Source organism: Neodiprion virginianus, chromosome 2 (assembly GCF_021901495.1).
Source record: "Neodiprion virginianus isolate iyNeoVirg1 chromosome 2, iyNeoVirg1.1, whole genome shotgun sequence".
Taxonomy (NCBI): domain Eukaryota; kingdom Metazoa; phylum Arthropoda; class Insecta; order Hymenoptera; family Diprionidae; genus Neodiprion; species Neodiprion virginianus.
In genome coordinates, this window is record NC_060878.1 from 37615665 (window position 1) to 37843406 (window position 227742).

Here is a 227742-nt window from a genome sequence, read left to right on the forward strand (position 1 = left end):
CACGCGTCCAACGCGCTGCGCACCGAGTAACGAATGCAGGTACCCTTCCAGGAGGAGGACCTTTCCTACGGACCTTTGTCGAGGTCAAAAAGCTCGATCACCGGCCGAAAACGAGCTAAAATCGAGGCGATGTTCCTCGCGAATGACGAGAAGCACCCTCGTTCCCACCGGATAAAATTTCAGCGTCACTTCGTCGAGGCGTGTAAAGACGAGTGTAACGCGGGCGTGAAGGGTAGGAAAGTTCTCCGGTTATCGAGTTACAGTGCGACAGTGTCAACGTCTAACTGGATACATTACACGCCCGTTTGACCGAACCCGAGTCTTCGTTACGTTCGATACTCGCGGGTCCGGGTCCAGGTGCAGACGCTGCGGAGACGTCGTACGAATTCTATTTTAGTTCGACGTCTCTTTTCATCCCGTCGAGACTCGCGACGCTCGCAAGCACCGATGTAGCGCCCGACTCCAGAATGGGGAGTGGTTCATGGATATTCATCAAAATCAACTTGCTTGTTACTCTTAACTTACGCCCTGACGCAAATCCTGATGCTGACGCAACGCTCGCCCGTTCATTGTCAGGAATTATTGCAGCTTATTTAACTTTTGCATGTCCGTTTTATCGTAAGTTTGAAAACAACTGTCTCGTCATTTCTGAAACGGTGGTTGGCGGTGGACAGTTTCAGCAGTTATCTCACGATTCAATGATATTATACGTACCTACTTGAAGATATTGTCGTTAGAAACAGAACAGAATTTCACCTTTCGTTGGTACATTGAAAGGATCCTCGTGATCGGTTGAGTTAAAGAGACATCTTTCTTCGAGTATCAAAAATTGTTACACCATCAATTTTGTTCTAAGGAACATGGACGGAAAAATCCATGATTTATATTCCGGAGGGTTAGACATCCCCTTAGACAATAGTATGGATGATAGCAGACTAGGACGCTGGAGATGGAGGATCAGAACCGCAAGGGTAAAATCGGTCGAGTCACATTTTCGTTACTCTTGAGTCACCCGCCAATTCGTTATCCTGCTCATCAGCGTACGCAAGTGCTTTCGGTAATATTCCGTCAAGTTCACGGTTCATTGTCGTTTTGAGACAAACAAGAAAAGCTTCGAATAAAATTGAGTCACATCTGGTTCAACTTGGCTGAAAAACTTTGCGCAACTGACAACTGAAAGCGAAGCTTTGAAACCGTAATCCCGACAACGCGAACCTGAAATAGACAGAGGTGACGAAAATTCGACAAGATTGACTCGTTGGCGGTTCGAAAAGCTCGTTCATCCGAACGGGCGAAGCGTCTGGAACTTAGTTCGGTCGTGGCTGTAAATGGGCTACTTTGAATGCGGGACTCGCACCCTGCACACCGTGGTTCAATCCGTCGAGTTCTCTCTCCAGAGGTGTCCTGAATATCGACATTCCGTTCATCCCTTGCGACAGAATTTCCCCGTTCCGTGTTCTTCCGTCGGCAGTCTGCATCCCCGAGTTCCCTAATATCGGCAATGCCACGAGTACCCTCTTCTCCATTCCGTCGCTTTGATCTTCGCTCGGCGCATTTACATAAGTTTGCCTTCGCCACGTAGCCAAAAGTTTATCCAAGGTCTTGCGGTCCCGAGAAGAACAGGAACGGAGATCCGTAAGCAAAATTCCTACGTAATCGGGAGGACCGCTTAAAAATCGCAGTTTTTTTCCGAGCTAACAAAACTCCGAATATGCGTCCATTTCGTCTTGAGTCGTACATAATAAACGCGCGCGTAATATTTGTCGCCCGTTTTTCACTGTCGTACAAATTTAACGCTATACTTGTTTGACACAATGCGGTATATACGTGTTCGGGTGCGTCGGAACACCCTGTAAAAAGTCGAGCCATTCAACGCATCCCCGGTAAATGCGTTCGGGGTGCCAAGTTTTCCATTGTTGTACGGTTTGATCTGGCCCTCGGGAATGCTTTCAGCCAATTTCAAGGAAAACTTCTTTTGAGAAGGCCAATAAAACGTGTGATGAATCGATCGCAATTTTTCGAAAATTACCGAGGAAATCTTTTCATCCCGGTACGGGCCGCGGCCCGTGAAGCGGGTTGGTTCTTCGTATTTCGTTACCTGCATGGTGTTTCTGGGCTTTAACGCTCGCGCCGCGTTTCCTACCCCTGCAATGATGCCCGATTTCTCGTGTCACCGAATCGTATGGTTAAAGAGACGAAAACGCCCCAGGGATGAATTCGCAACGCTTCGGATCATTCGGCGCTGCGTATTAATTCGCATCCCCTTTATAGGTGGCTCGCTTCGCTACTTTGTATCTCTGTACTTGGAGAGGAACTGTTAAATCCAAATGCTCCGTTGAACGACTGCGAGGGTAATAAGCTTCCAGCTATTAACGGGACCCTCAAGGAGTGAAAATAAATCAAAATTTCAATCGCGTTTAACCACCCGGTAATTGAACTTCGCCTTCTCTCTTTAAACGACTGCAGACTGTAAGTGGGTATCTATATGGTTCTGGGTGCAGAGGCATGCTTGCTGATTTCGCACCACCGTTCCCTGCAGCCGTTTGACACGCCAGGTTAAAACTGTTCGGGACCTCGTACGAGGGTGGAAAATAAATGAGAAACGAAGGGTTGGAATTCCGCGAACGAGACGTATTTATCACGTGGCAATTAGCCCGATTCGGCGCTGACTTTTCTCGCGAGAATGTTCAAGGACTCCGCGTTCCGTCTTCGTGGTCTTTTTTCTCTCTCGTTTCAATTCGAGAAGACGTAACGTTATATCGGTACAAGGGTATTAAATTATCAGACATTTTGAGTCTTACCACCCCGACGTATATGTGACGACGAAATATCCAACGGATCTACCAGCGCTTAATTAAGAGAGATAGACGTTAATCACAGGAAGCTGAGAAACACGGGTCAAACTCATCCAACCTCGAACCGTCGAGAAGCGAGAGTCTAATGAGTGAGTGTATAAATGCATTTGCGAAGCGAGCCGCAGAAGTGAGAATTTATGGAGAGTGTGAATTTTATTTGTCACATATGTTGGCGGGTTTTGAGTACCGGTTCCTTTATTTTCTTCTCTTTTCGCTTCTTCTATTCCACGCTGTATGGTTGGATAAAAATATATGCCAAGGGGTATTAGTCACGACGAGAGCTGGCGATGCTGCCTCTGAGAAAGGGCGACGAAGAGGAAAGAGTGTTAACTAGATCGCCAGGAAGTTGAGGCGCTAAATCACACCAGCTATACCAGAGGAGAAGGATCCAGCGACGAAACGCCAGAGACGTTTCACGACCCTTCTAACGACGCTGAGCGACTGCAGATGCAGACGTATCAATTAACCACCAGACATCGGGACGATGCGGACTAATTTTCATTCATTCTCCGCATACCCGACCAATGTCCCGTGAAATTATCGAACTGTCCTTAAAAATCCTCACGCTTTTCGGACGAAGAAGACCAAATTTGTCGCCGCAAATCAACCGACCCGAATAATTGGCTCTGTAATTTTGATAGAATTTTATCTTTTAACCCATGTTAGGTTACAGGATCAACCAAACGAGGATGCGATATTATACTTGCCAGATATCCTGTTGCGATAAACAGATCAGGCTATGATCGAATTTATTACTCGGAAGAATCGACAAAGAATAATCAATTTCTTGATGTAAAATGTTGAAATGTCCGTTCTTCAATTGCTGGTGTTTTGATCTTCTGTGACCAAAACTAACGTGCGAAAAACGTTCACGTTTTTTCGATAGAATAATTTCCACCTAAAGATTTACAGATCAAGTTATAACGCGGTTGCAGTAATCGTTCACTTGAAATCCTAAGGTGACAATCGTTTTGCGAATTTCCTCGCGGCTTTACAGATGTTGGAAAATCTTCTACGTCGGAGTTTACGTGCTCCAAAAAATTCTAGTCAGCGAGATTGTTAGCATCACGTTTTCACAGAGTGCTCGACATTAAATTTTATAAATACCATCGTCGACCGAGGAATGTAGATAGTTACGAGTCGAAGGTACAGAACCTATGTACCAGATTTCACGGAACAATTTATAACTTCTAACAGTCAGTCATCGCGTATGTCTTTGTCACGTACCGGAAGTGGTGAGTGTGGTTTCTTTTTGCCTGTATTCATTTATCATAACGCCTCGCGTCTTTTCGACCCGTTCCTACCACTAGATCGAATCATTAAACCGATGCAGGGTTCGAGAATAGAATTGACTTGATCTTCGATTAATTTGTCTTATCGAAATTTGGGATCCGGGAATATCGACGAAGACTTCTCTTAAATCCCTCGATAAACTTTGATGGAAATAAATATCGGTCGAAGTTTGATATCGCAGCACCGCCGTTTGCTTGTACGTCAAACACTTACAACGCGCTGAAATACTTGCGCTTTGATCTTGGCTTAGAACGGTTGGCGGGACACGATTAATCGCTGTCACTTATAACGCGACAGCGGGTTACAGAAATATGATGAACGACGCAAGGGCTGCCGAGAGGAGCGTCTAAACGGTCTAAAATTGAGAAACTACATCCGAACCTCTGTTGCAGAGCGAAACTTCGTTACCGAGAGTGACGTCACTGTTGTTCCTTTTTCACCTCGTGTATTCATTTTTTATTTCACAACACCTCCGATCCTGCCACACGAGTTTAAGCATTCGCACCAAATTTTACGAACTTAAATTATTGCGGGATTTTTATTTTACATATTGAATTGAATTTTATATCCATTCATTCGGACTCGTTGATCGTTATTCCGACTTGCGAAACAACTCGCGTCGAATAAATTATTCCACACAGCAGATCCGTATTACACAGGTTGTACGTGAATTAAATACACGTTGGCTGCTTTGTACAAATGTTTAAACGGATTTGCATATTTATTGTTATTTTATACCAAGTTGTTACTTATATACGCGCAGCGTGCTTATTAAAGGCAATGGCATATATACATGTAGCTTATTATAAATAATTATTACACATATGGAACATTCGAATTTGGATAAGTTAATTATCGAACAACGCAAGTTTATTTCTTCTTTTTTATCTGCTCGTAGTCACGAACTATAAATACGTGCGTAGGCAAATCACGGTGATAAAAATTCAAATTTCGTCTCTCGCAGGCGGCACAAAGTTGTTGGTTTCATGCCAAACTATCGTTCAATTTGAAACAGACCGAGCAATTAACGATCAATGTAAACACTTTCATCGACGGTTATACTAATCTTTGCTGGTTGAATAATGTATATCGATGAAATAAATAATGACCGGCACAGGCACAGGATTGATTGAGGGTAAACGATAAAATTCTAGTTCTCAGTTTTTTGTAAAATATCGCATGTAGGAAGAAAAAGTTAAGGAATTGGGGGAACAAAGTTGCGACAGTTCGTTAAATTCGCCGTGACAAAATGAGTTTTAAAAAATACCAAACTTACCCAATACGTTGTCTCACTCGTGTATAGACCATATCTTCTCCGCCCCTTCTCCGTGATTGAACGCACCATAATATCGGAATAATACAACACACTGACAAAGATCACGATCCAGACCAAAGTCGTCGGTCCTCTAATTCAATTTGAATCTTGCTTCGTGCCCTGTGCTCTCAGCTTCTTGTTTATCCTGCAAATGTAGAGACATCGATCGATATCGGCGCCGGGTTTTGTTGTCATTTCTTCTTCGCTGTTGACCCTCGAACAAGACAGCGGTAAAGCTCGACCAACAACAGTTCGGATTTGCTAATCCAGTCTCGACTCAACTTCGGAACGAATCGCAGTGCGCCGTAAAATTTGTGCATCCCAATGAGGGAGAAAAGGAACGGTTTCCAATTAATTCCGGTGACTATTCGACGCACGAGGTGAGTGGACATCTCATAGATCCTACCAATTAGCATTACGTACAGTATATAAGGTTTCGCGATACCCAACGGAGGAATTATCGTTTCTTTCCGTACAACGAGCGTCGAAAGCGTCGAAAGCGTCGAGCTTGCACGGCAGAATTGACCGACGACGGGCTGCTCGATTGGAGGGATTTTCCCGGGGGTTGGCGCCCCCGGTATCGCGTAGACAAACCGGACACCATGATGACCCTTAATGGCAAATAATTAAGTTCAATCGGCGCTCCACGGGCGTCACATTACCTTCACAAAATTTCACGGATTCGCTGACCACTTTCGTGGTGTCCGCTGTTCGTTAGCCGGTGCCTCTGCGGGTTCGGATTAATTTATATATTATATATATATATTGCATGTAGCCCCGATGACGAGGGAGGAATTGATGGTTTGTAGGTTTCAATGCATATCTTATATAGTACGAATGGGAGATTAAGAGTGCTTTAATTTTATATTTACGAAATTACATACATATCATACAATTTCATTGTTGCAATATTCGTCGCTTAAGGATCTGTTATAAGTGTAATAATAATTCGTGCGGGTTATATTTATAGAGTTACAGAAATATCAATTTTCATTTAATATTTGATTGATATATTTTTACTCTCTGGTATTTTTTTTTTTCTTTTTTTGTTTTTCATTTTGTTTCAACTCGCTTCTAATTACTCTCAAATTCAAAATTTCCTTTCAAAGGAATTGTTTCCATTCGGTCGTACACTACATTTATTTATTTATTTATTTATTTATATTCGTATTTGCATATATTCATTATTCTATAGAGTATATGCAATATTATTATACCTGTGTGCATAGATTGGAATGTTAGACATGTTATTTATTTTCACCACTTTCCGTTTCGTTTTCTCTTTATTTTATATCGCAGCTGAACTTTGGTCGACAAAATTAAAAGTGATATTGTAATTATACATTATAAGCTCTGATTCTTTCGAACCTTTTCGAATAAAATTCTAAGCATTTACATATATATATATATATATTCGAAAAGAATACATATTATACATATTGTGTATGTATCGAACATCGTCTTAGCTGATTCTGCAGACGTATCGCAGTATAGACAACAAAGCTCCTCGCCGAAGAGTCTGTACATGAACATATACATAAATAACAATATCTATATAAATGTGCACCGTACGATGCATAGCCATAAAATTGTTTATCATACATTCGTGCCCATCGGAGTCGGTGCGGCGATGCAGGACTGCTGCACCATCTCAAAAACGACCCTTGGACTCGGTCTCTGGAAACGAAAAACGTCTTGCGTATATTACACACTATACGTATACACGTGTATACGCGTGTCTAATCAGGGGTTATAATTTATGCGTTCCCCGAACGCCGGGTTCCTGAAGCGGTGCTGAGAGAGCGCCAAGCCGAGCCGGCGTTGCAGCTCCGGTCTCCTAATCTCCCGGAGCTCCGAGCATCAACGACACCGCCTGATCCTTGTTTTCTTCGTCCTTCTCGATTGGGGCGGCACTTTGTAACAGGACGCGCGTGCCGCTGGACCCGTGTGAGTTCTGCCTGCCACATGCCTCATCCGCCTTGTTAGCGTCTCTTTTTTACCATCCTCCTCCTCCTCCTCCTGCTCTTCTTCTTCTTCCTTCCTGATAAGCGAAATACCCTATTTTCCTCTTCTCCGGATCGATCATGGGATTGTATTTCTCCAGCCGGTGAACCTTGCGCGCGTGGATGCTCGAATTTTGACTGCGTCCGTCTTCGTATCTCGCTTCTGCGCCCCAATCATTAACTTGTTCATCGATTCCCGGGATGAGCCTTTTTCGTGGACGGATTGGACGCTCGGCGGCCTGACTTTGGTTAACGCGAAGCCGCCAAGTGGCGAAGTGACCTGGAGCTGGAGGGCGAGGGAGGAGGTGAAAGCTCCAGAGTTGGTTTTCTCCATCCCTCCTTCCTTCTTCTTCTTCTTCTTCTTCTTCGTCTTCTTCTCTTCCCGCGTTTTCCTCTCGTCATGCAGCCGTCCTGACACGTGACTCCTGCCGACCGTCGCAGCCGACGCCGAAGCACGAGAAGCGATCATCAGTGATGGTACGCAGTCTCGACGGCCCACCCATGATTCCGCTCGACGGTTGTCAATCCCGGACGTTTTTTAATACCTGGCAAAAAGACAATTGGGTTCTTCGTTAACTAGAGGAGAAAACTTACACGTGACGTTCAATATTTCATGATTTTGTTACGTACGGTGGACTTGACTGATTAATTATCAACTAACAAGAAGAAATATCGCATCTTGTATCCTTTTGAATGGATCCATCCACGAGAGGTGCAGATTTAATGAAGTTCAGATAATGAGATTTCGGGAGCGGACTGATAAACTAATTCGAAAAATCGATAATCATCTAGTTGGACGCAATATTACGTAACGTAAAGTAACCGAATATATCCTCAACCGATTGATGAAAACAAAATATATCACACGATGAAACCTTATGCCAAAGAAAATTCACCTCGATTTTCGGTGTGAAACGCGTGTGCGGCTGCCTCAGAAATTTAGACTGAATTACAAGTGTGTTGGGCTCAAATCGACCCTGGCACATTTCAGCTTTATCAGCAATAAATAATATTACGGTTATTGAACAAATCGTGTTCGATTTAGATACCTATGTTTACGTTTCAACGTTGAATTTTAACGAATCAAATTACCGTAACATAAGTAAATACAAAGAACGGAAATGAGAGATCCGTTCGAGATAATATTTCGATTATTTTTCCTTCTCTTTTTCTCCCTCTTCATTTGACAGTCCGCATAATTCACATAACAGAAAGATTAGAACAAAGCAGGGATAAAAAAAGGCAACTGGAAATAAAAAAAAAGACAAAAAAAAAAACAAAAAAAAAAAAAAAACCAGTAATACAAATTGTTGGATGTGCGACAGCCGAGGTAATTGTCGCAACAATTCTTGGTTATTATATACATCGTACACGAACAACTACTTCTACGCGCGGAATTGTAGGTAATTGCCCCTCAATTGCGGCAGGTATAATTGCATTGTCATAAAATTAACTCTACACTATTTGGTCATTACCGCTAATTGAGTTGTGAGTTTTGCATAAAGTGATATCGCACACACACGCACACACTCCAGATCTCACGTGCTGCTGGATTCTAATGCGTCATCATATCGCAATACAATTTGAATAATAATTATTCATAAAACTGTTCTACCTGTACGAAGAGTACAAAAGATGCCAATAATTTTTTTGTCCGTCTGATTATTTTTTTGCCATACCGATACGTTGGGTACGAAGGATTGATCGATTTGGCAATGAATCGCGATGATAGATAATCGTTAAATTATATCGCCAATGCGATATTATAATCATATACACGAAAGTTCTGATTGAAAATTATTACTATCTCAGTTGCCTGTTACATTTTATATCCGTGCGCGTGAAATCGTTGAGCTGAATAACAAGAAATCGTAAAACAAGTTATTTCTCCGAGCCTAATCCCGACTCTGGCACGACTATTTCGACTGGTTCACGTCCCGAATCCTACAGAATTACGCAAGTCTATCGTGTGCCGATCGGCGATGGTCATAATTCGTTAAATGGCTTGTTTATTCGTGAACGAAAATTGGAATCCTAATGACGGAATCGGCTCGATTATGGTCAGGTTAGAAAAAAGAAATCGCAAAAAGTAATCGATCCACTACGAGTGAAATAAAAAATAATAAAAAAAAAAGTTTAAAAAGCGATCGTATCATTCTCCGCAAGTAGGCCGCAACAGCGTCTCTGAATCGAGTATACATGTATATATCTATGTATACAAGGCACGTTTCGTGGTCCATTATAATAAATTCGAGAGTCGGCATCGCGGAAAATTAATGGACGCAGTTCGAGTGCCGATTGTCCGCTAGCGTCTCTCCGTACGGCTCGCGTTATGCGGCATTACGTGCGCCCGGTCACAGGGCGTCGACTATTGCCCTGACGTAATTACCCTCCCTCGTATATATATATATATATATGTGTGTGTACGCGTGAACACGTGTACGTATATGCGTATCTACAGCAAAGCGTCAAATACATTCGCAGAGGGTGCCGGTCCGGATGACACCGAGATGCGGCCGCTCTCGCCAATCAATTATGCATGTGTGACTGCGATTGTCATCGACACCCCTGCAGCGGTGCGGAATTCGGGAGGGAAAATTTCTCACCCCTTTAAATATTGTTCGTAGAAACAAACTCGTCTCTCTTCAGCCTCTTTTGTTCGTGTCCTCGATTTAAATTCTATAAGACGCACAATGAGTAACTTCTCCCTTCATCCGTTTCTCCGATGGAGAGTTTAAGAATTTGACAAGTTTTCAACCCTTTATATACGGCGAGATCACCCGACAATTATTTTCCGCGTTTTGTAGGGTTAAAATCTAGAATCTTACACATCGCGCTCGTGCGACGTATAAACGCGCGAATTGTATACCAGAGTGGGAGTTCTGGAACGATATTGGAGCTTGCCATGCCGACGACGAGCGCGAGGCAGCAACCCCCTCGCGACCGGTTGCAAATTGAATAACAAACGCGGCATCCCCCGTTGGTTAAATCAGCCAAGCGGCCCCCCGGGCTTTTGCGAATGGCACGACATTAACCGCATCCTCCGTTCGCCACCCCATCGTAATTCCCTACCCTCGGTAGTACCTCGTAACCTCCAACCCACCCCCACGCGCTTCGCGACTTCTGCTTTGCATAACGATCTTATTCCGTAATCTCTGCCATATTGATCCACTTTACGGGGGACGGTTTCACCCCGTTTCGTCTTGATTGGGGGTGAAAAATTTCCGTCGCTGTATACTTCTAATTATCTGAGCGCATTGTAGACGAAGGCTCGTTGCCTGTATTATAATTACCCTAATTACTTCCCGAAAAGTAAACCGAGATCTGAATAAATCTGCTCTCGATTGAATCGTCAAGCCGAATGCTGATCGCGGCCGAAGAGCCAATAAATAAGCCTGCCTAAAATCGTATCGACTTTCTACAGCACAAAAGTTGGGTTCGCCCGGTTCTCCGAGCCGATGGTAAACCTGCAGGGGGACATGCGTCGAGTCATCCCCGCTAATAATGCGGAGCATTTGATTATCTTTTGACCCTGAAAGCTGAAAAGCACCCTGCGCTCCGATGACTCTGCTCAAAGCCTCGAGTGTATAAGCCACGGCTCGTAATTTCATTCCGGTGAATTTTATTTGGTCAGAATGTGTGGCTATTATAAGATAACCATCTCAGAGGGAGAGCCGCCAAATTGATCGGTGAAAATATTCGGGTAACTAAATTTTTAGCTACGTGGAGCAGATTGGTTCCATCGATCTCTGCGTTGCGCGATACTTAATATATGTGACAATATAATCCTCGTTTAGAACTTATTGCAGAACTTTCAGCAGCCGCAGGATTTACTCCGAGGAGAAAGTTAAACGGGACTTTGTGCGACCCACTCCAAGATCCGTATCGATTACCGGTCTTCTGCGGTCTGTTACATCTGAAAACAATTTATCAACAGACGTAGGAGGTTCGCCTCGGTGCTAATCGACGATCTATCAAAATTCAAAGACCGATTGGTTGCATGACAGAATATAGATGCGAGAATGGTAGTTTGAAAAATTTGACACCTCGAACCAAAATCCCACGAGTTCAATTTTGTTGGCCTGAAACAATTCGGAACTAAGAACTTGGATTGAAAAAGTTTGTCCGCTACGAAAGTCAGAAAGATAAAACTACTGTGCGGCTTTTGTCTTCGAAAATGCTAAATGTATATTCCTCGTAAGAATTTTGGATTTGATTCAAAGCTGATTTAGAAAATACAACCTTTAGGTGAAAAAGGTCCTCAACAATATTGTAACATATTTTTTAGATCAAGGCACAAGCATGTTGTTTAAAACACGTATAAAATGGGCTGCGATAAATTCACATGACAACTAGAATGAATCGCGTTTGGGACTCGCGCTTTTGCGAAAAAAAAAAAAAACCGTCAACGTTTATTCACGCATGCTCTCTCTCTTGCACGCACGGTACGAATGTGTCTCAATTAGATCGGTCCGAAGTTGGCTAGATACAGAGACGAAGCCGTTGCTCTCGGAGCGCAGAGAGGGTTTTCAGATGAGCGCAAGCGCGGATTGTCGCAAATAAGAAGAGAAGACGAGGCCGGTGGGCGTACACCGAGGGACGGAAAGCCGATGTTACGACGTGGCGTTTCATGCATCGAAGAGCCGGAGCAAAGAGGTTCTCCGCTGGCTAACGGCGCGTGCAATATTACATGCGCCGAGCCGGCGGCTTTCCGCTTTTATTCCACTTTTATGACCTCGCGAAATTTGTTTAGCGCGCCGCCGGAATCAGTTACGCGATGAACGAGAGGAGATTCAATTTCCCTCGTCAGCGACGTTATACCTCGTTAACGCCGCGCCTACGACTGTATTACTTGCAGCGAATTTTCCCTCGCGTGTTTCTTCCGAGCTTTTTTTGCAGTTTCTCGTACTCGGACGTTCTGTTCGGCGATACCGAACGGAGTGCAAATTTTTCCCGGCTCACAGTCTTACACGATACAAACCTCGGTTGTATATTTTCGCCCGAGTTACGGACGTGACGACGTAATTCGTGCAGCTCACATTGTATAAACCCAACGGTACGAAAATTCAGTAATTACGCTGATTGCTCGCTAATTACTAGGCCGTATAGTCACGCGATGTGTATACTTCAAACCTACCACAGCCTTATTCACTTATCTTACGGAGCGCGGTGGTTCGACTTGGCCGTTTATGCCTTTACGCGAAATCACCGGCAATTCGATAACGACGCGGCCAACCCTCTTACGGTTCTCTCCGAAATCTTTCCGCACCCCTCGCAAACTTGCGCACAGGCTGCAAAAGAGCTCGACAGTTCAATAACGCCGCTGGCTGACCCCCGCGGTGCTGCCGATTGTCCGCGTTAAGCAAATCACCGAGTCTCTGTGTTTGCGTATGTTTTTGCGAGCACTCCATTCTCCAAATCAGTGAACCATCGCGTGTGTTTCGCTGGGTCCCATCACAATAACCGCGGGATCCTTCGGAGGGTTGATTAACGCCGAGCGTACCCCGATCTGAGAGAAATGACGCGTGGAGTACAGCGTGAAAGGAGTGAAGAAAACGATAGTTGGTCGGCCTGAAGCTTTCGGAAGACCGAAGAGTTCGACAATGTGGCTGGTAAATGGTGCAGCTGTTCTCAGGGTGATAAACGGCGAGGAACGCGTGTGCCAGAGTGAGGAGGTCTACTTTCTCAGTTTCTCATATCAGTTTCGACGAAGAGGCTAAAATGTCGTCTTTCCCTTGTTATTATTATTATTATTATCATTACTCTTTCGTTTTTTGTTCACCGCGGGATCGGAAGGTGCTAGGCTGAAATAGGCTAAAGAGACTTACGTATGGATCGCGTAAAACCCTATTACCAAGCCGAACAAGACGTGTCTCGATCGAAGGGCCCCGGTTATATATTTCCCTCGTCTTTAGCTTCACCGATACTTTATCCCCGCGGGCCCTGCGTCGATTTGTTCAAGAGGGTAGCAGGAGGCTGCAGCGGCGATGGCGACGACGACGACGACGACGACGACGAACGGAGACGACATCGACGTTGTTCCTTCCCCCTAACACCTCAGCACCGAAGATCACGAAGCAAGACGCAAATTGCAGATACGCAGCAGCGAGCGGCACGAGCGAGGGGCAGGCAGCGAGGACTCTCGTCTCATACAGCAGGCGTCCTTGACTTTTCTCTCCCCGTTCTTTCTTTCTCTTTTCTTTTCGTTTTTTCTTTTTTTTTTTTCTGGTTTTCTATCGGGATTCAGGTGAGTACGGAAGATGGGGTCGAGTGAGGAAGAGAGTCGGGGTCGTAAGGCGGAGCAGGGCATAGACAGGCGGTGGGCAATGATGTAGTCGAATTGAGTCTAAGTACGCGTTATTCACAAAAGCATCGTTTATTATCCTCTGTATCTTTTTTTTTGTTGTTTGTATTTTTTTTTTTTTTGTAAATGATTTTTCATTAATAATATTTATAATAATATTTTAATAATAATTAATTAATTATAGTACGATACTAGCTTTAGAAGGGAGGAGAGAGAGGGGGGGGCGTGATATGCGGGCCGGTCCGAGGCTATGTTCCAAATGTCATAAATAATGGTATACGTGAAACAGTTGTAATTGCGTCCGAAGTTATCCACCGCAGTGCGTATATTGGATACTTTCGGCTGCGTATAGTCGGAGAAGAAGAAAGGCTAAAGAGCACGAGGTACGGAAAATTGAGATTCGGGCGGAGTCTCGTAATTTTCAACGATCGGAATCGAGATTCTTGAAAGAAGCGCGATATGATATTTGGAACTTAGCCAGGAGTTGAAAAAATTCGGGGCTAGTTTTTGTGTGCGCCGAAGGGGTGTTTGGTGTATGGTACATCCGTGTGTATGTTTTCCTTTCTTTGTCTCTCTCAATTGGGTTGTTTTAGTTTTTTTTTTTTTCTCTTCGTTTCGTTTGTACAATATTATATCGTTTTAAATATAATATCATCTTTCACGCACTATGTATAGTATTTACATGTTTGTATCGGTGTTTCTCATCTAGTTATTTATCTTTGTTTCGTATCATTTTCTTCCAACTTTGTGTCCCATCGTTCGTTTTCTACTAATTTCATATACCGCAGTACGTAACGAAGGGTCGCGGTTCCGGGGGTTGGTCGACGACGAGGTCAGGGGCGGAGGCAGAGGCGGAGGCATTGGAGCCAGACACAATATAAAAAATTACAGCAGCAATATATAATATTTTATACAGAGAACGGATCGTTATCAGGATCTTTCACCCAGAATAGAATTTGGTCAAAATCCGGCAAGGGGGGTTAGAAGAGGGGGCGTCGGGTTAATACTCGTCTCATCTCGTTACACGTACCTAGAGACTATGTACAGGGGCGGGGGAGGAGGGCGAGGGGGTCTGCGCCGTGCCCGGGGTGCCGGGATTTTGCTGCATGGAGTAGGAGTTGTGGTGATGATTGGCGGCGGCCGCGGCTGCCGCGGCTGCGGCGACCGCGGCGGCCTGATGATGGTGATGATGGTGGTGGTGGATCAGGTTGAGGTTCAGGGGGTAAGATAGGGGGGAGCCCAGGGCCGTTGCGTTGTTGGCGCATGCGGCTCCGGGCCCCACCGGGCTCAGTGCATGCTCATCCCCGTGTGATGATGATGATGGTGGTGGGTGGTGGGGACCACGGTGGTTGCGTGATGATGATGGTGGGGGTGGTGGCCCATTAGCGGCGGGAGATGCGGGTGGTGGGGATGATGGGGTGTCAGCGGGGTTGGAGGGGTCATCTGCATTGGGGTCATGGGGGTTGCCGGTTGCTGCTGGGTGCTGTTGGTGCTCGGCTGACCCGCCGTGCTGCTGTCCAGGGCCCCCTGAACCAGGGGCCCCGAAATGGGACTCTGCTGACTCGCGTTGTCCTCGCTGTCGGAGCAGGACTCGGCCGACGAGCTGCCCGCCCCCGCCGCCCCCTTGCCTTTGCTCGCCCCGCTGCTGCCGCTGCTGCTGCTGCTGCTGTGCGTCTTGACGTGCTTCGCGAGGTGGTCGCTGCGCATGAATCGCTTGTTGCAGACCGGGCAGGCGAATCTCTTTTCTCCGGTGTGGGTTCGAAGGTGCCGCTGCAACTCATCCGAACGTGTGAACCGCTTTCCACAGAATAGCCAGTTGCAAACAAACGGTCGCTCACCAGTGTGCCACCGCAAATGGGCCTTCAGATGAGACGTCTTCCCGTAGACCTTCCCGCAGCCGGGGATGTGGCAGCTGTGGATGTTCTTCTTCCTCAGGTGAACACCGGCAGGTCCGAGCCTCTCTGCCTCCTGGCAGTTCGGGCAGTCGCAGGTCGCCCGGCCGGTGTATCTCCTCTGCGACCTCGGCGAGGGTGCCTGGGCGACGCCGGCGCCTCCGGCCCCCTGGGGGCTCCCGGCCCCGCCCCCGCTCGTCGCGTGATGATGCAGCCCGAAGCCGGGCGGCCCGCCGGGCAGCATCGACTTGTAAGTGTCTTGAAGCAGGTTGTGGCCGGCGGTCGTCGAGCCCAGCAAGTGATTCCCGGCGAGGGCGAGGCTCGTCGAGTAATCCGCCGAGTAGTTGGCCATCTGGGCCGCGTGGACGCCGACGCCGACGGTCCCGCTAACGTCCAGCCACCCGCCGGTCGCCGCGCTGTGGACGTCCCACCAGCCCCCGTCCCCGGCCTTGATGCCGCCGTGCGTCGCTCCCGGCATAGCGTTGAACGGCCACGACTCGTAAGGGTGTCTGCCGTAAACGGAGCCCAGGGTCGCACCCTCCACCTTGCCGAGCAGGCTGCTCTGGTGGTGGTGGGGGTCGCTCGCCGGCTGGGCGCTCGCCGTCCCGGGGAAGTAGAGGTCGCTTCCGTACTGGGGGGCGGTCGAGGCGCAGGAGGTTACCGGAGGCCTGGCGTAGCCCCCGGTGCTGCCGGCGCTGCTCGTCGCCGTCGGCCTCTGCGTCACCCCCGTTGTGGTCGTGCAACCGCCGCCGCCACCGCCCCCCGAGTGTTGCGGCGAGCTCCCGCTGCTCTGCGGGCTCTTTTTCCACGGGTGGAACCCCTTGCCGACCGCCGCGTCCGCCAGGGGTGGCGGACTTTTGTTGCTCAGCTTGTTGCACTGCGCCGCCAGCATCGCCAGCGGGGTTCCGCGCAGCCCCGGGTGATCCTGAAACACGAAGAGAGAACGAGGATTAGAGCGAGGCACGGAGCTAAGGAACCGGCGAAAATCGTCGTCGGGCCGTGACTTTTGCGGATCGTTGATCGAATCGATCGTTACGTAGCTCGGTCGCATCCTCGTAGGTTACATAATTTTTTATTAATTTTCAAAAATTTAAATCGGTGAAAATTCACCGATCCCCAAACACCACTGGCAGAAACCAGTGCGCATACACCGACGATTCGGTGACTTATCACCGATATTTCACTGATATCCAGCGTACCTGTATACATGTACACCGATTTTTTCCATCGACGTACTCATAACCGATTCGCATTCAGAGAGAAACAACAAAGCACGCGTAACGTTACGCGGACCTGGGCGGTAAAAAAATGTCTCGAGTTCCGGGTATTCCGGGACGACGCGAAGGATGATTCCCGCGTGCACGACGAAGGTAAAATAAGGCCGGGCGGACCCGGAGGATCGGAAAAACCCTCGGCAGTCCGGACGCGGAGTATCCCTCTCCAGGGACTAACGACGTCATCTCGCGGGGCTGTAATAGCTCGAGATTAGCGTCGACCGCGGAGGAGCGCTAGATGGAGCCGGGCACCGGAGGATAATGAGGCCTCCGGCGCGGCGGCACGGCGGTTCGTAGCTTCGCATCAAGAACACTTTCATGCAAATCGTTCGTCTCCGGGGTCTCAGTTCGCGGAGCCGAGGCCTCGGGGTGACTACCGAAACTTCGGGAGCTCGGGCGTCGAGTCGGCGCACCGCGACGCTCGGGATTCTACGGAAGCGACAGGAAATTAAAGTCTGGCTGCTGCGGCCATTAACAGTCGGCGCCATCCCGGCGACACGCCCCGAAACCAGGTCCGAGGACCTGCCAACTTCGCTGCAGACGCCGACGCGTATCGCCCGACTTTACTCCGATCCGGACTCCTGTCCTCCGGATTAACCGGGACCCCGAACCCAGAGCGCGTTACCGCGAGACTCGGAGGCCACGCCCATGCCACCCTACGCGAGCATCCCCACGACTCAGGACCCCAGGTAGGCGCGAGGGTTGGTTCAAGCGTATTGATCCGCGCCAACAATGCCCCGGATCTTCCGGGGACAACGGCGACTTCCAATCGCGGCAACCCGTCCTGCTTATCCTGGGGGAAAGGATACGTGACTCGAACGGCTGCTCCCACGATAAAAGAGATGCCGGGATCCTAGCCGCGTGAGCGTGACGCGGTTTCGACTTTTTTTTTCACAGATCGCTTCACCGGTTTTCTATCCGCACGATCGCGATACGAGCTCGACGTTTTGACTTTGCAGCAACGCTGAACGGGTCGAGAAGTAGTCTGCAATGACCGTATTCAGGAAGTTTTTTATTTTTTTTTACATTTCTGGCGCCCGAGAATGGAAGTATGAATAAATAATGATGCAATTTTCGAGGTACAAGCAGTTGAGAAGGAGAACGAACGCCGGAGTGGATCACAGCCGTCGTTTATTCGTTTCAGAAATGAATCGTGTCTAGGATTGTAGCATTAAACCCGTGACAGCGAAGATGCAGATGTTTGAATTCGTAAATGGTGTGAGACGTCGGTCTGTGACAACTGTAGACCCGTTTAATTATGTTCTATAGACCGAAAGTTGTCGGGGGGCTGCAGAGAGCATTCGTGTTGAGAAACGACGGGCGGAAAGAATCGTTGACGAAACTTGTTCAGACACCCTTTCTTTCAATGGCTCGACTCTTTCGTGAAACACTTAGCTTCAGCATCATCGGTTCAGTGGTTGATAAAAAAAAAATGTCAATTTAAATTTTGACGCAACGAAACGGTACGTTCGGACAGCTATTGATTGGAAAATTTGAAACTTGATTTTACAGTGTACGAAAATGAGAGCCACGTTGCAGGGAGTGAAAATCCTCCCCAGACGATTCGATATAAAATATTGACCCTTAGACCGTTCTTGTACCTCGTTCGCAATTAGAAAGACAATTTCCATTAGAAATTCATCAACGTTCTGTGCGAGCAACAGGATCGCGTACGAATGAGTAGAAAAGCGGGGTGCGTACGCGGAAAGTAATCGAGCGGCTGAGCCGGGCCGTGGGGGTTGATGGTGGTAATTGGCCACGGATATAAAGGGGGTGGTGAGTATCCGCGAGGCGCCAACGAGACTACGGTATATATCGACGTCTTTTCAATCTTCGCGGGGTAATTACAGGTTGGGGTTTGCGGGGTTTGGCACGGAGGGAATGATAACCTCATTACCGGGTCGACCGGCTGAAAAAGCAGCCGACGTATCAAACCGCGCTGATTACGAGCCGAGAAGAAGTCAGCTCGACGCCTCCGCCGACAGCGGCGTCCTTTGTATCCTTTGTTTTAGGGCCCCGTCTCGGTGACCCAACCGACCCAACGGACCTTGGGCCCGGCTGCTGTGCCCACTGGCTGCCTTAATAACGCCCGGGGCCCGAGCAGCGCGGCGCATAAATTAAAACACGAAGAAGCAAGCCAGCCAGCCATCCGTGGAGCACAGCTCGGTTACAGACGCGGCACCTTCCCGGAATCGCACCGCGATACGCGGATTCCGAAATCTCAAGCCGTGCCCTTCGGCTGACGCCCGGTTTAAGTTGGGGGCGATTAGCGGCGTGAGCGCAGCCATCACTGCGGCCATTAGAAAGAAGTACAACTCGACGTTTCCCGAGTCACCGTACCGGAACTGAAACCACCGCACGCGGTGCGGCTCGTTGGTCAACGGCACGTGACAGCTGGGTGGGTGGGTGTCAGCGCGTGGTCGAAGGGGAAGGACGAACCTCCACCCTTACAGAGCTGCGGAGAGGACCGACAGCCGTCTGACGGAGCGGCGTCGCGACGCCCGGGGTGCGAAGCGGGAAAATCCGCGGCGAACCGCGACTGACGCTACGTTTCGCGATCTGTCGGGTGGATTAATTGCCGCACAGGATCGGCGGGATATCGAAATAATTTGCGTCGAGGGTCGCCCGCGGTTACGGGGTGGAAAGTAATCGCTGTTATCATTTTTCGGGGTATGAATTGTTTGTGAAATAACGTGGAGAGTGTGACGGTCGAATCACTGCGGGTATAAGTTTGCTGCGGATTAGCTGATCACAGCGTCGGAATTATGTACGTGTGGAGGAATTTTTTTTATACCAAGTTTTTTTGGTTCTCTGAACGGGCGGGGGAGAATTTTAATTTATAATCATTCTCGTCGCATGTGGTCAGCTGCGTCGAGTCGGGTTTGGTTTGGTTAACCTCGCGTGATGTGGATTATTGAACACGAGAGCTAACGGCTGCTCGCTTTATTAAATTCAAATCATTCCCGAAGAAGTTTACCTCAGTTAACATTGAGTGAACATGGTCTCGGAGAAACCGTCGTCTCTGATCCACAGCACCTGACTCGATATTAGGTGCGTACCTAAGTCACGAAATTTAATCGTCACCCGCGATCAACGACCGATAATTAATCTTGCGCAAACATGAATCATATTTTTTAATTTAATTTATACACCTTCGTGCCATGCGGGCTGAAAATCATCTACTACTAATTCAAACAACGGAACAGAGAGTGCTGGATTGATTATACGCGCGTTGATTATGGAACTAGAAAAAAAACTTATACAGCGACTTTATACCGAGAAGATAGTCAGATATTAGATCCGAAACGTTGTCATTACATTCGTTAACGGAACATGAAATAAAAACATGAATAAGATTCTACTCGGTGTGAATTACGAAAAACACAACACGTTAATCTAATCGACTTGAAAATTGGGTCAGACATTCACTTGATTCTAAGGATTGTTAGTGCACGTGCGATAGCCGCGGGAAACAAGAATCGCGCCTTGGCCCTTTTATTTAATTTTGAAAACTCACGCGCTGCACGCAGAAAGATCCTTTCGAGTCACGAACAAACCGCAGAGCATTTAATGTACGATTTGACATGCTCGTTAATCGTATAAACAACCGCGGGTAAGCGCGTTAGTTCACAGCAAAGAATTCTCCGTTGTTTTTGGTCCAAATGTTTGTGGGTAGCGGAATAAACTGTGAAATACCTACATATAATGTAACGAACGATAAAAAGGATGTTTACACTCGGACCAGAACATGAAGTCAGCGGATTCCGTAATAAATAACAGTTATTAATCGGGCGTCAGGTACGCGTGGGATAAAAGTAAGAGATTTTTATTATCTCCTCGGCTGTAGAAGCCAGCGATAGCCGGTATTCGTTTGCCCGATGAACGCACTTGGGTACTCTTCAATTGAACGCACAACGTTGTGAACTGGTTATTCGGTGACACATTCGACGATACGGCGACGCTTCCGGCGGCACGCGCCGCCGTTTCTTTTATCTAGCGGTGTCTGAGAAGCCGGCGCCACAGCGGCAATTCGGACAAATGGATTTTTAACACACTTTTATCCTTTCCGACGAAAGCAGCTTCTCACGTAACGTACGTCCACATCTCGCTGACCACGACCCGCAAGGTATATTAGGTATAACGGAGTGTGTACGAGGAAAGCCTCTCGTCCTATTTAGTGACACGGTAATTGAGGGGCTGGCTTTCGAACTAGAACCTAAATCGATTTAGTCCCTTACTTCCGTTACTGTTTCCAGAGCTATTGTTTTAGCCTGACCGAAGGAATCCCGAGGAAAAACGAACGGTGGAATTCCTTCCCGAACCTCGCTAATTGCTTTTTCGTCATCGAACCGTACAACTTGACTCCGAAATAACTCGAATGAATACATTCAATAAAGCCCATCGTACTCAAGGTTTCACCTTCATGCTTTGCGAACTTGTCAGCACTGGAAAGAACGGACCAGTTCCTGAGCCGAACGATTAAAGCCTTTAGCATGTCGAGTTCAGCCATAGTTGCCGAATAATATCCAGAGTCGATTTTCCCATTGGCCAATTCCGGCGATGACAAAATGCGATTGAACGGAGCTATCGCCAAGCTTCGATGGACGTTTGGTGCGCCCCTAACGTTTCGGAGGGCGCAATTAATGGGGTTATTCATGAGTGACCGCAGGCTGGACCAAGACTACCGATCCTGCTCCGCCCTGGCGAGGTCCAGGTCACCCGCGTAGACGATGCTTGCGCCGTGGATATTATGTATAATGCGAGTGGTGTCTGGGTCCTTTGGGTAAGTTCCCACCAGAAGAGAACAGAGCTACCTGTTATATACCTCGGTCTAAATTATGTTTTTAATTAAAAACCACCGTGAGAGCACGCTTCCATATTCTACACGGACCGCCGCTCTCCGGTCTGGCGATGAGCAGCTCGTCCATGCATCCTGCTCGTGTACGAGTAATAAAGGGTTCCCGACGCTAGTTCGTCCCTTCGGGCAAACAAGAAGCTACCTTGATTTATCCGCTCCTACTCCGGCGGACCTTTTCGCCTTACAAGGATTAAATTCAGGACCAGATTTAGGTCATTGACTGAAACAGTTCGCGTCTGGTCGCCACGGGATGATGACGTGGCATCCTTGAAACTTTAATTTCACCCTTCTTATTAAACAATTTGTACGACAGACCGCGTGCGCAGAAACGGATTCTTCGAAGGGTTTAAATCGTTTACGATGCAAAAAAAGAGGACGTATTTCAAGGACGCGAGAACGCTGTCATTATGCCAAATTTCTGAGCTACCTGGAAAAATAATCCTATCCTAAATTCGGCAGGCGATCTATCCGGGATCTATATTCCCCAACACGCGATCCCCCGGAACTGCAAGGCTGGAGTTTAAAAGGATCATATTCTTTGGCAGGATCGCAGGACGACTTGGAAATTGCGTTGGAAAATGAAGTTTTGGAACCTCTCCGAGTCGAACGCGACGCTTACGTGATCGGAGAAGTTATCTCCGACTACGGCAAAGGCGTCGTCGGGAGTGCGAAAAGGTTTTACGAGAAGGATAAAGGAGAAGAACGATCGGATGAGGCGAGGAGGCAGGGCTGCCAATTCATTAGGTCCCGTAAATTGTCGCTCCGGCGGCGCTGAATATTAAACGCGCATTACAGCGCGGCTATAACTCGCGGCCAGTTAACACGACTGAAGCTCTTCTCCCGGTTCCCGCATAAAAAATTTCCTTTATTTTCACCTCGGCCAATTTTTCTTCCCTTTCATTTCCTTATTAATTTATTCAAATTCCCTAGCTCCGTATTAACGCGCGTCGTTAAAAACTGAAGCCAAAACGCTCTGCTGCAGCTGCGAATTTATTACACCTAGTTTCGTGAATTTTAACGCAAATTCATTGTGACGGAAAATTTTTGGCTGATTAAATTTGCGAATGAAGTGCAGGACGCGCGGCTATGTTCGACTGGAAATCTCTCAACATCACGCGCGTTATTCAACACTGAGCGCGTCTTCATTAGGGTAATGAGCCAGCAGTAAATCTTTCGAGGTATGCGCTTCTAGAACTGCAGCTTTGACGGAAGCTTTGCATTTGCATCGAGTAATTTAGTGGCTCGTAAAAATGTGCACCCAATTAGCGAGCCGGTGTCCGAACTGTCGCCAGACCCAAGTTTTATTAACGCGCGATTATTATCGCCAACCGTATTTTTGCCTGTCCGTTTACGCGCGTAAGTTCCCGAAATTTTTACTATCTGCAAGCGAATATTAAATGTTTTCTCCCTCCACTTCTTTATTTTTCTAGTCTTCGGCGCGTCCAGCCTCCTATAATAATACTATCCGTGGAAAAATTTGAACGGACCGTAACTCAAAGTGAAATCGAATGGAAATTTTATAGTGAAAAATTCGAGAAAATTTCCCGGTAGAAATATAGGTGTGGCCCCCAAGTTTCTCGCAGAAGTCAGGTTAAAGGCGTAAAGTTATGCCCACATATCGGAAGCCACGCATTAGCATATAGAGCGAGTCGAGTTGCCTTCTGGCGATCTCTTTTACGTCTTCCGAGGCTGCAGGCTTGAGGTAGCTGTATAATATAGGTAGCGGGAAAAGAGTTTGTAGGTATTTGTTAACGACGTACTTTTTAAAGAATCGTTCTTAGTAGTTCTTAATTAGGCCGCTGTTAGAGCCAATCGATTTTAGAGACTAGTCGCTACCGCGTTGTCGCTCCTAATTTTAACATACGCGCGGCTCGGACGGTGAAAAGTGGAAAATCAAGGTGAAAATAATACTGGCCGGGTTCACGGGATCGGCAAGAATCTTTTCGTCGGGTTCTAACCGCGCCCTGATCTCCGGCGGGGGGAATAGGAAGTCGAGGAGTATAAAATATTCAGATCTAAGCAGGGCTACCGAACACTTACGACCGTATATCCAGATGTTTATTACTATAACGCGGTGGTCTCCAGAACTCGGGTTGCTCCGCGTAGTTATTTAACCGACTTCGGTTCGACCCGCGCGGTCGTCTTTCAATTATGAGAGCCACAAAGAAATTGATATGCAAATCGCACCGCCAAAGGGTCCAGCCGCGTAATTACACGGAAATAAATTAACGAAATGAAGCCATGAGGATGGCCATTTTGAAAATTCGTATTCAAATGAATGTTGGACTAAAAAATTCCATATCCACGTACATTCGGACATGTTGCGGTGACGACACGGCGTTATGTTTACCCTTGCGAGAAGCGCCGATGTCGGCGGTAATGCTTAATTATCACCTGGCGCGATCCGACTATTTGCAAGTTGAAAAAAAAAAAAAAAATGACAACTCCATTCCTGCCAAGGATCCCAGGTTGTCGCAACGCTTGTATACAAGTTCATCGTCGGAAAAAAAAACTCCTGTACCTTACAGATCAAGGAAGCAAGCTATCGACGCGTGCGCCTGTTCTCAACGAGGGAAGATAAGTAGCAACGAAATAAAACGAGTTCGTACGGAGAATCTGGCAAAAAAATGGGGCACGCGATAATGGGATCACGTAGTAGCGAGTCTGACCACAACGACACCTGCGCTTTGCGATGCGACTTTCATTTCTCTGGTTACTTGAGTCTATCATTATACCGTCTTTACGATGATGCAAAAATAAAGAGCGAGATAGGCGAGCTGCAGCTACGCCAACATCCGACCGCAATGAGAGTTTACTTTGAATATCGTCGATCGAAAATTTCCATGCACTTAAGGGCAATCGACGATTACTGCGGAGTCCCAACGTGTCCAGTCAGTCATAATTTGTAAAATTAGTACCGATAAGTTAAGCTAGCGAAACCAATATGGAATTTGTCAGAAGGTGCGTAGGTGACCGAAGTATATACGGTTCTATGTGAGTCAACCGGGTCTTATCGTGGCCGTTTTAAGGTGAAAGATGGATTTTCGTTAGGGTTGATAAGAAGCTCTACCGGACGATAAGAAACATCGCAAGTCCAGTGGTGAGCGGATGTCCTTCCAGTACTCGGAAAGATAAGGAAGCTTGGAGACAACGATTCTCATCGAGTTGATAAATATAACATTCGACGCGGAATTTGAGAATCTGTATAAAAATCGCCTAATAGAAACGTCTGCATACACGAGTAGGTACTGAAGCAAAATTGAATCCTGCGGAGATGAAAGGTCAGTCCGTATTACAATATGGAATGCTCCGAGAGTCTATTTAGAAAACACTGACCCTGTAGAGAATATAAAGAAACGATCCATAAATTCTCGCCGGGGAGAAGAAGCCCCGAGAAGCGGTGGTGTGCAAGCACCTAACTGAATAAGTACCGAGCGTAGGTACGTTGGTTGATACTTTGCCGGGAAACTAGTGCCAGCAAACGAGCGTTCGTTGTGTAAGTGAGCATGGCAGTCCGTAATTGTGGGCGCATTGGCGATGAGATACGCCGACTGGCAGGCAGGCAGGGCTGGTTTGTTGGTATCGTGAAAATTTACATAGATTGCCGTAACAACTCGGTGCCGAGCATGGCACGAGAGAAGAGCGCACGCGTACCTGCCTAGTCGAGTGTTGCAAATAACAGCGGTGCAACAAACCGGCAGTAAATCACGCGGTCATTGTGCCTCGGTTCTTCTGCCCGCAACCGAAACGTCTCCATCGACGAGCGTTTGCTTCTCATTGGGAAGGAGGGGTTCGTGGAGACGGAAAATCACGGGCATATGCTAATACAAATTGACCCGTCTGCGGTAAAACCAACGCGGCCTTCGTACACGTCTCAATGATGAAAGCTCAGCGTGCCGTTTGTCAATGGCCTGAGGTCGGGAGAGTGGGTACAATATAAACACCGTGCACTTCTCGACCGAGAACAAACTAGGACGATACCCAAGTGCACCGAGCTTAACGACCCCCCGAAGCTTTATCGGATCGTCGCTATTGAATCGCTCCATTAGGAGCAAATGCCGCAGCTTCCCCGCACATTCGTACGTCTATCATCGCTTTGTGCACCGACACAGTCCAGCGGTGCGTCGACGGCATCAATGGGGTCCGCATACACAGTGTTCAATTTTATTATCCCCGAGTAAACAGACGGGCCGATGGTTTTACGGATTTTTCGTCAAGTCAGTCGACTCTTGGGATACCTGATAAAGTTTCCCATGCTATTGGTATTCACGCGGGCTGAGGGCGTCCGTCGACGAAGAGATATCCGCTACGAAAAGCAACCAGCAACACCCTGTAGAAGAAGAGACTGTGTCGGTTCGAGATTACTGCAACAGACTGTGACATATTAGGTCACCCCCCGGAGGCATCATCATCATCATCCCCATAAGAACCCTATAAGAACCCCTCCCGCAAGAGGGTCGCCTCGTCAAGGCTCCCGCGCAGATTTATTGTTTCACGTTTTAGCGGTTGACAGAAGCCGTGGGAGTAGCCCTTGCCGTCAAGGGGTCGCGTCCGTTAAGGGCTCGGCAACAAAGGTTCGTAAGTCATCGATGGCCTCTGGTGCCGGCAAATAAGATTGGGAAATACAAAAGTCGATTTGCGAACTTGTTCTACATTCGCTGTTGTAACATTGATGTGATTTCGAAAAAGGTATCGGGCAGTTGTCGAGGAATTTTGCTTTTAAAAAATCCGGCCAAGGATTGACCCGAATTTTAAGCGCCTTCCTGGTTCCAGGGATCAAGTTCACATGGTATACGATCATGGACTCGCTTTCGGAAACGCGGACTCAGTGCCTTCCATAAAAATTCATAACCCTGCATCTTATACATACGCATTTCCGTTTCGGGGAAAAGCAGAAGGAATAAACCCACTGGGAGACACTTTGTCAAGCAGCTAGCGTGCGGTATAATAAACATCCGCGAAGAGGGGGACGGGATGACGCTGTAATAAATTTAGCTGCTTATTTCACGGTGAATTGTTGACTTTGACTCTATAAAAGCCGTCCGTCACGCGTTCAAGTATTATATCGCAGTCAACGTTCACGAGTCCAAGTAGACTGGATTTCGTATGGAAAATACATCACCGCAGAATCGGGTATTTCTTTATTTCAATTCACGGTGTATGAGTAAGCCTGTCGTTTTTTCTCTATCTTTTCACAGCTTTTTTTAAAATTATCTTCTTCTTTTTTTACCTGCAGTCAGTAAATTCCTGCACGTGACGTCTTCATTTTAATTGATCCGCTCTCACGGTCCTCATTCTCGACGAAAGGAACACCAAAAACAGGCATCGATTTCATACGTAACAAAGCCGTGTATCATGCCTCGGGCCGTCACGAGCAGCGGAAGATTTGACGAAACCGTTAAAATTTCGTATTGTTCTACCGGCAAGTTTTGGCCCCGTTTTTTCCCCCGTTCGAATATTCATGCCGAGTACAGGGGAAAAAAAAAGGAACTGGAAGAAGAAAAAGAGATGTGCAAAAGATTTTTTATCGTCTGTCCTCAACACGGTACAGAGAACTGCAATAAAATGCAACTCTCGGAGAAATAACAGCTGGTTATTTGTTATTACCAAATGAATTATCCTGCGCATATACGGTTAATTACCAGCAGCGAGCAATGATCACCCAATTACGAGTGATATTCACCAGGGAGTTTGAACATCGGCATCAGTAATAATAACGGCTAATGATGATAGTTCCCTCGGAGAGTATTCATCGCGTTGTTCATTCCTTCGTTTCTTTCCTGGAGCTTGCAGCAAATGATACTTTTGCTTCGCTCGCTCGTTCGCTGGATTGCTTCGCTTTCTTCACTTCGAGCGTTCGGCATTTTGCATACGATTATCACACAAACACGTGAGAGGCGTTCGATCACGAATACTCCGCTCACCTTATATGTTACAACTTGAAAGACCCTGGCTGCAGTGGAGGGCGAACGAAGGCGAACGAAGGCTGAGCGGTACGAGAATATATATGTATGTACGTAAATTGTTCTTATGGAATATAACGATAAACCGGAGAATAAACGATGTAGAATTGAATTGCCGTATTTCTCACAACGTTGAAAAATAATTTTACTGCCGTTGATTCAGTTGGCCTGACTCCGATGTAATACGACGTTGCGTGATGTTTTTGAATCGTTACCGTTGGGTGTGAGCCGATTTCTTTGCAAAGAGTTTCTGTTTCTTCTCTTTATTTTTTTTTTTTTCTGTCCTTTTTGCAAGTTTGTTTTCCCCCCTTTAATTATCTCCTCCGTCCAACCCTCTTATTTCTGCGCGCAAATTGATACGTCGTAAAGATAAAAGCGGCGGTAATGCACTGCGTATCTGTGAACTACAATGTTACAACATAGTTCTTGTCCGAGACGATAACGATGCAAAAGTGCAACAACAATTACAGTTGATTGCGCGTGCGTCGAAACCAGCCTTATTACCAGTTATCGTTGCTCCATATTCATGAAATGGCATCGCGACCTAGCTTTTATCGCCTGGAATGCAATCTAACGCGCACCTCGAGTATCGCGAGTGTCAACTGAAAAGTACGGCAACCGAACCGCGGCAAAACGGTGTTAAGCGTGTTACGTGTTATACGTGTTATACGCGTTATACGCTACATGCTCGGAAGACCCGGTATATTCTTCTCGCCACGGTCGTCAAACTCAATCGGACACATCGTCGGGTGGACGGATGGATAAATTACCCCGCTACGGGTGCTTGCAAGCACGCTCCCCTCCGGGTTGGTGTCGCGGTTCGCGCCCCGGGGGATCCCCGGTCATCTTACAAGCGCTTCCTTCTCGCCGATAAAAAAATCACGCCGCACAACTAGGTTTATTAATTTCTCCGTGACCCCGGACCTGATGACCGATCAATAAGCGTCCGACCGTTTCAATGACGGGCCAAATTTTTTCATTCCCAATCCTTCCGACTCCGAAAGAGCGAGGGAGAAGAAATTGGACAGCGTGAAGAGAACGGGACAACCTTGTGCACGGTTCGGCAGGGGAATAACAGTTTCTTGGTATACGACTTCCGGTTATTATTTCCGACCGCACAACCGCGAGTGATAGGCTCTACGTCATGCGGAAAAAGTGCGGAGTGCACTCTCTGTAATTATTGGTCTGACGCCCGGTCGACGGACATTCGGAAAAGGTTTTATACGCGGTGGCGCTGCGCACTCGACGACGGAGGATAAAAAATGCATGTGTGAGGCACGGACAAACGAGCGTGCGAGGGATCGATCGATCATATTTTTCAAACTGTTTTGTCGCCCCGTTGTGCGGTCCACATGCATACGTTCTGAGGGTGTGCATGATCCATGTGCCCACTGTGAACGGGGAACGAGGAACGAAGAGCGGCCATGTTGTCACCTCGAACATCTGCCACCCGGTTGCTCGGTTCGCAGGTCGACGTTGCAGTGTAGGACTGGTGTCAATGCGAAACGAGCTGGTTAAACGTGTCAGCTGAGTGTTTGTCCGAGCAGGCCGCCGGCGATAATTCCGGCGAAAATGCGGTGCCGAAATCATCGCGAATCGGGCTCGCGTTTGAATGATATCCTACGTAAATAGATATTCAATTAGCTAAACCACGCCGCGATCATATCGCACGAACGCCGGACGGGGATTTAATTATAACCGTCAGTCAGACTCTCTTGCAACGGTGTTGAAAGATTTCAACGAAAAACCACGATCTGGTCTCGTGGTAATGTTATTCCCAAGGATAGATCATCGGCTTCGTATATTCTACGTGCCAAACACGCATCAAGGACAATTAGTGCGAGGATATCTTTTTCGATGACGCGATCGAACGCGATGAAGAAGTGAACAAAGGAATACCTCGACTGGAGGGCCTGGAGCGAAATTGCGGCTAAGAGAGAAAGAGAGAGAAAGAGAGAGAAAATTTGTCTGTATACGTACACGTCGAAGGGACAAATTGGGACAAGGTTTCCGCGACATCCGGCACTTTGGTTAAAGCCTCTTACAGGACTTTGGGCACGGCATAAAGAGGCCAAAAGGATCCGGGAGCCCGGTTCCAGGGGTGGAGAAACTTTGTGTCGAATGGGACGCGCTCCCTCCGCTAAATGCCGGGCTGCGGCCCATTGTTGCACTCAAAAATGTCAACGGCGTCACGCTTTGAGGACGCTCGACGCTCTGTGCTTCCAAAGATTTCTTTCTATACACGGATTACCATTGCTCCTCGAGTGCTGCGGGGATTCGAGAACCTCGAGTAAAGTGCATTACGGTTCATCCGCGCAGGGATCAAGACGACAGGTAGAAAAATTCGTTGCGTTTATTCGATGAACCGGCCTCTCGTAATCCACGCAACGAGTTGGCCAACATTTTTTCCGTACAGTGCAATGGGAGAAAGGAAATGATCCGGTGCTCGAGGCAAGAAATAATCATTGACCTAAATTTTCACCGAACCCTCGTACAGGTCCGAATCGGACCGATTTCGTTTCCGAGACGAAGCACGCCTTCCCGTTCAGGAGTCAAGTCATTCCAAACGGGACTCCAACGGTATCCGAAGCCTATCTTTTATGCAGAAACCTCTAGCTTCGAGTGTACGCAAAGTTCCGTGCGACGGGACGTTGAGAACTAAAACTCTGTGTGCATTATTCAGGAACTTGCTACTGGCATTTCCTCACCGATGGTACAAATAACGAGCTATCACTATCAAGTTGTCGTCTATCATTGATGCAATCAATAGGCCATGAGATTGAAGACTCGACTAGTCGAGCCTCTGCACTGCTTGAGAACGAATGAATTTTGTATTCCTTGACGTATGAGTTACCTATCCACGCAACGAGCAAAACTTCGTTGATAGTTGGACTGACGGGAATAGAACACCGGGAAATAAATAGACGAACGACGATGACGCGTAATGGCAAATTTCTTTATCTTTTTTTTTTACACTATCTACTTGTCCATGGATCGATACGTTTTTCAACCTCGCAACGCGGAGTTCAGGTGTCGAGAGGAAGGAAGTGGGCAGGCCAAAGTATCTAGTTCTGTCCTGAGCATCCTGTCAAGTGGATCCTCCGCGTACAAAAGGATCAGACCCATAATTGGCTCCTCAAAGCACCTGCGAGCTCGGCTAGACCGTGCTGCAGCAGCATTCTTTGACCCTTGAGAACCTTGCGCAAGGACCTTTGTCTGCCGATATTCGATACGTTCGGGTCGTATGCTGCAGGAAAATTGTCGGAGAGAAAGAAAACTGAGAAGAAGATCAGAGGGACCCCAATTTCCACAATTACGAAAAGGACCCGATGAAATACACTGCGGTACAAGCGCAAGGCTTCGAAACTAGGAGACAAAGTTCTGGGCTCTGTAGAAAACGTGAGTATACAGTTTTGGAAGGGTTGAAAAATCGACAACTGTAATCGGATACACCATTAATAATACATATTTTGCGCGAAGATTAATATCGGCTTTCTACAGAAAGATTTTTCTCAGCACTTAATTAATATTCTTCTGGAGTTGGTTTTCTTTCTCGTTCCTTCCTAGTCCCATATATTTCATTACTTTTTTACCGCACCTACTCGTAAATCATCTTGCGGCATACGATCTTCACACAGCCCGGGTAAGGGTCTTCTCTTTTCTGGCAAGTCGTAAAACGAGAAAACTCTCGTACTAGAGCAGACCAACACGTGTTTGCTGGTAGCATAATAGAGCCGTAGATCGTCGCCCGTACCTCGAAGCTCACCGTCGCACCCGCCGACCGTCTCTTCTGTCAAAACACGAAGGATCATCCGGGATGATCGGTACTTAACGGGATTATCCTCTCCGCAATAGAGCTATAGCTACTAACTCAAGGATCAAATTTGAACTGGATAAGATTACGGTGCCTGTCACATCATCGAAAAGATTAACAGATCCTTTTCCCTTTTTCTTTCTTCGCTACTTTTTACCGTATTGTGCCGCGCGAGATGGGCGCGATGTTGAAGAGTCAAATCGAGGTCCCGAAGGTTCAAGTGCTAATTTACTCAGCTTTTCCTCAAGGCAGAGTTTGCCGATCTTATCATCCCCAGGGTACAGGGTATACACCGTACTGGCTTTTGGCAAACGCGACAAATCCCGGTCTGAGCGGCACTTGATTCGTGAGGTTTTACCAGGGATTTCGAGGATTAAGATCGTCTATCCGCTACGCGAAGGGGAGACAAACGATCTTCCGCGGAAGTGGCTCATTCGGTTCAAAACCGTCTTTTCTCAACCTTGTCTCGGCCCTGAATGATGAAATCGACTTCGTACGCGGTTATTTTTTTTTTTTTTATCTCGACACGCAATCGGGCCACATTGTCCGGACGTCGACAAAGCTCAGCCGACAGAAGAGTCAATTTCTGAACGAAGTAGCGTTCCAACTCACCACGTGACTAGCTGGGGACTTGGCGATGGATTGTAGCTGCGGATAAAGCTGTCCGGCCGCCGCCGGAGTCATGTCGGTCAGCATCTCGAGGACGTTGACGAATCGTTGTTGATTATTTCTTTTTTTTTTTCAAGAAGCACTCGACGAACTTAAGGGTCGTTACTCGAAAGTCCTTGCGGGTATTAACCGAGCTTCGGGCGAGCCCCGTGAGTATAACTCGAGGAAAACGAATCACAGATCGAGAAAGTAATTATTATCCTGCACGTGACACTGGCTGTAAGGTACTTCCAAAAATCGGTCAGTCGTACGGTACGCGGTCACCCTGCGGACGTGACAGCCGACGACAGCGGTGCGAGCCAGGTAGATTTTACTCGCGATAAAAATTCCGGACAACATGGGAACCGGTTGCGCGTGTGGTTCCCGTTCTTAGCCCCGTGACAGACTGGCGACCAGCTCAGGATCGGGTTCGGGCCGCGGCAGAGAAATGGGGGAAATCCCAGGCGCCCCGACTCTGCCCCCGACCTCCGCCCCTCTCTACGTCGACAAGAAAAGAGGCCGTTCCCTCGGGGGCGGGGCACCCGCGGATCGGTTACCGCCTTCTGTCGCCCCTCGCCGCCCCCAGAACGAGCCGCTCTTTAACTTTCCCCCACCGATCGAGGGGCCGCGATGCGCGCGCAGCGCCGCGACTCCTGGAGGGAGACACGCGCGCTCTTCCCCGCGGCGGGTCACGCTTATCGTCACCGGAGCTCGAACGCGCGTCGATGGGTTCGACTCATGCTCCGCGGTTCACCGCCCGGGGAGACGGGCTCTGGATTTGGTCCCCTTTTCGACCCGACCAATGGAGGACAAAATGACGGAGGTCGCGTGGCGAACCGGCGTGACGCGGATTGGACCATTTTCCGTCGCAACGTTGCCGCGGATCCCTTTCTCGAGTTCCTCGCATTTCGCACTCCGAGGATCGCGTGATTCATTGTGAAGTCATCAACGTTCATGTTGGCAGCCAATAAAAGATCACGGGAATCACTTGCCCAGGGTAGTTTCGAGACGTGTTATTTGTTAAGTTATACGAGCGCGCACCGAACGACCCAAAGAACACCGGTGATCGAACTTGCGGTGTTGCAAGAGAAAACCAGCTGCAGGTATAATTGGCACTGCAGCAGTTGCAACCGTTATCCTTAGCTTTTTGCCTTCCGCGCTCATACTTCTGTGTGCCATTCGCTCGGAGCTGCGCCGACCAATTCAGTAGTCGGTCAGAGATTCACGCTTGGAAGTGTACCGTGCGCCAGCTGCTCGCTGCTACTGGGAACGCTCGTACGCAAATGAAAGGAAAAACCTTTCGAAGGCAAAATTTTTTCGATCTCTTTACAGGTTTGTTACACTCGTACGACCTCGAGTCTGTTCTCAATGAAACGTATCCGTGGTTATATGCGATAGAAGTAATTCTTCGTTAAAATCGGCATCTGGTATAGATGAAAGAATCGAAACCGATCGCATAACTCGTCGCACGTGACCAACCACCGGTGTAATTTCGTACGCGTAGGTATTCGTGCGGGGCGTGATATTAATTGTAGAGATTGACACACCGTAATCGATCCGAAGGTGAAAACGTGTTACGACTGTGAGTGATCGACGCGTCGTATCTCTACCTACCACTCATAAGCTCGTATAACGCATCGAGACAGTCTTCGAGGCACACGCCAAGGTATATTCCTCTTGAGGAGCTGTATAATACAGTACAAATTACAATACAACTTGCGGAGTTAATGCTAGCCTACATAGTACGTGTAATATACTTGCATACCTACTGCCTGGCTACCGCAACCACATACCGACTATCCACACCTGTGCGTAAAAAGTTTTACGATAATATCAACACTTTTTATGTGGTACAATTTACAAATTAGCCAAGGATTGACGTGACCGGTACTTAACACCGGACTCAGTCGAGTTACTTCGGTGTTGAACGACGCGTCGAGCATTGCCTTCAACCGTGCCTTCGATCTTCGTACAGCTTTCTCATCATACATTCACTGCAGGTTGACACCACGCTGTTTTCATCCTTCATATACTCACACAGCCATCGAGAGATTGCCAATTGCACTTATGAACCTCTCCAGCGCACTTTGTCGGAAGAAATTCTTACGAGTCAAGCGCTTGCCGTAGCTTATATTCTCGAGGCTTTGTGTAACTTTTACCTACAAAGATTGTTAAAGCGATTGTTAGACCACGAGATTAATCGCACGAAATTCTTCGTCCTCGGGGGTGATATTTTCTTGTGTTAAAATATTGCGAAATTCAGATGACTCTGGTTTTTTACTCAGGTACGTCACTTCTTCCTACTCGAGTCACGAATTCAGAGATTTTGCGTCGAGGTGACTGGGTCGCTGCTCAAACGAAGGGCGTTTAAAAACGGTTACGTATTAATTATGTATGCCCGAATAGATTACAACAATTTCGATAGAACGTTCAGGTATGCGATACCTTTTATGAAAATCTGAACCAGCTATCGTACGAGACCTTACACACGCGTCCAGCCGCTCGTATCATGCATCTACGGCGATGGCTGTGTGTAAGGGTATAATGTCAGCCAAATAGCGGACCGTTCCCACAACGTCCTAGACTTCTAATGTGATTTTAATCGGGGAGTTTGAATTTCAAATCCTGTATCGGCTTGAACGTACCGAACGAAGTATAATACACTCGATGTAGTAGAATAGAGAGGACGTCAATTACCTTTCCTAGGTCAATAGCGTAGTGTTGCAGGTTATACATCTCCGGTATACCGATAACAATTCGTCTAATTTGTCATTTCCTGCTCTCTCTTCTCTTCCTAAAGCTCGGGTTATCTTCTCTTTAATATCAATCGAATCGTGGTCAATTTTTCGCCCACGGCTTAGTTCGTTTCGGGATTACCGATATCGGTGCGATAATTTCACGCCTCGTAATCGCCTTTCTTATCCACTTCATGACGGATGATTACGGTTTTAGATATTTTTTTTCCTTCCTTCCTCATCTCTTTAATTATTTTTTCTTTATACTTTCCGCGATTTTTTCGCACGCATCACTTAACTCTCCGCCGCACTTTCTCACGATTTCGTACAGCCTACGCTGTTGGACGCTCTATGGACTTTACGGTCGGCGCTGCATTAGCTCCTAATTTCCCCATAATGGGAGGACACAGAGGCGCCAACCCGGCCAGACCAGACCGCCACATAATCGCAGATCATTCATGACCGTGTAGCTGCAGCAGCCACGAAACTTCGTCCTGTCTGAGAAGATGAGAGGAGAACGGATCTCCGTGGTTTTCGCATATCCACACAACGCGTACCGTGCATAAATTATTAACCCACCTCGTGACAGCGATTTCGTATTTTCGTCAAGAGGCTGACTGGACAAAAAATATTGCAATCGCATTGAAAAAAGTGGGTCTGCAACTTGTTCCAAACAATTTTTCCCAGTTTCAATAACAATTTCGTTCTGTACTAAAATTCATCTTGCTCCAATTGCTTGTAGTGAAAATTTTCCAGTTATCACATGTAATTAAACACTTTAAGCAAGTTAGGGAAGTACTTTTCCGAGCCCTCAAATTCCTCCCCTTTGATCTGGTGTTTTTCGAGAATGAGCTCGAAGTGCGAAGTGCAAGCCAGCACGAATTGGCCTTGTAACTCGATAGTATTCACTCGCGATACCTCGCCGACGATGATGCGAACATCGCGTGTTGCCCTGGACAAAAGGTCCGTGATACCTACACTCCCCACGGTTAATCGTACAGCTCGGAAGAAGATCATCTATCGCGTTGCCCGTGGAGACACGCTGAAGAAATAAAAAGTTGGAATACAGGAAAGAAGATTTCGATTCAACCCAACTGAAATCGCGAAATGAACGCTGAGAAAATCTTATTGCGCCGTCCGTGTCTGTTGGATTTATGGACAATTTTTGTTTCACTCGAAAAATTCTCCTTCGAACCTTCGAACGGCGATTTTCTCAATACCGTCCTGCGCTCTGTGCGAATTAGTACGAGTAGACGAACACGCGGGGAAGTTTGTCTAAGCCTGGGCGTATCACGCCTCCCCTACGTCACGCGAAGCGCTAACAATATACGGACAAGCTATCGAAAGGCTTTGTGGTGTTTTATGAAAAGGGAAGTGGATCCATCAGGGTCGAACACACACCTCGGACCAGAACCTACCCTTCCTTCCTTCCTTCCTTCCTCCCTTCTCTCCATTTTCCCTTTCTCCCTAGTCTGCCCCAATTGTGAGGGTAAATAAAAATTACTTTGTCTGATTTATTGCGACGTTTTACGTAAACCGGATCGCAGATGCGTTCTCGTTCGGGGTTCTTTGTATTATTCTCCAGTGCTTCTGTTCGCTCAAAAATATTCATGCCAAGGCGGTGGATGTAAGCGCCGCGTCAAAACTGCAGTAACGCATCGTGACTCGCGAGTAAACAGAGGTTTCTTTATTTTCACGCGGGACTACAAGAGAAGTCAGTCAATTAGGAGTAAAAATCTATACTTATCGACTTCCGATCGAATCGACTCTTCCCGATTGATTGGCAGACGCGTGGGCTTCCTCGGGGTTAAAATAGAAATGAAAATGGGTTCGCGGCTACGGAGGCGGGCTTAATAATAACAGGGCGGCCTTGTCCCGGCAAAGTTCAGACTCAAGGATCCATCGCTTGCCTTTTGGCTTTCGCCTTTTGCCATGTGGCCATCGAGCGAAAGATGCTGATGGACTAATAATTACCCGGACCTCGCTACGCTGATGAGCCAAACCGTACACACGTATATGTCTTTCCCTGTATGCAAGCTTTTTCGCCCCGGTGCAAGCTCGTTCAAGCTCGGTTCTCTTCCCCCGAACCAGCAGCCCTTAATACACCCTCAATTCTTTGTCTCGTGACAAGTTGTTTAAATTAATATACAAATATATTGCGCAAGTTGAGATATTCGTCACTTGCCTATAGACGTTTCGAAGAAAACTGTTTTCTGTTCTTCGATTTGAATTGATGCATCTTTTGTTCGCAACAAAGACGATCGAGAGCAGATCGAATAAATTTTCATCACTTTTTCAAACTTTTCTATTTTCGCAATGCTTCCAAATTATTTAGCGAAAGGGGTTGAACATCGTTTTTTACTCGTAATCAGAACCAGCACGAAAAAATTTACACTCCTCCAACTCGTGGCCGCTAAGTGACATATCTAGGTGCGTATTTTCATCCCAGATACGATCCACGGCACTGAAAGTGAAGCTCGTAAATTTTCGCGAAACGAGCAAAATACGTTTCGTATAATAAGGTTGATTTATGCGAGCCGCGTTATTCAAAGGGTTGTATACAATGCTCGCACGGTTTCCCGCAAGTAGGTGTACCGTTCACCATAAGATCTCAGCCTCGCGCAGCTCTGAGACCCGCGACTGCAGCATGCCGTGCACTTTTCCATATACGTGTAACACACCTCGATATATTCCAACGTCGTTATACAGGCTATAGTTGCAGACGCTAGACAAGCGGCGCAGAAAACGGCCGATGTTATGATTGCAGTTCTCGCCTCCATAAATCCATCCAAATCCCGGCACATGCCGACAACGAAGAGTTAGCCTTACACCACAGATCCACCCACCCTTCAACTCCGATGCACACTTACATCTTCGACCTCGAAAAAATCCAAACAGCCTGAGATGATCGAAATTTTTACGGAAATTATCCTGTTTCATATTATAAATATATGTAGATAAGTTTTTACTACTTTGGTACATCACTTTTTGCACCTGATTTTTTACACGAGATTATTCAAAGGGCGTGAGCAGTGCTTAAAAAGAAATATTTCTTATTCTACAGGATGAAACAAATTGAGTAGTTTTCCAATTCTTTGAAGACGGCAATTTAATGCTGCACGGTTCAAAGATCACGAGAAAGATATTTTTCGACTTTGCTAATTGCTGCTTCACGTTTTATTTTATTGTTTTTTATTTTTATTTAAGCTAGACTGCAAAATAATGATCATTTTCTTACAAGTAATTAGTACGAAGATAAAATAAATACAGACATCAATCCAGGCTTACGGTCGTAAGTTTACCGGTTGTCTGCACGAGCTATAAGTATAATTACTGATAATGGTGATAATAACAGCATGCAGGCAGTAAGAGGTTTGTAACGATAATAATTAAACGTACCTATACTAGGTACGTTATATCTTACACGTGTCAGATAATCGGGTATTTGTTGCGCCTCAATCGTTCGAGATCAAAAAGTACAGTGTTCAGAACGTAATGAGCGAAGTTGGTATTTTTTAAAACAATTATCGCATAAAGTTTTACTCACATTCGTTGTTGTCATTCAAGACTGCAGTTATGAACTTGGGCAGTGGTTGAAATCATTGTAACTTCGAGAGTGCGAATATACCGGGTATTCCGTATACATGCGTGCGCGTATAAAGTGACGTGAATCGTGTAATTTATTTATGTAACGTACGGCACTTATATACGCGTCGAACGATTACAAAGATTTACGAGGCCGTGCGACCGTCTCTGAATTAAACAGCTTTATTAAAATATTCCAATGCCGTCGAGGACGTGAACAAATTACGGGAGGATCGCGTTACTCAATGAGTTTAAAAGTCATGTGAATTTATGGTATAAGTATTGCAATCGATTTTTAATTCACGGTGGTACGTGAATACGAAAGACTAAAAAAAAAAAAAAAAGAAAAAAAAAAGAAAACTTTCAAATGAGGTAAATTTTCCGAAACTTTCGCCGGGCCAAAATCTGTCGCAAAGATGTAAAGGTAAAGTGGTGGTGCATTGGTTTGCGTATTTTACACTGTTTTCAAGCCTGCAGGGAATAATAGATTGATTTTTCAAATAATCATTTTTAATGAACCGTAATATAGCGATGCAGATGTTTTCGTGCAAGTTGAGATTGCAAAATGACGTGCAAACTAAGAGACGCCTTTCTCCGCCCCCTGGCAATGCGGTAATCACTATAATTACGTATGGAGCCCTTGTATTAATATCCTCAAGCTATAAACCTATTCCCATATAATATAGTTGTGCGCATGTATTCGCACGAGTTTACACCTTCACATTTACATTATACGTGGAGGTATTCAAAATTTACTCCTTTTCTCTCTTGAAACCACCAACAAGTGACTTAATTCGTTTATTTTTATTTTACCGCAATCATTTTTTGACCGTCGTACAGAATCAAATTTTTTTTTTTTTTGCCTTTAAATACCTTTAGCTACCAAGGATCGCCTCACGGATTTTGCAAAATACGTCTAAACGAGGTTCGCGAGTGTCGAGCGTTGAGAGTCCGTGGAAATTGATCGGTAAGTGCGTTGGGGGAAATTCGATTGGCAGGTCCAATTCGAATATGGGAATAAATTTGATTTCTGCAAGTAAAATTGGCGGTGCGTGCGATGATTTGAACTCGTCGAATATCGCGCGTATATTGAACGGTGACTCTCTAGGTGGTAGGAGATGACCAATTAGCGGGGGTGGAACCGATCCGCCCAGGACGCCGTCGCCCGGGGTCTTATTCTGTCAATCGGTGGATCAGACGCATCGACGGTTGAACGTTTAATTATTTTTCAATCCAACTTCACCCCCGCCTTAACATAATAACCCAAGCTCCGCGACCCTTGATTTGAAAATTCATACCGAATATGCAGCGCGGTCATCGTTAGAAAAAAAAAAATATCTGCATACTTCGAGACGGTTGCTTCCACATTTTCAATGCCCTAATCACTAATGTATTGCAATGGCGATGAAAATACCTCGAGGAATTCCGTGTCAGTTGCTGGATGGTGATTCTGCTGGGGTAGGTTTGGAGTCATTATTACCGCTCCTTGAGGGTGAGCTGGCTGAGGGTATTGGTAGGCGCAGTTCATCGTAAAGTTGCGATGATTATTTTCAGTCGAAAGCCTTCAGCGGAAACTTCTCCTCGTCGCGTACGACAATTCGACGAGAACCGTCGCTAGGGAAACACCCTGCAGCAGTTGTCCACCCCGTATGTAGAGTTTCGCTATTTAATTTCACCCGTCACACGTGCGAGACGTCAATATGTACTTTAAAACGTCGATGGTTAGTATGGACACTTCGGAAAATTACCACATACACGAGTTCGCTGTTTGATTATACGGGAATTTTTTATTGAGTTACATTTTCAAGATTGTCAAATCCCGCGGCTATCGGTCGACTTGTTGAGCAAGAATTCAGATGCAAGAAATTCTCATTCGCGTCATAAATGTAATGCTGGTATTTACCGGATCAGTACTCCCAGCTTGTGTTACCGAACGAGCCGATAAACTCAGTTTGTAATGCGGGAGAAACTGAATTTTGTCTTTTTAACAAACATTTCTTGCCGACCGTTTTCTTCAAGTGACTTGGATGCCCTTTAATTCTTCATTTTCCACCTTCGACATAGGTTTCGACCGTCACAATAGGTATAACGTTCCGAAAGGTCGTTTCACGTATATCGTTCAATAAGAGATAATCACAGTAATTTAAGAGCACCACGAGTAATGGAGGCGGAAGAGGAGGAGAGGAGTAGGACGACGACGAGGAGAAGGAGGAGGTGGAGGAGGAGAAGAAAGGGGGGAGAGCAGCACACCGCGGCGATGAATGACAACGACGAGAAGAACGGTAACAAGAAGAAGAACACCGATAATCGAGCTTGACACGATAGGACACGGGAGGAGGAAGAATCGGGAGCGTGCGTCTCTGGGTCGGCAACAATTATAACTGAGCTTTTTGGTCCCTTGTAAGGGGCACGACTCGCGGGAGGCGGATCTTCCTCTCTCCTCTATCCTTCTCTCTTTCTCCCTCTTCCTTCTTCATCTCTTTCGCCCTTCTCTCTCTCTCTCTCTCTCTCCCTCTCCCTCTCCCTCTCTCTTTCTCCCGACGTGCAACGCACGCGTGTGTCGCACCCGCCTCGTCGTACCTACGCGGTATGCATGTTGCCATCGAAGAAGGTGTTGCTGGTGGGGTTCGCCATCCCGCCCTCGCCCTCGCCTTTACCTTCGCCTTCTTGATATCCCCCTCGCTCGCCTCTCGAGGAAAACCCTTCGCGTTCCCCCCTCGAGCCTCCTCCTCGGTACAACCCCAACCACGACCCGCCGGTGACTCTCGGCTCGACCAATTAAAACCCATGGGGATCACGTGGCACACCCACGGTCATGCGATCTTTTACGTTTTTCCGTACACACATCGTTCCTCGGCCCAGCCCCGGTTATTTCGTTTCTCCTTTTTACTCCTCTCTCTCTCTCTCTTTCTCTCTCTCTCTCTCTCTCTCTCTCTGCGTCTTGGTACAACGGATCGCTTGCGCAAGACGCCCGCCTCTCTTACACGTTAACGGGGTTGCGGGCTTTTCAATCAGCCCCAATGTAGGATTACTTACACACTGGAAACGCTAGACTTTTAGAACCGTAATCAAACCGCGGTGATCAAAAAAGCTCTGGTATTTACGCACTGGGGGGCTGGCGTGTCTTTTCAAAAGTCGAATACTATTTTCAAGCAATTTTCAAATCAGAACTAAGAAGCATAGCGATCGTTTTGCCAATACGTTCGATGCAATATTAAGTCTCATTTCAGGAAACCGCAAATAGTTGATAACAGAACATAATGAACTATCCGAAATTAAATTTTTAATCATCTGCAGGAAGAAGTAAATCACCAATAATATTATAGTTGATAAAATATCAGTAAAAGTAGAACCATACGTTGAGCCTGTATCGCGAAATTCGATCAGCGTGTAGGTACGCGTATGGCGTTAAAAAGCAAAAAGCTCTGATACAATGGAACGAGCAGCAGGTATTGCGAGACATGCAATCTATGGGAGCGTTGGGAACCGTATCGAATAAATTATTCTAATATACGACATTTAGTCGCGCATACCGTAGATACCTATGCGACACTATCGGAATTCCTGGAGGAACGCGAAACTTTCTACATACGCCGACACGATCTTAACATTAAAGATTTCGATAGGTCAACGAATCTTGAGGCTATGCGCATATTCTTCGAACGATCGATAGGACGCCTTAGTGAAATTTTTCATCCCATGTATATCATCGTACCGCGAATTCAGACAGAGATATAATATACAAGCTTCGCGGACCGTACTTGGTGCTTCGATGCCACGTCGTAACCTGTACTTGATGGGATTTGACGTGGGCAGCTATGTAATATGCGACGTCTCGAGTTGAGATTTTCAGGCCTTGAGTTATGCGAGGCATAACCACGCTGGAAAAAAACTCGGTAGACGTTCGTCTCCGACAATCTGACTGAGAAAAAAAAGCAGTGAGATGAAAAAGGAGAAGAAACATGTGCTAGAAAAATACCACAGGGCGTTGGTGAAACAGGTACGCGTGTAATTACACGCGTGAACCCATCGTGTCATACGCGCGGTGCAAATTCAGGGTGACGTGCTTTGCATGATGATACTTGATTGTGAGTGGAACGGTTTTTACATCGCGTAACTGAAGAATATTTTTTGCAGAATCATTAGCCATACGATAAATCAAGTCAGGTGTGACGCTGTGTATCGTGAATAATTCAAATAATTGTATCATAATGCAATGTATTCAATGGATCGACGGTGAGTGGCCGCTTTGTTTTTCGAAAGTCATTGCCGTATTATAAATAATATAACCAAGCGTCGAATTTCAGTGAAACAATACTCGCAAATTTCGCAATAGGTTTCATTCGTTTGTCCGAATGTTTGAATGAGGCTACGATAAACGTTTCCAAATATCTCTAAAAGCCATTGCAAAGGTTTAAAACGAAAGGTAACTAATTCTCTCATTTGGAAATGACAAACGTATGACACGTAAATTTCAACTGCCAGAATATTGAGAGGATCAAAGGTGCTTGATATTCGTCGAAGCACCAAGAACCGAGAACAGAAAGTTAGAAATCACGGCATTTGATCGGCAACGATCACACGAAAACGGCAGTTTATTCAAATCCGGCGATCATGTCATATCATAGATGACGTTTTGAGGGTACAATTTGGTTCAGCGTGCAACAGGTCGTCGAGTCGCGTATATGTGTAAGCATGTGATGATGAATACGTAAAATTCGTGACGATATACTGGCGGAATTGGTACGTCGGTACGAAGCATCGTCGGTGCATGTAATGCGTGTCTATGACGTAGACGGTACATGCACGCATACACGTGACGCATTTGTGCGTTGGTTGAATTGGCTCGACGGGTGAATGGGTGCCCCTCGCATGAATGGAAATTTATTCTCAATATTGTACCCGAGCACCGCGAGTATAGCAGTGTACCTCGTTCTTGGTTTGCTCGGCGTGTAATTCGATACAGTGGGAACCCCGCAGTCTTCATTCATCCCGAGGACCGATATGTGTTGAGGAAGGACCGAAAGGATTGGTCCGCGACGACGCTGGGTGCTCCAAATTCGAAATCGCGTCTCGCCTTTGGGTGGTGAGCGGCTTCTTGTGGAGAAAAAGAGGACGATGGTTTTTAAGGATGGAGTTACGTTGAGTGCGAGCTCAACCGACTTGAGCTAAGCTTAATACAGGTATGTTTTATCCCCGGACGTTTCGACACCGGTTTATTAAACGCAAGCTGTGTAACAGCGACGGGGAAACGGTATTATCTAATTTAAATCGTGATACAGCATCTGGGATGACGAAAGCTTGCAGCAAAAAGAAGTCGCGACGCTGCGTTCTGCCGGAGATTTATAAACTCCACCACGTCACAGTTTCATCAGGGCGGTAAACGCCTCTCGGCAAAAGATCTATGTAATTAGAAGAGCGAAGGCACGCCGAGTTGGAAATCTGATTAAACGCGGCGCTGGATGAAAAATGTGTCGATTGGCCACCACAGCACACCCACGTGCACGAGGAATAAGCGAAGACGCGAGGCGTCCGATGGTCGTTACGTGGTGGCTTCAGCCACGTGGGCATCGACGTTAACGCCGAGGGTTAACGAGGTGCATGTTGTTCTAATCATATTTTAATGGGCTGCCAGGTTGTCTGATAAGCGAATTAACAGGATCGCTAGGATATAAAACTTGTACACGTGTATACGTGTGTATGTATGTATTATAAGGTATAACCTCGGCTTGTAACCGTATCTGCAGGCAATTAGCCACCCAGCTGATACTCTTGTGAATTAGTGAGCTAGTTCACGGTGGTATATGAGGTATAGATTGATGCATCCGGCCAGGTGGAGGTAGAATTTTTCCAGAAATTAACAAAGGTACACATCGCGGTTAGCGGAGATTAATGGAGTGCAGCAAAGCTCAGGCACAACGGACAAAAAACGAGGACACATCGATACCGGAGTGCGGCGTTGTGTAGTTTCAACAGCGAGAGATCGTTTCTAGCGGTGAAAAATCGTGCCGGCTATGAAGAGAAGCGAAAGATGAAGAAGAGGAGTAGCAGAAGAAGAAGAAGAAGAAGAAGAAGAAGAAGAAGAACTGTGCGCCGGTTGAACCTGCCAGAGGATCAGACGAAACGGACGGGCGAAGCTTCCAAGCACAGACAGACGCACTCTGTTATTATATCTCGCTAAGTTTTGAACGCGTTTGAGGATACGTTCTGCGCTCTGTCCGTGAAGAGAAAGAATGATAGCCTCCCCCCACGCAGCCTGCAATTAAAAGAGAAATATTCCCAGGGAGGAAAAAGATCGCCGCGCTCTTCATCTCCGTACGGAGTGTAACGGATCATTTCGCTCTGTATAACCGATCGACGGAGGCTCCTTTGCGACCGAAATGACGAGTCCTCGCAAGTCGTGCGACTCGATCGATGAAGTCGTTTACCGATTCTCGGACGATCGTTCGTCCGCTGCGGAGCAAAGCGGATCCGGTCAAGATCCCTCCGGAGCCAATCGAGGCATGGAAATGATCCGAAATCGAATCTTCCGTGGGATAGGCAGAGTTTAAAGTGCAGGTTAGCGGTGGCAAACCGACAATTAAAGCACGCATCGGGGCAGCCGAGGCCAAGGGATGGCTGCAACGGTGGCAGTGGCTTCGCCTGCATTTACGGGTTACGCGGGCGTTGTAATCACAATGATTCGGACTTGAGGGTGGTCATCATCTCGTCACTACGTCACCCGCGGCCAGGAACACGGACGTTGGTTATTCGCACACACACCATCCGACACACCGGCACGGTCGGAAAGGGAAACGATGCTTTATGGACTTATCAATCATTTGGTAGCCGCACGGTTTCGGGCACCGTTTCACCCCGGCCGGCCGCCACGTGTGCCGCAGTATGTGGGTAATTGTTACAGATGCAGCCTGTTATTAGCAGCGATTAAAACATTCCTGCGGGCGCAGCCGCGCATGTGGTGATAACGATTCCTCCTCTTCTTTCGACCGTTCTCCGCTTTTGTTGTATTATACATCTCCGATCCTCCTTTTGTTTCGACCATTGTCAAGATTTATCGTATCTACGTTCGCGCCTCGCCTCAGGCATTCGAATCACACAGCGATATTTCAGTGTCGGTACAGCGTACGGTACGCACGCTCTTTATTTATACCTACGTACCGGATCTTTGTACCAGATCGTGTGCCACGTGAGTACTTATCCGCCGTTCCTGGTGCCGGAATTTAATCGTCGTCGGATCTTACATTCACTTTACGTGTGGCTTTGAGGAACGGTTCGCGATTGGTAAAAGTATCATCGTGAGTTCGTCAAATTCATGGGACGTATATTTACTCTCATAAACTTCGGTGTCACCAGCTTGCGCAAAACTTTGCGTTCTCGAACCAATATCTGGAAGAATTCCTGCTCCACAATTAACGACTAACGTTTCGGTAGTTTCAACTCTCCTCAACCAAATAATTTCATTCTCAGATTTGCAACGGTAATAGAATCTTCAGATTCTATACTCCGTCATGAATATCATTGCGCCGCAGCTGAAAATGATTCTGACCTCGAGCAAATCTTTCAATCCTGAATTTGGTGCATTTTTTTTCTAGTACGTCGAACAAAATTTTGTCCGTTTGGAGATATCACAGTTTTATTCAGAACTGCCCAGTCCTTTATGTTCGGATAGACTACTTTAGGGTGTCAATGTTTCATTCAACTATTGACTAGATTAAAGTATCGTGAAATTTTTTCCTCCAGCTAAATGCTTCCGCGCAAAACGCATGAGCCAAAGAAGCGGTTAAATTCTGTGATACCGAAGCGCCGGTCGAAACGTAACGCATGAAAAATCCACCGGTCAGTCTGGTACCAATATGGCGTCCCATTCGAGGAGTTTGCCGTGTGTGAAAGTACGTGCGCACGTCTTAACGAAGTGGTATGAGTCAAAGGTGAAATATGCCTGGTTCGTGCAGCTCGATGGTAGGAGTTGGCGATGGAGGGTCAAGAGGATAAGAACCTCAGCGTTAGAGGGGGGAGAAAACACCGTAAAACACAGAGCGTGGGTGTGAAATAAAATGGAGGGCGATCGGGGAGGGCGAAAAGTGGCATTATAACGTCTAAAATAACCGTTTCGCGAGTCATAAATCAGCGTGCTTATGCTCGCGGTGTCCGCGTTTCGCTGACCCTCGGTATCAACGTAACGCTTGCAAGTGTCGCGTACTTCCGGCCGCGTTCTGCGTCAAAGTCCCAAGTCTCGTTATCCTCTCTCGTCCATCTACGGGTGCTTCTCTTTCCCTCGGCACAGACGATATGTGGGCACTGCGTAGCGAGGCCGGCGCCGCGGCGTACAAATGTAGGTACGTAGGTACGTGTAGGTACCAACATTCGGTAAGGGACGTATTTTCTATACGGGAGAACCCGTGGCGGGGCGGAGGGGCTCGAACCCAGTAATTAAATAGCTGAACCCTGCAATTAGGGCCACTAAATCGTGGCGGGCCCCCTGGACCCGGACCGGCGAAGGGCCCGCCAGACACAAAAAACAACGTCAAAGCATTGCTCAACTCAAAACTCGTATGGCGCACAGCGCGCGCGCCTCATACCCTGTCGCGGGGGTGGCTTTCGGATATGTGGGAACCAGCCGTGGACTCTACCCACTCTCTCGCTCTCTCTCACTTTTCAGCTAGAAACCTAATCTCCTCGGACCAGCCCCGGAATAATGGGCAATATCTCAAAATTTCAAAGCTCAAATGACTCCGCGTCAAAATAGTTAACCACTATGCGTTTCCGACGATCAATATAAATGAGTATTTGATTATCTGGCGTTGCATCGCCACGGATTCTCATGGGTTCTCACTACTCGAGAAATGGGCTGTGAAACTCGTGGAGATAATTTCTGAACCACGGATTGTCAGACGATTAATCTAAGCTTCGAATTACCAAAAATTGATTTCGTAATAAAATTACGATCTAAAATGTCAGGGTGCAAGAGTGGTATAAATTGGAAAATTCGATTAATTCAGGACAGAGATACGTGAATTTTGATCGAAGAGCAGATTTGCTACATTGAAAAATCGCGAGTAAATTTTTAGGTAACGATTACCTGCGCCATCGACGTCGGATGCTCCACTTCCTACCGTATTTACAAATTAACACTGCTAGGCTCGAAGCCTCTTCAATTCCAGTGTACCGGAGCAGTTAGGGGAACGGGTAGATGACAGATAGCGGAATGAAGGATGGGCGAAGAAGCGGCTTCGTAAAAGGGGTTGTAGAGATAATGGTAACAAACAGTTTTACTTCCTGAACAGAGCGTGGGGCACGTATAACACAGTTCCTTGTACTCAGCCTCACGCTCGCGATCAGCGTCGGAGCTGCCATGCAATGCATCATGATTTACCTATGCAAAATTGAACGTACGCACGCACAATGGAGTCCGAGAGATGGACGATCGGCCATCACGCTCCCCGGCGTATTAAAATATCAGGCTTGGGGGGGGGGGGGGGGGAATCTCCTTTCTATCGTACATTAAATCATCCTGCACCCACCGCAAGGCCCACGGCTATCTCGCGGGCCTATCGCGGATATATCCTACCGCCGTATATGCACGCTCGCACTCGCAGTCGCGTATCGAGGATACGTATATGCGTGTGTACGATGCCCATGCATATGTATGGTACCTATTGCCTGTGTACCTGACGCGGCCCGGTTTATCGCCAGTTCAACTCGCTCTCTGTGTTCTTGTCTCAGGAATTGCACAGCGAGACACCCGGGATAAGATCGTTTTTTCTGTGTGGTCTTGGAGGAATAAATACCGTGGAGAAGAATGAAGAAATTTTAGTTTAACGGGAAAATCGAACTTGATTGAAGCCAGTAATTACTCTGCGGTACCAGTCGAGGCAGTTGAACTTTGCAAGAGGATACGACGAAGTTGATTCCTTTTAAAAAATTCTTTGGTAGAAGAATATCTGCCGAAATTTCTTACGCTGAAATATGTAACAAGGAAAAAGGAATCGTCGAGCCACAAAATCAAGGCACTGTAAGGGGGGAAATTATAATGACAAACCGAATGGTTTGACTCTTGCCCGAAAGGTTTAAAAAACAATGACAACGACTCGACGCCGCGATGTACGATAATTGAGAAAAATTACCGAACCCTGGGCAATTGCAAACCGAAAACGCCTGTGCTATACACTGAGAAAAATTTCATTTGTCACAGTAACTGGAAAAATTCGATAAAACAGGTATCGTTAAAAAAAACTGTTTCAATATTGTTGGAATTACGAAATACGAGGTACGCTTAACCATTTGCGTTATCGTCGATCCTTTTTTTTTTGTAATTGCAACGCAAAATCAGCTGGTGAGGTTTACTCTACTTTTTTAGTTAAATAAGCCTTCAACATCAATTTATCGTTGCACAAGCATTAAATTTTCGCAAGACGAACGAATTCGGGCAAGGAAAAATGGCTGGAAACTCGGAGTCTTGCATCGTCTGCACTTGTTCTCCACGTGATCCGGGATGTAAGACCGCAACGTATAATGATGCAAACCGCTGTGTCGCTATATGTATAAAATTTTTGAAAATATCGCGTTATAAGCAAGGACCGAAGCCGTATCGAGCGCCGAAGAAAAGGACGGAGTAGACAATTTAATTTTCTAATTATCGCGCATCGCGCCGCGGCCATCGTACATGTATATAGGTAGGTACGCGGCCCGTGACGGCTCCTATCTACGGGTCGCATCTATACGTGGGCATCGACTATAACGTGGGTTATACGAAAGCTAATGGAACATCATCCGCCCTTTGCTTCTCTCCGCATCCCCCCGCCGTCCATCCCTCCCCTCGCCCTTGCGTCCAGTCTTCAATCTCGTAAATATATAACCGCCGGTGCAATACCGGCCGACGTTTTATCGTCGGGTGCAGCAGCTCGGCGCTCGCATGTAGATAAATTAATTGATCACAAGAACGATAACTACGAGAAAGAAAGAAAACAAAGAAATAACCCTCGGAGATCGCGGCAACGAAAAAAGACCGAGCATTTTTCACAATTAAGAAATTTATTAAGCAGTCGGAGAGTGTAATGAAGGGCTTATTACGAATCCGATCACCACTTGAAACGAGGGCAATCTTGAGGGGCAAAGGAGTCGCGGGTCGATCCTGGGCTTTTGTAAGGATCCCAGGAGGGTCTGGTGACCCAAGGATCAAGGAGGGAGGCATGCTGAGAACGCACGCTGAGCGACAACCGCGAACCCTGTCCACCTCTCGGCAAAGGACGACGGGTGGCTAAGCGGTTACAAATAGGATGCTAATGTGTCGACCCCGTTCGCACCTCACCTATACGTAAAGAATCAGAGACTCGTGCCACGATTTTCGTTTTGAGGTGCGAGGGTCAGGGTGTACGTACAGGTATAACGATGTCTTCGGTAGATTTTTGTAATTCGGTTATTTATTATACTGTAACGTTTTAGGACGTTACGAAATAAATATGCGTTCGCGAGCTCATTTGGAGAATCAATCAAAGGCGCAAATAAAATGTTGAGGTAAAGCTTTAATAGCAGAGTACGTGTTTTCGGTTTAAAGTCTGAAACAAGACTGTTTTTACAATAATGTTGGTTGACGCAGCAATCTTATTCTTTTTAAAGACGTAAGAGTTTTATAATCTTCTAATCTTCTTTAATCCCAGATGACTACTAGATCATTAAAAAGCGTTATATATAGCATCTTGAGACCAGGGTTCGAACGTAGTCTCAAAATTATTCAAAGCTTGAACGTTATTATAAAAATTGGTAAAAATTTTATTTTCAAATTTCAATTTGGCAGGGACGATAATTCTGTAGAAGTCTACACTATTTGAGTGTCGATTTCAAGACCTCATTGGTGTCAAGAATCGAACGACTTACACCGATGATGTTTAATTTTACACTAATCGGTGTGGACTTTTGTTAATACCGTGAATGTTCCGACAGCGTAAAATAAGCATCGATGTGTTTGAAAAATATTTTGGACCAATACGCGGTTAGTGGGAAACAACACTACCCAGTCTCCCTTTCAGACTCCTACGACAGGATTAGTGACGAATAAAGTAAACGGCGTTTGTTGTCATTCCTTGTTTTCGTCTCAACGCGATCAGATAGCGACGAGGCTCGATGAGTGGCGCCTTTTGCGCCCTCCTTGTCGGCATGTGACACTGTAACGATTCGTCAGTTCAGTCCTTATTCAGCTGCGAAACGAATTGGTAAGTGAGACTTGATAGCGACTGTACGAGGCATCGATTCGTGTCGTCTGCGGAGTTCGGATCGTGGCTGATACGGTTGAGTGCGTTGAGTGATTCCGTGCATCTCACGTTGTTGTGATTTAGACTGGGGAAGCTAACTGCGTACAATGCACTCGTCTGGAGGTTGAGCATGTTTCCTGAAAAATCGTTGGAATCTGGTACGTCTAAAATTATTTTAATTCTAATTTTAGCCTGATAAACCGTAATTGTTTTCCAAAACCTCGACGTTGATTCGATCGTTACCTACGAATATTATAATCTATTTCGCGACTTGAAAGAGTTTTCGAGTCCCTTTTATCTGTTGATGGAATAATCTTACAACGAACAATACCTGACATATTTTATTTTGCGTTAACGTAAATTTGACAAAAAATCAATCGTCAATACTTAACGGATTTCTGAAAATTCGCTGCTACTATGAGATCACGTCTGCTGAGCAATGTATTGCAATTAAAGGATGGTTTTTTTCTTCTAAAAACGTGAGCACGAAAATTATCAGTCCTACGGCGTTTAGTTAATCAGCAGCTACGTACCGCACAGTACTGAATTCTGCTACTGTTGTTTTGCTACTTTTCGCTGTCATGCCATCGTGTCACCGCAGTGCAAATCGAAATTTTCCGAAACAAAAATGAAGCATATATAAATCTTGATCATAGTAACTAATTACAACTCAATTACGCCATACCTAATTCCCGGTTTTCAGACAATCATTCTACCAGTATTTACAAACGCAAGGCCAAATTTCACGAACCCATCGTTTATTGATGTATCCATTTATTTATTTACCGAAGCAATGCAATTTACGTAACATGTAAACCCCACAAAGATAAACGGTATTACTTGTTCGCAGGACTGGTAAAAAAACTAAAAGAAAAGCACAAAATAAACTCACGTGAAAGAATATAACAAAAAATAGTTTTATTTTCATTGGAAACATGTCGTAAATGCTTTCGCGGTATATGTATATGATGCACCCACGTGGGCGAGGCGGGGGGATAAAAATCGGCGTCCACGTATCGAACGGTAAGATCCACTCACCAATACCCCGTTCTCGAGTTCACGGCGGTGGGCATTACAAGCTCGGATAATGGGGTAGCACCACCGGTGCACGGCAATCTCGGGGCTCTTTGCTTTGAGTGGTTTCACACCTTGCGTTCGCTCGTGTGCTGCTGGCACGGATCGGAGAGTTGGAGGGGTCGGTTGGCCGCAGCCTTTTTCTCATCTTCGCTCGCCGCTACTCGCGCTAGCAAAATATCCAGCGAGATAATTATTAATGCTTGTGGCAGAAGAGAAAGAGATCGGGGAGAGCGCGGCATATATACATGCCGCGAGAGGTCGACTTGATAACCGCGAGGCAACCGCGTTCTCTGCCTTCAAGAGGTGGTCCGACGTCGCTGTGGAGCGGAAGAAATTAAAAAAAAAAAAAACGGAGAAGAATACGGCTTACCAACCACAGCCGCGCGAATTGTCCGCATTGTGGCTGAATATCTCGACAAATTCTTGCAAGCTCGGAATGATTGAGAGGGGCGCAGCTTTTCGTATCTACGTCTGAGATGAACAATTAGGATTCGGAAGGCGGTATGAAAGAGAATAACGTTACAGAAAGCTTGGGATCATATCCTGTGAAAATCGTCCAATTTTCTTACGCAATGTCTTATTACAGAACTTGACTTTTCGCCAGAAAAATTCCGTGCCGAATCGTTAGAAACGTTTTTTTATCGATGATAACGTTTCGAACGGAACGAATTTCGAGCTTTGGGATTCTTTGTTGACGAATAAAATAATATCCTTAATCTTGAATAGTTCACGCTCAGATGGAAATGAAATTGGATTTTTATACCAAAATAATGATAAAAAAAATATTGTCCGTCAATTGATTTTCGTGAAAGAAAGATGCCTGGCTAAAAATGCATCGATCTATGCTCACATCTCCAGTTTTCCAAATCTTTGATTTACTTTACTTTCGCTGCGTGGATTGAAATTTTTCTCGCGTGCTTACACGGGGCAAAATTCTCCGAGGAGGCAAAACGGTGTCCACGTTTCGTCCCGCCGCAAGCTGTCCAATAAATTAGATAAGGCCATATATCTCGAGGTGCTCAAAGCTAGGCTCGAAGACGAAGAAGGACAAGGTTGAAACAGACAACGAAAATACTCGGTCCTCGACGTACGGAGCCGTTCAGCAGTCAGCGGAGTAGAATTACGGCCGCATTCGTCTCCATTACACGGTGAATCATTGAGCCTTCGACCCCGACTTGCGGGTGAACCATCCTCGATATCTGCACCGCGTGCCTTGGATGGGTTGTAAATAGTTGCACACCTGAAGCGTTTCCCGCGTAAATTGCATAACGCCGAGCACGATGGAATTTCTTATCGAGAACGTTTTCTACTTTGATTCATCAATTTTTCCGCGAACTCACGTGAAATTTGACTCGCACGACGGACGAAGTTCAAAGTGAACGAGGCGCGTCCGTTTGGTACGAAAAACCAGACCCATCCCCTTGCATCCGGGTAGATATAGGATATCAAGCCGCTTCGTGTATTCGATGCGATGGTAGAAGGTTTGGGCTTCGGGCTGATTGCCGGCATCATTTTGTATCATTTTCCCGCCACACGCGTACCGCCGATAAATCATTCCTCCTGACGCCGAACTCCAATTGTCCGCGAGTCTGAGAGCCCGTGTTCGTAGCCTCGGTTCGCATTGACGTTTCGCCGACGAACCACCCCGACGGACAACAGATTTCCGAACGATAATTTGAGTATAAATTTCCCTCGTTCACCCGGACGAACTGTTGTTGTTGTTGTTGTCGTTGTTGTTGTTTTTCTTGTTATTATTATTGCCATTATTTCGCGCTGAAAATTTTATACTCAAGTATAATACGCCCGACGCGTAGGTATACCTTTACATACCTGCCCGGATTGGCGTGCGAAATACACCGCGGTATTTCAATGAATTGCTCCGCGCCGCGTGGCTGTCGCGTCAAGTCTGTGAAATAATCGGCAACCTGCAAATGCTCATTTACCTTACCCGTATACACCTCGCCACAGCCTGCGAGGGCAGGTATGTGTGCATAAATTATTCATGCACGCCTCGCTTGACACTCCATGGAATCGGCGATAAATCCAATTACCGGACTGTAAATCGCGTGGGCTGGCACTGACTGTGAAGGGAGAGGATGATGAATATCGACTCTGTATACAACGATTGAGGCTGTTTTGAGACAAAGTAAAAATTCACCCAAGCTCTCGGCGATTATTTTTTATTTATTTATTTTTTTTTTTCCATCAATTCGTAAGTTTTTTCCGCTCTCCTCTTTATTCTGCGTGGCACGAAAGGTGCGAGAAACTTGGCAATGCTTAAACTGAGGTGTACCACCCACATATATACCTACGTATGTATACGTATACCGAAATTCGTATTATCGATAACGTCATACTGCCTATACGTACAGTAATACCAAGGAAAGCTTGAGAATTTATTATCCTTAATTAAGAACCATTAACAAATAATCACAGGGTTTGCCATTGAAAGGAAAATATACCCGCGGCCAGTTCAATTAGACAGAAACACGAAATTTCATGTCGCCTAACAATAGAACGAACCGGTAGACCCCCGACGGTCCGTTCGTATCTGATTAGATTGAAAATGAAATTAGCAAACAAATCCCATAAAACAATTTATCTACAATCTAAACCCCGCAGCGGTATAAATAGCGCAAGCGCGCGTCCTTGAGGAGGTCTCCTGCGGTAATTTTCGTTTCAGAAATTCATTTCTACTTGTTTCTTGTTTTTTCTTCTTCTTCGTCTCTCCCTGTTACGTTTTGCTTAGAACGCTTATTTTTCTTCCCGTTTTCGTTCCAACTTTTAGCCTTAACGCGACTTTTCACCTTCCTCCGTTATCAGATGAAATTAATCTTTTGCCTAAAATGTCTGCTGAGATTTATCGTCGAAAGCGTACAAATTAACTCTTTCGTCAAATCGTTGGCAACGCAACGATTGCTTACCCAAAAGTATGAAATTTGTATTCCGCGTATTTTAAATTACAGTTATCTGGAGCTGTTTCAAACATAGAAAACACTTCTGCGTGATCACAATTCTCAAGTATAACGTGAAACTTTAAAACAAGTATGTAGCTCGGCTAATTTTCCGTGAAAAAAAAATTTCTGACGATATTCTGCGAAAATTTATTTTGGATTACCATTAAGAGTGAACGGTAAATTTTCCGTTCACCTTATTGTCCAAAATATGAATTCGTGCTAATGGAGCGAAAGTAACGCGGGACGTCCGGTGAATTTTTTCTTCCCTAGTTTCGTCGTTTTTCCATTTTTCCAATCCCCATTTCCTCGATCCACCGATCGAGAACCAATCCCGAATGAGTTAGTAGGGTTAGGGCCGAGCCTGTTAATCTCAATAATGCTCGCGAGGACCGGAAGTTGTGAGCCGTAAATCGGGCTTCGCATCCACCCATCCCCCCCCCCTCCCCTCTTCCGCCACCGTCCATTTCCTTCCTCCGAGAAGGGCGAAACTACCCTCAACCATTCCGTTTCGTTCGGATATCTGAGACGCTTTTATTTCACTGGACGAAGAACCCGCACCTTCGTGTTTCTGACACGTCCAAGTCTAGTGTACTCGCATATGTATACAAACGTGCATGTACATAGGTCCTTATGTACGTCGCGGTACATAAGGGAATTGATCATTAATAATTCATACAATTAGCAGACGTGTCGTGCTCTCGGCTTTATGCACGCTGTAGTCGGACGCTGACACTGCAGGAACGGAGGGTGTCGATCCACCCCGAATCCCGATAAAGAATTGCAAGGTATACAGCGTTCGGCTACGGCGAAAAAGAAAGAAAGAAAAAAAAAAAAAAATGATGGCCGTCACGGAACGAAAAATATTACAAGAGTATCTTTTTTTTTGTTGAACGAACAAAAAACGTTCCAGGTATGGATTGCGGAACGAAGGTACGTTTCTATCCACGACGAGTAGCTGATCTTCGTAATTTTATGCATTTTCTATCTGAGGATTATTGAAAAATTCAAGCATCGAGAGTTGAAAAAAACCAACAATTCACTACGTTGAAAAACCTGTCAGTAATAATTGCAGAATTCAGCATCATACGTATACTATCTACCTGCAGTTACCCTGTAATCAAGAATCGCGGAGCGCGTGCAGTAATTATTATATACCATATATTTCTCTGTCATCAGCGGAACGACATTCACGCGGAATTGCGGATAGGTTATATATATATACGCGGTGCAGGGGTGCAAGCCTTCTAGCTTTCGGCCAGTCCGCAAGCGCACAACCATAGATGAGGTAGCACCACACCAACAGCTCTGTGCCAATCACACAACGCTCACGGATCCATGCACGCGGAGTGAAACCGGTAGCGGCACCGCACCTCGTCAGCCGGCATTGTGGCGGATTTATAATTAGCACGAGTCTCGTTACGTTTACATTCAATTGACTCCGCGCCACTTTGGGGTCTTGGCTGCTCGCTGCTCGCTGCAAAGGGTGCCGCTAATCACCGAGGGGTCGTTGGATTTTAAGGCTTACGAGCGCGGCTTACAGACCTCGGGATATTTTACAGGGTCTTGATCAAATCGTCCGAAGTATTGGTATCGCGGTGGAGCAAATTTGAAATTTGTTTACGCGTGGTTAGAAAAAGAAATTGTAGCACTGATTGACGAGATTTGGAGAATGGGACGTTATTGCGACCCGTTTCAACGGAATATCCTTGGAAATATCTCGAGTTTGAATCTCGCGATTCTATCTGTATCGTGGGAGCGTGCGGGGATTCAATGATCTAAACCCTCGGTCAAAGACTGCGCCATCCGCTGATCCGAATGAATAGAAACTCGCACGTGCCGTGTTCGGTACAACACTCTGAAAGGGAAGAGAGATCACAGGGTGCATTCTTAATTCAATATTGAAGAACGTTAACGTCACGTGATGCAGCGAATAAAAGAGTTTTTACTCGCATGAGATGTAAAAAAAATCGGTTTCATACCAATGATGGTTAAAATTTTTATAATTCACACGTTGTATATCCACAAGTTTTTAAATGGTTGCAAAAATCAGCACTTTTCGGTAAAGCAGGCCGCGTATTCACTCGACGAAACGATCCGGTGCTTTCGTGGATGGGATTCGGCGGGGGAGGAGAGACGGAGAGCAACACAAATCTCACCTACGACTGGGGCGAGTTGAGTCTATAATTTTGTAGGACGTTCGGCTGTCAAAAGGATCGTGGAGCTGGACGCGGTTCGAGACCGAGGGTGTACGGAGCTCACCCGAGCGAAATATACGACGCGGCACACCCTCGTCACTTGAAAAATCTTTGCCCCGTTGGCGGGGACTAGAAATAGTAAATCTCGCCGGCGAGTATAAATAGGTATAAGCGATAATGGCCGACTGGTCCCATAAGACATCAAAGCTAGCAGTCGAATATCCCACTTGAGATTGCCCGGGAGAATGTGTTGGATCCCTCGCATCTCGATGCGGTTTATGTTGGCATAAAATTAAAGAGAGCTAATCATTTTTTAAAGGCTGGCGCAAGGTGAGCCGATGTGTAAAAGCCGAGCGCAGGATGCGGATAAACTGCAGCTGAACCGTACTCGACTGTCCATAACAGCTAGCTGCGTGTTGTAACAATAAGGAAAAAAGATTACGGCAGGAATCATGAAAATGAATGGACTGTGTAACGTTGCCAGGGTCGGTAATTATGACTCCTCTAATTACCGACAATTACAGGAGTAACCGGCCCCCGGCTATCCTCGGCGATCCCGGCTGTCCAGACGCGCGAGGAGGATGCGGAGGCTCTGGCAGGATCGAATCAATCACACAGCCCAGAGAAACGGATCAACTCTAGGTATAACAATAATTATCAGTAATTAATAACGATTACTACGTAATGGTAGGCCGAAATCAATCATCGTCCGCATGGCCGCGTGTTTAATAGCCGCGGATATCTGCACTGCGTTTATTCGCATGCGGCCGCGTGGTTCTTGCAACTTTAAAACCAACGTACGTCGCTTGACTCACAATCAGCCGCGTAAAAATTACAATCGTAATCCGTTTTGGTTTCGGATCATCGAGAAGAGACGCGGCCTCCAAACTGCAGCTACAAATGCGTGCAGGGTGCGCATTACGCAACCGCATCAGGAACGGTCTACCGCTGAACCGTCCACCGACGGACATCCCAAACCGGCAATTAACCTCTTGAAGACCAATGTGGTGTACCATTACATTCGTCTCGTGAGTTATTGTTTCAGGTCAAGGGATCGTCCGTACTACGGTCAAGCGATGCCTTCCACCATGGTACCCGAGGTATCTGATTCGCGATAATCCATTTCGCCTCATCTGCTGCAATGCTTACCAGTCAGTGGTGATAATGATGTTGCTACGAGCGGAAGACAGCTGTGCGCTCCTTTCCCGAACGCGTCTTTTGCCGACGAGTTACCGGTGAGTTGCTCTGTTTTCGGTTTCTTTATTCTCAGGTCTCAGGTAACGAGATGCGCCGGAAATTTACCAGCCCACATCGTGCCCACCATTCGAACTCCGAAAGGGACACTGGAATCTTGACCTCGCCAAAGTCCATCGACGAGTTAGAAAGACTTGGCGATAACTCGGCAGATCAGATGTCGGACCATTTGTGAGCTGAGTAAATTACGTTTCTGGTTGGAGTTGGAGTACTTTTGGAAGTGGACATCGCGGATACCGGACTTCATCAGGCGCCTGAAGCAGGGAATATTACGTCGATGGTCGGACAATGAAATGACCGTTTACTGGACGGCGCTATGTGTTTAAAACAACACGCGCACGCTACCCGGGGTGAAAATGGTGAGAAGACAGCTGTTTCGTACGAGAAAAACCTCTTGTCTTGAGATGCTATCGGCACAGCTGTCGTCGTGCGTATAACGTGCGGTACGAGTACGGGATGGATGCGGGATGCCGACCCAGAGGCTCTGTTGTTCGATGGTTCGGAAACTGTCGAGAAGAGAAGAAGCAGGTTGCGGCTTATGCAATCTTTGTTTGGCTTTTCTTTTTTCATTCTCTTTTCGCGCTCGTGACTGATTGCGATACTTGCATGGCTGACATCTCACTTCGAGTTTCAAGGCATAAGTATTGGCCTGTTTATCACCAGGTGGATGGATTCAAAATGCCCGAGGCACTCCTCCTCGCAACCGAGTCGTCCGGCGATCGATTACGATTTCCTGAATGCATATCCGATAATCGTAGCAACCGGTGATGCTCTTCTCTGAGACCAGAAAAAGCTGTCTCGAACCATCGAGAGACAGAGAGAGCCGATATGTGGAAGATACGAAATGCAGGCGAAAGAAGGTCCGGAGAAGATCATCGGGGGGGGGGGGGGGGGGGGAAGAATGGAAAATAAATAAGTAAAATGAAAAAAGCGCAAAGAAAGGAGAGGCACATTATCCTCCCACGCTGGGCTGCGAGCCACGGGACGAGCCTAAAAATTCCGCAGATAAAATCGGCTGGACTTGTTGGAACGCTGCGGCTGGATCCCGAGTGCTGGGCGCAATATATTCATAATGGGTGATCCTTTCTTTTTACACACTTGAATTTTTTTACCCCTCTAGGTACTTTTCATTATTTTTATCACGAGTATATACGATGAACTTCAGAGAAACGTCGCAGGTCATTGATGCTGGAGGGAAGACACACGACGTCGTACCATTGATAAAGAATATCTAATGTAATGGCGGGGTTTTTGAATAATCAACTTATTTTTAAATGAAAAAATTTCACCTTTCTCTCGCTTGAAAATATCGTCGTTTGAATACAAATTCATGTATTTTTCTTTTGGTGAAATTTATGAAATGTTGGACGTGTATTATATACGTGGAGATAGATTCCGTGACCTGAAAATTGAAATTCTTTCATCACTGGTTAAAAGAATGGTGAAGAGTTTGATTAATTTGAAACGTTGAAACGAAAGTTGAAAACGATTTTTTTCCCTTCAGCGGGTGATACGCTAATGTGATAATGATTGGCTGGAAAATAATCATATTCTTTCAATTTTAAGATCTCATCAAATTGTTTGACGGATATTGAAACGACCGATAATAATAATTGCAGCTCGCGGAGCGTATCCCGAAGAGAATCAGCGCTGTGTCAGCTGTACTTAACGCGTTCTGGCTAGCGGATAATAGACGAGGCAAAGACAAAGTAGCTGAGAAACCGGGGGAGCGAAGAAGGGATAAAAAGATGTAGAAAGGAATCTTTCGCGCGTGAATTGTGAAAGCGAAAATAGGATCGTATATACATATAATACACGGCGTCGTCGTTAAGAATGCCGCAATGCATTCGTATCAATTAACCCTTGCGGGTTGGCGCATAATGCATGCACTGCGTATTTCCACAGACACGGTGTGCGTATAGCGTATACGCATTTACATACCAACAAAGTCGTGAAAAAAAAGAAGAGAAATAAAATTAAAAAAAAAAAAAAAAAGAAAAAAGAAACTCGACGTTACCGTGCAATTGCTAATTGCAGTTCTCCGATAAAAGCGTTGGAACGCTTTTCGTTCGATTGCACTCTTCCGCACGTGTGTTGCTGCTGCTGCATGCGTTACGTACCTTCATACGCGTTGCACGGATGAAGTATCTCGCCTTGTTTGTACATGCGTGCATGTATGTAGACAGAGTACGGTCGCTGCGCTATGTGGAATTATTATACATACCACCCTGGCAGGCATATACCTAACCGCGATTATATTCAGGTATCAGATATTATCCGTACGCGTATCTCGCCTCGTTCCATCCGCTTGATATTATACCCACCTCACACCTACTCGTTCTTCGATATTTATTTTTTATTTTTCTCCGCACCATTTACCGCAGCGTACCAGCCTCGGCTCCGCGTATACGGTATATGCCGGTCTGATGTAAACCGGTGGTATATTATTCAGAATATCTGACACGAGTACGACTTCCTGGCTGATCCTTGCGCGGCTACTCACCTCGGGGAAACGGGACGCTTCGGCGTTTCGAGTCCAGCAGGGGTCGAGAACAAGTGAACCTGTTTGGAATTAACGAATTGACCAATTTTTTTATTCACCGTCTCGTACAGAATTCACGGTGCGAACTACTCTTACGATTATTTGAAACAGAGTTTACCCTCCCAACAGAAAACTAGGATAGCTAGGATGGTAATTTGTTCGGGTAACGCGCAGCGAACTCGAGGAATTATACGGTCCAGATTGTGCTCTTTATTAAAAGTTAATCAAACGAAACGAGTTGGAGGCATCGGCCAGGCTGCGTTTAGCATAATCGATGCCAGCGCTTCGAAGGCACCGATTAGATTAAGGTTACGTCGCGGACGCTCAACTCCTCCGGGATCCTTCTTCCTCGCCTCAACGATTAACGATCATCTTAGTCCGATCATTCGGTTCCCCGAGACTTTTTTCTCAGCCAATTATACATGTGGCTTTTGAAAAATTGACCCGGCTGTATGTATAGTTATCACTTACATAGGTAGAAGCGTATACAGAGACTCGATGTACGCAGGCACGTTAATTCTACAACCTGAACAACGGGTATTTATAATTATCACCGGTGCACAAAAATTCCGTCGGCTTTTTCACGTGTCCTGCAAACGTATCCGTATATTACTTATCATCCCTATTTTTATTGGCTGGGTTTTGCGGCTAGTTTCGAATTAGAAAATAAATTGACTTTCAAAAAAATTCATGAACCTAACTTTTTAACAGGGAACTTATGGTTCACGGCTTGGACGAGATATGGACGTATTATTATACCACAGGTGTCTGGAAAGTCGACGATAAAATAGTCGACTTAGTTGCGGTATAACTTCGCGGTAAGAAACCCGGTGCAAGGGAAAAAAATTAATTACAATTTTCTTTACGTACAGAGTGGATACTTATTATTTTGCACCTCGCTTACTTTGCACGGTACATTTAGTCTTCTTACGTAGATTTATCGGTTACGTATTGGATACTGGGGAACCAGTTCCTACCCACTGACTGGCGCCATTTCATTCGTTATTTCCATTTTTTTCGTCTGTTCGCGGCAAAGGATTTGAAAAAAAAAGCTTTTGGCAAATAATATATGTAATATTTTGTGACTGTTTATCAGTTATATAATCCTTAAACGAATGAAAACCTGATAATCGAATTTCGTTACACTCATAGGTAGGTCATCTGTCACGATTTTTCGGTGGAAAAGAACGTTTGGAAATAAGCAGCTAAGCGCAAAAACTATAAACAGCGATTTTTCGTCCGAAACATACAACCGAGCGTAAATAAGCTGGATAAAATAAATTCTGTAAAGCGGGACAATTTTTATTCAAATATACACCTACATCCGAGCCGGAGGGCTTATTTAGCAGACCGTATCGTAATATCACTCGCCGCAATTGAGTGAATATTCATGAGCGCCGCCGCGCCCGAGGTTTCTGCATAGTTGAACAGCCCGTGCTGTCAGTTTCAGCTCTCGACCATATTGCTAGCTGCACCCTGTGCAGCAACGATCCTGTACAATATGTGCAGGTGAGATGTCCAGTCCGTCAATAAACCTCCTTGTTTTCGTTTTAGGGGCTATTTTTTCGCTCATCCTCTAATTAATCGTTTTTCCGGTCGTGGACTTAACCACCTGCAATATCACCGCGCTAAATCCCGTCATTTCGGACTTGAGTACTTACGCACAGTCGTCACCACATCGCCGTTTCGTCGACCACTCGACACGAGCCAATGGAAGTAAAATTTTCAGGTCCCAATACGCCCGTCGACTTACCGGCTGGAAATAGAAATAAGAAATTGAAAAAAGGTTTTGTCTTGTTCTTGTGTGATTTATCGATTAGTTATTGCTCTGCAGTATGCTTCGTTTAAAGAATACGCTTACACGTGTGGTTACATATGTTTATTCATGGGTTTTAAATACAAGATAATTCCTGCGTTTGCCATTTAAAAAATTAGACACTTGGGTCAGGTGGCGCAATAGGTGGAAAAGATGTGATTGTATCCATTTTTTCGTACGTAAGACGGGTATATTTGGAGTCATAATGATCGACGCCCAATTCGCTTCTTTCGGAGGAAGCCCTTGACACAATCACGCAGGCAAACATCCCCAACCGAGAAATTCCGGCGCTCCGAGCTTTAGAGCTTTCGTTTTTCTGTTACCGAGCTTGCGACGCTGAAAATTCAGATCGATGAAAATAAAAATCTACGTACTACGTGTAACGCGGAGATCTGCTGAGGGGTTGAAAAGTTTTTTTCCTGTCGAAGAAATTCGTCGTCTGGCGGCCAAAAATTTTTCGTCGAGAGACAGCGAGAGGCGCGGAAGAGGGAACCGCGACGATTCCAGGCTCCTTCGTGGGAGGAAGACGTGATCGATGCCCGTGGGACGCAGGGCGTTCCTGGTGCGGGAGGCGCTCGAGACAAATGGACGTCGCGCGTCTCTCGACCACGCCTTCAACCCGGCTAGCTGCTCCCCGAGGATGCCAAGTGCGTGTGCTCCGCGCTCTTACTTCGCGGTCCGCGATAACCGCGCCGAGTCAATAGAGCCCCCGGAGATAAGTGCGGTCTTTGCCGTTCGGGCGTCCAGTCGCCATTTCCGGATCTCTCGAGTACCCACTCAATGGAACCCCGGCTGAGATACTGCAGCTTCCCCTTTCACGCTTTCTACACCCTCGAGGTCACGGTCAAGCCGGATTTTCTCTTATATCCATCGGTTTTGCCGATTTTCGCCCGGCATCTCACTGCGATAATTAAATGTTGCGACGATTTTTTACCGTCGTTTGATTTCCGAGATCACAATTCTATGGTTTGATCGAACAGTTTCTTCATTTTCGATTCTCAAATATACCAATTTGACGAGCCTGTAACTTCTCGATCTATTAATTTTATACCATTCCGATTCTAGATCGTTCGATTCGTTAATTTTTTGATTCCTCGATTCGCCGTTTGATCGATTGTTTCTATTCATAAAAGTTCACAATTTTTCAAACTGCCATTCTTCTTGTCTTCGGTTAGATACTCGATTACTGGAAATTTCGGCTTCATGTCTGCGATTCCCCGATTCCTCACTTCTCCAATTTATCGTATCGTTGGTATTCTCGTTTTTCATTCGCGAATTCCTATGATCCAAAAATTTTTACACGCCAATTAATTGTTCCTTAACTTTTCAATGTATCCCCAGATGCTTCAATTCATAACTAATGAATATTTCAATCGTTTAAGCCCTGTATACGAATGTAATTCCAGTTCCTTAATTCTTTAATGCTTAGATTCGACGGTGTCTCAGTTGAAAAGTTCCCTAAACTAAATCATCGAATCGTTTAATCCTGAAAATTGTCAGTAATTAGTCGATTTTCTAATCCTTATACAGTTTTCATTTGATAAAAAATCGTGATAGAGTTACCCTTTCTTCTTATCGTACTGGCTACTCTCACGTGACAAATTCCAGTTTTCATTCACCACGTCGAAGTCCGTTCAACCTACAATCGGGAACCGGGAATCGATTCCTTCGGCACGTAAAGCAGACCGATTACAACCGATGGGCTAAACACACGAGGGGGGAAAAAAAAGAAAAGGAACAAAGAATAAGTAAGTACGAAAAGCCATAAAAACGAAGGTCGACGTCGACAACCATGCACTATTACATCCATTCGTGTGCCTTATCGGCCAACCGGGCTTCAGCAACACGTACACACGTATCGTAACTCTATTCACCGCGAGCCAATATGCCGGAGCTACTCCTGCGGGAAGTTTAAATGGGCAAACACCATTAATTGCTTTGTTTATGTCCCAAAAGCCACACAGGAACTAAAAGCCTCCGTTAAACTAAAACAGGAATCGAACTTTGTAAATAGCCTCCTGGGTGAGCAGATCGCTGTAAGAAGATCCTGCGGTACAACGGCCCAACTTTCGTGCCGAAGAATTGAGTTATATTTAACGTTCCCTTGTCACGAACAAAGAGTCACCCATAAGCTGCAGTGCTGCCTGCATGATCGATCGCTGACACCCGCGAACTACCTTTCAACTTGTCACTTCAATTTCGAACGAAGCGATTCGGTTTATTTTTTCGTGCACCCCTTTACACCAAGTACCACTTTCGGTTATTTTAGTACCGTGGGCACGTGGCCATCGATTGATCCAGAATCGCGGTGACATCAGTCCATCGTCTTTGATCGTTGTAAAATTTGATTTTCAAACAATTCCAGTGCGTTAAAAAGTTCCGATAAACGCTAATCTTGATCAGAATTCGCTTACGAGCAAGCGTCGCGGAACAATTTTCTGAATACTTGTTCTCCGGCATGTCTGAGAACTGGTCTATGGATGAGTGCGAGAAACGAAGCACCGACGAGGCGAAAAAGACGCGTGTTAGAAGAGGGGAGGATGAGTCGCCGCTGGTGTATTATACGTCAAATCACTAGCCGGAGTCGTTAACAATCGCATCTGGCGCTCGGACGTCAGTTAGAAAAGGGAACGGGGCGACGTCCCATAGCGAGACCACCCACCAGGTAGACGCGGCATCACGGCGCCCTGGAGCAGGCATCATCGGGCCCTCGAAACTCGGGCCGGCAGGTATCACCACGGGGCTAACGATACGATAAGGATACGGGCGTACGGGCAAGGTGCAGGTGTTTAGCGCTAGCGCCAGTCATCCTTCTGTCATTACTTTTACCTATCCTTGTAGATCGCGACCGGGCGTCGCGAGGAACGTCACTGAGTCACCTTGGGACTTCGTACACCTCCAGTTTCAACCCCGCCGACCTTCGCCGCGGGGTGCGACACCCTCGAGCTCACCTCGAATCCCGTAACGTCATTCCGATACTCCATTCACCGATATTATTATGCTTTTTCATTCGTCCCAGTGATACTTGTGTACTTTGGTGCACGGTTAAGGGATTTTCTTTTTGTTATTGATCGGGGTGCAGGGTGATGATTGAAATCATACCACTGATGACCTCGCGTGAAAGTGCAGAAGAAAAAGGAAACTGACAATGAGTCGCTAGATCTGTTCATTCCTAAATAACAATCTTCAGTTTCTAGACATCGTTAAGTGATTTCCTTGAGTGTGGTTTCGTTCGGTATATCCTAATTTAATCCTGAAACCTTTCGCACGATTCAATTTCTTTTACGACAATCATTGGAAATGAAACAAATCCTACGATTCGTCCCTTGCGCTTGATGAAACTCCGTTTCAAAGCTTGGTATCGGGGTTCAATTCATGCCCACTTACAGAGTTCGAATCTTCCATCAACCGTATAAATGCCAACCCACGAGTCATCGATCTATCGACTATGACTCGAAAGTTTCCATGATCAGTATAACCGATATGTAGATGGATAAATTAAATATTCATTAATGAGATGCCTCATACCTGTATTCACAATATGGAAAACCGAATGGATTACGAAGGAGCAGGATCGATTAAGAATTTGCCGGATTGCGAACGTCTGCGAGAAAATATCAGGCTCGATATGAACGGACAGGCCCAGTGGATCAAGCGTGTATCGCATAGTACGTATAAACCGCGTGACGCGAGGAGACCTCGAAGAACCCGAAGAGACCCACGACGAACACCACGCCCACGTTCGTAAATTTATACGAGCCACGAGCGGTACACACTTTATAGACGGATGCATCGACGTGTGCGTGCGTACGTGCGATACGTGCAGTATCGGGGGATGTGCTCAAACTAAAACTCAAACCCAGACCGCGGTGCTATCTTGATTTGGAAACGCCTACCCGTATGTACCTACACACACCGTGGCTGTGTTTGCCTGCACACTTGCCTCAACCTGAGTATCGGTATGCACGTGAAGTAAAACATTGGCCGATAGCTCAGACAATAAACGTCTGTACCACGAGTAACTATGAAACGAGAAAAGAAACTTTGATCAAATGGATACGGACAGTGAAAACATCTTCGGTTTGAATGAATGTGCTATTCCGGTTCGGCTTGTAAGAGAAGAGGCAAAGATGAGGGAGTAAAATTTTAAAAGGATCTGCATTGATGGTTAGCTAGTTTCTCGGTTGACCTGGACACGCCTTGTCTCCGAGCATGTCGTATTTTAAATAGCGTGAAGTTCGAGTTGACCATGAATCAATTTCACTAGTTTTAGCAAACTCAGAGTACGCGATCACACGTGACATTAGGTTCGAAATCTGAGAGGTTTAGTGAAGCGTTGCATAATATTACGGTCTTAATAGTCTCATTTGAAGTGTAATTTTGAACGCCCATCTCTCAATCATTCTCAGACTCAAGTTGACATATTGCACTTCGGGGCGACGCCCACGCTGTGAGTTCGTTGACTTTGTTGAAACGGAACACCCTCTACGTAGGTCTTACAGTATAGTGGAGCACGTACACGACAGGTTACGCGGTTTTAGCCTATCTGTATCAGTATGCACAAATTCGTCAATGTGTCAATGTAGAGCAGGTGAGTTCACACACGTAATTCAAGTCCGGAGCGATGTATAGAGTTCTCGAGTATGTGTAGTAAATAATATATATACGAGTGGAGTGCCTGTGGCCACAAGTGTACACGAAACACCAGACGAATGCACATATACACATACACATGTACAGTGCATAGTACAGGTACAGTGTATATGATGTTCAGTGGAGGAAATAAGTGCTTCATTTTCGCGCTTATGCAGCCTACAATTATTTCCCTGGATCAGAGGCTAAAATGATTTACTACTTGTTGGTAAAAAAAAATAAAAATTGCATATACGAAAAGACAACGAATAAACGAAAATCATAACTCACATCAAACGCGTGTTGCGCGATCTGTGAAGACGGTATTGGTGCAACGGTGGCGTTGATCTGGCGGTCATTTGCCATGGATATGATTACCAATGCCTTTGGCGTGATGAATACGGCGATGATCTATATTTCGTATTACGATGTTTCATTCGACAAAGGTATGTGGCATAATTAGGAGGATGATTTCGACGGCGATGACGACGCGACGCGCGACGCGACGATGAAGTTAGGCGTTCGTTCAACTTTGTCGCGGTGTTTGGAACGCGGAACAAAGTTGGCGCTCTAACGAGCTGCGGTCGCTCTGAACTAGACCCGTGTCATAATTATCCCGTGCACGTAATTACAAGGATTTCAATGTAGCCACATCAGGCAAAGGCATGCTCACCTACTCGACTATTCTCGCACGCTGCAACCCCTACTTTCCTGCAGCTACAGTCCACTCGTTTTCATCCTGCAATCATGCAGAATGTGGCAAAACGTAAATTAATCCAAGATATTTTTCTACCCTCGTGGTACCTGACTTGTTTTTCTGCCTTTGATTTCGCTTCCTAATCCGTTTTATGATCCATGCTTTTTCTCTTACTTCTACCGGCACGTCGATACCTGCACACCGATTTCAGTGTGGTAAAATTAAAAAAACCAGTTCTCGCAATGACTATAACTTGAAAAGAAAAAAAAAAAAATAATACTTTAAAAGATACCGTGTACCAATTTTCTGCTTGCATAAGATGTCGAGGAACTTTAACTCTGTCCGCTGATCACCTCCGAAAGACAAAGCTCGCGTTAACGGCAATCAAAAGATGAGTTGAAGGAACCCTACAGCTGCAGTTGCAACCGAGTCACCGCTCACGAATAACGTCGTCAATTTTTCTCCACCTCGTGTTTTTTTTTTTTTTTTTGTTTTCTCATTCACTTTCCCTCTTCGTTCACCCGATTCTTTTTCACCCGCGATCCTCCACCGAGGCATAATGTACGAAACAACTCGACTTCAAATACGCTGAGAATTATTAATCGTGTCGCTTGTCGCCGCCCCAGCATCCGTTTCTATTCCACTCGAGGCGTCGTCGCATCGTCAGAGGCGCACGCGCCGAAACACCCGCGTCTCGATCCGTTGACGGAGTCCTCGTACCCCGGGTATTCGGTCCTCGTCATCTCCGTCACGCCCATCACGGGGCATCTTCGCTCGTCCGTGACAGCAGCGAGACATGTCGGGTGAAAAATTGAAGGAAAAAGAAAAAACGATTCGGACCTGCGTCTATGACTTGCGACCGACTCGCTACATGCAACCAAAAATCGTGATCACTGGATCTCATTTGCGTTCGAAATAATAAAAACTGGTTAAGAATTTTGTAGGTATGTACAGGAGTATCAAATGTGAAGACAAAATGGGATCTCAAATTTCAAGTGCAGACAATTTCTATCACCAATGTATTTACTGTTCATTATTTTCTTATCATCGACCAGATCGGATTCGTTTATTACGGTAGAATATACTAATTTTTTTCGAAAAGGGGGTCAGTTCGGAACTTGAAGTGCTCTTTGCAGAAGGAGGTGAATTCTGGTTTCTTGAAGAAGAGGCCGCGATGACTGCCGGTTCGGTAATTACCGCGGGGCGTTCTGGCCCCTTGGCCCTAATTCCGCCCCCCCCCCCCCCCCCCCCCAGTTTTTTGGTTCCTCCGAATCGGTCGATGCAGGCATTTCGCGCGAGCTTTGATCTTACAACTGTTATTATTCGGTGTACAGTGCGGGCACGAAGACGAGGAGGCATGGCTTAAGATCGAAAGAGTCCGTGGTTCATGGCTCGCCGCACCAGATATAATTCTTCTCGCAGCATCTTTAGCCGCAGCGGCATCTTCGCTCCTCGGCGCAACGGATCAGAAGCCATTCTGACGCGAAGATTACTGGAATTAACGCTGCTGCACTCTCGCCAATCGGCGGGATAAGAACAACCCTCCCGGTCGCCTAAACTCTTCGAGATCATTATATTCGCACTCTGATTACTCTCCACGCGTCTCGAGAAATGCCGTCACGCTTGTCGAGCAGTTTTTCTTTATTTTTTCTACCAACTTGTTTCTATCTCTGTAATGGAATATAACGTGCAGTGAAAAAAATGCTGGTCGATTTGAGCGATGGATTTCATTTGATTAGAAAATTGCAAAAATTTAACGTCTTGAAGGTACCTAATTGATTTTCGAAAATACTAAAACTTCTGCTTTACGTAGGTATTGTATAAATTATTTAAGCTCAAGTTTTTTCATTCTGTTGGACATATTTATGAATGATACAACAATACCGAACGAGAGCTATACTTTGATCTATTTTTATGGGGGTTTTCCAGTCCAGAATACGATTTCCGTTGAAATCATGGATTGTCCGGAGTGTCAGATCAAACTGACAGATCGTTCTAGCCTCGGAACGAGATAATCGCTGCAGCCTCTTGGACGTCAGCCCCGGAGGCTCCGGATGACGCTCGACAATTTAATTGTTTAATTGAGCGGACGATTAGCGAGCTGGAACAGCGTAGCGACTTGGAAAAACTAAGCCTAGCTGGAGCTATCAATGGCAGTTGATCTCCGTAAACACGCTAATCTCTTGTATAAGAAATCCGCGCGATGAATTATTATTAGCAGAAATTGCGAAGCTCAGCTGCGTTTAATCGTCCGGCACAGGCTTGGCGATAGCTGAGCTGAATATCTTTTACGAGTCGGTGATATACATTTCAACGCAAGATGATTCAGCGGATCACGAGCAAATGAGAAGTGCAGGGAGGGAGAGAGAGAGAGAGGGAAAGTGAATTCTTATCCATTTCGTTCGAAGTGCCGTAATTCGGGGCAATTATATCCAAAAAGATACGAATCCGGTTTCGTCGACTCTTTTCCACCGAAGAAACCTGAAACTGCAAATGAAAGCCGTGGATCTCCACCCGCGTCAACTCGGATTATACACGAAGGCCGCAAAGCGGCAATTATCCGAACCGCTCCTCTGACTTTCCAATTTTTAAACTCCGTCCAGCTGCGTTCAATCGTGGCAGTTATACAGAGGCATTATCAATCCTTGTATGAGGGGTTTGCGATTCAGCGTTGAAAATAGAAGGTGAATATATTGAAAGAGCCGGGATTCTTTACCCTCCCCGAACGACGAGCGACTTTGCGAGATATATTAGTTATCTGGATTTACTAATGGCGAATAATTTCGTAATAATAGGAGAGGCGGCGCAGGCTGCTCCTGCGGGTTCCGACACCTTCGACAACTGACTAACTAGGCACTGCTGCTCTATTATAGTCATTATATTGGCCCGTTGTGTTATTTCGCGTACAAAAGATTCCGCTCCTCGTTATATCGGTTCTTGACAGCAAAACTACCCGGCCCGGATAATCCAGAAAGTGTTCAGTCATCTCTGCCTTTACGAGTACCTACTTAACGCAACTGCGAGTCCTCTATATATCGATCTGAGATGATAAAAATAATTTTCGATATTGGTATGAGGTTTGCAAAAATGTTGTTACTTTGGTAGTTGCTCTGCTGGTTTGGTCAGAACTGAAGAATTTTGTTGATCTAATTGACGTTCGCCGTTTCATCGATAATTATTTTCTAATTCCCCTCTTTCTATAAGGTGTTGAAATATTTTCCACAACTGTAGATACGAAGAAAGCGGAAATTTGAAACATTTCGCGACGTTAATTCATCCTATCGGAAGATCCTTGTCATCAAAAATTGTTCAAAAGTTTACCGCGAAGGTCTCACGACGCACAGGAGCCGTATGACAAATACGAAACGTGTAATCATGCAGCGTGCTATCTTTAGTAGCCGATGGACAGGGTGGGATAGCGCCAGTTGCGCACATTCGTGCCACCCCCTGCAAATCATAGGTTTCGTAATATTTGGTTCGGGGGTTATGCCGTAGCCGGACTTGGCAGAGTCAAACTTTTCCACGTGCGAAAATGGGGCAAGAGGAAAAGAAAGAAACGGATAAAGACACGATGAGTCGAACGTTACGCGAGGCGAGAAATCAAACCGGGAAAGATAACTAAACGTTAAACGCGTTCGAATTGCCCCTTGGCGGGGGATGAAAGCGCAACGAGGCGAATTCCCGGGGGACATTACGCAGCCCTTGGAAACGGCGAACAGCCCTCGAACAGCGGTGAAACCGAGCGAGGATCCCGAAGACCCTTAATCACCGCCGGAGTCAATATCGCCCGCCTCGAAGCCTCGGCGCAAATAGCGAGGCCATAAATAACTGGTGCCCACCATCCCGCAGCCAGCCCCACGTGTTTTGATTATATTACCTACTCGAGAGCTTGCGCGCACGGAGATCGCGGTGAGTGCTGTATACGCAAGCACGCACACGCGTGCACACCAGATTAAATCAGTCCCGGTTAACCTTTGATTAAAGTTGGGATTGAGACCGTCCGTTAAGTTCCACTCTGTTCCGAATTGCGTCCCCCGTTTCGCCCCGCATTGACGTTCCGACGTCGGACCAGCCGGCGCCTGATGAGCTTTCGCCGTCAGCCTCCGTTTCTTGTTTCAATTTTTATCTCTCATCTCGCTCTTTTCCTGTTTTATACTCACTCTGTTTTCTACGACACGCTCAACTCGCTTCCTTACTGATCGTCGCCGCTGATGCAACTGTAAAAGTTTACGAGACGGTTGTAAAAATGTGACAATGCCGAGAGGTTCTTTGCCTTTTCTCCATCCTCCAGGAAGAAGGGGGATATAATAACAATAAAAAATGAACACGGAATTGGGAAAAATAAATGAACGAAAGTTACGGTGTGCGAGTTATGGACGGAGTTTTGAGGTAATAAATTGAAGTTTGTCCAAACGATTACGATGATACCACGCGATCCATTTTTCATCCCTAGGCCAGCATGTGTGAATTAATCAATAAGATCTTTCCTCCCTTATCGTCCGTGTCCTTCTTTCTTTGCGTTCACATGTCAAAAGATTGGAAATGTATAAACGTGAGCTGGTCATCAGGTTCCTTGCGACACTGAACTACTTTGATGTTAACTGCGATATTAACTGATGGATTACAGGAATCTGCCAAGAAACCCCCCCTCAGACACCCCACTTATAAAAAATGTTAGTACAGCTCTTTAGGTACTAATCGAGGTTTCGTATCGAAGATTTTAGTGTTTGAATTTTTTTTAAATTCTTCTATGTATATTTCTCTGCTGGCGCAACGTCACAGTAGCAAAGTACGCTTGGAAATCAGTTAGGCGAGGATAATTTGAGAAGTCAGTCAGCGCAGTGATTTGGTGTTTTTTAAGTGCTGATTAAGGTTTGACGTACAGTCCTTTTTATGAATATAATTCTCCGTGCACCAAGTGTTCCTCTCTCAAAATTTTCTGTTAAGAAAGAATTAAGTACCTAAATTTTGAACAGGTTACCTGATTAACGCCTAATTAAACTGCACCTAATTTTGCTGGAATTCGTTGCTGGATTATCCAATATCGCTCTGCCAATAAATTATCTCTGTCCTTTCACTTATCTTCAACCTTTAAAGGCACCGCTTACGAGGGTTGCAAATCAAATCGGTGTTACATCCGTACAACCGTCTTCCGACGAGGCAAAAAACCAGTAGCAACAAATCACGGAAAACGTCAGTTTTCATACATTGCAGGTGGTAATGGTAACAAACGATTATAGAAGATGCTCAAAGTGAAATAGCTTTACGGTGATGCTTTTAATGCCAAAAGGGCGTATATTTCTTTTTTCATTGCCAATCGTTCCGTAGACTGATTTTCAAGCTACCTATTGAAAAAAAAAACTATACGTCCTTTTGGCATTCGCAGCGCGATATAATATGAAAAGTTGCGGATTGATGCGCTTGATTGCAGCGTTTGCGAATAACGCCTTCGAGGCAATCATTATCCTAATTTTCAGAAACATATTTAGATTTTTGCCAGATTTTCCAGACAAAAACTTGCCCGCGTGATTTGCAAACCTTTGACAAACTCGGCGTTCAGCATCAGAATAAAATTCATTTGAAATAAGTGTAAAATCCAAATCCTGGTTGAGCAATATTAAAAAATAATTACATCATTAAAATCTAAATTTCAGATTTGTCCGTTCTGATTTTCCCAGTTTTCATTGCCGCGCGCTGACAATCCGCGTGGTTTCTTGAATGGCTCGGAAGTCTTTTAATTGTTTTCCTGATCCTTAAGGTGTGCTGCGTTTGTCACGGTCGGGAAAACCGACGCCACATATTATATCCATACCTATGTACGTTCCTTTTGTCGGCGCCTACCGCCATTATGATACAATCAGCTCACACTTGCTCCTCCGCTCAATCTCAGGCTCCTCGCAATTACATTTTCTGCCACGCACTCAAACCGAGGAGCTACGATCATTCGCGATAACGCCTACACACGTTCTTATTATTTGTAGGTAATTTATAGCTGTCAAAATGACACTGTTTTAGGTCGTGCGTCTTAATTATTTTACTCTTTCCCTTTTCCTCTCTATTGTTAAAGAGAATTAGTCTTCATTTATAAGGCCCGGGAATTTTATACTCTACTACCGTTCAAGAAGTCGTTTTTTTCTCCGCCTGCTCACATCAACTTCTTTCTGTTGTTTGCGACGTTTTGACCATGAAGGCGGAATAAAATAGAGAGAATTATTTTGTGATATAAATCTTCCTAAAAAATTCTGAATATCGTAATCGTTATACATATCTGCAGGTTTTCAACCGCAATCAAAAGTCTCAGGCGAAAAAATTTCACCGTCACACTTCGGAACTTCCACAACTGGCTGCTGAGAAAAAACCGTAGAATTTTTCAACTTCGCGTAATAGAATACCAATTGACGAATACCAATTTTAGAATCCAAGAATTTTACTATCCGTAACCTTGGGCTCCCCTAAAAGTAATCAAGAAAATATTTAAAGCTTCTCAACAATTTGAAAAAAAACTCGGAATATTTCTCAGGATAACGAATGTGCGACAGCTCGATCTAAACAGAAAAAACCACGAGTAAATAAGGGTGAAAGGCAATATTGTCTGCTCCCTAAAGCGTGGCGCATGCATAGATTTCTCTCGCTGCGGTGCCTGGTGTCTGGTGCCCCGCATAAAACTGTCCCGTACACCGGTTCCCCAGAAGTGATAAATAATTGATTCAGATCCTCAAATTAACGGGAGCCAACGAGAGATCATGTGTATAACCCAAGGACCACCCGTCGATAGATAAATACATATATGGATACTGTACTGCAGCTTTGCGGGAAGGTTCTCCCTTAACGGGGCGACACCGTTCAAGGGATCCAAGGGTGTCCGACTTTCCGCCCTTCACCCCCTCGCCCACCATCCTGTATACGGCCTGTGTGTTTAACGCACGCGTACCCGTGCATCTGTGCGCGTGTGCGTATAAGGTATGTACCCCACTCGACGAAACCCTGCAGGACGCCCTCGACACCCTCATTTCTCTCGACCGCTAATAAATTATTAAAGGCCAGCTCCTGGGTGTGACACCATTGCTCGTGCATGGTTGTGGGAATGACTGTTTTCTTTGAGTAGATCCACCGGTCCCTCATATCTATTCTTTTTCGCTTTACATGTATGGGGTGACGTGCAATGATGCGAAATCAAAGTTTTCGCGAACGGGGTTTAAAATTGTAGGCGAATTGAATTGCTTTTTTATACTAGCCTCCAAACTGGAAAAACGTAACTTTATACGTAGAATTTTGTCTACGATTGGCTGCATTTCTCCTTTTGTTAACAAGTTCCTAATGATCTTGTTCCGTTGACAATTATTGTAGTGAAAACTTGTTTGAAACAATTACAGAATAACAGTGCAGGACAAAGGGGACTCCGTCGTGTCAATGATGTTTATCTAAAAAATTCGCGAGTATACGTATAATTAACTTTATTTAAAATTCTTTGTCACCCGTTATCTCTTCCGTCTGATTCCCTGCGATAAATTCGCGATAGCTGTAATACCTAAGGCCTATTAATCATTTGACACCGCAAGGATGGTGTTTCCATCTTGTAAATTGCGATTTGGAATATAGATACAATGCTGGCGTTGGGATCGAGATGGAATTCCGTACGTGTACGCAGGTGAGCATCGCGATACTTCATCGTCGCAACGGTAAAACGTGCGTGCGATACGCAAATGTGGAGTAATTCTTTTTATCATCACCCGTTCCCTCATAAGCGCCGCGTTTATTTGCAGGTGAGACCGCGGAACACATTCCATTAGCAATATAAGTCCGCAACGGATAATTTAGTAGCATTTAAAGGACGACGGTTAAAAACAACTAAAACCATCGTGAGTTATATGACGTACTTCGCAGGTTCTGAATACGGGCACCCTCTCGGTCTACGAATTACCGTACGAGAATAATTACGCTCAGAAAATTTCCTCATGGTGCGTACTTCGGGGCCGCATCTACTTGCATTTACGGGTATTATACATGTGAGGAAGTTCTGCTAGAATGGCGAGTGTTTTCTAGAAAACGCGTGCATGGCGTGAGAGAAACGAGTCCCGCGTTTACGCGAGCTCAAGCCTTTCGCTCGGATTCCGTGAAAATTCATGAAAGTATTTTTTAAACGACGCGAGTTTTACAATTCCTCTCACTCTGCATTACCGCGGTTATTTTCCATTCTGCGAACAAGATACAATCAATCCCGAATTGTATTTACAGACATATTACAGACAAAATCTCCTTCCGTCTTGACAATGAAGTGAATTTATATGAAATTATTTTTCAATGAAGCTGCTTCCCGAAAACGGATGCAATTTTCCGATTTGCTAAATCTCAGAGATCAGAGATTTAGATAATTAGTTTCGAAGCATCAAAACCTTCGTTTTTGTCGCACAGATTCATTTTAGTTGATTTTAAAAATTCGACTCTTGCATACATAAATTGCAAAAATATGGAGTATTCGCGATTATTTTCCAACGTATTCAACCCTTCGTAGAATTTCTCACCGAGTCAACCGACAAACTTGACCGTTCGTATAAAATCTTAGAGAAGGGTGTCTTTCACGATTTCGAGAATCGACCAACGATCCTTCCCCCCTTTCACCCCAGCCTCGGTCTCATGTAATATTGATGACGTGCCGGGGGTTGAAATGTCCCCTGTGATATACCCTATGATCCGGATGGTGAACTACGGGAAAGCGAGCCGGGGATACGAGCCCTGATTTTCAATGGGTGGAATCCGAATTTAAACTATGATTACCCCATGCGGCAGTCAGCGCGCCTGGTAAGTATGGGGGGCAGCAGCTACCTCGGTGCAACGAGCCTTTGACAAATTAGAGCCTTGAAATTAGCCCTATTTTTCTCTGGCTTGTAACCTGTACTTGACGGCTAATGGAACGATTCGTTTTAGAAGGATACCCGCGCTACCACCAAACTCACTTCGGCCTTAATTACCAACTTGGGTAAAAATAAAAAAAAACAACAAAACGCGAAGAGAACGACTCACGCGCTGCTGATCGTACTACAGCATCCCTAAAATTCCACACCAATAAGCTTTTCTCAAATCCTTATTACGCTCGTGTTCGAATGCTCCTGAAAACACCCAAAAACCAAAAACAACAACTTATCTATAGAAAATTTTCACAGCGCGATTCTCTCGTCTCAAGCTTGCAAGCTCTAACAATCATCTCTCGTAGCTTTGACTCACAATGGATACAGTACGATTCAAGTTCGAGTTTCTCAGTTCTTGACTTTCGTTCTTCTTCAGAGACAGTTACTTGGCTTCGACTGTGGAGAAATACAATTTACGAGCAATGGCACCACCGTTTAAAACTGCAACGCGTCTCTTTCCTCCAAGTAAACCCTGCAGCAGCATGCGCGTGCAGCACCTTGGATTTTAGTTTTGCAAAAGGTTGCGTCATTTTGCCGTGTATAGGTATAGGTACCTACTTTTGGCGTTAAACTCCTCGTGTGAGCGTCGGCGTCTCATAAATATAAAAAATAAATTGAATTATCTTCGGCGGCACGTAATGATAGGTTAGTTCTTCTTCGCGTGGTCCCTTGCCATGCATACATGTGTGTACATTGTATACGCATCCAACCGGTGTCCCGTTTCGATCAACTATAGAGCCACCGTTCCACCTGATCCTGGAATCGAAAAGTTGCCTTTTGCCCAATTTCAATTTTGAATAGGTACAAAGTTTTTTGCAACCTTGTGATATAACGTGAACCTGCGAAGCTAGAAGATGCACAAATTCTGTTCAACACACAAAGAATGATCAAAGGTATTAACCCAAGTTTGAATCCAAGTCTTGAAATTTATAGTCCAATTTATAATGACAAATCAATTTAATTCGCCACTAAAAAATATTAGTTTATTGTTTGAATGATTAGTGTTCCTTGGAATGATTAAAAAATGTAAAGCGAGGTAATTTTCTTTCCATTTATTATTTGCAATAAATTTTTCTTTCTTTACATCGAATACATTTTATACAATTGACAAGAATTAATTACACAATTAACTTACCCTTTTATATACACACTATGTACACATGAATTATATCGCAACATTGTTTTATTTTCGATTCCCAAGCTTTTTCAGCGAGTGCAAAATACCGGAACACCCTCTATAAAGTGTGAACCTGGGCGTGTTTCCCTCAGAGTCGGTGGACACGTGTTTCATGTATAGCATACGATGCAGACGTAGAAGCGGGATAAGAAAAAGTTGTATTAGTTTCGGGTGAATTTTGTTTTCAGGGATTGAGACAGGGCGGTTTATTTAAATCGGTAATCGGCCCCGTACTAATTAACGTAGGGTCAGAGGGTACCGCTTCGAGAAGATCCAGACGTTTAGCTCTGTCCCAGGGCAGAGTGGCCGAGGGCCCATGGCGCCTCAGGGAAATTAACTTTTTCGGGAATAATTTGTTTCTGCTCTCCTTTTCTTTCCTTCACCTTTTTTTTTTCGTTCCTTTTCCTCCTTCTCCCTCGCCCTTCGCAAGGTGCGTCATAAGCCTCCTGTCCCAGCATTATTCGTCCGTACGTATAATACATTATACTGATGTATTCTAATGCATACACCAACCGTTTAGCGACCCTGTTAACTGTGGGAAAGGATGAAGCCGATGTATACTCTCTGAAAATCTCCCTCTCATGAGTTTCGAATTTCAATTACAAAAACACGGAAGAACTATAGAGACTCACTTTCTTTCACGAACGGTCATTAAGACAAATTGTTTCTCCCAACAGGACAACACGTACAACAAAAAAAAAAAAAAAAAATGCAATCCTGACATTGAGAGCTTGAATTATAACCTAGACGCGGGAACTGCAGCATTGGTATTCATGCGTCGATAAATGGTTCATCCCGAGTCTAAACGTATATTCCGAGTTCGAGTGGACTTGTATTTTGCTGCAATTCGCAAACCGTAGGGTCGACTCACCCATGGTGCAGTGGCATGGCGAAAACTCGGAAAAGGGATCTTTATGGAGCTGTTTGCCATCTCCGTTCAAGTGGAGCGAGGTATTTTCACGGGTTTTTCCCTCCCGCTTTTATTATCAAACTTTTCTCTCCAACCACTGCTGTAGTCCGAATCTAAAAACTGGCGATACCTACAGCTCGTTTATGGAAATACGACGCATTCGAATTCACTCGCTCGGTTGTCGATCAATTTCGTCGATTCGACAGAGCCGAGATTCGTTTGAAAATTCATTGCCAGACTGGTTTCATTTTCGTTACACTTATACAGCTCGCATTTCGATCAAGAAGCATCATTCGAAACCAATTCAAACCAAATCAATTATGAGATTCACGTTTTGGCCGATAATTGCCACTTCCAATTAAACCGCACGCACACTTGCGACATGTCTTATCAGATGGGATCGGGACAGCCGGAGGGACCCGATACGGTAAGAGATACCTAATGTTTCGTAAAAGAGGGATTAGAAAAACACCAAGTCAGCACCGTCGCGACTTCTCTCCGACTCGAGCATCGATTCCTCGGCGGTCACGTAGCGCCAACTCTCTCTTTCTCTCTGTTTTTCGGGCATTTTACTCCCTCGGTATCTCCAATACTCCCTTTCTCGCCCTCGCTCTCTCTCTTTCTCTCTTTCTCTCTGTCTCTCTCTCTGTCGTTTCCACCATCTACACCATTATAGTGCTACTTCAGACAAGTATACCGCTGCCTCGAAACGCCGTCTCGAATTGCCACATCGTCAGCATTCTCGACTGCCGACCATGCCATCCAAGAAGAATACGGTCAACTTTTCTTGAAACTATCACATGATTACATTTCTCTGTTAGATACTGCTCAAAATCAGATTGAAGAGCAAAATTTAGCCCAATCAGTTCGTTATAATTCCCTGTTTGACTGGTTCGTATCAAACTGGATTATCATAAAATTGAGCTGGCTATGCAGTGTAGCTTCTTCTTCTAATTCAATTTTGAATCAAACCCTTTATGCATCGATCTAATTGTGACCAGAACAAATCCAGGAGTAGATTTGATCTTTTATATCAGCTTCGAGTCATCTTGGCAAAATCATTACTTAACATCGAGTCTGGTATAAGTTACTATCAATAGATAAATAAAATTTGGTGCTTATTGAATTTACTCGTTGTCAGTCGTGGTAAGATCCCGATTCAATCATCGGTTCTGACTTCGATTAACGAGGTGTCCAGCCTTTCGAGTTTTAAAAGCGTTCACCGTTCAAACGACAGATATGCTCGTAAAGAAAAGAAAGCGACGTGGGTTTCTTCGGTGGCTAGATAACGCAAGTCACATTGCAATATGTCCACGCGTAAGGACGTCCATCCGGAACGCTCGGAAGGCCTTGCGTAGAAAGTTGCATATCCACATGTCGCGGTCAGCTCGGCGGCAGCCGACTTGCTCCATTTTGCACAATCTCCGCGTCTTATTGCGTGCCGCTTCTTATTTGCCGAACGAGTAGGTAAGATCTCTTCTCTCCTCTCTTCTCCTCTCCTTTTCGCGACCTCCGTTCATCGCTCTGCTTGATCGCCGCTTCGCTGCCTCTGCCTCGGGGTTCATCAGCCTTGTCCTCAGGCCGTTTCTTTCCTCTCTCACTCTCACCACTTGCATCTGGTATGCACCATTCTCTCGCCGCACCCTTTTGCCTCCAATCCTTCCACTTTGGTGGTCATCTGCCTGGTACGGGATAGGGAGGAAAAAAGATTGTGCACCACCACGCACGAGTCCAACATTTGCTCTGCAATTTTTATGCAATTAACCCGTCGTAATGAACCCACGGTCTGCATCGACCTCGTGCATCTTTCCGAGAGAGGAAGAGAGACCTTGGAACAAGGACGAGGATGCAGCCACGGATGGACGTCCGTAATGACGATTACTTTCGAAAGTACCAGGCTTATCTTTAGTCCATTTCATAACTCGGTTTGATCTCATCTTGAATAAACATTTTTCTTCTTCATGCTTCTTCCACGTGTCGGCCAGAGACACAGGGGCTGCTTTACAGACATCTGGAACTTCGGTACTAGACTCGAGTTGGACAGCAGTTGAACTACCCTCACAGTAGGTGATTATCCTATCGAAGAAAACGGTACACAAGTTCCCAAGGAAAATATAAAACTAATCCTGACTTTCACCGTAACGGTATGCCTACGTGTTGTGCGAAGACAAGGAATTACGGTATCGCTGAACAAAGTCGGAGGACTGTCAGAGAGTTATCAAGTCAAGTCGCTTCTTTCAACTCTCTGAACTTCATGTTCTCCAAATAACAAAACGAGATATAACCGATAAATGAAAACGAAATCCGCATAACTTTCATCCCGTTGGCAACGAAAGGATTCGTCGTCCTTGTCGAGCGACTGGTTATCGGCCACTCGAGGCCATAGTCCAATGTAGGTGACTTGGACGACGCACAATCAAAGCACGGCAGACACGCAAGTTGATTCGTGTGTGAACCGCGTGTGCGTCAGTCAAATAGCGAGCCAAAAATTTCTCATGCAGGTGCCTAAAGCAGTCCGTCTTTGGTCTCACGGATTGAACGTAGAGCGGGTACTCGGCTTGACAACTTCTTGGCGTTTCCTGAATTATTATTTATGGCGCATGACTTAACGTGGCGTGGATGCACGCAGACATGCGAAGCCGAACATTTTTGGAGTGCGTGTGTAGAGTGGAATTCCGCAGTGTCACCGCGACGACGGAGATATCCGCACTCTGCTCTCACCTACTGCCCCGCTTCGAAATGAACTGGCTGAACTATAACGAGTGGATGTTACGCCAGTCATCGGGGTTACTAAAATTCTATCCCATGAACTCGCTGGACTTACGGAACCAGCTTGGATAAGAACAGAGGAAAATCGTGGATATGCAAAGATTGAGATTCGAGCTGCTACTTGGATAGAGGAAGTGTCACGAAGTCCGTCATCCCTCCCGGGAAGAGGTAGATAATCGCACTACTTTGCAGATTGACGTTCTTCTGCAGTCCAGTTTGTTCTTCGTTGTCAATTTCGTATGCGAGAAGATTATTATACGGGTATGGCTCGCCTTCCGCAACGACTCGCTGACCAATCAACGAACCAATTAGGAGAACCCCGGCAAATTTCCGACCAAGAGAGATTACTTTCCTGTACATTATCCACGGCTCGGATGAGATGAGTATTCTTTGACGACAATCCATCGTTCCATGGACTTCATTCATAGTTTACACCCCTCTGTAGGTATACTTTTCCGTTGTCGCCAGCTAGCCGCCGCAAAACGTCATCCATCGCTCCTCCACTCGCCCCTTCGTTTACGTGAAAGTACATACTATGAGAGCGGGTATGAGAACGGGCAGTCAGGTATCGCCATCGCGTGTGTATCTCTTCGTACCGACACACACGCACATTTTTGCTGGCATATAACGACCGACGACGCGACGGTTCTTGTATTCCTTATAGCTGTATGTTCGTGCGGTGTTTGTTACGTACCTATTTACGTGTGGAAAACAATTCTGCATAACAGTGTACCCTCTTCGGTAACCGAAGTTAAATTGGCCCCGGAAAGTTCTTTTTAATACGTTGAATCCATCATTTTTTTTAACGTATTTATCCGTGCAGATTTTTGACGCTGCGGTGTAAAAGTGTTAAAACCTTATTTTCAAGGAGTTGACAATTAGTGTCGGAATGTGCTTACTCGGATGGAACTGGATCTGACGGTGAACCATTATTCGGCGACATGTCGTACGTGGTTGAACGCTAAAAGAGACTGAACAAGTCCCAGTAAATGAACATTGTAACCTGAGTATCTTTTTGAAACGAGTCTTTATTTCTGGATAGAATTTTCAACCCTTTTTCCACCATGCAGCGTCAATTGTGCACTTAAGCACAAGCGACCCATAGCATCTTACACATATAATGTCTTTGGTTCGTTACCTCTACGAGTCGTTGGCTACTTGGCGAAGATGATGATGATGATGATGATGATGATGGCGATGTTTATTGCGCCGCGAGGTGCGATGCCTCGTTTGGACAACAAGCTGTTAATTAACCCACGGTATGCCACAACCGGAGTTTCAAAATAATTATCTGTCCAGGGCACGATATACATATATAGGTACATAAAGCGCGATTATGGTCGAAATTATACCCAAGCTTCTTATAAAATCTTTTCTTCAGCTCACGCCCTCGCAGAACTTTATATTTTCGCCCGATTCCCAAACAAAGCACGCATATACGATCCTCGCTAAATTTTGGCTATACGTAGGTACGTTATATGTATATCTGCGGCGTTTAGTGGCGAGCATGAGAGTTCTCTGGACCAGTTTGCGGCCGTTGAATCGGTTGAATATGACGTTCGTGTGTATGCCAGCATGCAAAAACCGAACACATGCCTAAACCCTCCGCAAATTGTATCAGGCGATTTCATTTTCTGCATGTACACGATCATACAAAGTTGCCACGGACACGCGACGCGATATTAGCCAACCGGCTGAACGATCTGTTAGACACGCGAATGCCGATTTTTCTCACACAACTTTGTCGGCCGAAGCAAAGCCTCCAGAAATCACTCAACAAAGTGACAATGATTGCTTTGGCTCTAACGTGCGTGCAGCAGGCAATTCAAAGCTCCGGGTCACCCCGCAGTCAACAAAGACAAGCTTGCCAAAAAACACCTTCACGAAGCTGCTTCTGACTTCTCCTTTTTCACTCGGATGTACGACGTCGAAACACCCGTTTCTTGTAATACGCGTACTCACGGCTGACGAGACAATTCTCGCACGAGGTGCGACTCGTTTAAACCTGAAATCGACTCTCACCGGATCTCGAGAAGTGATACGGTTCTTTCCTGAAATATCCCGCAGTTCAAGGGTGTAGGATAAAAAATTTTGGTACAGGGACAAAAAAATTGTCTAGGTGTTCGATATCCGGACTCGCGGCACGGCACCCGGGTAATTCCATCTCGGATACCGCGCACGTTGCATATAGAATCCTGAATACAGACGGGCAGGACTCATCCACACGTAGGCAAGAGCACGTAGATGCATACGCAGGTATGTGTATAAACGGAATGAGATACACTCACGGAATATTAAGTAGTAGCAATTACCGACCTATAATTATCCCCGTTTGGATACTCTTGTGCCTCTACGATTCCTTGGGACGTGGGAACGAGGCGCGACCGCTCGCGAACGGGCCGCGATATACCGACTTGTTCCAGTATATTTACACCGCGCTATTCCGATGGACGTATTATAGGTACGATCACGATGCTGCTCTTGGATGTATCCTCGTCCGAGTGATCGATTTGTCTGCTCGTTCATACTCATGCCCACGTACCTTGAGGGCCAATTAGTTGATGCATTCGTACTTGGAATCCATCCGATCCTTGAACCAGGTGACAAAATCAGATCGTTTACATCGTCAAAATTATGCTATTCGATTCAGCATTGTCCAAATTTTTCGGTGGTCCATTTTCTTCGATGTTGATCGGCATAGATTTTCCAACCGTTCATCGTCTCTTTCGCATGTGTAAAAACACTGCTCTTGGTCTGTCAAGCAAAGGACTTAATTGGCAACATTTAGGCGTATCGGACACTAGACGGTGCAGTGGGCCGCTGGAGCATTACGTAACTCCAGCGTTGTCACGGATCGGTGTCTTTTTTTTTTTCTTCTTGTTTTTATTTGCACTATACGCGTGTCTACGCCATACACGAATACCACGGACCAAGTGATTCCTCAAGATAATGGGTGCTGCGGTAGTTTTCCACGGACACTACAAACACGCGATCGGACATACCGAGGCTAGAGATAATCACTCCGAACAACTACCGCGTTCAAAGATATTCTAATGAACCGATTTGCAGTATGGTTCTTTGTTATCGCGGTACAACTCGCAATTGTTATACAAAACTGTTCCGTGCAGATTTGTTCATTTTTGATGACCTGCAGGTGAGGTAAACGCTTTGCATTTTTTTTTTCCTCTGCTTATAGTTCCGCACGAATGAATGATAAACTGAGGATCTTGAGTCGGATAGGATCCGTGGATCGATGGTTCATGATCTACACATCGAGTCAGAATTCCTAAACGGAAGAATCGCTAGGGATGGTGAAGTAAATCAGACTTTTAGAAATCATTTCCTTCCCCCGTTCTTTGGCACTTCGGTTTTTCGATCCTCGCGGTCAGTGATCCGTTATCTGACCTTCGTGTAATTTTGCATTTCTTGCTGTGCAGTGGGTAATTAAAACGTAGTCAGCGTTATCTTGCAGATGGTCGGACAGTGATTAAAATCCATCCAAGTAATGTGTGTGTAAGTGTACTTCGTCACGCGAAGTACTTGTCAGACAAGCTATGCGCATCTTTTTTTTTTCATCCCTCCTCCTCGCTCGGCATCGGGACAAGATAAATGATACGCGGTTGAAAAGTTTTCCTTATTACTGGAGGACGAATAAACCTGCACCTATATCATGTATACAACGCAGAGTCGTTTTTGCCAAATCCTGTAGTCTCATCAACTATACGCGCGGACCGCCAATCATTTACACACGCCTATTTCGAGCGAGAACGATGAAATGCTCAAGATTCTCTGCACGCTTCGTTTATTACCGATGTTACCAACTTTTACAAGAAATAAAAATTATTTCATTCCGGCCGATCGGTACTCCGTACGTGCCGTACGATTCACGAACAGAATTTCAAGTAGGATGAAAAAATTGAAATAAATCAAGCTATAATTGGGTTTTAACATAAATCGCGCGAGTGTACATATATGTTATATTTTATACATACATATATATGTATATATATGTAAGTACATATATATATATATATATTACTGTTCGGACAATATCACGGAATTATGAGAATCCGAGAATTTCTCGCTGAATATTGATGACAGTTATGATCTTATAATCTTGGTTTATATCTTAAAAAACGTTAATTTCAATATTTTGCAAATAAACGATTTGAAATCGATTCATCCACTCCGCAGGTGGTTAGAAAAAGAACAGTTCTATGTAGTGTTTTCTAATTAACCATTGCGATGCGACTAACAATAAGTCAATCCCGACGTTCAAATCGTTCGATTATTAGGCATTTTATTTTATTTTATTTTATACTTTTTTATCTTATTAGGTGAACTGATCGCAAGGTTTTTTCCGCGATAATCGCAGAGTCGAATCAACGTTCACGGAAGACATGTTAGTACACCGTATTATAATGGGTTGTTTCGAGGTTAACAAGAGCTTGGGTTTGGCAGTGCTGGTGTTGTTGTCGGCGCAGAAGCAGAAGTGACCACTTTGTTAAATGAATTCACAGCATTATCCAATTTGCTCGGAGCGTCAACCTTTGGATTCCAGAAATTCAGTAAACACGGGAAACGCCAAGGAAAGGGAGGCTCCCTTCCCAGAACGCATCGCGTAACAAGACGTCAGGCTAATAATAGGCGCGTTACATGTACCAAGGCGAAAATAAATTGACGGGCATTAATTGTCTCGTGTTTTAACGCCGCGAAGTCAGTCGGCTGCCTCATCCTTGCCTCGAGAGAGGAAAATAATGCACATAACTGTACACCTCCTTCTGCATACCCGTATATTATAAATTATATACACATTTATACGTACATGTGCATACATGTATACATGTGATACAGCGTTGGGGAAAAACACATCAATTTCAACAGTTCACAACTCGCTACAGCAGTTGCAGGGACTTACAAGAGGCAGGGTCGTTGGGCCGCAAGGTGTGGCGGCAGGCAACACCGTCAAATAAAAACTGGTTATCTCTGGCACATTTAGAAAATGGCGGGTCTCACCGGGCCAGACTTGGGCCTCACCGCGTTCGTCCCGGCGTCCACCGATTACCCAGGAATGAGGCGACCCCGGTCTTGTATATGCCCCGTAGCCGCCATCCGTTTCGGTACAGCTGGCCTTATCGTTGGGCCCCGTCTGAGAGGCCCTAAACTCGAGATACCATCGGTCGGGGGGAGAGGCTCGAAGAGAAGTTGATTAGAAAATTTTTACAGAGCTATACACTTGATTTGAAAGAAAATTGATTTTTTTTCCGTTCACTTTTGAGTGCGAGGAGAAACTCTTTTCAAAGAAGTTCGCGAGTTGGAAATAAGTATTTTTTAGTGATTTTCGTTACAAGATAGTCGCGCATCAAGGATTTACATTAAATTAGTGTATCGTTAAGCCAGGATGATTTTCCTGAAAATGCAGAAACAGAGAAGAAAAAATTACAAGATTATCCGTTACTTTTTCCAAGCTTTCGTGCGAAGTGAATGCAGCGATTATCGCCGGTTGTAAGAGCAATGAGCATAACCCATACAGGGAACGACGAGACGCTTGTTAAGAACTGCCCCATTTTGCCTCTCCGATCAGCTCACAATCGGTACATCTTGCGTATATACGTATAAGCCGTGTGCGCGAATAAGTTTACGCGTTATTATGAGGGCCTGTTATGTAATGTGAATTTTATTGCCGTTGATCACCGCGTCATTATAGGCGGAGAGGCACGCCGCTGCGGGCGCTGGCTAAGAAAGCCTGTAACCGCGGTATTATATACGCCGAAGAACTGTTATCCGACCATCTGTCAGCCCGATCATTACCCGCGTGTAAATATATGCATAGGTAATGCCGCTTGTTCCTCTTTTGCGAAGGGGCTTCGCCCGCTTTTCAGTTTTCACTCCCGCGACCGGGATTCAAAAATTGCCGCGCTTTTCTCCCGCCCCGGAGCGCGGGATATTTGAACTCGACGAAGAACTCGGACCCCGTAGGTTCGCCTTTATTCCGTGGTGCGTCGATGTTACGTATTCCCCGATTCTCCAAACGCGGATCTGGGCTACTCGTGGCCGCCTTTATCGTGCGTGCTGCCTTCGGGCTCCGGACGACTTTCCAAACTGCTATCCATTACCACCGGGCCCTCCATTCCGGCGAGTTGTATGCGGATCTCACGGACCGGGCCGCTCTTGTTCCCTTCTGCTTTCAAGATTCGCGTTAAACATTTTCGGGACATTCCTTTTTCTCCCAACGATCCAATTCCGGGCTCCCCGAAGGAGTCGGGCTTCGCTGCGGATGCGATGAAGGGACTCGTTTATTATAATCACGTGTACCGTTGATCAAATTCCCCTTTCTGCGAAGATCGTTTGTTGACCCGACGCTCGCCAGAAGATCGAAAAGAACTCGAGCGGCTTTGGCTCTTTCAAAAATTCCACTTCACTGAATACCACGTATTGTATAGGGTTCGATTCACTGCGAGGTCGAGAAAATCTCAAATCGCACTCTAAGCACTAACAACTTTTATAAGAAAGAATTTCAACCGCCGGAAAGTCCAATGAATAATATCCTGCGATAATTACTCGAGGTTAATTAATTCAGTTCACCGATTACAACGGTCGCGTACATCGAAGCGACTTCAAAAAATGTTGTCTGAGACAATAATCAGCAGAAATTGTTTCAATCACGTTTTCGCAAACTTCTTTCCAACTAGCTTAACCATCCAGCGTGATGCTGTAGGGTGAAATTCGAGCTCCCCTACCTATGAAAATTAGCGTAAAATCAAACAAATCTCGCAGCGATTTTCAGGCTGCTATAAAATATGCCTCCTCCTTTAATTCCGGGTAAGTTATTTAGCGACGTGATCATCGTTCCCCCGATATTGCAAAATGGTTGGCGTTAAGGCGCGCGCGCCTTACTCGGACTTTTTGCACCTGTATAATCTGCACGAGGGTACCGAAGTTGGCGAGCGTCGGCGGTTCTCCAAGGTCATCGGGGTCGAGTGGCCGAGCCCCGTGTAATCCTTTCCGCTGTTGCGGTCGGGCGGGGCTATCGAGCCTCGCACCTAATTACCTTAATTGAAATTTTGATTTCCCCCACATTGTGTGTAATATTTTGTACAAAACGTACGTCGAACGTAAACTTGTCCGTATTATACGCGTGTGGGTCGTAACGTTGGGCGCGAAATTGGCGCCGGGTTCAGAACTGGGGATTAAAAGCTCCCGCAACAATCTGTTGCGCTTTTCTGCCGCGCACTACTGCAGTGAATTAACTCGGTGCAACTGCACGCGGAGGCTGCTGCGGCACACGGTGCAAAACCCGCAAACTCACCTGCCGCCTGCAGATCACCGGCCCACCTACCCACTTGTGGCCGCAGTTTACGATTCATTAACCACCGCATTGAAGCGCTTCGCATTCTGCGGCTGTGTCTCTCTATCTACTCGCTCCTTATTAACCGTTCACCTCATGCGCCTCCTTACGCTTATTCGCGCTCGCTCCTTATTCACGGATATGTAATACACGAGCCTTTACCGGTTACTTGCGCTTTCTTAACGCCACCGGACGCCACGAGTACCTACGCATTACACGTGTGCTGAATGTCGCGGCAAATTATTGCAAATTGATTGGAAAATAGAAACGTTATTTTCTTTCTCGTTTACCCTAATTACGCATACGCATGCGTGGCAGGGCTCTTGCAGAGCCGGCTGTATAATTCCTCGACATACGGGGAGATGTAAAATAATTTAAGACTTCTCTGATTTGCGTATCCTGTTATTATATTCATTCACCGGAGATTTTAATTTATGCCATTTGCTCCTGATACAGCTAAATTTTACTTCGTTTTACAATTCTCTTTAATCAAATGTTAATTCATCATGCTGATGTTCGTGCATAATGGACGTAAGATAATTGGTCCTGGTTCCATTATAACTCTGGTTATTCGTGAGTCCTTGCTAATTACGGCACCTCGCTAGCTGCTTCTCATTTCCTCCCTCCCTCTCTCTCTCTCTCTCTCTCTCTCTCTCTCTCTTTCACCACTCTCGCGCTTATGCATATCGAACGCGAACGCGAATTCTAAAAGGGCGAGGCTACAGACGACGACGGCGAGAAATCGTAATCATTTTAATGCGTCATGGCTAGTGTCGGCTTTACAGAGTACATTTCGTGCTCCGGGACTGTTCCATCGCAATCAGCTGCGACCCGCGTCCTCGTGCCCCGGTTTTTTTCTCTCCCCTTGTACAGCGATCTGATTACGGTGCCGCCACAACTATTGAGTGTTTTTTCCTCCTATACATAAACAGTATTTTTTTTTCAATTATTTCATTTTGTTCCACGTAGATTTCGTAAAAAATGATTCACGCACGGTACTGGATCAGGCCAATTGTTACAGTAGGTACCTAAAAGACTGGACGTCATCGAGAGAGAATTTTCCAGGATAAATCATCGGAGAAACTCGAGAGGCGAACGCGTCTGCGACTAGGACTAGAATCGGTTGGGGGGATGAGAGGGGTGAGAAAAAGTATGGGAGGTGGAGGAGAAGAAAGAGCCGTTCGAACGTTCGTAGGAAGGTTCTTCTTGCCGAGGTGCATCGGGAAAGGAAGTATGGAGAAACTCTGCTGGCCGGCACACACGGAGCAAGCGGAGGCTTCGCAGGTAATTGCCGGACCGACGGGTCGATAATGAGCCCCGGCTTCGGGGAAGCGATTACACCCGGCCCAAGCCCGCAGCCGAGGTTACCCTGGCTCTCTTGCGTCCTCTGCCGCGTCCTCCGAGTCCTTCTCAATCGGCTCTATTTTTTTATACAACACTCCATGGAAGACGGACCGATCAACCTGCCAAAAACGGGGAAAACGCAAAACTCCTGCACACGTATTTTACTCGCGTTAACTGTACTCGAGGCGTGCAAGCAGGCCACAATTATACGTATCGAAATTCACCCCACGTGCCTTATTTTTATTACCTCAAAGTGGATTTCGAACTCCTTTTGTATCGATTCGCAGATGGATTTAACGATCTTTTCCACGTATGGGAAAAACGCCCAGCGGAATTGGCGCGTTGTTTTTTTTTTCTTTCTTTTTCTCTAATGAACTGTTGTGACCCCCGTGCGATGGTTGATCACGTGATTCGGTTGTACAGACCTGAAACGACTATTTCGCAAAAACTTCAAGGGCTTCTACTAACGAGAAACTTATTTTTTGCAACGCTGAATTAGCTGTAAGGCCACGGAATCCAGTTTTACTAAAAGCTCTCATCAGAATAATGTGTTCCAAAGTGGTACGTTCAGTTGGAGCATAATAGCGTTATGTGAAATTTGTAACTCTTACCGAATATCTCGAACTGCAGACAATGAAATACATAGTCTCGCGTTCGAAATGAAGAATAATTTTTGTTGCCACTTTACGCTGTAGAAATGAATTTCGAGCAGATTTGTTGGTGTTTTTTTTTTTTTATTTCGTTTTTAAATGCAGGGTGATTGTTTCCGCTGATTGCATAAAACATTTTATAATTTTTCCATGACCAAAATCCCAATTATTGTACAGCTGCAGTAGTATATCTTTAATGCGAATAGTTCTTCAGTTTTATAAGAGAGCAAGTATTCGATCGCTAAGAGAACCAGAGTTTCACAGTACTTTCCGCTTGTATAGGTAGCTGATTTCCGATTGCACATGACAGATTCCCGCGTAGGATAAAATGACGGGGCAACGGTAAGTCGGAGTACCTAATTGGTCGTGGAGAAAAATGAACGTAATGAAAAACCGGGAAACCCGTATCACTGATGCAAGATGACAGGTGATTTGCGGTACGAAGGACATTATACGCGTTACATCTGATCTCAGAGCATGCGGAGCTAATTATTGAATTCCCGGCGATGAGTCGTCGATGAGTACAAGAAGATGATGACGAGTAGGAAGAAGAAGAAGAAGAAAAAGAGGAAGGAGAAGAGCGAGAGGAAGAAGTTGTTAAAAATAAGCAAAGGGAGAAGAAGGAGTCTTCCTGCATGCGATACGACGTGCCCGAGGCTTGCTACCGGGATAGGATAGGTGATCTAATTTCCCGTGCAGTCGTGCAGAAAATGATCCTGCCGCGATTACGAAACGGCTTCCAGTCTTCGCCGGCACCGAGTATTCGCCTTTTTCTTCGCATATTTCGCATTTTTTTTTATTCCCGGTCTCGGTGCATTTTTCCCCGGTAGTTTTTCGCGCTCGATGGACTTCCTGCAACTTCGGATCTCGCAGCTGCGATTTCCCGTTAATCGAATCCATACCCACGCGTCTCGCAGATGCGTTTCATAGCCCGGCTCGAGTGTCGATGCTTTTCACCCTGCAGCCGAAAATCTAACCCGGTACCAGCGAGCGCACGAATATTGTCCAAGGGTCACCTCGAAGGCAGGATTTCCTCTGCTCGAGAATCCGAGGGAAAAACTGCGACGGAATAAACGAGAACTGTGGACTCTAAGCTGCCTCCTGTCAAGGATCGCGTTTCCCGCGGGCACGGCGTTCTCGCAATTAACATAATGAGGTAGAAAAGGTTGATATTAACGCTAGGCTAGTTAATAGCCGAGGTGCACTTACAGCTTCGAGCTGCCGCGGAATGCAAATACGCTCCGGGTTCCCTCGGCTTTAAGTATCAACACGCAGCCACCGCGTTTCGCCGATGATGCACAGGCGTTTCAGCCCATTATCCGATATTGCATCCTACAGCTGTAGCTTGCAATTAGATGCCTCGAATTCACCGTTACGAGACCCATTGCAATTACTCAATTTTTCAACACCTTTGACCGTATTCTTTACGGGATTCTTTATCATTTATCTGCAATATCTCGTCTCCGGTTTATCTCATCGCTGCGGTCTTCGGAGGTCGTATAGAATTGCTGCACCACTTGACCGCTGAGTACATGTTTTCAACGGTCGAGTCTTCTCCATTCACTCTCACAAGTTTCCAACGCATCCAACGCCTCTAAAGCTTTCCGACGGTTCGGTGCATTGAAGTTTAAACTTTAGAGACCAGTTTGCGCTGTCGTCCGAAGGAATCGAATAAGTTATCCCTGGTTATGGACACTGAGTGCTCTTCAAGGATGAAAGCTTGCTGCATCATATTCATATACGATTGAATAACTTCCGAGGAATATGTGCACAAATTATGCGAAAGAAGTTGTATTTACCAGGCGAGAAACCTGCAGGTTCAATGCCTGCGAATATTCGGTATCAACAGAATCATCGCCGGTTAGAATTCCTTGGGTTTCAATTCCCCTGGATCACAACAGGGTGAATTCCAAATGGTCACGCTCCGTCGGTCAGGCGCGCACCATCGCCCGGGTATAAAACTGAGGTCTTCATCACAACGACGACGTGGCGAGTAATTTTGCAGCAGCTGTACAGTCGGATGGATTGGTGCCTCGGTCTTCGGGCGCCAGGTTGATCCAACCCTCTGTCCAGGTTAAGAATTCACTCAAATCGTTGGATCGTTGGCTCTTGGCAGACGTGATTCGAAACCGACGTTCATTATACACGGTTCGTCGTCGTGTATCTCGAAGGGCGAACGACTTCGGACTGGGGTCAGGCGACACGTTATAGGTATACCTATCAATTTGCAGGTGCAGACTACACCATGGAAACGATGGTCTTTGTATATACAAACGAGGAAACCACTAATGGCACTCATCCCTTAATTTAGCTTCTGCTCGCTACGTACGATTTCCGCCGTTCATCCTGTTCACGCTTCGCGTTCATTTAGTTCGTTCGATTATTCAATTCTCCTTTAACGCGTGCATCGGATCAACGGTGCAAGAAAAACGCAGTTCTTCCCGTATACGATTCGTGCTCGATCCGACGGCAGGCGTCACGGCGGCTCGATCGAGGACGCCAAATATCGCCTGCGCTTCTTATCGTATACCGTCTTTACCATTCCGATACCAATCAGTGGATCAAAGACCGGGAACTGTGTATTTTGGGTAAAAAATTCATGGGCTTGGGTAGAAAATCGTTCAACTGCAATTCGAGGGTGTGGTACGTATGCATGGTGGGGGGTGGGAGTCATAAATAAGCACAGAGCCAAGGCGGAGTCGACACCCGTAGGATTAATTTCGTTCCCCTGTAAACGTCGATAGCGAAACAGAGAGGTCGAGCAGGATGAGCGAAGAGTCGCGGCGGCGGCGTCGGCGTCTCTGGGCGCCGGTCGAAAGGCAATCAGGCAACGAGGACGTCTTTTTGTAGAGGGCCGACAGAGGCAGGCCTACAGGTTTCCCTGGAGGGCAGTGGCGCCTCGCTCGGGTTATAAATTAATTAGATTTGTGCGGGGGTGTGTCGGCGATAACCCGCGCCCCACCCTCACACCGGGTTCAAAAGTTGCTCATCGCCCGGTGATCCTGGTACCTCCGTTCCTCGCAACTTACAGACGACCGGTTGACCCTTCGGACGCACCTCGGCTCTTCCACGGCGTGCTGTATATTAACTCGTCCGCGGTTCGTTCGCCGTAAATTGGCAAGGTTCGAGCCAGGCGGTAAGATACGCCGAATTGGCACCAACGTCTATCTACCTGCGGACGAACCGCAGTCGCTGCATGCCTCGACCGGACGACCCCGCGTATCCTCCACGAAACTACTCTCTGCAGGTATATAGCAGAGGCTCGCCGTTACATGATGAATGGGGGGCGTAAACACCCGCGGTAACATTGTAACGTTTATTATATTGCAGCCCACCCGACAACGGGAGGATCGCGGCGTTTTTTCTTTTTTTTTTTTTTTTTTTTCTCGCGGAGTGCAGGCGATGGTACCTCAACTTCCGAAGCACGGCTCCAATCGTCGTTTAGGCTCTGAACCGGTAACGAGAGAACCGAAGAACTACCCATCGTCACTTTGACGATGTTTTGACACGAGATTCGTCGTCGATCGAAAACGACCTAAGCAACGTGTGACCTTGGAAAATACACCGCCAACTGCCGAGCTCAACTCCCGTCAATAATGGACATCAATGACTTACGTTAATGCTGCCGATGGTGACGGGAGGACTGGACCCTCTGGGGGCGGAACCGCCTCCAGCGCCAACGTTGGCCTCCAGCTCGCCGGTGTCCCTCGGCCGATCTTTTTCACAATACACACAAGAAGATCACAGACACTGACGACGAGATTGACCCGACGGGCGATCGAGGCGAGGTGTAGAAAGTCGACGACGACCGGCGAGCGTCGCTGCTGCAGGGGTGGTGGTGGTGAACGTGGAGATCGAGATCAAGAAACGATCGGGGCATTTCCGGTCGGTTTATCGCTTTCGAATAATCGGGGGTGGGAGATCGGCAACTGCGACAACGGCCCCATACGACAATTCGCAACAATTTTCCGCACCTCCCCGCAGAGCTTTCGCGCTCGTTTATCCTGGACAGGGATCTGATCGGTTCCGCGTTCTCCTCTACGCATGCTCGACTCGTCGGTCCACCTTCAGCCGCGCACTGACCGCTCGTTTCTCTCGGTAAACTCTAAGGCTGCCGCTCTCCGCACTGCTGCACTCTTTCGCATCCGCTACTCGCCTCGCCTCGCCTCGCCTCGCTTCGCCTTGCCTCCTCGCTTCGCCGCGATCGCCACTCGCTGCTGACCGTCAGATTCTGGATCGCGTGTAACGGCTTATACCTTTGCCTTTCGTAACATGACGCGTACCGCGCGGGTACCGAGCAATTGTTGCGTCTCCGCGTGCGTCCTGCGGTCGAGCGCGAGTCCGCAGGTACCTGCCGTCGTGGCGCCACCCCCACCCTCCCCCCTCTCGGCGGCCCCTCCCCCACCCCATGACGGTTCTTCCCCCCCGCCTGTAATTTGCTCGGAGGGTTCGACTTTTCGTTTTATTCGTTCGTTCTCTCTTCGGCTTCCGATTATCTCTCTCCCTTTCTATCCTTCGGTTTGTTGCTTTGTCTTTTTTTTTTTTTTCTCAAAGTGTTTTTTATTTTTATTTTTGTTCATTTTTTTACCGTTTTTTCATTCTCACCCCTCTCCGCGGGTATCGTTGTATATATATATATATATACCTATATACTCGCCAGCCATGAATCTTCCGACCAAACGAACCAAAGGACGCGCGCGGCGCACGCGGTGACCGCCCCTTTAATAGATCACGCTCGTATCTCGCGGCATATACGCGTGTCGCCATCTGTCGGCTCGACCACATTCCGATAACTTCGGACTACAGTTCTCAGCTGGCGCTGCGGTCACTCTCACCTTTGCCCACCTGCCTTAAGGAGGATCCTGATCCTTACTGTCCAAGGAACGTCGTATTCGGTATTGGTAGGCCAATTTTACCGGAGCGGGATGGGGGAGAGGGATTCAGGAACACCCTGTGGTATCCAGTGACAGGAAGAACGAAAACTCGGGTAGTATGTAACGCGTATTTATTAAAGTTGCGAAGGGAGAACCTGATACGTTTATGGGAGAGGAGGAGAAGAACCGGGACGAAACTGAATATCGCCATTGTACTTATTTCTGAGATGCGTCTGCGTTATCCTCTCTCGGATCAAATAAAATTCCGCTCAATTGAATCGGAAATATATATATATAGGTATATATATATTACATGTACATATATACAGATACATGAGTATAATGTAGAGATCCATTCCTCCGGTTTGAAGGTAAATATCGTCAGAATCTTCGTCAGAAAGAGAAACGCAAAATTTCGAAATGAGGAAAAAGAATTTTATTTATTCGAGGTTTGCCGTTTTATGTAAAAAAAAAATATAATATTTAATTTACAGGTACGTTATATTAACTTAGACAGATTAAAAGGATGTATGTATAAAAAATATATATATATATATATATGTAGGCATATAAGTTGTGCCGTGTATTAATATCGCAAATGTATTTTGCTACAGCACGTTTATTTACAAAATTAAAACGAAGTAGGAACTTTCATTCACGCTTTTACGTACAGTGTACAATCGGATCAATCGCAGCGGAGATACATCTACAGGTATATTGTATGCACAGGCATCAGAGAATCGATGCGAACACCCGAGGTGTCGAATTCCGAACTTCCTGAACTGGACAACTTTTGAGAAACACTTTTGTTGAAAAGAAACTGATCAATAATTATCTCTTATCGATTATTTCGAATAGTTTGCATACGATGGGAACAAGCTTAATCGTTTTTAGTCCGATTTTGGATTTTTCGGAGCCTCAGAATCCAAACATCGGATGTTAGCGCGTGTCTTAATTAGCAAGCGCGTGTAATCGAATGACAATATTAATCTTCTTCTCCTTCGTCTTCTTCGCATTTCAGGGCTCGGGATAGCGTCCAGGGATGTGATACTGTCGGGGGGAAAGGGGGTCTGGCAGGAAGGCGGAAACAGCGGTCTCGTTCTCCTTGTTGGCGTCCTTCCTGGAGGATTTTCTCTTCTGATTTTCGTGGGTCTTGACGTGTTTGGTGAGGTGGTCGCTCCGCATGAACTTCTTGTCGCAGGTGGTGCAGGAGAACCTCTTTTCCCCGGTGTGGGTCCTGAGGTGTCGCTGCAGTTCGTCGCTCCTCGTGAACTTTTTCCCACAAAATACCCAGTAGCACACGAAGGGCCGTTCGCCGGTGTGCCACCGGATGTGGGCCTTCAGGTGTGACGTCTTTCCGTAGACCTTGCCGCACCCGAGCACGTGGCAAATGTGCTGACGCTTTCCGTCGGCGTTCAGCGGCGCCACGCCGTCCATCAGGCAGTTCGGGCATTGGCACCTGGTGCACTTCCTCGACGCCGGCTTCGCCTCCTCGTTCCCCATCAGCCGGTGCTCAGCCGGCGGCGTCAAGGGCATCGGGGGCCACTGATAAGGAGTTGCGTGCGTCTGGGGACTCGTTGGAAGGCCGGGGGGTGTCGGAGGCATCGGGTACTGCTGGGGGGGGATCACCGGGGGCATGTGAGCCTGGGTGCTCCAGGAGCTCGGGCTGCACGGCATCGACTGCATCGTGTAGGACGGGGTCAGCGGCTCGGGGATCTGGCTGTGGCTCGATGTCGGGGCCGAGAACCAGTAGGACGACTGGCTCGGGGATTGGAAGTGGTGCGGACCCGGGTTGTAGGAGGGGTAGTGAACTCCGCCACCGTAGTCCATCACGTGGCTTTGATGGTGCATCTGCATCGACAAACTCGACATCGGGGTCATGCCCGCCATTGGTGACATCGACGGCATCCCCGACTGGAAATAAAAAAATGGACGAGACGCTGTTAGACGAATTCTGCAGGTCTTAGCTCGGATGAAAATAATCAATGAATGTTCGACGACGCTTTACCGCGACAATTAACTGAAGTAGAGCGGGGATCGATTCAATGCCTAATTGTAAAAATGTATTTGAGAAAATTCAAAGAATCGTTCAATCTGATTATCTGCGACCAGGATTTTCGTGGATATGTAGTATACCAATTTGATTTTTGCAAAAAATTTTAACGTTAAATCTATGAATTTATTAGAAAGACTTGCCAACATGTGTTCAAATGACTCCACGATATTTGATTATAAATCCAAGTTTTTGTAAACAGGCTTACCTTTATTTAGGGAACATTGTTTTAACGCAAGCGTAAATCTAATATGATACACAAGTTGAGTGAATTATGGAATATACTTCGTAATAAAATTTCGACCTTACTGTAAGTGGATGGAAAAATTTTACACTTGCAACGTTTATCGGTCGTGACGCATAGCATATTTTTATTAAATTTTTGGACAACGATCATTCTATGAAAGCGCGCGCGGATTGGATTTGAAACAATTGCAAACGAAACTACGAAAAAAAATCGCAATTCTTACCAAGCGGCATAATACAGAATTAGATGAAAATTGTTGCAGAAAAGCAATGTTATTTTTTAACATTAATCTCGTTTAGAATTTTCACCAAGAACTTATGAAAATTGTTGATTTTATTTACCACGTATTCTAAATCGAACCACTCGTATGCGCTCATTCACGCATTATAATTCTTGAATTTATTACATCCATGCGTATGAATATCAAAAACTAAAGATAATTAGAATAACTGTAACATATAGTAATACGCATTTATAACGGACCTGTTGATACTGCATCACTTGAGCCATCGCACTTTGCACTGCTCCAAAAACTGGCGTTGGTTTTTCACGCCGTTCCAGCGATTGTGTTTAACGATGTTCAAGAACAGAGAAAAAATATCACCACGGCACTACAAGATTCGTTGAATTGTAAACGCACGCGTGCATATTCCGAATTTTTGAGGTAAAACGTTTCACTGCACAAGCCGCTCAACTCGCAGCGAAAACAAAACTAAATGACGAAAAGAAGCAAAAATATGAATCAGCGTTTTTCATCGCCTTCTTTTTCTCCCGCGTACAAGTTTTTCACCAAGTTAACCGGACTCGCATCGTCGGCCTGTTCGCCTAAGGCCGTTCCTCGTATAATTGCCGGTTCCTGGCGTGTCGCTAGGGTTTTAATAACCTGGTGGACACCGCGAGGAGTAGAGGGAGGCTGCAACGGTGCCCGGAGTTCGGCGGTGGGGGGAGGCGTTGCATCCTCAGCCACCCGAGGGCCATAGGACCTTAGGGTCGGGACGAGGCGCATGCGCACTCCCCACCTCGCCATCGACGTCGACTCCCCCCCCGCCTCCCCCTGAGGTCTTGCAGGGGTCTCGAGGAGGTAGAACGGATTCATAAATCAACCCTAGCTAGGGATCGGGGTGTACTTCGACTTAAGGAGGCCCCGAGGGTTTCTTTGGGACGCTGCAGGAACCGCGGAGATTCTTAGGAAATTTTTTTACCCCCACCACTTCACACCCCGCCAGCGAGATGAAATGATCCCTGCGTTACGGGGTCGTGATTTCTGTGTCGTAAGGAGCCTTGAAGCTTCTTGATTACGGAAATTACTGGTAATACCGTGTCACGGTTACCGAATCATCGGTTTCGATGCAATCGCATTAATAAAATATATCTTCATAATCGATGTTAAATTCTGAATACAACTATTACTGGTTGAAGTTCAGCGGTATCGTATTTGAAACCGTATCAGTACCGTACTGAAACGACAAAGTGACGCAGACCTTATTCATTATTTGCAAACTGTGGAAGTAGCATCTGCTGATCGTCTTATCGTTTCAAATCGAAAGAACACAATCTGAGTATGGATTTCTTCAAAGCTCTTAATTCGATTCTTAATAACAAACTAAAATTTCGACACAACTTGTATTAACAATTCTATTTATCGACCACTAAGTTTCCAATGTGTTTTAAGTATTCATCATCACTTAGTTTTCCGTTACAATCGTGGGATGAAAGGGAAAGCACCGTACATAACGAAGTGAGAAATGGTCCGTGTCGATTGGATTAGCACGGTAGTTTTGGGGCATGAAGAAGCGAAATCTGGAGAAGGGAATTTGGTGAAAAAGGGTTTTTGAAATTCTCAAGACAGATTGAAGACGTGATGAAGCTCGCGAGGAACCGGCACAACGTGATAACCGGCGGCATCCCAACGGTGAGTGTAGGAATCTAGGAGAATGGTGCAGTGGTTGTTGGCCCCATAAATCCGTAAAGCTCGAATCGTCGCGAAGCAGGAGGTGTAAGGTACGTACTAAAAAGCCAACAATACACAAACCGGCAGGGCTTCCATCTGGCCTTAAGGTCCCGGTTTATGACCGGCTGTAAAACGATTATCGTCACTGACGTAATGACACTTTCGCGTGCTACCGATCTGTACCGGTCTCATGGTACTTTTTTACTGGCAGACAAATTTACAGCCTCCGTCAAGCTCCTGGCCAACCGATCACACGCACCTTGCCAAAATTCAGCCCAACAATGGCAGACAATGGGGAACAGTACAAGCCCCAGGCCAAGGGGGTGTTTCATTTTCGCCCTCTAGATTTGGCGGCCATATACCGTGGAAAAAAGGTTACCTTGGGACAAATTAGACGAAGAATCTTACGAATATTTAATCGATACAAGCAGTGACAAACTGGGTCCATTTAATTGAACCGAGTTTCAAGTGAACGATTTCGTGGACGATCGAAATTTCGAAGTATTAGTCCTTTTGGAGGAATTTTTAACGATCGGTAATTCTACCTTAGCCTCTTTTTGCAACTGCAGCTTATTCTTCATCCATATTTTTTTTTGTTTTTTTTACCTTTTTTCGTTTGGAGTTTCTTTACAACTAATTAGCACAATCGTTGAATGTTATCAATTCACGCATGATTGACATCGAGCTGCTAATCGCCTTTACCCGTTGCTATCATGGTCGTTTTATGCCTGAAACTTTGCTACAGTCATTTATCAGACAAAAGATACTCGCAGGTTTTATTTACACAGCTTCAGAACGCCATTAACTCGTTGGACTGACAACTGAAAGCTGCAAGAACGAGATAAAGAGGGAACGCTTTTTATCTTTTCAAATCTTCAGGTATCACAGAACAGAAACTTGCGCAGCGGGTACAAAAAAGTTGCGGTCAAGTGCGACAATGTCTCTAATTCCACTAATTATCACCGAACTTGTGTTTCGCCGAAAAAGGGTTCCCCGTCAATATTCAAAAAGATGCCATGTGGTTTTTACCCTTGCGCATGAATAAACAGGCATCCGTCAAGCTTAGTGACACGAGATAAAACAATCAATAGATACAGTCTACACTATTTTTCGTCGATGTCATCAATCATTCGTTTGTGCAGATGCTACGTGGTCTTGTCCGCGTGTCTCGCTCAAAATCGATTCTTCGAACTTACGGTAGAGACGTCTTTATGCGTACAGCAGGGTTTTTCCTGTAAGCGAAGTTTTGCAAACATCGACCAGAAGCAATGGTAGAAATGCCGGATATACTTCTGTCCGGTACCTGTGTAAGTTATATCGTAAATCTTAGGCGCGTCTCCGTCATAAACACGTTGCAGGAAGCGATCCTCCGCCCAGAGAAACCCTTCCTTGGTCAGGGATGGATTGTTCGCAATAATAAACTCCTGAGTGACTCCGTTAGGGGTAAATTGCTCAACCGGTAAACACTACTCCCACGTTATCTGCAGGACCCCTCCCATGAAATTTCATACATCCCTCACCGCAAGAACTTGCTCGGAAATAGCGTCGATCACCCACTAATCACGATCATTCACCCTTAACAAGACGAACTTTGGACTCGACTTTTACTCAAACAGCGATCCCTTCTCCCATTAGAAAATATTACTCACGATTCAATGCAAAACTTTTAGTCATATCAAGTTTCGACTCCCAAATTTGCTTACTAATTGTAAGCATGGTTAAACGTTCTCACATTCGACAGTTGGAAATACTCGATGGAGTCTTGGAGGCTGAACAGATTACTGGCAGCGGTCACTCGCAACCAACGGGCTGGTCAGTCATCATACTTGATACCGCACAAAGTTTTGCGGTGACTAGACTTCGTCACTGTTCGAAAACAAAAGGATCGTACGAAACAAATCACGCTAAGGGTTGTGGAATGTCTTTTCGGTGGTCTGAAAGGCACCCCGTGCGCCGAGCAAGGTGTGTCTAATCGTTGAGTGGGGTGAAGAAAGAGTCCTAAAACGAACCGGGTGGGTGCCAAGATTTGAGAGACATTCAGGCGCGATGAAGCGATGCAAATCAGGAGGCAGGTTTTCGCTCGAACCCTGATCCTCACCCCCGAATTTTTGCCTTGCCATTCCTTTGGACCACTCTTTGCACAGGAAGCCGTAAAATGCGGCGTAAGAATCTCGTGGAACACTTCGTTGGCAAATCACTGGACAATTAAAGATGTTGTGAAATTAATTTAATCCGGTTCTATATTCGAGGTGGATTTTCGTTCGCGTTTTAAGTGTTTGAAAAAAATGTTAACGATATTTATAAAGGTTAATACGGCTGTTAGCGGTTATGGTTATCCTCGGGGATGTTTGAGAATTGTCGGGGTAATAACGAGCTCCCTTTCTTACAATGGAAAGGAGATATCCTCTCGTCAATCGTAACTCAAAAACGTTTATAGTTTCTCTTTTAAAGAAATCGGCAGACGTTTATACGCTCCCATCGCGATAGATTTCCTTCTTTATGGGATCCGAGACCCGGGTTCGCCACCTGCACCGTCTAGCAGCCAGAGGAGCATCCCTTACCTCGGATAGGCAACCTGAGCAAGGATCAGGTGGACTACACCGCCAGCTCACACGACTATCTCGCAGCGCCAACCTTTGAAGAACTTGTACGGACACTAATCTGCTCAATGATGCACCATGACCTGCCACGTTCCCAGTAAGGTCGCTGTCGGGACGCGGTTGATATTTCGGTTGTTTTTTCCGCCCGATGTATTTCTCGAGCGATTTTAGGAAAGCATGCGAACACTTCAGGTTACACCGAGATTCCTGAAGGTGCGTGAATTTCGTTGAAAGCCGAGGCAAAAAGTGAAGCGCGAATTCCTGTTCGCAGCATTTTTGAAGTCCCAAACGTGGCCTAAGCTGACCCGAATCTGCACAAGAAGACGCTAAGCACCCTGACTACATAGAAAGCCATACAATCGAACAATGGGACCCTGCACAACTATCGCTTAGCTCCGAAGTGTAAAGGCTAATGGAGCGAATCTGTGCAGTTTCGAGTTTTCACACGCTGCCTTATACGAACGTCAGATTTCCAAAGCTGCCCACGGCTGAACTCCTCTGCAGGCAGAAGACGTCGGCCATAAGCCGAGGATTAAACGGATCTGACTGAGGATGAGCACGCTGGAAATGCCCGTCGCTCACGTGATATCTGCCTTATTTACGTACCTGTAATCTACTTTTCTGCACCCAAAACTCTGGCGGGTAGGGTGTACCCTCACTGAATATAATCCCAGACCAGCGGTAGTCGAAACCTGTAGGTACGGTTAATCGGGTTAAACTGGGATTAGCACGTCGTAAACAGAAGATTACAACTGGTGGATGAGTGTAATTTGGCCGATACGAGAACGGTGCAGTTTCCTTGATCCAGAGGTGAACAAAATATATCGAACGATCACCACAAGTCGATGGAAATTGCATGGACTCAGGAGGATGACGGGGCTGCGGATGTTTAGAAAACGACTGAATCACCGCTCTCGGACTTTGGGCAATTATCAGGCAAATGCCTGAAGACTTACACAAGTGTTGATGCGTGGCACGTTTGGCCCAACGCTTCTCGCAGTAGGAGTAGGAAGAAGGGGGAGGATATTAATTGAATCGGTAATCAGCGGTGCCTAATTACAACTCTTGAGTTAATCGGCGTCGTTTTCTCGCGTCATTTGCGTGCAGGCATTTCAGGATGACTCGAATGGCCCGGGGGACGCTGAGCGGGAACACGGGTGGACGGACCCGACCGACTCTGCGGACGCTTACGCGTCATTAATCATTTTCTGGGGAAGCAGTCGAGCCTAGCATAGGTCTTCGGTGTTGGTTATGTCGGATACCAAGCCGACGAGCAACCGCGAGCCTCGGGTCTGCGAACAATGGCGCCCAGTGCTCATTTGTTACCCGGTCTTTATAGACAAAGACCAGCCGCGATTGAACCTGGACACCGGGAACAAAGCATGGCTAAAATTTTGTTTGCTTTCGACGTTTCGACCCCTTACACGCTTTCACGCTTCGAGCTCCGCGATTACTTGCGTTGTATCAATTACGATCTCCGCGGAAGAGATTATTAATATAACACCATCTTCGAGAAGATTGTCCGATTCACGACGGATGATCGGATCTGGCTTCGAAGTGTTTTTTTGCTTCCTCTTCTCTCCTTTCTTTATACAACAATTGTTCAGAAGGTGTCGGAAGCATCAGAGACGAGGTGCCGAATTTAGGGGAGAGTGAGAAGAGGAACCCTTTGGAAGGTGATGTGTCTGCGTCACTACCTGTTGCGCGTCTCCTATATTTCTCTGTCGAACAAGAGGTTTTGGCAGGATCGCGATCAGCGGCGCTCCGAAGAGATATAAAAAGCTAGCCGGCAGCTGGGGTGCCTTTTGCGTTATGGTAGAAGCCGCAAGCCCCGCGTGAGAATTCGCCGGTCAAAGAGCACCGGCGTATTGTGACGTAACACTATTACACAACCAACTTTTGTCCGCGAGTCCTACACACCCGTTACCATGGACTACACTCGCATTCCGCCCCCGATCTGCAAAAGACTCCAAAGTCATCCATCCAGCGTGCAGACGTGGAACATTGTTGCTCAACTTTTCGCGTTCGCCAGAAATCTTTCAAAGGAATGAACCTTGTTCAGGTTTTCACGTTTCGCGTAATCGTTCCTGCCTCTGGCGACGATTGAAGCCACGTGTCAAGCATGTGTTCGACATCCCGGTTTCCATTAATCCCTGAACCAGTAACGATGGGATCTCCGATATGGTTTTCGAAGATTACAAAATCTACGGCGAGGAGCTCAGGCGTATACAAATGAGATTGTAAAGGTAGGGATGGCACTTCTCTCAAAACTCGACTCGGAGTTTGAAAACAAGTTAAGACGACGAAGATTATCTATTAAGCTTATAATCCCGGCGACTAATCGGTGAGACAGAGCGCTATTACGTCCGCTCAATTTTGACCACATGCATTCACTCGTAATTGGCTTAACCGCAACCAACATTTGGCCACCACCCAGTAGCGAGTACTTTTCTCAGCCCGATTTACGTGCCGTTTAAATGCGACGGTCGGATTTCATTCCCTTTTGGCGTACCTAGATTTCGGGGTTATCCTCCGTGACAACCATTGCACTGTGCCCTCTTAAGTCTAGGACCCAATGCTTGATTGACACTGACATGATCTTCCAGTACACCCTTCCTAGCACTAACCCTTTGGACTCCCTAGGTAGACAAACGGTCGGAATTTGAATATGCAAGAACCCGGATAAATTCAGTGGTTAAATTCTTTCGGTATGTCGTAATTCCTGACTTTTCCCAGTTCCCTCAGTCTGCCTCAACGCTCTTTTTATTTCCCCCATAAAAACCGGAAGTCCATGAATAAAACGCACACAACAGCCCATCACTCAACGGATTTTTCGAACGTCTGAACACAATTAGCCGAGCAGCGGATTAAGAAACTAATTGTCGAATGCATTATGCATCTCCGCATATTACCGGCCGTTACAGTGCAAGTCATGCGACATGCAGCTGACGCAGCGACGAAGCAACGTGAATTTATACGGAAAGAAAATTTTGTCGAAGACTGCAGCGGTTATCCGGATTACCGTTTCACGTAAACATGGTTGTAGGACCATGTCTCCAGGCTGGAAAGACCGGACATTTCTGTGTAGCTGTGCACGTGGATGAAAAGTGCCCGAATTTCCCCAAGGACGCAGTTTACAGATGTCGGTAACATACTTTTCTAGACCGTAGCTCGAAGACTGTCTTCTACACTTCGCACAGGATTAAGAAGTCAGAGTTCTTCCACCGCCTTCGAGGAAATTTCTGAATCCCGTCGGTCAGTTATTATCTATAATCTACCCTCTGCAGCGTGCGTCTTTACACCGATCTACGTAAACGTGAATAATTTTTTTCCCGGAGCGCAGAGACGGTAATCCTCCTCGAAAAGTCGATCCCTAAAGAATAGGTACCCGCACCCCCCGCTGCTAGGGAAGTTGACTTTAGCGGTGAGAAGTGCAGGCGAATTTCTAAAACAACACGCCCAGCTCCCTACTAAGCATCAAGTCAAAACGTACGCCTGCCTGCAAATATCGGTGTAACCCGAAAGAGTAAAAAAAAACTGCATCTGGTGACGGAAAACATTCCATGCAGAGTCACGTTCGATTCCACTTCTCAGTTTCGGTAACGCGGTTGCCGTCTTTTCGCCGCTCGAGTAGCGTCTGATATTCACCCAAATAAGGCTCGAAAAAATGACTACAGGAGGGATGCTGGGAAGGGAAGGCGAAAGGACGGGGAACGGCGTTGTGCCCCAAGGGCTCATCGGCGGGGCAGGTTTAATTACTACCGGACCTCTTTGTTTTAACGGACGTTGCTGCAGTGGCGGTTAACGCTTTTGTTGCGAGGGTGTTTCGGATTTCTCTCCGGCGGCGGGTAGGCACAAGGATACATCCGAGCCTAGGATATGATTTGTGTGTCAGCCTCCAGGAACACAGACTCCGGGCTGCAGGGTCCGAGGTCCGCCGCCGATGGGCCCGGCTACGCGGTGAGACCGCAAGGTCGGACTGATCAAACACGTGTCCGTATCCCATGTCAAGCCTGAACGAAATTAAAATTGATAATTGCTTCTCCTAGAAAATAGCCCACGACGTTCCAGGTAAAACCGTAAAAATATTTGATACCAAACTCGGACTATATTCAGCTTTTTTCCTATCCGCGGTCTCGCCGACAGCCGCGCGGAGGTAATTATCAAGATTCAATCCAATTATAAGCCTGCGAATTACTTGCTGGTAACGAAATCTTTCAACTGTCGAAATAAATTTTACTTATTACAAATATTTTCAATCAAAACTAACACGTGTGTCTGTGATACAGAAAACTCAGTGGCATCTTCGAATCTTAAATTTCTCTCCGTGTAATGTGTACCAATTAATTGGGCAACCACGTCAATGTATAGACCTGCATTTCTCGCAGTAAAGAGTCGTCATTAATCACCCGTTTAAAATGTGTGTAAGTGGTTCAACCGGTATGAGATGTATATATGTATATATATTCTTTGCAAAACACATACAGACACACGGGCATTATTCGCTCGGTCATTTACTTTGGAGTAGAAAAACAAACAAGTCGTGAACTGCCGGCTAAGAAATAGAGTGGTGATGATTTGGCAAAAGTTTTTTTTTTTTTCTGTTGGTTTCTTCTTTCCGACGAAATGGATGTTTGCTATTGGGATTCAACAAGTATCGGCAAAGGCTGTTGCGTTTTGGTCGAGGTGAAATAAGTTATTCAATCGGGTATTTCATTCAACGTACATTCAGGGGGATAAAATAAAAACCTTGTGACTCGGGCTTGAATGAAATATCTTCATCAGTTAGCTTGAGGATAAATTATACACATGTGTTTGTATGTATAACGAACATAGTAACTGTATCTTTTTATTTTATATCAAACATGTACAGAACATTAGCCGTCATTACTTTTTATGATTTTATGCACGTCTTGATTATAACTCGACTTTTGGTTACCAGTTAATGAACATCTTCGTAGATTGATGTTAACGATGGCAACATGTTCGTCGGAATGCTAAATTCCTCTTTTTGCATTATCGAAGATCACTCAAACAAGTTTTATAGTTGATTCACTCTCTCCGGGTCGATACGTAATAATGGTTAAAATTATTATCGCAGTCTAATTGCTCAGAATAAACCTATAGAATACCGAGAGACTAAAATTTCAGTACGTTTTTCTCTGAAGAGAGTTCTTGGCAGAAGATGCATCTTACGAAGATAAGTGTAGCTAGTAAAGAATCATACCACGCGTCTAACTCCATAAGTCAAATTCTCATCAGTCCTTGCTTTGATTATTTAGCGGGTATATTCGAATCGTTAGAGACTCTCAAATATATTGAAAGTATAAAAATGTATCATGCATAAATTGCAACAAGTATCTGAACGATTTTTTCACTTTACCCACTTCGAGCACTGAAAGTCTTCGTAAAAGGACATGGGGAAAAGTCAAAGCTCGGACTCGAGGGGCAGGTTCACGCTGAGCCCCGAATACCGAAAAGGTCCAAGACTCCCATAGCGCGTTATTCGAAGAAATGAGATTGGCCGCGGCGTTTGTCCTGAGTTAAGGAACGAGTCCTGGGGCGCATTGTGTGGTTTTATCTTTCAACAGCTTCGTTTGTCGAATCACCCAGAGACCGGCAGGACTCTTTTGCCTCCGTCCGTTTAGCTGCCCCCGCACATTATACACACAACCATGCAGGGAGCATAAGCGTAAGGTCATGCCGCACACCCACTGTGTCCAGTGTCAAAGAATCCGCCGAACCATTCAACGCCCGGTCGGCTACGCGATCAATTGGATAAATGCATGTGTGCCCGTTGTGCAACTGCAGGTACGACACAACACTGCGCCGACTACCGACAAGTGCAACTGCGAAATTGATGCCCGATCTTTTTTTCATTCACTTTTTCTTCGCGTTTTCTCACGAAGAATGGGAATTTATGGGAATTTTTGGTGTATTTAGACATATTTGTATTCCGACATTCTGAAATTACTCAAGTACACCGAGCGAAATAATTCATTGGATTAACTGAAGGTAAATTTAATTGAAATCAACTGAACATTTTATCAGATCAACAGATCTTGACTCGACACTGATGAACATTGACGTCGCCGTCCGCGACAACTCGGTTAATTGATTCAATGACTTACTTCTCTCAGTCTAGGTGGTAAAATGTTTTTCAATGAAAATTTTGGTAAAAGTTTTCCCTGATAAAATACAATAGTAATAATAATGGTAATGTTAATCCGAGGAGAAAAATGATGGCGTATAATTAGAGTTAGGTGAGGAAGAGATGCGAGGATGAGTGATGTAATTCTGACGGACAATCCGAAGGCTTAGGGTCATTTCGACGCGGTTTACGATTTTATAAATTTTCTCCGGGAAAAGGAATTCCGTATAATCGCGTGATTTAACTATACGAGGACTCCGGCAGTCCCGGCGAGTTTTGACCCTCGTCGGTTGCAGCGATGCACACGGTGAGGTTTTACACCTGAGTCAAATTTTATAGCCGAAACTCGTTGTGATTTACCATTTCATCTGTTCACGAGGAAGGGAATTAACGTCACAACAGAATCGCTGGACCCCCAGGACCCACGGGGGACCCACGGGCCCCGGGATCCTAGGATATATAAATGATATTTATGTCAACATTTTCCGTGTAGCGGGCGGCCTGTCAAAGGCAGAACCAGTGTCGAACAAAGAATCCTGATGTTTAAGTGGCCTACGATCCTGGATGATGGCTAGCTCGGATCCCCTCGAGTCACGGACCGGGAATGATCTTCTTGTCGCGCTTTGCGGTCGGAATCTTCATCCTTGACGATCGTCGTCAGAAAGCGAGGACTTCGGGAGAAATTTTCAAATTTCAATTCCAATTGTCCGTCCAAAAATTATGCTTTCATTAAGACAATCAATTTTTACATATATTTCACCGAAAAGTTTTTATAGATATACAATTGTTTGTAAGAAATTGCGATAGCGATCTCGTCACTTTGACAAAATAAAACTTGTTGCATGATATTGTCAGAACAATGAAGCAATAGACGGAAATACATTGTTTTGCACAGTTTTATATCGATTCTATTTAGCGAATAAAGGGTAGTCAAATTTGTCGAAATCATGAAAGTCACTTATCATCGGTTACCGCAATTAGATAATGTAAATTACGAATGGCAGAGACACGATGTTCGAGTTTTTCAAAATCGATCAAGATTTTGTCAAAAATCAATAAGGGTTAGTCTGAATTTTTTGTCAACGTTGAGGACCCAAAAACTTGATGTCTCAGAATTGATTTAAAGAAAAAGTCAAGCTCTTTTCTTTCTCAACAGCAAGATTATTTCTATACCTTTACACAGACGCCTACGGAGATGGCATTTTTTGAGATTGGAAAAAAACTGACCGGTCAGTTGGTTGCAGCAGGGCGCGTGGTCCAGAGGATGGATTGACATCGGCGCGTTCAAAGTTCACCCCCCGGGGTTCGAGGCCTTCTTTAAATTACCGACTTTTAGGTATACTCGTAGATCGAGCAACATAATCGGGCTGTGCTAACTTCGAACGAAAGATTCGTCTGACATTCGGTGATTCGGCTGAAAAAGCTATTCGCAGAAGTTTACAGGGTCAGGATCATACGCGTCGCTGCCTGCGTGTCTCACACGTTAGCCTCGTTTTTCATTTTTATTTCTTTATTTTTTTCACGGGGCAAACACGTGTAGGCACAAATTAGAATACATAAAAGTTGTTTTTATGTGTCTCGTATAGCCGAACGATTTTTGCTCCGGTTTTAATGGTAGCTCATCTTTTCGTTTTCTTATTTTCCGTTTTTTTTTTTTTTTGTTTGTGGGGAATACCTAGGCTACCAACGCATTTCCCGTAAAATTTTATTGTTTAGATCCATGCAAGATTTTCGGGGACATTTTATTGCGAGACGCTAGGTGGCAGAAAATTGGATTTTGTTGTAAATTACGGCTTATCGACGGATTACGAGTGTAAATACCGAGTGCGCAGTTCTTCACGTCTTAGAAATACTTCCAGTTCTTCTAGCCGTAAATTATTCTTGAACCCTTTACAGTGAGTGCGTTTCAAAGGAGATTAACTGCAGCGCAATACAGTAGGTATCCTGAATATCTCCATGAACCGAGCCATGGTGTATGGCAGAACTATATTTATAAGCAGACTCGTAGTAACCGTAAGGCTTATAGAAACGCTATAGCTTTAGGCCTTCGAGATTTTCGGTTCTTCATTTCACAACATCAAATTTTTTTAAATTGTACCTGGATTTTCAAAAACTCGGGTATTTCAACTCCTAATCTTTAACCAATAAAGGCTCGTATGAATATCAATGTCTCACTGCAATCCGATTCGGAAGAATTTCCTACATACAGTTCATAGATTTACAAATTACCGTAAACTGCTCATTTTTCCATAATATGACAAGAAAATTTAAATGATTCACATTTGTTGAGCATAGAGAGTGAAATCGCTCGTGATTCAGATTTTGAAAATGCAAAAGACGATTTTGCCAGCCTTAAGGAGCGAAAAAAACTATGAGGTAATACAAAATGTACAATACTATTATATACAAAACTTAATTACATAAGAGAAATATTATAACAAAACGTTTTTCTCAACCTTAGTCGATTTAATTTTCTTTCTGCATTTTTTAAATTCCCAACCGATCGGACCATCTTGCAGGACAGATATTCGGCCTTTTTTTGGAGAGCAGCCTTAGGTTTCGTGCACCCTTAATCCGGACCTGTCTATAAGCAACGAACTCTCCATGCTGCATTATATGTGCAGCTACTCGCGACGTGAAACTGCACACCTGATTGTGAGTTGGACCTTTTATCGCTACACTCTTTCCCCAATAAGCTCTCCTTTATTCGAACATTAAGGAGCGATGACGCTTTTGTTGCACCTTTAACCTAACCCTTTAACGGGTTCTCCTGGTTACTTTCAATAAATCTTTCGCTGAAACCGTTATTTCCTGTCGGTTTGTAAGAGTTAAGGAGGGACTCGGATGAAATTTCGATAATAGCGAGATTTTTGTTTTTGAAATGAATAAAAAATATGTTATCAAAAATTCCTTGCAGCAAAATTTGAATGATGTTAGTGCGTATTCTGAAAATAAATTTCAATCTCCTGCGATGAAAATATGTGCGCAACGAACTTTTGGCAGAAAATTTCCAGCGTACCGCTGCTAATGTTTGATCATTGCGAATATTTATTTATTTCAAAAAGGAAAGTTTAAATTTAAGTTAAAGGAAGCTTTCATTTGTTTATAGCTCGCGATTCATATATAATTCACATACTTTTGACCGGGAAAAATTCTTCTCCCACCACGAATATTGAGATTCGAAATTTTGCGAAGTACCTTAAATAATGAAAGATTTGTTTGTGCACTTTAGACGATTTTAAACATAATTTATTTGTCTTGCTGTAACATTTTCAACAGTACAGTATCGCGTAAGAATATTGAAAAATATGTGAAAAAATTTACTGGGTACGATAACGGATCCAAGTACATGTAATGAATAAAAACCACAGTAATTCCAACCGTTGCGCAACCGAGAAGGAAGTTTAATGAGTCACGATTATTAATCTGTCCCAAGCACGCGAGTTTTATTACAAACTACAAAATTTTCTAACTCCGCTTCAGACGGCTACCCTCGGAATCCTGATTTAAAAATCAATTTTCCTTACATATTGGTTTCACATTTACTCAATCGTAATTCGATATAATGCATAAAGAATAATACAGATTTAATTGCGTCCGTCCAGCCAGCGTTAAAATTATATCTGATTTCGGCTAGAAATTGAGTCGATTATATGTTCCGAAAGTTATTGAACACCGAAGAATATCCTCTTGTCCAAATATTAAACTTTCATAATTTCAATTCCATGTCCAAAAATCGGTGTTATTTCCATTTCGCGAACTGGCAAAGGAACGGAGGATTTTCAAACGGAATAGAACACCATCACGTGACACCATCGCAGGGCTCCGATTGGCCGGCGGATCTCGAATCAGGCGCGGCAACGTGCCATCTATCAGGATCGATACATTTCGAGGTCTCGCACGTGGGTATAAGCGGCGAAGCGTGGATTAAACAGAGAGAAACCTGATTAAACACAGAACGAACGAAGTATCGATAGGCGGCGCCATCGGTGGCTAGTATACATACGTTTACATCCGAGTGTCTGGCGGTCGCCGATGTCTGTTAAATCGGTGTTCGATGTCGTTATAGTTTAGGCGAACATAATGTGGGCATTCAGCGATATTACGAGCGCAACGCTCGTGCTTTTCTCCTGCCTTATGGTGAGTTAAAATGAAAAATGTGGGGTCTCGGTTTCTCCCTAACTCGCCAAAGGTACGGGGAATGCAACAGTCATGGGAAGCTGTCACATGAATTCCGGGTTCCGGGCCGATGATCAGCTCTTGGCAATTCCAGGATCTCGGATTTCCCGTCGCAATAGTGATGGCTTTATTTACTTTGTCGTGGTTGTCTTTCTCCACTGTCTAACGTCATCATTCTGTCATAACCTAAAAACACATTCTAACCTTGAAAATCAGGCTCGGCAGTAAACTTTTCGCATATACAGCTACGCTTCGACCGGTTTCTGGTCACGTGGCTGGACCTGATTATCATATCATTTTTATGCAGACATGCCGAGTCTTTGCTATTTTTGTTTAGTCCCTACCGCTTCCCATCGTCGATCGATGAACACAGTGTTTGCGGTCCTAATTATTTTATGTTTAACTTGAGCAACGAGAAACTTCTCGCTACAATAACAGTCGTAATGATTTTCTCGTCTTCAATCTTATAGGTACAGCTGTTGTTCAGACCTGTCGATGGCGGTGCGGTTCCACTTACGCAGGGTAACATTGATATGACTTTAGGTAAGATGTTATCTTATTTTCATATCATTGGTAATCTCGGCAGCTTCTTGCTCAACTAGATTGCAATACTGTATTATGCGCCAATGTAATGCGAGGCAAATGTTGATTTATAGATTGGTAAAACTTTACTACATGTCTCTTTGTTAGACATATTTTTGCCAAGTCTTACCCAATGAAATTTCACAACCAATGCTGAAGATTCGAATTTATTGATTCTTTGTGGCTCAGTCCCAAATATCAACATATGTAAAACTAACAATAGCAATTACAAAGGAAAGCTCCAAAGTTTAACTTTTCAGGTCTGAAGTATCCAGGAAATTTCTAATGTGAAAGTATCTAAGAATTCTAATTCGTATCTTATGACTCAACTGCATATTATACACCACTTCATCCTCATTTTTTCATTATAGCATCCAATGAATTAGTCTTTATCAACTTTTACGCGGAATGGTGCCGGTTCAGCAGTATGCTGGCTCCGATATTCGATGAAGCAGCTGACAAAGTAGCTGCAGAATTTCCCGAGGCTGGGAGAGTTGTAATGGGAAAAGTGGATTGTGACTCTGAATGTGAGTATGGAGAGACAAAAGATTAATTTGGAATACAGCCATGCTAATTCCATTCCGTGAACAAATTTTCAACGTCATATTAAAACTGTGGCTGCAGTTTGACATATCTTTTGGTTTTGGTATGAAACATACCAAATAAATTAAAATGTCGCAGTATGAATCTTATTATTGTTCATTTTATGAGTATTTCAAGACATTACTTGACTGAATAGATTTTCAATTCTTTTCTAAATAAAATGTACCGTATTTTTTCATTAGCCTCCGTTGCATCAAGGTTTCACATCACAAAGTATCCAACATTGAAGGTGATAAGAAATGGGCAGCCGACGAAGCGAGAATACAGAGGTCAGCGTTCGACAGAAGCATTCGTACAATTTGTGAGGAAGCAGCTTGAGGATCCTATCAAAGAATTCTTCGAGCTTAAGGAGTTGAATGAACTCGACGATAAGAAGAGAATGATTATTGGGTACTTTGACAGAAAGGATGTTCCGGAGTACCAGATGTTCAGGAGAGTTGCAACCAACTTGAAGGATGACTGCCAATTCCACGTCGGCTTTGGGTAAGTCAATGCTTGACGAGTTTTTGACTTATTTTGTAGATGATTGCATACAGGGTATTCGCTAGTAAACTTGATGTGTTCTAAAGTTGAAAATACTGATCCAAATAATGCGTTGATGAAAGTTGACTCACGCAACCATCTTGTATATATATATATGTTTTTTCTTGTCAAACTGATGTTGATTCTGCCGCAGAAGCTTTTCCTACATTTGTGCAAGCATGATAGTTATGCATTTGTTTCCTGCAGTTTGTCACACTATTTTATACGGAATATTGCAATTTTGTATACGGTGTAGATTACAGCATATCGTAACTTGTTACAACATCCCACTGTTGCTTCCATCGTTGTATGAGATATTGACAGATACATGGAAACGAGAAGTTTGTTAGCAGGAATGCAGACAGTAGATGTTTGTGTGAGAGTATAAACAAGTAACATCGTTTCCTCTCTATATGATGTGTTTGTCTGTCTATATGTGTGCTGCTTTTCGTTAGCAAAAACATTACAATCATCTAAAGACCTTATTCTCGCCGCTGTTTGTGATGTTCAATTAATAATACTGTTATTGTTTGATCTGACAAGCCCTTGCTACAATCAAAGCTGTGAATTCGGACAGCTTTTTAATTTGGTGTAAGTAATATAATATTTCATAACCATTTGTACGTATGTATTTGCTATTGCTCATTGCTTCTCCTTCCTCTTTATATTTCTGTGTATGTTTTCGTATCACACCAATTTTATGATATATGTTTCCTGTATGAGCTAATTTTGTTCGAACATACAGTCTGTGATTAACATACGATTTTTTTAAACAGTTCCATGCATTTAGCCTGCGGATTGAATTGCCTTTCGTTACGTGTTAACTCCCTGTAAAAAATTATGCGAAAAGTTTCAAACCCAATCTGATTGATAACGAGCAGTGAAATCACGTGTGATTGGTTTTGGAAGTAAATTTTGGTCTGGTTCGGAGATATTCTGGATTGTAAAAGCATTTTTTTTGTCGTTTTGATCATGTGATGTATCTCTTAATTTTTATATGGTTTTTCCACAATCTTTTACTTGCAGTAGTTTGTAACTCAAGATAACACTAATCGCTATCAATCCCAGCTTCAAGAAATGCCTGATAAAATATAAATATAAACATTCGCAATTATGAAGTTACATGTTCTTATGTTTTCCTTGTGTTACACCAACAGGAAATTATGAACATCATTACCGTTACTAGTAAATTTCATTTAGCAAATATCTTAATGACTTTTAAGTCAAGTCGTATATCATCAGTATGTTACTGTAGAAGGCTGTATTTGGATATATTGCATTCAATCTTCTTAGTTGAAAAATGTTTTACACTGCATAAAGTGCAAACCCTTTAATCATTATCTTCAGAAGCGCCAGTGCAGCAATGCATCCGCCAGGTCAACCCATAATTGTGTTCCGATCTGACAAAGCATTGTCAAACGACGACGATGAGACATACAAAGGCAGTATGACTACTTTCGACGAATTGAACATCTGGGCACAAGAAAAATGTGTCCCGCTAGTGAGAGAAATCACATTTGAGAATGCAGAGGAATTAACAGAGGAGGGTCTGCCGTTCCTGATACTTTTCCACAAACCCGACGACACGGAGAGTGTCAAGGCTTATAAAGACATTATTTCCGGATCGCTGATTGATGAGAAACGTAATTAAAATTACAGTAAATTTTCTTAGCGCGAAATTTGGTCTACACTTTACATACTGAATGTTTGTTGTTTTGTTTTTTGTTTTGTTTTGTTTTTTTTTTTTTTCACTTTTCCAGAGAGCATCAATTTCTTGACAGCTGACGGTCTGAAGTTTGCGCACCCTCTTCATCATCTGGGAAAGAGTACCTCAGATCTGCCGCTGATAGCAATAGACAGTTTTAGACACATGTATTTGTTCCCAAATTTCCAGGACATATTTCAGCCTGGAAAACTGAAGAGTTTCTTGCAGGACTTGTACTCTGGAAAATTACATCGCGAGTTTCATTATGGTCCTGATCAATCCGAACAGGAGGATACTAATCAAATAAGTGGCCAAGTGAAAGTACCAACTACACCCCCAGAATCAACCTTCAAAAAATTAGCACCCAGCAAAAACAGGTACACTCTACTAAGAGATGAACTATAAGTATGTCTGTGAATTTTTTTCAATCATTATTTAAAAGAAGCTTAAATCTGTAAGTGAGATTTGAAGGGTTGTACGGTTTACTGCTGGTCGATGTAGGGATCACGGAATTTTTCGTAATTTGTATATCAGGTGGAAAAACGGTTGGTAATTATCGTTTCTCTACAATGTTTATAAGATGAAAATGGAAAACAACTAAAGTGAAAACAAAATAACACCAAAGTTCACCCATTTTTTTTTTTTTTGTGAACCCTAAACCCACGCGATGTAAATAGATAGATGAATACGTCTATGTCTGAGCCGTTATTTTGTCAAATTACCATATCGCAAAACACAATTACCCTGATAAGTTTATTTTATTTCAATCGTTTTAATCAGATTCTTGCACAAAGGTTCGACATTTGAAGATATTATCTATAATTTGTACAAATACATAGTACAATAGGTTTATGTATACAGAAATTATTATCTGCCACTGTAAAAGTAAGCTTCTTAGGCCTGATGATTATAGTAAAACGTAAAATGAGCTTTGTTGTGATTGTTACTTAAATAATTCGCGAATTAAGACAATGATGAAGAAAAGGAAGAAGAAAGTAAATCAAGAAATTGGATCATTTTTCATATTTAAATATGATAACTTGGTGGTGAAACAATACTGTTTACAACCTATGTTAAACGAAGAATAAACACCTTGTAGAAAATGTAAGAAAACAGTATTATAGGCTCTGTGAAACCTATAATATGTAAATTAATTGTAAAATATATTAAGAAATTCAAAGCGAGGCAAACTAAATTGAATAAAAAAATTTTAACAAAATAAATTTAACGAAAAATATAAAGATTCAAACATTTTTACGAACATACAATACGTAATGTAAATGAGCACTTAATCCAAGAATTCACATTAATAGTTTGATACCAATTACTCGTAGTGTTTGTACTATACGTGATCTTGAAACGCTTCCTACGTGATCTTGAAACGCTTCCGAGGTCTTTCTAAACTATACAACGGGAAAATGATGAAGCACAGTATGTGATTAATTTGAAATTGTTATTTCCCTCTTCTCTTCGTGAGGTATCATTCTTCCCGGGATGTTTGAGCAAGCATTCCATTGGTAGAGAGGTAGATCGATGTTCGATTTAAATTTTTCTTTTTTTTATTTCAACCCTGACACAATAATATATCTGTCACTGGATGATGATAATAACTTGAATGTTATTAATATTGATAACAATTATAATAATAAATAATTCTTCTAAGTCAAAGTATTGATGTATAATTTTCGTTCACACGATAACAATATATCGAGAGTGGTAAACAACTTGGAAAAATCAATCGGAGGAAATGTGCGGGGTTCTAAAGACAGAGATAAAGAGAGAGAGAGAGAGAGAGAAACGATGTTCGGGTGATTCCATTATAAAATGGCTGTATTTATAGAGATAATTCTATACATGTACATATGCAATATTGCACGTTCACCATTTTCTTTTTTCCCCTTATTTTTCGGGTTTTTTTTTTTTTTTTGCAATGTTATTTTCTTTTACATATGCCATGCTATAATCTTACATTATTGAATAACACGTAACATGTTTTACATACACGGAACACCACACATACGGCTTCACTCTCGCCTGAACTTCCAATGTTTCCATCAAATTTTAACCACCCTTCTCACAACGAAACGTGTCATTTATTTTCACCACGATGCGAATTCGGCAAAATTCTCTTTTACTGTAATAAATTGTTACACTTATGTTTTGATTGCGCGGTTTGAATCGGATTTTTTATTCCCTTCTTTCTCTCTCTAAATCTCACTTTTGATAAATGAATATTCGTTCACACCTCGATATCACATATAAAATAAATTCTAGACCGTATCGCAGATCGATTTTATCCTGAGAAAATAAATTGAGGAAAATTGATGCAAATAGCTGAATAACGGCGATGTACATGCTCACGAAATCTAGGTTAACATTAAACAATAAACATTGCTTAATGCGTGTCATGGCTGCCGTGTTTTTCCACTTCGCAAGTTTGGATCTCGCCTTCTCTGCGGCGATTTCGAATTTTCCGATGAAGCAAAGCTTCGCTGATTCCCCGTTTACTGCAGAGTCGAAAAATGTCTATTTTATGATATTCCAAAGGTGTGATCGACATTTCTTTGCTACCGAAATCACGACACCCTGTTTGCCCCGTATTGCGTAATTGTGACCACGTTTCGTCGTAGATTACTACATGCATATGTGTTTTGACATATAATAATTATTTAAATGTTTACTTTAGAAAATGTAACGTTACAAACGTTATTACAACCTTTCAGAAGTAAAAATATAAATAAATATTTCTATGCATACATTTTGTATATAACATATATATTTGTTTTTTTATTGCCACCCGCATGGCAATATTGCGCTTACTTTTCCTTTCTTTTTTTTTTTTTTTCCTCATGCATTTCGTTTTCGTTTCAATTTCGAATAACAATTATACACTTCATATATACGTTGCACGATTTCTTCGCGCCGTTATCACTATATAGGTATTATGTAGTTTCAGAATTTGTAACGCTAAATTGATTCCGCTTACACCTTTTAGGATATTTTTACGTCTCTCCCTTTACATAAGCACGAGACCTGCGGTCGGCCTTCTCGGCTGATTCATATATGGTATATAAATCATGTACATGCCTATATGTATTATATTTACCTACACAGTTCCACTTCTACGTGACTTGTACTCGGTTAATTGAATAATGAAAGACATTTTCTTATTATAATTATTATTTATCAACATTCACCATATGTTCCGGTCGCAATATATTTATGTATAGGTAACATTATTTAGCATTGTTATTAATTTCCATCTTATTTACTTTTTCTTTTTTTCATTTTATTACTCATTATTTTAGTGTATTTACGCGCTCGTCGAAATGGAAGGAATGACCCATCAAATCAACGATTAATTTTCCTTATTATAAATCATGTATATAACCAACGCTTCCGGATAACAACACTGTTTCTTTTTTCGTGCTATCTGCAATTTGAGTATTTTTAGAGAATTCACACGGTTTTGCGAAGCAAAGCCGGGTGCTTGGATAACATATTTGGTTGAAAAACAAATCAAAGTTACAGGTAATTATTGTTACAACTTGTTCCGATCACTATAGATGATCGTTTATTTAGTATGATTTTTTTAATAAATAAAATTTTTACGCAAATAATTAAATACTGAATTTCCGATGTCGTGGTAAACGATTACTCTTGACGATAAAAACGATTCATGGCTTATCCAAGTATATAAATGTACGTATGTAGCTACCCGAACACTATGCAATCACTTGTGTGTATAATATACATACATGTTGTGTAGTGTACATATTTATAGAAACATACAGTAATAATTTATTTATATTTCTTTGAATTTTTATTTATCATTTAAAACTCGGTGTACCTTTCGGAAACAGTTATGATGAATGATCGTTCTCTTATTTACTAATCGATTACAAATATACGCGAATTGCATATTGTCTATAACATGCGCAAATATGATAAGCCTATACGTATGAACGCATTCAGCCTATGCAAATGATCTCGTCAATTGAATTGCCATATTGAGAAACTATTTGCAAACGACCGCTTCGCGTACTTAGCATACAATTTCACATTCAACAATAACGGTATACATGCCAGGTATGTATTATATTATTATTCTATGCATCTGTATAGTACATAACGATTAATCAATTCGCTAATAATAATAATAACAATAATAATAAAAATCATTGGTTCATCATAATGTTATATATATAAATATATATATATATAGAGGTACTATACTGTTTGATTAATGTTGTGTTAAAACCTTGTTGTTGTTGTTGTCGTTTTTTTTTTCAATTACTTCAGTCATCGACTGTTTGATGATTAAATAATTCCTTTTGGTTTTCCAATTCCTCTCCTTTCAATAATTTATTTCGCTCATTTAATCTCAAATCGCTTTGGCATAATCTCATCTAAGGAATTATTTCAGATTAGAAGCCTTGAGCGTGTTTTTATTTTATAAAATAACGTTGTACGCTTGCGGTACCCAATATTTTTCGATGATCGTAGAAGTGGAGTTTTTCGTGATAATCGAATCATTATTACGTAATATTAGACAAGCAAGTTCCTGGAATTTTAATTACAACAATGGCATTCCGTTTTATTTATTTTTTTCTCTGTCAATCACGCGAGTAAATAGTATTTAACTTCTGATCAGGATTTCGGCGTTATTTGTAATGACGCGACGAGCTTGGATCGTTTCGCACTTTTTCTGACTCCATCCTTCCGTCTCGTATAATTGCCTTGTCGTTTTCCTCGATTGTCACTGAGGTATATTCAATTTCAGGTAACCTTGTCGTATATGATTTTTTTCACCGTGATATTTCCGTGATTGTGATAAACACCTCAAAACGACTTCAAAGTCGCGGTACTTGTACCAATCAGCAAGTAGTTTTGCGACCCTTGCAATTGCTTAGCCACAGATTTTTAAAATAATAATAATGCCGTGTTGCATTCGAAAGCTATGATTGGCAGTAAAGGCGAATTGAGAATCGCGTTAAAACGAGAGACACGAGCGAATTGTTTTATAAAAAATATAATTTAAAACGGAAGACCTCAATCATACATAATTAATACACCGTAAACCGTATAGTAATATGAATTCAATGTATGACACGCTGTACTCGTCATTAATTTTTTGTATGATAACTGCGTGATAACGATATAACTCACAATGAATGGATAGCCAATAACAGTAATAAAAAGGGAACTTGATATTACAGAATTGCGCGTAACAATTGAACGCACATTTCCATAAAATATGCCTAAAAATTTGTTAAATATCGGCGTGCGCTCGCAATCAACAATCTATATAAAAATACATTTTTCGGTCAGATTGCGACAGTGAAATTATGCTTTACATTTCTGAATTATCAGTATTACGAAATATTATAACTAAGTCGTAATGCTTAGGCCAAGAAAACCTTAGTTCAAAGCGTTTTAAATTATGTGGTATAAGAATCGTCGATACGTCCTGTGTCGCCGTATTATCTGAGACTACAACTGAACAAATTGCATTCAGCGAAAAATTCGTAAAGGCAAGCACTGAAAGCGAAGTTCAGTCATTTGAAAACGGTAGATTTGTGTTTTCGGGAACAATGTTTTATCCGTTATCCCATTATTCGAAAATCGGAGAAAATATTGCAGTAAGAAAAAATTTTGATTTGCAAAAAAAAAAAAAAAGAAATATTTCTTTCTTTGTGTTATTATAATATACATACATCACTATAGGTACATGTAATAATATGATGATGTTAGCATCATTATAATACACACATCGTGATCACCGAGGGAAAACTTTGGATAGAATTGGTTAAACCGTTAAGGTATTGTCTTTGGGACGTTATGAATTACTATTTGAGTGATTTATGATCGTTTATGTTTCTTAGAATTTTCATTTTTTTTTCGTCTCATTGTTTTCTTATTTCTTTTTTAGTTTTCATTTTTTCTCTTTGTAGTAGTTACACCTAATAATTATGCAAGGCTTCAGGCCTTCTTAATATACGTAATATTGTTTGTATAATATATATCTCTTTTTCTTCACTTTGCACGAACGTAAAATAGCATCTACAACGAAACTAGCCGAACAGGATCTCGCCTTGGCGATATTTCCATACATAATGCAGTAGGTATACAATTAATATCATCTGGCAAAATTGAACGCCGTACATATACATATTTTATATACCTACGTACAGATGTTTTGGAAATAAATCTATCAACACATTATTGTCTAATATCTATATAAAATTTGAACAGTATCAACATTACAGGTAATATATTATATGTGTATATGTACGTGAAGGTATGTGTTTGTATTATATATGTATATGTAATACGCTCTGGCAATTATTTACCATGTTATATTTGTATGGATGTATTATATACGATATGGATCCCCGTATTATAATACATGCATTTATATTTTTTGAGAAAGCAATAATTCCTTAAAAATTATATAGGTATAATTATGCTGTCATCGTATCGGTATCATGTATGTAGTAATTATGGCGGCATATATGTACCTATAGTAACAAATTGAAAGGAATTGAAATATGATCGTAAATTCGGGCCAACGCTTAAACGCTCATGCATATTTAGAACGTACAACGTTTTCTGTCGTATATTAATTCAATTACATGTTATACATATAATTTTCATTTCCGCATGTTATTCTTTGTTCGAATAATTATAGTCGAGATGAAACTGAGATCAATGAATATGTCAGAGATGTCATTGTTGATGTGTCCAACTATATTATTGAATAAATTTCGTCAAACGCGTGTGTTTTAGCTGAATTTACAGATACTCTGTATAACCGAGGACGAGAAGTTTAAAATTTTGAAAATAACGCTCTGCTCTTCAACGTTTCGTTTCATTTTCTATTTCTTTTCTTCCCCTTTTTTGGAAAATTGCTACAGTTGCAATCAACGTACTTATGTCAATAATTATAGTGATAGTAATGATAATTAGGCGTACAAGGTATTAAACGTGCGGTGTGAATAATTGTAAATTTTAATCACGTAACGATATAGCATTATATAGGGTATTTGATACGCTAACCGAAGCTCAGTTGATTGTTTTAGGAGCAACCTTGTTTTCAATATTATATAATATATACTATATCAACTATATAGCTTAAAAATCTTACGATAAGTATATCGAAAATTATACGGTATATAATATAAGCTTAATTATACAATTTAATATCATTTCAACACTTTTCCTGCATTATTATACGCGCCTCGGACTTCGTTATATGTATAATATTCATAAAATTAGGTTAACTATACAGCGTGTTACAAATATTAACATAAAATTGATCAATTCTTCAGTATAATTGCCGTGCAGGAATTCAATCGCAGACGTCCGTTATACATACATATATATTGTATATATATGTATATATATGTATATTATGGCTGAAACAGACGCTCCTAATTGCCTGTCGCGAAATATGCGTGTATGCGAAATGACCGATATTCGATTTAGAACTTTCGGAACTGTTTCTCAAGGCAACTTAGTCACCTTGAAAAACGGATAATTTTCCAGTAAATCAAGTTTCTTCAATTGAGGGGCGATTCTTTTCTCTTATAATTCTGCTCTCTCGTTTTTCGAGTCTAAAGCATGCACGGTATACTTCGCGTTGTTGTTGAAAACACTTTACGTGGGAAAAATGATCAACCACCTCTTGCGTGATTCTATATTACAACCCTATCGATCATTTGGGTCTTTCATCTCTGTGTACACAAACCGTGGCGGTAATGTTAATGTAAAACTCGATTTGATTTTAGAACGAACGCTTACATTAGGCCCGCAACAAATTGGCTGCGTTGTATCGTAACGTATGGTAATAATATAAATACGGTATAATTGAACGTGTTGATAATTTAGGTATCGTAAACAGGAACGTAACTCGTCGTAATATTGAAGTCCTTTTTTTATTATAATATACCAACGCGAATTTTCGCCGGTGTCATGTGATTCTCAAAGCGCCAATTTCGTATCCAGAACCAAATTCACTCCCGTAACCTAGCTTCTTTGTGATCCGCTTTCCAATGCCGTTGTCCTGATCCTTATTCTCCCCACCGCAGTCTTCTAGTCGGTCGTATTTTGGTCTCCTTCCGATTTTCCGAAACTAATTCTTGGAAGTCAGAATTGTCACGAATTCTAAACAATAACAAGCCATTTTATCGTCCGAACTAATGAAACAAACCCTTTGAAATTTTCGCGTCTATCGATTTTTCTTACATTTTAAAATATTGTACGGTATCATTAATTTTGCAAGCAACATTTTTCACCCCTCGCTATATTCACCTTCGTAGTTCACCATTCCGTCACCGTCAAGGTCAGCTTCCTTGATCATATCGTCAACCTCTTCTTCCGAGAGTTTTTCGCCAAGATTCGTCATCACGTGTCGTAATTCCATCGACGAAATGAGCCCGTCGTTGTTCTTATCGAATACCCTGTAGCAGAGGTGAACAGGTCAAAAAAATTCACAAACATATTAACAAATAAATAGTCTAGCGGCTGTTTAGCAGCTGATATGCGACGTCGAATAAATCACGCGTATATTTTTTTCACCCCAGTTTTTTATTTATTTATTTATTTATTTTTTTAATACGAAAATGACGTACAAGGTATACGCGATATAAAGATCGCGAACCATGATTCGGCTGCGCCAGCTGGCCTGGTCGTATTTACAACTTGGACCCCTGGAATAAAGCGCGCGTTTCGTTCTTAAAATTCCGAAAGTTCAATTTCGAGGCTTCGGATAAAAATGGAGCTTTTGATATCGTATTACAATCGTCGCATTGTACATACCTGAACGCCTCGCGCAGTTCGTCCTCGCCGTCGGCTCCCTTCATTTTTTTCGACATCATCTGCAGAAACTCGTTGAATTCGATGGTTCCATTGCCGTCCTGATCCACCTCGTTCACCATGTCCCGCAGTTCCGTTTCTGTAATAGCAAAAAGCAGACAAGATCAGGCGAATTTTTAAACTTGCGTATATAATTCAGATCCGAATCGTGCTGAGTTGAAGAATAAAAAAAAAAGGGGGTGAAAAAGCGGCTGATGCTACCCTGTGACTCTGCCTTACGTCTTCGCATACCATCCTGAATCCCGAATTATACAAGTTCGCGGCCATGTTGCCGGCGTTTTAAAAATGCGTTAATGACGCGGCAGACGTCGTTTGTATGTACATAAAAAATGTACACGTTTCAGGAAGAAACAAAGCTTAACGAGCTCGCCGTCGCTCGAGCTTCTTTCTCTTCTCCGTTTCTCCTTCGTCCCTGGATTCCAGTTCGGAATAACGATCTGTATTGTATTTTTCATTTAAAAATACGCGAAAAGCTCTTTCGCTTCATTGTTTGTAACAAGATTATACATACCGCGAGCTTTTTAGTCTGAGAATGTGAAAAATCGTATCTTGCGCAGAATTTAAAGCCTGTACTATTATGTACATACCTATACCCGTGGTGCATGTATATTACATACAGTCTCCGTTAAACAACGGCTCTATATAAGGGATATTTGTTTTCCCGCGAGGCGGGGGTGAAAGTGAAACGAAGCGAGATGAAAACGGGAAAAACACGATCGGGAAAATCGCTTCGACGTACACCGTATCAGAAAAATATTCACGGTACCGCGAACACGCGTTTTGCGAGACTGCGGAATTGCGGAAGTCGGGTATGTGTTCCAAATTTCTTATAAGCATTTATCAATTTGCATCGGGAAATACTTCGGGCAGGAATCTCCCTCCCTCCCCTCCCCCTCCCCCTCCCCCTCTAGTCTTTATTCCCTTCTACAACTTCTGATAAGTTGCCTGAGCTTAATCGATCGATACCTGCGGGCGAAATTTACGGCGGGAATTGTGCTGCAGGAGGTATATAGGTATATAGAAAGGAGACCTTATTTACGCGGAAATGCCGGACTAGGTTCTGCTTCTGAAGTATTATACGATTACAAGTGCCGAGATGTGAATCGTGCCAAAGTGCATTTTATCCCTTGTTGCAGGGAATCGTTAATTTTTTAAATCACCGCATTCTGGAACGCGTAATATTTCTTTTCAAATACCGAGTACGAGCAGTCAGGCTTGAATTCAAATCCACAAACTTCGTGTAATTGTTAATTCAACCAAGTCGTGATATTGTATCATGGATGAAAAATGATACGTTTCTATAATAAATTGCTCATTGTGTTCGGAGACAATAGCGAAAACTTTGATGAAAGACTCACCCGTCGGCCTCTGTCCAAGAGAACGCATAACGACACCGAGTTCAGCCATTGTAATTGTGCCATCCTCGTCCTTGTCGAAAAGCATGAACGCCTCTTTGAATTCTGAAACAGAATCGGTAGGCGATTCCTTGAAATCACAGTCATTGGTAAAATTTATTCGAGAAGTAACAAACGAATGGTTGGGAATTAAATTAGAGTAAAAAAATCAACGAACTGGGAGCGAGTTTGAACGAAACGGTTGAGCAACCGTCTCTGATTGGTCAGAGCCGTACTGACGCGTCGATCAGGAGCAGCGCGGGAAATTTGAACGGTGTAAAGAAAATTTCTAGGTTTTGGGATTGTTTCGCGTAACCGGAGACTCGAAATTGGATCAAATTCCGATTGTTACAACATATCTAAAGGGTACGCGCCCACATTCACACGGAGTAGCGAAAAATAACTATCGCAACAAATCGTGGCGCAAGTAATAGACACGAGATCGGGCATAAATCAAAGAAATAGAACAATATTACCGTCAACCAGCGAAGCTAGTAAACTCGAGACATGGAATATGGCTAGCGGCGACGGTGGATGTGGCCATGTAAGTATTGTCGTCGCGGCTTGCAGTCTGTCCAATTAATCACGCGGTACAAGTCGGGCACTTGGCCAGCTGCAGCCGTAAGGTATATACACGCCAGGTCTTCCTGTCGTCGCGAAGATACGATGTGTGTCGCTGTGTCTTGCGGTCTACGTATGTAAAATCTTAATACCGATACCGTTCGAATGCCAAAAATGACATCTCTCTGTTGGTCAATTTACAACTTTACACGTCGCGCACTTCACTCGATCAACAATCTACGTTACAAGCATGTATAATATGTATATTCGCGACGTATATTCACCGAACTTTTAAGCCGAGGAAAGCTTCGCGAGGTTTGTAATATATAGGTATGTGAAAATAGAGGAAGAAAAAATAAAAAAAAAATGAGAGAACTTGCAGAAAAACGACTTACAGCCCCTGACCGTCTGGCCTCTCAATTTTCACTGACGTTCGTTTCGGCCCAACGTCTCTGCCGAATCGACTATAGGCCCCAAGATAAATCGCGGTATTATTCGAATCTCAAAAAATCTCATAAATAATATATTTCACAGCGTGCGCAGCCGTGGCGCCGCCAAATATCTCTTCAATTGATACAACGCACATTGCGAGGTCGCAACAGCGGTTATATATCATGAGTTTTACCCAAATCATTGATATATTATTCAGAGAGATACATTTATCCTCCACTTATTTGTTAATTATTACTCGTTGATAATAGGCTTCGCCATCGTTCCAGGGATTCGAGAACAGTTGGTTCAACGATCGTCGGACTTTGAGAGTCAGGGTAAAAAACTAGGGGGATTTCTATTTTTGACTAACTTTACGAAAGAAGCGGAAACGCAATTCGCAACTTCGTGTTTGATTTTCACTCGACGCAGCGAGCCTTGTGTGTCGTCGAAATTTATTTTCACAGCTGTATGTACACGCGCGATATTACATTTGCCGATGGGAGTCGTCTACGATACTCGCCGCCCGACCAGTCGTCCTGCTTACCTCGCAAATTTGAAACACGAATTTCCAAACTCCGGATACACGATTTCAGCTCCTTAACTGACGATATTGCACCTTAAATTTCTGTCGCCTCTACAGAGAACGAAGCGTAACGAAACTGTTTCGAAACCACGATGAATCACGCTTTACGCACCGAGAGCCGAACGAAAAATAATCACAGATTGTCAGTTTCGCGTGAAAAATGAAGAACCGTTAAACTCGTTGAGGACGTGTTCAAAGTCGTTATCGTTATATTTAACGTCAGTTTAAAACGCAACCTCGCTAAAAACGCTTCACGTTACTACGACATATTTCGTTACTTGCCTGTTAACCGAAATTCGAACATGTAGCCTACTCGTGTACTATTTTTCACGCAAAGTTTCTTCTCTCTAACAAGTGACAGATTTTGGAACGTCAAAATTAATTGGCGAAAGACGCGTCAATGGATGAATATTCACCTTTTCTATCAACAGGCTGTAGTAATAACGAATCTATAGAGCGAAACAGGAAGGCATAAATAAATCTTAACGACTGTTTGTCCGTATATCCTGCGATAAATTTGGTAATATATCCGTTCGATTAACGAGAAACTTTCATGGACTTTGCGCGTACATACAGGGACTATTATATGCTATGTTTATCAGAAAAAATCAGCCTTACGTATAAACGGTACGAATTTGATGACTTATTCCAACTATCGGTTCAGCGGTTCTGATATACTCGTCTAAAACCGTTTATTCCAATTACAGGTAAAAAATGACTGACACATATTTTTTTCAGCTCATAATTTTAATTTTATTTCTATCTATTCGAAATGTACTCGTATTTTCGATCATTATTATATTTCGAAGGATCGATAAAAATTCTACACAAAATATGAAATTTCTGCAAATCACAGGAGCGCAGAAAATCAACCATGCAAAATTATGCCTATGTACACAGGCATCATGGATGGCGCTTTGTGCAGAAAGTAGCATACGTATACATATATTATCTATGCCGCTTTCAGCATGCATATACATAAATATATCATATGTATACCATTCGACGTTCTGTTTTACACAAGTTTAACTTTGCCCCTATAAATCCTTCGCATTTCCATGTACCGCCTGTACACGAATATGCAAATCAGCAATGCAATTTTCGAACAGAACACCGAAAATTCTATTTTGGATGTATACACATACGTGTACGCAATTTTTCTCGTTATGCGCAATGACAGGAATAATGTTTCGACGAAGTAAATGGTACCTGTCGTACAGACACAGAGCAAATGCTGGCCATGCATGAATCATGCATGAAAACAATAATCGACGAGTTCTACGTGTCTTGAAAAACTTGTCGAGACTATCGATACTACCCACGAGAAATTGAATCTATACAACCTGTCGGGCTGAAGAATTTATACCGGTTATAATTTTTCATCCCAATAGTTTGTACAAGGATTGTCAATTTTTTATTTCAAGCTACGTCTTTTGTAGTTGACAGCCAGTAGTTGACAGTCCCAAGTACGGACCCACACGACCGTGGATAGGGAAGTTGGCGAAGTGGAGCAATTATTTGCGATGGGATTTCGCGCATAACAATCGACCAGATGTTGATTGACAATTCCGGTTGAACTGATTCTAATTAAATTTCTGCAGACGCTCGGAAATCGAGCTGAGCGTGGCTTCTGCGGCCCAGCATAGTTTCGACCATGGATCTCCCGCTTCGCTAGAAGAGTTGCCAAAACCGCGTTTGATGTGTGTTATTATTACTTGGGTGCGTAACCGTATGAATATCAAAGCCCGGAGAGTGCGAATCCCTGCGTAGAAGTTTATGCCGACGGGTTTGATGATTCCTATGTCGATCAGGGTAGTCCGGGATGTGCGGAGACCCATCGGTTTAATTCGCTCTCGAAAATCTCACGTCACGGTATATTTCACTCGTAAATTTCGAAAATCTTCTTTCATTCGTATACCTATGTACACATAATACGAGCTTAATTCAAGTAATTCAAGGGAACCTGGTAAGCTCGCCAGTGCAGGTAAGCAGCTTTGAAAAGTGCACTTTCAGCGAGATGCGAATCAGGCCGGGAAGCTTTATTCTTTGTAAAGAAATATTTCTTGTATATTTTATTTTCGCGTTATTGTGCCACGGCGATTTGAGCCGGATGAGATAAGGGAGAGAAGAAAGCAAAACAAAAAAACCTATTCCTCAACGGTTTGCCATGCATCCGGTATGGATAAATATGAAAATGAAAAGTAAACTCGAATTGGGATTTCTGCGTTCGGCGGTTGCTTTAAATTTCAATCTTTCATAGAAAAATACACACAGATTTGGTTATTATGCACTCCAAACAATGCGTACGGCATTACGTAACCTGCGTCACGTTCTTGCAATGATTGTATGGAAAGTTTATTCAACACTACAGCTCACCTGCAACTTGGTCCTCGGTGAGCCCATATTCTGACTGTAACAGAAAATATAACGGTACGGGAATCAATTCAATTGCTCAGATGATCGTGAATGTTGAGTGTGCAACCGATTGGTCATTTAAAACCGGTTGTAAGTTTTATAGACGTGAATCTGAACTTAAATTATTCTCTGATGCTGGGTTATCTCATCGCCAGATAGTTTTTGTACAATTTTATATTGTGTAATTGAATGGAACTATGAAGGTAAATAATTAGTATGATGTTTTTGAACTTGTTTAGCCTTCAAGTTTATATTGCTCTAATTAGAATTCTTAATGTTATAAAATATAATAAAAAGTTTCAATTAATATTGAAATGAATGTCATCAATTTTTTTTCAAGTAGTAGACAGAGCTCGAAATCACCCTCGCTGACTCTGTGAAAAAGAATAGTTGTTTTCAAAGAGTTCCATTTTACTTAATGAATTTCCGATTTCCCGAACACCGGTGAACGGTAATTCTAGGGGAAAAATGACTTTAATGTGAATGACTCGCAAGGATTACGCTGAAACTGAAAAATTGGTGATATATATTCTTACAAAAACAGTTTCTGAATTCTCGTCATGTTCCACCACCCTACGAGTATTGATCATTTCTCAGCACTGACGATTTCTTTCCCTTTTCAATCAGTGTGTCAATATCATCAATCACATGCACCAACGATTGTCAACCGATTCAAATTTAAGGAACACTTTCAAAAACGATGTCTACCTCCATGCCCCGGTTTGAAATTTGAAATCGACCAAAGTCTAGGGAATACTCGAAGGGATTCGGATCCGGTGCCGGACGAGTAAAAGGATTGAAACTAGTCGGTAATAGATTGCGAAGTAGACTCACGGAAAGGTTTCTGATCTGAAAGTCGATCTGATTCGCGAGTCGTCGAAGCTTGCAATACTGGCTAGTGTATCTCCTCTGTTCAGCCATCTCGGCGTTGCAGGATGTGGAAGAACGGATCTAAGCTTCTGCGAGGAGCTTTCGCACAATAGAACAGTTTCGCCCCCCCCTCCGCAGGGTCTCGGAAGGCGAAATATATCGGAGGGATTTTAAGGCTGTTCCACGTTTCCAGATCGTAGTATTAATATTTGTCGCTCTTTTATCGTGCAGGCGACGCGCTCCGTCCTGACGTTGTCCAATCTGAGACCACGAGGAGGATCTTGGCCATTTGCCTGTTCGTTAGTCGGGCTCTAAACTACGGTTGAACTCTGGGCGGGATGATTAAGTGCTGGATTCTCGCATTATTAATAAATAATAGGGTCACCTGCACCGGCGAAACAACGTGTGCTAGGAGAAAAGCCAACTATAACCCGCTATACGCACTCGATCGAGGCCTGCACGTCTAGGCTTCGTGATCTCGCCGGATATTTGACTTGCCGTGAACATTCGCATTTCAAATCATTGCTCGAAATCAGTCGCCGCTAGAATTTACCCCCGCAAGTATCTATCTCCGGCCTTATAACCATCGGACCGTCTACTGTGATCGGGCGATTCGACCATGTTCATTTCGTCACCTTCGTTGTTATATCCCACAAATTATATCGCGCCTGGATTAACCAATATTCTCATTGTCAGTGCGGTTGCGCATTAAATTTGGACTCGACGATTATCATTCGAGTCTGTAAGCGCGATTCCAAGTCTTGAAGCGCGAAATTTCTGCAAAGCAAATATGCTGAACCGTGAGTTTACTTTCACTTAATTAATCACTACAGACCAACTTTTACTAACTTCTGTAACACAGGTCCAAAAAATGTGAGGAGTTTTTTTTTTACTCAGTCGCTATACACGCCGCAATTTTTTTTTTTTTTTTTTGTTATTTTGACGATCATTTGGTTAGAGCCTTCAGAAACTTGGAAACACTCGTTTACACCGGTTATACTTTTTCGAATTCATTTTACATTGCTGCAGTATGATTTTTTGCATCTGAGGGAAAACATTGACAAGTACCATGAGTTAATTTCGAAAAGCTCACGTATCCGTAGTTAAATTTTTTAGAGTTCGAGTAGTTGTCAAAGTGCGCTTAAAACGAGTGAAAGTACAACTGGATTTTATCCCTTTTATTTACATAAAGAAGCACTGTCTTTCCGAAAATCTACTCATACACGTTGAAATTTCTGAGGTACTGAAATTGTGCACAAACTATTCAACAAGACTCGAGAATAATTTATCATCGGTCAATATTCCAAAACAATCATTTTTACAAAGTTTGCATTTGATTCTCCTGACAATTTCATGTAACAAGGTTTGAAATTTAATTAAATCGTGATATTATATCAAACACCGCGCACTTGATTATAAATTGTATAAACGTCAAAGCCACGCACCAACGATACAACGACAATGTCAGAAGCGAAACGATTGCAGGCAATTAGCACTTTTGGCACATGAGACGAAAAGGCCCGCTTTAAAGCCGAGGTAACGAAGTGTTAACGAGTGTGAAGATCGTTTTTTAATTTGGTATCAAGGTGACGGAAAAAAGAACCGTGCAGATCGAGGGATGCTGCCGGCGAACGCGGGATGCGATCGTTCGTATCTGACCGCGAGGCTAGAAAAATTTAACCTATGTGCTTCTCGATACACAAGCGTTATCCAGTATGCACGTATCAATGTATCGCATATACAGACACTCGTCGCGAATGACGAGTAACGATTCTCCGCCGTTCGTAGTTGCACGGAATATCCGCTCGATGGGGACGGGGATAATAAATATAGAGCCATGGTCATCGAAAAAAAATCGTCTCTCGTCTCGGCCACTTCCGTCAATCTGTGCTTTAGCCCTGATCACTATAAATAGGAAATGTCAGAGAGGCTGCGCCGTCTGCATCTCACGATCATCCCGCGTCTCTGTGTGCGGATGTTTAAGTTAACCGGTAAGGTTAAGTCGTATTTTACGAGACTCCACTTGTTTACAATTTTCACCACTGGCATGCTCGCTCGTAATACCAAAAAAAGTCACGACCGCAACGACGGTGCCATTTGGCTTTTTCTTGAATTTTTATTAATCCTCCGTGGCGCCGTTCTCCTTTACATTTTCATTTTTTCCTTCGTTTCTAACTACGGGCGATCGATTATTTCCGTGAAAAATTGAGCGACAGTTCGAAATTCATGGATTTTTATTCATACAAATTATTGTGTAATCATTTTACGTACAAGGTAGAAATTTATTCAAGAGTAGGTAACAGGACCGAAGACATATTTGCTAAATTCAATCTATATTCTTTTCACTCGCGGTATCAAAGGAAGCAATCAATTTTTTTAATCCTGTTATTATTATTGGGAGATGGTGGAATAAAACGAAATTGAACTGAAAGAAACCCATTATGAATTCCAAGTTATTTCCAATTATTGAATGACCGAACTGTCGGTATTATTTTTCTTTTCTTTGCCCTCTTCTTTTTCAGTACTAATTTTTCTGGATTCCTGAAAAAATATCTTTAGTAGCTATAACTTATATGTATATAATACATATATGTATAACAACTGAACCACCAGCTGCAGGGAATTTGATTAAAACTTTGGGTGAACAACCTGTAAACACTTGGCGCAAACCTTTTATTTTTTCTCTTCCACTCCGTTGTTCATATTTTTTTTACCTTCCTTCTCTTTTCCTTCTTTTCACCTCTTTTTCTTCGTTGTTTTTTTACATTCCCGGAGTTCGTTTATTTTTTTCGTACCGACTGTAGATGAAGATGGGATGAAGTTTCGTGCGAAGGAGGAAATTGTACGGTAAATGATGAGAGAGATATTTCTTGACGAAACTTTCAACGACGAAGCAGCGGCGGGTTCTTTGTATCGAAAAGAATAAGCTGCTCGAAGCTTGATAGTATAGATTATAAAGCTCGTACACGCTGTGTGGAGGAAGAATGAAAAAACCGTTTTCTCGCAAACGGAACAGCTTATCCATAACCAGGTATCGACGTGGATAAGGCGTTGGAGAATTCAGTAAACCGTACACCTCTGTAACACCGTATTACGTACACCATAAACTTTCTACTTTTCATTTTTCCTGTCGATTGCTTATTTTCGGTAATGTTTTTTTAATTGAACTGTTCTGATTTCGTAAAGTTCAATCCTCACAATTTTCCGTTGACTTGATCTACAAGAAGTTGCAGGATATTGACGGTCATTTTTATTTACTTTGCCAAATAACATCAGGTACAGAAATCGTGAAAATTTAATTCGCAACGTTGTCAGTTCAAACTGCACAACCAATTACATTGAATGAGATTGAACCACGAGACATTTGTCTATCGGGAAAACGAATACAAAAACCAAGGATAACTTTTATCGATTCGAGTTTCGTATTCTCGCTTAGTTATTTTACTCATTCACCGAGTCTTTTTTCCTCATTTATTTTTCACTCCCCTCTACATTTTAACGCATCATGAATGAACGGCCGGAGTTACGTGCGTCGACGAAATCTGTCAGCGCAGACCCTGGGAGAGCTTGACGTGCCGAAGCTTCGGTCTAATTATTCTCTGAAATCGTAAATCGATTGGATGCTGGGAGAATTCGAGCCTCGGACAACTTGTCGTTGTGAATAATTCGAGAATGGATTTGAAAATCGGTGGCTTCGAGTGTCGATGATGAGATTACTCAAGAATTAGAAAATCAAAATCGTCACTTTTAATTTCTACTCCTGTTATCCGACAGCGTTAAACTTACACTGATTTGTCGTATTTGACCGTCAATTTTGCTCGTCAAACGCCTCAGCCTTCCGTATTCGTGGGTGTACTTCCGTTCCGAGTGGGTGGCAGCTTCCGCCATAATTCTGTACGTTGTTCACTGTAACTTCCGCGATTTAATGCCAACGATCAAACACAGAGTGAATTTTATTTTGATCTGTACAATTGTCTATACACCTCACAGGCAAAGGGTCCACAAAGTTTCGCAACTGCTGCATGAAACATCATCTAATCGTGTAGCATGTGTCACATACGCTCTAGAGTTATATTTTAGCAATCGTTTATTGTTGTAACTTGCCTCGGCCGGGATCGGGCGAATAACAATATATATAAAATAAACTTGGCCACCGTACAGCGTTGTTTTGTCTAGATAGAATAAAGTTCAACTGATCAAATATTTTTTCAAGCTTTCAAAGTATAACGTAGGTGCAAAAAACAAATGTTAACAAGAAAACTTCAACTCTGTCTTAATCAGACAATTTTACGCACTTGTCGTATTTTCAGATCCAATTAGCGAACTTCGAACTCTTGCTCGTAACTCGCACCAAGCTTCACATATTTCACATCATTTTTGCAATCCTCCCGAACGAAATCCAAGCAAGTGTAAAATTTTTTTCTCTTTCATAAGTTTCTTATTTTTATGTATATGTATAAATTTTTTTTTTTTTGTTTTTTATTCAGTATGTTTTCTTCCACGAGGGATTTTATACGGTAGTATTCAGTGCAACCGGAAGTCTTAGAACGCGCCCGAGACGTTAACGCTCTCGTCAACTGAAAACTCGACCACCCGTGGATAATGTAACGTGGTATTTTAAAAGAAACTTTAAGAGCGATATAGAAATCTCCGTCACTAAGTAGGCTGCCGGCTGTTTTTAACTGTCAGCTGCTCTTGGATTGGCCGACTAGGCCGAGACCTTTGTGTCCTCGATCCCCGAACTGAGGCGAAGCTCGCGGCCGATTCTCCTTGCCAAATGCCAAAACATTTACGAGTATTTGCGAAAAACCTCAGCCATTGTCGCGTCGCACATCCGCAACCCAATCCGCAGCTCGCTGCTTTTGCGGCTAAATTAAATATTCCCACGTGGTATTTTTTCGTTATATCGCCGCAGATGCCGCCGTTTTTTTTTCTTTTTTTTTTTATTAAGTGACATTCTCGTTCTGATGTGATTCGCAATGACCGCAGAAAATTGCGAAAAATTCTTCAAGTCAGCGGAGGATTTCAATCAACACAACTCAGTCTCGTGTAACGTGAATTTCGGATACGTTTTGCGGTAAACTTTGTCGTAGACCTTTTTTTTTTTTTTTTTTTTCTCTGTCAATTATAGACACGAACTTGACCAGCGGTTGAACTTGGCATTTGGCACCGAGCTTAGGTTCGCTTTTTTTGAGTAGGTCCTTTTTTTCTCGTGACCATTGACGATGAGAAAATTGTACGTAACGGAAATTGCGTTGGATAATTTTTTTCTTTGTCGCGTAATAGTCGGTATTGCAACGCATAAATTGAAAAGCTCACAGCTGCAACGGATGACGAGGAATTATTGCGAGTCGGTTGTATTCGCGAAAACGAGGAAAATATCACGAGTGTATTTCTGTCTATGACACATATTTACACAAAGAACTCGGTTCAGAGTGTATAACATGTGTCAGCATTGCTCGAATTCCCGCCGAGTTATAGTGATGAGAATCTGTTGACTGATTATTGCCGAGGCATTTGTGAACTACGGAGAAAATTTCCACACGATTCGGTAAAGCCGTATCCGGTATTTTGTCCGTCCAAATATTTTTCGCATATCGCTGAGGCTTTTATAAATTTCATGTCAGCCTGCGGAATCTCAAATGTCTTGCATTATGTTTTGTTCTCTTTACTACTGATCTTTGCAAGTTTCAGCAAAATCCCAAGTTTGAATAAAAACCAAAATAATCTCGAAAAATCCTTTCAAAGTAAACATATATATATATATAAACAGGGGAATCCGTAAACGTCTAGTAAAGTACGTGGAACCTGATGAAACCTTTTGAATTCCGGAAGATATTCCATGAAATTTCAGAGAGTGTATGTGAAAACTTAGAGAAATTTTGTGCATGAAAAAAAGAGTCAACGCGCAATGCCTGGAATATCCAATAGGGTGGATGAATAATGCCAGGAATTCGGCAGTCTCTGGCCTCTGGCCATTCAATATCACGTTGATAATGAACTGGAAGTACGTCAGTCGGCGAGGTCCTCGAAAATCGGGTCGGAGTTAAATTGAAATTCGGTGTTAATTAACGCCCATCGTCCGGTTTTGGTAGATTTCGCAGTAGCAGTTCTTATCTTCGCGCTGCATCTGCATGCCTGCAAAGTAGTTCAATTCCGATCATGGGATACGTATATAGTTGAGGATAGAATCGTAGGTTAATTGAGTTGTGCCAAGAAGAAAAATCCGTAGCGCTGAATATTCCAATAGACGCGATCTTGATCCGTTCGGAGATCGCGAATGATGCATAACATCTACTGCCAGTAAACGAAAAGCTTTTCCAAGAAGTAACAGAGACGCGAGCAAAGATGTCGCCAGTCTTCGGTTCCGGCTCAGCTGTTCTATTATTAGTAAACGTAAAATTTTGCGCTCCCACACATGAAACAGGCATTCCCCACGTCGATCTTGAATAAACGAGCCGGGAAATAAATTTTGATTAATGTGCCACTTCTCGCCGATGCGAAGGACAATGAGAGGCGAAGCTCTGCCAGGTTTACTTGGAACGGTTGGATTTGCTTACGGATAACCGTAAAACCTGATGAATTATGCTCCGTGGCTCGTTTCTTCTGGCCATTTATTCGAACTGCTTCGTCGAGTGTTCCTTTCTTCTTCTGCATGTCGAAAATCGAATATCGAATATCTCGACCTGTCTGAGACGGAACAAGCAGAGGAACGAATTTTTGCTTCGTTCCAAGAAGATAGAACATCACAGTAGGAGCAGCGTTAAAAATTTCATGAATGACTGTCAATGAAATCACATCAGCTGTATTCAACCTGAAGTTTCCTTCTCTTTCTTACATCTTACAGGTACAGCAAAAATTTTTGTTACGCAAGATCCGTAAGAAAGTGTGTAATAAGATTCCTCCACAGTATTGCGGATTATTTTTTTGCACAATCAGTATAATTGATACGAGGGAAGGATTACTCACCAAGTTTATCGTGACGATGAGATCGTATTGCTGCCGTTGGCCTTTCTTCTTGTTCTTTCCAGTCTTGACCGAGGCTGCTTTTGGAGTAACCTTGACTTGTCCTTTCTGCGCGGTGGGCTTTTGCGCGGGTTTCGCGGCAGCTTTTGCCCCGGGTGCGACCTTCTGCCCCCCTGCCAGTGGCGCCTTCTGTCCAGCCGCTCCTTTCTGGTTCACGTGTCCAACTCCGTCCGCCGGTTTGTTGCGAGCCTGCACATCCATTAAACAGGATGAATATCAAACCGTGGAAGGAGAAATGAGCACAGAGAAAAAATGTAGCCCCAATTCGGATCGTACATTAGACTTTTTTATTTTTGAATTTCGGTTAGCCTGATATTTTCAACAAGCACAGGACGAGGGGTTGACGACTGTTGAACGCGATAATTAACGAGGAATCGAGATCACGATTGTCAACGAACAATCAAAGTCCATTTGTGAGTATAATAATCAACTGCAATTCGCTGTTCGGAATATCGTTTGATCTTTAGCTCGTTCGATTGATTGATGGACAGTCGTTTGATGGACATCGTTTGATCCCCGATACTTTTTTGTCCGTTCGTTACTTCCCCTCTGTGGATTGATATCGAAAAAATTTCGTTGGTCAATACAGAGTCGAGGTTCGACGATCCGTAAAGACGGGTATAATTACGATCGTTAATTAGAGAATTGAGATTAATACGAAGACCCAAATATTGGGGGGAACATCGGCGAAACATATTGAAACATGAAACAAGCACTCGGGTGGAGTTCACGGGAGTGGGAAGAGGGCCGGAATTCTTCCTGAAGGTATTAGGTACGCCTTCGTGGTAAACTAACCAGGACTAATGACGCTCTTGGGGGAAAGCCCGCATTGGTTATAGGCACGAAGGTATACGCCGTGCTTTTGAATTCAGGGCATGTCGATGAAACGTCCGCAGTGTCGCCGAATTCGAGAAATCTGAAACGCTGTACGATATTGTAAATTAGAAATGCGCGCCGCGTTCTATTCCCTGCGGTCTTTCATAACGCCGCCGTCCTTCGGGACCAGGGATCAGGGAATCAACGTCCCGGTTCAACTTTACCTAAATTCATGAAGTTACCTCCTCGCAGTCGGGCTGAAGAGGCTCGAAATCGTACGAGGCGTGATAGACCGCCCAACAAAAAGTGCAGATGTCGATTTGGCGTGACGAGAATTTGGAATTTTCAAAACTAAAGAACTCCTTGACGCTTCTGATCCGTAGCTTGAGGTACGCGGGCCATTGACTGGTTTATGAAAAAATTTGAATGGAATGGAAAAGGCGCCTGTACGTTGCGTGCGACCATCGCCCCTTCAACCACGTCAAAGTAACCTTCTCTGCACTGCTCGCAGTATTTTATCTTGGATAAAACTGGCCTAATCTACCCCGCAGACGTAGATTCGTTGTTGTCTAGTTTCATCCGGCAATTTAATCAACTCTAACAGCCTTCCAGCACTCGGAGTCGACGTGACGGGGATTATTTCGAACCATTCCATTTCGCGAAAAGTGTCAGCTAGTTATTGGAATGCCGTTTTCTCGAGCCGGCAGATTATGCGTCAACGATGCAAGGAAGCGACGGAATCTCGGATATGATCTGCTGGAAGAACGAGACGGGAACGATCGGCGGAAAAAGTTTACCGGATAGGATTTTTTCGATGTTTATGTTATTTTCAACGCTCCTTCTGCAGCATCCATACCTTTTTATCTGATCTGAAAACTCGGTCAGGAGTCGGCGGATCGAAGCTGCAGATTCAAGAGCGTATAACGACGAAGTACCGGTATTGCAAAATTTAAAAATAACGTTGTTTACTGTCTTTACGGGGAGTCGCGAAAGCTCCCGGAACCGAAACTGGGGCATCTGCGTTGGAAACTTTATATAGCAAGAAAGTTTCACCGATCCGGAATATTTCGGCTTAAGTTATGGAACACAGAGGCAGTTGCTCTGCACGCGGTAACTCGTCGTCTATTGCATTCTCCGATCCGGCTCTAACTTCACGTCGCGTCGTCTTCGTTCTCACACTTAAAAATTTCTATTCAAACTCATCCAACGACTCCGACTTATACCACGTCTTCACCTATGCGGCCATAGAATTTTTCGCCGGTTTTAATTCACAACTTAATTTTACTTTCAATTCTACTTTATCCAATATCCTGGCTCCCTTTTATGTAGACTTTCTGAGATATTCACGTCTGAGCTGCGCTAGCTGCTGGGGAAAATCATACGTGTATTCACATACTCTCGTTAAATAACGAATTTCATATTTCCACCTGAAAACCTCGAGGTGGTTAACGCAATGGTGAAAGTACCAAGTACATGAACATTTGACTGCTGAAAAATCTCCCGAGTTCCTAATAATTCAAAAAAGACAGAATTGAGCAACACCGTTTGTAAATTACAGTTTTCGAAAAGCTCCTTCGATTTCTCGTAACAACTTTATACAAGCTTCGTGGAAGAAAGAAATTGCGGTGGAAATATCTTATAAATTGAATTATAATTTCGGAAATTACAACCCGCAGTTAATTAAAGGTGATTCCGATGTATCGGCAGTAGAGCAGGTCGGTGAGTGATCGGACGCACGAATTTCAGACCTACCAGTGTCTCTTCGCGCAAAAACGACTCGTCGATTTTAAGTCGGGCTTAGAATTTAGAAATACATCGTGATAAATATTCATACTCGTAAATATTGTCGCATGCCTGTCCAGTTGTGGGCGTCGTTCCCTCCGTATATACATAATTCGACGCCTAGTGTCGGGAAACACGTGCTTCCGAGCCTTCGCGTTGTGCTCGCAAATTCAACGCGCACGAGCTGCAGCTTTACACCACAGCCTTACTCACAATCGCTGTGTTTTAAAGGAGTTATTGCCACTTAGCGGAGAATTTGTAAAAAAAATTTCATTGTTTTTCCTTTTTTTTTTTTTTTTTTTATCCTGCTTTACCTCTTCGAGAGTAATTTAAAACGAAAGTACCGTCTACCTAATGAAAAGGCGTTGTTGCGGGCTTGATTCGCTTTCACGCGATGTATAGCTCGAATGTAGGTGCTACAAAAAATAGCCAGGCTTTGCTCGGTTGCTGCGCAAACATTTAATTGAATTTTGTTTTTTTTGTTTTTTAAAAGCTCAAAAGAAGAGTAAAAGTGAATGCCGGTTTACTCTGGGTCTGGGTTTAAAATTCTTTATATCTGTTACAAGATTTTTATGGATTCTTTCGAATTTTCAAATTATGTCCAAAAACATGTTGCTTTTCAAAAATTATAAGTAAAACAAATTGACTTGAGAAAATCCGATAGCTTTTTATAGCTGGGATAACGGTATAAAAAATCGCGGACCAAATCCAGGAGGTCGAGGTTCAAACCCTGGTCGATTTTACGCGGAGTGCCCTATATATGCACGGTGATACAACCGTATACTTGCAGCGAATAAATATTTCAACCGATAACAATCTTTCGCAGTAGTGCAGGGTATAGACATGGGAATGTGTAATTATAGAATCGTATGTTATGTGGCCTGAAAGTGCGAGTGACCTGCTTGCTCTGCGAGGCATACGAGTACTCAATATTCATATTGCGGGAATTGGAGGAGTTTTTCAAATCGAAACACACCGAAGGGTTTGGACAGTTTTTCACAAGGGATTATAAAGCAGTTTGTTTGTTTTGCTAAGTCACAGTGGTCATATCCTCGAAATAAAATTCCTGTTACGTTCGCATAAAATGTATGAAATTATTACTTCACAGTTCCCTGACAAATTCACCCTGTGACAGGTAATAATTCATTGATTCCGTATTCACGTGTACCTATACACACTTCTACTCCGCGTTCATCGTATAATAAACGGATATAACGTATACCTACTATTTTTATTCTATCTCGCAAAGCTTAAACAGCGGCGCGGCGGCCTGAGAACTATGGAAGTATAAATATAACGTAAACGTATGTATTGTGTATTGCTTTGTGCATGTATTGCAGCGTGCGTGTAGGTGACATCGTCGCAAATAAGATTTTATTGCGAAAGACGTCGTTATTTAACCGACGACATGCACGAAATACGAATGGCGGTACGACGCTCAAGAGTAATTTATACTTGACCGATTTTCGCCGCAGATGAAACGGTCAGCTTTTCCTAACTCTGGTGCAGGGTATCAGATGACATTAACTCCCAATAACGGATAAGCTATCGACTGATTTCATAAAATTCTACCGCTTTTTATCGCATATCGGAAACCGTATCGCAGTATGCTACGTTGCGTAGCGTGAATTCTGGAATATAAATCTGTAGGAAGAAACGAATCATTGTTCGAAAAACGGAGGCACAGAATGAAAATCTTATTTTCGCTATTTTAAATTTCACATTTTTCTCATCTCGTTACTATTTTCGCGCTATCATCGTGAACGTTTAAATAAATATCATCTAATTATAATTTTATGGAACATATCGAGATCAAAGTGAATAAGGATCTAAATTTTTCAGCGGCTATAGAAGTGTAATAAAGTTCTTCGCCAAGTTTAAAACTGTCTGTAGTTCGTATCATCACACGTGAGTAAAAAAAAAAAAAAAAAGAATTTTTTTTTATGATACATTCAGCATGTAATAAAGTTTCGAACATGAGTAAAAAAAAATGCTAATGAAATTGGCTGTAATCCCGCTGTCGATTTGGCGAGAGCTTGACACTGCCCAATTTCTAGCTATACAATTGCAAATTTGACAGCGAACCGTGAAAATGCTTATGAGCGAAAAATAGGAGCTTCCAAAAGGTTCGCAAATCTTACGCTGAGTTGTATAATCGTAATAGGAATAGCCGTTGAGACCGAAAGCATTGTCTCGACTTCCAGTGACAAATGGCAGGTGTATACATAGATTTCAGATAATTTAGGTAAATACATTATCGTTCTTCGTCATACTCAATCTCGCCTCATCGGTTCCCTTGAAACCTTACCAATAAATCTAGTCGCGGAGCTTAAGCCCAGTGTTCTTTTTTTGGTGGCTCGATGTTTCGTTTTTCTTTCATTTCTTCGCTATTTTTTCGATTCTTTCGATTTTTTATTTTTATGCTTCTTCTTTTATCGGACGTAAACTTAGCCAGAACAATTGGCCGCAATCCCACTTCAAATTTATTACTCTACCTTTCTCTGCGCACCTGGCTGGCCTGTGATGAAAAGCTTTACGCTCAATTCTGTAATTCGATATTTTTAGACGTGATTGTGGTTCGCTTACAATCAACAACGAATTTTCTTTATATTGATAAGTATAAATAGACGGCTGAAATTTTACTGATTCAAATTCCTGTATACGAAGATATCGTGAAGAAAATTTACAAAATGCGACGAATTTGTGGTGTGTTGAAAAATGCTCGATATCAAGAAAGAGTAAAAAAATTAGTCAGGAATTGGAAAAACGAATACAGAGCTTTCGAAGAAAATGATTGACAATTTTTTTTTTTTTGTTTTTCTTGTCTCTGCATCCCAGATTCTATTCAAACTTTTTACCTTCAACAATTAACATTCGAAAAATCGTTTTCAAACAAGTCTGCAAACTGAACGGCATTTCTTTTCAAATTCACTTTGATACACGTCAAAAATTTGGAGGATAAATTTTCACCAGAACCGAACACTCGGTGTCTTTTTTTCGAAAGCTTTAATACGCAGTGCGACATCACCGAGTTTCGCACACTCTGAGTGAATAATCCGTTGCGCTCAGGAAAGCTCCTGGTCCCAAAATAGGGAAAATTCATTGGGGTAGGTATGCGGACATGTTCACATGTGTGCAGCAAGAACGTTACGTGGCCGGATTACCCGGGCTCGACATTTCTGTAATCGAAATACCGCGCGGATCCTGGAGTGATCCTACCGGAAGCTGTGCGGGGCCTCCGCAGGCTGGTGCGTCGGATAATGACGCCGAGGGGAACAATGCCGCGGATTCTCGTCCCGGTCAGCCCAGCCACTGACAGGGTCCATTGTTCCTCACGAGCTGCAACGATTATCCGCTCCAAAGTTACGTATCAGCCTTCTGCAGGGTGCATCATCCGACGGATTCCACGTAGCGGCTTTACGTGCGGCATACATGCATATTCATTCGCAACGTATTCATTCCCAAAGCCCGTAGGTATAAGTTATAAGCCGTAGGGCACATATTTTTCCCGTAAAGTGTCACATTCCGAGGAATATTCAACGTTAATACGGGTATAATATGCTTAATTCTGGATTACTCTCGGCTCAAGACTGGCAAGTTATAGAGACCGCGCGATGCTATAGTCGCTAATTAGTCTCTGCCGTATGCGAAGGTGTTCTTGTGCAATTGGCATAAAAAATAATATCTACTTATTATGAACACTATTTCTAAAATCGTTTTAAATACCTATGATTCTTCCAAAGATTGTAATGACTTATCAACAGTAGACAATTGATCAGGATTTTGTGAACAGACGAGAATTCGCTTAATCTGTTGGAGTTTGAGAGAGGTTTAACAAATTCCGAAGCAACCTGAATATTCGATGCTGGTTAAACCACGCCAATGCGATCAGCTTATTGTTGGAATAAGAATTCGAAAATTGATCAGACAGATCGAAGCTCATTTTGGTTTTAACTGTTCAACGAAGCGATGCATCGGTGATCGAGGAAATGATCAAGTAACGACGTCAAAGCTCAGGATTAGCAGACAAGCGGCAGTATACGTAGCTGGTACTCCTCAAGCTCGACGATTGGTTCTCGCTGCAGTATTTCAATCAGCTGATTGTTTCCGTCCTGAATTCCGCAGATATTTCAACAGCCGGAAGCAGCTTGTGTAGGTCTGTGTAAAGCACCGCAACGTTTGCGTGAGGCGCGGGTTTACATTCCCAAGAATCCTCCTCGATCGCTTGATCGCATTTATATATCCTGGATCTGATCTGAACCGCGTCTGTTCTTTGTTCTCAGATCTACCCTCGTATCTTTCGGCGGGTATTAGGCAGCCCGTACTCCGTGAAACGACTTTGTTTTCTCTTAGATGGGGCGAACAAAAAACTTGTCTCAAATGTCGGCGGAAAACTTTCTTGCCCGTACGAAGCGTTGGAATAATTGCCTGATTCGGATCACAGATGGGGTCTGGAATGAAATTGTTACACTATACGTGAAAAACAGCTGATAACGCGACGCCGACAAAACGACGATGCGTAATTTCTGAGATCTTTCTTTCTTCTCTTCTATGCGGCTACGAATTTGACCAACCCAGATTTATACGATTAATTATTCAGTATGTTGACAGAAACTGGAAAGCCTTTATTTCATACGCGAGAAATCGATTTTCTCTTGCTATTTAACCGCTACAAAGTATCGAAGCGCAATGAAATTTTTATGTTTATATCCTCGAACCGGTATTATATCTAGATATAGGTATTATAATACACGGCATTCGCGTGGGTTCAAGAACTATCGATGCAACGTTTCCCTTGACATTCGACGTGATATTTATTCTGGCTACGAACCGTCTATTCGGAGCATTGCAGTTTGATTGAAAAATCGGAAACGTGGCTTCCTTCGACTCGAATCCAGGCTGCGATAAACTTTCGTAATTCTGCCTTAACTGAAAATAAGAACAATTAACTTTTTCCTAGATAATAAATGAGAATTAGGCTGCTCTGTATCGATTCGATGAAACGCTCGATAACCTATTGAGGTAGCAGCAGATAGTGCAACTCGACGCTCGTGCCCGCTGGAATCTTTGAATCATAGATGACCAATTTGAACGGCACTGATTCGCGTGTGACAGATACTGCGAGGCTTTTATCACGCCTCCGTGTCCCTAATAAGAGCTTGCAAAGAACATTCGTACTACAATTCTCGACCGGGATTCCTGGCCACGTGTACAATACGTAGGTACATACACGTGTGTAGGTAAGACACCCTGCTGAATTTAGAAATTCTCTTTCTTAGGGACAACGAATATACGTAAGATCAAGTTAATAAGGGATAAAAAAAAATTGAGATCTACGAATAATAATGTTAATCTGTCATAAAAATATTAGAGGTTGATTTTCTGATTTTTCTGTCGTTTCTCAACCGCGTATGAAAAATGAAAATGGAAAATTGTAAGTGCGTTTTAAATTTTTGCGGTTATTTGATTATATTGTTGTTTAACAAAATTTTAACAAAATTTTAACAAAAAAAAAAACGTGCAATTTGATGGGATTGCTTTGTATTACGAACTACAGAGCTGTAGGTTTTTTTGATTTTTTTTAATGAAGAATACGTATTTTTAACTATGAAGACAAATAATAATGAAAAAAAAAATACTGTAAGTGTAAACTGACGCGAGCTGCATAAATTCCTAAACACTCGAACACTCGAGCAGCATCATTCCGGATAGGCGTCGGATTTCCACTCATCGCATTCCATCGTGCCGGAGGCTTATATGCTACACGTTAACGAGTAACGGCCGGAGAACTTCGACGTGATGTGACCTAAAAATATCTGAGATTTGCCAGCAGTGATGGTAATAAAAATAATAATGATAATAATGACGACACGGTGCGAGATTACGCCTTTTTCCTCTTTACCGATATTACAATTACGTGTTACATAACCAACTTAAGTTCCTCACTCGCGTTGAACAATAATTTTCCTAACCGATTTCTTATAATGACATCATTTTTCTCACCCGATCGTACGAAAGCTTCGTGAATTATAACACCACTGCTAATTTTCACACGAAGCAAATTATCTGACGTAATACTATTTCTATTTGATTTAACGTCGAGCCATCTGTTGAAAAATGGCGAGTAATTATACGTGGATGTATAAGTGGTGAGTCGGTCTGTACAAGCTATACATATAACGCCAGACTGTTTTCTGCAAGCTCGAGCCGCCGTTCGAAAAGATAGCCCGAAAGCCAGCTTGACATCGGGAACCAATTTGTTTTGACGTTTGGGTAATCCGTTTGTTGCCAGATTTTCTAAGCTGTTATTAATTGGTCAAGATTCTTCGCGTCTCGAGCGTTGACAGATAACGTCTTTTACATTGAATTATCTAAATGTTGGTAGTTTTATTTCAATCTATTTTCCCGTCAATACAGCTGCAGAACCTCCGATGTCGTTATACGTCAGGCAATGAACGCATTCATTTGATCCTCGTTAACTCGATACGACGTGTAAAAAAAAGTTTCATATTCAACGAGAAAGCTGAAGGGGCTGGAGACGATCTCATTTCCGAACCCCATTTGGCACTAGGGAACGTTGATTATACGTAATACTAAAAGCGAATTACCTCCAAAAGGTGAAAAGATCTAATCGCTAATATATCGACTCAGGTCGTGTTAGAATTTACCGGGAAATTGAAAAAATGTGTAAATGTATTATATACGTATAGTATATTTACACCGAGTTTTTTTATCGGCGTAACTCCGTGTTCCGAAGAATTTGTCCTGCGGATTTCTTTATACAGGCGATATTTGTTGACACGTTTTGCGAATTAGGTACGTGTTTCTTGAATAATGCACGAGCAAAGATTCCCGAAGCTGACGAGGTGAAAGCTCGGGGCAAAATTTAAATTTGCAAAAGTTTCTTCGATGAAGAAAAAACAAAACAACTTACGGAATTTTTATTCACCGAAGAGAGTGATCGAGATGTTGAGAAAACAAGCAAAGTGTCTCATTACGCGTTTCTCTGATACCGAAACTGAAAAACAATGATCCAGATAATTATTCCGTGCGCCGGTCCGGTTATACGGCAGGGAAGAAGAATTTGCAAAGCAGCTGCTGTAGCGTAAACTTCAGCAGTGGTTATAATATCCCAGAAAAAATGAGAGAGGGAGAAAGAGACAAAGACAAAGAGAAAGAGAGAGACGGAGAGAGTTTTGCAAAATCGGCGATATTAAATTTCTGGTAAGTACGAAAAAAGAATGCAGACGAGGGATGGAAACGATGACTATAAAAAAGGATCCCAAGCCGTGATAAAAGAATCAGAAATATCCGGCGCGCAAAGCGAGCCCTTGGAAAGCAGCAATATCATAGTCTGGAATGTTTGGAAATAGCCTCATCTCTCTCTCTCTCTCTCTCTCTCTCTCTCCACGCCTCTCCTCGCTCCACTCCCTCCTCCCCCTCCCCTCACCCACCCCCGCGGCCACCAACTCGGATCTAGAAGCGGCCGAGAACCATCCACACGACGGCATCAGCGGGAACGAATTGGATCCGGCGTGCTTTCGAACAGGCCGCAAGCTCCGAGCTCCGAGCTTGCGGCTCGACTGTTACACCCACGCCACTCAAAAACCGCTATATTCCGAAACCGCGGGACGCATTATAATTATACAGCATCGGACGCGTTTTCGGTGCGCCCCGGCTCTCGGTTTTCACCCTCTTCGTCAGCCACGAGACACGTTACGATTGGCTGAAATTTTCACGCCGGGAGGCAGCATTATAGCCGAGTGTCCGCGGCTTCAATTCGCATCGCGCTGCACGTTTTTGGTACGTTCCTCACTTTGCCTCCGAGATCTTATAAAAGTACGAGCTACACCCGGCGCACACGCTAGTGTCAAGCCACTCTTTATCTCGTCGCAAAGTCTTCCAACTCACGCCGGACCAATCATGGTTTGTCTAGATATATTTCACTCCATTTATTAGTCCATCGGTTGTCAGTTGTCCCAGCCTCGCGTTACCCGACAATTTGTGCCCTTTTTGTTTGTGCTGCCTAATTGGACTGTCAACCTCGCGGGATGCAATCGGAGTGCCCAGGGCGTATCATTGTTTCAACAAAGCGCATTTGATAATCCAATAGTTTTTCATCGTTAGGATGTAAGTGGCTAATGTTCATCGGCGTGACAAGGAAAGTGATTTCTCACTCGTTCGCAGCTTTCGTTCCATTTGAAAATTATCTCGGGTTAAGAGCAATGATCTTCATACCGTTGTGGAAATTATGTGTAAATCAAAGCCAATGTTTGTCTCGAGTTTTCAGAAAATGGAATCGGTTATATCAGAGAATTGATGAACTCTTTGGTTGCGAGTCATAATTACCAGGATCACTTTGTCCAAATCAGCGAAAATAGTTGAAACGTTTCGTTCGTACAATTGCAGAAAAGAGTGGAGGCGTCGCTTCGGCTAAAATTTAAATCATCTCGATTTTGAACCTACGAATATTGAGGAGAAACGCCAATATCTTGTCCCCGTTTCTAAGCACACATATCATTGTCACATGGCAATTTCCTTTGATGTTCGAACGGCGTCTCGTTTATGCTTACGGTCTCGTAAAGTGGTGTGATCCGTTTTATCCTATTTTCGAACAACTATTTTTGTGCGACATTTGTTACACCGTAGTGCATCTCAATTTTTTCCCCTCTTCTTTTTTCTTTTTCCTCGATCAGCGGGAACAGAATTCAGATTTAGAATTGAAATATATATCAGGCGCCTTCTCTCGTTACATTGTTCATCATATTAAATGTGGCAAATCACATTGATCCAGCGGAAATATGCTTTGCAGTAAATCGTGCGAATAATCGCGGCCAATTATGTTGATGACCAGAAAAAAAAAATTTTACTCACCGACTAATCTAATCTGTTCTCATTTTTTTCAGGATGAGGAACAAGTTCAAAGTAAGTACCTTAGAAATTAGCCGAAATAATGAAGGTGAAACGATGAAATCGGAGTGCTACGTGAAATCCGACTGCAATATCATTTCATTCCTGGTTGGCTGTTCACTATACTCTCAGAGTATGTGTAACGCATAAACACGGAGTGTGGTCGATTCATATTTAAAAATAAATTCCCCGTTTTTTCATCGCGCAGTACGTATCGACTAACCATATGTGGCGAAACGAAAGGGAATGAAATAGCAGCAGCATTCGCAGTTCCATCGATTACCTTGTCGCGTTCCTGATCTGTATAAGTGCATGGATTATTTTTATCTTCGCAGTGCTCAGGAGAGCTTTCTCCATGTTCGATTCGACCAAGGCGGGTAAAATCGAAAAGGAGAAGGTCAGGACGATCCTGAACACCCTGGGACACACCTTCGACGACCAAGAGTTGGAGGTTCTATTGGAACAGGAGGACGAAGACGGTACGTTCTCAGTCTCATTCCGATATTCCACATAGCGTTGATAAAATATCAGCTCTCGCGTCAAAATTTACCGTCGGTTCGTTTCCGGTGTAATTATTCCCCGCATAACCCGCGGTGAAAATTTCATCATTCGCGTTGCGTGGGCGCCGGAAAATACGAGGTATTATATACGTAATATCTACCCGTAATCCGAACGAAGATAAAAGTCTCTAATCAACGCAAATATGATCTGTAAAAAACCGCTACGCCGAGTCGTGAATAATCGAAAATAAAAACGCGCATTACAGAGAGAATACTTGAGTCGTACTTCACGGTTATATTGCTCAATTATGCATCTCACCTACTATGCAGAGAAAAGCGCCCTACAGCCGGGTTAAAGAATATGCAGAAAAGCCGGGCCGGATGCATTGTGTTCGTGAATAGAAACGTGCATTCGCAAATACATAAGTCGCTCGCAGTATGTAAGAGTCTTTTGTACAATCGCCGACAGGCACTTTCACGGGTGTGAGTACGCGGGGCTTAGCTACCTATGGAAATCTAGTCTTTGATCGTTTCTGGTATGGAAAGAAGAGAGGAAAAGAAATAACAACGCCGGATAAAAGGGGAAAAACGTCCGTGACAAAGGGGAGCAAATTGTACTTCTGCGATGTTGCCTCTCTGCACAGCACGAGGGTGAAATTTTCTTTGAAATCCACCGAATGTTTCGGAGGAAATTGCGGGGCGATAGCGGCGGTTAATTGAATTATCTAAAATAACATTACCGAAATGGAGAATCAACGTTTGGCCGAAATTCGCGTGATTAACAGAGAGCGTCAAGTGGCGGAGTGTAACGCGATTTTGGGATGCGTGGAAATCGCCTTGCCCAGGCTTGAGGGGACAATAGCCTGGAACCAATAAAGTCCGTCCCTTGATTCGGCGGCGTATCTGGTTCTCATTGGCATGCAGATCACGTACTGTGATCGTTGTCAACACCGCATGGCCACCTCTTGGTCAATGGATCCGGGCTCAAACAGTGCGCACTCAATTCGGCCGTTCGGCGACGAACCGCGAGTCGGTGATAATGGGCGAAATCCGTGCGATCAAGCGATTCCTGGCTGATGGATCGCGATTTTTCCGCAGGTAGCGGACACCTCAACTTCGACTCCTTTTACCGCGTGGCGAGCCACTTCCAGGAGGAAGACGACGAGGCTCTCCAGAAGGAATTGAAGGAGGCCTTCCGGCTCTACGACAAGGAGGGAAACGGGTACATACCAACCAGCTCTCTGCGCGAGATCCTCGCCGCTCTCGATGACCAAATCACCCCGGATCAGATGGACGGCATGATCGCTGAAATCGACACCGACGGCTCGGGAACCGTAGATTTTGACGGTGAGTGAAAAATCAGTTGTGAAAAGACTTAATTGGATTCCCGAAAACTATTTAATTCGCAAGGTTATTGCAAGAAATACGTTTGTGCACACGCTGTACGTTGCTTTCAATTGCGTCTCACTTCGAGGCTAGAACACACAGCGGCTCTGAAATCGCAATTAATTGCGAAAATGGGCCGCGTGGTTCCGTATTTCCAGTGAACGACGTCACGAAGTGGATCCAGGCGATCTCGATCGCCGTCAAATCGAATCGAATCAAATCAAATCGAGTCCTCGGACTCTCCCTCGAAAGTCCTTGGACCATAAATCGGGTCAACAAGTCGAAGGTGCATCCGTCCAGTCGAGAGCAGTGGACGAATCTCTCAGTTTCCTGCAGTCGCACCGCACAAGCTGCGAGTATAATCATATCTTCCTCGAAAATTTAATTACACCGGCGAGCTGAAGCTGAGAGCTTGGGCACGGCGAATTAATGTTTTGATTACATATACGGGATTAGCGGGCCTTCCCTGTCTCTTCGATGCAGCGGGAGAAATTCCGCAAAGATTTAATTACGGTTGCTTTGTGTCGTGGATATCATTCCATGATCGCGCGGCCTCTGCAGGAGTGGATTACGGAGCCCGGCGTGCAGGGTATCTTAATATCAACCCTCGGGGCTCTTTCAAAAGCTACAGGATGACCTATTTCCTCCTTCCCCCTTCACCCGAGGAGGTAATCTTCCGGCGATCCCTGCAATATGTGCATCCTGAGCCGTCGGCTTCGCGCATAGAATTGTTGAGCCCACTTCAAAAGGCTCTTTCAAAAATCAGCGAGCTCCGCGTCGGTGATATTTGTTGGAAGGATCGCCGCTGCACTCGACCTGGCGTCTGTGAAAATCCCGAAAACTTGCATTCGCATTGATAAATTCGGAAGCAATCGGCGTCCGATGAAATTTTTTGTAATCTCAAGTATCTCTTGGTTTTTTTTAGCGATTACTTCATACGTCGCTTTCATTTTTGTTGCAGAATTCATGGAGATGATGACCGGCGATTAATCGCGCTGATTCGGAGTGTCTAGAATTAACCGAATTACCTAAAGACCGTTTTTCCGAAGTTTCCGCAATATCATCTGCTATACGCTACGTCGAACCTGAACAGCGATTCGCGTATTTTAAATACTGTGTAAATTTCAATTATACTACATTGTATAAATCGTTTTCTAAACGTTCTACGTGTCATTGATTTTCTACGATAACGAAAGTCACGCTTGTGCGGTTTAAATATTTCTCATTCCCCGCTAAGCTGTGAGACTTAAAGCTCCGACGGTGCAATGAGGCGAATCGAAAATCGAGGAACGAACCGCACTTGAGAAGCGTTTCAATTTTCACGAGAATCTTTCCACGTCGCTAAACCTGGGACGAAATTCCCCTCATCTAGAATTTTCGGCTTGCAGCAATCAATCACCTCGAAACGGGCCGCATGAAAGCTCGAGTGCCATAAAGCGATCCGAATACGCCTAGATCGAAACATACGCGTCTCTGCCAATAAGGCATGCTTTTTTCACCATTTTTTTCTTCTTTCTTTCATCGATTCGCCAATCGGCCCGCCGACTCTTTTAACCGACACCCTTCCTCCCGCATTCACGCGTTTATCCGGCTCACTGAATCGCCTCGCGTGTTCCCAGCGATCCTTTGAACTCAACGCGCTACTCGCATTGAGCGTTTTTCACGTCATACCGATCGACGATATGACCAGCAATTCACTGTTCATATGAGCACTCGATTGGCAACGATTGCAGATCCGAAGCCAACGCCACTAGGCGAAATGGAAATCATTTATTGCAAGGAGATGTGGAAATACGAGCCCGAAAGCTGGCTCATCGGTTCGTTCCAATTACAATGAACTCACAATCAATACCAGCCAGTCGGCACGCGTTGTTTAATTGCGTTTTAACTGTTTCGATGCAAATGAGCAGGTCCCAATTAATACAAACCCAAATATTGTCACAGAGGTAAAGTGTATATACATATACATGTGATTAAACGAAAGACAATTTTAGTTCGTCAAATTGATTACACACGAGGAGCTTTCAGCGATGCGTGGATGCACGCCTGCACGAATACATTTCCCGATAACAACAAATCTGCTCACAATCGTCAACGAGGAACCCGCATCGACGACCAAATGGGAAGTTGTTCCAAATAAAAATCAACCGTAACGAACATAATGACATTTCATTATTCACAGGATACCTGAATTCAAACTCATCCGAATCCGTTATAATTCCAATTAATTCGCCGAACGAATTTAGCTAAAAACGATAAGTGGCGTGAATTATTTGCGAGAGCAAAATCAGCATGCCGATTGATCGCGTTTAAATATTCGTCACTCTGATATCACGTTGCGGCTTCGCCCAGGATGCGGGAGCAGGAGACCTTGAAGGGTGTGAAAGGTTCAGCGTGTAGGGCGTCGCACGTCTCGCCCAAGGGGTGATAGCTAATGTCCCATCTCCTCGACACTCGGTTTCACATGAATCAACCGCCTAAGGTAATCACAATGTGTGTTGATATAGAACTGGGAAATTATACCCTTGAAGACGCCCAGCCGACAATAAGGTTCGCGTAAACGATCGATAAACGATGAAGATACGATGTGCGCATCGAAGCAGGTGCTGACTGCGTTTTATTATTCGCTTTTCGAATCGGCCATGGTGAAGATAAACCCTTGGACAAACTTCTGAAGTACGTATAATTAAGGGGCGAGTTAACGTAGTTAGAGTTATGTTAGGAATTCGGAGGTTCTGCGGAAATATTGTTATTAATCTTAGAGAATTCATACGACTGTGTTTATTGTTCGGAAAATTCTACCGAGTTCAGTTTCTTTCCGAAGAAGTGATGAGAAAGGTTCGATGCTCCCTGTTTTCAATTTCACATGCAGTTGACCCGATCCGATCACCTGCTAAATCGCCGATAAAGGGCGGTCCGCTTTTTACCTTTCGATCCTTGAACGACAGTCGATAGAGCGGAAGATACGGTGGAAAGTGTGAGGGGTTGCAGCCAGACGATGAATCGGAGACTTTTACCTCGGACGAGCGAACCGCGTGAGAAATTGAGATAACAATCTCAAGTTTATTCGGTGGTAAATTAATCGGTGCGAACGTCAGATGTCTAATCACCGTTTTAAGTGGCACTTAGGTGACGTGTTTGCGGGCGATTCTCCTTCTCGCAAGACACACTTTTGTGGGGTGCAATTTGTATCGCCGTAAGCCTCGCTAAATATCACGATTTTCTAGATCTCTCGCCTGTATATCCGAACTTTGTTCTACGATGAAATTTGCACATCAAGAGAATCCGCGAGAACGTGGTTGAAAGAATCCTGTCGAAGAGAATAAAAAATTGAAAATAACGACAAACTTTGTCGGCCATAAAATAATAACGAAGACTCAATCGGGGTGACGGCATTTGCTTCGTTAGTCCAGCTGTATCTAACAGCTCTAAATACGGTTGATCTTCAACGACAACAATCTCGGTACTAGAACTTGCGAGTGTTTATATCGAGTAAGTATACCAAATAATCTTCGGACGCTGTGATGTTTTGAAAGTTATCAGTCAGAGCCGAGCGCTCGTATCGTCAGGGCCTCAATTTGTCGATCGGCTCTTACCCGGAATGAGGTAATTTCGCAGCGAGGCGTGTTGCCCCTGATTTATACAAACTGATCCCTCTCCGGCGGAATCGCGAAAAGACTTTGTGACTCGTGACGCGATGAGTTTGTGCTACGATCCGGAAGGATATTGTCTGCCTAATTCTACGAGCTTGCGGGAAGGTGACGGCTTAACTTGCCGAGAAAAATACTTTGCCCCGCCAACGAAAGACGTCCTGCGTTTCAAGGTACATGTAAACTCCGTTATATTACATGCGAAATTCCTCTCAATGAATTTCTGCACTAAATTATTTTTACACCAAATTGCTAACCGCTTATCGAATTGAATTCAACTCAACTTTGATACTGACGATGAACGGATGAATTCGAGTACACGAAATTTGGACGAGAGATGCGTTTTTGGCATTAAGAAAATCACGAATCAATATACGTAATTGCTCTGAAATTATCGATAGTCTGAACATTCTTCTTTAAGCTAATTGTAAGGAAGCATGCGTAGCTGCTTTAATAAAAATGAACTTGCCGACCGATTAGAGCTCGAAGCTTTTCATCCTTTCTTCTGTCGTAGTTTTCGTTTCCAAACTTTTTTTTTCATTCGATAATGAATTGGCGCGAACGAGGCTAGACATAAAGACTAACCGTGTACGATACCGTACAACCACTCACTGTCAGCTATCTTATGAAAAAATAATGCACACTGTCTACAAGTCTTGCAAACTAAATTCTTCCTGAGGAGATCGTGTGCCTCTGAGGTTGTAAAAAGTTGTTTGTCTGACTGAAACTGTTACACATACATGGCAGATCATGTGAGCTATGAACAATTGCATACTGATATCAGGAGAGCAAAGTTCTGATACACACGATATATATATATATATATATATATATATATATATATATATATATAAAACCCATGTGAATATAGCGCCGCGATACCTTGTCGTGCAAATTTGCAATAAATTGTTAACTTCAGTCTGTGCGTGACTCTCATGTATATGTAAGTATGCACCTATAATATCATTGTACACTATGCTGCATACGTCGGGCAAACGCATTAGGTACTCGACACATGTATAACAACGGCTTATATAATATGACGTGAAGTATGAAGTTAGAAGAATATTTTCCATATTCTTGAAAAATGTCAGTTTTGATAAAAAACAGGATTCTACGGGAATTGGTGCTGTCGAATTTGTAACACAATTTTAAGTATTCTTATTGATTTTTACAAAAAATTCAACGCGGCAATTCAGAAATATTTTGAAAAAAAATAAGCACATATATTAGCAAAAGTAGTCCGAGATGAATTTAGGATAAATATCTCTAAGAGTGGTAAGTTTATCTCGAATCGTAGAATTTTCTGGAGACTAGAGTGTCTCAGAACTAGAATGAATTTTAAAAAATTAAACAAACCATCGATTCTGCGAAACTAATTAACTATAATTATTTTAATCCGTCATTTGAATGGATTTTTTTTTTTTTTAGTTTACTTATATACTTGGAACGAACGGTTACAAAATTATCCTAATCCAACCTGACATTACTGTTTAACAATTTCGAGTGAAATTGAGCTTCTTCCGAGTTAGTTTTTTTACTGTGTATTCCATTATTGAAACTTATACGACCAAGCCATGTATGGGGAATTCCGTGAAGTTTGCTCTGAGCATCGATCGAGTGCATCGCGAGGCGTTTGCTTCCCGTCGCTTTCATACACGGGGGTTGTTTGCACTTTGAAAAATCAAAGAGCTGCTTCGAAAGATCGAGGAGCCACTCAGTTTCCTCAATTTTCTATTCCTCCGGCGGTTCTTTCCCTTTGACGGTGCGAGTGCGCCCCGGGCTTTCACCTTTTCACCCCCGTTTTCACACCGCATTATCCCCTCGGTTCGGCCGAGTAATTGCACCCCCGCGTTTGATGAACACCGCAGATTCCCACGCGACAGGATTTACCGGACGTGATTGATTCTCGCCGCCGTAGCTGCTGATGCATCAACATCATCGCGCGATTTTTTCACGTTTCAACAGTTCAGTCGTACATTTGTCTCTTCCAGATCTCACGGATTACCTGAAATCGGTTTTTACTGCGATTGCGAAATGGTGTGTCTAGCATTTTCAATTTCACCTGTCCGCAAGGTCTTCAATTTTTCTGTTATTCTCTCATCGCTGAAGCTCGGAATAAATCCTTTATTTTTCAAATACCTTTACTTCGATCCTCGAGCTCTGCACTCGCTATGGCATAAAAATACAGAATCAGTCATACACGAACAATCCTAAGAGGAGCGCAATTTTTCTAATGTATTCGCACAGTTTGAAACAAGCATAAAATACCGTCTTCAACAATATTTCAAACGCACGTCAATTTCGAACAATCTTGTTCGTCATTTTCCATTCGACTGTTTTACGGGACGTTTAAACGATCGTGAAGCCCAGATCCCACCTCGATTCGCGACGCGAGTGCATGAGTGGCGGTTTAATATACCTGTGAAGAAAATTCCGTAGGGAGTGTTTGTCGCGAACACGGAGCAGAATGGCAAGACTGGTGAAATTAATGTGCCAACAAGCTTAGTTGCGCGACTGTAAGTGGCATATGAGAGGGTGGAAGTCCAAGTAGTCTCGAAGTCGTGAGAATGAACGTGCGACGAATGAATAGGACAACGAACTGGAGCTTTTCGCGAGGAACGAAAAAGCTTGAGGTGTCAAAATCCCACGCATCATCACGGGATGCACCGCGCGTACGCGACATACATACAACGGGGTGAACGCAACGTCTGTACGAAATGAAAAGGTACGTTATTCGAAAGAGTGGGTAGATGCCTTTAACGTACAACTGCATGTACCTACTGCCGATTGTTTCTCGAGCAACTAGGTCAGCTGGGAAAGAGCCGGTGAGGTCGAGAAGAATTGAGCTAAAAGCTTTTTCTTTCTCGTTTTTCCGTCCATTGTTTTTTCCCTTACTCTTCTCGTATTCTTACGTTTTTTCTTCGCCGCTTGTTTTACCTTTTTTATTCACTTTGTCGCGCAACGACTCGCGACTCGACGGAGGCAAGTCAAGTATGGAGAAAAATATACTCTTGAGAGGCGGTTTAATTGGCGCTGTCTTTTACTTTTCCTCAAACTTGTTATACTGGCCTTATGCCAAAGATAGGATGAACGGGGAAATTTGTGCCGCCGCCGCTCTTATTCAGTCTTGGAATTTTCAGAATAGTACGAGTTCAAAACGTGCCTCGAACATGATCTTTATTGAAATTTCCGACCGGTTATGTGTTTGATGTACTTACGTGATGGGCATCGAAATTTCCACGAACTGTGTGGGTAATAAAAAAGAAGGTTAGGTGTGCATGTACAGGTGATTCATCATGCCATTGCATAACAATCGGTATTCACAATCAGTAGCGAGAAAATGTTTGTCAGTCGTTCGTGTTGCTATTTTATTACTTACGGGGTATTCCAGACCGTTTCGATCATCCGTTTTTTTACAGCAATGTTTTTAATTCCGTCTCGGTGGCCATATTTCGTATTCCCAGCGCTATTCAAATAAAATACACGTCGTTTCGTTAAAATTTATGAGCGAGATATTATATATTCACTAAAATCCTGTAGCGAGATAATTATTATATATTTACATATGATTGTTTCAATTTCTTTTTTATCGAAAGGAGGTGACAAAAGTGGAAATAAATAAAATACATAAGATGGCAAATTGTTACAGTAAATTTTTATTTGTCGACGAGTATAGGAAAGAAACAAAAATCAAAATCGAAACGGTGTAGAACGCACCTTCAATATCTAAATAGATTTTCATATTATGGCATGCATTATTCGAGGAAACTTGTATTTGAAAGGTTAACTCATGCACGAATAACTCGATCGTGTAAAGATTATTATGAAATAGAGCAATTAATTGAAGTAAAAGGAAACAATATTCCAGACGACAATATTTAAAACTGATGCATACGTGCATTAAATACATGTGGCTTTTACGTATGTATATATCGAAGATACGGTTTCGTGTGCATAAGTGTGGACTTGAGAAACGCTCCGATTTCTCGAATTTCGCAAGATGATTCGCGACGTGTAATTTAGTTTCAATGCTTGTAAAGCCCTCGACAGGTGAAACAAATTGTATCTCTCTATCCGATATTAATAAATATATAAGATTGATAAATTTGATATAATTTTGACGATTATGTTGAAATTCAACGACAATACAACTACAGAAAAAATCGATTTTGTCAAATTTTTAAAAGTTTCAACGCCGACAGATCTTTCATATATGTGTCATGTTTGCTGCAGTGTGTGAGCTACGTCAATAATAGTAATAAATTGTAAATATATTTGCAGAAATGCAATTTCTATTTCTAGGTCTAGCTATATATGTCGAACTATGTGTATAACATTATTTCTATATCTGACTAAGTTGCTATAGGTCTATGTCTAGTTCTAGCTATATCTGGATTATTTCAACTTGATTTTTATGTACCTGACTCAGGCTTCTAAAGCTACTTGTACTGGCGCTGCGAGCCTGTGAACACAAGTATATTCGGTCACTAATCAGCACCGATCACTTTATATTCATTTTAAATAACAGTTTAATAGCGAGAAAGATCGTCTATAAAAGTACCTACATAGGCGTACGGTACAGAGTTTCGTGTATAACTGCGTGGGACACTCACTTTGTCAACTCGGTCAGCTATCGTCTCTGTCTTCTTTGTTTCCAGTAAACTTTGATAAGCAAAATTGATTTTTAATCAGTTATTACTGCATTGCATTTCATACTTTGACTGATTTCCTTGTTCGTAATTTGCTGAATGTCTGTTTTCAAACAAATGTAAATTAAAATGTTAGTCCAATTTATAGTCGGTTTCAGAGGATGACTTTACAGGTTGGTTAAATTTGAATGTTCCATATTGGATGTAAAGAAAAACCACTAGAGTCACTACCAATCGGTACATAGATAATAAAGAATTATTGCATAGACTATGATTAACATGTATAAATTGTTCCAAAGTCGTTGCAATATTATTATTTGACTAACAATTGTACCAGCAAGAAGTAAAATCGCATCGATCGCGTTCGGCTGTAATTACAATTGAGAGGTGGGGGGAAATTGGAGCCTGAAGTCGTCTCCACAGAAAATATTCGATTACGTGAAGCGGGCATTTGAATCGCCGATTCTTGACTGCGTAATTAACATTTTTCTCACTATCAGTGACTGCAGAAATTTAAGGAGAAAATGGAAAGCGCTACTCGAAAGCAGCTACTTGCCCTGCGAGCAGCTCGTCACTTTTCGTTACTGTTGATCACTTTTCAAGGAAAAACCAATGGCTCCGATTATCCACGCCTGCAGTACGCGTGACTCAAGGCCCTGATATTTAGTCCAATTACAGTAGCCGAAAAAAGATTAACGCACGTTATACAATCGGGCGGCCTCGAAATTTTCTCATCGAGCTAACCAGATCCAGAATTTCTCATACCTGCGGTACCGTGCACACAAGATTACGCCGTAGAGTGTGGAAAAAAAAATCAGCGTGAGTTGCGCGTTTTCCCCAACCAAGCAAGCGTCGCTGGTAAAATTCATCCAATTTAAGCCTCACCGTCAATCACGCCGGAACAAATACCGTTTTAGTTGGAGCTTAGCGCCTATCGGTTTGCGTAATTTGCCGCGTCATTGATTTATCCTCCTTCTTTCCTTATTTCTCGGCGAAAACCTTGTCGGAGATTTTTCTCAAACAATTTTTATCAAAAATTCGCGAAATTTTTATCGCCGAAATTTCTCCGAGGGGGTAAATTATTTTAGATATTTGTCAAGCCACCTGTGCTTGTACAGTATTCAAAATACAAACCAAAACCCCATTTTTCATTCCTGAAATACCGTTAAAAATATTTACCGCAAACGAATACAGAAATCTGTAAAAATCAACCGCCTAGGATACAATGATCGACAAATTATTTGCGGTGTATTAACTATTTTACTCTTCGTACTCCAGGGTGCGAGATTTCGTGATAATACTGTAAATGACAGAGGAGGAGCTTTTAGGTCAAGAATCAAAATCTACACGATCGAATTTCTTTGAGTTAATTAAAAGACTCGATTTCAGTTCAGTTTACTTGAGATGTTTAGTTTCTTACGATCTTCGCTGATACGTAGATCTCCTTTAAACTCAAACAAGATTTCTGTTCTTCATTTTCTCTTTGCTCAGTGTTTCTTCTACTTTTATTCCCAAGAAAATCTCCGAGAATGCATGATAGGTACACACGTATAAAATCTTGTCTCAGGCTAACGACTGTTTGTGCTCAAATTGCACGCCCTATTCTCCCAGCAAACTCTGCCAGCTTTAAATACATATACATATAAAAATCCTACGCTGACTTCACGATATTTATTTCTACGCATATACGTATATCATTCCCAATTTGAATAACCGTGTATCAACCCACACGTATAGTGCAGATGTAATTACCGATTCCATTTGGCGAATGAGTTTTGCATTTTTGCTTTTTTTTTGCCTATTTTGTTTCATTCTTTTTACTCTGTCTCTTGTTAACAAATGCTACAATATGATATATAATTGTACATTCGTAATTCGGAGATATTATTATTTTGTTGCCGCAGGGACGATTTCTTTTTTGTCAGGCAGTGAGAAATCGTACGCGTTATCTAGGTCGGGGGGAATTAGCAACAGAAAAGTAAATTTGTGTATGTTTATGCCGGAGCAAAGCTTCGTGCAAGGCGTGAAAGATTCTCTCCGCCAATCGTAGGTGAGGCTTGATGGCTGAGGAAGTTTCCGGCGCGTCAACCCGTGTCAAACCCTCATCAAGGGCCGCCACTCCTCATTCTATCATTGGTTTGGCCTAAGAAACTGCCAAAAAACGTTGGACTTTTGATACACTCTACAGGCGCCGAGCTGCATCGTTTGGTAGTTGATATAAACTGATTTAACTTTTGCTGGTTACTAGGGTGAAACTAGTTCAATCAAATCAATTGATATAATTGTAGGGAATTTTTCGGCGGAGAAATTAACACTCGGAAAAAATCCGAAATTGTAGCATTAAACGATTTTTGTTACGTCCAGAAAGAAAAAAAGAAATGGTTTGCTTTACTAGGCCGCTTGAATTTTGAACCGTGTTTTTATCCAACAAAATTTCATTTTTGCAACTTCATATTTAAAGTCTAAACATGATTAGGTACAACATTAACCGAAAATGAAAAGATATTTGTGCAGTAAATATGAAGCTCGATAATTGCATACGCAGTATTTTTCACCCTTCTCTTTCTCTGACCTTTACGACAAAATCATGGCCCGGAATTTTGCCAATATCGCGATCCACGCCTCGTCCACATCTCGTAAGTTTGTTTGTTTGTTTTTTTGCGATTTCTTCATCTTCCTATCGTAAATAATGACAAAAGGTTGTTTCTCAACTATGAGGCGTAAAAGTTGCCAACACGTAATACTTCGTAGTGTAAAGGTCTCGGTAAAGGTACTGCAGAAGTGCGCGATGATTTGATATCGATTTTCTATAATGCTTATTCGACTTTGCAGCGTCTCCGGTTTCACGATTTGTGGTAACGATGTAATATAACTGGCTGGAGAGCGGTTAATTTCTCTTATTCGTAATAGTTCGCTGCAATTTCACACAAAGATTTCGGATTTTCGCATTTCTTTACACACGTCGCAGAGATAAATTCACATTTAGAGAACAAGCTGTGATTAGAAGTTATTCGTTCTTCGTTTTTCGTTTTTATATAATTACAGCGCGTGAATTTCAAAATTTTTCGGTAGATAATGAAAAACTACGCCGATTTGACTAGCGTACGCGGCATCCGTGTCGGTTGAGTTTATACCGTGACTTGCTGCACTGTAACGCAAATCCGATGCAGCCCTGATATTCGCTGATCCTCATTCGTTATCCATTGTCACCGGCTTCCGACGGAGTCTAGCTTATGTAACCGGGGCAAACAAATGCCACCCAACTTCCTCCCCAGTTTGCATCGCACGCGATAAACTCGAGATACCCGAAGCAGTTCTGCCCTCGGTATAAATGGGCCACTCCGTAGTCCGTAGACCCTCTCTCTCTCTCTCTCTCTCTCTCAAGTTTCGAGGAAGTGATATTAATGAGAAGTCGTAATTAAAATGCTGGCCTACTTGGGTAATTAAACGAAAGTTGACAAAGAAGTTTGGTTCTTTTCGTTTCGTGAAATTCTCTAGCTTAGAAGACTCTACGCAGCCCCCTCAATCGAAATCAATTTGAACATAATACTCGTGAATGTTTACATTAACAAGACCCGTTTTAATTATAATATAATATAATATAATCATTTGAACTAGAGGGATAAAAGATTCACGATGAAATAAATATCTGCCCTTTTTTCGCGATTTTATTACATATTACAATATTACATTATCACCGACGAATATACTATTACACGTCATGCATCCTTTCAAAAGTATTCATCATTTAGAGTTATTGAGGAAAAACTTTTCAACTTGTGTCTTTGGGCTCTAATTAATAATATACTGATCGCTAAAGAGTTCTTTTAATAAAGTATCACAGCATGAACGCGGAAGGGCAAGAATTTTATTTTTTCCTCCTTTTTCTCAACAAGTTTTCTAATGTCCGCGTAACGAGCCTAGACTCGATTCTGCACTTCTTACATTGTTCGAAGAGTTGCCGTAGTATTGAAATGTTGATGTTATTGACAAGCAGAAGTATTCGATGTCGTATTTTTTTTTCTCTTTTTTTTTTTTTGTTTTGTTTCAATTCCATTAGTTTTTGTCAAATACCGAATTCTGTCCTTCATCATCTATTTCAAAGGCTTCTTTATCTCGCTTTTAATTTCTTTTTTCTCCTCTCGACGCCACCTTTCACTACGTCCCGAAAACTCATTTACATTCTAATGCGCCTGTAGTGCAGCTCTAGCGGAGAAACGTGCTTTGCCGTAAAACGTCCGGATTGGTGTGGCTTAAAAATTAGAAAAATTTTGCCAAGAGAGAAAATAACCTTTTCACGTGGTGAAACAGTAACGAATATAACATATAGATACACTTGTACTGCGAAATTACTCATTTCACCGCGATATTATTTTCTCATAACCGAATCAATCTCGTTTATAATTAAACCCTCTTTCCAATAAATTTTATACTTCTACAGCTTGCAGTGACGTCAAGTCCCTTAACGAGAAATTAAACCCAGGTTAAAACGCGATTTCACTCGTACCGATGAAGAAAGAAAACGAAGATAAATGAAATAATTTAAAAAGCAAAAAAGGAAAAAAAAACATGCGAAAAAGAAAATTGAGAACCGCTCTCGTCTATTTCACTGAGATTGAATTCCACCTTAATACAGCCTCAATTCCTATTTAACCACGTGGTTGTGGCGCAAGTAAATAGAAACAATTTTATTAATATACGTAAAAGGACTCGAAAACTTTTCTAATCAGGAATGTTCCTCGAGAGTTTCGAAGCCAGGTAGCTGTTTCCTCTACCACCGTCCACGCGCCCCTTAAAAGCTCTGATAATAAGGCCACGGCGAGTCAATTAAAGAAATTTTATAATGACCACGCGATAAAAATCGTCGGTATAGATACAAAGAGCGCGGGGTTTGGCGAAAGAATTCCCGCAGTATTTACGTGATCTACTTTGGAATCTATTCAAGACTGAATCGAACCTGCATATATATATAAACAACGAGCGTTTGAAACGGTGCAGAACGTCACCGCTGAGGGAATCCTCGCATCGAGTCTTATCGTACCTGCCGTTTTCACTAGTACGTACACAGCTAGATTCTGCACACGATAAATCCTTCCGACGACCTTGCTGATACTGGGGACATCAGGGATGCATTACAATCGGGACTTGGAATTCAGAAGGCGAAAAGGCGGTCATATGGTGATAGCGGTATAAGCTGTGATGATGTTTTTTTTCTCAGAATATTTAAGGGAAGCGTCCAGTACTTGTACAGTTTGGCTCGACGTGACTGTGTTTTATTCGATGTCATTAAATATTCGTTCATAAACAGTCGAGTTAAGAACTGTCTGGATATTTGAGTTTGAATACGTCGATAACGAATTGTCGTGTTCTTGACAGTTGGCAGCCCTGAAAAACGATGCAACACAAATTTCAATTAATTATGAATCTGGAAGAATGTGTATCGCAAAAACTTTTAAAATTTCTCTATTGAAAAATAACGGACTTGGCAATTCACCGGACGCTTCCTTTACAAGAAATTAAATAGCAGTATTTTTTTTATTGTAACACACGTTTCGTCTTCGTCGTAAATCCGAATTACAGCGTCTATGAACCAATAATTATATCCGATTTGTTCTCAGTCAGATAATAATTACTATTAACCTATTTCACTGGTATCTAAGTTATTTTGTACATGTAATTTAAAATTTCGGAAAATAATAAATTTGCAAAGTTTGCTACTGATGGAATATTGCCAACCAAGAAAAAAGTTATTTTGGGATTTTAAAATCAATTTATGGAAAAACCTGATTGGCTGTAGGCGTAATTTTGTCCAATCTATATATAACAATAATATAACAATAATAATGATGAAAAAGTAGTATCGTGACATCTGTGTGACAGCAAGAATGATAGAGATCTGAGTATACGTGTCTAGTCGAGTAACTGTGCAGTTAACAATTTTCACGGTTAACATGATTACGGATTTGACGTGACGTTCAATATCGCTCTTCAGCGTGATGAAATTTAATTCCTCGGCTGAAATAGAATGGATTTTCATTCTCTTCTGCTCTTTTCTCGCTTTGCTTCATTTTTTTTTTTTTCTTTATTCAGTTTTTTTTTCACCTTCGTGATCGATCATATCGCTCATGAATTAATTGAATTTTGCATCTCTGATCATCACGTGTATTGAGTGGTATACGATATACACGTATAGGATGGAACGATGAGTGGAGTCATAATTGAATTTTGATGAGGTTAAATATGTAAAAATCAAGTGCGGATTTTCGCGAGATTAAAATGAGTATATTGTAAATTCCTGGATATTATTATATACTTGAGAGGAATGAGGAAATTGTATGTAATAAGTGGATTAAATTCGAGTTGTGAACGAATTAAATTCTCCAGTACCATGTATAATATATATATAGAGGGAGCTCGGTGCACCAAACTTGCGCTTATTATTATTTAAAGTTTGTCTACAAAGTTTAATTGAACGTATTTATCAGGACGGGGGCGGCGCGCTTCAGAATATTACCGATAAGGACATCTCATCGTCTTTCCTCCTTAACGTCCTACACCGTTGTATCGAAAAACCGGAAATTATGCAGTCTCAGGTTACGGCGGATCCTAACTACTCGCTTTTCAATTCACTATCGACAAGACGTTCGACTTGACCCCGAGAAAAGGATAAATAAATAAATAAATAATGCCTTTCAGACCGGAAAGCTATCCAAATTCAGTGAGTACCTGACTGGGAAAAATAATTCGCCGAATTTTGATACTTCGTTAAATCTCCAATGTTACTCGCTGGAAAGAAAAAGGTTAACAATATCTCACGTAAAATTATCTCAGCTTCTCAAATTCTGTTACATACAAGATTTGAATAATGGAAGAACTGTTTTAAGAAAAATTCTTTAAAAAAAAAATATTGTCAAACAATTTATTGACGTTTAAATTTTAGACTCGTATGGGTCGAGTTTTTGGTAATCTAAAAATTCCAACATTTGGTACGGTGTCGGGTTTTCATTCCATTCGACCGGGCAGCTAGCGGTAATTAAACATCGCGGCTCGTGTTTTCCCGACGCCTCGGGGTTTCATCGAGTATGTAGTTTTCCTCGTGTATCTCTCTACGGGCAAACCTTGCGAGGTTTAAAACTTCGCAATAACTAACAACCTCGAGCTTCGGTACAGCCGACAAGCATTGTTCTGCACGGTTTCATTTCACCCAAAGCGAATCAGCAGTTCTCGCAGTTTTGATTGAACCCGGAAAATTTAAACCCTGAATAAAACTATGCATTCTCCGCGAAATCTCGATGGATGGAAAAACAGAAAAAAAAATATATTGAAGAAGGGATTAGAAATCCTAAGATTCGTTATTAATTACCAGATATGTTAAAAGCGAGCTGAAAATTTACGCGAAACATCCCACGCTGCAGTCTAGAGTAAACTGAACTGTGTAAATCGCTTTTAACCTGTCCGCCTCTTCTCACGTTTCTCAGTCTTCGAGTTCGCAAGTAAATTAGGAATAATATCACAGTAAAAATTTCCTCAATATTCTAAACTTAGATGGGATTTTAAAACTTTTGTACGACTTCTTAGTTTTCTGGTTATTTTATAATACACCTTCAGAGTGACATTTTTCTGCTGGGCTATTTTGCCGCTTTACCTTGGGTTAGTTTTCACCCCAAACGTTTTCAATTTTGCTCCCTAATCACAGCTTTATAGAAACTTGTTACGGAAATTGAACCATTGGTAGGAGAGAAAAAAAATGTACGATTAATATAACTACTGTAAATTCTTTCCTCTTGCATGGGTAAAAATTGTTCAAAATTTACATCGAGGGAAGAATGAGGGTTCGATGTCGGTTTGGATGAAAAGAGCGAACAGTTAAGTGAGGAAATTTGTTTATTTGTCTGCTTTTATCCAGACAGTGACGATTGATGCGTCCTTATCTTTACCTTGCTTCTGTTCCTCGGAGCGAAGTCCTCTTTGCTTGCCTTCCGTCTTTTGTCCTTCAAGATCATACGAGCCGCAGCGAACGCCATCTTTTACGTCTATTTCACTTCCGGTCAGTTCTACCAATATATATCACTAAAAAATCCGTTTTTTGTTATATCGGTGTTGTTTTATCGAATTACTATTGAACCGGTATTGCTGTGTTTTACTTGATTTTATTACACTGTAAATCGTTATCTTTACTTTTATCGCTCAAACGGTGCGTGATATTATTATTATTCAACGTCACACATTCCTATGTGCGATGTAATTCCGGCTCCTCGCGCCTTGCGACGTGCAGCTTATACCGAACTCAACACTACTTTGATTTATAATTAGGAAAACACAGCCATATTGACCTCAGAGGGTTGACTAGGTTCGCGTTGAACTTTTTATTTTCTTCTTCTTTGGGGAGTTATCGAATTGACATACGCGCTTTGAAATTCGGAACAGAAGTGAAACTCTTTGAATTTATCCTTCGGCTTTACTGTGAGGATTAATTTATACTTTTGTTAATATACTTTAGTTGATATTTGATTTTTGATTTATTCTTTGACTTATTGCTTGGTTAAAAATGAGAACATACGTTTTTCAACAATAACTATACATGTATTATTATAAATTATCTCTATATCTCTATTTCCCTTTTTACCTTTATTCACTCCATTCAAACACCGTAACGTGAACATACAAGCTGATGGTATTTTATTTTCAATTTGTTGTTATCTTCATAACCGTTATACTTGACTGTATTTGAGTCTCGGCTGCATCTTCGCTGGGCTGCGAGGTAATTGACAGCTAGAGATATATGGCCATGGATCTACAAGAAAAATGCATTCTCACAGTTTACCAAAAACACCATCGTACACAACGGTTTTAAAATGCGTTTTGCAACAGTGTTTCCATCGACAACGGCGAATAAATCGCTCTTCAAATTCACGTTCTACCTGTACCGGGAAAAATTTACCCATCTTTTCTTCCACGTACCTCAAACCATAATCCCGCCGTTATATATCACATACGTGATATGGCGAGATGAAAGTAATACGATAAGGATGAAGAGGATCGTGATCGTAACGTGCCAAGATTGCCGAATCAGCTCGGGTAATGAGGTTGTATTAAAAACGATCGACGAGACTTTGATAGATCTATATAAAATACTGCAGCCTTGCACGACGGAAATTACAAACGACGTTAGGCGCTGTTTAACCAGCGCGTAGCCTCGTTTTTTCGCACCATTCAGTCGGTGCGTATAACGATTACAATTAATAGTCAGAGTGTCGCGAATAAAGGATACTGAGAAGAGACGCGATAATAATTGGATCGGGTTCGTTCAATTTAGGAGTTTCTCAGGGGCAATTTGATCATCGCAATCAGTCGATTGGTTCGCATTTATTGGCAAGATCTTCGTTTCCCAGATTTACATTAGATTATTGCGGCGAAAACTGGGACGCGAAAGGATTGAATCCCAGGGGCTCGGTTTTAATGAAATAAAAATTTCATCACCCAACTTTGCCTGATCTGCGACGTTACATGAATATTCAATGCACTCAGCGAGGTATTTACACCTCAAAAGGGTGAATCGCTGGAGGAACTGGAGCGTCTCGAGGGAATTACTTAATAAACCTGTTTTATTTTTATTAAATCTGGACTGTGCTTTTGTCACGTGCGCTAATCGCGCAGCGTAAGTTTCCGCTTCAAAACAAGGCTCGAATTTCGTCATTCTTGGTATCAAAACCTTCGAAAAAATCCCTTATACGGACCGGGCAATCGGCTCTCTGAAACGGCAGGAATTAGCAAATATGAGAGACACCGGGGGTCTTGGTGTACAGAGACATTATCAACCGCCTCAGATATCGCGGGCTTAGTTTCTATCCAATTGGCATTACGTGTGCTCAGCCCAGTGTAAACGTTACAAGTTCAATTAGATACTCTCGAGCGTTACTCGGGCGGGTATTTAAATAAATCTCCATAGAGAAACGTTTGACGATAGGAAACGATTGCGGCACGCGATTCGCGGATATAATAATAATATATTCATTGCACGCGCTCGGAGCTTCGATTGCTGCAGACGGTTCGACCAGAAGAAGGGTGAAAACAACAAGTCCATGAACATGAATCAGATCGGTTCCTTCATCCGCTTCGTATTCGTGAGAGCCGTCATAAATCAGTTAACTTAATCGAGAGACTCAAGCTGCGTTCCTCGTTCCTCGAATATTATACTTTACACTATTGCACTAGAATGAATTGCGTCGATTTAAAGCTATTTATGGTACTGACAAGCCCGTCACATTTCCTGGCGAATTCATAAACTCTGCACAAATCTTTCACGGCGACGAGTCGTGGCCTCCAGGGGTCGCATGGAACTTGGAAGGGCGACTCGAGCTCGGGCGTAATTGCGCTCTGACGACGAATCCAGGGATCACCGGTGGACCCCTCTTGACCCCCTTTTAACGGGAGAAATAAAACGGTGGGGGGCCATGGATGAGGCGAGAATAAGGCAAGAGCGAAATTTTTGGAAACAAAAAGGAGTTTCAATTGAGGTACACAGTTTTCTTCTTCACGCGCCCGCACCTATGGAGCTCCTCGATCTCACCGTCCGGATTTATTACGTCGCATTTGCTCAGCCTTCGATAAGCACATCCGACGTAACTGGGACACCCTCGGAAACTAGACTTTCCTACTCCGTCGACGATCCGGAACGCGAGACGCGGCTGCTCGTTCGATTATAGTTTACGAAGATGCGTTGGGGCTGCGGTACGTAAGAGCAAGAGAGGGGAGGTCGGCAGAGTCGAATTGAAGAGGAGATTCGAAAAGGCTGCAAGTGCTAATTATTAGTTTTATTTTTTTTTTTTTTCTTCTAATTTTGGCACTTACAGCCTACTTTAATTCTTCTCTTCGATTCTTTTGAATGTTATTCAAAATCGTTTGAATCGGTACGGCATCGAAAAGATCGTGCGAACTGGAAAATGTATTGATTGTTCTTCTTTCCCAGCTGCAGCGTCGACTCTCGGATAATTACCTTGCATTATTTTTTGAAAAGAAATTACAATCGTTGGTGATGCGGTTGCGAAATTGGGGGGAAAATTAGAAATGAAAATTTAAGGACGTGCAGTGTAGAAACAGGTAAATGCAGAGCTTGCATAGATATGCGAGAAGATTGCGTTATTACGACGACAAGAAGAACTAGTTCGCATCCACTTCTCGCCGTACTAACGAGGACTTCAACAGCTCGTCTAATTCAATTCTGCACCGGAAAAGACACAGGTAGCCTGCACACCCTGACGCCTCGTATTGACGTTGAGAAACTAGGCCGTATAGTACATTCTCACGGCTGTCAGTCATCAGTCACGGATGTTTGTCTGCGGCGTACATCCTGGTGCGAAAAGAAGAAGAAGAACAAGAAGAAGAAAGAAAAAAAATGATTCCAAGTTGAGCACGGGAAATACGTCAAGAATTTTCGGATTGATTGCTGCGGGGAAAGAGCAGAAACGAGTCGAAAAACGCAGCTTCAAGCCGAAGCTCCGGATAAATCAAGCCGGCCGAAACAATTACTATTCTTCAAGAAAATTTTGTATACCGTAGAGTAAAAACCGACGGGGGCAGGGTTCGAATTCCAATTTTTTTGGTGGTGAAAAACTTGAAGTAAATAAATCTAGCTTTGACGAAACATCGAAGTAAGTGCGAAAATGAGAATATTTAAAAATCTAAAACATCGAAATTCTGAATGATCGAAAGATTTTCAGTTCTGTGAATATTTGGCTTGGTGAAATTTCATCACTTCGACCTTTCTTTGTTTGGAATTTCGATATTTTTACTTTCAGAATCCTGGTTATTCTGATTTTCGGTTCTTTTGAATTTTTACACCCACTCGTTGAGTAAGCTACGCTGCGTGAGTATATTTTCGTTTTCGGAATTTTACTCTAGCGAAACTTTATTTTTCGCAATTTTACTCCATCGTAAATTGAATTTTCGGAATCTTGCATTTCGAAACTTTGAGCCGTTGGGTTTCCGACCATTCGAAACTTTGTTGTTTCGTAAACGTTCGATTTTTTTACTTCAAGTTTCGCCACCAAATAATTCGGAATTAGGCTCTTTCGGAACTTTTCAAATTCGGAACTTCAACCCTGCCCCAACCGATGCTAGACGCGAGGTGTAACGGTAATTAATGTTACGCTTGCTGCAGTATCCGGCGTAGCAAACTTGCACTGTTAGACAATATAGGATATTTCTTTTGTTGGGCGGTAAAATATTCCCGTATACCTACATATAACTTTAACATAATATGAGGTGGGTACATAAATATAACAATGTTCCTCTGCTCTGCGGTGCAATTATAAAGTAAGTTTCCCCGAATTAACGAACCTGCAACCAGCATTATATGTATATTTATACGACGGAAATTACAAGACGGAATTATTCCGCAAAACCCGAGCATCTTCAAATTTCTGCAGGTTTTTACGACTGCATGCATCTTCAATCTCGCGATCAGTTTCACGGATGAAACACATGGGCGAAATTTCCCGGTTTAATAACCGCAGCTTTCTCGCTTCAGAATTAATTGAACAAATCGCGCCCGGCACTTATACTCTAATTTTCATCTCTCTCTACAGAATGAAATACCGCGATACATCCCTCAATTTATACAGTTACGGACACAGTATCACGCAGCGTTTATTCCGCGTCGTGTCTGGACCGTGCGGATTAGTTTAGTTCGATCTACATTCAAATTTGAAGGGAAATAAATTGGTGTTCCTGCGGCATTTTTATCCGTCCAAAAGGAGCGAGGGACATAATCCGAAGGCATTCCCTAAAAATTCTCCTCTAAATGACCCGCAATGTGGGTCGTGGTAGACCAAGACTAGACCCGCCGGCGCAATATTTCAGGATATTTTTTGATCCATTCTTCTCTCTCTCTCTCTCTCTATCTCTCTCTATATATATATATATGTATATCTATCTCTCGGTTGTTCTCTAAAAAATGAAACCGAGCATGATAAAATTTTCCTTCCATCCAAATCAATTTGTGTCTCTGTAGTTCTTTTTCTTTCCACGAATCGCGCTGTATCACTTTATAACTTTGTAGATGCTGTATATTGCAGACATGAGGCTTCATACATTTCATGCATGTTACAAATTTATCCAAACAAATGATAAGAGAAACTAACGCGACTTTTCATTCGTTTTTCGTTTCACGTTTCATCCTCTACTTGTCTCTTCCGTTTATCTCGCTGTTCCAACGCGCACGGCGACCGCTTTTCCCCTTTTCTTCCCCTTTTCGCTGTCACTGTTTTTCGTCTCTGTCTCTCGATTCTCTCGTGAGCATGGCGTCCCTTGATTCGAGGGCGAAGAAGCGATACATCGGGAGCTAGGAGGAAAAGAAAAGGTGTCGCGATGCCTAATTCCGACTAAAGGTACTCTGTAACGGTTGTTAATATAACCATCCAGTCATTGATGTTCGCTGATAAAACCGACGAAGCAATTATTTCGTAGATCAGTCTTTCAACTTTGAGCTGCAAAGTTTTCCGCAGTCTGTGTCACCCGTGTTTTGACTGGAGCACTTATCTCGCCATTTTTTCACGCGTAAGACGCCACGTTATACTGCACCGACTTTTGCAAAGCTCTCGATGTAACTTACAACGATTTAATTTACAAAGTAATTACGTCGACCCCTCTCATCCCCCCTGCTACGTTTAATTTAAGCCCACCGTAACTCCTGGTCGCAATTACCACAGCCGTAGAGGGTCGAGCAGAAAAATTAGATGAAGTTTCGCGAGACCTTGCCTTGCTTTCTAAGGAAGATTCTTTAGTGGGGAAATTGTCCAGATTTGTCATTACATATTCTTACTTTATCAAGGTACGTCGCAGCGTTGAGACGGTTGACGATTTTATTCGTGAGATAAGGAGGAGAATGAATTTATCGGCTCGACTACCCTTGCATGCAGAGCCTAAAGTACAATACGCCTCTTTGTGTCGCTGTGAGAAAGTTCAACTTCACTTCACAGAAAGTTGAAATTGCCGATTCCTTATATATTTAGGATTAGCATTTATATTGCGCTATTTGAATACCTGTTAGGCGGGGCTGTCACCGCTAACTTGATGAATATTTCGCGAACCCATCGCGCGTTTCTTTTTCTACCTATTTCGCTCTATTTTCTTTTTACCCACAATCGCTCTCACGCCGCGGATGTACGCAATATTATTAAATTTTCAATACGTTGTAGAAATTTTTCATTTTCCGCACACGAGACAGCGATTCTCGGTCATTCCGACTGATTTTATTATTCAGTATATTCACTCTCGCTTTAAATTTGTGTAAAAATTTCAGAGTCCGCAGGCTTGTCCGACATTCCGTACAATTATTTTCGGGCTAAGCAACACAAAAAGGTCGCAACTGCTGAAGGGTGATTTTACCTTCGGATTATTTCTTCCCGACGAAATCCCTCGAGCGCAAACGCTGTAACACGGCTCCTAGCATTATCCTCTCACCTGCAAAGCGATGTTCCTGTAACCTTACGCCGAGCTTCGCGTATATGCTCTCGCCTACGCACTTATTAATACTCGTATTTGTATCCTCGAGTAAAGCGATACGGTGCAGGATACGGGGGTGTGATACACTCGAGGCTTGAAGCCGGCAGAGTTCACCCGCGATGAAAAATAAATGCGAACCCTTGGATGTGCGGTGGTGAAACACATCCCCTCGAGTAATACGATTAAAATACGATTTTAGAGGTCGACTCGCATGACGTTTTCTATAATTCAACTAATTCACCGGCGCATTGAACGATCCGCTTCGTCCGGCCAGATAAATTGCGTTTTGCATTATTAAAGAAATAGAAGAATTAGTCGTGTAGAGTCACACACAGTTGTCAAATATTTATATTAATTAATTATATTTTAAGTAATTCGAGGCTTCGACAAGGTATTTTTTACAGGCATTCCGCCTCCGATTAATAAGTACGTGTATTTTTTCTTTTCCGGGTTACGGTTAGTCGAATTTTATACACGAGATCGATATCCGGGAATTCGAGGGCCTCGATTCTCAATGAAATCGGATCGGATCGTATTTATGCCGAATTTCGGATTGTCCTAATCCAGCGATCGCCATCCGCTTATCCGCCGAAACGGCGGTCGGAAAATCCTTTTTTCTCGAAGACAAATGTCCGCCTGATTACCTGAGCGTGCTTTTATTTCCCACCGGGCAATAAAACTTTGATCAAAAATTTTCACTTCTACCTTTCTTTTATCAGGGCTTTTCACATCCGCATCCCGATACCGATCACTGCCTCGTATAAACGAAACCGAGTTGAAAATTTGACGCGACGTCATATCTTTAAGGCGTATGTTTCACTCGGTCGGGAAATAAAGAAGTTTCATAAAAATAAAATACGATCGAAGCGAGGGTATAAAGTATTCCAACCGGGAAACGTGTTGTATAATTTTATTACAGGTATCAATGAAACGTTCGCATGACGATGTGCCCGTGACGACAGTGTAAATATTTTTTCGTCCAGTGTGTATAACCGTTATACCAGCCATGCTGAATAATACTCGGCACTTACCGATCCTAATCTTTATTTCGCCCAGGGCGCAAGGGCTGCGCACGTCATGGAGTATAATCTATTTAATGCGGCAACGTAACACGAATTTCTCTTTTCTTCTTTCTCTCTCTCCTCCTTCTCTCTTTTCCCCGTATAATCGTACAGCGCTAAGCGTCGCAATTCCGCATGCGATTTCATCGATCGTTTCTACAATGCAAAAGCATCCTTAAGCGCCCCGAAAACATCTCAAATTAAACGTTACCATTTATCCCGTCTGTGGTCCAGTTTTTGCGCACATGCATTCGAGTCTGGCTCTGATTCCCCCGCCTATTTATGCGGGCCGACCAAATCCCCACTTCGACTACTTCGATATCCCGCAAAAAGGGAATTCCGAGTTCGCTTTGTGCTCGGATGTATACAGCAGATACTTGCGTATCTTGCAGAAAAAGAAGACACGGTATAAAAGCCTCCCGTTGCTCGACTATTGTGCGAAACGCATCGGCCCAAATCTTGAGTACCGGTCGATGTAATAACTGCGATAAGAGATAAGAGCCGTTCAAAGTCCTGTGGACTGTTATTGTTAGTTCAGAATTCGACGCGGGTTTATTGAAAAATAGTCATTACTCTGAAGAACTGCACCTTGATGAGGGTGAATCGATTGTTTTTGCAACTGAAAAACTGGTTTCCCAATTTAACTAGATAAAGAAGTCTAGTCGAAGACATTTGGAATCATCTTTTCGAAACATCATTTGTGTTTGCAAACTTTGCAGTTGGAGAATTTTTTCAAACTTACGCCGATCTATTTTCGCTATAAATTCTCAAGTGACTAAATTTACCCCGGGTTTTGTTCGATCGATGAAAGTCGTGGAGAAATAATATTTCGATTGAATTTCGTTGTTCGGTGTGCCTGTCTAGACTCTATAAAGATTTGTGGTTGAAGAAAAAAAGCAGTTGAGCAAGTAAGTGGGTAATATTGCTACTCAGTGGTTTCAGGAGAATTCTCTGTTACGTGAAAGGGTGAAATCACGGTTTTGTCTCACAAAAGTCTGATCGCAGAAACAAAGGAAGTGGGTTGTTTCACGTACCGAAAGGAAGTCTGAAAACAACGAGTCCTCTCTTTAGATGGGTTTTGGGTGGGATACTTGATCTCGGAAATCCACCTTAACAGCCAATAGCGGATAAAACATGTTTATATTTACGTCCAGGTACCGTAACATAAACTATGTATCGTTGGAGCCCTTAAAAGACGGAATCTCGATGATCCATATAACTGAGCGTGATTATTAACGAAATGACTTTTAATATAGTAGATTATAGAGCACCGTTTGATCGCCGATGGAGGATTTTTATGGCTATGTAATCGCCTGATTGAAATAATGGAGAAGACGAAAACAATTCTTATAGTTCGAAAAAGGCAATGTCAAATATCTTGGAACTGTGTCCACATCTTTTAAAAATTTTGTGACGTTCTTCAGCCGAGGTTTTAAACCGTGAAGATGCGTTGTCAAGGTGTATTCGATGTGTTTCGAGAAAAGCCTTATGGCCCAGCAGCTTTGTCTGATCCAAGGCAGGTATCTTCGCATAACTATTTCAGGAGAGCGTTGAAGCAGTGAGAAGTATAACTTTATGTTATTGCAAGCCTAACTGTTTTGGGTCACGCAAATAGAGGATAACACTTTCTCTCCCCGTATATTCTGTAGCAGCTAGAGAGTTTTCCCATTATACATTTATGTAGGATCGTCGCGTTGGACGGCGACACCTTCCAGATTTAGCTAACTGTAAACGAGACGGAGACAAATTTGCCGAGGTATGAAAATGCGCGCAATTTCTCGACGACGCGTTGAGGTTCAATACATTTTTCTTTCCCATTTTAGTACAATTCTGATTAATTATACTATATCCAAAAAGAAAGAATATATAGAAATTCGAGTCGTTGAGAAATCTCAAACCTGAATACCCGATTTTCTAAAACTATTCGAGAACATTTTTGTTTTGTATTTCCTAATCGATATAAACTATCCAGTAAAAATATTCCGAAATTGAAGTAACGGAAATCACGTCTTTGTTAAATTTTCTATCGGCTTCCAATGCAACTGTGCTGATTGTGAAGATAAAAAATTCCTCTATTTTTAGACACTCTGTCTTGAAAGTTCCGAATGACGTTGTACTTAGAATAATTCTACAGATCTATTTCTAACAGAATTACAACTTTTCGAAACCCCGGACAGAACTCGGCATAGAGAGTGTACTATATAGAGGTATACGATCACTCGGAAATTTTGTTCTCCAATTAAACCTGTTCTGCAGAAAATAATTGATGCACAGCTTGCGTCGGATCTATAAAATTTCATTATTACGAAAGTTTCAAGTATTCCGTGAGGACCAAAGTATTCCAAGTAATGCTAATTTATTATGAATTACAGTAATTACGTTTCGTACATATTTCAAACGGGAGAAAAATTCGTCCCGAATTATGTCCGCAGCAAGGGCAAATATAAGATCCGTCGGGTGAAATAATACCAGTTGCAGAGTAATGTCGAAAAGAGAAAGGACCGAAAAAGGTGCGGCAAAGAAAAAGAAAAAAAAATTATAACCTAAAGTTTTCAAGAAGCAATCGAACTTCAAAGCGTGTAACGCGTAAGTTTCTAAAGTCCGCAGTGCCGCCCCGAGCTTTTTACAGTGTGGATATAACACACGTATTATACAGGTATATAACCCGGCGTAAAATATTTTACATCCGTACGCGCTCTGCACTTTTAAAACTCCGCCCATCATTCGTGAGACTGAAATTTGCCGACTACTCTTGACTTTCGAGTTGATCATTAATCCACTCGAAGAGCTGCAGCCTTTCTGCCGCTCCTCGATCAACCGATGGAAAAGTTTCACCGCCCAGTTTCCTCCTCCTCCTCCTTTTCGCGATCAGATGTGAAATTTCTTCATAGTGTGAAAATCGATTTTCTACACGACTGTAAGTCCGATAATTAAACACGATAATTGGATAATACTTTACCCTCGGAGCTCGAATTTCAGCAATCATTTTCGCAACGATTTACGCGTATTCATTTTTCGCTACCTGAAAAGGTTCGTTCCATTCTTCTGTGAATTTTTCCCCCATCCAACTCGAAAAGCGATAAAACTATACCTAATCACACGGGTTTTCTCATCGGTTCTTCAGAAATTTTTAACGAGGTGAAAATTTTGATAAAATAAGGGATAAAAAATTGGCACAATTTGCATGGCATATTTTTCATACTGTTCGACCGAAGTGTCATTCACGTTTTCGCGAATCAATTAGCGAGAATATAAACTGGGCCTCGTGAGCGCACTTGAAACTAACGACCTTTGCCGGTCGTTTTCCGGTACTGGTTAGCAGCATTTACGTGTCTACAAGGCGTTCCCACCGAAGTCGCTTAACTTCGGTGAAAAATGAATGAAACGACCTTAAGGTGGTGCAGAAGTAAAATGCAATGCGGTAAATTGGACATCATGAATATAATTTACTGATATTTCTCTTGGTCAATAATTCGGAAACTGTATTTTTTCTACTTTTTTTTAAATCGATTGAGGAAATATGTTGCAGTCTTCAATACTACAACATTTACTGTGTACAAAACTTGAGAAATAAAAAGAAAATGAATTTAATATTCGTACAGAATTGAGTCTCGACGAAAAGCGGCGCATACCTAAAACCCTTTGCAATCACGCGACCCTCTCGATTCGCTCTCCAAGCGCCGGTATTTTTTTCCCATTTCTCCCTCTTTTGAAATGTCATTATCGCGATGTCGATGCTACTTTATACTACTGACGAGGCTCTTCAACGCGAGGCCTTTTACTGCAGTAAAAAAGCGTAGCAAAGCCGAGAATCATTGGAGTATCGTTCATAGATAAATATTGAACCCTCCGTCGTTTTCTTTTCATCTCGTTATGAATGCGTAAAAAAAATTATATGGGTTTTATTTTCTCCGCACCTCATTAATTCACCCGCAAATTTTACGGACAGCGGTTTCGTGAGGTAGTAAATGACACGTCGATTTGCTCATCAAGAATTCGTCTAACGAAACACAATCCGTAACCCGATATATCGGAAATTGAATTTTGAATAGGATCAAGCGCCGGAATAGCCGGGAAAAAATGATAAAAATAATACATACTGCTATTGCTTATTTTATCGTAGGATTAATATCAATTCCGTTCAATTAGTCTTCACCGTTGCGATTGATTGTTGAAATTGCAATTTTCCTGAGATTGCGGTTTAGCGGTAATGGAAATAATTTGATGAAAAAACAAGGGCTCCACGGTTATGATTATTTCGAGATAAACGGCAAGAGCACTTTCCGAATTTAATAAAACGCGAATGGAAATCTTGGAAAAACGGCAAAGCGGCGGGGGATCGGATTAAAAAAATAACTCGCGAATGCAGATACCCACCCACTTCGGTTCGAAAATCCTGCTTCTTCCAACCGGTCCCTGTCCCCGTCTTTGTTGCTCCCGCGGGACGTGGTATAGGAGAGTATTGATCACACCCACGCTCCGACCCGCCCACCCAACCTCCACCCTGGGACTCTCCGTTCCTCCCCCGTCTTCCCTCTTCCCGGCTGGACCAGCCCGCGTTCCCCCCGGGTTTCAAGAAGCGGGTCCCCGTCCTGGGAAGAGCCAATTTTTCGCAATCGTATTTATAATTTCGGACGAGCAGGAGTTGGTAAAAATTCGTCGAATCCCCAGGCGTAAAAAGAGTTTCGCGTATATTTTCAAAATTTCTTTTTCACTTCGATTTATCCTCCTCCGGTTACGTATACGCGAATTTGCAAATTTCCCACGTCACGTACGTTTGCGAGCGTTTTTCCCCTTGGCGGATTTACCGAGGATTATTCGCAATATGTAACGATGCAATGTGGCGTCAACTTTAGAACGACCATTTCGAATGAGTTTGATGTGGAAAAACTAACTGTTGAGAGCGGTGAAAAATTCTCTCGACGTTTTTATCGCCCTGGGTTATTTTCCTCAACCGCATATCATTTCCACCCATTGAGAACCGTGCTGCCAATACCTTTACACGTATCTCAACTGACATCCGGACTCGCGGGAAGAATGACATATGCCTACATATATTCTGATACACGACCGAAATATTAATCTTCGCATTAATTTTTCTCAACGACTCCCGAGTTCAATATGAATATGGAAAAGTCGCTAAACAAATTTTCCGGATTTCGGTGCTGGAGAATATTATTATACCCACAGGGCAGCGATACGTAGTTTATTTCGCTTTTTTCCGAGGCGAGAATTTCACGAACTGCAGAAGTAGGTAGACGACCGTGGCAATTATGCTGTCGTTCAAGGTGACGGAGGTAACAAGAATTCTTTGGTCCGTCCCCCACGTTGCGGAAATGAGATTATTTCCTAGCAGTTGAGTTTTAGAAGGTGCGGGTCGAGTCCCGTCGCGAGCACAATTGCAGGCTCGAAAAGCTCGGCGCAAAGCCATATTTCGAGGAAGCAAGCGTCCGTTCTACTGGTACTTATACGTACAGTCCTCCACGATAACTCTCGCGGTATCTTGAACGACGCGCGTGAAACTCTTCGCAAAAGTTAAGCTTGCGTCTATGCGTATACATATATATATATATATATATATATATATAGTATATGTACAAGTTTCGCGAATGGCTGCAGGATATTTATCGGGAGAAGTTACACCCGTGCATCACCTCAAGTATAGCATCGAGGGTACGCGGTTTATCAGGGCGTTTATCGTTAGGAATATCATCCGAGGCTTCGGCTTTTTGGAATCCTTGGAACCGAGGAGTTCACCGAAAAAATGACATCACGGGTCCTGCGAGTCATTTTCCTCGGGGAGGGGGGAGGGATCAGCGTTCAGGAAATATCTAGGGGAAAAACATCGCTCGGTTGAAACTGTCGGGTTGGATGTAACCGACCAACGGTGAGGGATGGAAGGTGGATCAAGTATTTTGACAAATTGGTGAATAATAGCACTTGACGCCTGACCGAGCGTGCCTACGGGGGTGGGAAATTAAGTTTCTTAATAGCTAATTTTCCCCTCCCTCATCCCCGCCTGTACAGCCGACCGACTTTTAATGGTGATTGATCGATACCTTGGTGGTGCAATATTTCCAATACACTTACAGCATTGGCAGGTACTTCGTGGGAGCGGATCGTTTTTTAAATAAACGCTCTTTTCGGGACAAGCGAAGAATCCAGCAGACTTTCGGTCGCTGCAAAATTCGCCAAAATAGTATCACACGACAATAAGCGCCCGCGAATCAGCTTCGAGTCGCACATCGCGGCGTGTATTAAGTAATGAGGATTAATTTGTATGAGCAACGAAATGTTGGTACATGTTACAGCGATGCTGGGAACGGGGTTTTGGAAAGGCGCCAGATATTCCGCTAATCCGAGATGTGCAAGTTTTGCACTCGTCGGACTGTATCTGTGTCAGTCTTCAATCTATCCTTGCCAATTTTGCAGGTGATTAGCTAATTGTAAGATTTCGTAATCACGAGGTACGTGTGGTAGGCCTAACGTCGAAAGATCGATCGATCTAATTCCCCAAAAGCTCGTTCACGCGTATTTACATACATACAATATTCATGCGCGACGCGTGTAAGCAGATTTCGCGAATAATTTTCGCTGCTTTAACCACCGCAGAATTTTGTTGGACGTTTTTTGTCACCCTCATTGGTTCGCTTGCGGGATCACGTGATCTACCCCCGAACTTATCCGCCCCCAAAATCCGCACCTTTTTCCACATCCTATCCGGTCCCTCAGTCGACAGCCACGCGACGTGAGGGCTGTGGCCATAGGAACAGTTTCCTCTTCGCCATTCAGATTCATTCCCATTCATTCGGTCGAAATTTATTCTCTCGGCGAAATTTTCATCAAGCCATTTTCACAGCCAGGGTATTTATTTGTTACAACGCAGTTTCAATTGAAGTTGATCAATTTCCTTTATTGCAATTACGTGCATTTAACTATGCAGATAGCAAATATATTTTCGCACGCTTAATTGCGAGACCAAAAACCGGCGGGGTGCATTGAAACAGAGAAAAAGAGGGATGGAAGTGAATATACAAGAAAAAAGGAACCTCTTTAAATACCACATTTTCCATTCCACCGCCTTTGGGGAGCCTTAATTGTGTTAATTCCTCAATTAGTTACTGATTCGCGAAAAAGCAACGAACGATCCAACGGAATCAACGAAGGGCATTAAACAGGCGTAAATTACTCGTGCGATTTCAGCACTGTTGACGGTAATTCTGTGTACACGATTAAAAAAAAAAAAAAAAAGAAAACCACGCCAACTCGCAGCATTTTTTTGATATTCCGTTTTCCCCATCCTCCCTCTTCGCACTTTTCACCACTGGTTTTGTCCCTCGAGTTTTTCGCGCCGATTGCGAAAGAATTCGGCTGGAAATTATCGCTGAAAATTCTCTTCGAGTCGTTCAGCGGTCTTGGACTCGCGGCCGCGGTGCGTTTATCAAAGCGTTTCCGCAGCGCTGAATGAAACGGCAGGGCGTGCCGAGGGTTCACGTCCCAGTTACGGTATTGAACTGTACCCTGGCAGTCGCCACTCGGTAGACGAGTTTCCCGACGGCAGGTGGGGTGGATACCCGGATGAGAAACAAGAGGGAACGACGGGCACACGAAGGCTTCTTATCGCCGCTTAACTTTGCTGATTATTTATTCTTTATCTTGTTTGACTAACCCAAATCTATACCCTGCCCGTGCTGCTTTTGTTTTTTTAAAGGGTCGAAGCGCGCCGAAATCCGTCAATACACGCAATCCACAGCCGGGGGCGAAAGTCTGCACACTTCGTTTTTGGGGGTGAAATCGACCCTCCAAAATCACACGAGCTTCTGGTTTTTACTGTCAAACCTGCAGGAGGTTAATCCCTTGATTACCTATTCAAACAGCCCTTTCGGCCTTAATTGCGACTATTATTTAGTATATTGTCTTCGGCTGAATTCCAGATTCGCTGACGAACAGCAACAGGGATAATGATATTGTTTCCTCTGGGTTATCTGCATCTGAATAACTCGGACCGTTTGAGGATCGCGGACCTGCACCGGAGTTTCTGTCCCGAGGGTGTCCCAGGGGTCACCGAGACGTCGGGAATGTCGGGATACAGAATTTGGTCACCGGCTGGTGATAATCGAAATTTAACCCTCCGGCAGTTGTGCCACGTCTGGATTATCGGGTGGATACATTTTAGCCGGGTCGAACATTTTGCTTCGGAATATCTGACGAATCTTTTTCACAATTTTTATAAGACTTTATTTTACACGACGTGTATGCTTCGCGGATTAAATTGTATTTCCTAAAACAGACTTTTAACTCTCGAGGAATGAGATGACAAACACATTTTTTCGACCCGTTTGGATAAAATTTGGCAAAACATCTATTCCGGTACATTCATCTTTTACACTAGTCCACTGAATTTCAGACAAAATCAGTGTCTGTCAAATAAAGCCGATGACATTTCCTTGCACTCTTCGGGTTTGATGCCGCGTACGGAGGAGCTTTCGGACAAATATTTCTGCCAAGTCAATAAATTCTCTTCCGCGGAACGATGCGCTCATGCATCACGTACCAAAATCTAAATTGCGCACTTCTGTTTGTATCCGTATTGCCGAATAATATCGGTAATGTGAAGTTTCGGAATCAGGAGACGATATTTGGCACAAAAGTGTATAAAAGTGCACCCGGTTATAAGATAATGCGATATGTAGTTTACCGTACGATTTCGATTGAGATAACTCACAGCTGATACATGATATTTGGAAGGTTTGAATGCGTTTTATCACCGCCGATGATTTATTCGCCATTCATATTATACGCGGGTTGAAATACTTTATACTTGAGCTTGATCTTAGGCAGGCGGCAAGAACTCATCTGAAATATACGCGCTGTGCATGTACGAACAGCTACAAAGAACGTGCAGTAAAGAACCTTTCGCCACTTGGCAAGAGTCATACATCGCCCTGGTTCGGTTTGTATGCGAGAGAAAATCTATGTAGCTTAAAGCCATGGGCAAGAAATATTGCTTCCGTACACGGTTTCTTCAATCCCGTTAATATCTTCCACACACTTCGTAAATCGAGTACTATTTTCGTTGGCCCGATTACGTGACGATATACGAAAGCAAGGACATGATTCTCCTATCGATTTTCACCGACAACTTGCGCAAATTTATCCATGGATGAATTCTAAATTCCATCATTAACGCGACAGCCGAGTTTTCCACACAATTTTCATCCCACTTTGCATTTCGCATTATTTTTTGTTTCACGCTGATGAAGTTACGTTCTGTGTCCGACTTTTTTATACTTCCTTCGTTAAAACATCTCGTAGCGCCCGCCGACGCCATTTTCGTAATGAAAAAGCGTTTTCCTTGATCGTTATCACGCGAATAAATTAATAAACTGAAACAATTGTGAAGGTAAAACCGGTTAGTAAAAACTTTTATTGCCGGGTCTCGCTTCGTGAAATGCGAGAATAAACGAACTTAACATAAACGAAAGGAATCGGGGACGTTGATCATTCGATAAAAACGCGTCTAGAGTTGTTCAAAAGGATTTTCAAAGTAAAGTTATTTTTTTCATGGCTCGAAGATTTATTAAATCAATTATGATCATTCTACTAATATACTTGTGAATATTCGACTTTGTAGGCACGCAAATTTATGGGAATGCTTTACTTGAACAGAAACTCGAACCGCGCTCTGATCGTCGAAACTTTACAGGCAAAGCTTTCAAAGCATCGTTATTGGTTTACGTGTCAAACAAACTTCGTTAATAGCCCGGATTATTGAAGTAGACCCCCCATGCGTTACATGTCCTACTTGCGTAATCTCACCCTCGGGGGTAACATCTGAAGTTGATAAAAGTGGTGAAGAATTGCACTTCGGTACCGTGCTTAACATTGTACACAAAAATAGCGTGTTCCAGGGGTCATACACCTTTCACTTAATTATTATTAAAAAAAAATTTACCACATGACAAATTTGAGTATCGTATATTCATGGGTCGGTAATTAACACGAAACCCTAATTACACTGCAGGAAAAACTCGTCACGCGTTACAGTTTGAAAAAGAAAAACAAAACGGCATAAAAATGAAAAAATTGAAACCGTCAAACGGCAACGAGTTTTATAACAAATTACGTACCCCACATAAAGCCCGTTATCAAAGTAATTACATTTTTGTCCATGGCACTATTTCCACTTTGAATTTTTAGCTTAAAGTTACAGAATCCGCGGTAATATCGTTGTTAACTCGCCGGTTAGCTTCTATTCATGAAATTCTGATATAATTAGACAAAGACCTTTCGCCTTGCCGCAGCTTACAGGCGTGATGAATAGCAGTTTGGTGGTCAGTCCACATTGATAAGATGAAGCAGCGAAATTCTCTGCCACTTTTCCCTTTTTTTTTCACTTTTTTGTTCTTTTTTCATCAAGTGAAAAACGACGAGTTCCGACGACTGCGATAAGAAGTACAATTCGCTCACGATGTAAGCCAGGTTGTTAATACCCGGCTACAATTAGCAAAATGAATTTACGCCTTTGAGAGAAAGAGATAAAAAAAGAAGAAAATATATATATATATATATATGGAAAGCCCAGAGTGGTATCCTTGACTTTTGGAGCGAGGTCCAAGCGGAGGTCAGTTTCTGCTTAAATTCTCGATTTTCCTACGAGGTCGAGAGACCGGCGTCACGCATATCCCGAGAACGAGGCACGCACAGCCTGTCTAGTTTATTAAACGGAGCATATTAAGTATCGCGGTGTTGAATAGTAGGCGGTACCTTACGCTGTGTGAAAATTAAGTAAAGTGCCTTGCGCCCAAAGAAACGACGCTGCCGCTGCTTTGGCTGGCATGCATCGCCTGAACTCGGTTGATCCTCCGTGTTTTTGATTTTTCTTCCTTCTTTTCTTTTCCCCTTCACCATTACGCCAGAAGTCATACGTCACTTTTGATTTCAGTTATAAATCGCTTGAGCGAGAAAACCGAGATCTCGCTCGCGAGTTTGCGAAATCTTTGGATATCCCAGCAACAGCTGGTGTTGATAGATCGACTTGCTCACATTTCGCAGTGCAATATGCGCCCGTGGATCGCTGCGATAATTTTGATGAAAATCCCTAATCGCGAAGTAAGCCCGAAAGTAAACGCATTTCGAAAGCACTCTGAAGTCGCAGGGTTTCTGCAGGTTGTTGCAGGTATCGAAAGATCAGGCCATTGTCATCGCTGAATTTTCATAACAGCTAATATTGGAATACAAATCGATCTCTCTTTTTATAATCGTTCGCAAACCGCGTTGTTATAAACTTAAGCTGCAACCAGCTTCAGGGAAAACTTGAAAATTACGAGGTAGCTCTACGTCAGGGTTAGAAGAGCTTCGGTTGGTTAACCTTTGCTCGATTAGAGCGTCTTGTACTAGGCTGCAGGTTCGAACTTTGTAAACCACTTCCGACACCGTCGTCAACTCTGCATGGCAACCAAATTAAAATCCTCAACTTTCCTCGGACACGGAGATGACTTTGTAGAGTTTTAAACGCTGTTTCCTCACGCCCCGTGTACAAGTTCGGTTTGATGACAATGCTTTGAAACACGTCGCGCATTCGCTACTAAGAAACTTTTCATATTTAAAAACGAAATTCACATCGTCTCGCTTTCAACTGACCCCGGCGGCTGTGTCTCAAGTTTTCCTTCTGTGTTTCCATTATTCAAAAACTTTGTTGACTTCCAAAGATAGCCTCACTCCGCTTGATGAAACAAAACACTCGTAAAGTTACCGGCACACCCCAAATAAACCAGAAAATCAATATAAAGTGACTAAAAACTGGTCAAAGCGGTATGATTCAAGAATTAAAAAATTTCCAAACGCTATAAGATACTGTAAAACATCATTTCCAAGGAATTTCAAGAATCGGTGATTTATTATGTACCTTTTTGACGAGTTCGCGCGTCAATTCAATTAACGGCGAACGGCGATACAGTTATTGAATTACAGCTGATTGTGGCTCTGCAGAGGTAATGTATTATTTTGTTAGCCGGTAACCAGTGGTTGAAATTATGCGAGTACCTCGTTGCTCGCGATACCTGGAGCCACAGAATTCCGCCGTATACTTCGGTTTATCAATACAAATTGCACCTGGTGCAGCAGTGCAGCTGCAGTCAACGTTCCGGAGTGGAGTCAATTTCAGTGCTATTCGGATTTGCGCGGCACAGCCATTATCCGCCACTGCAATTTTCCCTCGATGTATAGATATATAGAAAAATGCTCTTGATTGCTCGTTCGCTTCCGACCACGAAGTATAAGTGTACAAGGGCATAAATGTACAAATGTATGAGTGAGTAGACAAAACTTTTCACAGTCCGTACAAACTCGTCGACCTGTCAAGATCTTTGTACTACTCGGGATATCATTTTGCAGATTCGGTAAGAATTGATACTCGGGAAGCTTTAGAGCTATCGCTAATCTCTTTACCCCTTCCTTTTCACAGCAGACCAGATATGTCTCGCTTAGTTTCTCTCACACGTATCGTTTTCGTTTCAATCCGGATATTCTTCTCATCCGAAGTCGTTCGCCGTTGAATAATATGCATAATATTCTCGACCGGATGATACGCATTTTTGAAAATTGTTCAGTCAGCGGTTGATGAGCTCTAATTTCCAGCGCCAAGCTTGCAGAGCGAAACGCAGCCGATGTGTTTATCATTATTTTTTCACCTCATGATATTCTGCCCGCGTACTGCGGTGGCTAAATTTCGCACGCGTAAAAGAGCTTTGTGGTTGGAAAAATGAAACGTCAGCCGGGCAGCAATTTGCGGTCGGATTTTTTTACCTCCCTCGTATGAGTTTGGTGGAGAAACACGAGCGCGTTTTTGCGCAGACCGACGAAAGAGTTGGAAACCGGAAAATTAGAACCTCCCTCCCGTATCCTCCAAGGCACACTGCAATTAATTCCACCTCATCTCTCTTACAAACTGCAGCGTCTGTACGGCGAAGTAAATAGAGCACCTTCGTTCGGCGTTCGTGTCAATTAAAGTCCGTCCAAAAACGTTTTTCACGTTTATTGCTACTTTTAACCAGCGAATATATTGGAAAAATTTCTCGTCATCAGATATTGATCACCGTCGATTTTCGCCTCCTGTATCCACATGATCAGGAAGATTGATTCGAAGAGGAAGAATCGTGACTGCTGACAGTTTTTCTTCTGTCGGCAGATAAGCCGGGAGGATCGTTATCGACAAAACGTCGCAAACGGTGTGCCCATCGGGATGAAAATGCAATCGAAACTTGTATTGGCCGTAGCCGGTTGAATCACGCTTGGATCGAAGAAAACGCCCGTCCGTATTCATGGATCGAAGTAGGTAATATTGACGTACGTGAAAGCTCTTATCGTGACAGCTGTTTCAATTTATCAGAGTGCGAAGCGGGATGAAGACGCGCAATCTTTTCCTTACTCTTGTCGGTATACCGGAAAAGTTTAAGCGAACTCTTTCGTATACCTGTATACTTCTATTCCATAACGGATGGCGATGCAGTCGGTTTACACATGTGACCACGGAATAAGAACCCTTGCCTCTGTTTACGCATAGTTACATCTATGTTCGAACATGTTTATCCTGAACATCCTTCCAGTCGAGTTTACAACTTGTTAAACTCGTTAATTTTACTGCGTTTATCCCCAACCTACAATTGCGACGCTCTCGGACAGCCGGCTCTGGCTTTTCTTGCCGCCCGAAAGAAGGGCAGAAGAAACTTCTCGGGGAAAAAGTAGATCCTCCTATTTGTCAACGAGCACGCGTATCTGTCCTGCCCAGTTTAACGATTTTCTCATTATTCAAGTTCCTCTCCAGTTCCCTCACCAATTTCGGAATGGCTTCTGCGACTTTGAATTTCCTTCAACCCCGATTATCCACCCTATAAGGTCTGCCCTGTGCACCCCTCGGCCATAACGTACGCTACTTTCGATCAGATAACAGGGTATATTGCGCATACCTACATGTTATTCGTACAGAACGTATCCCCTGCTAATCCCCCCCCCCCCCCCCCCCTTGAATATCTCTGAGATAATGGACGTCACACGTTTCAAGGATTAGGAAACCTTGCCGGTGAATATCTCGTGTACATTATAGACTCGGAGAAATATACATGCGGTAAATACATGTAATACTTGTAATCGTTGCTATACACGAGTATGAAACCATTTCAACGATATTATCTTCCACCGAAAAAAAAAAAAATAAAAAAATCAGTCAAATAATTATATCGTCATGCGTTCTGTGATTTTCACTAATTTTTACGGAACGTCGAACAAAAGAAATCTCGATCTCTGAGAAAAATAACGTCTAACGCAGATTTATCAATGTAACTTCTCCGTGAAACTTCAGTGATTCGCATATTTAGTCGCCTGTAAACTTGTGATGGAAACACTATTGCATCGTCGCTGAAAAAAAAATGTTCGTTTTCACATGAAACTGTCTATTGTAAATTTTTTATTTATTTTTTTGTTCTACCTAAATTACGCGAACAAGTCACACGAAGTTTTGTAATGTGACGCTGTTGAATCGTGACCCGTGCGTCTTTCCGAATTGACCGAATTACAGATGTATGCACGAACTTTACGCATCTCGTGACGATCGCGCGTAGCGTGGAAGCCTAGAGTCCGCGGTATTACGATTCGCATGTGCCACGACATTCCGAGATAACAATCGATTAATTATTCAAGCAGCGGGTGGGTAGGTACAAGATATCAACTTTCAGTCGCAAAACAATGTGGATCGTTGCCTCGGGGCGCCGAGTTGTTGAACACGGATTACTAATAAAAGAAAAAAAAATTTATTTAAACAAGTAAAAAATACACCGAATTATTCGTTCTTTTGTCAGATGTGTCCAAAGTTTGTTAATCTCTATAATTTAACACGTATACGGCGATATTAATAATCCCCATTTGCAGTAATTGCTTATTGCCGCGGCGTTTACTCTGCGAAACTTGACCGGGAAACTTACTGTAATTACAAGCCATAAACTGTCATGCAATTTCTTGTGGGATATAAATTTATGAATTATAAGCTCAGGGTTTATCTACCCGTGGAATTATTAGCCCTGAATAAACGTTCTCGAATATTTTCTCTTCCTTTACATCCGAGAATTAAATTACACTTCAAACAAATTGTAACCACTCTGCGAGAGAAAAAAATCGATAATCGAAAAATAAATCTCGATGTACATTCGAACACTGCTTGAATTCTGTAGTGGTTGACTTAACGTGCTTAACGCAATTTGATTAAAAAAAAGTTGACGGAGGATAACACTACTTGGCGTAGGAAATGCTTTTCTGCCATTATTCGCTATCCGTTGGCATCAAGAGGGGTAAATTTCCATAAAGTTCGATTTGCGTTAAATTTCACACCGTGTTTTTCTTCACTTTTCCTCCACTTGAATTTCTTCTGTTAAAAAAAAAAAAAAAAAACAAATTAAACCGTTTCGCATTTACAGATATTCTTAAAACCTTTTTCACGTGTTCACGCGTGATATCTTGTTGTTTTCAAAGATTCACGGGCGTTGAAAACGCCAATAAATTTAATACATGCTTTAAGATCAATCGCGGTAAAATCCTTTAGCGGAATTTCCACACCTACGGACGTTCGGAATGCGGTGGCACAGAGTCGAGACACAAACTAGCAAACGCGGCGTTGTGGCAGTCGATTAAATAGCGCGGCACAAGGCGTGTAAAAAATGTACATGCGTAAACTCCGACTCGATCGTTGAAACACCGGATGAGCTTAGTTACAATACGTTCCCTGAGAAGAGCGCGGTGAAGCGACACAAAAAATATGACGTGATTGGAAAGATCGAATGTTGTTGAAAACATGGAATGAAGAACCGGTAATCGTACGAATCACCCCGATCCGCAATCGAATCCTGCATTTTATGGCGGGTTCGGTGTGCGGAACAACCTTCTGATTTACCAGCCGAGTGCCGGCGCTTTTTAAACCTTGAAAACCTGGCCTTGTCCATTCCCTCGTTTGTTTATTTTTCATACGTTTGTCAGGGCATCGGTAATGGCTATGTATGATATTGTGACTGACTTACGTGTCTGGCAGAGGGCAGATGGGCCGCGACTGACACCCCTTCGACAACCACGCGCCCCTCTCAACAGCGCCCTCAATTTATACGCCACTGCGCAAGCTCGTGAAAGCTCCGAGTATACCGCCACTACAGTCAGTAACAGTTTCGGGTCACAGGGTAAGACTCGGACAAATGATTAGTAGATACTTATGCCACGGACTGAAATACACCCGGTGAGATATCAGACGCGCGAATTCCTACAAGAGAAATATTCGAATTTTTTTCAACAAGTTTTTCCTTTCGATCCCTTTTTTCTATCTTTCTTTGCCTTTCTTGCCTCCATTCACCCGCACCAAACCCAGGCTCCGAGTAGATGGAATTATTTTGGACTCTCCTTCCTTCATCTCCGTTTTGACCCGTCGAGATCACAATTCGAGAGATTCGTCATTCTGGGAGATGCGAAATGAAAGAGCGATGTAAAAAATGATATGATAAGAATAATAATTCTTTACTTGACCCAGAACGATCCGATCACGATCCTATTTCTTAATCTTATCGATTTTTAAAAATCATATTTCATAGCAGCATTCTGCGCACTCGCAATTTCTTTTTTTCGTTTATTCAAAAAGTTTCATTCTTATCTTTCTGTAACAGGTTCTTCATGTGAAAGCACAGAATTTCTGTCAAATATTGTCGGTACCATTCATTGAATCCAAGTCACTACGATCTCTAACAAACGTATCGCGAGAAAATGATATGATTTGCAAAAGTTAATTGTATTATAAGCACTATTCAATCTGGTTGAACTGTCTGGTAAGAATATCATCGGATCCCTTTTTACCTTAATTTTAACCTTGGTATGTGCAAATCCGACAACAAGATTCTTATCTCGAAGATAAGAACCAATTTCTGAGTTTTAAAGACCGAACCAATTGAAATGACTATTATAATACGCTGCGAGGCCGCACAAGATGTAACCTTCTTTGACCGGTTATTGCAACATTGTCCGGAGTTACCTTGTAACGTTGTAAAAATCCTGTGTAACGAGAGAAAGAAGAAAGTGCGCTTTGAAACGGTGCGCAATGAAGTCGGTTCGCGTTATTGCCGTTTAAACAGGCCTTGGCAAATCGCGGGTGGATTATATCAGGCAACTCTAGCGTGTCCTACGGTGGTTATTACACGTATAGGTACGACGTTCTTTGCTCGACGAAGCTGTGCATGAATGAGCCCCTGGCTTCAATGAATCCGGGCTGGCCAGCAAGGCGCCTTTTTGCCATACGGTCGGCTTGCAGACTGACAAAAAGTGCTCGAGGCTGCTTGCGTAAACCGCGTGTGTACATACACGTGGGTCAAGTTGTGCTGACGTTATGATCTCGGTCATAAAAAATTGACTCAAAACCTGCGAGCTCTCGCTTCCGACCTTCGTCAGTTTATACCGCGATTATAATCTCCTAAAGTAAACCGTTCTTGCTACCGATCGAAAGTAGATTATACTAGTTGCAAAAACGTAATCGCATTGCGGGAAGCTCGCCGAGGAAAAGCATGATGAACGATAGCTCATGAATCGTAGAGTTTCGCCCAATCCAAATGTCTATATTTGTTTTTGATCCATCGGCAAACGCGGGAAAATAATTGCATGGATTTGTCAGAAAACTCTTGTTGATGTTTGGCAAATAGATATACGATTTCCTTTGATGAATCTTTCTCACATCCCGGGAGGCGTTCGATCCTTTTTTAATACCCACCGTCTCCTTCACGGGGAAGTACATGAAGCTCGGATTTTCACTGCGAATCTGCGCAAAAGCTATCTCGTTTTCGGCGCAAGGATTTACTGAAACGATTCTTGAATCAGGGATATTGACGTCACTGTCTTACTGTAATACGAGGGTTCAAAATCGGTCTTTTAACTTCGCTTGAATTCATTCCGAGTGTTTAACCGAATGAACGAAGACTGAAAAAGGCGTGGAAGTGAAGAAAATTCGTTCCCGGCAGGTGGGCGAGTGGATTTTCTCGCTCAGCGAAATCCTGTGTAACTTTGCAAATGGCCAATATTATGGAACCGACCTGGTACATGCAACTTCAAGCACTCGTCTGCTCGGCAGCTATGCGACTGAAAACTGGAAGCAACATCCTATTTGCAACTGGTTCTCAACAGAACTCTACGGGGTTTATAGAGTTACCTCCATAGTTTACTCCGTGCACAATTATTTCTGCCTGTGCGGTTTCCATTGTTTCATGAGATGTTATTCACACAGGTGTTACAGAAATTTGAATGCAGCGTGAAGGTCCAACGTATCGAAAGAAAAACATTAGGTACTCTCATTTTGAAAGCAACGTATGTTGTGAAACTTTTAGGAATCTCCGTTTTAGCTGAAAACTGGAGTTTACGTTGAAAAATCTTTGCCCGGGAGGGAGAGGTTGTCAAACCAAATAAACGGCAATTGTATTTCTTATCAACGCGTGCACTTCGCCGGAACGCTGAGAGTTATTTTAACCATTAAAAATACCGTGGTCCAGCCTGTAATGTATATAATCGTTTAATGGAAATACCGTCGGTTGATTGACGCGAAGGGTCGGATACCGGCGAGAGCGCAATTTCGAGAAGCGATCATTTATCCGAGGCAGTCTCACGAGCTCCATTGCCCATTTTGGAGCGCGGTATAACTTCCGATTTCTTCATCCCCTCCGCGCCCTCTATTTTCTCGTTATCCTAACTACCGCGTGAATATTCATAACCTCGCAGGTGTTCTTTTCTCTTCTCTCATCTTTAAGTAGCCACGATTTTTGCTCGGGTATTTAAAAAATGGAAGAAGCGCGACACATTCTTCTATCGAAACAATTGCACCGACGTCTTTTCCACCTCTTTCCGGAAAAACCGTGCCTCGCATTCAAGTATCTCCGTTTCCCACCCTAGGCAGGTATTGTATACGAGGTCCTAATTGTCGCCTTGACTAGCGCCACGGCAAACCGTATACATATAATGGGCTCAAACCATTATCGTCGTTGTTGTCTGTCGTTCGTGGCATATAGGCACAGCCACCCCCTCGTGCTTTGAGTGACGACATAAATATGCATTAGGCAAGGCAAACAACGCTGAAATTTATAAGCGGCTTAAAAGAGGCTAGGCGGAGCTCGTGCCTCGTATTAATTAATATATTCCTAATTGGTTCAGCCCATATCCGCATGGACAAAACTCCTACACCTCCTCAATATCCCATAATTATCAATACCCGGTATCGACGACGTAGAAAAGTGCTATTCGTTGACTGGCAATTGCATGTTCTGGGAAGAATGAAAGAAAGAACTCGTCGCAGGGATCTGCTTTGGAAATATAAGCGATGAGGAGGAACAGGCGCGAATACAGATTTCTAATCCTTATATTGGCGATAAAGAGGGAGGAGAAGAGTTTAAAGTATAGATTCGGTGAATGCTCGTGCGGATATCGAGGTGCCTTTAAGAGGCGTGGGTGGGCGGAGGGCGAAGGACAATAAAATCTTGGCTTTCGGCAGAATGTTGTCCGGGCTTCAGCGATATTCCTCGGGAAAAGAGGCTCGGTGACCATGTCCAAAGAAAATACTGGGTATCGCATGCTAGTCACATCTTGGCTCGGGTATAGAACGCTTCTTTCCGTCGCCCCGCACCAATTTCAACCCCGAAATCTTTTCTATGATATGCTCGATGCCGCGTTTCCGGAATTTTGCAGCGGGTCAGAATATCGGCGAGATATATATTCCGAGACGCGTCTTCATTTTCAATCGCACGCCACGAATATTCTCGCCTGAATCCGGTAATCAAGGGGTGAAAATGGGGAAAGCACGAGTCGAGAATCAACGGGCGAACAATGAGTCACGTCGGTTACCCGTTTTGCCACGGTACCAAAGCTGCTTCGTCTCCTTTCAGAAGTATTCAAATTGACAATGAGCCCACGGCTCGCCCCGCGTCGGATAGAAAGCCACGCCAAGGGTTGACGTCGCGTGATTGAGAGGTCGGCTTCCACCCCGACCAAGAAATGTGACGACTTGAGTCGCACCGACTGAGCTGCTATTTTTCATCTCGTGAGAAACACCACTTTACAACTACGAGACTTGCTGGCTACCGCGCCCCTGTCCGATGTGCACGGTTGTTACCACTTAGATTTTTACCCCCCGAAAATCGATTGATTTCGTCACTGAGAAGAATCCCATTTTTCTTAATTACTAGAAACTCATAGAAAAATGGATATATTACTTTGCGATATAATTACGGTTTGAATATTTTCTAAATTAGATACACGAAAATACCGTGCAACTAGTAACTATTTAGCGCGATTACAATTGTCGACATTACATCTTGTGGTTGTTGAAACATTGGAACTATCTGTTTGGTTTACTACATTTTCGCAAAATAATAATAATAATTATAATAATAGTAATAATTAGGACTCGCCCGACAAAAGCGCGTCTCGTTTTCCTCTTCGACGAGTTCAATTTGTTTGAAATTTTTGTGGAATCGTGTATCGATCGACTCCAGCGTGCGTGTTTTTCTTGAGGAATTTCCATCGCCATTAAAATTGCCAATATGTAAGACTAATTTTGTTCTCTCTTGTATTTCGGGCGAACGACGATAATTTGCAACACTTGCAAAATCGTTTCGCGTGACGCGTGAGATGTTTGTACGGATTTCGATCACCCTTTTCGTAGGGCAGTCACTTCGCGTCTTGAGAAGGGTTACTACGGTAGTTCTATTTCCTCGGAACGCGTGTCTCCGGCATCAATCTTGCTCACACGCGATACGAGCGTCTCTTCTCGTCGGGTCGGCGTAGAAAGCCAACTTGCAAAAGTGTGTACCTGAGGACGGTTACCAAGTACTCGTCGATGAAATATGATACCGAGGTGCCGTGAAGATGATCTCGCGGAATCCGGTAGCACTGTGAAATAAATTTGTATCCCTCTTTTCTTCCAAGTAATTTGGCCCCCTGAAGACGATCCTAGCAGAATTTTTATAACCACTTGATACAAGCAGCCGTCGTTTATTATATTATGCAAATGCGTCATATGCCGAGGCACGACCACGCGAAATTTAAACATTATTAGGACTAAATTTCACCAGGAGCATTATACCGGGCGAATGGCATTATTCAGTTTTAATTCAACCCCCGCTGCACCTTATTTATCTCTTGGCAAAGTCGGGAATACGTTATTTTCAATATTTTTCATCGCACTCGCCAACGATTTTGCAATGTCAGCAATTTGCCGTCCTTGAGACGAATGGAATTGTCTTCTTTTTCTTTTTCATCTAAAACCTAGCTAGGTACAAAATGATGTTATTCCGTCTGTCTGAGGATTGTTAACGAGCTCATCTTAATAATTAATAGCCAAGTTCAAGTTTAGAGTGCGAAAAATAACGATGACTTGTAAGTTACTGAAAAACCAACAAAGAAAATAAATATCCTCAACGACAAAAAGCTGAACAGCCAAACGAGATTAGCTATCCACGAAAACGAAATCCGTTCGCAATCTTGTGACAGTTCAAAGATCCCATTCAACGTGCTCGCGTGTTTGCATAGGAAAAACGATTGTGCTCCATGTACGCAGCCGACGAAATTGAAAAAGCAAGGGATAAGGGTGACGCGAAGAAGAGGGCCAGGGGAGTTCCTTACACTAGACGGAGGCGATCACTCCGGTGATTGAGTATCGCCTTGCTTGGTGAACGGTCAGCCGGGTCGTTTTTTCTTTTTCTTTTCTTCTTTTTTTTTTTTGCCCGTGCCTAAAGGAGCGCTGCTAATCTTCTACGCTGTGGGTGAGGCACAAAAGAACACGAAGTTTGGTTCAACCGCCGGACGATCAAGCTCGAGGAAAAGCCCTACACGGAAGCTTTCCTTGCTTTCCTCGGCTGACGTCGTGAGTCACTCATCTTTTAACAATTTTACACGGTTGATTCGGCTGCAGGCGAAGGACGCGCTTTCTACTTCAGGTTTGAAAAATTTGTGTATTCGTTATTTCTGATGTATATTATATATAAGAATATTTCTTTCAAATATTCTGAATGTATTCTGCATACAAAATTACGTACTTCTTTAAATCACGTCAAATATACATTGCAATCAGTTATAGGTAAAGGGTGACTGACTGACTGATCATGAGACCTGTTGGAAGTTCACGTCTACTTAGCGTGAAATTGGCCAGAATCATTTCGTTTCACGTCCGTGGATATCTGAAAGCCCATTATAGACTAGGAAAGGAATGTAAGAAATGTCCAATCGGTCGCGGCATTCACTCCCCGCTCTTTCCATGATTCAGGTATCTTCCGATTGAAAGATAATTCTTATCCCCGTTAGTATTCCTTATCTCGCTCGTACCCTTTTATTACAGTCAGTCAATTTTTTGTCTCGGTAAATTTTTCACTTAGTAAAAATTCGATCTTCTGGGACTTGCAGCCTACGAGAGAGCCGATATTCGGAATGATATCTGTGTAGCCGGGATCGGGTTACAAAGCCGTGATCCCTTCAGAGTTGAATTTGTCGGGTTAAAAAAAGCTCCCGCGATTGCAGGAGGGTCGAAAAAACGTAAAGCCCCGCTTGATCCTCGTTGACGTCTCGACTGCTTGAATACGTATGCAAAAACTTTAGTCTGGGATTAAGGTGTCTGGCAAACAGGTCGTGATTTCATCAATTTGTAGCCATGAAATTTCATTCGCGAGTATCGGACTCCGCCAAGTGCTGCAAGGCGATCATTTACGCTCAGCTTGAGTGAGCTTTCGAAAATCGATGTTACAGAGCGAGAGCTTTCACAGTTCAGGACCAAGGGTCGAGATTGTACCCTTTAATGGTATAACGAACTTCAGCGGGAAAAGAAGGAGAAAAACTTGGCGTGCGAATCGCGCGTTTCACGCTTTTCACGATGGTACGAAACGCCTTATCAACGGTCCTCGAGCTTTGCCGAGATCGTCGGTAACGGGAGCTCGCGGAATTTATTCTCTGCATTGCTGACAACGCTCAGAGCTTCCAGAGCTTGCGATAACCGACGCTTGAGTTGGGTGAAACTTACCGATTGAGTGAAGTATTGGACATATTCTTAGCAGGCGAGGCTCACTTACCTGCGAAAGAAAAACACACAGATTTTTTTCAATTCCGTAACAATTCGGGATTAAATTATTGAGCAAAACAAAACTTCCTGTTGTATAAGCGTCAAGAGAAATCGGGCACCTCGAGCAACCATTGATTCTGTCACAGGCATTTCAGAATAAATGAATAAGAAAAAAAAATCAATGTACAGTAACGTTCGTTAATGCCTTCCTCTTCCGGCTGCCTTGCTTTCCGTCCGAATGAAAATGCGACTTCAATTCTATACGAATTATGTGACAATGACTCCGAATCTCTCACGTCAGCTGCATTGCTAATCATTATCGCATAATAAAGTTCGCATTTTGTTTCGGACCGAAAATAAAATAGCCGGAAGGGAAAGGCGTTGATGAACATTACCGCGCACGATGAAATCTCGTTATGAATGTATTTATTCGACAGATTATTCTACGGAATTGATGAGCGGTATAGCTGCCCAAATATTCGATCGGGTCGGAATCAAATTCCGCGTTGATTAAATTCCGACCTCGTCCTTTTACCGACAATGTATTTCGACTTGAAATCGAAGCGTTGAAACGCTGGTACAAAACCGAAAAAGTTTACCCCGGTCTTAGAGTAATGTGGTACTCCTGTTTCATCCGTTCAATTACTAACGACCTTGGCCTCGGTACGAGGGTAAAACTAGCTACGGAGCACGTGAGTGGTATCGCTGACTACCCCGTCTGCATCAAGTTGCTCCATAGACACGAGATAATGTCAAAGTACGTGCACACACCGGAACGTGGGCGTGTAAATTATTCCTGCAGACAAGGACGGCCTCGCCGCGAGCCAAAGGGATATTATCCCGAAAGTCCTGTGGCGCAGATGGTGCCACTCGATATTAACAGAAAATCTCGATTTTTGGATGTAGGTACATGCACGTTACACGTGGGACGATATTGCAAATGGGGAAATATCATAACCGGCTATTCGCCTTCATGATATTTCCATGGAAATAAGATCTACTTGAATATCTTCCCATTATTTGTCATTTCGCTTTGATGTATGATAAAAATTAACCAAAGTTTTCGAGCTTTTTATTTGTGCGTCTATCTTCTTTCCTGCAGGACTCTTTTCATCTTTTAGAACGGAATGATTTATGTAATTTATCGATGAGAATTTCCGATACAGTCTTGAATTACTTTTCAACTGAGGGATACTTTTTGTCTGTAAAAATGCTTAATTGAGTGGCTGATTATTTCTCATCAATTCGATCACGCTGAGTGCGCTTTAGCGCGGCAGTAATATAATAATCAAGTAGAGTAATGAGTGGGAAAAGGTGCGGCATAAGGTGTTTCAGCGTGGCGAGGTATACTTGTAATTTACGCAAGTTGTTCTCCGGTATTTCGACTCATCGCTTCCTCCCGCCCTTTGCCCTTGTTCTCCGCAACATAAATCTATCCTAGATCCAGCCAACGCCTTAGATATTTCACGATATCCGTGTCAGAGACCAAGAAGCTTATTTATCGTTTAATTACTCGGCGACGTTACGTCGAGCTAGTCGAACGGATTAAGCGCTTTCCGAATGCCGTCGGGATTTTCGTGTCCTGCTTCTTTATGCCGATGGTATTAGCGCGTGAAAATTAATGAAAACCGGCGTTTAAACTTGTGCGAAATTAACGCGATCAGTCTCAGTAGTCAACGCTTTATTATAATTGCATCTCAGACATTAGGAAATTTTGATCAGTGAATTTGGAGCGAAGCGACTGGCCGGGTTCGGGGAAATATTTTACGGCAGAATACGGAAAATGTAGGAGGTGAGGAGAAATACCTTCTCGGAACCTGCAATAACATATATCGGGAAAAATGTACGGAGGCCGTATTACCCGGGATGAAAGAGAGGGAAAAGACTCGTCTGTGTATACCTACTTTAGCCGATCCGCGAGTGCCTTCGGTAAAACACTCACTTTCAGGCGTAAGTGGATGAAAGCCATAAATTTACCGAACTTACTTCTATCAGCAAGTTTTTCTCTACCACGACGATTCCTCGTGCAATGGTTATAATTCCTGCTGACAAGTCTCGTATTTTTCGGAATGAGATGTCGAGACTCGGAAATTTTCTTAGGTCGGCAAACAACTCGCCGTATTTCACTGATGCGGTGTTACTAAATTTTCTATTTTTTACTCATAAGAAATTCAGGTTCAACTTACACATCCGAATGCACGAGAATATGCAAAACTTTCCTGATTTATTCAAATCTATCTAGTTATCTATCTGTATCTATAATTTTATAAACAAACTTCAAACGGCATTTGCATTCTCTCGTGTGTTATCGGTTTTCACTTTACTGGTACGGTAAATATACAGTATAAAATATATGCTTGTATATATTTTTTTCACTTGTACATTTTTCGAATCGCGAATCGTGAATTTTAAATTCATTCACACCAGCAGGCGATAAATCGTACTAGACCCTATCTACGGCATTTTTTGCGAACTTGGAGAGAAAAACATTTTATCTACAGATCCACCGCAAGACGAAGATGCTACATACAAACCAGAGAATCTCTTCAATGCATCCACAAGAGAATGAATAAAAATTGTTTATTTCACTGGATTTATTGTAATATTGTTCAAGCATTAATATTCGGATGAAAATTATTTAAATTTCTTTCTACAAATCACTAATATTGAATTCTTCTTGGTAAGACTCTGATTATCAAATGACAAATTCTGAAGGTTAGTTAATTATCATTAACTTACAGTAACTGATCAGAAAATTTATGATCCTGCGAATTCGGAATATTGAAGTCTGAAATGATAATACTACCTGTTTTGTTTGAAATGTTCAAAAATCGCAACAATTTTTTCAATACTATATCTGGCGTCGAATATCAATGATTAGAATGTTGTAAAATTTTCAAAGATACTCAAGAGATAAAAGAAGTTTGTTAACTCACGATACAAACCACGACATGATTTATATGCTTCACTCCGTGGATCATGACCAGGGGCAAAGTTTTATGCAAGTTTTTATTTACCTCCTATACAGCTGTATTATTTTCGTATCATCCAGAAATTTTACGTTCCGTACGTTATATGTATAGGTGAATATGTTTATTATACACGTGTACGACAGCCGTCTAGTAGAGGGTTTGAAGTGACGTGCTACATCTCCCTGTCTCTGAATAATTCAGTAGTCATAAAACGGGGATCTGCGTTTGCGACCTTTCCTATCCTAAAATGGTTCTTCTTCTTAACGATAACCAGTGCAAAACAAGCTTGGAATATATTGGCTCGGGAACTTTCCTGGATGCATGCGACAAGATTGGAGCAGCGCGGATCGAAACTCGGTTATTAGCGAGACTGGAAAAGTAACCAGCGTTGTCATTTGTGTAAAAAGCGTGTATAAAGGAAAGGAAGCTAACTGGCGCCCAGGAAAACATACCAATTCTGGCATCACTCCCATTTTCGGTCACATTTTCCGCTCGGAAACGGTTCACAACATCCACACAATTAAATTGTTTTACTGCTTGTTACTTGGCAGTCTAATTTTCTCAAAATTTCGAGTACTTATCGAGGCTTTTACCTATCCACGGACTACATTCACGAATTATGAACGAGGCACATTTTTCCCATATTTTCCACGTCCTGCGGGCATCGAAGATGGGGAAGTTAGCGGACCGAAAACGAGACGCTCCATCATCCTGAAATGGAGGAGGTCGAGAGAGGTCTTCGGCTACGTATTTCAATACACTTCGATACATCGTCGTGAACACACTTCACCGATTTTATGCCAGCTTTTCTCCTCCTCTTCTTACACGCTTGAGCAGCTTTCCAATTTACCTAATTTTCGCCCCGAAATTCCTTATTGCATTTTCCGAAAGCTGTCACGCTTGTTCAGCGAATAACCACCGACGTCTAATGCTGCAATTAATTCACGCTATCAATTCTAGTATGCAAAAAAAAAAAAAAAAACAAAGAAACAAAAATCAACTGAGACATGACGATGTGAAAATTATGACGAGCGAGAAATATCATGCTTATGAAAATAAGCGCTGACTTCTGAGATCGTATATCAAATACGGAGTAAAGGAAGAAGAAAATCCGCGCCTGTATCGTTCGACTGAAATCACAACTCGACGACGTTGCGATTGATTTACAATTATTCGAAATTGCCGGCACGTCTCGACTTGATCGTAAAACGACTAACGGCTCACTAATTTTCCCAACGACGCGGACGTCGTTGCGTTTCATGTCCTACATTTTCTCGACGTTTCCATTCCTCGTAGAAAACACACGAAATTTCCGAGCGTGTAAACGGCGCAGCTATACGTACCTATACAAATCGAGAGCACGTCGCGAGCAGAATACTCCTTCTGAAATCGCATCTTATATTCCGTAGAAGATTAAATTCTGTGCTTTACGACGAAACTGCAGACGACGTGTAGGTTCAGGTCTAAAACATCAGGCAAAACTTTTATCCGGGTTGTCTCCTGTCGAGAAAATCGTGTTTGTCATTCCTTGGGGAATCCAATAAGTATGGTTGAATTTACCACGGATACGTTTGCTCGCTGCGCTATCGTCGGAAAATCGAATTTAGAAATGGCTGAAATAATAGACGATGACAAAAGAGAAATCAACATCAATACCGCTCAATGCAATACCGCGAGATTTTCCGTCCCACGTTGTCGTCTTTTCCGACGAGTTTTCTCCCGGAATGCGACGTCTTTCCATGGGAAAATATCCAGTCTTTGCATCCCGTCCTGTGAGCCTCAACGCGTTATGGTCTGACGGTATAATACAGGCGTGATTTTCCATATTCATCGTTTCGAATATTCGTCAAAATATGGAACGCCTAAATCTGGGCAGGTATCGAAATTCATTAATCATCTATTTTGAATACGCAGTATTTAATGCCTTGAGATTCGATCAATACCTTTATAGATGGATAGATGAAAGGTACAATACCTGTATGTATCAGCGAGGTCAAATAATACGTTTCAACGATTTCTCCGCTGCTCGATGTATAATGAAGAAAGATCCCCGCGATACGTCTACTTTTTTCCTCCGTTCAACGAACCGCCGGGTTTGATGAAAATAAATGGCACGAACATTAGTCTCACGGCAGCGAATTTCCAAGGTGTTTATTGCTGGTAGTTGGAAGCAACACAAATGTAGTACGTTATTCTTACTGTTAGTCACCGCTATTCGTGAAAAAAGTTAAGGACCGAAAGACAGAGAGAGAGAGAGGAGAGAGAGAGTGTGTGGTTCGTGTCTCGAATATTAATTGAATTTTTTTTTTCCTTCTGGAAAAGGTGGAATCATTTTGGGGGAAAAATGTCGTACCCCTTTTTCGTAGCACGTAGACAGTCCGATCAGTATTTCGAGCACGCCCTCGAAAACGAGAGGTGGAAGTAAGTTCTCAACTCGCGTAGGTACATGCCTATATACACTGGGACAGAGACTGCGACTCGCAAAGCAAACTTTTGGAAAACTCTTCGGCTCTGCGAGGACGCTCGGTTTGGTGGGGAAAAAAATTAATGGACAGTGAGCCGTTTCGCGAATCCAGTTTTTTCCGTCGAAAGAACTTTCCCCTCGAATTGATCCGTCGCTCCTCGAAGACTGAAAGGAGGGTGACAGAGTCGAAATAACGAGAATCTCGTGCTGGTTAAGTCGTTAAAATTATAATCATCCCGGGTAAAAACTATGTAGAATTATCAGAACGACTCTCGAGTCTTATCTCCGCTCCGCTGCGGTGCTTCGGAATTATTCTTCGGCACGACGAAGCCAAAACGGTGCCCACTTCTCCCTACGAACGGAAGAGAAAAACCCGCCGCCATCATCCCGCCGACTATAGACTCTGCAAATTGAGAGATTCTGCCAAGGGACGCCGGCTTCGAGCTGAATGCAACGCTCGTCATCACGTAGCGACTAGTGAAATTCGTTGAAGAAAGTTCGCGATGTATCTCGTCTCAAGAATTTTCCGGGAACAGTCAGCTTGTCAGAGAGCAAACTCGGTTAAGCTTCGGTAAAGCGACTTACGCCGAACGTGCGGCAATCGGAAAGCTCCTCAAAGCGCCACCAGACGTTCCGCCATCCTGTTCTATCCGGTGTTTCAACTTAACGGCTAATTTCCTATCGCCGTTAACGCGCTCCACGAGACCCTTCACTGTTACTAATCAAGTTAAGAGGCTCGAGTTCGTTTTGCCGAGAACCCGCGAACGGTCCTCGACTCCGCAACGGACCAACAAACCTCCCAAGTATATGAGCGCTCAAGGTAAGCGGCCGCTCTTGACGACAAACGTGGGTCGGGAGAAGAGCGGTGCTCACCAATTTACAAGCTCCCGATGCCTCTTCCACGCAGGCTTTCCTCGATCACTGTTCAACTGGGGTAAGTCAACGGCGCCCTTCCTCGCATCCTTCCATTTACTAACGAACTTTCAATCACGCGGAGTGCTCTTTTCGCGGGAAAGCTCATTTTTCAACTCTCCAAAAACGCAGAAGAATAATGGACACTCGGAATTGCTCGCTTCGATTATTGCTTGAATACCTGTTGAAGAGCTTTTTAGCCCCTTTTCGTAAGGTGAGAGGGGTTTAATAGCTCGGCTCGAAAGGAAATTTTTCTGGTCACTAATTTCGGCCGTTAGGATGGATTCGGAGTAAAGTCTGTTATCTGAATACTCGGAGCACTTTTGTCTAATTATGCGGTGAATCCTACTACGTTTATTGTTTGACATTTTAATTACGGGCTAATGATACTCAATGATCCGCTGATCATGTTGTTATTTATATGTACGAAGAATCAATTTACCAATTAAATTTTTATATTCGATTCTAAGACGTTGAACCTCTCCAGGAAACTCGATGGAAGCTCATTCTTAAAATTGAAAAATGCGAGGACCGTCGAATTTCTTCTCAAGTTCCGCCCTTGACGCAAATTATAATAGCTTGCGTCGAGTTCAAACTAAAGTGTAGAATAAAAGTGAACGAAATGATTTTTGTATAAAAAAAATCAGATCGCGCTCACTCGAGTACAAATACGAAGTGAACTATAACAAGCAACGGATGTAAAAAATTCTTGACTGTGTTACATTATTACCGTAACACAAAAATCAAATTTGATGAGAATTTATTGTCGGTATGGTTTTACTCGCAATGATCATTTCGCTCACAATATTGGAACCTGGTAGTTTGTATTAATAAAATCGTTGAAATTCGTTAAAATTTCTCGGGAATATCCATGATAAGATTTCCCTCAAAGTCCGTGTCAGCTACTGATTTGAATTTATGTGCGTTACTTCAGCCCAAAATTTCACCTCGTCCGGTGCATATGGATATATATGTGTGTATACGTATATATATGAATACGTTTCCTTCGTCGGATTCCGTCACGTTATGTGAAGAAAAGATTCCGTGAGTGACATTACCATAATATTTATAATAAATGAGTAATCGCGGAGTAAGTGTATCTGCAAACGAAAATGAATTATTTCTCCCAGTATGAGTAGCGAATAATACATCTCAGAATAATAAAACAAAAAGAAAATGTTCGTTATTCTTCTCTTTTCGGTACGGCTTTCGACGTTTTCAATTTACATTCCCTTTGTTCATTTTGTCGGTAGTAAGAAAGAGAAAAAAAAAAGGACGACAATAGATCGCTTTTCTTACGTTGTCTTCATCTCGCGACTTTTCCTCTCATTGTTCTCCAAACTCTTCGAAGACACTTAAATGTCCAATAAAAATTGTTTACATTAAAATCACCTCAGACTCGGGACTCGGTCGTGACACTTATAGCTGATGTATTAAAACTCCCGAATTTTTCCTACCCTTCGAGAAATTTCCATATTATTTTATACGTAAGATCTCAAGCTCAAAAGACCGAGTACTTAAAAGCAGGTGGTTCGAATTTTAGACTCAAATAAATATTCTCTCTACGTTCAGCCAGCTGCAGTCAAATATGTGAACATTTGATTACTCTCACGAATTGCAAACACGAGCGAAAGGTAATCGACGTCAAAGGAAAGTCCCTCCAATGTTTCGTGATGAAGAAGCAACCGATCAAAGTTCGAACTAATCAAAGTCGAGCTCAACGCTTCAGTAAACGTACAGACATTTACCGAAGTCGAATATTTCAGCCTTCTGTGTTTTCTAGTCTCGTGAATTCTTTATCCTCGAGATATATATCCAGGACGTTTATAAAATCCGTGAGGTTTTATTTTCGTACTAGTATTGAAAATAACTATAATTTCAATTTTTATCATCAATTGAGTGTTTCTTCGCTAAATTTCGTTAATTACAGTCGTTATTATATTGGTTTAAACGCACGCCCGTATGTTCCGGGTTCAATTTCGGTCACATCCTTGAGGTTTGAATCCCCGTCACACGTTCTCTATAATGTAATAGCGCAAGAGATGTTTAGGCAGGCTAACGAGACCATCTAAGACATTCATCACTCCCACAGGGTATCAAATTTGACTCCACTAATTACGTGGCATACCTACGATTTATCGCGTTACGGACTAATTTTTGTTCACGAATGCACGCGTGGCCGTGATTGTCAGACGTTATTAATTTTCGTCTCACCAGTTATTCGGAATCCCGAACAAACCATTAATAATTCCCCCGCGAATCGAAAGGCGTTCGTGGTTCAATTCACGCTTCATCGTTTCCTACAATTTATTTTCTTTGCGAAAAGTTGTACGATTCTTGGCGTGTTTTCGCACCTGAGCGAATCCTCTGTGGACTTGGTATATATCGGGATCTTCTCTATACCTATATCGATATATACATATATGTATGTGAAAAGGATCACGTCTCGGGTGGAAATCCGCGTTGCCATGATACTGTTGCTGTGGTTACGACGTGGCTCCTGGTGTAGAGGTTTATAAAATCATTTCCTTCTCGGCAACGCCCCAGTTTCGAGTTTGCACGAACTGTTATCCAAGGTTAAGCTTGCTCGATCCGCATCAACGATAAGGGCTGAACCTTATCCCGTTGACCGTTAATTACATCTGGGTAATTATACTCTCGGAGGACCCGGATGTACATATACATTTATATATATACGTACACCCGTTGGCCAAAGCTGCGAAATTGAAGCTGGCGAGCAATCAGAGAAACTCCTCGTGAAGAAATACTTGCTTAAATTTCGGCGGCATTTTCCCCTGGCTATATTAATCGCTGGAATTTTTCATTAAAATTAGTCTGAATCAACGTCACTGTATTACTTTCAATTTTCTTACAATTTCCTGCTTCACTTTTTCGGTGCGAATCTTAATGTATAAAAAAAAAAAAATATGCGTCACGTCATTCCGCAAGATTAATCGCTATTTTGACAAAGATCCATGGATATTTTGCAGGACTTGCACGTTCGCCACGTATTTCAACTTTATCCAGAATAAGTATCGCTCGGTTGTATTTGCACAGATGAGGCTCGTGAAGAAGTTAATCGATGCGATATTAATCACGTGCGTGCCCAGCTTTGTTAGTCTTAAGGCTTGAGGGATGAAAACCGGGAAAATAGGTGGTGGAAGATCGAGGTGAGCCAGCGCTGGACCCTTCATCATCGATTTTGCAGGTTCGATTATGGACTTAAGTTTCGACGGCCATATAAATCAAAGGGTAGACGGCGTCTCGCCATGATCAAAAAAAGAGTCTCATTTTATTCCCAAAGCCGACTTATATCAGCCTGGTTTAACCTGCCGTGGCATAAGGTGTCAATTTGATTTATGATACTCCATTGATACCGTGAAATGAAAAGTTTTCCAACTACACAATCAGCACAAAGCATGACGTGCGTGATTTAATAATATTTTTGTTTATTCGAAGGCTTTCGCGCAGTCGTACAATTCCTCATTTCTATCCCAAATGTATGCTCACCGGAGTAAATTGGCAATTTTCCAACTGGACTGGTATCAACCCAATCAGATCACACGCAGTCAATACAATAAATTTGGTGAGTAATCCGAGATTCGCTGATCAGACTCTCGGTTCGTTACGTAAGAATGTGATATACGTGTAACGGGGGACAAGCAATCCGGGTCCCTTGCCTCTGAGAACGCAGAGCAGAACGGATGATACGCAATAAGATTGGAGTCTCAGCGTGTTTTCTTGTCTTTTCTTTTTTTTTTTCGTTAGGCTTTGCGCAAATTGGAGCTCGCGGAAAGATATTGGGGGGAGGAAAAAGGAGAGAAGAAAGAGAAAAAAAGTTTAATAGCGAGCGCGGCTGGAGCTGAGGCTTTTCAACGAAAGTTTTGCCGAGCCTTCAATCGTCCAGAGTTGAATATTCTCTCACGTTTTATACATAAAAAAAAAAAAAAACAAGGCTGAATAAACCTCTGTGCCGCCATCTCTTTGATACGAGGCAGGATCACGTTCATTCTGAGAAATATACAACGCGCGTGAATAGATTCAACCTTTCACCTTTCGCCCTGAAAACAATCCCAGATTTTTTTATTACAAAATGAAAGGATGAAAGAGAGTATGCGGTTCAAATACAAAAGTTCGGCTGATTATGGTTGACGAAAATACTTTTGCGAAAATTTTGCAAGTCACGACTGAAGTACAGGTTAGTAAAATATTGCACGCAGTTACATGGTAGCATCTTCAGAATTTTGTCATGGTTTTTGAATTTTATTATCATTATCTCATTACAGTTGACGAAACTCTTGAGATACAATAACGGAAATTATCATACTCATACTAATCTGTCTCCTACTCCACAAAACTACTTTCAAATTAACGCGCACGGAGATTAGGACCATCCCGTAAATTAGAAGGTAATCTTCTTCTCTCAGCGCAATTATTCATGTTTATCGAATAATCGAATCACCTCGCATTCCAGACGCCATATTACGCATTGTCTTGGCGTGTAAATGAAAAAATATTTAGTGGACCGCAGTATAAGGTATTTGTCACGCTACGATGCAGCGGTTCTCTGGATCGTAGTTTTTGTGCAACAGTTGGGTAAATTTCTAGGTTCAATATCGTGAGGTGTATAGGCTTAGCAACAGGTGGGTTGCATTCAGGCTCACAATATGCCCCGTTAAAACGGAAACTTTTGAACCGTAATGGTTGGGTATACGCGGATTCTATGTATGTCTAATGCCACTGCGAGTGACTCCAATTAACGTCCGTGAAGATTCTTCGTCCCTAAACTCACGCACTACGAGGTAAAATATCTTGAAGATTTTTCCCATGCCTCAGTTTATGTAAATAATCAGCGTAATGCTCGTATGAATGTCGCAGAATTTCGCCGCCTCAATTTTAACCCTGAAGATATAAAATAAACGATTCTTTTTCCCTTGTATACGTAACTTGAAACATTCGAACTAAAAAAAGAATTGCTTGAACCAATTTTTTGCAAGCAAGTGTGGTTTCGTAATCGAAAAACGCTACTAGAAATGGAAAAATGAAGATACAGATTTGCTAGCCAGAGTTCTGAATGCTTATATAATTTCAAAATTCTCGCAGTGGCGTTATTTCATTAGAAATTGGGACGCAAACGTTCAGCCACTGTTGTAAATCGTCCGCTTTAAAGCTCCCGGTGGAAGTTGCTCTCGTCACGTGAACGATGTGAGTTAAAGCAGCTAGAGAGTAATTGGCACTCTACACCTGAAGCTATGACTGCAATGGTACTTCTGTGTTGTTATTTCACGTGTTTTGTTGCGCCACTTCTGTGCTAAAAGGCGAGCAATTGGTTAGGTGATTCAGTGTAGTTGGATATGTATATTCAGTGATGGACTCACGGGTAGTTACGTCGCATGTTTCAACGATGCACGCGAAGTTTAGGTGAAATCCTTGCAATAAAGCTGATGAAAACTGGTCATGGTTAATTGATTTTATTTAATAGAAGCGAGCTGATCTTAACACCGGCAATTTTATGGATGAAGCGCGAATCGACGCGTTTCACGGTATAATAGGAGCTAAAAATGATGATCAATTAGCGCGGATACTTGAGACGCCTCTCCCAATTTACCTGCAATGAAAACTGCAGGAACGCGTAAATGTGCGAATACCTAAGAACAAGACTGATCTCTTCTGCCACCCTCAATTAAAAGAGGGCTCAAGGAGAATTTTATTTTACACCCGACGGTTTCAAGTCTCAGAAAGTGAACTGTTAATTAACTTCGCGCCCAGTTGTCCCAACGAGCGTACGCACACTCGATTTGTCCACGGAAACTCAACTAAAATGCCAAGAGAATCGTATTTGCCATGTCAGAGTCGACGAGGTTCAATTGACGAGTAATTTTACACCCGCGATATTTTCCCCGTGTGAAGGCGGGGTCAAGGATGTGCGGAATCGAAGCAAAGCCGTCGATATCGACGTGCGGTTTTTACTCCGTGGCGTGGATGGAAAAAGCTTCGGTCTTACTTGTTGCTCCCCGCTTTATCCTTCGGTTTGAAGAACAACCAACGATAGTCCTCACTTGGAGTTTAACCCCCTATTAAATGGTCTGCTTGAATGGTGATTTTTTTATTTTAATCAGGCCTGATTGAAGGACGTTTTCAATATCGGCACAACTTTCTTCTCGGTTTCTGTATGAAAAAAAATTTATTTCATTTATCGCGATTTCAGGGTTTTTGGGAAACTTGCGATGCTCGGAGCATATTTCTTTGCTATTTCACGTGTATGGTCAATCTTGGAAAAAATTTGATCCCGCTTTCTTCTCGTACCTCGTACGGATTTTCGAACGCAGCGCGGTAATAGATACTTCAGACTGTGGAAGGTTAGGCAGAATCATTGAGGAAGCAATTTCCTGTCAATTTCCCGGGAAGTATGGAGAAACGATAACGGAGACAAAACCTGCCGCAATACACAGACATGTGTGATTGTACTGTGGACAACGGTTGATAGCTTTCAAACTGGTTTTAAATTCGCCATCAATTGTCGTATTGTGATACATTGACCTTAGAAGAATGAGAATGCGAAATTGACCTCGAGTAATTAATTCCAACGATACGGTATCGAAAGCAGAAAAATTCTTCTAATTAGCATGTATCGATTCTTATTCTTTCGCCATTCTGCTCTCCAAGCTGCTCCAACGGTGAAAAGATTGGCCTTCGCAAATTCGGAAAGCGGAGTAAATATTCACAACTGCATCCCACCTTAACTTTGATCCTTCCACATGAGACTTAAATTTTGTTAAAGTTTTTAATTAAAATTTTCAGATCAACGCGATATTTACGGCCTGTAAAATCAGATACCTATCATAATCGCAACCACCGCACGTTTCGTTCGCTTTAAAAATTCACGAGAGAGATTTCCCGCATTCACCGTACCATTTGTCATTATTTTCATTTATAACCGTATCCTGTCAACTTGAAATCCCGAGTTTCAACCAGATTCCAATTTCTCTTTGGCGCGAGGAGGAATTTTCACGAATCGCTGCCTAATAATTCAGCCACCGAAAACTCTCGAGCATCGCTTGTGTATTATATACATGATTGTTCGTGAAAACTTTGGGGTTGCTAAATCTGACTGTTACTTTAGGACAGTGGAAAAGTGCCGGATGAGTACATCGCGTCCTCGATCCCCGAGCTTACGTTTGGGTTCAGAACATCACGCGCATCTGCCGCCGAATCCCGAATCCCTTATCTCTAAACTGATCCTCGGACTAAGGGAACATTTAGGGGGAAGGTTTCCGACCCTTGTTAGAGGTCGCGAAGACCTTTCGGAATACGCTGTAGCCTTCTCGATTTCCGCGTAGCTCGCCCACTCGCGTAAGAATCAATTGCAAATAACATGTGCAGAAAATAACAACGCGTTGTTCGTTTTGCTTTTCCCTTTTTTCATTCGCGAGCAGACTGAAAATATCACACGGACATATATGAAGAAGGGGAAATTGAAAATGATCTGCATTTTTGACATTCCTGATGGATTGCGATCAAATATTTCCCCGAGGTGTTCTCGCTCCGTTTCCCATTCTTCGATCCCACGGGAGTCGAGACCTCATATCGGATTGTATGTGAAATTCTTTCTATCAAGGAATGCCGAGTGGAAATTTCCTCGCCGGGTGAATTAATGAAGTTCGCCTCGTGGGCGGTGCTGGGCTGCTGCAGAAACGGCGTAACGCAATTTATGCGATACAAGCTATGCATGTGTGAGTAGAAAGATCGCGTAGACTCGGTGTACTTGCATGAAAGTCAATACTAGCGCGGTACATTCGCGTAAGAAATTATTCCTGTGCAAACGGAGGACAGAAGATAGAACGCAAGGTACGATTTGCAAGCTAATTCTTTTAATTTTTCTCGAGCTAATGTACGCCCGGTGAAAGAAAAAAAAATACTCGGGATATCTGAACGTAATTTGGAATGCTTTGAACTAACGCAGAGCGCTTTTTATCCGGAATTCATGAATATCTGGATGAAAATTGCAGTGTGTGACATCTTGTTTCTTTTACAGCGGCTTCATCGCCTTTTCTTTTTGTGAGCTTGAATCCGCAAAGCTTTTGACGAGCGTCTTCTTTACAACGGAGCTTTCAAACAGAGTCAGCTCAATTTTCACCTGATGCGAATCGTGACTTTCACGGCAAACGGAGAATGCCAAAGCGAACTTTGCAGCAATTTTTCCAATCGACGCAGGTCCGCATAGCACGTGGATCTGAGTTACGTATATTGGATAAACGTGACTTGATATTCGCTGAACGTGTTAACCGACTACGAACGAAACTCTGGCGCAGCTCTCGGATTACAGAAACTCGTTGAGTCGCAAAGTTACAACAACCGTTTCTCACACGAGAAACGAATACCCATAATTCACCTATAAGATTCCTGACTGTTCGGCTGCTGTACAGAGCTGCAACAATAAAAATAATAGCTGCACTCTTGTAGCCCAGATTTATTCAAATGAGAATTCTGAAAATTACTACTCGGTCACGATATTTCTGAAACACTTGTTCCGTTTATTGCATTATGAAAAGTGAATAAAGGAAACATGAAAGGGGAACTAAAGAAGGCGACCAGAGCTTCACTCGGACTCGATCGATACGGACGTGAAAACGAATAGAAAAATTTTCAATTACCTTCTGTTTATTGGACGGAATGTACAGAACCCTTATTTGATCCATCACGGTCGCTTGGTATCACCGCTTTCACAACTCGACCCACTATTAATCCACCCGTGAATTTTATCATCTGCGTTGATAACGCGATGAGATCTTTCCCACCCTTCCAAATCAATTCCCATTCATGAAATGAACAACCCGTGACTTGGTCGTCTTTCATCAGGCTCGATTCAGCCGTTATCTCAGTTTCGAGATGTCACCCAGCCCGTTTAACGACTCGTGGAAATGGTTTTAATTCTCGGACAAGAGGCTTAAACCCGAATATGATCAAGCCTCGAAACGGGGCTGCAGGAGAGAGAGAGTCCTGGTTTTAACAAATCAATGAACCAGCTGCAGAGTCCCATCCTCGATCGTTGTCAAGTGACGTGGATCGCTGAGTCTGCACAGTTTAACGGCATCGATTACCGCTCGAATCGATCATGCAATCCAATCCACACGATTCAAGCCTCCCGCTCTCCCGCGTAATCTCTGAATCGCCGAAATCATCGGGCATTAAACGATGTTGAAAACAACGAGGAAGAATGGGCGTGGGTACGGGATTTCACTCCGAATTAGCGACAACTCACAGGGGAATTAATCGAGGCCATTTCAGGAAGAACCAGGGATTAAACAATCTTCCATATTTCGTGAAAGATTGTGCGAAGCGAAATCACAAAGGTGCTGAAAAGATGTCGCGTTAAAGAGCCTCGTCGTTTACTCCTGCAGCAGAAGGTTGTTTGGGAAAAGCTGGCTTACTCATTCGTCATCGCAGGATAATTCGGGACAGCTCTGAAAGGATATTGTATCAAAGTCGGGAGAAGAATATAAGGAAAGTAATGGACGGGAAGACGAGACTTCACGATACGGAGTTTTTGGTTACTCCACGTACTGCAAGAATGAGAAAAGTTCCACACCAAGTCTAGCCCGGGTTTCGAGTTTTTCTACTTTCGCCAACTTCTCGCTACGGTAAAGTACACACGTTCGGTAAGATCAGGGACACACAAGAACGCGAATGACTATCAAGCCTTTCATTTCTTCGCCACGGTAGAGAGATTACCTCTTCGGCTCATGTTACATTTTTCTTTACTCGGACGCATGGTTTCACGCCGCTGTGCTTTTCATTTGGTGAAAAATTACCTCCCATTTGCGACGGCGCATCAGTGACGGATATCCAACCCTGAACGAGGGCGTCAGAGATACTTGGAGTCATTTTTTATTGAAAATTTAAGGGGTCTGGAATCTAGTTTGCGATACAGAGAATCCGCGATCCGTCACCGAGAGAAATTTTTAGTTGCGATCGCCACACATTCCTTGACTGATTTGATTTATCACCACTGCCGAAAAACATAACGCTGGATACTAAATGACAATTAGTCTTGTAATCGTTCTTTTTGATTGTCGTTACTGTTACTATATTTCTTTGTAACTGTAATCGCAGGAAATAGTTACTTGCACCTTGGTTCTTAGGAATTTCAACAGTGTCCAAACAGTTGTTGTAACGTTACCTATTTTACTCAAATTTTCTAGTTGCTACAGCAAACGGAACTCTTTTCAATACGGTTATATACTTAATTCCATAGTCCACAGTAAAAATTCTTCTTACTTTTCACATCCCAAGACGTATATGTTGTCTACGTTTTTTATCCGCAACTCCAGACATCGAAAAAAAGGGTCGGGAGAGAGTGAAAGATAGATGGATATAGGATTGTTTTTTCACCCTGCCCAGCAAGAACTTGAAATTCTTCCAAAACGACGATTTTTTCGTGAATTGGAAAGGCAAAGAACTTATAATCTACAGATTCAATGCAGAATTCGTAAATATATTGCACTCATATATTCTACTTGTTCTTCATCTATCAGAGCATGATACTAAGTTATATAATTGGAAATTTCAATGGAAGGGTGAAATTCAACGAATCGTAATCAATCAATTTTCGGTGACATGTCCAGTATGCGACTCAGATCATCTGTAATTTTCAATCACTGTCCCGAGAGACAGAAATTGAGCATTACGGTGCAAAATTTCTGTAGGTATGTCAATTGTGAAGAAAATAAATACAGCTCCTCCAGAAATTCTACGTTGTAAAATACGAGCGCTGGAGGACAGAGTGAAAATGGGATATAAAAAACGGAGGAGTGAGAAAAAGTTGAGGGTACAATAGAGTGCACGTTATATACTATAATGTTATGTACCTACCCGTTGGCCTGGAATTTCGAGGGTTTTATTGCGGTTTGGAATGTGAAAGCTTGAGCTCGGGAAAAGCTTGACGAAAATTAAATTTTATTTAGGCGGTGGAATCGCGGGAAAACGATCGTCGAGCTGAATGATCGGGCGACGAAACGTGTTTTCGCTCTATACCCGGGACAAAAAAAAACGTAAGTACATCTACATCTTCGGTGTTTACCCGGTATAAACACGATAGCAAACATGGTCGATAATATTCGATATGCGAGCGGTAAAAAAAACACCGAGCAAACAAGTCGTGATACCCATACGTATATTTCAGGCACAGCTGATAACCGCAGTACACATTCTGGATTTGGGATACCCGAAAAGGAAACAAAGAACAAGGGCGAATACAAAAACGGGAATGCCCATTCTTTATACTACGAACACAGCTACGTGTAATCCATGCGGAGACCAAATGTATAATTTGGAATTCAAATTAAGTTTTCTACGTTCGCATTTTCCGCGTGCCGATTCGGAACGGAAGGGAAAAAGCGTAATACAGTTGATTGGTATTGTTCGGAGAAAAAATCGATGCGCTTGTTACGTGCTTCTAGAGAAAAACTCGATACCGTGTAGTGGAATTGAGTCGGAATCCGACGATCGGTGAGTAAGAGTCCGGCAATATTTGATACAGAAAATAAACTGAGAAGAGAGTAACGGAGAAATATAACGCAAGAGATTCACTCTCGCAATAGGCAGTAGCGCGGAGTTCGATGTCAGGCTTATAAATTTGAGAGAGGCTTCGACGATCGCGTTTCCAGGCAAGCATTTGTCGTCTGCCGATACGATATACGTTTCGGAGAAGTAAAGTGATGGAAAAAACCACACCGACGCCACCCCAATAATTTATTTACCAAACCGTTATACGAAGATGTGCCATTTCAATCCAATTCACAAATTCATCGCGTTCAGTTCTGCGTGCATACATGTGCTAAAATTCAAGAGTGGCTACATCGCGCGAAATGCTGAAACACCTTAGAAACGCGCTATTCACACCTCGCTAACACTTTGCATGAATTGTACAGTGACGGAAAAAACCAAACTAATTTCCGAAACACAATGAAACGCGGTTACGTATTTTCTCAGCCACTTAAATGCTTGCTTTTGCCGTCGGCTTAATCGCACGAGCTTGCAACGCGTGTTGACAGGTTAATGGCTTCACCTGCCCTCTGCACACACGTCTTTGAGGGTGTGACGTGTACCCCCTAATAATTGTTACTTGGAATTGTACCCGACTGTTGCAACACAACGCAAACGCTGCTACGTCAGCGCTCCGTCTATAGGAACCAACTCTTGTTACCGAATCCAAATTGCACGCCATGGACTTTTCATGTAGTTTCAACTACCGAAAAGCACCTTCAAAATCTTCCCTGTCTATTGTTTTTTTTTTTTTTTCTCATTTGTCAGTATAGATTGGCAGACTTGTTCCTTGTTCATAAGAAATTATAACAGAACAGTGTTACATTTGATACTGAAGAAGTTAACGAGATGTATACAAATATTTTCAACAGTCTGGACACGCAGGAGGGCAACAAACGCTACCCAAACGATCAATCATATCAGCCGAAGACTGCTAATTAACGCAAGGCGTCAACCATGTCAACACTTGCTTGTCATTAGTCTGAACTTCAAGTCACGCATACGGTAGCGAAATTCCGTTGCACGCAGAGAACCGTAATGTATAAAATAGTTTTCAAAGGGTAAACCTACAATTTCACACCATTCTTTATAGGCAGCTCATCATCGGAGGGGTGGTTAATTACAACCCACTCAATTCAATTAAACAATGTGCCTGAAAAGTTGAACCGTAAATACGATCCCCTCAGATTGCCAAACAAATTTCCGGTTGGGTTTCACTTGCTTTAATTAATACCGAAAAGTTAAACTTTCCGGACTCCTTAGTTTACATGTAGAATAATCGGATCGCAATCAGACGTAAAGAGAGGTGGATTATTTATGACAAGTTCCGCACTGTTTCACTCGCAAAAAAATAGTCAGTGGAAAGTTTATTAATTGCACCTTTTTGGCAAGTCTGACGCTCTTGTCGCGAAACCCTTGTAAAGTATCAATTCTCTCCAAGGTCACATCCTCGATCCTCGTGCGCGTGCAAGGGAAAAAATTGTTCGCATCAGACTGGGCGGTACCACAGCTTCCAATATATTTTCGCGAGAAGTTTTCGGTTGGCTAACACAAAAGGTTCCCATCAGCTTGCTGACCCGGGTTTTCCCTAGCTTTATGAATATACCGAGCCCGCCAGTCTCGGTGATTTTTGAATTATGTTATGCAAATTTCAAATTGCCGAGGCACCCAACTTGTAGACATCTGCACGACGCTCCTGCATGTATACGCATGTATGATTGTGCCTGTCTTTACATAGATAAATAATCAAGGGCGTACATCTATATACATAGGATGCAAATCTGAGTAAAGTATACACTTTGCAGGCGGGTAGAAATGACGCTCTGGATTAAAGCTAGGGAAATACAAGGCAAAGGTCCAATCTTCACGAGTCAGTATCAAGCGGATTTCATTATTTCCCGGTTTTGTACAGAATGGCAAAATTGACAATCGCAAAATAGGAAAACTCCCTTATCTTACCCTATTCGCCTGGTTAGAGTAATTAATGCATACCGCGATTGGGAAATTCTTAATTATTACCCAAGTTAGGGTGGAGTTCTAATCCCTACTTGTATGAGAAGTAAGTACGGCTGCTTATTCAATCTCTCGGATCGTAAATGAACGCGTGAAGAAACATGTCAACTCAACCTCGTGATCGTTATTGGAAAAATTGATTGATCAACGAAGCAGTATAATTTAGCGACGGATGAAAATTTGTCGGTAATTAAGATGCAATTTTAGACGATCACGAGTTTTAATATTTTTTCATTGTTTTTCAAATAGTCGTTGATCCATCATCCTAGCCAGCCTAATGAAAGCTTCTAGATGCATTTAAATTCGAACGGGCGCGGAATTCAACCGGCTTGAAACGTTTCTCGAGTACCTGACAACGAAATGAGATGAAAAGACGTTTTTTAAGGACAAGCAGAGCGGCAGTAAAATACTATCTGCACTAATTTCGAAGCGAAATAATTGCGGTGCGCGCTTGCATGATTGCATGTGGGAGCGTCTTTGGCTGTAAGGAAGAAGCTTGAAACATCGATAACATTTTATTTCAAACTTACCCGACGCATAACGCGAAGCGAAAACGAAGATGTCTTCATTTTGGTCGTAATCCTGGCAAACTGGAATACTTTATAAACACGGTGCCTGTTGCTTATCTAGTACCAAAGAGACGGCTGGTTCTGAGACCGATATTATCCCCGTGAAAAATCTCCCGAGCTGTACAGTATGGTAATACGTTCTATATAATTTGGAACTAATAACCAACGGAGAATTCGTAGAATGAAAAAGAATCCTGTCGACTCGGAGTAATTGAGCCTTCAGACTAATTTCCGGAATCCTTATTCGCCCTCACTACAGGCGGTCGAACGGCTTTTTGCGGCGCGGTTTTGGCTGCCCTTTTAATGCCCCCTGACCACCGAGCACCTCGCTGCCACGTTGATCGCCGGAAGAAAAGCTCGGCTCTCCAGTTCGCGACGTTATTCACCAACCAAAGACGAAATGAAGAAGAGGAAAATCGGGATGCACGGATCTAGACGCGACTACCAGGCGTCTGATGCTCCACAACCGGCGGCTTCCACTCCTTGGGAGCGGACCTCCCGTCGTCGTCGAGCTTTCGCGCACGCTCACCAGCTCAAGGACCGTTGTCAGGGCCGAGCTTACGGACAGAAGGGCCACTATTAATCACCCATAATTACTCCGAGGTGAGATATAATTATCATCCACTTTTTGCCGATGAAATCTCCTGTAAACACTTGACAGAAATCGATGTTGCATCGGTGTCTACCATTTCGGAATTTACTATGCGAAGTACTTTTCAAGATCGCACCGCACAGATACCGTCCCGCCTTTGATGCGTCATGTTCGAGGATTCGTATTCTCAATTAGACTCGATACTCGCACAATTTATTGGAACTTGTACAACGCATCGAGGTATAGACTCACGGTGAGATATTAATTTTGCGCAATCAAGAGGCCCTTAGTTACAGACCATTGAAGTCCTTGGTTTAGAATTTATCCAGTCATTGACTGTTGAATTTGAAATAGGTACACTATATACATTATTTCGGCGAATCCATTCTGCAATCCAGTCAATTTTTTTTTAGACTCAACTCCAACAAGATCGCTCCAAATGTAGGTAGATTAGCCACCGTGTACCAAGGGTTCGTACTCAAGTAATTCATGCCGCGGTGAGCTGCTCTCTCAACTTGATATTTAAATAATGGTTAAAGTTAGTTGGCGGTAGCTATATTTCTACCATGAATTCGCCCCGTCGACGACGGTGAAAAGTCTCGGGGCTCTATTTGACCCCGCGAAGTTTTAACTTCTTGGTCTCTTACCGTTTTAACCCTTTGAACCCAATAGAGGACTGAATTTAAAGTGTTTACTATTTGTGCAAAGCAAGCGCCGTTCAAAATCGAGGTTACGAACGCGCGGATACTTGATTCGTTTGAATATTAATATTGCAAAACGCCGTGTTTAAAATACTTTCGAAATGTCAAGAAATCCGATTCGCCTGAAGTCACCCGTGAAGTCGCATATTCTTTATTAACTTACAGGATTATAATTCCTTAGAAAACGGCCATGCTTGAAATAGCACGAGAATGCTTTGGTTTTTTTTTTTTTTGTGTAATTTTTTCTTGTACGTGCTTTCAAATTCTCCGAACTTTTCCCACATTACTGTGACTAGACAAGTGCAGCGAAATTTCTACAATTGCCAAGTTTCATACCGAGCAGACTGATGCTGTTAATCTTGCAGTTCGGTCAACAAATTTCTAGTAATTTATCCAGTTTATTCCCTAGACGAGACATTCTGAAACTGTAGCAATTAGATTTCATTACATCGTAAATTGCAGTTGTCTGACCAAGTCCAAAGCACTCGTACCTATTCCGCACAGCGAGCAAATCGGGGACCTCCAAACGAAACATTCTAACCTGAATAACGCAGAGATGAAACTAGTTGGCTATTACTTGCTAATTTAAACTCCATCGGAATAATGCGGAAAGGTTGAGGTGTGTAAAAGTCGGCATTCGAGAAGAAATAAAACCTGTAAATTAGTTGGCGTACTCTTGCTGATCGAATAAATCATGTTGTGAAATTTCTGCTTTATGGTGCTTTAGATATAGGAAAATACGATCAGCTGCTTGCAGTACCGCGATAATTGCTTCATGCGTATAATATCTGCGGCAAAGTTTTGCGAAAGAAGAGCTTCCAGAAAAGTTTACGATCTCGCAGACCCTGCGCTGCGTCCCTCGGTAAGTGCCTGCAATTTTCTTCCCCGTCGATTTAAATTACCTCCCCGGGAGTCGTGTTATCAACAAATTACGGTATAGCGCTCCGGTTGCCGTCGTCACGTCTGCGCCAGCTTTCAAACTTTATGGCTTTGTTTTCCTGTAACAATTCTACCCTGACATCAACGGTAGTTCGAATTTATTCACGTGGTGTGAAACATTTTTTATAATTTAGCATAAGCGATTATTCGTATTCTCGTTCGATTAGCGTTGAATATTTTTACGTAGCCATAGGAGACGAATCATTTGGGACTTTAGTTTTTCTGGAAATAAAAACTATCGTTGATCGTCAAGCTTGCTGTACTGATACGAATAATTGGATTTCAGAAATATGATTGCGCAAATGGCAAGAATACGGGATGATTGATGAAACCAATACAAGCTTCCCTTATCTGATGAGATAAAGCCGTGGATCCTTGGCGAATACTCTTCTCTTGAGCTTGACTGTGGTAGCAAAAAACCAAGAAAATCATATACATAACCATGTATACTTTGATCCTTTGGAGTAAACTTCATCAGATGTGCGAAAAAAGAAAGGCGAAATCGAAATATGCTTCGGCGGCATCGCGACGCCACCCAATCGCTTCTATAGGCATCGTCTTAGTTCACCGTATTCTTTTTGGGATGCTGTTATTCTAACTTTCACTTTCATGCATCGCCCGGTCAGTCGGGTTTCAAATTTACGGAGTAAGTTCGGACGTACGTATGGAAAGAAGGGATTCCTTCACATCGGTGCTCTAGCCGATTTGTCTTCTGAAAAACGGAGACAATCAAAGTTGTTCACTGACTTGGGATATGTGATTTTCTCCAAAGCCTTAACAGCAACCAAAATTGTATCTTATCCATAGTGAGTAATTAACTAATTCGAATTGTTACAAGAAACCTGCAGAGCAACTGAATTTGTAAGAAGTGTAGCACGGTTCATTTCGCACTTTTTTTAAAATAATTTAGAATCGCTCATGTAAGATTTCATTATTGTTTCGAGTCAGTTCAATCATTTTCTTTCTCAACTTGCAGGTCGATAGGCGTATTTTATGTGTATGAACGGTGTGTGAATGCACGTGTTGTTTCCGTCCTCTTTTTCTTTGTTCATCCTGAAATAACTAGTCCTTCCGACAAGGCTTTCTTTGAATAAATCTATGAGACTCATTAGTCCGATGCAAATAATAAGATTGTGTGTTAAAAATTTCATTTCGTTAACCCGTATCCACGTTTAAATTATAATTGTCTCATTTCTTCACGGTTCTGCATTTACTCACAAAATTTTAGATCTTTACATGCTCGTTCTCAGAGCCTGAACATGTTTAAGGGGCTAGGGTCAGTTGGGAGGACAAAAAAATCGCCTTATTGCTGTTTTTCTTATGGCGGCTGGCTTATTTATTCCCACAACAGGATTTTTTCAATGAAATAATACATGTTTCCAAAAGTTACAATAATTTTTTCAAGACAAAATATTGATTTGCAGCGGGGTTTGAGCGGTCTCCGAGATGTCGAAAGAATGACGGTTTACGGTGTTCACAGCTGCTCAAGACTGGATCATCTGTAATCAAACATTTTTGTGGGATCATTAGGAATAGAAAACTGCTTTGTGAATCACAGGTAAGTGGAAGCGCAATGTTGTTCCAAGTCATCAAAGACATTAAATATGTAAATACATGTATAACGAAATTTTTGTTGCAGAGAAGTTTCATCACATAATGACTACAGTCAAACCAAAAATGGCGTTGTGCATGGCGATTAAGTGAAGATCAGCTACCAATTTTCTCATCTCCAAGACCAATTGAGTTGAAGAATAAATTTGAACAATAATTACCTTTCAACTTTCGAATACTCTTACGTATCCTGGAAAAACTCTGCCTGGTCCGTTTCACCTAATACGTCATGTAATTTAAATCAAGAGAAATACTGAGAAAACTTTCATTGTTCGGATCTAACTCTTGATGCATTGCTCGCAGCGTATTCGGATTCAGATTACGCGCAATCGATTCCTCTCGCAAAATTACATCTATGTAGCGCGTCAAAGAATAAATTGCAGCATTATTCATATTCGTCGAAATTTTGTTCTAAAATTCGGAGAAGTTGGCCTGACTTTCTCCGCGATTTTTGTTACAAAAAATTTTCATCCCTGTACCTATTCATACCACTATTCTTAGACTAACTCGACTTCAAGTATTCCAAAAACAGCGTTCAAATCATTTTGGAATCAAGACTGATAAAATACTAATGAAATATGGGGAAATTAATTTATTCATTCATTTTGATGCAGGTTAAATTAAACACTAACAACACAATAACATACGGTATACATCGTACCATGCAAAGTTGCGCTGCGCTTAGACGCAAACCAGAACTCGAACTATACTTACTAAGTAAGACCTTGACTATCTGATATAATATTTTTCATCTTCTACTTAAAATTAGGTATAATGCACTCCTGTGTCCTGTTACGATAATTAGAATTATTGGGTAATGTTAAATCATACTTTTGCATTCCCGTTTATCTTTCAATATTATACCGTTTGGTAACTAGTTGAATTACTACACACTGACACAAACACTTGTATTCGAAGAAGTAATATTGAATAAACAGCTGGAACTTAAAGGCTATGAAGTCGTGATTTTTCTGTTTCACCTTTTTGAAAATCATGTGCAGATTTGATGTGTTTTTGCGACGATTTTTGACCCAATGTTGGATGAGGTTAACCATACACTTTTTAGAACCTGGAATATTTCCCACAATTCGTGGACTGATGAGACCTTAAGGCATGCAAAGAAGACACCTTGAACAACGTTGGATCATTAGCCATACAGTAGAAAAATGAATGATCGTTTTGAAGTTGTAACTACTGATCAGTTGCTCAGATCGGGAATCGGGTTGATTAATTCGACCCGCAAAAACTTGGAAAGCGCATCAGAAGAAGTTGAGGAACTACGAAGTAAACACAAGTGGCTATGAAGAATCGCAAAAATCTGTCGTTTTCAGCTGTAAGTCATGAACGGTTGCTCGCAACGTATTGGAACTGGGCTTGAACGATTCCTCTCGGAAAAATACGTCGGAGTAACGTCGCCTGATTTAAAGACCCAAACAGGTGATGGTCGGTGATTTTTGTTTTTTTTTCTTATAGAAAGAAACAAAACGAAGCTTCTTCAAACTTCGAGTGTATATTAACACTCAGTTGAAAAGTACGTGCAAAAATTTTTATCATCGAACTGTCGCAGAACGGCAGAGTTGTTAGCTGACCCGTTGACTAAAAAACATATCAGTGGTCTAGTGGAGTGAGCCTCCGGTAAAGCATCGCTAGATACCAGGTTCGATTCCTGGCTCCGTCGTTAATTTTTCAAATTCACCAGTTGTTCAAATTTACATATTTTCTAAAAAACATATCTTTAGTCAACGACTGACCATTGAAGTGCCTAGCCGCTTGGATCTGGAATCGTTAGGAAAGATGAAGTGCGTATTTCTTGTCTGAAATGTGAGAACTAAATCATTATACATCATATCATATCATCATACATTATGCATCATACATCATACAAAGTATTGAAGTTCGAAACCAAAGTTCGGATGTTCAAAAAGTAAAGTCACCTGAAATTTTTTTTCTCTTGACGTCATCGATCTAGAATCAGCTAGCCAAATTCCTAAGTCTAAAAACAACCGCGCAGTTGAGCGAAAGAATGAAAATCGCGCTCCGCAGATTTCGAGTACCGGGTTCGCTTCCTCCTGGATCCTGCGGTTCAGGTCCGCTTCCTGGTGCAACTCGAGTTCTAGGACAAGTGCTCCGTAGTTTCTTTGCTCCAGGTCCGCTACCTGGTGAAACTTGACTTTCAGGCCAAGCGCTCCGTAGTTCTGGCTGTCCAGGTTCTTGACCTGCTGACTTTTGACCAAGCGCTGCGTCGTTTCTGCGCTCCAGGTCCGCTACCTGATAAAACGCGACTTCCAGAAAAAGCGCTCCATAATTCCTGCGCTCCAAGTCCGTTACCCGGCGAGACTCGACTTCAAGGAGAGGACGAGGAGCACGAGGAAGAAGACGTGGAAAACAAAGGGGACGAGGTGAACAAGAAGGATGTTTAGTGCAAGCATTTTTGGCGAAAATTTTGATGATTTTGAAAAGTACTGGAATAAATTCTTTCTGGCGCTATTCCGACGTAATTGTTCAAGACAAACCGATTAAGCGCAGTCCCGGTACGCTGCGAGCAGCAGATCAAAAGTTACAGCCAAAGAACCAGAACCTGTGTTTTCGACATTTTTCGACAGGTGCTTTTTCCTTCGTGATTTCTATCCTGTTGATCCCACGCAGTTTTCGCTGCGTTTTCTGAGTTCCTGGGGGTCCAATTCGTCAGAAAAGGGTCATACAAATCGAATCGGAGACCAAAAGTTTTTCGCCCAAAAAAACAGCAAGGCTTACCCCTTTGTATTTTTGGCAAAAATTTTCGCGATTTTCAAAAGTGCTGAAATAAATTCTTTAAAGCACTATTCCGACGTAATTTTGCGAGAGAAATCGATTGGGCGCAGTCCCAATACGCTGCGATCAACGCATCAAAAGTTAGAGCTAAAAAACGAAAACCTGAGATTTCGACATTTTGCAGCAGGTGCTTTTTCCTTCGTGATTTCTATCCTGTTGATCCCACGCAGTTTTCGCTGCGTTTTCTGAGTTCCTGGGGGTCCAATTCGTCAGAAAAGGGTCATACAAATCGAATCGGAGACCAAAAGTTTTTCGCCCAAAAAAACAGCAAGGCTTACCCCTTTGTATTTTTGGCAAAAATTTTCGCGATTTTCAAAAGTGCTGAAATAAATTCTTTAAAGCACTATTCCGACGTAATTTTGCGAGAGAAATCGATTGGGCGCAGTCCCAATACGCTGCGATCAACGCATCAAAAGTTAGAGCTAAAAAACGAAAACCTGAGATTTCGACATTTTGCAGCAGGTGCTTTTTCCTTCGTGATTTCTATCCTGTTGATCCCACGCAGTTTTCGCTGCGTTTTCTGAGTTCCTGGGGGTCCAATTCGTCAGAAAAGGGTCATACAAATCGAATCGGAGACCAAAAGTTTTTCGCCCAAAAAAACAGCAAGGCTTACCCCTTTGTATTTTTGGCGAAAATTTTCGCGATTTTGAAAAGTGCTGAAATAAATTCTTTAAAGCACTATTCCGACGTAATTTTGCGAGAGAAATCGATTGGGCGCAGTCCCAATACGCTGCGATCAACGCATCAAAAGTTACAGCTAAAAAACGAAAACCTGAGATTTCGACATTTTGCAGCAGGTGCTTTTTCCTTCGTGATTTCTATCCTGTTGATCCCACGCAGTTTTCGCTGCGTTTTCTGAGTTCCTGGGGGTCCAATTCGTCAGAAAAGGGTCATACAAATCGAATCGGAGACCAAAAGTTTTTCGCCCAAAAAAACAGCAAGGCTTACCCCTTTGTATTTTTGGCGAAAATTTTCGCGATTTTGAAAAGTGCTGAAATAAATTCTTTAAAGCACTATTCCGACGTAATTTTGCGAGAGAAATCGATTGGGCGCAGTCCCAATACGCTGCGATCAACGCATCAAAAGTTACAGCTAAAAAACGAAAACCTGAGATTTCGACATTTTGCAGCAGGTGCTTTTTCCTTCGTGATTTCTATCCTGTTGATCCCACGCAGTTTTCGCTGCGTTTTCTGAGTTCCTGGGGGTCCAATTCGTCAGAAAAGGGTCATACAAATCGAATCGGAGACCAAAAGTTTTTCGCCCAAAAAAACAGCAAGGCTTACCCCTTTGTATTTTTGGCGAAAATTTTCGCGATTTTGAAAAGTGCTGAAATAAATTCTTTAAAGCACTATTCCGACGTAATTTTGCGAGAGAAATCGATTGGGCGCAGTCCCAATACGCTGCGATCAACGCATCAAAAGTTACAGCTAAAAAACGAAAACCTCAGATTTCGACATTTTGCAGCAGGTGCTTTTTCCTTCGTGATTTCTATCCTGTTGATCCCACGCAGTTTTCGCTGCGTTTTCTGAGTTCCTGGGGGTCCAATTCGTCAGAAAAGGGTC

The 227742-nt window shown here is 43.1% G+C and overlaps 5 protein-coding genes and 2 long non-coding RNA genes across 17 annotated transcripts; 4 read left to right on the forward strand and 3 right to left on the reverse strand.

The window, feature by feature from the left end:
- Positions 1-6301: 6301 nt before the first annotated feature.
- Positions 6302-95381, reverse strand: LOC124297399 (transcription factor Sp9). 4 transcript variants are annotated; one of them, XR_006906599.1, is made up of 3 exons: positions 94677-95381; positions 83411-83413; positions 6302-8011 (listed from the first exon to the last, which is right to left on the reverse strand). XR_006906599.1 is itself a non-coding variant. In XM_046748381.1 (3 exons), the coding sequence occupies exons 1-3, from the start codon at positions 32265-32267 to the stop codon at positions 14801-14803; spliced, it is 1803 nt and encodes a 600-aa protein (XP_046604337.1). In that variant the 5' UTR covers positions 32268-32659; the 3' UTR covers positions 13648-14800. The 4 variants fall into 4 exon arrangements, 1 of the variants encoding a protein (XP_046604337.1); XM_046748381.1 differs by lacking the exons at positions 6302-8011; positions 83411-83413; positions 94677-95381 and adding exons at positions 13648-15540; positions 15609-16587; positions 32184-32659; XR_006906600.1 differs by lacking the exon at positions 83411-83413.
- On the forward strand, positions 29286-64347 carry LOC124297400 (uncharacterized). Its single transcript, XR_006906601.1, has 2 exons — positions 29286-31156; positions 64237-64347. It is a non-coding gene; the product is annotated as an uncharacterized LOC124297400 (long non-coding RNA).
- A 1216-nt stretch (positions 95382-96597) lies between the features above and the next one.
- On the reverse strand, positions 96598-97843 carry LOC124297823 (transcription factor Sp5-like). Its single transcript, XM_046749143.1, has one exon. The coding sequence runs from the start codon at positions 97841-97843 to the stop codon at positions 96953-96955; it is 891 nt and encodes a 296-aa protein (XP_046605099.1). The 3' UTR covers positions 96598-96952.
- Positions 97844-112845: 15002 nt separating this feature from the next.
- LOC124298881 (endoplasmic reticulum resident protein 44) lies at positions 112846-119035 on the forward strand. Of its 2 annotated transcripts, XM_046751464.1 has the most exons (7): positions 112846-113077; positions 113587-113659; positions 114070-114225; positions 114484-114784; positions 115367-115414; positions 116171-116466; positions 116584-119035. In XM_046751464.1, exons 1-7 carry the CDS (start codon positions 113021-113023, stop codon positions 116931-116933), a joined length of 1281 nt encoding a protein of 426 aa, XP_046607420.1. In that variant the 5' UTR covers positions 112846-113020; the 3' UTR covers positions 116934-119035. The 2 variants fall into 2 exon arrangements, with proteins under 2 accessions (XP_046607420.1, XP_046607421.1); XM_046751465.1 differs by lacking the exon at positions 115367-115414 and having other exon boundaries at positions 112848-113077.
- Positions 117184-219638, reverse strand: LOC124298882 (neo-calmodulin-like). 6 transcript variants are annotated; one of them, XM_046751466.1, is made up of 9 exons: positions 192013-192028; positions 168320-169176; positions 160154-160195; positions 138630-138875; positions 130752-130785; positions 126764-126865; positions 125349-125484; positions 124842-124990; positions 117184-124694 (listed from the first exon to the last, which is right to left on the reverse strand). In XM_046751466.1, exons 2-9 carry the CDS (start codon positions 168404-168406, stop codon positions 124663-124665), a joined length of 828 nt encoding a protein of 275 aa, XP_046607422.1. In that variant the 5' UTR covers positions 168407-169176; positions 192013-192028; the 3' UTR covers positions 117184-124662. The 6 variants fall into 6 exon arrangements, with proteins under 6 accessions (XP_046607422.1, XP_046607423.1, XP_046607425.1 ...); XM_046751467.1 differs by lacking the exon at positions 192013-192028 and having other exon boundaries at positions 168320-168436; positions 169009-169176; XM_046751469.1 differs by lacking the exons at positions 160154-160195; positions 168320-169176; positions 192013-192028 and adding an exon at positions 219488-219638.
- LOC124298885 (troponin C-like) lies at positions 148792-153243 on the forward strand. The gene is made up of 5 exons (XM_046751473.1): positions 148792-149210; positions 150191-150209; positions 150530-150673; positions 151793-152041; positions 153042-153243. The coding sequence occupies exons 1-5, from the start codon at positions 149208-149210 to the stop codon at positions 153068-153070; spliced, it is 444 nt and encodes a 147-aa protein (XP_046607429.1). The 5' UTR covers positions 148792-149207; the 3' UTR covers positions 153071-153243.
- LOC124298886 (uncharacterized) lies at positions 155523-224267 on the forward strand. Of its 2 annotated transcripts, none has more exons than XR_006906910.1 (3): positions 155523-155903; positions 223183-223316; positions 223398-224267. It is a non-coding gene; the product is annotated as an uncharacterized LOC124298886 (long non-coding RNA). The 2 variants fall into 2 exon arrangements; XR_006906909.1 differs by lacking the exon at positions 155523-155903 and adding an exon at positions 219763-220129.
- The last annotated feature ends 3475 nt before the right edge of the window (positions 224268-227742 follow it).

Coding starts and splice junctions, on each gene's coding strand:
- LOC124297399 (XM_046748381.1), bottom strand. CDS start 32,267: ATGCTGACCGACATGACTCCGGCGGCGGCCGGACAGCTTTATCCGCAG. Junction 16,588..32,183: donor AGTCCCCAGCTAGTCACGTG/GTGAGTTGGAAC, acceptor TTCGTGTTTCAG/GATCACCCGGGGCTGCGCGG. Junction 15,541..15,608: donor CCATTTGCGGTGGCACACTG/GTGAGCGACCGT, acceptor GATGAGTTGCAG/CGGCACCTTCGAACCCACAC.
- LOC124297823 (XM_046749143.1), bottom strand. CDS start 97,843: ATGCCGTCGATGTCACCAATGGCGGGCATGACCCCGATGTCGAGTTTG.
- LOC124298881 (XM_046751464.1), top strand. CDS start 113,021: ATGTGGGCATTCAGCGATATTACGAGCGCAACGCTCGTGCTTTTCTCC. Junction 113,660..114,069: donor TAACATTGATATGACTTTAG/GTAAGATGTTAT, acceptor TTTTCATTATAG/CATCCAATGAATTAGTCTTT. Junction 115,415..116,170: donor GGACAGCTTTTTAATTTGGT/GTAAGTAATATA, acceptor CATTATCTTCAG/AAGCGCCAGTGCAGCAATGC.
- LOC124298885 (XM_046751473.1), top strand. Junction 150,674..151,792: donor GGAACAGGAGGACGAAGACG/GTACGTTCTCAG, acceptor ATTTTTCCGCAG/GTAGCGGACACCTCAACTTC. Junction 152,042..153,041: donor GGGAACCGTAGATTTTGACG/GTGAGTGAAAAA, acceptor TTTTTGTTGCAG/AATTCATGGAGATGATGACC.
- LOC124298882 (XM_046751466.1), bottom strand. CDS start 168,406: ATGGCGTTCGCTGCGGCTCGTATGATCTTGAAGGACAAAAGACGGAAG. Junction 130,786..138,629: donor TCATCGTCACGATAAACTTG/GTGAGTAATCCT, acceptor TTTCTGTTACAG/TCAGAATATGGGCTCACCGA. Junction 125,485..126,763: donor TCTTGGACAGAGGCCGACGG/GTGAGTCTTTCA, acceptor TTGCTATTACAG/AAACGGAACTGCGGGACATG.